Source organism: Ranitomeya imitator, chromosome 1 (assembly GCF_032444005.1).
Source record: "Ranitomeya imitator isolate aRanImi1 chromosome 1, aRanImi1.pri, whole genome shotgun sequence".
NCBI classification, from domain to species: Eukaryota; Metazoa; Chordata; class Amphibia; order Anura; family Dendrobatidae; genus Ranitomeya; species Ranitomeya imitator.
In genome coordinates, this window is record NC_091282.1 from 248526425 (window position 1) to 248814782 (window position 288358).

The following is a 288358-nucleotide window of genomic DNA, read 5'->3' on the forward strand; positions in this document are numbered from 1 at the left end:
AGTGCAGTGCTCTCTCTCAGCAGTGAGATACTAGTGCAGTCCTCTCCTCTCAGCAGTGAGATACTATTGCAGTCCTCTCCTCTCAGCAGTGAGGTACTAGTGCAGTCCTCTCCTCTCAGCAGTGAGATACTAGCGCAGTCCTCTCCTCTCAGCAGTGAGATACTAGTGCACTCCTCTCCTCTCAGCAGTGAGATACTAGTGCAGTCCTCTCCTCTCAGCAGTGAGATACTAGCGCAGTCCTCTCCTCTCAGCAGTGAGATACTAGTGCAGTCCTCTCCTCTCAGCCGTGAGGTACTAGCGCAGTCTTCTCCTCTCAGCAGTGAGATACTAGTGCACTCCTCTCAGCAGTGAGATACTAGTGCAGTGCTCTCCCTCAGCAGTGAGATACTAGTGTAGTCCTCTCCTCTCAGCAGTGAGATACTAGTGCAGTCCTCTCCCTCAGCAGTGAGATACTAGTGCAGTCCTCTCCCTCAGCATTGAGATACTAGTGCAGTCCTCTCCCTCAGCAGTGAGATACTAGTGCAGTCCTCTCCTCTCAGCAGTGAGATACTAGTGCAGTCCTCTCCCTCAGCATTGAGATACTAGTGCAGTCCTCTCCCTCAGCAGTGAGATACTAGTGCAGTCCTCTCCTCTCAGCAGTGAGATACTAGTGCAGTCCTCTCCCTCAGCAGTGAGATACTAGTGCAGTCCTCTCCTCTCAGCAGTGAGATACTAGTGCAGTGCTCACACTCAGCAGTGAGATAGTAGTGCAGTGCTCTACTCAGCAGTGAGATAGTAGTGCAGTCCTCTCCCTCAGCAGTGAGATAGTAGTGCAGTGCTTTCCTCTCAGCAGTGAGATTCTAGTGCAGTCCTCTCCCTCAGCAGTGAGATAGTAGTGCAGTGCTCTCCTCTCAGCACTAGGAAGTCTCAGTGTTGTGCTCTTCCCTCGGCAATGAGATAGTAGTGCAGTGCTCTCCCTCAGTGGTGAGATAGTAGTGCAGTGCTCTCCTCAGCAGTGAGATAGTAGTGCAGCCCTCTCCCTCAGCAGTGAGATAGTAGTGCAGTGCTCAAACTCAGCAGTGAGATAGTAGTGCAGTGCTCTCCTCTCAGCACTAGGAATTCCCAGTGGCGTGCTCTTCCCTCAGCAGTGAGATACTAGTGCAGTGCTCTCCCTCAGTGGTGAGATAGTAGTGCAGTGCTCTCCTCAGCAGTGAGATAGTAGTGCAGTGCTCTCCTCTCAGCACTAGGAATTCTCAGTGTCGTGCTCTTCCCTCAGCAGTGAGATACTAGTGCAGTCCTCTCCCTCAGCAGTAAGATACTAGTGCAGTCCTCTCCTCTCAGCAGTGAGATACTAGCGCAGTCCTCTCCTCTCAGCAGTGAGGTACTAGAGCACTCCTCTCCCTCAGCAGTAAGATACTAGTGCAGTCCTCTCCTCTCAGCAGTGAGATACTAGTGCAGTGCTCTCCCTCAGCAGTGAGATACTAGTGTAGTCCTCTCCTCTCAGAAGTGAGATACTAGTGCAGTGTTCTCCTCTCAGCAGTGAGATACTAGTGCAGTCCTCTCAGCAGTGAGATACTAGTGCAGTCCTCTCCTCTCAGCAGTGAGATACTAGTGCAGTCCTCTCCTCTCAGCAGTGAGATACTAGTGCAGTCCTCTCCTCTCAGCAGTGAGATACTAGTGTAGTCCTCTCCTCTCAGCAGTGAGATACTAGTGCAGTGCTCTCCCTCAGCAGTGAGATACTAGTGTAGTCCTCTCCTCTCAGAAGTGAGATACTAGTGCAGTGTTCTCCTCTCAGCAGTGAGATACTAGCACAGTCCTCTCCTCTCAGCAGTGAGATACTAGTGCAGTCCTCTCCCTCAGCAGTGAGATACTAGTGCAGTCCTCTCCCTCAGCAGTGAGATACTAGTGCACTCCTCTCCTCTCAGCAGTGAGATACTAGTGCAGTGCTCTCCCTCAGCAGTGAGATACTAGTGTAGTCCTCTCCTCTCAGCAGTGAGATACTAGTGCAGTCCTCTCCCTCAGCAGTGAGATACTAGTGCAGTCCTCTCCCTCAGCATTGAGATACTAGTGCAGTCCTCTCCCTCAGCAGTGAGATAGTAGTGCAGTCCTCTCCTCTCAGCAGTGAGATACTAGTGCAGTCCTCTCCCTCAGCATTCAGATACTAGTGCAGTCCTCTCCCTCAGCAGTGAGATACTAGTGCAGTCCTCTCCTCTCAGCAGTGAGATACTAGTGCAGTCCTCTCCCTCAGCAGTGAGATACTAGTGCAGTCCTCTCCTCTCAGCAGTGAGATACTAGTGCAGTGCTCTCCCTCAGTGGTGAGATAGTAGTGCAGTGCTCTCCTCAGCAGTGAGATAGTAGTGCAGTGCTCTCCTCTCAGCACTAGGAATTCTCAGTGTCGTGCTCTTCCCTCAGCAGTGAGATACTAGTGCAGTGCTCTCCCTCAGTGGTGAGATAGTAGTGCAGTGCTCTCCTCAGCAGTGAGATAGTAGTGCAGCCCTCTCCCTCAGCAGTGAGATACTAGCGCAGCCCTCTCCCTCAGCAGTGAGATACTAGTGCAGTGCTCTCCTCTCAGCACTAGGAATTCCCAGTGTCGTGCTCTTCCCTCGGCAGTGAGATAGTAGTGCAGTGCTCTCCTCAGCAGTGAGATAGTAGTGCAGTGCTCTCCTCAGCAGTGAGATAGTAGTACAGTGCTCTCCTCTCAGCACTAGTTATTCCCAGTGTCGTGCTCTTCCCTCAGCAGTGAGATACTAGTGCAGTGCTCTCCCTCAGTGGTGAGATAGTAGTGCAGTGCTCTCCTCAGCAGTGAGATAGTAGTGCAGTGCTCTCCTCTCAGCACTAGGAATTCTCAGTGTCGTGCTCTTCCCTCAGCAGTGAGATACTAGTGCAGTGCTCTCCCTCAGTGGTGAGATAGTAGTGCAGTGCTCTCCTCAGCAGTGAGATAGTAGTGCAGCCCTCTCCCTCAGCAGTGAGATACTAGTGCAGCCCTCTCCCTCAGCAGTGAGATACTAGTGCAGTGCTCTCCTCTCAGCACTAGGAATTCCCAGTGTCGTGCTCTTCCCTCTGCAGTGAGATAGTAGTGCAGTGCTCTCCTCAGCAGTGAGATAGTAGTGCAGTGCTCTCCTCAGCAGTGAGATAGTAGTGCAGTGCTCTCCTCTCAGCACTAGGAATTCCCAGTGTCGTGCTCTTCCCTCGGCAGTGAGATACTAGTGCAGTGCTGTCCCTCAGTGGTGAGATAGTAGTGCAGTGCTCTCCTCAGCAGTGAGATAGTAGTGCAGTGCTCTCCCTCAGCAGTGAGATAGTAGTGCAGTCCTCTCCTCTCAGCAGTGAGATACTAGTGCAGTGCTCTCCTCTCAGCACTAGGAATTCCCAGTGTCGTGCTCTTCCCTCGGCAGTGAGATAGTAGTGCAGTGCTCTCCCTCAGCAGTGAGATAGTAGTGCAGTCCTCTCCCTCAGCAGTGAGATAGTAGTGCAGTGCTCTCCCTCAGCAGTGAGATAGTAGTGCAGTCCTCTCCTCAGCAGTGAGATAGTAGTGCAGTCCTCTCCCTCAGCAGTGAGATAGTAGTGCAGTGCTCTCCTCAGCAGTGAGATAGTAGTGCAGTGCTCTCCCTCAGCAGTGAGATAGTAGTGCAGTCCTCTCCCTCAGCAGTGAGATAGTAGTGCAGTCCTCTCCTCTCAGCAGTGAGATACTAGTGCAGTGCTCTCCTCTCAGCACTAGGAATTCCCAGTGTCGTGCTCTTCCCTTGGCAGTGAGATAGTAGTGCAGTGCTCTCCCTCAGCAGTGAGATAGTAGTGCAGTCCTCTCCCTCAGCAGTGAGATAGTAGTGCAGTGCTCTCCCTCAGCAGTGAGATACTAGTGCAGTGCTCTCCTCTCAGCACTAGGAATTCCCAGTGTCGTGCTCTTCCCTCGGCAGTGAGATAGTAGTGCAGTGCTCTCCCTCAGCAGTGAGATAGTAGTGCAGTCCTCTCCCTCATCAGTGAGATAGTAGTGCAGTGCTCTCCCTCAGCAGTGAGATAGTAGTGCAGTGCTCTCCTCTCAGCACTAGGAATTCCCAGTGTCGTGCTCTTCCCTCGGCAGTGAGATAGTAGTGCAGTGCTCTCCCTCAGCAGTGAGATAGTAGTGCAGTCCTCTCCCTCAGCAGTGAGATAGTAGTGCAGTGCTCTCCCTCAGCAGTGAGATAGTAGTGCAGTCCTCTCCTCAGCAGTGAGATAGTAGTGCAGTGCTCTTCCTCAGCAGTGAGATAGTAGTGCAGTGCTCTCCCTCAGCAGTGAGATAGTAGTGCAGTCTTCTTCCTCAGTAGTGAGATAGTAGTGCAGTTCTCTCCCTCAGCAGTGAGATAGTAGTGCAGTCCTCTCCTCAGCAGTGAGATAGTAGTGCAGTGCTCTCCCTCAGCAGTGAGATAGTAGTGAAGTGCTCTCCTCTCAGCACTAGGAATTCCCAGTGTCGTGCTCTTCCCTCGGCAGTGAGATAGTAGTGCAGTGCTCTCCCTCAGCAGTGAGATAGTAGTGCAGTCCTCTCCCTCAGCAGTGAGATAGTAGTGCAGTGCTCTCCTTCAGCAGTGAGATAGTAGTGCAGTCCTCTCCTCAGCAGTGAGATAGTAGTGCAGTGCTCTTCCTCAGCAGTGAGATAGTAGTGCAGTGCTCTCCCTCAGCAGTGAGATAGTAGTGCAGTCCTCTCCCTCAGCAGTGAGATAGTAGTGCAGTGCTCTCCCTCAGCAGTGAGATAGTAGTGCAGTCCTCTCCTCAGCAGTGAGATAGTAGTGCAGTGCTCTCCCTCAGCAGTGAGATAGTAGTGCAGTGCTCTCCCTCAGCAGTGAGATAGTAGTGCAGTGCTCTCCCTCAGCAGTGAGATAGTAGTGCAGTGCTCTCCCTCAGCAGTGAGATAGTAGTGCAGTCCTCTCATCAGCAGTGAGATAGTAGTGCAGTGCTCTCCTCAGCAGTGAGATAGTAGTGCAGCCCTCTCCCTCAGCAGTGAGATACTAGTGCAGCCCTCTCCCTCAGCAGTGAGATACTAGTGCAGTGCTCTCCTCTCAGCACTAGGAATTCCCAGTGTCGTGCTCTTCCCTCGGCAGTGAGATAGTAGTGCAGTGCTCTCCTCAGCAGTGAGATAGTAGTGCAGTGCTCTCCTCAGCAGTGAGATAGTAGTGCAGTGCTCTCCTCTCAGCACTAGGAATTCCCAGTGTTGTGCTCTTCCCTCGGCAGTGAGATACTAGTGCAGTGCTGTCCCTCAGTGGTGAGATAGTAGTGCAGTGCTCTCCTCAGCAGTGAGATAGTAGTGCAGTGCTCTCCCTCAGCAGTGAGATAGTTATGCAGTGCTCTCCCTCAGCAGTGAGATAGTAGTGCAGTCCTCTCCCTCAGCAGTGAGATAGTAGTGCAGTGCTCTCCCTCAGCAGTGAGATAGTAGTGCAGTCCTCTCCTCAGCAGTGAGATAGTAGTGCAGTGCTCTCCCTCAGCAGTGAGATAGTAGTGCAGTGCTCTCCCTCAGCAGTGAGATAGTAGTGCAGTCCTCTCCCTCAGCAGTGAGATAGTAGTGCAGTGCTCTCCCTCAGCAGTGAGATAGTAGTGCAGTCCTCTCCTCAGCAGTGAGATAGTAGTGCAGTGCTCTCCCTCAGCAGTGAGATACTAGTGCAGTGCTCTCCCTCAGTGGTGAGATAGTAGTGCAGTGCTCTCCTCAGCAGTGAGATAGTAGTGCAGCCCTCTCCCTCAGCAGTGAGATACTAGTGCAGCCCTCTCCCTCAGCAGTGAGATACTAGTGCAGTGCTCTCCTCTCAGCACTAGGAATTCCCAGTGTCGTGCTCTTCCCTCGGCAGTGAGATAGTAGTGCAGTGCTCTCCTCAGCAGTGAGATAGTAGTGCAGTGCTCTCCTCAGCAGTGAGATAGTAGTGCAGTGCTCTCCTCTCAGCACTAGGAATTCCCAGTGTCGTGCTCTTCCCTCGGCAGTGAGATACTAGTGCAGTGCTGTCCCTCAGTGGTGAGATAGTAGTGCAGTGCTCTCCTCATCAGTGAGATAGTAGTGCAGTGCTCTCCCTCAGCAGTGAGATAGTAGTGCAGTCCTCTCCTCTCAGCAGTGAGATACTAGTGCAGTGCTCTCCTCTCAGCACTAGGAATTCCCAGTGTCGTGCTCTTCCCTCGGCAGTGAGATAGTAGTGCAGTGCTCTCCCTCAGCAGTGAGATAGTAGTGCAGTCCTCTCCCTCAGCAGTGAGATAGTAGTGCAGTGCTCTCCCTCAGCAGTGAGATAGTAGTGCAGTCCTCTCCTAAGCAGTGAGATAGTAGTGCAGTCCTCTCCCTCAGCAGTGAGATAGTAGTGCAGTGCTCTCCTCAGCAGTGAGATAGTAGTGCAGTGCTCTCCCTCAACAGTGAGATAGTAGTGCAGTCCTCTCCCTCAGCAGTGAGATAGTAGTGCAGTCCTCTCCTCTCAGCAGTGAGATACTAGTGCAGTGCTCTCTCAGCACGAGGAATTCCCAGTGTCGTGCTCTTCCCTTGGCAGTGAGATAGTAGTGCAGTGCTCTCCCTCAGCAGTGAGATAGTAGTGCAGTCCTCTCCCTCAGCAGTGAGATAGTAGTGCAGTTCTCTCCCTCAGCTGTGAGATAGTAGTACAGTCCTCTCCTCAGCAGTGAGATAGTAGTGCAGTCCTCTCCCTCAGCAGTGAGATAGTAGTGCAGTGCTCTCCCTCAGCAGTGAGATAGTAGTGCAGTCCTCTCCTCAGCAGTGAGATAGTAGTGCAGTCCTCTCCCTCAGCAGTGAGATAGTAGTGCAGTGCTCTCCTCAGCAGTGAGATAGTAGTGCAGTGCTCTCCCTCAGCAGTGAGATAGTAGTGCAGTCCTCTCCCTCAGCAGTGAGATAGTAGTGCAGTCCTCTCCTCTCAGCAGTGAGATACTAGTGCAGTGCTCTCCTCTCAGCACTAGGAATTCCCAGTGTCGTGCTCTTCCCTTGGCAGTGAGATAGTAGTGCAGTGCTCTCCCTCAGCAGTGAGATAGTAGTGCAGTCCTCTCCCTCAGCAGTGAGATAGTAGTGCAGTGCTCTCCCTCAGCAGTGAGATACTAGTGCAGTGCTCTCCTCTCAGCACTAGGAATTCCCAGTGTCGTGCTCTTCCCTCGGCAGTGAGATAGTAGTGCAGTGCTCTCCCTCAGCAGTGAGATAGTAGTGCAGTCCTCTCCCTCAGCAGTGAGATAGTAGTGCAGTGCTCTCCCTCAGCAGTGAGATAGTAGTGCAGTGCTCTCTTCTCAGCACTAGGAATTCCCAGTGTCGTGCTCTTCCCTCGGCAGTGAGATAGTAGTGCAGTGCTCTCCCTCAGCAGTGAGATAGTAGTGCAGTCCTCTCCCTCAGCAGTGAGATAGTAGTGCAGTGCTCTCCCTCAGCAGTGAGATAGTAGTGCAGTCCTCTCCTCAGCAGTGAGATAGTAGTGCAGTGCTCTTCCTCAGCAGTGAGATAGTAGTGCAGTGCTCTCCCTCAGCAGTGAGATAGTAGTGCAGTCCTCTTCCTCAGCAGTGAGATAGTAGTGCAGTTCTCTCCCTCAGCAGTGAGATAGTAGTGCAGTCCTCTCCCTCAGCAGTGAGATAGTAGTGCAGTGCTCTCCCTCAGCAGTGAGATAGTAGTGAAGTGCTCTCCTCTCAGCACTAGGAATTCCCAGTGTCGTGCTCTTTCCTCGGCAGTGAGATAGTAGTGCAGTGCTCTCCCTCAGCAGTGAGATAGTAGTGCAGTCCTCTCCCTCAGCAGTGAGATAGTAGTGCAGTGCTCTCCTTCAGCAGTGATATAGTAGTGCAGTCCTCTCCTCAGCAGTGAGATAGTAGTGCAGTGCTCTTCCTCAGCAGTGAGATAGTAGTGCAGTGCTCTCCCTCAGCAGTGAGATAGTAGTGCAGTCCTCTCCCTCAGCAGTGAGATAGTAGTGCAGTGCTCTCCCTCAGCAGTGAGATAGTAGTGCAGTCCTCTCCTCAGCAGTGAGATAGTAGTGCAGTGCTCTCCCTCAGCAGTGAGATAGTAGTGCAGTGCTCTCCCTCAGCAGTGAGATAGTAGTGCAGTCCTCTCCCTCAGCAGTGAGATAGTAGTGCAGTGCTCTCCCTCAGCAGTGAGATAGTAGTGCAGTCCTCTCCTCAGCAGTGAGATAGTAGTGCAGTGCTCTCCCTCAGCAGTGAGATACTAGTGCAGTGCTCTCCCTCAGTGGTGAGATAGTAGTGCAGTGCTCTCCTCAGCAGTGAGATAGTAGTGCAGCCCTCTCCCTCAGCAGTGAGATACTAGTGCAGCCCTCTCCCTCAGCAGTGAGATACTAGTGCAGTGCTCTCCCTCAGTGGTGAGATAGTAGTGCAGTGCTCTCCTCAGCAGTGAGATAGTAGTGCAGCCCTCTCCCTCAGCAGTGAGATACTAGTGCAGCCCTCTCCCTCAGCAGTGAGATACTAGTGCAGTGCTCTCCTCTCAGCACTAGGAATTCCCAGTGTCGTGCTCTTCCCTCGGCAGTGAGATAGTAGTGCAGTGCTCTCCTCAGCAGTGAGATAGTAGTGCAGTGCTCTCCTCAGCAGTGAGATAGTAGTGCAGTGCTCTCCTCTCAGCACTAGGAATTCCCAGTGTCGTGCTCTTCCCTCGGCAGTGAGATACTAGTGCAGTGCTGTCCCTCAGTGGTGAGATAGTAGTGCAGTGCTCTCCTCAGCAGTGAGATAGTAGTGCAGTGCTCTCCCTCAGCAGTGAGATAGTAGTGCAGTGCTCTCCCTCAGCAGTGAGATAGTAGTGCAGTCCTCTCCCTCAGCAGTGAGATAGTAGTGCAGTGCTCTCCCTCAGCAGTGAGATAGTAGTGCAGTCCTCTCCTCAGCAGTGAGATAGTAGTGCAGTGCTCTCCCTCAGCAGTGAGATAGTAGTGCAGTGCTCTCCCTCAGCAGTGAGATAGTAGTGCAGTCCTCTCCCTCAGCAGTGAGATAGTAGTGCAGTGCTCTCCCTCAGCAGTGAGATAGTAGTGCAGTCCTCTCCTCAGCAGTGAGATAGTAGTGCAGTGCTCTCCCTCAGCAGTGAGATAGTAGTGCAGTGCTCTCCCTCAGCAGTGAAATACTAGTGCAGTGCTCTCCCTCAGTGGTGAGATAGTAGTGCAGTGCTCTCCTCAGCAGTGAGATAGTAGTGCAGCCCTTTCCCTCAGCAGTGAGATACTAGTGCAGCCCTCTCCCTCAGCAGTGAGATACTAGTGCAGTGCTCTCCTCTCAGCACTAGAAATTCCCAGTGTCGTGCTCTTCCCTCGGCAGTGAGATAGTAGTGCAGTGCTCTCCTCAGCAGTGAGATAGTAGTGCAGTGCTCTCCTCAGCAGTGAGATAGTAGTGCAGTGCTCTCCTCTCAGCACTAGGAATTCCCAGTGTCGTGCTCTTCCCTCGGCAGTGAGATACTAGTGCAGTGCTGTCCCTCAGTGGTGAGATAGTAGTGCAGTGCTCTCCTCAGCAGTGAGATAGTAGTGCAGTGCTCTCCCTCAGCAGTGAGATAGTAGTGCAGTCCTCTCCTCTCAGCAGTGAGATACTAGTGCAGTGCTCTCCTCTCAGCACTAGGAATTCCCAGTGTCGTGCTCTTCCATCGGCAGTGAGATAGTAGTGCAGTGCTCTCCCTCAGCAGTGAGATAGTAGTGCAGTCCTCTCCCTCAGCAGTGAGATAGTAGTGCAGTGCTCTCCCTCAGCAGTGAGATAGTAGTGCAGTGCTCTCCCTCAGCAGTGAGATAGTAGTGCAGTCCTCTCCTCAGCAGTGAGATAGTAGTGCAGTCCTCTCCCTCAGCAGTGAGATAGTAGTGCAGTGCTCTCCTCAGCAGTGAGATAGTAGTGCAGTGCTCTCCCTCAGCAGTGAGATAGTAGTGCAGTCCTCTCCCTCAGCAGTGAGATAGTAGTGCAGTCCTCTCCTCTCAGCAGTGAGATACTAGTGCAGTGCTCTCCTCTCAGCACTAGGAATTCCCAGTGTCGTGCTCTTCCCTTGGCAGTGAGATAGTAATGCAGTGCTCTCCCTCAGCAGTGAGATAGTAGTGCAGTCCTCTCCCTCAGCAGTGAGATAGTAGTGCAGTGCTCTCCCTCAGCAGTGAGATACTAGTGCAGTGCTCTCCTCTCAGCACTAGGAATTCCCAGTGTCGTGCTCTTCCCTCGGCAGTGAGATAGTAGTGCAGTGCTCTCCCTCAGCAGTGAGATAGTAGTGCAGTCCTCTCCCTCAGCAGTGAGATAGTAGTGCAGTGCTCTCCCTCAGCAGTGAGATAGTAGTGCAGTGCTCTCCTCTCAGCACCAGGAATTCCCAGTGTCGTGCTCTTCCCTCGGCAGTGAGATAGTAGTGCAGTGCTCTCCCTCAGCAGTGAGATAGTAGTGCAGTCCTCTCCCTCAGCAGTGAGATAGTAGTGCAGTTCTCTCCCTCAGCTGTGAGATAGTAGTGCAGTCCTCTCCCTCAGCAGTGAGATAGTAGTGCAGTGCTCTCCCTCAGCAGTGAGATAGTAGTGCAGTCCTCTCCTTAGCAGTGAGATAGTAGTGCAGTGCTCTTCCTCAGCAGTGAGATAGTAGTGCAGTGCTCTCCCTCAGCAGTGAGATAGTAGTGCAGTCCTCTCCCTCAGCAGTGAGATAGTAGTGCAGTGCTCTCCCTCAGCAGTGAGATAGTAGTGCAGTCCTCTCCTCAGCAGTGAGATAGTAGTGCAGTGCTCTCCATCAGCAGTGAGATAGTAGTGCAGTGCTCTCCCTCAGCAGTGAGATAGTAGTGCAGTCCTCTCCTCAGCAGTGAGATAGTAGTGCAGTGCTCTCCCTCAGCAGTGAGATAGTAGTGCAGTGCTCTCCCTCAGCAGTGAGATAGTAGTGCAGTCCTCTCCCTCAGCAGTGAGATAGTAGTGCAGTTCTCTCCCTCAGCAGTGAGATAGTAGTGCAGTCCTCTCCTCAGCAGTGAGATAGTAGTGCAGTGCTCTCCCTCAGCAGTGAGATAGTAGTGAAGTGCTCTCCTCTCAGCACTAGGAATTCCCAGTGTCGTGCTCTTCCCTCGGCAGTGAGATAGTAGTGCAGTGCTCTCCCTCAGCAGTGAGATAGTAGTGCAGTCCTCTCCCTCAGCAGTGAGATAGTAGTGCAGTGCTCTCCCTCAGCAGTGAGATAGTAGTGCAGTCCTCTCCTCAGCAGTGAGATAGTAGTGCAGTGCTCTTCCTCAGCAGTGAGATAGTAGTGCAGTGCTCTCCCTCAGCAGTGAGATAGTAGTGCAGTCCTCTCCCTCAGCAGTGAGATAGTAGTGCAGTGCTCTCCCTCAGCAGTGAGATAGTAGTGCAGTCCTCTCCTCAGCAGTGAGATAGTAGTGCAGTGCTCTCCCTCAGCAGTGAGATAGTAGTGCAGTCCTCTCCTCAGCAGTGAGATAGTAGTGCAGTGCTCTCCCTCAGCAGTGAGATAGTAGTGCAGTCCTCTCCCTCAGCAGTGAGATAGTAGTGCAGTGCTCTCCCTCAGCAGTGAGATAGTAGTGCAGTCCTCTCCTCAGCAGTGAGATAGTAGTGCAGTGCTCTCCCTCAGCAGTGAGATAGTAGTGCAGTCCTCTCCTCAGCAGTGAGATAGTAGTGCAGTGCTCTCCCTCAGCAGTGAGATAGTAGTGCAGTCCTCTCCTCAGCAGTGAGATAGTAGTGCAGTGCTCTCCCTCAGCAGTGAGATAGTAGTGCAGTGCTCTCCCTCAGCAGTGAGATAGTAGTGCAGTCCTCTCCCTCAGCAGTGAGATAGTAGTGCAGTGCTCTCCTCAGCAGTGAGATAGTAGTGCAGTGCTCTCCTCTCAGCACTAGGAATTCCCAGTGTCGTGCTCTTCCCTCGGCAGTGAGATACTAGTGCAGTGCTGTCCCTCAGTGGTGAGATAGTAGTGCAGTGCTCTCCTCAGCAGTGAGATAGTAGTGCAGTGCTCTCCCTCAGCAGTGAGATAGTAGTGCAGTGCTCTCCCTCAGCAGTGAGATAGTAGTGCAGTCCTCTCCCTCAGCAGTGAGATAGTAGTGCAGTGCTCTCCCTCAGCAGTGAGATAGTAGTGCAGTCCTCTCCTCAGCAGTGAGATAGTAGTGCAGTGCTCTCCCTCAGCAGTGAGATAGTAGTGCAGTGCTCTCCCTCAGCAGTGAGATAGTAGTGCAGTCCTCTCCCTCAGCAGTGAGATAGTAGTGCAGTGCTCTCCCTCAGCAGTGAGATAGTAGTGCAGTCCTCTCCTCAGCAGTGAGATAGTAGTGCAGTGCTCTCCCTCAGCAGTGAGATAGTAGTGCAGTGCTCTCCCTCAGCAGTGAGATACTAGTGCAGTGCTCTCCCTCAGTGGTGAGATAGTAGTGCAGTGCTCTCCTCAGCAGTGAGATAGTAGTGCAGCCCTTTCCCTCAGCAGTGAGATACTAGTGCAGCCCTCTCCCTCAGCAGTGAGATACTAGTGCAGTGCTCTCCTCTCAGCACTAGAAATTCCCAGTGTCGTGCTCTTCCCTCGGCAGTGAGATAGTAGTGCAGTGCTCTCCTCAGCAGTGAGATAGTAGTGCAGTGCTCTCCTCAGCAGTGAGATAGTAGTGCAGTGCTCTCCTCTCAGCACTAGGAATTCCCAGTGTCGTGCTCTTCCCTCGGCAGTGAGATACTAGTGCAGTGCTGTCCCTCAGTGGTGAGATAGTAGTGCAGTGCTCTCCTCAGCAGTGAGATAGTAGTGCAGTGCTCTCCCTCAGCAGTGAGATAGTAGTGCAGTCCTCTCCTCTCAGCAGTGAGATACTAGTGCAGTGCTCTCCTCTCAGCACTAGGAATTCCCAGTGTCGTGCTCTTCCCTCGGCAGTGAGATAGTAGTGCAGTGCTCTCCCTCAGCAGTGAGATAGTAGTGCAGTCCTCTCCCTCAGCAGTGAGATAGTAGTGCAGTGCTCTCCCTCAGCAGTGAGATAGTAGTGCAGTGCTCTCCCTCAGCAGTGAGATAGTAGTGCAGTCCTCTCCTCAGCAGTGAGATAGTAGTGCAGTCCTCTCCCTCAGCAGTGAGATAGTAGTGCAGTGCTCTCCTCAGCAGTGAGATAGTAGTGCAGTGCTCTCCCTCAGCAGTGAGATAGTAGTGCAGTCCTCTCCCTCAGCAGTGAGATAGTAGTGCAGTCCTCTCCTCTCAGCAGTGAGATACTAGTGCAGTGCTCTCCTCTCAGCACTAGGAATTCCCAGTGTCGTGCTCTTCCCTTGGCAGTGAGATAGTAATGCAGTGCTCTCCCTCAGCAGTGAGATAGTAGTGCAGTCCTCTCCCTCAGCAGTGAGATAGTAGTGCAGTGCTCTCCCTCAGCAGTGAGATACTAGTGCAGTGCTCTCCTCTCAGCACTAGGAATTCCCAGTGTCGTGCTCTTCCCTCGGCAGTGAGATAGTAGTGCAGTGCTCTCCCTCAGCAGTGAGATAGTAGTGCAGTCCTCTCCCTCAGCAGTGAGATAGTAGTGCAGTGCTCTCCCTCAGCAGTGAGATAGTAGTGCAGTGCTCTCCTCTCAGCACCAGGAATTCCCAGTGTCGTGCTCTTCCCTCGGCAGTGAGATAGTAGTGCAGTGCTCTCCCTCAGCAGTGAGATAGTAGTGCAGTCCTCTCCCTCAGCAGTGAGATAGTAGTGCAGTTCTCTCCCTCAGCTGTGAGATAGTAGTGCAGTCCTCTCCCTCAGCAGTGAGATAGTAGTGCAGTGCTCTCCCTCAGCAGTGAGATAGTAGTGCAGTCCTCTCCCTCAGCAGTGAGATAGTAGTGCAGTCCTCTCCTTAGCAGTGAGATAGTAGTGCAGTGCTCTTCCTCAGCAGTGAGATAGTAGTGCAGTGCTCTCCCTCAGCAGTGAGATAGTAGTGCAGTGCTCTCCCTCAGCAGTGAGATAGTAGTGCAGTCCTCTCCTTAGCAGTGAGATAGTAGTGCAGTGCTCTCCCTCAGCAGTGAGATAGTAGTGCAGTGCTCACCCTCAGCAGTGAGATAGTAGTGCAGTCCTCTCCCTCAGCAGTGAGATAGTAGTGCAGTTCTCTCCCTCAGCAGTGAGATAGTAGTGCAGTCCTCTCCTCAGCAGTGAGATAGTAGTGCAGTGCTCTCCCTCAGCAGTGAGATAGTAGTGAAGTGCTCTCCTCTCAGCACTAGGAATTCCCAGTGTCGTGCTCTTCCCTCGGCAGTGAGATAGTAGTGCAGTGCTCTCCCTCAGCAGTGAGATAGTAGTGCAGTCCTCTCCCTCAGCAGTGAGATAGTAGTGCAGTGCTCTCCCTCAGCAGTGAGATAGGAGTGCAGTCCTCTCCTCAGCAGTGAGATAGTAGTGCAGTGCTCTTCCTCAGCAGTGAGATATTAGTGCAGTGCTCTCCCTCAGCAGTGAGATAGTAGTGCAGTCCTCTCCCTCAGCAGTGAGATAGTAGTGCAGTGCTCTCCCTCAGCAGTGAGATAGTAGTGCAGTCCTCTCCTCAGCAGTGAGATAGTAGTGCAGTGCTCTCCCTCAGCAGTGAGATAGTAGTGCAGTGCTCTCCCTCAGCAGTGAGATAGTAGTGCAGTCCTCTCCCTCAGCAGTGAGATAGTAGTGCAGTGCTCTCCCTCAGCAGTGAGATAGTAGTGCAGTCCTCTCCTCAGCAGTGAGATAGTAGTGCAGTGCTCTCCCTCAGCAGTGAGATAGTAGTGCAGTCCTCTCCTCAGCAGTGAGATAGTAGTGCAGTGCTCTCCCTCAGCAGTGAGATAGTAGTGCAGTCCTCTCCCTCAGCAGTGAGATAGTAGTGCAGTGCTCTCCCTCAGCAGTGAGATAGTAGTGCAGTCCTCTCCTCAGCAGTGAGATAGTAGTGCAGTGCTCTCCCTCAGCAGTGAGATAGTAGTGCAGTCCTCTCCTCAGCAGTGAGATAGTAGTGCAGTGCTCTCCCTCAGCAGTGAGATAGTAGTGCAGTCCTCTCCTCAGCAGTGAGATAGTAGTGCAGTGCTCTCCCTCAGCAGTGAGATAGTAGTGCAGTGCTCTCCCTCAGCAGTGAGATAGTAGTGCAGTCCTCTCCCTCAGCAGTGAGATAGTAGTGCAGTGCTCTCCCTCAGCAGTGAGATAGTAGTGCAGTCCTCTCCTCAGCAGTGAGATAGTAGTGCAGTGCTCTCCCTCAGCAGTGAGATAGTAGTGCAGTCCTCTCCTCAGCAGTGAGATAGTAGTGCAGTGCTCTCCCTCAGCAGTGAGATAGTAGTGCAGTCCTCTCCCTCAGCAGTGAGATAGTAGGGCAGTGCTCTCCCTCAGCAGTGAGATAGTAGTGCAGTCCTCTCCTCAGCAGTGAGATAGTAGTGCAGTGCTCTCCCTCAGCAGTGAGATAGTAGTGCAGTGCTCTCCCTCAGCAGTGAGATAGTAGTGCAGTCCTCTCCCTCAGCAGTGAGATAGTAGTGCAGTGCTCTCCCTCATCAGTGAGATAGTAGTGCAGTCCTCTCCCTCAGCAGTGAGATAGTAGTGCAGTTCTCTCCCTCAGCAGTGAGATAGTAGTGCAGTCCTCTCCTCAGCAGTGAGATAGTAGTGCAGTGCTCTCCCTCAGCAGTGAGATAGTAGTGAAGTGCTCTCCTCTCAGCACTAGGAATTCCCAGTGTCGTGCTCTTCCCTCGGCAGTGAGATAGTAGTGCAGTGCTCTCCCTCAGCAGTGAGATAGTAGTGCAGTCCTCTCCCTCAGCAGTGAGATAGTAGTGCAGTGCTCTCCCTCAGCAGTGAGATAGTAGTGCAGTCCTCTCCCTCAGCAGTGAGATAGTAGTGCAGTCCTCTCCCTCGGCAGTGAGATAGTAGTGCAGTGCTCTCCCTCAGCAGTGAGATAGTAGTGCAGTGCTCTTCCTCAGCAGTGAGATAGTAGTGCAGTGCTCTCCCTCAGCAGTGAGATAGTAGTGCAGTCCTCTCCCTCAGCAGTGAGATAGTAGTGCAGTGCTCTCCCTCAGCAGTGAGATAGTAGTGCAGTCCTCTCCTCAGCAGTGAGATAGTAGTGCAGTGCTCTTCCTCAGCAGTGAGATAGTAGTGCAGTCCTCTCCTCAGCAGTGAGATAGTAGTGCAGTCCTCTCCCTCAGCAGTGAGATAGTAGTGCAGTCCTCTCCCTCAGCAGTGAGATAGTAGTGCAGTGCTCTCCCTCAGCAGTGAGATAGTAGTGCAGTCCTCTCCTCAGCAGTGAGATAGTAGTGCAGTGCTCTCCCTCAGCAGTGAGATAGTAGTGCAGTGCTCTCCCTCAGCAGTGAGATAGTAGTGCAGTCCTCTCCTCAGCAGTGAGATAGTAGTGCAGTGCTCTCCCTCAGCAGTGAGATAGTAGTGCAGTCCTCTCCTCAGCAGTGAGATAGAAGTGCAGTCCTCTCCTCAGCAGTGAGATACTAGTGCAGTGCTCTCCCTCAGCAGTGAGATAGTAGTGCAGTGCTCTCCCTCAGCAGTGAGATAGTAGTGCAGTGCTCTCCTCTCAGCACTAGGAATTCCCAGTGTCGTGCTCTTCCCTCGGCAGTGAGATACTAGTGCAGTGCTGTCCCTCAGTGGTGAGATAGTAGTGCAGTGCTCTCCTCAGCAGTGAGATAGTAGTGCAGTGCTCTCCCTCAGCAGTGAGATAGTAGTGCAGTGCTCTCCCTCAGCAGTGAGATAGTAGTGCAGTCCTTTCCCTCAGCAGTGAGATAGTAGTGCAGTGCTCTCCCTCAGCAGTGAGATAGTAGTGCAGTCCTCTCCTCAGCAGTGAGATAGTAGTGCAGTGCTCTCCCTCAGCAGTGAGATAGTAGTGCAGTGCTCTCCCTCAGCAGTGAGATAGTAGTGCAGTCCTCTCCCTCAGCAGTGAGATAGTAGTGCAGTGCTCTCCCTCAGCAGTGAGATAGTAGTGCAGTCCTCTCCTCAGCAGTGAGATACTAGTGCAGTGCTCTCCCTCAGCAGTGAGATACTAGTGCAGTGCTCTCCCTCAGTGGTGAGATAGTAGTGCAGTGCTCTCCTCAGCAGTGAGATAGTAGTGCAGCCCTCTCCCTCAGCAGTGAGATACTAGTGCAGCCCTCTCCCTCAGCAGTGAGATACTAGTGCAGTGCTCTCCTCTCAGCACTAGGAATTCCCAGTGTCGTGCTCTTCCCTCGGCAGTGAGATAGTAGTGCAGTGCTCTCCTCAGCAGTGAGATAGTAGTGCAGTGCTCTCCTCAGCAGTGAGATAGTAGTGCAGTGCTCTCCTCTCAGCACTAGGAATTCCCAGTGTCGTGCTCTTCCCTCGGCAGTGAGATACTAGTGCAGTGCTGTCCCTCAGTGGTGAGATAGTAGTGCAGTGCTCTCCTCAGCAGTGAGATAGTAGTGCAGTGCTCTCCCTCAGCAGTGAGATAGTAGTGCAGTCCTCTCCTCTCAGCAGTGAGATACTAGTGCAGTGCTCTCCTCTCAGCACTAGGAATTCCCAGTGTCGTGCTCTTCCCTCGGCAGTGAGATAGTAGTGCAGTGCTCTCCCTCAGCAGTGAGATAGTAGTGCAGTCCTCTCCCTCAGCAGTGAGATAGTAGTGCAGTGCTCTCCCTCAGCAGTGAGATAGTAGTGCAGTCCTCTCCTAAGCAGTGAGATAGTAGTGCAGTGCTCTCCCTCAGCAGTGAGATAGTAGTGCAGTCCTCTCCCTCAGCAGTGAGATAGTAGTGCAGTGCTCTCCCTCAGCAGTGAGATAGTAGTGCAGTGCTCTCTTCTCAGCACTAGGAATTCCCAGTGTCGTGCTCTTCCCTCGGCAGTGAGATAGTAGTGCAGTGCTCTCCTTCAGCAGTGAGATAGTAGTGCAGTCCTCTCCCTCAGCAGTGAGATAGTAGTGCAGTGCTCTCCCTCAGCAGTGAGATAGTAGTGCAGTCCTCTCCTCAGCAGTGAGATAGTAGTGCAGTGCTCTTCCTCAGCAGTGAGATAGTAGTGCAGTGCTCTCCCTCAGCAGTGAGATAGTAGTGCAGTCCTCTCCCTCAGCAGTGAGATAGTAGTGCAGTGCTCTCCCTCAGCAGTGAGATAGTAGTGCAGTCCTCTCCTCAGCAGTGAGATAGTAGTGCAGTGCTCTCCCTCAGCAGTGAGATAGTAGTGCAGTGCTCTCCCTCAGCAGTGAGATAGTAGTGCAGTCCTCTCCTCAGCAGTGAGATAGTAGTGCAGTGCTCTCCCTCAGCAGTGAGATAGTAGTGCAGTCCTCTCCTCAGCAGTGAGATAGTAGTGCAGTGCTCTCCCTCAGCAGTGAGATAGTAGTGCAGTCCTCTCCCTCAGCAGTGAGATAGTAGTGCAGTGCTCTCCCTCAGCAGTGAGATAGTAGTGCAGTCCTCTCCTCAGCAGTGAGATAGTAGTGCAGTGCTCTCCCTCAGCAGTGAGATAGTAGTGCAGTGCTCTCCCTCAGCAGTGAGATAGTAGTGCAGTCCTCTCCCTCAGCAGTGAGATAGTAGTGCAGTGCTCTCCCTCAGCAGTGAGATAGTAGTGCAGTCCTCTCCTCAGCAGTGAGATAGTAGTGCAGTGCTCTCCCTCAGCAGTGAGGTAGTAGTGCAGTCCTCTCCTCAGCAGTGAGATAGTAGTGCAGTCCTCTCCTCAGCAGTGAGATACTAGTGCAGTGCTCTCCCTCAGCAGTGAGATAGTAGTGCAGTGCTCTCCCTCAGCAGTGAGATAGTAGTGCAGTGCTCTCCTCTCAGCACTAGGAATTCCCAGTGTCGTGCTCTTCCCTCGGCAGTGAGATACTAGTGCAGTGCTGTCCCTCAGTGGTGAGATAGTAGTGCAGTGCTCTCCTCAGCAGTGAGATAGTAGTGCAGTGCTCTCCCTCAGCAGTGAGATAGTAGTGCAGTGCTCTCCCTCAGCAGTGAGATAGTAGTGCAGTCCTCTCCCTCAGCAGTGAGATAGTAGTGCAGTGCTCTCCCTCAGCAGTGAGATAGTAGTGCAGTCCTCTCCTCAGCAGTGAGATAGTAGTGCAGTGCTCTCCCTCAGCAGTGAGATAGTAGTGCAGTGCTCTCCCTCAGCAGTGAGATAGTAGTGCAGTCCTCTCCCTCAGCAGTGAGATAGTAGTGCAGTGCTCTCCCTCAGCAGTGAGATAGTAGTGCAGTCCTCTCCTCAGCAGTGAGATAGTAGTGCAGTGCTCTCCCTCAGCAGTGAGATACTAGTGCAGTGCTCTCCCTCAGTGGTGAGATAGTAGTGCAGTGCTCTCCTCAGCAGTGAGATAGTAGTGCAGCCCTCTCCCTCAGCAGTGAGATACTAGTGCAGCCCTCTCCCTCAGCAGTGAGATACTAGTGCAGTGCTCTCCTCTCAGCACTAGGAATTCCCAGTGTCGTGCTCTTCCCTCGGCAGTGAGATAGTAGTGCAGTGCTCTCCTCAGCAGTGAGATAGTAGTGCAGTGCTCTCCTCAGCAGTGAGATAGTAGTGCAGTGCTCTCCTCTCAGCACTAGGAATTCCCAGTGTCGTGCTCTTCCCTCGGCAGTGAGATACTAGTGCAGTGCTGTCCCTCAGTGGTGAGATAGTAGTGCAGTGCTCTCCTCAGCAGTGAGATAGTAGTGCAGTGCTCTCCCTCAGCAGTGAGATAGTAGTGCAGTCCTCTCCTCTCAGCAGTGAGATACTAGTGCAGTGCTCTCCTCTCAGCACTAGGAATTCCCAGTGTCGTGCTCTTCCCTCGGCAGTGAGATAGTAGTGCAGTGCTCTCCCTCAGCAGTGAGATAGTAGTGCAGTCCTCTCCCTCAGCAGTGAGATAGTAGTGCAGTGCTCTCCCTCAGCAGTGAGATAGTAGTGCAGTCCTCTCCTAAGCAGTGAGATAGTAGTGCAGTCCTCTCCCTCAGCAGTGAGATAGTAGTGCAGTGCTCTCCTCAGCAGTGAGATAGTAGTGCAGTGCTCTCCCTCAGCAGTGAGATAGTAGTGCAGTCCTCTCCCTCAGCAGTGAGATAGTAGTGCAGTGCTCTCCCTCAGCAGTGAGATACTAGTGCAGTGCTCTCCTCTCAGCACTAGGAATTCCCAGTGTCGTGCTCTTCCCTCGGCAGTGAGATAGTAGTGCAGTGCTCTCCCTCAGCAGTGAGATAGTAGTGCAGTCCTCTCCTAAGCAGTGAGATAGTAGTGCAGTCCTCTCCCTCAGCAGTGAGATAGTAGTGCAGTGCTCTCCTCAGCAGTGAGATAGTAGTGCAGTGCTCTCCCTCAGCAGTGAGATAGTAGTGCAGTCCTCTCCCTCAGCAGTGAGATAGTAGTGCAGTGCTCTCCCTCAGCAGTGAGATACTAGTGCAGTGCTCTCCTCTCAGCACTAGGAATTCCCAGTGTCGTGCTCTTCCCTCGGCAGTGAGATAGTAGTGCAGTGCTCTCCCTCAGCAGTGAGATAGTAGTGCAGTCCTCTCCCTCAGCAGTGAGATAGTAGTGCAGTGCTCTCCCTCAGCAGTGAGATACTAGTGCAGTGCTCTCCTCTCAGCACTAGGAATTCCCAGTGTCGTGCTCTTCCCTCGGCAGTGAGATAGTAGTGCAGTGCTCTCCCTCAGCAGTGAGATAGTAGTGCAGTCCTCTCCCTCAGCAGTGAGATAGTAGTGCAGTTCTCTCCCTCAGCTGTGAGATAGTAGTGCAGTCCTCTCCTCAGCAGTGAGATAGTAGTGCAGTCCTCTCCCTCAGCAGTGAGATAGTAGTGCAGTGCTCTCCCTCAGCAGTGAGATAGTAGTGCAGTCCTCTCCTCAGCAGTGAGATAGTAGTGCAGCCCTCTCCCTCAGCAGTGAGATACTAGTGCAGCCCTCTCCCTCAGCAGTGAGATACTAGTGCAGTGCTCTCCTCTCAGCACTAGAAATTCCCAGTGTCGTGCTCTTCCCTCGGCAGTGAGATAGTAGTGCAGTGCTCTCCTCAGCAGTGAGATAGTAGTGCAGTGCTCTCCTCAGCAGTGAGATAGTAGTGCAGTGCTCTCCTCTCAGCACTAGGAATTCCCAGTGTCGTGCTCTTCCCTCGGCAGTGAGATACTAGTGCAGTGCTGTCCCTCAGTGGTGAGATAGTAGTGCAGTGCTCTCCTCAGCAGTGAGATAGTAGTGCAGTGCTCTCCCTCAGCAGTGAGATAGTAGTGCAGTGCTCTCCTCTCAGCACTAGGAATTCCCAGTGTCGTGCTCTTCCCTCGGCAGTGAGATACTAGTGCAGTGCTGTCCCTCAGTGGTGAGATAGTAGTGCAGTGCTCTCCCTCAGCAGTGAGATAGTAGTGCAGTGCTCTCCCTCAGCAGTGAGATAGTAGTGCAGTCCTCTCCCTCAGCAGTGAGATAGTAGTGCAGTGCTCTCCCTCAGCAGTGAGATAGTAGTGCAGTCCTCTCCTCAGCAGTGAGATAGTAGTGCAGTGCTCTCCCTCAGCAGTGAGATAGTAGTGCAGTGCTCTCCCTCAGCAGTGAGATAGTAGTGCAGTCCTCTCCCTCAGCAGTGAGATAGTAGTGCAGTGCTCTCCCTCAGCAGTGAGATAGTAGTGCAGTCCTCTCCTCAGCAGTGAGATAGTAGTGCAGTGCTCTCCCTCAGCAGTGAGATACTAGTGCAGTGCTCTCCCTCAGTGGTGAGATAGTAGTGCAGTGCTCTCCTCAGCAGTGAGATAGTAGTGCAGCCCTCTCCCTCAGCAGTGAGATACTAGTGCAGTCCTCTCCCTCAGCAGTGAGATACTAGTGCAGTGCTCTCCTCTCAGCACTAGGAATTCCCAGTGTCGTGCTCTTCCCTCGGCAGTGAGATAGTAGTGCAGTGCTCTCCTCAGCAGTGAGATAGTAGTGCAGTGCTCTCCTCAGCAGTGAGATAGTAGTGCAGTGCTCTCCTCTCAGCACTAGGAATTCCCAGTGTCGTGCTCTTCCCTCGGCAGTGAGATACTAGTGCAGTGCTGTCCCTCAGTGGTGAGATAGTAGTGCAGTGCTCTCCTCAGCAGTGAGATAGTAGTGCAGTGCTCTCCCTCAGCAGTGAGATAGTAGTGCAGTCCTCTCCTCTCAGCAGTGAGATACTAGTGCAGTGCTCTCCTCTCAGCACTAGGAATTCCCAGTGTCGTGCTCTTCCCTCGGCAGTGAGATAGTAGTGCAGTGCTCTCCCTCAGCAGTGAGATAGTAGTGCAGTCCTCTCCCTCAGCAGTGAGATAGTAGTGCAGTGCTCTCCCTCAGCAGTGAGATAGTAGTGCAGTCCTCTCCTAAGCAGTGAGATAGTAGTGCAGTCCTCTCCCTCAGCAGTGAGATAGTAGTGCAGTGCTCTCCTCAGCAGTGAGATAGTAGTGCAGTGCTCTCCCTCAGCAGTGAGATAGTAGTGCAGTCCTCTCCCTCAGCAGTGAGATAGTAGTGCAGTGCTCTCCCTCAGCAGTGAGATACTAGTGCAGTGCTCTCCTCTCAGCACTAGGAATTCCCAGTGTCGTGCTCTTCCCTCGGCAGTGAGATAGTAGTGCAGTGCTCTCCCTCAGCAGTGAGATAGTAGTGCAGTCCTCTCCCTCAGCAGTGAGATAGTAGTGCAGTGCTCTCCCTCAGCAGTGAGATAGTAGTGCAGTGCTCTCCTCTCAGCACTAGGAATTCCCAGTGTCGTGCTCTTCCCTCGGCAGTGAGATAGTAGTGCAGTGCTCTCCCTCAGCAGTGAGATAGTAGTGCAGTCCTCTCCCTCAGCAGTGAGATAGTAGTGCAGTTCTCTCCCTCAGCTGTGAGATAGTAGTGCAGTCCTCTCCTCAGCAGTGAGATAGTAGTGCAGTCCTCTCCCTCAGCAGTGAGATAGTAGTGCAGTGCTCTCCCTCAGCAGTGAGATAGTAGTGCAGTCCTCTCCTCAGCAGTGAGATAGTAGTGCAGTCCTCTCCCTCAGCAGTGAGATAGTAGTGCAGTGCTCTCCTCAGCAGTGAGATAGTAGTGCAGTGCTCTCCCTCAGCAGTGAGATAGTAGTGCAGTCCTCTCCCTCAGCAGTGAGATAGTAGTGCAGTCCTCTCCTCTCAGCAGTGAGATACTAGTGCAGTGCTCTCCTCTCAGCACTAGGAATTCCCAGTGTCGTGCTCTTCCCTTGGCAGTGAGATAGTAGTGCAGTGCTCTCCCTCAGCAGTGAGATAGTAGTGCAGTCCTCTCCCTCAGCAGTGAGATACTAGTGCAGTGCTCTCCTCTCAGCACTAGGAATTCCCAGTGTCGTGCTCTTCCCTCGGCAGTGAGATAGTAGTGCAGTGCTCTCCCTCAGCAGTGAGATAGTAGTGCAGTCCTCTCCCTCAGCAGTGAGATAGTAGTGCAGTGCTCTCCCTCAGCAGTGAGATAGTAGTGCAGTGCTCTCTTCTCAGCACTAGGAATTCCCAGTGTCGTGCTCTTCCCTCGGCAGTGAGATAGTAGTGCAGTGCTCTCCTTCAGCAGTGAGATAGTAGTGCAGTCCTCTCCCTCAGCAGTGAGATAGTAGTGCAGTGCTCTCCCTCAGCAGTGAGATAGTAGTGCAGTCCTCTCCTCAGCAGTGAGATAGTAGTGCAGTGCTCTTCCTCAGCAGTGAGATAGTAGTGCAGTGCTCTCCCTCAGCAGTGAGATAGTAGTGCAGTCCTCTTCCTCAGCAGTGAGATAGTAGTGCAGTTCTCTCCCTCAGCAGTGAGATAGTAGTGCAGTCCTCTCCTCAGCAGTGAGATAGTAGTGCAGTGCTCTCCCTCAGCAGTGAGATAGTAGTGAAGTGCTCTCCTCTCAGCACTAGGAATTCCCAGTGTCGTGCTCTTCCCTCGGCAGTGAGATAGTAGTGCAGTGCTCTCCCTCAGCAGTGAGATAGTAGTGCAGTCCTCTCCCTCAGCAGTGAGATAGTAGTGCAGTGCTCTCCTTCAGCAGTGAGATAGTAGTGCAGTCCTCTCCTCAGCAGTGAGATAGTAGTGCAGTGCTCTTCCTCAGCAGTGAGATAGTAGTGCAGTGCTCTCCCTCAGCAGTGAGATAGTAGTGCAGTCCTCTCCCTCAGCAGTGAGATAGTAGTGCAGTGCTCTCCCTCAGCAGTGAGATAGTAGTGCAGTCCTCTCCTCAGCAGTGAGATAGTAGTGCAGTGCTCTCCCTCAGCAGTGAGATAGTAGTGCAGTGCTCTCCCTCAGCAGTGAGATAGTAGTGCAGTCCTCTCCCTCAGCAGTGAGATAGTAGTGCAGTGCTCTCCCTCAGCAGTGAGATAGTAGTGCAGTCCTCTCCTCAGCAGTGAGATAGTAGTGCAGTGCTCTCCCTCAGCAGTGAGATACTAGTGCAGTGCTCTCCCTCAGTGGTGAGATAGTAGTGCAGTGCTCTCCTCAGCAGTGAGATAGTAGTGCAGCCCTCTCCCTCAGCAGTGAGATACTAGTGCAGCCCTCTCCCTCAGCAGTGAGATACTAGTGCAGTGCTCTCCCTCAGTGGTGAGATAGTAGTGCAGTGCTCTCCTCAGCAGTGAGATAGTAGTGCAGCCCTCTCCCTCAGCAGTGAGATACTAGTGCAGCCCTCTCCCTCAGCAGTGAGATACTAGTGCAGTGCTCTCCTCTCAGCACTAGGAATTCCCAGTGTCTTGCTCTTCCCTCGGCAGTGAGATAGTAGTGCAGTGCTCTCCTCAGCAGTGAGATAGTAGTGCAGTGCTCTCCTCAGCAGTGAGATAGTAGTGCAGTGCTCTCCTCTCAGCACTAGGAATTCCCAGTGTCGTGCTCTTTCCTCGGCAGTGAGATACTAGTGCAGTGCTGTCCCTCAGTGGTGAGATAGTAGTGCAGTGCTCTCCTCAGCAGTGAGATAGTAGTGCAGTGCTCTCCTCAGCAGTGAGATAGTAGTGCAGTGCTCTCCCTCAGCAGTGAGATAGTAGTGCAGTGCTCTCCCTCAGCAGTGAGATAGTAGTGCAGTCCTCTCCCTCAGCAGTGAGATAGTAGTGCAGTGCTCTCCCTCAGCAGTGAGATAGTAGTGCAGTCCTCTCCTCCGCAGTGAGATAGTAGTGCAGTGCTCTCCCTCAGCAGTGAGATAGTAGTGCAGTGCTCTCCCTCAGCAGTGAGATAGTAGTGCAGTCCTCTCCCTCAGCAGTGAGATAGTAGTGCAGTGCTCTCCCTCAGCAGTGAGATAGTAGTGCAGTCCTCTCCTCAGCAGTGAGATAGTAGTGCAGTGCTCTCCCTCAGCAGTGAGATACTAGTGCAGTGCTCTCCCTCAGTGGTGAGATAGTAGTGCAGTGCTCTCCTCAGCAGTGAGATAGTAGTGCAGTGCTCTCCCTCAGCAGTGAGATAGTAGTGCAGTGCTCTCCCTCAGCAGTGAGATAGTAGTGCAGTCCTCTCCCTCAGCAGTGAGATAGTAGTGCAGTGCTCTCCCTCAGCAGTGAGATAGTAGTGCAGTCCTCTCCTCCGCAGTGAGATAGTAGTGCAGTGCTCTCCCTCAGCAGTGAGATAGTAGTGCAGTGCTCTCCCTCAGCAGTGAGATAGTAGTGCAGTCCTCTCCCTCAGCAGTGAGATAGTAGTGCAGTGCTCTCCCTCAGCAGTGAGATAGTAGTGCAGTCCTCTCCTCAGCAGTGAGATAGTAGTGCAGTGCTCTCCCTCAGCAGTGAGATACTAGTGCAGTGCTCTCCCTCAGTGGTGAGATAGTAGTGCAGTGCTCTCCTCAGCAGTGAGATAGTAGTGCAGTGCTCTCCCTCAGTGGTGAGATAGTAGTGCAGTCCTCTCCTCAGCAGTGAGATAGTAGTGCAGTGCTCTCCCTCAGCAGTGAGATACTAGTGCAGTGCTCTCCCTCAGTGGTGAGATAGTAGTGCAGTGCTCTCCTCAGCAGTGAGATAGTAGTGCAGTGCTCTCCCTCAGTGGTGAGATAGTAGTGCAGTGCTCTCCTCAGCAGTGAGATAGTAGTGCAGTGCTCTCCTCAGCAGTGAGATAGTAGTGCAGTGCTCTCCTCAGCAGTGAGATAGTAGTGCAGTGCTCTCCCTCAGCAGTGAGATAGTAGTGCAGTGCTCTCCCTCAGCAGTGAGATAGTAGTGCAGTCCTCTCCCTCAGCAGTGAGATAGTAGTGCAGTGCTCTCCCTCAGCAGTGAGATAGTAGTGCAGTCCTCTCCTCCGCAGTGAGATAGTAGTGCAGTGCTCTCCCTCAGCAGTGAGATAGTAGTGCAGTGCTCTCCCTCAGCAGTGAGATAGTAGTGCAGTCCTCTCCCTCAGCAGTGAGATAGTAGTGCAGTGCTCTCCCTCAGCAGTGAGATAGTAGTGCAGTCCTCTCCCTCAGCAGTGAGATAGTAGTGCAGTGCTCTCCTCAGCAGTGAGATAGTAGTGCAGTGCTCTCCTCTCAGCACTAGGAATTCCCAGTGTCGTGCTCTTTCCTCGGCAGTGAGATACTAGTGCAGTGCTGTCCCTCAGTGGTGAGATAGTAGTGCAGTGCTCTCCTCAGCAGTGAGATAGTAGTGCAGTGCTCTCCTCAGCAGTGAGATAGTAGTGCAGTGCTCTCCCTCAGCAGTGAGATAGTAGTGCAGTGCTCTCCCTCAGCAGTGAGATAGTAGTGCAGTCCTCTCCCTCAGCAGTGAGATAGTAGTGCAGTGCTCTCCCTCAGCAGTGAGATAGTAGTGCAGTCCTCTCCTCCGCAGTGAGATAGTAGTGCAGTGCTCTCCCTCAGCAGTGAGATAGTAGTGCAGTGCTCTCCCTCAGCAGTGAGATAGTAGTGCAGTCCTCTCCCTCAGCAGTGAGATAGTAGTGCAGTGCTCTCCCTCAGCAGTGAGATAGTAGTGCAGTCCTCTCCTCAGCAGTGAGATAGTAGTGCAGTGCTCTCCCTCAGCAGTGAGATACTAGTACAGTGCTCTCCCTCAGTGGTGAGATAGTAGTGCAGTGCTCTCCTCAGCAGTGAGATAGTAGTGCAGTGCTCTCCCTCAGCAGTGAGATAGTAGTGCAGTGCTCTCCCTCAGCAGTGAGATAGTAGTGCAGTCCTCTCCCTCAGCAGTGAGATAGTAGTGCAGTGCTCTCCCTCAGCAGTGAGATAGTAGTGCAGTCCTCTCCTCCGCAGTGAGATAGTAGTGCAGTGCTCTCCCTCAGCAGTGAGATAGTAGTGCAGTGCTCTCCCTCAGCAGTGAGATAGTAGTGCAGTCCTCTCCCTCAGCAGTGAGATAGTAGTGCAGTGCTCTCCCTCAGCAGTGAGATAGTAGTGCAGTCCTCTCCTCAGCAGTGAGATAGTAGTGCAGTGCTCTCCCTCAGCAGTGAGATACTAGTGCAGTGCTCTCCCTCAGTGGTGAGATAGTAGTGCAGTGCTCTCCTCAGCAGTGAGATAGTAGTGCAGCCCTCTCCCTCAGCAGTGAGATACTAGTGCAGCCCTCTCCCTCAGCAGTGAGATACTAGTGCAGTGCTCTCCTCTCAGCACTAGAAATTCCCAGTGTCGTGCTCTTCCCTCGGCAGTGAGATAGTAGTGCAGTGCTCTCCTCAGCAGTGAGATAGTAGTGCAGTGCTCTCCTCAGCAGTGAGATAGTAGTGCAGTGCTCTCCTCTCAGCACTAGGAATTCCCAGTGTCGTGCTCTTCCCTCGGCAGTGAGATAGTAGTGCAGTGCTCTCCCTCAGCAGTGAGATAGTAGTGCAGTCCTCTCCCTCAGCAGTGAGATAGTAGTGCAGTTCTCTCCCTCAGCTGTGAGATAGTAGTGCAGTCCTCTCCTCAGCAGTGAGATAGTAGTGCAGTCCTCTCCTCTCAGCAGTGAGATACTAGTGCAGTGCTCTCCTCTCAGCACTAGGAATTCCCAGTGTCGTGCTCTTCCCTTGGCAGTGAGATAGTAGTGCAGTGCTCTCCCTCAGCAGTGAGATAGTAGTGCAGTCCTCTCCCTCAGCAGTGAGATACTAGTGCAGTGCTCTCCTCTCAGCACTAGGAATTCCCAGTGTCGTGCTCTTCCCTCGGCAGTGAGATAGTAGTGCAGTGCTCTCCCTCAGCAGTGAGATAGTAGTGCAGTCCTCTCCCTCAGCAGTGAGATAGTAGTGCAGTGCTCTCCCTCAGCAGTGAGATAGTAGTGCAGTGCTCTCTTCTCAGCACTAGGAATTCCCAGTGTCGTGCTCTTCTCTCGGCAGTGAGATAGTAGTGCAGTGCTCTCCTTCAGCAGTGAGATAGTAGTGCAGTCCTCTCCCTCAGCAGTGAGATAGTAGTGCAGTGCTCTCCCTCAGCAGTGAGATAGTAGTGCAGTCCTCTCCTCAGCAGTGAGATAGTAGTGCAGTGCTCTTCCTCAGCAGTGAGATAGTAGTGCAGTCCTCTTCCTCAGCAGTGAGATAGTAGTGCAGTTCTCTCCCTCAGCAGTGAGATACTAGTGCAGTCCTCTCCTCAGCAGTGAGATAGTAGTGCAGTGCTCTCCCTCAGCAGTGAGATAGTAGTGAAGTGCTCTCCTCTCAGCACTAGGAATTCCCAGTGTCGTGCTCTTCCCTCGGCAGTGAGATAGTAGTGCAGTGCTCTCCCTCAGCAGTGAGATAGTAGTGCAGTCCTCTCCCTCAGCAGTGAGATAGTAGTGCAGTGCTCTCCTTCAGCAGTGAGATAGTAGTGCAGTCCTCTCCTCAGCAGTGAGATAGTAGTGCAGTGCTCTTCCTCAGCAGTGAGATAGTAGTGCAGTGCTCTCCCTCAGCAGTGAGATAGTAGTGCAGTCCTCTCCCTCAGCAGTGAGATAGTAGTGCAGTGCTCTCCCTCAGCAGTGAGATAGTAGTGCAGTCCTCTCCTCAGCAGTGAGATAGTAGTGCAGTGCTCTCCCTCAGCAGTGAGATAGTAGTGCAGTGCTCTCCCTCAGCAGTGAGATAGTAGTGCAGTCCTCTCCCTCAGCAGTGAGATAGTAGTGCAGTGCTCTCCCTCAGCAGTGAGATAGTAGTGCAGTCCTCTCCTCAGCAGTGAGATAGTAGTGCAGTGCTCTCCCTCAGCAGTGAGATACTAGTGCAGTGCTCTCCCTCAGTGGTGAGATAGTAGTGCAGTGCTCTCCTCAGCAGTGAGATAGTAGTGCAGCCCTCTCCCTCAGCAGTGAGATACTAGTGCAGCCCTCTCCCTCAGCAGTGAGATACTAGTGCAGTGCTCTCCCTCAGTGGTGAGATAGTAGTGCAGTGCTCTCCTCAGCAGTGAGATAGTAGTGCAGCCCTCTCCCTCAGCAGTGAGATACTAGTGCAGCCCTCTCCCTCAGCAGTGAGATAGTAGTGCAGTGCTCTCCTCAGCAGTGAGATAGTAGTGCAGTGCTCTCCTCAGCAGTGAGATAGTAGTGCAGTGCTCTCCTCTCAGCACTAGGAATTCCCAGTGTCGTGCTCTTTCCTCGGCAGTGAGATACTAGTGCAGTGCTGTCCCTCAGTGGTGAGATAGTAGTGCAGTGCTCTCCTCAGCAGTGAGATAGTAGTGCAGTGCTCTCCTCAGCAGTGAGATAGTAGTGCAGTGCTCTCCCTCAGCAGTGAGATAGTAGTGCAGTGCTCTCCCTCAGCAGTGAGATAGTAGTGCAGTCCTCTCCCTCAGCAGTGAGATAGTAGTGCAGTGCTCTCCCTCAGCAGTGAGATAGTAGTGCAGTCCTCTCCTCCGCAGTGAGATAGTAGTGCAGTGCTCTCCCTCAGCAGTGAGATAGTAGTGCAGTGCTCTCCCTCAGCAGTGAGATAGTAGTGCAGTCCTCTCCCTCAGCAGTGAGATAGTAGTGCAGTGCTCTCCCTCAGCAGTGAGATAGTAGTGCAGTCCTCTCCTCAGCAGTGAGATAGTAGTGCAGTGCTCTCCCTCAGCAGTGAGATACTAGTGCAGTGCTCTCCCTCAGTGGTGAGATAGTAGTGCAGTGCTCTCCTCAGCAGTGAGATAGTAGTGCAGCCCTCTCCCTCAGCAGTGAGATACTAGTGCAGCCCTCTCCCTCAGCAGTGAGATACTAGTGCAGTGCTCTCCTCTCAGCACTAGAAATTCCCAGTGTCGTGCTCTTCCCTCGGCAGTGAGATAGTAGTGCAGTGCTCTCCTCAGCAGTGAGATAGTAGTGCAGTGCTCTCCTCAGCAGTGAGATAGTAGTGCAGTGCTCTCCTCTCAGCACTAGGAATTCCCAGTGTCGTGCTCTTCCCTCGGCAGTGAGATACTAGTGCAGTGCTGTCCCTCAGTGGTGAGATAGTAGTGCAGTGCTCTCCTCAGCAGTGAGATAGTAGTGCAGTGCTCTCCCTCAGCAGTGAGATAGTAGTGCAGTCCTCTCCTCAGCAGTGAGATAGTAGTGCAGTCCTCTCCCTCAGCAGTGAGATAGTAGTGCAGTGCTCTCCTCAGCAGTGAGATAGTAGTGCAGTGCTCTCCCTCAGCAGTGAGATAGTAGTGCAGTCCTCTCCCTCAGCAGTGAGATAGTAGTGCAGTCCTCTCCTCTCAGCAGTGAGATACTAGTGCAGTGCTCTCCTCTCAGCACTAGGAATTCCCAGTGTCGTGCTCTTCCCTTGGCAGTGAGATAGTAGTGCAGTGCTCTCCCTCAGCAGTGAGATAGTAGTGCAGTCCTCTCCCTCAGCAGTGAGATAGTAGTGCAGTGCTCTCCCTCAGCAGTGAGATACTAGTGCAGTGCTCTCCTCTCAGCACTAGGAATTCCCAGTGTCGTGCTCTTCCCTCGGCAGTGAGATAGTAGTGCAGTGCTCTCCCTCAGCAGTGAGATAGTAGTGCAGTGCTCTCCCTCAGCAGTGAGATAGTAGTGCAGTCCTCTCCTCAGCAGTGAGATAGTAGTGCAGTGCTCTCCCTCAGCAGTGAGATAGTAGTGCAGTGCTCTCCCTCAGCAGTGAGATAGTAGTGCAGTGCTCTCCCTCAGCAGTGAGATAGTAGTGCAGTCCTCTCCTCAGCAGTGAGATAGTAGTGCAATGCTCTCCCTCAGCAGTGAGATAGTAGTGCAGTGCTCTCCCTCAGCAGTGAGATAGTAGTGCAGTGCTCTCCCTCAGCAGTGAGATAGTAGTGCAGTGTTCTCCTCTCAGCACTAGGAATTCCCAGTGTCGTGCTCTTCCCTCAGCAGTGAGATAGTAGTGCAGTCCTCTCCTCAGCAGTGAGATAGTAGTGCAGTGCTCTCCCTCAGCAGTGAGATAGTAGTGCAGTGCTCTCCCTCAGTGGTGAGATAGTAGTGCAGTGCTCTCCCTCAGCAGTGAGATAGTAGTGCAGTGCTCTCCCTCAGTGGTGAGATAGTAGTGCAGTGCTCTCCCTCAGCAGTGAGATAGTAGTGCAGTGCTCTCCCTCAGCAGTGAGATAGTAGTGCAGTGTTCTCCTCTCAGCACTAGGAATTCCCAGTGTCGTGCTCTTCCCTCGGCAGTGAGGACGGCCCGTGACGTGTTCCTCCTCCGGAGTCCTGTGGAAGTTGCTTTCAGTTCTGGGGCAGTGCAGGAGCCATGTCGTCGTGGTGTGAGTACAGCACGGACACGGAGCTCCGGATTAGGAGCGTACCTCTGGGCACACTGAAGTGGGTGATCTCTGCGGGAGTGTTGCTGTACTTGTGGTGAGTGCACGGGCGGCTGCCATTACTGATGCATAGGCTGACATCATCTTCCTAGTTTTCTGTGTCTGTAGATCGGAGCTTCCTACACTGCAGCCCAGTAATTACACTGTGGCACTTTATGGGCTTCTGTAATCCATGAGCTGCCAGCCTGAGCTGTGTTATTCAGGAGAGGCTACATGGAAGCAGTGAGACAAGGCTGCCCCGGGGTTCCCCAAGTTTCTTCCAGCTGTCTGTGTTGTGCTGTGCTGAATGCTTTCTGGTACAGTAGCACTGATTGTCTTTTTTTCATATAGTACAACCAGTAATGAGCTGATCGCATGTCAGGTGGAACTACAATCATCATTACTTTACTGATTGTCTGTTTTGGGCTCTGATTGCACTTTTCATTGTGGCATGTTTTAGCCAAACAAGTCAGTAACACTGAGGCACACTGAGCATAGAGTCACTTCTGTAGCAAAAATAATGGCACTATTGCAAAGGCTACTTTCACACTAGCGTCGTACGACGCACGTCGCAATGCGTCGTTTTGCAGGATGCGTTTTTTCTCCATAGGCTTGTATACTGCGACGGGCCGATGCCGACACTAGTGTGAAAGTAGCGTAGGAGGGGTCATCCCAGGGTTGTGTTTGCCACATACACCGGTAAATAGGCAAAATTTACATACAATCTAAACAAAGGTAAGACAGTAGCTTTAACCCCTTAGTGACAGAGCCAATTTGGTACTTAATAATAATGACCAGGCCAATTTTTACAATTCTGACCACTGTCACTTTATGAGGTTATAACTCTGGAACGCTTCAACGGATCCCGCTGATTCTGAGATTGTTTTTTCGTGACATATTGTACTTCATGTTAGTGGTAACATTTCTTCGATATTACTTGCGATTATTTATGAAAAAAACGGAAATATGGCGAAAATGTTTAAAATTTCGCAATTTTCAAACTTTGTATTTTTATGCCCTTAAATCAGAGAGATATGTCACAAAAAATAGTTAATAAATAACATTTCCCGCATGTCTACTTTACATCAGCACAATTTTGGAAACAATTTTTTTTTTTGTTAGGGAGTTATAAGGGTTAAAAGTTGACCAGCAATTTCTCATTTTTACAACACCTTTTTTTTTTTAGGGACCACATCACATTTGAAGTCATTTTGAGGGGTCTATATGATAGAAAATAATGAAGTGTGACACCATTCTAAAAACTACACCCCTCAAGGTTCTCAAAACCACATTCAAGAACTTTATTAACCCTTTACGTGCTTCACAGGAACTGAAACAATGTGGAAGGAAAAAATGAACATTTAACTTTTTTTTGCAAACATTTTACTTCAGAACCATTTTTTTTTTATTTTCACAAGTGTAAAAACAGAAATTAAACCATAAATTTTGTTGTGCAATTTCTCCTGAATATAATAAAAAAATATTTTTTTTTCCACCAAAAAAGATTTTGTAGCCCCCAAGTTTTTATTTTCACAAGGGTAACAGGAGAAATCGGACCACAAAAGTTGTTGTTCAATTTATCCCGAGTACGCTGATGCGCCATATGTGGGGGTAAACCACTGTTTGGGCGCACGGCAGAGCTCGGATGGGAAGGAGCGCCGTTTTGGAATGCAGACTTTGATAGAATGGTCTGTGGGCGTTATGTTGCGTTTACAGAGCCCCTGATGTACCTAAACAGTAGTAACCCCCCACAAGTGACCCCATTTTGGAAACTAGACCCCCCAAGGAAATTATCTAGATGTGTGGTGAGAACTTTGAATGCCCAAGTGCATCACAGAAGTTTATAATGCAGAGTCGTGAAAATAAAAAATATTTTTTTTTTCCACAAAAAAGATTTTGTAGCCCCCAAGTTTTTATTTTCACAAGGGTAACAGGGGAATTTGGACCCCAAAAGTTGCTGTCCAATTTATCCCGAGTACACTGATGCCCCTTATGTGGGGGTAAACCACTGTTTGGGCGCACGGCAGAGCTCAGAAGGGAGGGAGCACCATTTGACTTTTTGAGCGCAAAATTGGCTGTCGTGTTTGGAGACCCCCTGATGTACCTAAACAGTGGAAACCCCCCAATTCTAACTCAAACCCTAACCCCAACACACCCCTAACCCTAATCCCAACCCGATCCATAATCCTAATCACAACCCTAACGATAATCACAACCCTAACCCCAAAACAACCCTAATGTCAACCCTAACCATAACCCTAATCCCAAACCTAACCCTAATCCCAAGCGTAACCCTAATGCCAACCCTAATCCTAATACCAACCCTAATCCAAACCCTAACCCTAATCCCAACTCTAACCCTAACTTTAGCCGCAACCCTAGCCCTAGCTTTAGCCCCAACCCTAGCCCTAATCCTAACCCTAAATTTAGCCCTAACCCTAGCCCTAACTTTAGCCCCAACCTTAACCCTAGCCCTAACATTAGCCCCAACCCTAACCCTAGCCCTAAGGCTACTTTCACACTTGCGTCGTGTGGCATCCGTCGCAATCCGTCGTTTTGGACAAAAAACGGATCCTGCAAATGTGCCCGCAGGATGCGTTTTTTTGCCCATAGACTTGTATTGCTGACGGATCGCGATGGATGGCCACACATCGCGTCCGTCGTGCACTGGATCAGTTGTGTCTTGGTGGACTGTCGGCACAAAAAAACATTCAATGTAACTTTTTTGTACGTCGCGTCTGCCATTTCCGACCCCGCATGCGTGGCCAAAACTCCGCCTCCTCCTCTCCAGGACATAGACTGGGCAGCAGATGCGTTGAAAAACTACATCCGCTGCCCACGTTGTGCACAATTTTCACAACGTGCGTCGGGCTGACGCATTGCAACGGCCCCGTACCGACGCAAGTGTAAAAGAAGCCTAACCCTAAATTTAGCCCCAACCCATACCCTATATTTAGCCCCAACCCTAACCCTATATTCAGCCCCAACCCTAACCCTAAATTTAGCTCCAACCCTAACCCTAAATTTAGCCCCAACCCTAATCCTAACCCTAAATTTAGCCCCAACCCCAATCCGAAATTTAGCCCCAACTACTCCACCTGCTGGCCGGCAGAATATGGTGGGCGCATTACGCATGCGCCCGCCATTTTCTTTCCGGATGAAGAAGCTGGCAGCCAGGAGAAGAAGCAAGAGGACCCAGGGACACCGGTAAGTATAGCAGGGTCCCCGAATCCCCCTATTTCTCTGTCCTCTGATGTGCGATCACATCATAGGACAGAGAATGAAAGATCGCTTTTTTTTTTGCGATCGCCGGTAAACAGTTAATTACCGGCGATCGCAAAACAAAACCGACCCAGATCATGTTCTTTGGGGTCTCGGCTACCCCCGGCAGCCAAGACCCCAAAGATTTTCCGGGTGCCGGCCAGCGGGCGCACTGCGCATGCGCCCACCATTTTTTGGCCGGAACAAGATTGCGGCGCCCATCGGGAGCCACGAGGAGCAGCGGGGGAGACAGGTGAGTATCGGGGGGCTATTGGGGACCCCATTTCTCAGAGAAATTAAATGGGAATTGTGTTTTTTTTTCTTTTTTATGATCGCTGGTAAACGGTTAATTACCGGCGATCGCAACCCGGGGTCGGTAAAAACCCCCCCAAATCATGTTCTCTGGGGTCTCGGCTTCCCCCGTCAACCGAGACCCAATGAGAAAATCCGACTCTGGGGGGGCGCTATTCACTTTTTCCACAACGCCGTTAATTAACGGCGCTGTGGTTTAAGTACCCTTAACTGCCGCCGTTAAAAGGCATTTCGGAGGTCGTTAAGGGGTTAAAGGGGTTGTCCCATTAACATAGCATGGACACATTTATAAGATTGTCAGCCCAGTGTAAGGATTTCACTCACTCAGCTGCGACGGCTGACACTCAGGAGACGTGTTCCTTTAAAGTTCACTGGGTTTATTGCTTCATAAACCATGTTGCAAACAACAGAAAACAAATAGCCTTTGGTTCAGGTAAAGAAAAACAAGTGTCCAGTTCATCCGGCTCAGTCCTGAAGCCGTAACACACTCAGGAGGGTTTCACCTCCACACATCTCTGCTGTGTAAAGGATTAGCCAGTCTTATAAAGAGCTAACCCCACCCAGTAACCCATCACATGATTAGCCATGTGGTCTGACATTACCACAGGTCCTGAAACACATATACAAGATTATGTGCAAGAAAGGAATACTCCGGGCTACATTACAGCAACCAGGCACTTATGTGGCACATACCTCCCATCGACTACACACCCTTTAGCCATGCTACATACCTCCCCCCTCTGCCTAAAGCCGTGGGGCTTGGCACTTTCCCCCACTAAACAAGGGATTCTCGATAGGGCATCCGCATTACCGTGCAGCTTTCCGGCCCTATGTTCCACATGGAAACTGAAGTCCTGCAGGGCTAAGAACCAACGGGTGACTCTAGCATTTCTTCCTTTCGTTTCTCTCATCCACCTAAGCGGGGCATGGTCAGATACCAGTCTAAATTTACGTCCCAGCAGATAGTACCGCAATGTGTCCACTGCCCATTTTATGGCCAAGCACTCCTTCTCAACGACTGAGTAGTTCTTTTCAGATGAGGACAGCTTCCTACTCAGATAGAGAACAGGATGCTCCTCCCCATGTAGTTCTTGGGAAAGGACTGCTCCCACCCCAACATCTGAGGCATCTGTCTGAAGAATAAACTCTTTCTTGAAGTTTGGGGCCATCAGAACGGGTTGCTTACATAAAGCCTCTTTCATTTCTTGGAAGGCTGAATCTGTTTCTTCGGACCACTTAACCATTACTGATTTTGTCCCTTTTAGCAGGTCAGTCAGAGGCGCCGCCATTGTGGCGAAGTTTGGGATGAACCTCCTGTAATATCCCACGATTCCCAGGAAGGCTTTAACTTGCTTCTTGGAAACTGGTTTTGGCCATGTTTGAATTGCCTCCACTTTACTGATTTGGGGTTTTATTTCTCCATAACCCACTATGTATCCAAGGTACTTAGCTTCTTCTTTACCCAATGCACACTTCTTCGGGTTTATTGTAAATCCGGCCTCTCTTATTGCATCAAACACTGCTTGGACTTTCTCCAGATGACTCTCCCAGTCCGGGCTAAAGATGACGATATCATCTAGGTACGCAGCAGCGTATGCCTTGTGGGGTGCAAGGACTCTATCCATAGCCCTTTGGAAGGTGGCCGGAGCTCCCTGTAGGCCAAATGGCATCCGGACATACTGGAAGCATGCATCTGGTGTAGAAAACCCCGTCTTCTCCTTGGCTTCCTGTGCCATGGGGATCAGCCAATACCCCTTCGTCAAATCCAAGGTGGTTATGTACCTGGCGGGCCCAAGCCTTTCGATGAGCTCATCAACTCGGGGCATGGGATATGCGTCGAACTTGGAGACCTCATTCAACTTCCTATAGTCGTTGCAAAATCTCCACTCCCCATCAGGTTTTGGGACCAGGACAATTGGGCTCGACCAACCGCTCTTGGATTCCTCAATGACTCCAAGCTTCAACATACGCTCCACTTCCTTGGAGACTATTTCTCGACGGGCCTCAGGAATTCTATAGGGCTTCACGTTCACGCGCACATGGGGCTCTGTCAGGACCTCATGCTCTATGACCTTCGTGTACCCAGGCAACTCGGAAAACAGGTCCCTGTTTTTCTGGAGTAACTCCCGGCATTGCTGTTTCTGGGACTCCGATAGCGTCTCCGCTATAGTAACCGCTCCAACCTCATCTTCTGGGTTGCTTAACAACGATGGAGTTACTGTCGGCTCTCTATCTTGCCACGGCTTGATAAGGTTGACATGGTATACTTGGAATGGTTTCCGTCTTCCTGGTTGGTGAATTTTATAGTTTACTTCACCAAGTTTCTCGACAACCTCATATGGCCCTTGCCATTTGGCCAAGAACTTGCTTTCCACTGTCGGAACTAACACAAGAACTCGGTCTCCCGGATTGAATTGCCTCACTCTTGCAGACCGGTTGTAGACCCTGGCCTGAGCTTCTTGTGCTTGGAGAAGGTGTTCTTTCACGATAGGCATCACCTTTGCAATCCTCTGCTGCATCGGGGCCACATGCTCAATGACGCTTCTGTGGGGCGTGACTTCGGCTTCCCAGGTTTCCTTGGCTATATCCAGGAGTCCTCGTGGATGTCGGCCATACAGAAGCTCAAACGGTGAGAAACCTGTGGAGGCCTGTGGAACTTCACGAATGGAAAACATCAAATAGGGTAAGAGACAATCCCAGTCTCTACCGTCTTTCTCTATAGCTTTTCTCAGCATGCTCTTCAGTGTCTTGTTAAATCTCTCAACAAGGCCATCTGACTGGGGATGGTACACCGAGGTCCTCAACTGGGAGATTTTCAGGGCTTTGCATAGTTCCCTCATCACCTTGCTCATGAAAGGTGTCCCCTGGTCAGTCAGGATCTCCTTCGGCAGACCTGTCCGGGAAAAGACATGGACCAACTCGCGAGCTATACTCTTTGAAGAAGAATTTCTCAAGGGAATTGCCTCAGGATAGCGTGTGGCGTAGTCCAGGATGACTAATATATACTGATGGCCACGGGCTGATTTAACTAAGGGACCGACCAAGTCCATGGCAATTCTCTCGAATGGCACCTCAATAATGGGCAGTGGCACAAAGGGGTTCCGGAAATGAGGAGTGGGAGCAGTTAGCTGACATGTAGGGCAGGACCTGCAATAGTTCACTATTTCCCGGTGGCACCCAGGCCAATAGAACCTCTGCACAACCCGTTCCTGCGTTTTTTCCACCCCTAGGTGTCCACCCAAGATGTGTGAATGGGCCATGTCCAACACCTTCCGTCTATATGGACCCGGCACTACCAACTGCTCTACCAACTCCTCCCTTGTTTTCGTGACCCGGTACAACAACTCCCTGCTCATTAGAAAATGGGGAAATCTTGTGTCTGCCCCCGGCTCCTGTACCACCCCGTCAATAACTGTGACATTATTAAAGGCTTCCCTCAGAGTGGGGTCCCTATGTTGGGCAGTCCCAAAATTTTCACCGGATACCTCTAACTCCAGAATGTCGGATGCAGGGGACACTTCCTCCTCATCTCCAGCCAGGACACAAAAAGGAAATCTGTCTGACTCGGGGTGTGGCACCACCCTTCCCGGGTTCACTGGTTCCCTACTCTTGCTAGGGAGCTCAGAACCTTTTCCCCACAAATCCCAAAACAAACAGAAATCCCGGCCAATAATTATAGGGTGCAACAAGTCCTGAACGACGCCGACTATGTGGGACTCCGTGCCACATGTCGTTTCAATGTTCACACTGGCCACAGGGTAGTCCTTTGCATCACCATGTATGCACCGCACTCCGACCTTCTTTCCCGGGAGCAGGTGGAGAGGAAAAGTGGCCCTCACCAGGGTCACTAGGCTCCCCGAGTCTAACAGTGCCGTTACTGCTTGACCGTTCACCTTCACGGGACATGCTTGAGGTCCCTCGTTGGGCGGAGAGTTCACACTGCAAGCTGGATACGCATAGTATGAACAACGGCGTCCCATGCTGCAGTCCATCTGCTCAGTGGTTTGGGAACAACGGGCAGCTATATGTCCTGGCTTGTGGCACCTCCAACAAATAATATCACCCGTGGGGACCTTGGGCACCACCTCCCCCGCCCTTTGTGACCTTGGACGCACCACCCCTTTTTGGGACTCAGCTGCCTTCTGGGATCCCCAGTACGGCATGGGCTGCCTCCCGAAGGAGCCTTCCAACCCTTGGTACCTCTCAACCAGTCCGATCAGCTCGTCGGCATTCTGGGGATCACCCTGGGCAACCCAAGACTGTATAGGCCTCGGGAGGGAATGGACAAACCGATCCATCATCACCCGTTCTACCATCTGTGCAGGCGCAGAGGATTCTGGCTGCAGCCATTTCTGGACCAGGTGCAACAGATCAAACATTTGGGAACGAGGTGGTTTGTCCCGGTGATAGCCCCAGGAGTGAACTCGCTGTGCCCTGACAGTCAGTGTCACCCCCAAACGTGCGAGAATCTCGGCTTTCAATTTGTGATACTCTTTGGCATCCTGCAAGGTCAAATCATAGTACGCCTTCTGGGGTTCTCCCGTCAGGTATGGCGCAAGTACCTCTGCCCACTGCTCTGGCGGAAGTTTTTCCCTCTCAGCGACCCTCTCAAACACCGTCAGGAAGGCCTCAACATCATCCCCGGGAGTCATTTTCTGCAACGCGCGTCTTACCGTTTTCCGGACGTGGGTGTCATCAGCCAAACCTGGGGTTGGGGCGCTCGCCTTGCCCTGGATGGCGGTTGCCAGAAGCTGCATCTGCTGCTGATGCTCCTGCTGGCTCTGCTGCATCTGCTGCCGTTGCTCCTGCTGGCTCTGCTGCATCTGCTGCTGGCTCTGTTGTAACTGCTGCCGTTGCTCCTGCTGGCTTTGTTGCATCTGCTGCCGTTGCTCCTGCTGGCTCTGTTGTATCTGCTGCATCAACAGCCTGTTGGTCTCTTGCTGCCTTTTCTCCTGCTGTGACTGCATCTGGACCAATTGTTTCAGCAGGTCCTCCATTTTCTCCGGCAATGCTTGCTGGCTTGCAACAGCCTTGACCCAGGACATTCAAAATAAACTCACGTCTCCGCTGGGAACGCTGCTCGCACGTCTCCACCAATTGTAAGGATTTCACTCACTCAGCTGCGACGGCTGACACTCAGGAGACGTGTTCCTTTAAAGTTCACTGGGTTTATTGCTTCATAAACCATGTTGCAAACAACAGAAAACAAATAGCCTTTGGTTCAGGTAAAGAAAAACAAGTGTCCAGTTCATCCGGCTCAGTCCTGAAGCCGTAACACACTCAGGAGGGTTTCACCTCCACACATCTCTGCTGTGTAAAGGATTAGCCAGTCTTATAAAGAGCTAACCCCACCCAGTAACCCATCACATGATTAGCCATGTGGTCTGACATTACCACAGGTCCTGAAACACATATACAAGATTATGTGCAAGAAAGGAATACTCCGGGCTACATTACAGCAACCAGCCACTTATGTGGCACATACCTCCCATCGACTACACACCCTTTAGCCATGCTACACCAGGAACTTTTTTTTAAACACATACAATGGTGAAACATATTTTTATTCCAAGATCTATTGATTAAAGTGCCCTTTGTTTACGTGAAAACCCGTTAAGAAGAGGGAGGATGGTTTATCTAGGCAGAGGATGTGTAATGTATGTAGTGATATACAGATAAGTGTTTTCCTTGTAGATATCAATGATCTAAGTGCAGGTTTACAAACAGCTGACTTGTGGTGCTACAGGACCATTGACCCTCTACCTTATTTGCTGATTGGCACTTGTTTAAAGGGAATCTTTCAGTAGGCTCAACACTCCTAAAGGTACCGTCACACTAAGCGACGCTGCAGCGATACCGACAACGATCCGGATCGCTGCAGCGTCGCTGTTTGGTCGCTGGAGAGCTGTCACACAGACAGCTCTCCAGCGACCAACTATGCCGGTAACCAGGGTAAACATCGGGTTACTAAGCGCAGGGCCGCGCTTAGTAACCCTATGTTTACCCTGGTTACCAGCGTAAAAGTAAAAAAAAGACGTCACCGCTCTGCTTTCCGGCCGCTGTGCTTACACAGGGCAGAGAAGCAGAGCGCCGAGGGACAGACAGCGGAAGGTAAGTATGTAGTGTTTTTTGTTTTTTTTTTACTTTTACGCTGGTAACCAGGGTAAACATCGGGTTACTAAGCGCGGCCCTGCGCTTAGTAACCCGATGTTTACCCTGGTTACCAGCGAAGACATTGCTGAATCGGCGTCACACACGCCGATTCAGCGATGTCAGCAGGAAGTCCAGCGACGAAATAAAGTGCTGGACTTTCTGCAGCGACCAACGATGGCACAGCAGGATTCTGATCGCTGCTGTGTGTCAAACTGAACGATATCGCTAGCCAGGACGCTGCACGTCACGGATCGCTAGCGATATCGTTCAGTGTGACGGTACCTTAAGCTGTCTAGGTAGGTCATAGGAAGCTGAAAATGATGATGCCTTGATATCTGCGATCTGATGTCTTATTCCTGAGAAATCCATGTTTCTCTTACTATGTAAATGAGCTGTCAAGAACTATGGGCCAGACCTAAATGTCGCTGAGAATCTGCCTCCAGAGCTTACTTTAACCCCTTCCCGACCTGTGACACAGGGTATGCGTCATGAAAGTCGGTGCCAATCCGACCTGTGACGCATATGCTGTGTCACAGAATGATCGCGTCCCTGCAGATCCGGTGAAAGGGTTAACTCCCATTTCACCCAATCTGCAGGGACAGGGGGAGTGGTAGTTTAGCCCAGGGGGGGTGGCTTCACCCACCCCCCCCCCCCCCCCCGTGGCTACGATCGCTCTGATTGGCTGTTGAAAGTGAAACTGCCAATCAGAGCGATTTGTAATGTTTCACCTATTATAACTGGTGAAATATTACAATCCAGCCATGGCCGATGCTGCAATATCATCGGCCATGGCTGGAAACATTGATGTGCCCCCACCCCACCGATCGCCCCCCCAGCCCTCCGATCTGTCCTTTACACTGCTCCGCTCCCCTCCGTCCTCCTGTCCGCTCCCCCCGTGCTCTTGTCCGCTCACCCCCGTGCTCCAATCACCCCCCGTGCTCCAACCACACCCCTGCACTCCGATCCACCCCCCCTGCAGTCCGATCCACCCCCCTGCAGTCCGATCCACCCCCCGATGCTCCAATGCACCCCCCCCCCGTGCTCCGACCCGCCCCCGTGCTCCGATTTACCCCGCGATGCTCCGATCCACGCCCCCGTCCCCCCCCCCACCCCATCATACTTACCGAGCCTCCCGTGGTCCGTCCGTCTTCTTTCCTGGGCGCCGCCATCTTCCAAAATGGCGGGCGCATGCGCAGTGCGCCTGCCGAATCTGCCGGCCGGCAGATTCGTTTCAACTGCATTTTGATCACTGCGATAAAACCTATCGCAGTGATCAAAATAAAAAAAATACTGAATGACCCCCCCTTTGTCACCCCCATAGGTAGGGACAATAATAAAATAAAGATTTTTTTTTTTCTTCCACTAAGGTTGGGGTAAGAACTAGGGTTAGGGGTAGGGTTAGGGGTAGGGGTAGGGTTAGGGGTAGGGTTAGGGTTAGGGTTTAAGTATGTGCACACGTATTCTGGTCCTCTGCGGATTTTTCCGCTGCGGATTTGATAAATCCGCAGTGCTAAACCACTGCAGATTTATGGCAGATTTACCGCGGTTTTTCTGCGCATTTCACTGCAGTTTTACAACTGCGATTTTCTATTGGAGCAGTTGTAAAACCGCTGTGGAATCCGCAGAAAGAAGCGACATGCTGCGGAATGTAAACCGCTGTGTTTCCGTGCAGTTTTTCTGCAGCATGTGTACAGCGATTTTTTAAATTGAACTGTAAACTCATGGGAAACTGCTGCAGATCCGCAGCGTTTTCCGCAACGTGTGCACATACCTTTAGAATTAGGCCATGTGCACACGGTGCGTATTTGGCTGCGGATCCGCAGCAGTGTTCCATCAGGTTTAAAGTACCAAGTATACCTATGCAAAACTAAATCCGCTGTGCCCATGGTGCGGAAAATACCACGCGGAAACGCTGCGTTGTATTTTCCGCAGCATGTCAATTCTTTGTGCGGATTCCGCGGCGTTTTACACCTGTTCCTCAATAGGAATCCACAGGTGAAATCCGCACAAAAAACACTGGAAATCCGCGGTAAATCCACAGGTAAAACGCAGTGCCTTTTACCCGCAGATTTTTCAAAAATGGTGCGGAAAAATCTCACACGAATCCGCAACGTGGGCACATAGCCTTAGGGTTAGGGTTGGAATTAGGGTTGTGGTTAGGGTTAGGGGTGTGTTGGGGTTAGGGTTGTGGTTAGGGGTGTGTTGCGGTTAGGGTTGTGATTAGGGTTATGGCTACAGTTGGGATTAGGGTTAAGGGTGTGGGGGGGTTAGTGTTGGAGTTAGAATTGAGGGGTTTCCACTGTTTAGGCACATCAGGGGTCTCCAAACGCAACATGGCGCCACCATTGATTCCAGCCAATCTTGTATTCAAAAAGTCAAATGGTGCTCCCTCACTTCCGAGCCCCGACGTGTGCCCAAACAGTGGTTTACCCCCACATATGGGGTACCAGCATACTCAGGACAAACTGCGCAACAATTATTGGGGTCCAATTTCTCCTGTTACCCTTGTGAAAATAAAAAAATGCTTGCTAAAACATCATTTTTGAGGAAAGAAAAATGATTTTTTATTTTCACGGCTCTGCGTTGTAAACGTCTGTGAAGCACTTGGAGGTTCAAAGTGCTCACCACATATCTAGATAAGTTCCTTGGGGGGTCTATTTTCTAAAATGGGGTCACTTGTGGGGGGTTTCTACTGTTTAGGCACACCAGGGGCTCTGCAAACGCAACGTGACACCCGCAGACCATTCCATCAAAGTCTGCATTTCAAAAGTCACTACTTCACTTCTGAGCCCCGACGTGTGCCCAAACAGTGGTTTAACCCCACACATGGGGTATCAGCGTACTCAGGAGAAACTGGACAACAACTTTTGGGGTCCAATTTCTCCTGTAACCCTTGGGAAAATAAAAAATTCTGGGCTAAATAATTATTTTTGAGGAAAGAAAACGTATTTATTATTTTCACGGCTCTGCGTTATAAACTTCTGTGAAGCACTTGGGGGTTCAAAGTGCTCACCACACATCTAGATAAGTTCCTTTCGGGGTCTAGTTTCCAAAATGGGGTCACTTGTTGGGGGTTTCTACTGTTTAGCCACATCAGGGGCTCTGCAAACGCAACGTGACGCCCGCAGAGCATTCCATCAAAGTCTGCATTTCAAAACGTCACTACTTCACTTCCGAGCCCCGGCATGTGCCCAAACAGTAGTTTACCCCCACATATGGGGTATCACCGTACTCAGGAGAAACTGGACAACAAATATTGGGGTCAAATTTCTCCTGTTACCCTTGGGAAAATAAAAAATTGCAGGCTAAAATGTCATTTTTGAGAAAATAATTTTTTATTTTATTTTCATGGCTCTGCATTATAAACTTCTGTGAAGCACTTGGGGGTTCAAAGTCCTCACCACACATCTAGATAAGTTCCTTTGGGGGTCTAGTTTCCAAAATGGGGTCATTTGTGGGGGATCTCCAATGTTTAGGCACACAGGGGCTCTCCAAACGCGAAGTGGTGTCCGCTAATGATTAGAGCTAATTTTCCATTTAAAAAGCCAAATGGCGTGCCTTCCCTTCCGAGCCCTGCCGTGCGCCCAAACAGTGGTTTACCCCCACATATGGGGTATCAGCGTACTCAGGACAAACTGGAAAACAACATTTGGGGTCCAATTTCTCCTAATACCCTTGGCAAAATAGGAAATTCCAGGCTAAAAAATCATTTTTGAGAAAATAATTTTTTATTTTATTTTCATGGCTCTGTGTTATAAACTTCTGTGAAGCAGCTGGGGGTTTAAAGTGTTCAATATGCATCTAGATAAGTTCCTTGGGGGGTCTAGTTTCCAAAATGGGGTCACTTGTGGGGGAGCTCCAATGTTTAGGCACACAGGGGCTCTCCAAACGCGACATGGTGTCCGCTAACAATTGGAGCTAATTTTCCATTCAAAAAGTCAAATGGCGCGCCTTCCCTTCCGAGCCCTGCCGTGTGCCCAAACAGTGGTTTACCCCCACATATGAGGTATCAGCGTACTTGGGAGAAATTGCCCAACAAATTTTAGGATCCATTTTATCCTATTGCCCATGTGAAAATGAAAAAATTGAGGCGAAAAAAAATTTTTTGTGAAAAAAAAGTACTTTTTCATTTTTACAGATCAATTTGTGAAGCACCTGAGGGTTTAAAGTGCTCACTAGGCATCTAGATAAGTTCCTTGGGGGGTCTAGTTTCCAAAATGGGGTCACTTGTGGGGGAGCTCCAATGTTTAGGCACACAGGGGCTCTCCAAACGTGACATGGTGTCCGCTAAAGAGTGGAGCCAATTTTTCATTCAAAAAGTCAAATGGCGCTCCTTCCCTTCCAAGCCCTGCCGTGCGCCCAAACAGTGGTTTACCCCTACATATGAGGTATCAGCGTACTCAGGACAAATTGGACAAAAACTTTTGTGGTTCAGTTTCTCCTTTTACCATTGTGAAATCAAAAAAATTGTTGCTAAAAGATAATTTTTGTGACTAAAAAGTTAAATGTTCATTTTTTCCTTCCATGTTGCTTCTGCTGCTGTGAAGCACCTGAAGGGTTAATAAACTTCTTGAATGTGGTTTTGTGCACCTTGAGGGGTGCAGTTTTTAGAATGGTGTCACTTTTGGGTATTTTCAGCCATATAGACCCCGTAAACTGACTTCAAATGTGAGGTGGTCCCTAAAAAAAATGGTTTTGTAAATTTCGTTGTAAAAATGAGAAATCGCTGGTCAAATTTTAACCCTTATAACTTCCTAGCAAAAAAAAATTTTTTTTCCAATATTGTGCTGATGTAAAGTATACATGTGGGAAATGTTATTTATTAACTATTTTTTGTCACATAACTCTCTGGTTTAACAGAATAAAAATTCAAATTGTGAAAATTGCGAAATTTTCAAAATTTTCGCCAAATTTCTGTTTTTATCACAAATAAACGCATAATTTATTGACCTAAATTTACCACTAACATGAAGCCCAATATGTCACGAAAAAACAATCTCAGAACCGCTAGGATCCGTTGAAGCGTTCCTGAGTTATTACCTCATAAAGGGACACTGGTCAGAATTGCAAAAAAACGGCCAGGTCATTAAGGTCAAAATAGGCTGGGTCATGAAGGGGTTAAAGGGAATCTGTCACCCCTAGGACGTATATGTCCTATTAATATGGGCATACAGGTAATAGACATGTTACACTAGTCCTACCTGTAGCATCGGTTACGGCCCCGGAATCCTGCGCCTGCACTCCCTCAGAAATACATACCTCATCCTCCCTTCTATGGGCAATGCATTCAGGGATCTTCTGTGCAGGCGGCTTCCGCTCCAGTGACCTCTGGTGTGAAGTTTTTTTCTCATCTAGTAATTGCTTTGGGGAGAGAGTAGCCAGGGCCGATGTTAGGGGCAGGCTGTCTAGGCAGCTGCCTAGGGCCCCCACTAGATGCCGATACAGTTGAAAACAATGAGGGAGGAGAGAGAGTCACGTGACTCTCCCATCATCTCCCTCTGCCTCTGACACAGTGGTTGTGATGACATGGCGCATTATGCTGTGCCGAGCAGTGGATATGCTTAGGTGAGGAGAAGCGCTACAGTGGGGAACGAGGAGAGGTGAGTATTATATTTATTAATGGGGGCTGCATTACATTCTATGGCGGCTGCATTATATTCTATTGGTTGCTGACTTCATTACATTCTATGGGGGCTGGCTGTATTACATTTTATGGGAGCTGCATTACATTCTATGGGGGCTCTCTGTATTACATTCTATAGGGACTTTGCTGCATTACATTCTGTGAGGGCTGCATTACATTCTATGGGGGCTGACTGCATTACATTCTATGGGTTTGCATTAGATTTTAAGGGGGCTGCATTACTTTATATGGGTCTGCATTACATTTTATGGGGGATACATTACATTCTATGGGGGGCTGCATTACATTCTATGGCGGCTGGCTTCATTTCATTCTAAGACGGCTGCATTACATTTTATCAGGCTGCATTAGATTCCATGGGGGCTTCATTTAATTCCATTCCATGGGGGCTGGCTGCATTACATTCTATAGGGCTGGCTGCATTACATTTTGTGGGGCTTGTAAGACTCATGCTGGTGTGGTAGATGGAGGCAGGTATATCTCGCCCAGGTGTTTGTCCTATGTGAATTAGGCCACTCAGTATCTTCAGGGTGCTAATGGGTTAATGATTGCAGGAATAAAAGATGACCAGCTGGGTGTTTCCAGTGTCTGCCTGGGGCACACAGATTGCCTGCCTGTGTGAGACAAACGTGAGTGAAGAGCTCTGCTCAAGATCTGTATGATGTTAGCTGGGTGGGAGAAGCCCCCCCAGTTGTTGAGATAGCAACGTATTTGTTTAGTTAGTGCCGGACAGGCTAGGATTTATTTTTATGTTTTGTTTTTTGTGTTGCTTTCACGTTAATAAATCTGACCTGAGGTCAGCCTGCTCAGAAACCTGCTGTACGCCTCAGATTCAATGCACAAACCACGTGTCCTTTGACCCCAGCAAAGGCGATCCCAGAGTGTTTTGTCACATTGTGGTGGAGAACGCGGGCATACCGTGGCACAGGCGACAGCATGGAAGACGTGGTGAAAGCCTTAGTACAGTCCACTGCCGTACAGCAGCAGGCCACTGCCGCACAGCACGAAGCTAATCGCTTGATGGCCGCACAGCTGAAGGAGTTCCTGGACATGACGGTTGCAGACCGCCAACTTCTCCAACAGGTGGCGCAGCACCTGGTGAGCATGCCTGACGCTGACCCGGAAGCAGAGTCCAGAAGGATCCATGTGAGTCGATACTGGCAAAAGCTGACTGCAGAAGATGACGTCGAGGCATACCTGACAACGTTTGAGCGGACGGCGTTGAGAGAGAAGTGGCCGAAGGCACGATGGGCCGACTTGATTGCCCCGTTTCTCTCCGGCGAGGCCCAAAAAGCTTACCATGATTTGGACCCGGAGGTCGCTCAGGACTTTGAGAAACTGAAAGCTGAGATCCTGGCCTGGCTGGGTGTGACAACGGCTGTCCGGGCACAGAGGGTACATCAGTGGACATACCAGCAAGATAAACCGGCGCGGTCTCAGATGTTCGACCTGATCTACTTAACAAAGAAATGGCTGCAACCCGAGGTACTGACAATACCCGAAATAATCCAGCGGGTTGTCCTGGACAAGTACCTGAGAGTACTACCCCCAGAGCTGAAAAGGTGGGTAAGCCAAGGAAATCCCACGACAGCGGATCAACTTGTGGAGTTGGTCGAGCGTTATTCCGTGGCAGAAGGACTTCCCGACGACACCGCCAACCCCCGGTCTGTGCCTCCTCCTCGTGGAACCGGTAAGACTGTTCCAGGGACCACGGGTGAAGGAAAATCGCTTAAAACTGTGGGGGAGGAGTCCGGGACTGCTCGCACTCCGAGACCAAGAGTATTGGACGGTGGTCTCAGTAGGGGACCTGTTAGGTGTTTCCGCTGCCATGAGAAGGGTCATGTTTCTGCGAACTGTCCTGTTACCGCTGAACCCATGCAGTGCGACGTTATAGACTCTAGAAAACGCATGTCTTTGGTTACACAGCTAGTGAGTGTGAATGCGGGTCAAAATGATACAGTGAAACACCTGTGTGAATTATCTGTTGATGGGAAAAATGTTGTGGCATTACTAGACTCTGGAAGTGTGGTGACTCTGGTGAAAGCTAGTCTGGTGGCACTTCCGTCTGGTCCGTCTGACAAGTTTTCTGTGACGTGTGTGCATGGTGACACCCGCTCGTACTTAACAGCGGTCATATGGATTTCTACTCCCTATGGGTCAGTGCAGCACAAAGTGGGACTCGTTCCCGCATTGTTACAGGATGTAATCCTGGGAAGGGATTTTCCCTATTTCTGGCAGTTGTGGGAGAATCAGTTGCTCCTTCACGGTAGCTGTACCCGTGAATCTTCTCCCATGCCATCTGGAGGTCCCGAGTCCCTAGAGGAGACCCCACAGGAAGATGTTGCTGGGGAGGTTAGTGAATCTAACCTTCAGTACCCCTTCTCCGTCATGGCGGGGGAAACAGAGGAAACTGAGGAACCTCAGCGAGAGGCGGAGGCAGACAGCCATCCGGCACCCTGCCTGCCAGATTTGGGAGTCCAGGTGGATGACTTCCACAGCGAGCAAATGAAAGATCCTACCCTGACTCCGGCTAGGAAAAATGTAAAAATGATAGATGGGGTACCCGTAGAACCTGACACTAGGCTAGCGTACCCGTATATGGTTCTTGAAAATGATTTGCTCTACCAGGTAGAAAAAAAAGGGGAAGACACAGTGCAACGGTTAGTGGTACCCAAACCTTATCGGCGGAAGGTACTGGATTTGGCCCACGGATATATAATGGGGGGACATCTGGGGGTACAGAAAACCACAGAAAGGATATTGCATTGTTTTGTGTGGCCTGGAATACATTGTGATGTGCGTAACTATTGTGAGTCCTGTCCAGAGTGCCAAATCGCGGCCCCTAAATCTCAGTTCCGTAGCCCTTTGGTACCCCTTCCTATCATCGGGGTCCCTTTTGAGAGAATTGGGATGGATTTGGTTGGGCCCCTTCCCCGATCCGCACGTGGGCACCAACATATCCTCGTCATCGTGGACTATGCCACTCGTTACCCGGAAGCCGTCCCTTTGCGTAACACAGCTACCAAGACGATCGCCAAGGAATTGGTACAAGTGTTTAGTCGGGTGGGAATTCCAAAACAGATACTCACCGACCAGGGGACTCCCTTTATGTCGAGGGTAATGAAGGAGCTCTGCAGGCTCTTACAAATAGACCCGTTGCGTACGTCTGTCTATCACCCTCAAACAGATGGCCTGGTTGAGCGCTTCAACAAAACCTTAAAACAGATGCTCCGGAAGGCGATAGACAAAGATGGGAAGAACTGGGATTACTTGTTACCCTATTTGCTGTTTGCCATTAGGGAAGTTCCCCAGTATTCCACAGGGTTTTCGCCTTTCGAACTGTTGTACGCCCGTCGTCCCCGGGGACTGCTGGACGTCGCAAAAGAAACCTGGGAAGGTCAAGTCACTCCCTTTAAAACGGTGATCGACCATGTAACACAAATGCAGGATCGTATTGCCGCTGTCATGCCCATTGTTAGGGACCATATGTTACAGGCCCAGGGAGCCCAGAGGCAAAGTTATGATAGAGGCGCTAAGGTCCGTACATTTGCACCCGGCGATAGGGTGTTGGTCCTAATCCCTACGGTGGATAGTAAATTCCTGGTGAAATGGCAGGACCCATTTGAGGTCCGAGAAAGAGTTGGTGAAGTGAACTATAAAGTGTACCAGCCGGGTAAGAGAAAACCGGAACAGATTTATCATGTGAATCTGATAAAATCCTGGAAAGACCGCTCTGCCCTAACGGCGGATCTGCCCCGTCCGGTTTGTTCACCTACTGTACCAGAGGTGCAGGTTGCTGAGACTCTCTCAGAACGACAAAAATCTGAGGTTAAGCAATTTTTGTTACAGAACCGACAGTTTTTCTCCGAAAAACCTGGCCGGACTAAATTGGTGAAACATGAGATTGTCACAGAGCCTGGCGCCACTGTTCATGTGAAGCCCTACCGGATTCCGGAAGCCCGCCGTGAAGCCGTCTCCCGGGAAGTGATGGCAATGTTGGACTTAGGAGTCATTGAGGAGTCACACAGCGCCTGGTCCAGTCCAATTGTGTTGATACCTAAACCGGATGGCTCCATCCGATTTTGTAATGACTTTAGGAAACTGAATGCAGTTTCTAAATTTGATGCGTACCCTATGCCCCGGGTCGATGAGTTGATCGACCGGCTTGGTAAAGCCCGATACATTACGACCCTGGATTTAACAAAGGGGTACTGGCAGATTCCTCTGGCCGAGGCGGCCAGAGAGAAGACGGCATTTGCTACACCGGAAGGTCTGTTCCAGTATGTCTATATGCCGTTTGGACTTCACGGAGCTCCCGCAACGTTCCAGAGATTGATGGATCGAGTCTTGAGGCCTCACAGACAGTACGCTTCTGCCTACCTGGATGACATCGTAATCTACAGCATGGACTGGGAAACTCATCTCCAGAAGGTACAAGCGGTGATTGATGACCTGCGAGATGCAGGTTTAACGGCAAACCCCAAGAAATGCCACATCGGGCTTGAAGAAGCCCGATACTTGGGCTACGTGATTGGCCGAGGAGTGGTTAAACCCCAGATCGACAAAATACAGGCAATTCAGGGCTGGCCACAACCAGTGAACAAGAAACAAGTGCAGGCTTTCCTGGGGATTGCCGGCTATTATCGCCGGTTCATACCCAATTTTGCAGCCATGGCTACTCCCTTGACGGATCTTACCAAGGGGAAGGGTTCCGTCATGGTAAAATGGACCTCAGCTGCTGAAGAGGCCTTCCACAGCCTGAAACGGGCTTTGTGCTCTCAGCCTGTACTAGTGACTCCTGATTTCAGCAGCGAGTTTGTGGTACAAACTGATGCCTCTGATACTGGTGTCGGAGCTGTACTTTCCCAGGTGAGGGACGGAGTCGAACACCCGGTCCTCTATCTCAGTCGGAAACTGAATGTACATGAGCAGAGGTATGCGGTGGTTGAAAAAGGGTGCCTAGCCATTAAATGGGCTCTCGACTCCCTCAAGTATTACCTGGCTGGTAGGAAGTTTAGGCTGGTCACAGACCATGCCCCTCTCAAGTGGATGCACCTCCACAAGGACCGTAATAGTCGGGTAACCGGGTGGTTCCTTGCCCTGCAGGCTTACTCTTTTACGGTGGAGCACCGACCTGGGGTGCAGATGGGGAACGCCGATGCCCTATCCCGAGTGCACTGTTTCAAAAGTGTTCTTGCTCGACCGGAGTGGTCTGAGCAAGGGGGGGATATGTAAGACTCATGCTGGTGTGGTAGATGGAGGCAGGTATATCTCGCCCAGGTGTTTGTCCTATGTGAATTAGGCCACTCAGTATCTTCAGGGTGCTAATGGGTTAATGATTGCAGGAATAAAAGATGACCAGCTGGGTGTTTCCAGTGTCTGCCTGGGGCACACAGATTGCCTGCCTGTGTGAGACAAACGTGAGTGAAGAGCTCTGCTCAAGATCTGTATGATGTTAGCTGGGTGGGAGAAGCCCCCCCAGTTGTTGAGATAGCAACATATTTGTTTAGTTAGTGCCGGACAGGCTAGGATTTATTTTTATGTTTTGTTTTTTGTGTTGCTTTCACGTTAATAAATCTGACCTGAGGTCAGCCTGCTCAGAAACCTGCTGTACGCCTCAGATTCAATGCACAAACCACGTGTCCTTTGACCCCAGCAAAGGCGATCCCAGAGTGTTTTGTCACAGGCTGCATTGTATTCCTGTGTGGGGCTGCGTTGTACTATATTGAGGTTTATGGTGTTCATTGTTACTGTATGAAGCACTATGGGGGGTGTATTATGCTGTGTGGAACACTATGATGTGTGTATTATACTATATGGAGCACTGTGTAGGACTGTGGGGGTACATTTACTGTATGGAGCACTATGGGACGTATATTATACTGTATGGAGTGCATTATACTAAACAAGCAAAATGCTGCCTATTTATCGAGTAATTGAATGGTTTATGCTAGAACAGAAAAAAATTGTTCTCACCACTCATGACCTGGTGAAAACTGTAGATATGCTGCTGAGAACATGATACTGTCTGGGGACAGATTGGTCTACTACAGTAGTGATCATTCTTCCTCAGCCAGTGTAAAGGGGCCGGGAAACAAGCGTCAAACGACTACAATATTGTCAATCACTTGTCGATCACTCATTTAACGGCCTGAACTCAGCGCATGTAAATACTGCCAAAATGTTTCTGTGCGATGGTGCAGCATGGGGAGCATTTGGGGCCCCACTATAAACTTTTACCCAGGGACCCACTCTGTCTCAAACCGGCCCTGAGAGTAACAAGGAGGGTATCTCACACAGTGGGGCTAGTAGAAGAATGGATATGTAATGTGCAGTATGTAATATGCATCAGTGCTACAGCAGGAAGACCTGTGGACATAAGGATGCATAGACAGACTTGTAAGGTTTAGGGCTCTTTTTCATTTGCGAGAAACACGTCCGTGTCTCGCATGTGAAAACCAAGCTCTGGCGCCGGCACTCCAGAGCGGAGCGTGTGGCTACATAGCAACACATGGAGCTGCACGCTCTGCTCCACAGTGCCGGCGCCAGAGCTTGGTTTTCACATGCGAGACACAGACGTGTTTCTCGCAAATGGAAAAGAGCCCTTAAAGGGGGTGTGTTGTCCAAATCAACAAGTCTTCAGTCTTCACTCCCTCCAGTGCACTTACTGTGCGCTGCAGGGATACTCTGGTTTCAGATCCAGGACTGGAGGGTATGTGTGAGTTATACATACTCCAGTCCAGTGGGAGTGGCCTTGCTTCCATACACTTGTATAGAGTGAGGCCACGCCCTCCAGTTGGCCACGGCCACTGGTCGCCTGCATCACTAGACGGAGCACGGCCTCGCACTATGTGTATGGATCGAGGCTGAGCCCACTGGCCGGGAGTTTGTTTACCGTAACTCATATATTCCCTCCATTCCCGGGTCTGAAACTGGCGAATCCCTACAGCACACAATGCGTGCACTGGGGTAATCCATAAGTCTGCAGTCACTCAGAGTGAATTTAGAATTGTTGATTTAAACCAGACAAGGCCTTAAATGCATTCTCTAGGATCCTGGGACATTAAATAAGGGACTAGAGCAGTTTTCCCCAAACTCCAGTCCTCACGGTCTATCTTTTTAGGATTTCCTTAGTATTACACAGGTGAGAGAACCTGTGGCAATGTTTGATGCCTTGATTTTTCCCATCACCTGTGCAATATTAAGGACTGGAATTTGGGAAACACGAGACTAGAAAAACAATTTTTCTGTCATGACCACAAACACTATTTACATGCAGATTTGGGATTAATCTGCAGGTTAATGACATCTCAATCCTGTCCAGCCACATTACTAAAAACCCAGCTGTAACAACCCTGCCGGCATCACTGCATGGCCTCCCATCCCTCTCCTGCCTGATACATCAACTTACTTACTGCTGCGGGCCATGCTGTGACTTCTGTCTTCTGCCGGTTTCATGTGTGCCTCATGTCTCCTGCCTGCTCTGTGCATGCTTCCTGGCTGTGTGCATAGGGGGGCCGGCGCTGGCAATTCCTGATTCATATTGAAGACTGTGTACACCTTCCTAAGGTGTCCCTGGCCAATTGCCAAGAGGCCTCTGAATCTTAAGGCATCCACACCCATTGGAGGATGCCTGAGCAACTTTCTCCCTCAGTTAGTGTCTTCATACTGAGCTGCCAGGTCCTGTCCTGTCTCAGCCACCCAGTGGGGCTTTGTACCCTGGTCTGAATCCTTGTCTCTGTGCCTTATCCCGTTCCTGTCCCTGTCTGTACTCTGGTCTATATCTGTTCCTGTTGCTTTTCCCAGTCAGCTGGATGTTTCCTTATGTCCATTCCTTCCTGCTCCACTCACCTCACCCTCTGGCTCTGCGCCTCACTGCTTTGCTTGCCACAACCTGTGGCTCTGTGCCTCTCTGCTCTGCTTGCCGCAACCTGTGGCTCTGTGCCTCTCTGCTCTGCTCGCCGCAACCTGTGGCTCTGTGCCTCTCTGCTCTGCTTGCCGCAACCTGTGGCTCTGTGCCTCTCTGCTCTGCTCGCCGCAACCTGTGGCTCTGTGCCTCTCTGCTCTGCTTGGTGCAACCTGTGGCTCTGTGCTTCTCTGCTCGCTGCAACCTGTGGCTCTGTGCCTCTCTGCTCGCCGCATCCTGTGGCCCTGCGCCTCTCAGCTCTGCTCTTGGCTCCGCCTTCTGTGGTTCTGCTCTTAGCTCTGTCTCCCACGTTTCTGCCCTTTGCTCTGCCTCCCTCAGCTCTGGTCTTAGCTCCGCCTTCTGCGGTTCTGTTCTTAGCTCTGCCTCCTATGATTCTGCCCTTTGTTCCGCCTCCCTTCAGCGCTGCTCTTAGCTCCACCTCCTGTGGTTCTGTTCTTATCTCCGCCTCCTACGTCCTACGTTTCTGCTCTTAGCTCTGCCGCACAAGCCTGTCCTCACCATCAGAGGCTCCAGTGAACACCAAGATAGCTGCTTAGTCACGCCGCTTCCAGAGTAGTCTGGTTTGTGGCACAGTGGGGCCACACCCCCACGCTCGCGCCACCTAGTCTGGGCGTGAGCGTAACACCAGTTATGAGGAAATAAAGTTTATTCTCCTGGGTGCTGCCAGCTTTCAGTCATTGAGGTGAGATTAGAGTGGCTACAGTTATCACTCACTTTCATTGGCAGTTCACTCTGCACAGATGTGCTGCAGAAGGAACTGTCAATCAAAGTACCTGAGACTTCTTACAGTTGCCGCTCACAATGCTATAGCTGCTCTGGAACCTGGAACCATCTCTATGTCTGAAAGCTGGCGGCTACTGGGAGGAATAAAGTTAATTTTCTTCCAGTAGCCGAACTTTCAAAGATGAACTTGCAGATTAACCCTTTATCTGCAGATTAATAGCATTTGATGACAGGACTGGTTCCTTTTAAACCAGATGGCTGGCAGAATCACTAAGTTTCCAATGTATACACACATACAGTACATACACATTTTTACAATCCTTTCATTTGTCGAAAAGACCAGTTTCACAGACTGGTCACATGAAGCCCCCCTTACTCTAAACACATCTTTGCATGAGGAATCAATGCTGCAAAAATAGAAGAGAGAAGCTGTGATCTGTCCGCCTGTTTCCTGTGGTAAGCACGGCTTCCTATCCTGAATGTATGAGTATGAAGAAGAAAATAAAAATAAAATTACCGTAAACAAAATGCAGAATAATATAGTCAGTATTCTGATCCAACATAAATACAGTTTTGCTGTGAAAATCGGGGAGAGCCAGTTAAAAAAGATGTTGTTTGTTTATTTAACAACTATTCAGTGAAGGATTTCACAGTGAGTGAGCAATGTTGCCTCCAAGGGTTTTTGCATTGTAAGGCTATGTGCACACGTAGGAAATGTGGTGCAGAATTTTCTGCACAAAATCCGCATCTCCTGACAGAATCCGCAGCTGCGGATTTGCCGCGGTTTTTATGCGGATTTGCCGCAGAATTGTTGCGGATTTTGTGCGGATTTTATGCAGTTTTTGCCACTGCGGATTTCTATCATGGAGGGGTGCAGAAACGCTGCAGATCCGCACAAAAGAAGTGACATGCACTTTTAAATCCGCAGCAATTCCTCACTGATTTTTCCTTACCATCTTCACAACTTTTTTTTTTACCCATTGATTTACATTGTACTGTAAGTCACAGTGCTGATCTGCAGCGTGTCTGAGCAGAAAAATCCGCTGCGGATCCGCAGCAAATCCGCATCGTGTGCACATATTTAATGCTGGCACTATATGGCAGCATGTTGAGGTATTACAAGTCTGGAGACAATTTGGGCTCCATGTGCTGCTATACAGTCTCCATGCACAAGGCAAATACTGGCCATGCACATAATATTACAGATGTACAAAAGCTTATCTTTTTTGCTATCTACCTCTGACACCTGCATACATAAATAGATTGACAAAGCATGCTTGTTTATTGCAATAAGAAGACCTACTGACTATCCGCAAATTTTGTAGTTCCTCTTGGAAGTGACCCATTAAATTGAATAGTTGGCATTACAAATCCCCCTTGAGTAGGATTTGTACATTAACAGTACAATGAGACACTGACAAAGTATGTAGGAACACCCCTTGACAGATGAATTGCCTTACCCAGTTGTTAATTTATCCATACAATAAAAGTAGAATAGAACAATGCAAACTTCTAAGAAAAGCTGCTCCAGAAATTTATAGGAAATGCAAGTGGTTTAGTGAAGAGAAAAGTCAGGGCAGAAAACAAGTTTTCTTTATCACTATATCTTATCAGTACCCAGCTCTGGCATTGCTTCAAAAATAAAGGACCCGGGCAGTGGCGTACAGTCAGTGCTGAACCTTGGGAGGGTAAGTAAAGCTCAGTTTGTTTATATTATATATACACTGCTCAAAAAAATAAAGGGAACACTAAAATCCCATATCCTAGATATCACTGAATGAAATCTTTATTCATTACATAGTTGAATGTGTTGAGAACAATAAAACCTAAAAATGATCAACGTAAATCACAACTAATATCCCACGGAGGTCTGGAGTTGGAATGATGCTCAAAATCAAAGTGGAAAATGAAGTTACAGGCTGATCCAACTTCAGTGGAAATGCCTCGAGACAAGAAAATGATGCTCAGTAGTGTGTGTGGCCTCCACGTGCCTGTATGACCTCCCTACAACGCCTGGGCATGCTCCTGATGAGGCAGCGGATTGTCTCCTGAGGGATCTCCTACCAGATCTGGACTAAAGCATCCGCCAACTCCTGGACAGTCTGTGGTGCAACATGATGTTGGTGGATGTCCCAGATGTGTTCAATCGGATTCAGATCTGGGGAACGGGCGGGCCAGTCCATAGCTTCAATGCCTTCATCTTGCAGGAGCTGCTGACACACTCCAGCCTCATGAGGTCTGGCATTGTCCTGCACTAGGAAGAACCCAGGGCCAACCACACCAGCATATGGTTTCACAAGGGGTCTGACGATCTCATCTCAGTACCTAATGGCAGTCAGGCTACCTCTGGTGAGCACATGGAGGGCTGTGCGGCCCTCCAAAGAAATGCCACCCCACACCATTATTGACCCACTGCCAAACCGGTCATGCTGAAGGATGTTGCATGCAGCAAATCGCTCTCCACGGCGTTTCCACATGTGTCTGTCACATGTGCTCAGTGTGAACCTGCTTTCATCTGTGAAGAGCACAGGGTGCCAGTGACGAATTTGCCAATCCTGGTGTTCTGTGGCCAATGCCAAGCTTCCTGCATGGTGTTGGGCTGTGAGCAAAACCCCCATCTGTGGACTTCGGGCACTCAGATCATCCTCATGGAATCGGTTTCTAACCGTTTGTGCAGACACATGCACATTTGTGGCCTGCTGGAGGTCATTTTGCAGGGCTCTGGCAGTGCTTCTCCTGTTCCTCCTTGCACAAAGGCTGAGGTGACGGTCTTGTTGCTGGGTTGTTGCCCTCCTACAGCCCCCTCCACGTCTCCTTGTGTACTGGCATGTCTACTGGTAACACCTCCAGCCTCTGGACACTACGCTGACAGATACAGCAAGCCTTCTTGCCACAGCTCGCAATGATGTGCCGTCCTGGATGAGCTGCACTACCTGAGCCACTTGTGTGGGTTGTAGAGGAAAGCACAACCAACATTCAAAAGTGACCAAAACATCAGCCAGAAAGTATTGGTACTGAGATGTGCTCTGTGGTCCCCACCTGCAAAACCACTCCTTTGTTGAGTGTGTCTTGATAATTGCCAATAATTTCCATCTGTTGTCTATTCCATTTGCACAACAGCATGTGAAATTGATTGTCAAACAGTGTTGCTTCCTAAGTAGACAGTTTGATTTCACAGAAATTTGATTCACTTGGAGTTATATTCTGTTGTTTAAGCGTTCCCTTTATTTTTTGAGCAATATATATATATATATATATATATATATATATATATATATATACAGTACAGGCCAAAAGTTTGGACACACCTTCTCATTTAAAGATGTTTCTGTATTTTCGTGATATGACTATGAAAAATGTAAATACACACTCTAGGCATCAAAACTATGAATGAACACATGTGGAATTATATACTTAACAAAAAAGTGTGAAACAACTGAAAATATGTCTTATATTTTAGGTTCTTTCAAGTAGCCACCTTTTGCTTTGATGACTGCTTTTGCACACTCTTGGCATTCTCTTGATGAGCTTCAAGAGGTAGTCACCGGAAATGGTTTTCACTTCACAGGTGTGCCCTGACAGGTTTAATAAATGGGATTTCTTGCCTTATAAATGGGGTTGGGACCATCCATTGTGTTGTGCAGAAGTCTGGTGGATACACAGCTGATAGTCCTACTGAATAGATTGTTAGAATTTATATTACAGCAAGAAAAAAGCAGCTAAGGCCGGTTTCATATTAGCGTTTTGAGGAGCTGTGGAGGGCTGTGGACTTCCTCCGTGAAGCCCCGCCCTCGGCCACACCTCCGCCGCTAGCTCCGCCTACTTCTGTATGAGGTCTGCATGTGGCCTGCATACCTATCTTTAACATTAGGTACGCAGGTCGTGCAGCTGTATGCGGATGCTTCCGCATGCGTCGTTTTGACGATGTGGTGACCAGCGTAGGACGCAGCTGGTAGCAATTTCTTTTTTTCGCCACATCATCAAAACGACGCATGCGGAAGCATCCGCATACAAGCGCACGACCTGCGTACCTAATGTTAAAGATAGGTACGCAGGCCGCATGCAGGCCGCGTGCAGAAGTAGGCGGAGCTAGCGGCGGAGGTGCAGCCGAGGGCGGGGCTTCATGGAGGAAGTCCGCAGTCCTCCGCAGCTCCTCAAAACGCTAGTGTGAAACTAGCCTAAGTAAGGATAAACGAATGGCCATCATTACTTTAAGAAATGAAGGTCAGTCAGTCCGAAAAATTGGGCAGACTTTGAAATTGTCCCCAAGTGCAGTGGCAAAAACCATCAAGCTCTACAAAGAAACTGGCTCACATGAGGACCGCCCCAGGAAAGGAAGACCAAGAGTCACCTCTGCTTCTGAGGATAAGTTTATTCAAGTCACCAGCCTCAGAAATCACAGCTTAACAGCAGCCCAGATTAGAGACCAGGTCAATGCCACACAGAGTTCTAGCAGCAGACACATCTCTACAACAACTGTTAAGAGTAGACTTTGTGCAGCACAGCAGGCCTTCATGGTAAAATAGCTGCTAGGAAACCACTGCTACGGACAGGCAACAAGCAGAAGAGACTTGTTTGGGCTAAAGAACACAAGGAATGGACATTAGACCAGTGGAAATCTGTGCTTTGGTCTGATGAGTCCAAATTTAAGATCTTTGGTTCCAACCACCGTGTCTTTGTGTGATGCAGAAAAGGTGAACGGATGGACTCGACATGCCTGGTTCCCACCGTGAAGCATGGAGGAGGAGGTGTGATGGTGTGGGGGTGCTTTGCTGGTGACACTGTTGGGGATTTATTAAAAATTGAGGGCATACTGAACCAGCATGGCTATCACAGCATCTTGCAGCGGCATGCTATTCCATCCGGTTTGCATTTAGTTGGACCATCATTTATTTTTCAACAGGACAATGACCCCAAACACACCTCCAGGCTGTGTAAGGGCTATTTGACCAAGAAGGAGAGTGATGGGGTGCTATGCCAGATGACCTGGCCTTCACAGTCACCAGACCTGAACTCAATCGAGATGGTTTGACTGCAGAGTGAAGGCAAAAGGGCCAACAAGTGCTAAGCATCTCTGGGAACTCTTTCAAAATTGTTGGAAGACCATTCCCAGTGACTACCTCTTGAAGCTCATCAAGAGAATGCCAAGAGTGTGCAAAGCAGTCATCAAAGCAAAAGGTGGCTACTTTGAAGAACCTAGAATATAAGGCATAATTTCAGTTGTTTCACACTGTTTTGTTAAGTATATAATTCCACATGTGTTAATTCATAGTTTTGATGCCTTCAGTGTGAATGTACAATTTTCATAGTCATGAAAACACAGAAAAATCTTTCAATGAGAAGGTGTGTCCTAACTTTTGGTCCGTACTGTATATATATATATATATATATATATATACATATATATATATATATATATATATATATATATATATATATATATATATATAGTATATATACCTATATCTCACTGAGCCTATCGGCATAAAAATAGATGAAATTGGACAACCTTAAAGGGAACATGGCATGTGTATTAACCTGCAGATATAAGGTTAATCTGCTTATTAATAATGTTCTGAACCTGCCCAGCACCCACACTTAGAGCCCCGTTGCCAGGAGTTAATGAACTTTATTCCACCTGGCAGCATTCAGGTTTAAATCCTGATGCCTGCGCCGGTGCACGTTCAGTCATCGCTCTGTGTATAGAGAGCAGTGGGTGTAACTGCGCCCCCAGCACTGACAGCGCGGTTATGGAAGACGCTCTCTATACACAGAACGGTGACTGAACCCGCGCCGCTTGAACACTTCACCTCCATGACTGCACGCCGAGTGCAGCCATGGAAAGTAAAGTTAATTTCCTCTTGGCAGCGGGGATATAAGTGCGGCACTGGGCAGGTTCAGAATAATAATAATAATTTTATTCATATAACACCAACATATTCCGCAGCGCTTCGCAAATTATAGAAGGGATTTGTACAGACAATAGACATTACAGCATAACAAAAATCACAGTTCAAAATAGATACCAAGAGGAGTGAGGGCCCTGCTCACAAGCTTACAAACTATGAGGAAAAGGGGAGACACGAGAGGTGGATGGTAACAATTGCTTTTGTTGTTCGGACCAGCCATAGTGTAGGGATCGAGTGTTCATGTAACGCAGAACAGACACAGAGGGCTATTAACTGCATAAATTGTATGGGAACATGATGCGAGGAACCTGATTTTGGTTTAACTTATATGTATGGGCCACACAGGGATAAGTAGGTTAATACGTTGAGGCGGTAGGCCAGGCGTTTTTAGGGCACACTTAAAACTGTGGGAATTGGGGATTAATCGTATTAACCTGGGTTAAATAATTGGCGAAGCACGTGAAAAGTCTTGGAGACGGGAGTGGGAGGTTCTGATTATTGAGGATGCTAACCTCAGGTCATTAGCAGAACAGAGAGCACGGGTAGGGTGGTAGGCTCAGACCAGGGAGGAGATGTAGGGTGGTGCTGAGTCATGGAGCGCTTTGTGAATGAGGGTAATAGTTTTGTACTGGATTCTGGAGTGTATGGGTAACCAGTGTAATGACTTGCACAGGGTAGCGGCATCGGTGTAACGGTTGGTGAGGAATATAATCCTTGCAGCATTCAGGACAGATTGGAGGGGGGAGAGTTTGGTAAGAGGGAGGCCGTTTAGGAGAGAGTTACAATAGTCCAGACAAGAATGAATAAGTGAAACAGTAAGAGTTTTTGCAGAGTCGAAAGTAAGAAAAGGGCGAATTTTAGAAATGTCTTTGAGATGCAGATAAGAAGAGCGAGCCAATGATCGAATGTGGGGGGTGAAGGAAAGCTTGGCATCAAGTAGGACCCAAAGGCAGTGGGCATGTTGCTTGGGAGTAATGGTGGAACCACACACGGAGATGGCAATGTCAGGCAAAGATAGGTTGGTAGAGGGAGAAAATATGAGGAGTTCATTTTTTGACAGGTTCAGTTTCAGATGGAGGGAGGACATGTTAGAGACAGCGGTAAGACAATCACTGGTGTTTTCTAAAAAGGCAGGCATGAGATCCGGAGTGTATAATTATAAGTGTATAATTGGGTGTCATCAGCATAGAGATGGTACTGGAAACCAAATCTACTGATTGTTTGTCCAATAGGGGCAGTATACAAAGAGAAGAGGAGGGGGCCTAGGACTGATCCTTGAGGAACCCCAACAGTAAGGGGAAGGTGAGAGGAGGAGGAACCAGCAAAAGATACAGTGAAGGAGCGATCAGAGAGATAGGAGGAGAACCAGGAGTGAACGGTGTCATTGAGGCCGATGGAGCGGAGCATAGTGAGGAGGAGCTGATGATCCACAGTATCGAATGCTGTGAAGAGATCCAAGAGAATTAGTATGGAGTAGTGACCAATATATTTAGCTGTTAGTAGATCATTAGAGACTTTAGTGAGGGCAGTTTCAGTAGAGTGTAAAGAGCGGAAACCAGATAGAAGAGGGTCGAGAAGAAAGTTATCTGAGAGATAGCGGGTAAGACGGGAGTGGACCAGGCGTTCGAGAAGTTTAGAAATGAAGGGAAGATTAGAGATAGGTCTATAATTAGCGGCACAGTTTTGATCGAGGGATGGTTTTTTAAGTAGTGGATGTATGATGGCATGCTTAAATGAGGAGGGAAAGATACCGGAAGAGAGGGAAAGGTTGAATATTTTTGTTAAATGAGAGGTGACTGCCGGGGAAAGGGACTGTAGGAGATGTGACGGAATGGGGTCACTGGTGCAAGTGGTCGGACGAGAAGATGCAAGGAGCCTGAATCCTTCTTCTGTAACTGGTTCAAAGTCAGAGAGTGAACTAGATGCAGTGGGGGAGAGAGGACAGTGCATGGTATGAGTGGTATTATCCTGCAGATTAACCACATATCTGCATGTTAATAATGTTTTTTTCTGGCAACATATTCCCTTTAACTTCACTAAGATGTCTGCCCCACTGAGATGATTTCACCATACAAACTACAAGCTAATAAGACATCCATGTAGATGTCTGCTATTTATTTTGCATCTATGTCAGAAGCTTCATCATGTAAGCATATTTACTTTACAGTGTATCCTGTTACATCTATATCACTTTGCATTAGTTTTCATATATCTCCCCTTTGCATTACTATGAAACTTCACAATAAGGTTCTCCATTTACTTTCAGTGTGATTCTATTTACTGAAAAATGTTATCAGAAAAAGGAACCCGTTATCAGTTCGGTGCACACAAAAGTTAAAGGAGTTTTGGAAGCAGATTCCAGGATCTGGGACCCTGCGGAATACACAGTGCCATCTCCAGTAAGTCTAAATATATTTCCTAGGGGGAGAATATACATTGCATAAAGGGATGCAAGTTAGCTTAAACAATAAAAACTTTAAAAAAAAAAAAACATTTTTCAAAAATAGTTAATTGCAGACCCTCTGCTGCTACATCTGTCTTTGTTGATAAAAAATGTCCTGGATAACCCTTTAATGGGAATCTTTCAGCAGGTTTTTGCTATGTAATCTTTAAGACAGCATGAAGTAGGGGTTAAAACTCTGATTTCATCAATATGTCACTCATTAGGCTGTGTTCTATTGTTTACTTACAATAGAGGTTTTATCACTAGGACATTGTCATTGCCCTGACTAGCTGATTGGTTCCAAGGTGTCTGACTCCTCCCCTACTGCGATAAGCAGCTCACTGTCAATAGACAATGTGCATACCAAGCCTGGTGTGAGTGGAGTCAGCTTTCTCAGATCTGCTGCATTCTACAACTAAGAAGTCTAAGTCACAACCGCTGAACCCAGTAAACTGAGTGATATATCGTTGGAATAAGGGTCTCTTTTCCTACATCATGTTGCTCTCATCAAAACAATAATCAAAAAGCATACCATAAAGCCATGGCCGAGAATTGATAAATGTCGTCCCCCCATTTCACTGCCCAAATATATTGGGCTAACAGGACAACTCCAAAAGATACAGCAAACAAGAGAACGGAGTAATGCAATCCCACAATGCATGATAATATTTAGAAAAGATAAATATTTTATTAGTGCATAAATAGCCAGTAAATCAATTCAATAGCGTGCTATCATAGCACAGACAGAGAGGAAATGCAGAGGAGACATACAGGTACACTGGGTATGTATAGGAGAAACTAGTACATCCAGAGGAAGCTAGATAGGGACGATAATCAAATATGACCCAACATACAAAGACGCAAGAGGGTAGTTATCCATATATAAAAGGTATTTCCCACATGCTTACCCATATGTGAACGGATGGTTCCCCAATACACCCAGCGGCCCCTTGATGCGCGTTTCACGGTCCAGCTTTCTCAAAAGGGGAAAGCCCATCCGTTCACATATTCATTTATCTTCACCAGCGCGCACAGGCTTTAGCCACAGCCGCTGGCTCCTGCCTCCTGTGACCCGCTGCTCCATCGCTCCTCTGCCGTAAACTGGGACAATGACACGTGTATAAGCCGAGGGGGGCCTTTTCAGCACAAAACATGTGCAGAAAAACTCGGCTTATACATGAGTATATACAGTAATTCATACATAACTAGCTAGCAGCTAAAAAACTTCTAGGAGTCATGGATACACACTGACTTAACACATTTTAAATATTCCTTTAACCCCTCTCTGACCTTAGACGTACTATCCCGTCGAGGTGACCTGGGCCTATCTGACCCTGGACGGGATAGTACGTCCAGCGCGATCGGTGGGGAGTGCGGGCCGGGGGGGAGCGCAGCCGGGTGTCAGCTGCCTATCACAGCTGACATCCGGCACTATGTGCCAGGAGCGGTCACGGACCGCCCCCGGCACATTAACCCCCGGCACACCGCGATCAAACATGATCGCGGTGTGCCGGCGGTATAGGGAAGCATCGCGCTCCCTGCGTGCTTCCCTGAGACCCCCGCAGCAACGCAATGTGATCGCGTTGCTGCGAGGGTCTCTTAGCTCTCCTCCCTGCAGCAGGCCCGGATCCAAGATGGCCGCGACATCCGGGTCCTGCAGGGAGGGAGGTGGCTTACCAAGTGCCTGCTCAGAGCAGGCGCTTGGTAAGCCTGCAGCGCTGTAAGTCAGATCGCTGATCTGACAGAGTGCTGTGCAAACTGTCAGATCAGCGATCTGTGATGTCCCCCCTGGGACAAAGTAAAAAAGTTAAAAAAAACTTTCCACATGTGTAAAAAAAAATAAATTCCTAAATAAAGAAAATATATATACAGTGGGGCAAAAAAGTATTTAGTCAGTCAGCAATAGTGCAAGTTCCACCACTTAAAAAGATGAGAGGCGTCTGTAATTTACATCATAGGTAGACCTCAACTATGGGAGACAAACTGAGAAAAAAAAATCCAGAAAATCACATTGTCTGTTTTTTTATCATTTTTTTTGCATTTTATGGTGGAAAATAAGTATTTGGTCAGAAACAAACAATCAAGATTTCTGTCTCTCACAGACCTGTAACTTCTTCTTTCAGAGTCTCCTCTTTCCTCCACTCATTACCTGTAGTAATGGCACCTGTTTAAACTTGTTATCAGTATAAAAAGACACCTGTGCACACCATCAAACAGTCTGACTCCAAACTCCACTATGGTGAAGACCAAAGAGCTGTCAAAGGACACCAGAAACAAAATTGTAGCCCTGCACCAGGCTGGGAAGACTGAATCTGCAATAGCCAACCAGCTTGGAGTGAAGAAATCAACAGTGGGAGCAATAATTAGAAAATGGAAGACATACAAGACCACTGATTATCTCCCTCGATCTGGGGCTCCACGCAAAATCCCACCCCGTGGGGTCAGAATGATCACAAGAACGGTGAGCAAAAATCCCAGAACCACGCGGGGGGACCTAGTGAATGAACTGCAGAGAGCTGGGACCAATGTATCAAGGCCTACCATAAGTAACACACTACGCCACCAAGGACTCAGATCCTGCAGTGCCAGACGTGTCCCACTGCTTAAGCCAGTACATGTCCGGGCCCGTCTGAAGTTTGCTAGAGAGCATTTGGATGATCCAGAGGAGTTTTGGGAGAATGTCCTATGGTCTGATGAAACCAAAATGGAACTGTTTGGTAGAAACACAACTTGTCGTGTTTGGAGGAAAAAGAATACTGAGTTGCATCCATCAAACACCATACCTACTGTAAAGCATGGTGGTGGAAACATCATGCTTTGGGGCTGTTTCTCTGCAAAGGGGCCAGGACAACTGATCCGGGTACATGAAAGAATGAATGGGGCCATGTATCGTGAGATTTTGAGTGCAAACCTCCTTCCATCAGCAAGGGCATTGAAGATGAAACGTGGCTGGGTCTTTCAACATGACAATGATCCAAAGCACACCGCCAGGGCAACGAAGGAGTGGCTTCGTAAGAAGCATTTCAAGGTCCTGGAGTGGCCTAGCCAGTCTCCAGATCTCAACCCTATAGAAAACCTTTGGAGGGAGTTGAAAGTCCGTGTTGCCAAGCAAAAAGCCAAAAACATCACTGCTCTAGAGGAGATCTGCAGGGAGGAATGGGCCAACATACCAACAACAGTGTGTGGCAACCTTGTGAAGACTTACAGAAAACGTTTGACCTCTGTCATTGCCAACAAAGGATATATTACAAAGTATTGAGATGAAATTTTGTTTCTGACCAAATACTTATTTTCCACCATAATATGCAAATAAAATGTTAAAAAAACAGACAATGTGATTTTCTGGATTTTTTTTTCTCAGTTTGTCTCCCATAGTTGAGGTCTACCTATGATGTAAATTACAGACGCCTCTCATCTTTTTAAGTGGTGGAACTTGCACTATTGCTGACTGACTAAATACTTTTTTGCCCCACTGTATATATTATTCCCATAAATATTTCTTTATCTAATTAAAAAAAAAAAACAATAAAAGTACACATACTTAGTATCGCCGCGTCCGTAACGACCTCGCCTATAAAGCTATATCACTAGTTAACTCCTTCAGTGAACACCGTAAAAAAAAAAAAAACGAGGCAAAAAACAACGCTTTATTCACAAACCGCCAAACAAAAAGTGGAATAACACGCGACCAAAAAGACGGATATAAATAACCATGGTACCGCTGAAAACGTCATCTTGTCCCGCAAAAAACGAGCCGCCACACAGCATCATCAGCAAAAAATAAAAAAGTTATAGTCCTCAGAATAAAGCGATGCAAAAATAATTATTTTCTCTGTAAAATATTTTTATCGTATAAAAGCGCCAAAACATAAAAAAATGATATAAATGAGGTATCACTGTAATCGTACTGACCCGAAGAATAGAACTGATTTATCAATTTTACCAAATGCGGAACGGTATAAACGCCTCCCCCAAAAGAAATTCATGAATAGCTGGTTTTTGGTCATTCTGGCTAACAAAAATCGGAATAAAAAGCGATCAAAAAATGTCACGTGCCCGAAAATATTACCAATAAAAATGTCAACTCGTCCCGCAAAAAAACAAGACCTCACATGACTCTGTGGACTCAAATAAGGAAAAATTATAGCTCTCAAAATGTGGTAACGCAAAAAAATATTTTTTGCAATAAAACGCGTCTTTCAGTGTGTGACGGCTGCCGATCATAAAAATCTGCTAAATAACCCGTTATGAAAGTAAATCAAACCCCCCTTCATCACCCCCTTAGTTAGGGAAAAATTAAAAAAATGTATTTATTTCCATTTTTTCGTTAGGGCTAGGGTTAGGGCTAGGGTTAGGGCTAGGGTGAGGGCTAGGGTTAGGACTACAGTTAGGGTTAGGGCTACAGTTAGGCTGGGTTCCCATTGCGTTATGGGACCGCGTTAAACGGACAGCGTTGCACGGCGAAATTAACGCCATGCAACGCGGCCGTTAACGCGCCCATTCACGCTAATGGGAACGCGCTACACTAGCGCGTGCCATGTTCGGCACGCGCTAGCGACGCGCCGGAGATTCCTGGCGCGCCGCGGACGCTGCTTGCAGCGTCCGAGGCGCGCCCGCGGTCCGTTCCCCGCTCTCGCAGATCGGGGATCTGCGAGAGCGGGGACGTTACCGCGACCCCGAACGCGGCCCCATAAAAAACATTGCGTTAGCGCAATCCGCTAGCGCTAAACGGATTGCACTAACGCAATGTGACCCTAGCCTTAGGGTTGGGGCTTTCCATATTTTTCACAAATAAATGCAGATAATATCAAAGAAATTTTACCACTATCATGAAGTACAATATGTCACGAGAAAACAATGTCAGAATCACTGGGATCCGTTGAAGCATTACAGAGTTATAACCTCATAAAGGGACAGTGGTCAGAATTGTAAAAATTGGCCTGGTCATTGATGTGCAAACCACCCTTGGGGTTAATAGTTTGATTAAAACTTATTTTTTATAATATAGTCTTTAGTTAGGATTTAACTGTGTATATAGGTGCTTCTCACAAAATTAAAATATCATCAAAAAGTTAATTTATTTCAGTTCTTCAATACAAGAAGTGAAACGCATATAAAGTCATTACAAACACAGTGATCTATTGCAAGTGTTTCTTTCTGTCAATGTTGATGATTATGGCTTACAGCCAATGAAAACCCAAAAGTTGTTATCTCAGTAAATTAGAAAAAATAACAAAAACACCTGCAAAGACTTCCTAAGCGTTTAATAAGGGTCACTTAGTCTGTTTCAGTAGGCTCCACAATCATGGGGAAGACTGCTGACTTGACAGATGTCCATAAGGCAGTCATTGACACACTCCACAAGGAGGGTAAGCCAAAAAGGTCATTGCTAAAGAAGCTGGCTGTTCACAGAGTGCTGTTTCCAAACATATTAATGGAAAGTTGAGTGGAAGGAAAAAGTGTGGTACAAGCAACCGGGATAACCACTGCCTTGAAAGGATTGATAAGAAAAGGCCATTCAAAAATTTGGGGGAGATTCACAAGGAGTGGACTGCTGCTGGAGTCATTGCTTCAAGAGCCACCACACACAGACGTATCCAGGACATGGGCTACAAGTGTCACATTCCTTGTGTCAAGCCACTCATGACCAATAGACAAGGCCAGAAGCATCTTCCCTGGGTTAAGGAGAAAAAGAACTGGACTGTTGCTCACTGATCCAAGGTGTTGTTTTCAGATGAAAATAAATTTTGCATTTCATTTGTAAATCAAGGTCCTATAGTCTGGAGGAAGAGTGTAGAGGCCACAATCCAAGGCTCTCGAGGTCTAGTGTGAAGTTTCTACAATAAGTGATGTTTTGGGGAGGTCATTTGCTGGTGTAGGTCCACTGTGTTTTATCAAGACCAAAGTCAGTGCAGCCGTCTACCTGGAAATTTTAGAGTACTTCATGCTTCCCTCTGCTTTTTGGAGATGGAAATTTAATTCTCCATCAGGACTTGGCACCTGCCCACACTGCCAAAAGTACCAATACCTGGTTTAAAACAGCAGTATCACTGTGCTTGATTGGCCAGCAAACTCACCTGACCTTAACCCCATAAAGAATCTATGGGGTGTTGTCAAGAGGAACATAAGAGACATCAGACCCAACAATGCAGACAAGCTGAAGGCTTCTATCAAAGCAACCTGGGCTTCCATAACACCTCAGCAGTGCCACAGGCTGATCCCTCCATTCCACGCCGCATTGATGAAGTAATTGATGCAAAAGGAGCCCCGACCAAGTATTGAGTGCATTTACTGAACATACATTTCAGTAGGCCAACATTTCAGATTTTAAAATCATTTTCCAAGCTGGTCTTATAAAGTATTCTAATTTACTGAGATAATGACTTTTGAGTTTTCATTGACTGTAAGCCATAGTCATCAACATTAACAGAAATAAACACTTGAAATAGATCACTCTGTAATGACTATATAATATATGAGTTTCACTTTTTGTATTGAAGAACTGAAATAAATTTACTTTTTTATGATATTCTAATTTTGTGAGAAGAACCTGTATTCCTGCCCATATCACTGACTGACAGCATTCTGTTTACACTTCATAGGCAAAAAATAGTGAGGGCGCAGTTTGACTACACGGCAACAGGTTTACTAGTTCTCTAATGATAATCTCCTGCTGATAAAACATGGATTTTAAAGAAATTATACTGAGCAGCCCAGGAAATGACAGGTTGCTGAAATCAGGGTCTCTACCCCTACATTATACTGCTCTTAGATTAGATGACAAAAACCTGTTGACAGATTTCCCTTAATGCCTGTTCTAATAGTTGCATGTTGCAGGCACAGAATTTAAAACCAGTACACATACCCACAGTAAAATGTGTGCTTTTTTTTTTTTTTTTTTGCCTAATGTACCGGCTTTGTTTTAAGAACCTGTATTTTACATTGCGGCAAGATGCACACAGGAATAAGGGCCCAGTCCCTGCATTGTTATTCTCCAGGACCTAGAAATGTCCATGTGACAGAGCTCTTTGTCTTGTCAGGCTGTTTGAATATTTATGATGCTGTGCTTTGCCAAAGCCTGTTGTATCCTCATGCATCTATCCATTCTTCACTAACACTGCTATAACGCTAGTCCAGGTCCTGATCATCCCTCTACTCAATTACAATAATCCATATTGTGTTGCGTTTGTCACAGTTTGTGGCTGAGATGCAATGTTTGTGCCGTTATTCTCAAAATAAGATTAAAATTGCAGCAACTTCAGAGAAATCAATTCATTTTTAATGTTAAATCAATTATTGAGGCAAAAAATATTTTTTGCTGTAAACTGAAAATTGCAAGAAAAAGCTGCAATGTGGCCTAAAATATGAGCACAGCCTATTGGGATGGGTTCACATGTTGCAGCCATATCATGGCAAAGGTGTGCTCAAAACAGAATACCAGAGATTAGATGACTGAAGGAGTTGTCCGGTCTAAAACGACATATCTGCAGTCACTCTGTGTGTCGCTCTATGTCGCTCTACAGGGTGGGCCATGTATATGGATACACCTAAATAAAATGGGAATGGTTGGTGATATCAACTTCCTGTTTGTAGCACATTAGTATATGGGAGGGGGAAAACTTTTCAAAATGGGTGGTGACCATGGCGGCCATTTTGAAGTTGGCCATTTTGGATCCAACTTTATAAATGGCCCACCAAGGTGTATCCATATACAGTAAATGGCCCACCCTGTATATTTCGCTTCATGTGTCGCTCCATGTGTCTGTGTGTCGCTCTCTGTGTCGCTGTGTGTCGCTCCATGTGTCGCTCTGTGCCGCTCCATGTATCGCTCTGTGTTTCACTCTATGTTTCACTCTATGTATCACTTTGTGTCGCTCCATTGGTCGCTCCGTGTTTCACTCTTTCACTCTATGTGTCGCTCTGTGTTGCTCTGTGTCGCTCTCGGTGTCGCTGTGTGTCGCTCCATGTGTCGCTCCTTGTTTCACTGTATGTTTCACTCTGTCGCTTTGTGTCACTCCATGTGTCGCTCCATGGGACGCTCCGTGTTTCACTCTTTTTCACTCTGTGTCGCTCTGTGTTGCTCTGTGTCGCTGTGTGTCGCTCCATGTCTCGCTCTGTGTTGCTCCTTGTTTCACTGTATGTTTCACTCTGTCGCTTTGTGTCACTCCATGTGTCGCTCCGTGTTTCACTCTGTTTCACTCTATGTGTCGCTCTGTGTTGCTCTGTGTCGCTCCTTGTTTCACTGTATGTTTCACTCTATCTGTCGCTTTGTGTCACTCCATGTGTCACTCCATTGGTCGCTCCGTGTTTCCATGTGTCGCTCTGTGTCGCTCTCTGTGTCGCTCCATGTGTCGCTGTGTATTTCTCCTTGTTTCACTCTATGTTTCACTCTATGTGTCGCTTTATGTCACTCCATGTGTCGCTCCATTGGACGCTCCGTGTTTCACTCTGTTTCACTATGTGCGTCACTCTGTGTGTCACTCCGTGTGTCGCTTTGTGTCGCTCCATGTATCGATCTATGTCTCACTCTGAGTCGCTCTATATTTTTCTCTGTGTCGCTCTATGTTTAGCTCCATGTGTCACTCTGTGTCGCTCCATGTGTCGCTCTGTGTTACTGTGAGTCACTCTGTCGCTCTCTGTGTCGCTCTCTGTGTCGCTCTCTGTGTCGCTCCGTGTGGTGCTGTGTCTCTCCATGTGTCGCTCTGTGTTTCACAATATGTTTCACTCTGTGTGTCACTCTGTGTCGCTCCATGTGTCGCTCTGTGTTCTGTGAGTCATTCTCTGTGTCGCTCTGTGTCGTTCTCTGTGTCACTCTGTGGCGCTCTGTGTGTCGCTCCGTGTGGTGCTGTGTCTCTCCATGTGTTGCTCTGTGTTTCACAATATGTTTCACTCTGTGTGTCACTCTGTGTCGCTCTGTGTTTCACTCTATGTGTCGCTCTGTGTTTCACTATATGTTTCATCCTGTGTGTCACTCTGTGTCGCTCTATGTCCCGCTCTATTTGTCACTCTATGTTTGGCTCTGTGTCGCTCCGTGTATTGCTCTATGTTTCACTATATGTTTCACTTTGTGTGTCACTCCGTGTGTTGCTCAGTGTGTCGCTCTACATCTCGCTCTATGTGTCACTCTATGTTTCACTCTGTATCACTCTGTGTCGCCCCATGTGTCGCCCCATGTGTCGCTCCATGTGTCGCTTTGTGTTGCTCTTTGTTACTCTGTGTTTCACTCTGTGTGTCACTTTGTGTCGCTCCTTGTTTCACTCTGTGTGTCACTCCATGTGTAGCTTTGTCTCGCTCTATGTCTCGCTCTATGTCTCGGTCTTTTGCTCTGTGTCGCTCCATGTGTCACTCAATGTGTCACTATGTTTGGCTCTGTGTTGCTCCATGTGTCGCTCTGTGTCACTCCATGTTTCGCTCTACTGTAGGTTTGTCTCTATGTGTCGCTCTGTGTGTCGCTCTATTTGTCACTCCAGTTTTCATCAGTGTTTAGTCAGTGTGTCGGTTATCAGTGTTACATCAGTGATTTTTCACTGATGAAAAGAACTGCAAAGCTTCTCCTATCCATCATAGTGTTAACATGGATGGCACATGGTTGCTGTGATTTTCACATACCCATAGACTTGCATGGGTAATTTTGATCCGTGACTTGGGTCAAAAACGGACAAATCTCTGTGATTTTTCACGGACCACTTGGTCCACAAAAAAACAATGGGTATAAACAGCCGCTTAAACTATAATGGGTAGTTGTTCTATGTGTAAAAAAGACATATAGAATGAGGCCGTAGTCTTTATATGTTCGTGTATCCCAGTCTGATTACAGACCATGATATATGGAATGGCCACAGTTCTGCTGACCAGAATTCAACTGCTTATTTTATGCTTATTAAAAATGAAAATATTACATTGACAACCACCGTACATTGACAAATATGGTAAATTATGCAATAAATTGCTTTATTAGTTGAGCTTATTAATATTATTATTATTTTTTTACAGGATGGTTCCTCATTTTTTGTAGTAACCAATGTTGTAAAAACAGAAAATCAAAAAGAAAGCATTTGTGCAGAGGTAAGTTTATGCTAGTACTTCCACTTATTTGGCTTAGGTGCTATTTGCTTAGAAAATAGGAAATTACCGGTAGTTCTGTATCTGATGATCGTATCGACTATCTTATTAGAATTTAAAATCTGTTTAAAAATTTAGAACTTAAAACTCTGTTGCGTTACTGCAGTATTTTCTCGCTTTCTCATTGCTTTCTATGGGTGAGAAATCCTGCAAAAACTCTGGAAGAATAAACATGCTGAAGATTTTAACCCCTTTACCCCCAAGGGTGGTTTGCACGTCAATGACCAGGCCAATTTTTACAATTCTGACCACTGTCCCTTTATGAGGTTATAACTCCGAAACACTTCAACGGATCCTGGTGATTCTGACATTGTTTTCTCGTGACATATTGTACTTCATGATAGTGGTAAAATTTCTTTGATAGTACCTGCGTTTATTTGTGAAAAAAAACGGAAATTTGGCGAAAATTTTGAAAATTTCGCAATTTTCAAACTTTGAATTTTTATGCAATTAAATCACAGAGATATGTCTCACAAAATACTTAATAAGTAACATTTCCCACATGTCTCCTTTACATCAGCATAATTTTGGAACCAATTTTTTTTTTTGTTAGGGAGTTATAAGGGTTAAAAGTTGACCAGCAATTTCTCATTTTTACAACACCATTTTTTTTTAGGGACCACGTCTCATTTGAAGTCATTTTGAGGGGTCTATATGATAGAAAATGCCCAAGTGTGACACCATTCTAAAAACTGCGCCCCTCAAGGTGCTCAAAACCACATTCGAGAAGTTTATTAACCCTTCCGGTGTTTAATAGGAATTTTTGGAATGTTTAAATAAAAATGAACATTTAACTTTTTTACACAAAAAATTTACTTCAGCTCCAATTTGTTTTATTTTACCAAGGGTAACAGGAGAAAATGGACCCGAAAAGTTGTTGTCCAATTTGTCCTGAGTACGCTGATACCCCATATGTGGCAGTAAACCACTGTTTGGGCGCATGGGAGAGCTCGGAAGGGAAGGAGCGCCGTTTGACTTTTCAATGCAAAATTGACAGGAATTGAGATGGGACGCCATGTTGCGTTTGGAGAGCCACTGATGTGCCTAAACATTGAAACCCCCCACAAGTGACACCATTTTGGAAAGTAGACCCCCTAAGGAACTTATCTGGATGTGTGGTGAGCACTTTGACCCACCAAGTGCTTCACAGAAGTTTATAATGCAGAACCGTAAAAATAAAAAATCATATTTTTTCACAAAAATTATATTTTTGCCCCCAATTTTTTATTTTTCCAAGGGTAAGAGAAGAAATTGGACCTCAAAAGTTGTTGTCCAATTTGTCCTGAGTACGCTGATACCCCATATGTGGCAGTAAACCACTGTTTGGGCGCATGGGAGAGCTCGGAAGGGAAGGAGCGCCGTTTGACTTTTCAATGCAAAATTGACAGAAATTGAGATGGGACGCCATGTTGCGTTTGGAGAGCCACTGATGTGCCTAAACATTGAAACCCCCCACAAGTGACACCATTTTGGAAAGTAGACCCCCTAAGGAACTTATCTAGAGGTGTGGTGAGCACTTTGACCCACCAAGTGCTTCACAGAAGTTTATAATGCAGAACCGTACAAATAAAAAATCATATTTTTTCACAAAAATTATATTTTTGCCCCCAATTTTTTATTTTTCCAAGGGTAAGAGAAGAAATTGGACCTCAAAAGTTGTTGTCCAATTTGTCCTGAGTACGCTGATACCCCATATGTGGCAGTAAACCACTGTTTGGGCGCATGGGAGAGCTCGGAAGGGAAGGAGCGCCGTTTGACTTTTCAATGCAAAATTGACAGGAATTGAGATGGGACGCCATGTTGCGTTTGGAGAGCCACTGATGTGCCTAAACATTGAAACCCCCCACAAGTGACACCATTTTGGAAAGTAGACCTCCTAAGGAACTTATCTGGATGTGTGGTGAGCACTTTGACCCACCAAGGGCTTCACAGAAGTTTATAATGCAGAGCCATAAAAATAAAACAAAATTTTTTTCCCACAAAAAATTATTTTTTAGCCCCCAGTTTTGTATTTTCCCTAGGGTAACAGGAGAAATTGGACCCCAAAAGTTGTTGTCCAATTTGTCCTGAGTACGCTGATACCCCATATGTGGGGGGGAACCACCGTTTGGGCGCATGGGAGGGCTCGGAAGGGAAGGAGCGCCATTTGGAATGCAGACTTAGATGGAATGGTCTGCAGGCGTCACATTGCGTTTGCAGAGCCCCTAATCTACCTAAACAGTAGAAACCCCCCACAAGTGACACCATTTTGGAAAGTAGACCCCCTAAGGAACTCATCTTGATGTGTTGTGAGAGCTTTGAACCCCCAAGTATTTCACTACAGTTTATAACGCAGAGCCGTGCAAATAAAAAATATTTTTTTTTCCACAAAAATTATATTTTAGCCCCCAGTTTTGTATTTTTCCAAGGGTAACAGGAGAAATTGGTCCACAAAAGTTGTTGTCCAATTTGTCCTGAGTACGCTGATACCCCATATGTGAGGGTAAACCCCTGTTTGGGCACACAGGAGAGCTCGGAAGGGAAGGAGCACTGTTTTACTTTTTCAACGCAGAATTGGCTGGAATTGAGATCGGACGCCATGTCGTGTTCGGAGAGCCCCTGATGTGCCGAAACAGTGGAAACCCCCCAATTATAACTGAAACCCTAATCTAAACACACCCCTAACCCTAATTCCAACGGTAACCCTAACCACACCTCTAACCCTGACACACCCCTAACCCTAATCCCAACCCTATTCCCAACTTTAAATGTAATCTAAACCCTAACCCTAACTTTAGCCCCAACCCTAACTGTAGCCCCAACCCTAACCCTAGCCCTAACCCTAGCCCTAACCCTAGCCCTAGCCCTAACCCTAGCCCTAACCCTAGCCCTAACCCTAACCCTAGCCCTAGCCCTAACCCTAGCCCTAACCCTAGCCCTAACCCTAGCCCTAATGAGAAAATGGAAATAAATACATTTTTTTTTATTTTTCCCTAACTAAGGGGGTGATGAAGGGGGGTTTGATTTACTTTTATAGCGAGTTTTTTAGCGGATTTTTATGATTGGCAGCCGTCACACACTGAAAGACCCTTTTTATTGCAAAAAATATTTTTTGCAATACCACATTTTGAGAGCTATAATTTTTCCATATTTTGGTCCACAGAGTCATGTGAGGTCTTGTTTTTTGCGGGACGAGTTGACGTTTTTATTGAAAACATTTTCGGGCACGTGACATTTTTTGATCGCTTTTTATTCCGATTTTTGTGAGGAAGAATGACCAAAAACCAGCTATTCATGAATTTCTATTGGGGGAGGCGTTTATACCGTTCCGCGTTTGGTAAAATTGATAAATCAGTTTTATTCTTCGGGTCAGTACGATTACAGCGATACCTCATTTATATCATTTTTTTATGGTTTGGCGCTTTTATACGATAAAAACTATTTTACAGAAAAAATAATTATTTTTGCATCGCTTTATTCTCAGGACTATAACTTTTTTATTTTTTTGCTGATGATGCTGTATTGCGGCTCGTTTTTTGCGGGACAATATGACGCTTTCAGCGGTACCATGGTTATTTATATCTGTCCTTTTGATCGCGTGTTATTCCACTTTTTGTTCGGCGGTATGATAATAAAGCGTTGTTTTTTGCCTCGTTTTTTTTTTTTTTTTTCTTACGGTGTTTATTGAAGGGGTTAACTAGTGGGACAGTTTTATAGGTTGGGTCGTTACGGACGCGGCGATACTAAATATGTGTACTTTTATTGGGTTTTTTTTTTATTTAGATGAAGAAATGTATTTATGGGAATAATATTTTTTTTTTTTTTCATTATTTTGGAATATTTTTTTTTATTCTTTTTACACATTTGGAAAAATTTTTTTTAACTTTTTTACTTTGTCCCAGGGGGGACATCACAGATCAGTGATCTGACAGTGTGCACAGCACTCTGTCAGATCACTGATCTGACATGCAGCGCTGCAGCCTTCACAGTGCCTGCTCTGAGCAGGCTCTGTGAAGCCACCTCCCTCCCTGCAGGACCCGGATCCGCGGCCATCTTGGATCCGGGGCTGGAGGAAGAAGGGAGGGAGGTGAGACCCTCGCAGCAACGCGATCACATCGCGTTGCTCCGGGGGTCTCAGGGAAGCCCGCAGGGAGCCCCCTCCCTGCGCGGTGCTTCCCTGCACCGCCGGCACATCGCGATCATGTTTGATCGCGGTGTGCCAGGGGTTAATGTGCCGGGGGCGGTCCGTGACCGCTCCTGGCACATAGTGCCGGATGTCAGCTGCGATAAGCAGCTGACACCCGGCCGCAATCGGCCGCACTCCCCCGGTGAGCGCGGCCGATCGGCTATGACGTACTATCCCGTCCAGGGTCAGATAAGCCCAGGGCACCTCGACGGGATAGTACGTCTAAGGTCACAGAGGGGTTAAACTGCTTCCATTATACAAGGAAAAAATAAGCAATGTGTGCATGAAACGTCAGGAATCTAACTTACCTTCCCGGTACTAGGAAATGCTTCACTTTTTGTGACCAAACTATGAGAAGGAAAATTGACAAAGACGCAGCATATGCTTAACGTGTGTACATACCTTTAGTCAAAAACGCAGCAAATGCCGTACACTGGGTTTGGCAAAGCTCTTTTTTTTCTGCAGCCAAAAGCTGTTGTCTTGGCAGTAAAAACGTTGCAACCAAAACTCCGGTTTTTCAGCATTTTTTTCAGCGTGGCATTTTCACTGTATTTTTATGCCTTTTTTGGGGTGTGTATTTTGTCTATAATACATATTTAAGTAAGTTAGTTATTTTCCCCAAAAGCACTGTGAAAACGCCACGAAAAATGTTCTCATTGCTTTCTATACTGTAGGTGAAAAATACGCTGCAAAAACGCTGAAAGAATTGACATGTTGCAGATTTTTTTTTTAAAAAACAAGCGTGTGCATGAGAGTTCTGAAATCTCATAGTATTTGCTCGTATTGTAAAAATAAACTTTTATTTTCCATTAATAAATGTAGTAAAAAAATAACCACTACAAAAATGCTTTCTAGGTAAGTTCCCACGATCTATGAACATCCAGCAGAGGGCGCCTCACCGCAAATGAAGCTAAATATAGATCATTGATCTATATTTAGCCTCATTCCCCGGGGTTTTGCAGCAAGGAGCAGCCTGCATTAGCGGAACTCCTTGCTGCAAAATGTTTTAACCCCTTCAGAAGGATTTACATCGTTGGACGTTACAGATCTGCGGAGGGTAAGTATATTGTTGGTTTATTATGTTTTTTTACTTACAGAAGGAGGGTCTTCAGTGACTGGATTGGGCGTAGAATAAAATACTCCAACAACCATTGTTTTTATTTCATTAAAATAATTTTAAATAATGTGTTTGTGTTTTATTTAACCCTTTACTACAATTGGATTAATAATGGATAGGTGTCATAATTGACGCCTCTCCATTATTAATTTGGCTTAATGTCACCTTACAATAGCAAGGTGGCATTAACCCTTCATTACCCCATATCCCACCGCTACACGGGAATGGGAAGAGAGTGGCCAAGTGCCAGAATAGGCGCATCTTACAGATGTGCCTTTTCTGGGGTGGCTGGGGGCAGATGTTTTTAGCCAGGGGGGGGCCAATAACCGTGGACCCTCTCCAGGCTATTAATATCTGCCCTCAGTCACTGGCTTTACTACTCTGGCGGAGAAAATTGCGCGGGAGCCCACGCCAATTTTTTCAGCCATTTAACCCTTTATTTTAAGAGCTAGAACGGACAAATTTTGCAGATACACACTACTGACATTAGTAGTGTGGAATCTGCAAAAAAAATGGAGAGAAGACATGGTTTACTGTATGTAAACCATGTCTCAAATCATGTCGGGTTTAGGAAGGAGAAAGAAAAAGCCGGTAATTGAATTACCGGCTTTCAAGCTGTATAGCGCTGGAATAAATATTAATATATGTACATATATGTGTCTCACTGACATATATATATATATATATATATATATACCTATGTGTACACATTTATTCTACCTATTGGACTGTAAGCTGTCAGTGTGATTTTACTGTACACCGCACTGAATTACCGGCTTTTCTCGCAAGTCACACTGCTTGTCCGTGTGTAATCCGTATTTTTCACGCTTCCATAGACTTTCATTGGCGTATTTCTTGCGCAGTACGGTGACAAACGCAGCATGCTGCGATTTTGTACGGCCGTAGAAAGCCGTATAATACTGATCAGTAAAATACGGCAGATAGGAGCAGGGGCATAGAGAATAATTGTGCCGTATTTTTTGCGAGTTTTACGGACGTAGTTTCTGCGCTCTTACGTCCGTAAAACTCGCAAGTGTGAAGCCGGCCTAAGGCCTCATTACGTATGTGAGAAAATGGTGCCGGTGTCATCATTGTTCTGCATCAGTGTATCATCTGTGTGTCATAAGTGTTTTTCACGGATGGAGAAATAAAGAAATAAATGGCAAACTTCTCCTATACTTTGCAATGGTGACCACGGACAGCACACAGATGACACATGGATGGCATCTGTGTGCTGTACGTGATTTTCCTGGACCCATAGACTTGTATTGGCCCTTGTCCTACGTGCTGCCAGAAAAAAATGAACCTGTCTCCTTGTGTGTGTAAAAAGCACAGACGTGAATAGCACCGTAGATTATAATCGGTGCGTGTTGTATCCGTGAAAAAAAAAGGATACAAGATGTACGTGCGACACGGACACCTGAATGAGGCCTGAATGGAATGATAGTTCATACGCATGACACTTCTCATTTCACTTCTCGGACGGCCAGAACAGGTATATCCTGTATTTATTGGGAAAACCCCTTTAATTTGTAATACTTTCAACCCTTTTATTTTTATGATTGTACCCTGGTTGTCTTTTATCCACATTCCCTCGCTCTCTGTTCTGTTACATAAACCTATGTATAAAGCATATACCGTCATGACCAGAGGGAGGCTGAAACTCGTAGATTTGTACTATAATAAAGTTCCTACATGAGAGCAACGTCCATTGATCCTTTGGATTTTTTCCATATTGTAGTTGTACTGTATGCAAGTATGGTCCAACTGTTGCCTGGACAAAATAAAAGTTTGCCGAGGGTACAGGATATGTAAAAAATAACCCACCGGCACCCGCCTGGATTCAGTGCAGGCCGCTGTGCGATGGAAGGAAGCTCCACCAGCTGCCAGACTGCTATGACCCGTCACTGGTGGCAGCAGGCAGGGGACTGAGCATCGCGCCATAATAGAACTTCTGATGAAGATCCAGGAGGGTACCAGTCGGTGAGTATCACTAAGACTAGGGTCACAAGGCAGTTTATTCTCTCAGTCGAGAGAATCGGATCGCTTATTCAGATCACACTCTGATAACAATTTGATCAGGGTTAACATAGTGTGCTCCAATTCTCTCGGATGAGGAGACGATGGAGAAAACACTCCATCTTCTCCCTTCTGTGAGGTCTTGAAAATCCGGCTGCACTCTGATGTCATCTGAGTGCAGTCTGATTTTTTTTCCACACACTCACTGACCACATGCCCGAGTTTGATCCGATATTCAGATGGCACTCGGGCATGCAGTGACTTTTTCTTTGGACAGTCAGTTGTCTGAGAGGAAAAAATCAGACATGTGCACTGCCTCATAGCATATCAGTGTGATCCGATGTTTTGTCAGATCACACTCCAACCGAAAATACGCTCGTCCGCACCTTTGTTTGTTATTTTTTTTACATATCCTGTCCCCTGGGCAAAGTTTTATTATGCCTTATGTAACCTCTTTCATTGTTACAACTCTTCCCATGGTGATGATTAAATGACACAACCACAGTAGGTCAGCGTCTAATTGCTATTCTCTTGAATTCCTTTTTTTTTTCTTTTTCTACCTTTTTCGTTGCGATTTCCTCACTATGGAACTCTTGTCTCCATTTGCTTTGCTTCTTATTTGAGCATTTCCTTCATTGATCGTTACAGAGCGCTCACCTTGTATCTTGATATTTATCCACACGTGTTTTTGAAGGATAGAACTTGTAGCATTTATAATCTGTAGCATTGTTCACATGTCTGTATATTTTTGCCGACCCAGTGGTCTTCACAAAATTAGAGACCTATTGATTTTAATCTAAGTCTCAGATCAAACTCGCCAATGGAAGTCTATGGGTCCATGAAAAAAAATCAGATGCCATCTCTGTGCTGTCCGTGTTTCATGGACTGTTTGATCGGAGAAGCAGGAGAAACCTCCATCAGCTCCTTTTTTTAATCTGAGAAAAACTGATAAAACATTGTCCAAAATCTGAAGAAACTGATAAAACCCACTTATGAAATGAGACCCATTTTTTTTACCTATGAGACAAATCACTGACATCTGAATGAGGTCTAAGGGTACCATCACACAGTGGCATTTTGATCGCTACGACGGCACGATTCGTGACGCTCCAGCATCGTAACAATATCGCTCCAGCGTCGTAGACTGCGGTCACACTTTGCAATGTACGACGCTGGAGCGATAATTTCATGACGTATGTGCGATGTAGAAGCCGTTGGTTACTATGCGCACATCGTATACAATATCGTGCACACCTTTGTTACACCATGCGATCATGCCGCCACAGCGGGACACTAGACGACGAAAGAAAGTTTCAAAAGATCTGCTACGACGTACGATTCTCAGCGGGGTCCCTGATCGCAGGAGCGTGTCAGACACAGCGAGATCGCTGGAACGTCACGGATATATTGCTGGAACGTCACAAATCGTGCCGTCGTAGCGATCAAAATGCCACTGTGTGACGGTACCCTTAGCTTTGTAAATTTTGCTTTGTGTAATGACAACTTATACGCATTTCTTACCGTTGAGTTAATATGGTGGTTTACCTTTACTTAGCATGCAAGTAAATATTGGAACTCAATGCTGTGTTATGTTAGTATAGTTAATAATGAATTCATTATTACATATACTGTCCTCTTCTTTGTAGTATCCAAACCGGAAAACCATCTGCTCTCAGGACAATATCTGTAAGAAGGGTTATGCTGACACATATAATAATGGTATGTTTTTCCTTGTCGCTTTCACAGTGCGTTATGGGGTTATCTCAGAAACCTGTAGCGCTCAGTTCTCTAAAGGTAATGCTGCAGTCAGTCATACATGTGCCCTGGAGTTGGATGGGGTAAATAAGAGGCCACCATGTGACACATGCCTTACCAAGGGGATGAGAAACTCTTCGTGTGCACATCTCCAATCTGACAGAAGGAAGCCTTTCCATAAGCGACGAGTATACAGAGGAGGAGCAGACATGGACAGAAGAGGGCTCCTCTGCAAGAACAATATATGAGCCGTTGGCAGTTCAATAGCTCATAATAAAACACAATTCCACCTACCTTTGAGGTAGATATGGGCCCCCTTATATATTGGGCCCCTTGTCGTGCGCAGGTGTACTGATCTGCCCTCTGCCTTTCTGACCTTTCCCGGCGCCTGCGCACTGCAGGATTTTGCTCTGAACAGTGCAGATAGTACGCCTGCGCAGGAGTGCGGCACAAAGCAAGTAGGATGACGACATCCATAAAAACATGAGCCATTTCATGCAAATGTAATAAAAAAAAATCATATTTTTTCGTTTCAGGTCGTTTGTCCAACTGTCCTGAAACGCGTAAATCATATGGAATTTTGTCCCCTTTGCATGTAATGGCTTGTGTTTTTAAGAAGAAAATAATGTATCAAGAGATTTTGCTACTGTTGGATGCTGGCTAGCTACTGGTTTTTTGTCTATGTTGATAATGCAAACTGCCTTGAAATCTTTCACACAGGCTGACCTGATAATTCCTCTTCTTTCCGATGGTAACATATGTGTGTATTAGGAATCCAAACGGGCCTCTGTGTACCGTACAACTCAACTCACAAGACATGTCAAGTTAAAGCCTGGTGCCCCGTGGAGTCCAAGAGCACTCCAGAGTAAGTTCTCCAATTCTAATCATCTTCTTTTCTATGGTCCCTTTCAGTTTTTTGCTATCAGTCGCAATCTGTCGAAGTTTGAAACAAAACGAATCCGGGGACTGATGCCGCCAGATCCGTTTTTTTTTCTCATAGACTTGTATTAGCGATGGATGGCCTCACTTTTCATCCGTCATTCGCCGGATCTGTAGAAGATTGTTTGTCCGGCGGCTGGAGACAACGGACAAAGTAACGTTTTTTGTGTCCGTCGAAAAATAGACAGAGACGGATCCTTCACCGTCCATCGTTTGCTATAATGGAAGCCTATGGCGCCGGATCCGTCAAATGACGGAATCTGGCAACGGATTCCGTTTTTCTTTTAACTGAGCATGCTACGATGTTTTTTAGGATCCAATTAGCCGGATCAGCTAGTCGGATCCTGCGATAAAACATATCCGTCACATCGGTTTTTCACAATCTGCGATGGATCCGGTTTTTAAAAAATTTTGACGGATTGCGACTGATGGCAAAAAACTTTAGGCGAAAGGGGCCTAAAGGTACCTTCACACTGAACAACATTACAACGATAACGATAGCGATCCGTGACGTTGCAGCGTCCTGGCTAGCGATATCGTTGTGTTTGACACGCAGCAGCGATCAGGATCCTGCTGTGACATCGTTGGTCGGAGCTAGAAGGCCAGAACTTTATTTAGTCGCTGGATCTCCCGCAGACATCGCTGAATCGGAGTGTGTGACGCCGATCCAGCGATGTGTTCACTGGTAACCAGGGTAAATATCGGGTTACTAAGCACAGGGCCGCGCTTAGTAACCCGATGTTTACCCTGGTTACCATTGTAAATGTAAAAAAAAAAACACATACATTCCGGTGCCTGTTAGGTCCCCCGGCGTCCGCTTCCCTGCACTCCTCCTGCATCCTGTGTCAGCACCGGCCGGCCGTAAAGCAGAGCACAGCGGTGACATCACTTTACGGCCGGCGCTTACACAGGATGCAGGAGGAGTGCAGGGAAGCGGACGCCGGGGGACCTAACAGGCACCGGAATGTATGTGTTTTTTTTTTTACATTTACAATGGTAACCAGTCTAAACATCGGGTTACTAAGCGCGGCCCTGCGCTTATTAACCCGATGTTTACCCTGGTTACTCGGGGACTTCGGCATCGTTGGTCGCTGGAGAGCTGTCTGTGTGACAGCTCTCCAGCGACCACACAAGGACTTTCCAACGATCACGGCCTGGTCGTATCGCTGGTCATGATCGTTGGAAAGTTCCTGAGTGTGACAGTACCTTAGTCTAGCCTTGACATTTCAGCTACAACATATGCTTCACCACTAGCTGCGATGGACACACAATAGTACATTGTGTATACTGTACTCAGGAAACTGAGGAAGGCCTGGCAATGACAATGGTATATCTGTCTCCATGATTTAATTAAATTCCAGCATTTTTGTTGTTTACATGTTTTAGCATAGCTCATAGAATGAATACTTCATGTGGTTTAGGATTAATAATTGAAAGTGACAATACTGTTAATAATTACACTTTGTCATGGTCCGTTATATTCCTATTGTATACACTAGACCAGATGTACGTCATGTTGCAGTGGTTGTGAACTTGTGCATGTCTGCATGGTCTGCCCAGCAGATATCAATGGAAACATCAGTCTCTCTTCACAAAGGAATGTTTTTGTGAGCCAATAGTAAATTAAACTGATGGAAAAAAAAAATAATTCAACTCTATAGGAGATTGTAATTGTCTTATTTCCAAGTCTGAGTCGCCATGGCATAAATACATAAAATATCAGTTCATACCACAAGAAAATATACTTTTTTGTATTATTGAGAATTCTATTCTTGAAGTTTTATGCGGGGCGGGCAAAGCTCTGCTGTACTTCATTTCCCACTATCGGTCTCTGGTCGGGGACTGACAGGTCACTGTTCCCTGAGTGACCTGTCTTCCCTGCACCATCAGTGCCTGAGTTCATTTTATGAAAAGGGCTGATGTCTGCGCATTGATCTCCTGATGACACTGTGAGATCAATGTACTGGCTCACACAACGTCATGAGGAGCTCATTCCACAGACACCGTCATTGCAGCAAACCCCGGCAATGACTGCGCCTGCGCAGTGAACTTTTAGTGACGTAGCAGGAGGCAGTACATTGATCTCGTAACCTCATTAGGAGGGCACCAAACCAGGGCGCCTCTGCAAGGAAGACGGGTTACTCTTCCCTGATTGCCCTGTCAGTCAACAACTGTAGGCCGGCAGTGGGCGGCAAAGTACATCAGAGCTGAGAAGTGAAGTGCAAAACTTATAAGGAATAAAGGTACCGTCACACTAGACGATATCGCTAGCGATCCGTGACGTTGCAGCGTCCTCGCTAGCGATATCGTCCAGTGTGACAGACAGCAGCGATCAGGCCCCTGCTGTGCTGTCGCTGGTCGGGGAAGAAAGGCCAGAACTTTGTTTAAGGCGCTCATCCTAAAGCCACTAAAAATGAGCAAGTTATTTCAGAAAACTGGAGATACTGATGATTTGGAGATTTAGTGTTGGTGAGATTTTTTTTTTCATACTTTTTGGCTTTATATGCTCATAATGAATAACAATTTTTTCATTATTTCCTCAAATATTATGTAGTTGGGTTCCATTTTGAAGCTCACGGCCTCCATTCTTCTGAGAAAGGCTTTCCTCAAGATTTTGCAATGTATATTTCGTGTTCCTGTTAATCTCAACTGTGTTCATTGAGCTTGACGTCAGGGCTCTGAACAGGCTACTCAAGTTCCTCCTCATAAAACTTCTCAAACAGAGGGCCTGATTCATGAACATGTGTTTTGCCAGAATGCTGGTGGAAAACACCTTCAAATATCTAAATTTTTCTTTCAAAACAAAAAAATTTGTGACTTTTGTCAAATTCACACCAGTTTTGGTCACCTCCGCCAAAGTAGGCAGAGCTTGTGGGGCGCAGGGAGTGGCAAAGCTGTCTGCAGTAACATTTTTGGCCACGCACACGCCAGTGAAAAGATGCAATTAATTAATTAAAGTGATTATCCGGTCTTCTAATCCTGATAACAGTATGCATGCTGTCAAGATTCACTGGTATTGCCGGTGAGAGCAGACAGCCAGGTGATTGCAAGCATGCAGTTTGCATATATGCGGTCACATGCCAACTAAACATGCACAGCTTCTCTCATTTCACTTCCACTGAGCGAAGCCAGACATGTTTAGCTGGAATGTAACCGGAAGTACAGTACAGACCAAAAGTTTGGACACACCCTCTCATTTAAAGATTTTTCTGTATTTTCATGACTATGAAAATTGTACATTCACACTGAAGGCATCAAAACTATGAATTAACACATGTGGAATGATATACTTAACAAAAAAGTGTGAAACAGCTGAAAATATGTCTTATATTCTAGGTTCTTCAAAGTAGCCACCTTTTGCTTTGATGACTGCTTTGCACACTCTTGGCATTCTCTTGATGAGCTTCAAGAGATAGTCACCGGAAATGGTCTTCCAGCAATCTTGAAGAAGTTTCCAGAGATGCTTAGCACTTGTTGGCCATTTTGCCTTCACTCTGCGGTCCAGCTCACCCCAAACCATCTCGATTGGGTTTAGGTCTGGTGATGGTGGAGGTCAGGTCATCTGGCGTAGCACCCCATAACTCTCCTTCTTGGTCAAATAGCCCTTATACAACCTGGAGGTGTGTTTGGGGTCATTGTGCTATTGAAAAATAAATGATGGTCCAACTAAATGCAAACCGGATGGAATAGCATGCCGCTGCAAGATGCTGTGGTAGCCATGCTGGTTCAGTATGCCTTCAATTTTGAATAAATCCCCAACAGTGTCACCAGCAAAGCACCCCCGCACCATCACACCTCCTCCTCCATGCTTCGCGGTGGGAACCAGGCATGTAGAGTCCATCCGTACACCTTTTCTGTGTCACCCAAAGACACGTTGGTTGGAACCAAAGATCTCAAATTTGGACTCATCAGACCAAAGCACAGATTTCCACTGGTCTAATGTCCATTCCTTGTGTTCTTTAGCCCAAACAAGTCTCTTCTGCTTGTTGCCTGTCCTTAGCAGTGGTTTCCTAGCAGCTATTTTACCTTGAAGGCCTTCTGCACAAAGTCTCGTCTTATCAGTTGTTGTAGAGATGTGTCTGCTGCTAGAACTCTGTGTGGCATTGACCTGGTCTCTAATCTTAGCTGCTGTTAACGTGCGATTTCTGAGGCTGGTGACTTGAATAAACTTATCCTCAGAAGCAGAGGTGACTCTTGGTCTTCCTTTCCTGGAGCGGTCCTCATGTGAGCCAGTTTCTTTGTAGCACTTTATGGTTTTTACCGCTGCACTTGGGGACACATTCAAAGTTTTCCCAATTTTTCAGACTGACTGACCTTCATTTCTTAAAGTAATGATGGCCACTCGTTTTTCTTTACTTAGCTGCTTTTTTCTTGCCATAATACTAATTCTAACAGTCTATTCAATAGGACTATCAGCTGTGTATCCACCAGACTTCTGCACAACACAACTGATGGTCTCAACCCCATTTATAAGGCAAGAAATCTCACTTATAAAACCAGACAGGGCACACCTGTGAAGTGAAAACCATTCCCGGTGACTACCTCTTAAAGCTCATCAAGAGTGTGCAAAGAGTGTGCAAAGCAGTCATCAAAGCAAAAGGTGGCTACTTTGAAAAACCTAGAATATAAGACATAATTTCAGTTGTTTCACCCTTTTTTGTTAAGTATATAATTGTGTCATAGTTTTGATGCCTTCAGTGTGAATGTACAATTTTCATAGTCATGAAAATACATAAAAATCTTTAAATGAGAAGGTGTGTCCAAACTTTTGGTCTGTACTGTATGTACATTAAATACTTGCAGTCACATGTCCGCCTGCTCTCACCAGCAACATCGGTGAATCCTGACCGTACCACACCCTGACATGACTGAGAAGTCTGAAATCACATAGAGTGACTGCAGAATTTTAACAGAAGACTGGACAACCCCTTTAATTGGCATGCATATCTTAACGAATTAAGTGCAACATATACCTGCATTCCATCATTAAAACCAACATGCCCAGCAAAGGTCTCAATGAATTGGGGCCCACGTCTTTATGAATCTCATTGGAATAAGGAAGAACTTTCCCCTGTGAAAAATTTTCAAGCATTCACTTGTCTAAAACGAAATTACCCTTCAGTTGAAAAAAAAAGAGCCTAACTCAAGCCCTGAGGATAGAAGCTTCACCATAGACAGTGCGCAATCTAATGTGGAGCGTTCTCCAGGCATTTTCCGACTCCAGAATCATCCACTAGACATATTGTGAAACGTGATTCATCACTCCAAAAAACACATCCCCGCCACCCTAGCTGATGCGAGGCATTACTCATGGCGACCCTAGACCTGTGTGCAGCTGCTCAGCCATTCTAACATTCAGATTTAGAGGGAACCCGTCAGCTTGGAAATACTGTGCAATCTATGTGCATTAGATCGCAGAAGGAGAAGCTGTACAGTCTTGTGGGGAAATATTCAGTTTACGGTAACTTTTATTGTAGAGAAATCCCTGCTTTTGGGGGGCTTTCTGGTCAGGAGAGCAGTTCACCTTAGTGAATGGCAACCTTCCCTGTATAATTGTGCATACAGTATCTAATAGTTATTATTTAATAACAAGTTCTACTGATCGTTTTCCCACAAATCTATATATAAATCTGTTCAGCTTCTGCTACATTACATTCTGCCAACAGATTGCATTGCATTTCCAAGCTGAAAGGTTCCATTGAATAGAGTTCAGTTAGGCCGGTTTTACACGTCAGTGGCTCCGGTACGTGAGGTGACAGTTTCCTCACGTACCGGAGACACTGACTCACATAGACACATTAAAATCAATGTGTCTCTGCACATGTCAGCGTGTTTTCACGGACCGTGTGTCCGTTTGAAAAACACGGAGAAATGTCAGTGTTTGTGGGAATGCACGGATTACACGGACCTATTATAGTCAATGGGTCCTTGTAAAACACGTACCACACACGGATGCTGTCCGTGTGCAGTCCGTGTGCCGTGCAGGAGACAGCGCTACTGTAAGCGCTGTCTCCCCCGCGTGTGGTGCTGAAGCCGGTATTCATCCCTTCTTCCCACCAGCTGGAGAGAAGGAATGAATAATCTTTTTTTTTTCTTTCCCCTTAAAAATAAAGTTTGTGCGTCCCCTCCCGCCTCCCATCCCCTGTGCGCCCTCCCCCTCGCTTGCCAGGAAATACTCACCTACGTGAGTCAGTGTCTCTGGTACGTGAGGAAACTGTCACCTCACGTACTGGAGCCACTGACGTGTGAAACCGGCCTTAGGTAGCAGACAACCCATTTAATATAGGGGGATATCCAGGTGTCAGATTCTTTAATCTAGAATCACATATGCAGTTTATGATGTAGTGTCTTTAGCCAAACTAGAAATGGATAAAAAGAAAAGCAAAGGTATAAAGGAAAGACAGAGCTTTCACCTCTCTTGTATTGTTTCCTCTGTTTGTCCCATCAGTCTGCCACAATATCTCCAGGTGTGATTCCACCTTCAGACTTCACGCAAATTGTTATCATACTTGTAAAACCTATTATGATTTTTTAAGATTAGATACAATTTGAAATATAATGAAAATATTATTTACATTCTTAATGTTAAGAAACGCTCTAACATGTAACCATTGCAAAGTTCCATTTTGTGTACAATAGTCTCTCATTTGTTCTCTTTTAGACCTGCCATTTTGGCGGGTGCAGAAAATTTTACAGTTTTGATAAAGAACACAATCCACTTTGCAGCATTTGGTTATACAAGGTAAGTCAAAGTAAGCAATAATAATAATAATAATCTTTATTTTTATATAGCGCTAACATATTCCGCAGCGCTTTACAGTTTGCACACATTATCGTCACTGTCCCCGATGGGACTCACAATCTAAATTCCCTATCAGTATGTCTTTTTGAATGAAGAATAGCAATTAAGATGATATTGCTTACTGAACTTTTTTTTTTCCTAACTGGGTTATGGGACTATAAACAGGTTGATAGCTCAAATTTATATGACCAGGATTCAATCCAGCCCTTGGGCTTTATACTATCTGTTAACTGTAGTAATTGTGAACTAGTCAAGGGCATTTATTGACTCCCTAAACATCTTGGGACACTATGAGGTACATCTGAACTAGTGGTTTACACAGAGTAGGCAAAAGCCCAGGGCTTTTTTGCTTTTTACTCTAACTTATAGGCTGCTGTCACACTAGCAGTATTTGGTCAGTATTTTACCTCAGTATTTGTAAGCCAAAACCAGGAGTGGGTGATAAATGCAGAAGTGGTGCATATGTTTCTATTATACTTTTCCTCTATTTGTTCCACTCCTGGTTTTGGCTTACAGATACTGATGTAGAATACTCAAAAAGCAAAAGGTACACATACGTGTATCTGATTCGCGCTAAGGAGTAAAGCCACTAGTGACTGGAAGTGTGTCCATAAAATAATAATCTTAAAAGCAACCAAAAAGGTACAACAGAGAGCGTATCTAAATATATCCCTAACAGCTGGCTGACGATCGTATACTTGCACGTAGTGGAAGACCGTGCCCGGAAAAACAAGTGTTCTTACCCGCCGTACAGGAGATCTCCCAGATGCAGGTGATAATCCAGTAGAATAGCGATGAAGGAAGATCTAAGACGGAGTCTTTTGATACAGTCTTGAGTGGCTGCCCCGGCCGGTAGCAGCCACTACTCACCAGGCTATAGCTCACGGCGGAGGTCCGATAACGCCGGCACCGCGTGTGGTATGAGCGGCGATTCCGGCGTGAATGCAGGACCTGTCTGACGTAGTAGCACATGACCGCTACTACGATCCCGGTGATGTGTGCACAGTGCGCAGTGCGGTACGGACCTCTATCCTACACGTTTCAGAGACAACGGTCTCCTTCCCTGATCTTCCTTCATCGCTATTCTACTGGATTATCACCTGCATCTGGGAGATCTCCTGTACGGCAGGTAAGAACCCTTGTTTTTCCGGGCACGGTCTTCCACTACGTGCAAGTATACGATCGTCAGCCAGCTGTTAGGGATATATTTAGATACGCTCTCTGTTGTACCATTTTGGTTGCTTTTAAGATTATTATTTTATGGACACACTTCCAGTCACTAGTGGCTTTACTCCTTAGCGCGAATCAGATACACGTATGTGTACCTTTTGCTTATTGGATATTTAATATTTACAATTTTCTGTGGACATTGTTCGATTCGCTGCAGGATCTAGCCCTTTTTTTGACACTCTGCGCCAATTTTTTATGGTTTTTATGATGTAGAATACTGACCAAATACTGCTAGTGTGACGGCAGCCTGAATCTCTTCCTTTAAAGTTCACTATCTTCTTTTTCAGTTTTCCAACAACATAGTTGCATGATCACTTTTGTATTAGTTAAGATATATATATACAATTTTTTTTTTGTCCATACAAGTCAAGTAAATAGTCATTTCATCATTATTTTTGGGCTTTGTGCTTGCAGTGTGATATAATTAAAACAATTACTTTATTTTGAAGGTTGTCATGCTTACTGCCATATCAAATTTGTGTAGGTCTTTTTATGTTTTTTTACTTTTTCAGAATAAAAGCACTTTATTTTTGGGGATTTTTTTTGTCCCTGTACTAAAACACCCTTAACACTTTTGGTTTTCTGCCTATTTAGCTATGTGACAGTTTGTTTTCTATGGGAAAACTTGGTTGATACTATCCATTATTCAGTTTTTTGTTTTTATTTATAAGCAGATTAGTCAAAAATTTGCAATTGTACCATTTTATATTTTTATGGTGTAGGATAAGGAAATATATTTTTTTTTTTTTAATTAAAACCTTTTTATAAAAATTGTTTTAATTATTTATTCCAAAAGCAGTTATTTGTCTTGAAGTACAGGGTGGGCCATTTATATGGATACACCTATATAAAATGGGAATGGCTGGTGATATCAACTTCCTGTTTGTGGCACATTAGTATATGGGAGGGGGAAAACTTTTCAAGATGGGTGTCGACGACCATCAATGATGCACTGAAGATGGCAAGTTCCCTGAGTTTTTCCAGCAAGATTGTGCACCACCACATTTTGGGTGTCAGGTCCGAGCATTCCTACATGAACAGTTTCCTGGAAAGTGGATTGGTCATCGTGGGCCAGTTGAATGGCCACCAAGGTCTCCCGATCTGGCCCCCTTATACTTCTATCTTTGGGATCAACTGAAGGCAATTGTCTATGCTGTGAAGATACGAGATGCGCAGCATCTGAAACAACGGATACTGGAAGCCTGTGCTAGCATTTCTTCTGCAGTGTTGCTATCAGTGTTTCAAGAGTGGGAGAAGAGGGTTGCATTGACAATCCAACACAATGGGCAGCACTTTGAACTCATTTTATAAGTGGTCATAAACTTGTAAATAACTCATGAAAGAATAGTTTTGTTAAAACCAAGCACACCGTTGTTTTTCTTGTGAAATTCTCAATAAGTTTGATGTGTCACATGACCCTCTTCCCATTGGAAAAAATAAAGTTGGATCCAAAATGGCTGACTTCAAAATGGCCGCCATGGTCACCATCCATCTTGAAAAGTTTCCCCCCTCCCATATACTAATGTGCCACAAACAGGAAGTTGATATCACCAGCCATTCCCATTTTATTTCGGTGTATCCATATAAATGGCCCACCTTGTATATTATGTCTAAACTATATAATAAACGGCATTTTTTTTTAAGATTCCCTCTCTCACAGTTGAATTATACCTACGATAAACATTACAGATCTCTCCATTCTTTGTAGGTGGAAAACTTGATAAATCTGCAGTGTATCAAATACTTATTTTCCCCCCTGTACATACTCATACTTTTTCTAGTCTTCATGGTAGACAGGGACATATAGAGCTCTGAATTACCAAGAAAATTTTTAGATTCACAACTTGGTTTTGCTTTATGATTGCATGATAAAAACAGACATTTTTCTTTATCTGTTGGATGCACATAGTTGAAATTTGTTGCAGTTTAGACAAAAGTTGGATTTTTTTGGGGAATAATAATATTCTTCCTTTTTTTTTTAAAGAGCCAATACACCGTAAATAAAACAGCTTTTTCCTCCTGACCACCCCATAGCTTCTTCCCCTCCCCCCCCCCCCCCGCGCACATAAGATTGTGTGCTGACCCTGTGAAAATGGAGTCTTTGTCTGATTTTCCTCTATTATGTATGAACACCTCACTGTGACTAAGCAGAAGCTTGTTATATGTTATTAGCAAAATATTATTTTTCCTTCCACTTTAGGAAGAACATTCTACCAGAATACAATGTAACCTGCATATATAACAAAAAGACAGCTCCTCGATGCCCCATATTCAGACTTGGAGACATTTTAGCAGAAGCTGGGGAGACATTTTCTCAAGTTGCAATTTTGGTGTGTTCTGCTGGTATTGTTATTCCAAGTTTGCATTGAATGTTCCAGCAAAATGTAAAATATATGTTACAGCTGTGCATCTAGTGATAATGGTTTCTCTGGATAGGATGCTAATGACATACAGTGGCATTTAAAAGTTTATGCACTCCTGGTCAAAATTACTGTTAAGCAAGTTGAAGCTGAAATGATCTCTAACAGGCCTAAAGTTAAAGATGACACATTTCTTTTGTATTTTAGGAAAAAAAATATAAATTTTCATCTTTTACATTTTAAAAATTACAAAAAAGGAAAATGCGCCGATGCAAAAGTTTGGGCACCCTGCATGATTAGTACCCAGTAGCACCCTATCACAGCTTGTAAACACTTTTTGTAACCAGCCAACAGTCTATCAATTCTTGTTTGTGGGCGTTTTCATCCATTATTCCCTGGCAAAAGTCTTGCATGCAATGTTATTTTGAGATCTAGCCACAGATTTTCAATGATGTTCAGATCAGTGGACTGTGAGGGCCATTGTAAAACCTTAGGATCAGTATCCATTTCTAGAAGCTATCCTCTTTTCAACTTCGGCTTTTTTACAGATGGTGTTATGTTTGCATCAAGAATTTGTTGAAATGTCATTGAATCCTTTCCTCTGTGAAATGTTCTCAGGCCAATTGGCTGCAATACAACCCCAAACCATAATTGATCATCCACCCCCATGCTTAATGGTTGGCAAGATATTATTTTCCTGAAATTCTGTGCCCTTTTTTTTCTACACACATACAGTACCTTTGATCATTGTGGTCAAAGAGTTCTATTTTAACCCCTTTCAGACCTTGCTCGTTTGGTATTTACTGACATTGGACGTACTGAGTACATACAGGCGATTTTGTGAGCACAGTTAAAACTTTTCCCATGGCGCTCGCACTGACACCAGTCGGTTGAACTGAGTGTATTGTCTGAACTTTTTCACTCTTGTGGTGACCTCAATGAGGTGAAAGGAGTTCACCACGAGGAGCTGAGCTGGGCAAGCACGCACAGCTTAGAGTTTTTGCTGGATGGCAGGCTGTATGGTCGCATTATGCAACAATGCAGCCTGCCATCTAGATTTAACAGAGCTAGACTTGTTGCAGGACAGATGGATTATTTTCTCAGTGGACAGGTGAGGAATATTGTTGTTTATTATTTTAATTCTATTACGGGGGACATCGGCTTCAGTAGACTGGGTGATGACATGAGTATGGTTTCATTTAGATTTATTAAAGGAGTCTGTGTTATTCTTTCAATTAAAGTACTTTATTATGGGTGTGTGTTTTTTTTATAAAATATCACTATGGGCTTAGCAATGGGGGGCATCTTAGACGCCTCTACATTACTAACCTCTGGGCTTGATGTCATCTGACAATACAAAGGTGACATCAACCCCCCAACTATTACCCCACTTGCCACTGCACCAGGGCAAGTGGGAAGAACGAGGCTAAGTGCCTAATCTTATGGCTGCTGTTATGAACAGGTAATTCAGAACCACAATGGACCTTGAAGTTCAGAGCACACAAGGTGACCTGACATTTACCAAAAACATAGGACAAGCTCTGAGACGTGGAAACTCTGCTGACCGCAATCCCTAATCCTAACACACCACACTAGAGGTAGCCGTGGATTGCGCCCAACGCTCCCTATGCAACTCGGCACAGCCTGAGAAACTAACTAGCCCCGAAGATAGAAAAATAAGCCTACCTTGCCTCAGAGAAATTCCCCAAAGGAAAAGGCAGCCCCCCACATATAATGACTGTGAGTAAAGATGAAATACAAACACAGAGATGAAATAGATTTAGCAAAGTGAGGCCCGACTTACTGAATAGACCGAGGATAGGAAAGATAGCTTTGCGGTCAACACAAAAACCTACAAACAACCACGCAGAGGGGCAAAAAGACCCTCAGCACCGACTAACGGTACGGAGGTGCTCCCTCTGCGTCTCAGAGCTTCCAGCAAGCAAGAAAAAACCAATATAGCAAGCTGGACAGAAAATATAGCAAACAAAAATAACACAAGCAGAACTTAGCTTATGCAGGATAGAGAGGCCACAGGAACGATCCAGGAGGAAGCAAGACCAATACTAGAACATTGACTGGAGGCCAGGATCAAAGCACCAGGTGGAGTTAAATAGAGCAGCACCTAACGACTTAACTTCATCACCTGAGGAAGGAAATTCAGAAGCCGCAGTACCACTCTCATCCACCAAAGGAAGCTTATAGACAGAACCAGCCGCAGTACCACTCACGACCACAGGAGGGAGCTTGGCCACAGAATTCACAACAGGCTGCGCCTCTTCTGGGGTGGCTGAGGGCTGATGCTTTTAGTCTGGGAGGGGGCCAATATCCATCGTCTCTTCCTAAGCTATTAATATCAGCCCGCAGCTGTCTGCCTAGCCTTTGCTTTGCATTTTTTTGGGTGTGGTCCCCCATTTTAATAACCAGAAGTGGCTTAGTATACAGTACAGAGCAAAAGTTTGGACACACCTTATCATTTAAAGATTTTTCTGTATTTTCATGACTATAAAAATTGTAAATTCACATTGAAGGCATCAAAACTATAAATTAACACATGTGGAATTATATACTTAACAAAAAAGTGTGAAACAACTGAAAATATGTCTTATATTCTAGGTTCTTCAAAGTAGCCACCTTTTGCTTTGATGACTGCTTTGCACACTCTTGGCATTCTCTTGATGAGCTTCAACAGGTAGTCTCCAGGAATGGTCTTCCAACAATCTTGAAAGAGTTAACAGAGATGCTTAGCACTTGTTATCCCTTTTGCCTTCACTCTGCGGTCCAGCTCACCCCAAACTATCTCGACTGGGTTCAGGTCTGGTGACTTTGGAGGCCAGGTCATCTGGTGTAGCACCCCATCACTCTCCTTCTTGGTCAAATAGCCCTTACACAACCTGGAGGTGTGTTTGGGGTCATTGTCCTGTTGAAAAATAAATGATGGTCCAACTGAACGCAAACCAGAGGGAATAGCATGCCGCTGCAAGATGCTGTGGTAGCCATGCTGGTTCAGTATGCCTTCAATTTTGAATAAATCCCCAACAGTGTCACCAGCAAAGCACCCCCACACCATCACACCTCCTCCTCCATGCAACAAGGTGGGAACCAGGCATGTAGAGTCCATCCATTCACCTTTTCTGCGTCGCACAAAGACACGGTGGTTGGAACCAAAGATCTCAAATTTGGACTCATCAGACCAAAGCACAGATTTCCACTGGTCTAATGTCCTTTCATTGTGTTCTTTAGCCCAAACAAGTCTCTTCTGCTTGTTGCCTGTCTTTAGCAGTGGTTTCTTAGCAGCTATTTTACCATGAAGGTCTGCTGCACAAAGTCTCCTCTTAACAGTTGTTGTACTGTAGAGATGTGTCTGCTGCTAGAACTCTGTGTGGCATTGACCTGGTCTCTAATCTGAGCTACTGTTAACCTGCGATTTCTGAGGCTGGTGACTCGGATAAACTTATCCTCAGAAGCAGAGGTGACTCTTGGTCTTCCTTTCCTGGGGCGGTCCTCATGTGAGCCAGTTTCCTTGTAGCACTTGATGGTTTTTGCAGCTGCACTTGGGGACACTTTCAAAGTTTTCCCAATTTTTCGGACTGACTGACCTTCATGTCTTAAAGTAATGAAGGCCACTCGTTTTTCTTTACTTAGATGCTTTTTTCTTGCCATATTACAAATTCTAATGGACTATTCAGTAGGACTATCAGCTGTGTATCCACCAGACTTCTGCACAACACAACTGATGGTCCCAACTGCATTTGTAATGCAAGAAATCCCACTTATTACACCTGACAGGGCACACCTGTGAAGTGAAAACCATTTCCGGTGACTACCTCTTGAAGCTCTTCAAGAGAATGCCAAGAGTGTGCAAAGCAGTCATCAAAGCAAAGGTGGCTACTTTGAAGAACCTAGAATATAAGACATCATTTCAGTTGTTTCACACTTTTTTGTTAACTATATGATTCCACATGTGTTAATTAATAGTTTTGATGCCTTCAGTGTGAATGTACAATTTTCATAGTCATGAAAATACAGAAAAATCTTTAAATGAGAAGGTGTGTCCAAACTTTTGCTCTGTACTGTACATCTGTGAGCAGATAGTAATAGTCTGGAAAGCGCCATGTGTATTACCTCCTTCCCAGGCTATAAACATCTGCTCCCCCAGCTGTCAACTTTCCCTTTGCAGGCTAATAAAATGTAGCGGGACCCCACGCCATTTTTTTCAGAAAATAATTTAGTATGTAAAAAAATACAATACAGCTACACAAGCACTGTACTAATTATATATGTGACTGATATCTATCTATCTATCTATCTATCTATCTATCTATCTATCTATCTATCTATCTATCTATCGATCTATCATACCTTTCCCTATGTGTATATAGCTATTCTATCTATTCTATTTTGTCAGGTCATGCTGTGATTTTACTGTATGTGGCAGATGAATTGCTGGCTTTTCAAAGGACATTGGTTTGTAAAAATTGGATGGCACGTGCATGGTCCAAGTGCAGTGCGTTTTGTTTCTCGCACACATTGACTTGCATTGGAGAGTCTCGTCTGAGATATGAGGACTATCGCAACATGTTGCGATTTTTTTTTTTTTTTACCTCAGTCCGATTTCGGCTGAGAAAAAAAAAAATCGCAAATTTTATATTGGATTGCACTCGTCCATTTTAAGTATGAGCCTTTAGCAAATTGATATAGATGGAGCAGAAAAGTGAACTGGCAGATACCAAGAATCAGACACCTAAGGGTATGTTTCAACGTTCAGGAAACGCTGCGTGTTTGACGCTGCGTAGAGCCGCAGCGTCAAACCCGCAGCGTCCAGATGTTACAGTATAGTGGAGGGAATTTCATGAAATCCCGTCTCCATTATGCGGTAAAACACGCAGGTGGCAGACCCACGGAAACAGACATGCGGCGCGTCTTTTCAGAATACAACATGTCTGTTTACAATGCAGCGACGCTCCTTCGCCACGCCGTAAATTTACCATAGACTATCATTAGATGCGGTAAAACTGCATCTAATGATTAGTCACATGTGTAGTAACTGATTAAACGCACCTTACTACGCATGTCCATGCCGGCTTACCTGTCCCGCCGCCGGAAGTCCCTCGTCCACTGCAGTTCTCGCGATTACTTATCTTATCGCGAGAACTGACGTGCACGTGACTGGGAGTTATCTCCGGTCACTAGTCTCTTTCAACTTCTCACAAACAGCTGATCAGCTGATTGTGAGAACGCTGCAGTGCAGGTGATCGCTGGAGAGTTATCTCCAGTGATCATCTACAGGCTCTGCTACATCTTGATGTCAGGCATCCAGATGTAACAGAGCTGGACTCGTCTAGACTGTGTGCACATACAACATACACCATATACCATGCAACATACACCATGCGACATACAACATGTGCCATGTAACATACAACATGCAACATGTGACATATAACATGTACCATGCGATATGCAACATACAACATGTACCATGAGACATACAACATGCACCATGTGACATGCAACATGTACCATGTGACATACAACATGCTACATACAACATGCACCATGCAACATACATGTACCATGCAACATGCACCATGCGACATACAACATGAACCATGCGACATACAACATACAACATGAACCATGCGACATACAACATGCACCGTGCGACATACGACATACAACATGCACCATGTGACATGCAACATGCTACATACAACATGCACCATGTGACATGCGACATACAACATGCAACATGCACCAAGCGACATGCAACATGCGACATACATGCAACATTCAACATGCGACATATGACATACAACATGCACCATACAACATACATGCACCATGCGACATGCAACATACAACATACACCATACAACACGCATACACTACATACAACATACATATAGACATACAGTACATATAACATATAGTACATACTCACCATCACCTTGTCACCTTGATCCCTGAAGCCATTGTCACCTGTAAAAAATATTAAAATAATAAACAAACAATACACTCCCTGATCCGCAAAAAAAAACAATTAAAACGAGTGTCCCACAACGATCTCCCGTGGAGAGCCGCCACATCAGCTGATGTGAGCTCTCTCCAGGGGCTCCAGGAATACAATGAAGGAAGGTATCCTTCAGCAATGTATTCCTCCGCCTCTGTGAGAAATAGTCCCTATTCTCACTTGTGGCACTGCTGTGTGGGAAAATTCCCACGCAGCTTTGCCATAAAGTGAGACCCTGAACTCAGGTAACCTCTTCAGTGATGCACTGCAGAAGCCATTGTCTCCTGTGAGTGTGTCACTGGAGGGCCTATAGAGCGGTGACATCACCCATTGTCACTGTTCTATAGGGGAGATCGTCGTGGGACACTCATTATTAATTGGACTACGGCAGAAAGGTAGTATACGGTTGGTTTATTAATTTTAATTTTTTGCAGGTGATCGAGTATGGTAAGTATGGTGAAATTAAGAATATTAAAATACTTTTTTCTGGCTGTGTCTTTTTATTTTTAACCCTTTCACTATTATTAACTGGGCTTAAAGGGACACTGTCACCTGAATTTGGAGGGAACAATCTTCAGCCATGGAGGCGGGGTTTTTGGGTGTTTGATTCACCCTTTCCTTACCCGCTGGCTGCATGCTGGCTGCAATATTGGATTGAAGTTCATTCTCTGTCCTCCGTAGTACATGCCTGCACAAGGAAATCTTGCCTCCATGGCTGAAGATTGTTCCCTCCAAATTCAGGTGACAGTGTCCCTTTAATGTCACCTAACAATAGCAAGGTGACATTAACCCCTTATTACCCCATATCCCACCACTACAGGGGAGTGGGAAGAGAGGGGCTAAGTGCCGGAATTGGCGCATCATACAGATGCGCCATTTCTGGGGCGGCTGTGAGCTGCTATTTGTAGCCAGGGTGGGCCAATATCCATGGCCCCTCTGTGGGCTATGAATATCAGCCCACAGCTGTCTGCGTAGCCTTTCTGGTTATAAAATATAGGGGGACCCCACGTAATTTTTTGGGGGTCCCCCTAATTTAATAGCCAGTAAAGGCTACGCAGACAGCTGCTGGCTGATATTCATAGCTTAGAGAGGGGCCATGAGTATTACCCCCTTCCCAGGCTACAATTATTGGCCCAGGCCGTCGGCTTTCCCCCTCTGGCGCAGAAAATTGCGCGGGAGCCCACGCCATTTTTTTCCCTTTTTTTTTTTAATTAAATGTTCATTAATAAACATCGGCCTTGCTATTACATATCTATTAGATGGTGGCCCGATTCTAACACATCGTGTATTCTAGAACATGTATGTAGTTTATTTACGAAGCGGTGTTTAAATCCCGCTGCAATATCGCTGATTGGTTGCGGCTGGCCGTGACCAATCAGGAAAGCGTGGTTTAAATCCCGCACCAATTCGCGGCCGGACTGCACCTGTCGCTGATTGGTCGCGCCAGCCGCCCGCGACCAATCAGCGACGCGGGATTTCTGTTACAGACAAACAGACCCTTAGACAATTATATATAGACTAGATGGTGGCCCGATTCTAACGCGTCGCGTATTCTAGAATATACGCCCCCTGAGGAAGGTGTACCCGCACCGAAACGTGCGTTGGGGACCTTGGACCGGCTCTGCCTGCCTTTGTACACATGGGTAACTATTTACCGTCACCTCTCTGTTACTGCGGTCTATTTGGGGGATATATGTCATTGTTCTTAGACTGACTCTTCTGTGCTTTGGGGGTTTCATACGTGTGGGTGTGACTTTTGATCTATTGGAGTTATGGAGGACACATTATTTGTGCTGCTTTGGGATCATTATAAGCATTACTCCTCTTCATAAACATCCCCGTTATACTCTTTGCCCATACTTATGGATATACGATGTAGTTTGGTCTATGTATGTATTATATGATATCCCCTGTATATATCATTCCTAGTACCGCTGTGATAGATGTTATTTGACATAATATACTTCTACCCTGTGTAGACAATTAGGCTTGGCGAACCGTTCATTGTTTTAATTGGAATCTTGCTTCACACCTGTTGTTTGTACGGCTATACATTGTATTGGTTGCTCATTAGAACTGTTTGACACTTTGTATAAACAGTTCTGTTTCTTTGTTTGTTTTATTTTCACATTAACCCCTTAAGCCCCGAGGGTGGTTTGCACGTTAATGACCGGGCCAATTTTTACAATTCTGACCACTGTCCCTTTATGAGGTTATAACTCTGGAACGCTTCAACGGATCTTGGCGATTCTGACATTGTTTTCTCGTGACATATTGTACTTCATTTTAGTAGTAACATTTATTCGATATAACTTGCGTTTATTTGTGAAAAAAACGGAAATTTGGCGAAAATTTTGAAAATTTCGCAATTTTCCAACTTTAAATTTTTATGCCCTTAAATCACAGAGATATGTCACGCAAAATACTTAATAAGTAACATTTCCCACATGTCTCCTTTACATCAGCACAATTTTGGAACCAAAATTTTTTTTTGTTAGGGAGTTATAAGGGTTCAAAGTTGACCAGCAATTTCTCATTTTTACAACACCATTTTTTTTTAGGGACCACATCTCATTTGATGTCATTTTGAGGGGTCTATATGATAGAAAATACCCAAGTGTGACACCATTCTAAAAACTGCACCCCTCAAGGTGCTCAAAACCACATTCAAGAAGTTTATTAACCCTTCAGGGGTTTCACAGGAATTTTTGGAATGTTTAAATAAAAATGAATATTTAACTTTTTTTCACACAAAATTTATTTCAGCTCCAATTTGTTTTATTTTACCAAGGGTAACAGGATAAAATGGATGCCAAACATTGTTGTACAATCTGTACTGAGTACGCTGATACCCCATATGTGGGGGTAAACCACTGTTTGGGCGCATGGCAGAGCTCGGAAGGGAAGGAGCGCCATTTGACTTTTAAATGCAAAATTGACAGGAATTGAGATGGGACACCATGTTGCGTTTGGAGAGCCACTGATGTGCCTAAACATTGAAACCCCCCACAAGTGACACCATTTTGGAAAGTAGACACCCTAAGGAACTTATCTAGATGTGTGGTGACCACTTTGACCCACCAATTGCTTCACAGAAGTTTATAATGCAGAGCCGTAAAAATAAAAAATCATATTTTTTCACAAAAATGATCTTTTCGCCCCCAATTTTTTATTTTCCCAAGAGTAAGAGAAGAAATTGAACCTCAAAAATTGTTGGCCAATTTGTCCTGAGTACGCTGATACCCCGTATATGGGTGTAAACCATTGTTTGGGCGTATGGCAGAGCTCGGAAGGGAAGGAGCGCCATTTTACTTTTCAATGCAAAATTGACTGGAATTGAGATGGGATGCCATGTTGCGTTTGGAGAGCCCCTGATGTGCCTAAACATTGAAATCCCCACAAGTGACACCATTTTGGAAAGTAGACCCCTTAAGGAACTTATCTAGAGGTGTGGTGAGCACTTTGACCCAACAAGTGCTTCACAGAAGTTTATAATGCAGAGCCGTAAAAATAAAAAATCATATTTTTTCACAAAAATAATCTTTTCGCCACCAATTTTTTATTTTCCCAAGGGTAAGAGAAGAAATTAGACCACAAAAGTTGTTGTGCAATTTGTCCTGAGTGCGACGATACCCCATATGTGGGGGTAAACCACTGTTTGGGCGCATGGCAGAGCTCGGAAGGAAAGGAGCGCCATTTGACTTTTCAATGCAAAATTGACTGGAATTGAGATGGGACGCCATGTTGCGTTTGGAGAGCCCCTGATGTGCCTAAACATTGGAACCCCTCACAAGTGACACCATTTTGAAAAGTAGACCCCTTAAGGAACTTATCTAGATGTGTGGTGAGCACTTTGACCCAACAAGTGCTTCACAGAAGTTTATAATGCAGAGCCGTAAAAATTAAAAATCTTATTTTTTCACAAAAATGATCTTTTCGCCCCCAATTTTTTATTTTCCCAAGGGTAAGAGAAGAAATTAGACCACAAAAGTTGTTGTGCAATTTGTCCTGAGTGCGACGATACCCCATATGTGGGGGTAAACCACTTTTTGGGTGCATAGCAGAGCTCGGAAGGGAAGGAGCGCCATTTGACTTTTCAATGCAAAATTGACTGGAATTAAGATGGGACGCCATGTTGGTTTGGAGAGCCCCTGATGTGCCTAAACATTAAAAACCCCCACAAGTGACACCATTTTGGAAACTAGACCCTCTAAGGAACTTATCTAGATGTGTTTTGAGAGCTTTGAACCCCCAAGTGTTTCACTACAGTTTATAACGCAGAGCCGTTAAAATAAATTTATTTTTTTTTCACAAAAATGATTTTTTAGCCCCCAGCTTTGTATTTTTACAAGGGTAACAGAATAAATTGGACCCCAAAAGTTGTTGTTCAATTTGTCCTGAGTACGCTGATACCCCATATGTGGGAGGGAACCACTGTTTGGGCTCATGGCAGAGCTCGGAAGGGAAGGAGCGCCATTTGGAATGCAGACTTAGATGGATTGGTCTGCAGGCGTCACGTTGCATTTGCAGAGCCCCTGATGTACCCAAACAGTAGAAACCACCCACAAGTGACCCCATATTGGAAACTAGACCTCCCATGGAACTTATCTAGATGTGTTGTGAAAACTTTGAACCCCCAAGTGTTTCACTACAGTTTACAACGCAGAGCCGTGAAAATAAAAATCCTTTTTTTTCCCACAAAAATGATTTTTAGCCCCCCAAATTTTTATTTTCCCAAGGATAACAAGAGAACTTGGCCCCAAAAAGTTGTTGTCCAATTTGTCTCGAGTACGCTGATACCCCATATGTTGGGGTAAACCCCTGTTTGGGCGCACGGGAGAGCTCGGAAGTGAAGGAGCACTGTTTTACTTTTTCAATGCAGAATTGGCTGGAATTGAGATCGGACGCCATGTCGCGTTTGGAGAGCCCCTGATGTGTCTAAACAGTGGAAACCCCCCAATTATAAATGAAACCCTAATCCAAACGCACCACTAACCCTAATCCCAACTGTAACCCTAACCACACACCTAACCCAGACACACCCCTAATTCTAATCCCAACCCTAATCCCAACCGTAAATGTAATCCAAACCCTAACCCTAGCCCCAACCCTAGCCCTAACCCTAACCGGAAAATGGAAATAAATACATTTTTTTTAATTTTATTATTTTTCCCTAAGGCTAGGTTCACATTGCGTTATGGAAATCCGTTTAGCACTAGCGGATTGCGCTAACACAATGTCTTTTTAGGTGTCGTGTTTAGTGGTCGCGTTAACGTCCCCGCTCTGGAAGATCGGGGATCGGACCTCGGGCGCGCCGCGGACGCTGCAAGCAGCGTCTGAGGCGCGCCACAAAAGAATGGCACCTTGCTAGCGCGAGCCGAAAATGGCACGCTCTAGCGATGCGCTACACCTGAAAATCACATTGCTGTCAATGGTTGTGCTAACGGACCCGTTGCACGGCGTTAATTGTGACATTTTCGCCGTGCAACGCTGTCCGTTAGCGTTAACCCATTAACGCAATGTGAACCTAGCCTAACTAAGGGGGTGATGAAGGGGGGTTTGATTTACTTTTATAGCGAGTTTTTTAGCGGATTTTTATGATTGGCAGCCGTCACACACTAAAAGACGCTTTTTATAGCAAAAAAGTTTTTGCGTCTCCACATTTTGAGACCTATAATTTTTCCATATTTTGGTCCACAGAGTCATGTGAGGTCTTGTTTTTTGCGGGACGAGTTGACGTTTTTATCGGTTACATTTTCGGACACGTGACAGTTTTTGATCGCTTTTTATTCCGATTTTTTTGTGAGGCAGAATGACCAAAAACCAGCTATTCATGAATTTCTTTTGGGGGAGGCGTTTATACCGTTCCGCGTTTGGTAAAATTGATGAAGCAGTTTTATTCTTCGGGTCAGTACGATTACAGCGACACCTCATTTATATCATTTTTTTTATGTTTTGGCGCTTTTATACGATAAAAGCTATTTTATAGAAAAAATAATTATTTTGGCATCGCTTTATTCAGAGGACTATAACTTTTTTATTTTTTTGGTTATGATGCTATATGGCGGCTCGTTTTTTGCGGGACAAGATGACGTTTTCAGAGGTAACATGGTTATTTATATCCGTCTTTTTGATCGCGTGTTATTCCACTCTTTGTTCAGCGTTATGATAATAAAGCGTTGTTTTTTGGCTCGTTTTTTTTTTTTTTTTCTTACGGTGTTCACTGAAGGGGTTAACTAGTGGGCCAGTTTTATAGGTCGGGTCGTTACGGACGCGGCGATACTAAATATGTGTACTTTTATTGTTTTTTTGTTTTTTTTTTATGTAAAGAAATGTATTTATGGGAATAATATTTTTTTTTTTCTGCTTTATTTAGGAATTTTTTTTTTATTTTTTTTTTTACAAGTGTGGAAATTTTTTTTTTTACTTTTTCACTTTGTCCCAGGGGGGGACATCACAGATCACCGATCTGACAGTGTGCACAGCACTCTATCAGATCGGTGATCTGACATACAGCCGGGCAGGATTAGAGCTGCAGCTGCAGCCTGATCCTGACCCGGAAGTGCTCCCTGCAGGACCCGGATGCAGCCCGGCGGCCATTTTGGATCCGGGGACTGCAGGGAGAAGACGCTCGGTACACGGTGAGCACATCACCGTGTACCGATCGTCTCAGGGAAGCCCGCAGGGAGCCCCCTCCCTGCGCGATGCTTCCCTGCACCGCCGGCACACCGCGATCATCTTTGATCGCGGTGTGCCGGGGGTTAATGTGCCGGGAGCGGTCCGTGACCGCTCCTGGCACATAGTGCCGGATGTCAGCTGCGATAGGCAGCTGACACCCGGCCGCGATCGGCCGCGCTCCCCCCGTGAGCGCGGCCGATCGCATATGACGTACTATCCCGTCCATGGGAATTAAGTCCCAGGTCACCTGGACGGGATAGTACGTCATATGGGATTAAGGGGTTAATAAAGCTTTTTCACATTTGTTTATACTGGCATATTTCTCTGACTCATTGTTCTCCTGTTGTATCTTATATATTGAGTCGTTTCTTGTCTGCTATTAATATGCTATTTAGCATATACATGCCACTGGATGCATGATACTATTATTAGTTTAAAATGACTTTGGGACTATTTTTCGTATTCTAGAATATGTATGTATATAGCAGCCGCATAGTATATAGCACAGGCCACGACATATTCTTGAGTACCCGATGCGTTAATACAGGCCACGCAGTATATAACAGTGGCCACGCAGTATATAACACAGCGCAAACAGTATATAACACAGCCCACGCAGTATATAACATTGCCCACATAGTATACAACACTGGCCACGTAGTATATAGCAGCCATGCAGTATATAACGCAGCCCACACAGTATATAACGCAGCCCACACAGTATATAACACTGCCCACATAGTATATAACACTGCCCACATAGTATATAGCAGCCATGTAGTATATAACGCAGCCCACGCAGTATATAACATTGCCCACATAGTACATAACACTGCCCACGTAGTACATAGCAGCCATGTAGTATATAACGCAGCCCACGCAGTATGTAACACAGCCCACATAGTATATAGCAATGTGGGCACCATATGCGTGGTTAAAAAAGACTTAAAATAAAAAATAAACATATACTCACCCTCCGAAGGCCCCTTGAAGTCCTGGCGCCTGTGTGCGGTGCACGCGGCAGCTTCCTGTCTCAGGGTTGGTATGAGCGCAGGACCTTTGATGACGTCGCGGTCATATGACCGTGACGTCATGGAAGGCCCTTCTCGCATAGCATCCTTGGCACCGGAACCTGCTGCTTGCACTGCTGAGGACAGCGCGCCACATCGGAGGGTGAGAATAACCTTTTTTTTTATTATTATTATTATTATTATTATTATTTGTAACATTAGATCTTTTTACTATTGATGCTGCATACACAGCATCAATAGTAAAAAGTTGGTCACACAGGGTTAATAGCTGCGTTAATGGAGTACGTTACACCGCGGCGTAACGCGGTCCATTAACGCTGCCATTAACCCTGTGTGAGGGCTGACTGGAGGGGAGTATGGAGCGGGCACTGACTGCGGGGAAGAAGGAGCGGCCATTTTGCCACCGGACTGTGCCCGTCACTGATTGGTCGTGGCAATGGTCATGGGCGTTTTGCCACGACCAATCAGCAACTTGGATTTCCATGACAGACAGAGGCCGCGACCAATGAATATCCGCGACAGACAGAAGGACAGAAATACGGAAGTACCCCTTAGACAATTATATAGTAGATGGATAATCTATCTATAGATATATTTATAGATATATCTGTAGATACATAGATATAATAAACATCGGGCTTGGTATTCTCTATCTATCTATTTATCTATCATCTATCTATTTATCTATCTATCGTATCTATTATCTATCTATTGATATATCTATCTAGCTATCTATAGATATATCTATCGATAGATATATTTATAGATAGATAATAAATACGATAGATAGATACGATAGATAGATAGATGTGATCTATCTATCTATCGTACCTATCTATCTATCATCTATCTGTTATCTATCTATCTGCCTGTGTGTGTAAACATTATTCTTCAATGGAGTATGTAAATGAAGAGGTTGGACAAGAAATGACATCACCATTTTTTTTTGTATATCTTTATTGAGCTTACAAAAACACACAAGTCCGCATGAAAAAAACCCCGCATGAAAACACATCAAAAAACGCATGAGAAACGCATCAAAAAACGCATGAAAAAGGCAGGTGACCTGCCAGTGACCTCAGGTGCAGATTTGATGCAGATTTTATATATAGAAGCTGGGCATAAATCCAAAAAAAATATTAAAGTGGAGTAGCAATTGGATAAAACGTAACCTTTAATAGGTATAAGTTAAAAAATAGTAAACATACAACATATAAACCAGGGAGGGACACCCGTGTATCTATGTGACCCTAACCAACACAAAAAGGGGTACAAAAAAACAGGATACAAAAAACACATAAAATACTGACAGTACTGTAGCCTCCAAATACTATAGAGATAATGATCTCTAGAGATAATGAGACGCCGATTCACACAGAGGCTTTCTCACCCTTTGAGAGACAGGATGATTCTCTCCACCATCGGGTGAGATCTACCCATGTAATTGTGCCTTATGCTAAAGTGGCACAGTTAGGTGCCGCTCTATGACAACTATGACAAAGATTGTGTCATAAGGATTGAGACCGCACCAATATACACAAGGGGGATGCCCATGAAAGGTGTTCATGGGGCAGCGTGGTCCCGGTCTTGTTACTTGATATGGTGACTTTTGGTCTATTACATGCCTCTTATATGCTGCTAGATTACTGACAGTTGCCTATAGCGCCCAATATACACGGCACCGTTATATCTACACAACCTGATTACCCTTGAACTCTATGGGCATTAAGCTATATTACATTTTGCCCATGGCATATGATCAATAGCATGAGTAATAAGTAGAGATTCTTTCGGTGTAATAGTACAGGGTGTCTATATTAGTATTGTTGTGCCTGACTTTCTTTTTTTTTTGTGATAATACACCTATGATATATCTAGATATACATATCCATGTACCATGTATGGTTTACAAGGTACTTTATATATGTGCTCTTTCTGATATGTAGCATTGTATCTGGTGTTGAAGTATACCATTATTTGGCCGTATAGTCAAACGGCACTTTGGATCATTATCTCTATAGTATTTGGAGGCTACAGTACTGTCAGTATTTTATGTGTTTTTTGTATTCTGTTTTTTTCTTCCCCTTTTTGTGTTGGTTAGGGTCACATAGATACACGGGTGTCCCTCCCTGGTTTATATGTTGTATGTTTACTATTTTTTAACATATACCTATTAAAGGTTACGTTTTATCCAATTGCTACTCCACTTGATGCAGCTTTTACCTGCGTCAAATCCTAATCAAATCCTGTTGCAATCCTGAACGTGGAAACACCCTAAATTGCCCACAGCCTCTTTTTAACTTTTTTTCCTATGTTCAATCCTTACTTGCTCTGACTAAACATATTCTGCAAAAGAAATCCTGAACATAATACCCAATGTCCAATTTCATTATTTTAATACAATGACACCTAAAAGCTGTTGTAATTGCATGACTAACTCCTCTCTATTACGTCTATTTGCAAGTGTCTTTAGAATGTAGGTATAGAGCTGCATTACCTAACTTATTTATTTCCCTAGGGTGGCATAATGGGCATTGAAATTAACTGGGATTGTGATCTAGATCCTTGGGCATTCAATTGCCAACCACAGTATAGCTTTCGACGTTTGGATGATAAGGCTCTTGATGAAAGTTTGTTTCCAGGCTTAAGTTTCAGGTAAGCGGATAGCATTCTCCCAGATGTAATGATGTATTTATGTGCAAATATACTACTAATTTTTTATGTCACAAAAAATTATACATAAAAAATCTATAAAGATTTACTAAAACTGTTTCATGTGCAAACATTTTAAACTAGGCCCCAATTCATCATTGCTTTTGCATCCTTAGCTGGTTTTGCATTTTATGCCTGTTTTTATTTTTGTTTGTGCCATTCCCATCTTTTCGCTTGCCTTGTTTTAAAGTCACTTTATGTGTTCTTCTATTTTGGCTTTCTTTGTGAGTAGAGACTTAGACTTTCCAGATATTTTTGGCTTGATTTATCAATTGCGTCTTGAAAAGTCACAAAATGTTGGCACGAATGTACTTCAGTCCCCCTTGTGGTGATTTTGTGTACAACAGCAAAATTTTGTACATTTGCATAATTTTGCAAATGTGCATCTTTTTGAGCTAATACAGCTAAAAAAAAAGTCAGGGTGAAAAATTAGGGCAATTTTATACTTTGTGCAAAATTCATGAACCGTGTGTTCAATTTTCAAGAACTTGGCCCAAAAATGACAATAAATATAACAGGCAAATGATTAACCAGGGCCTTAAACTAGACGGACTTGAATGTGTCAAATTTAACACAGTGTTTCATGTTATTCAGTTACTTAGTTGTGGAAAAATGCAACAATAAAACAGTAAAAGAAAGAAACAATGCTGCCACTTATGGCAAAGCTGCAGCAAGTCTCAGGTTCCGTATCATTAGTATAGATCAGTCAGTTATGCAAAGTAATATCTACACTAGGTCACCCCATTAAAGTCGATGAACAATTATGTAGCTACCTGAAAAAAAAAAGAGCCAAACTGCAAGAAGACCAAGCTGTACGGTGCTTTCCTCGAAATGCTGCACTACGATCTAAAGATTGCCATTTTTCACAATGATGGTCCCTGTTGTTGGCAAAAATGGTTACTATTATATACAATTCCACCCAAATTGTAGTGCCTTCCAGGTACATGGAGGTCAAAATGCATTTCTACCCAAAGTGTAATTTATACAGGTACAATAAAAGAAAATTATTGTATAAAAATAGCATTAGTTTGGGGTGGGGAAAGTAACGCTTTTTATACTTACATTTTTGCTAAATTAAAATTGTTTCCTGCCTACAGATTTGCCAGGTATTATAAGGCCCCAGATCAGACTGAGCGGAGAACTCTAATAAAGGCATATGGAATAAGGTTTGACATTCAAGTCCATGGCACGGTAATGATTCTTTTTTTTTTGAGTACCTAGATTTTAAACCACTCCTTAAAGGGACTCTGTCACCTGAATTTGGAGGGAACAATCTTCAGCCATAGAGGCGGGATTTTCGGGTGTTTTATTCACCCTTTCCTTACCCGCTGGCTGCATGCTGGCTGCAATATTGGATTGAAGTTCATTCTCTGTCCTCCGTAGTACATGCCTGCACAAGGCAATCAAACACCCGAAAACCCCGCCCCTATGGCTGAAGATTGTTCCCTCCAAATTCAGGTGACAGAGTCCCTTTAACATGACATCTGATCTACTTCATTGATTCTGACACGCTTGAACATGATTTTTTCATTATACAATGTTAATGCCGGTTTCACACATGGAACATTCATGGTCTTAATATTGACCGCAATATCCAGACCAGCCGTGAGGTCTCCTCATCCAAACTCAGCAGCCTCACATATGCAGTTCAGTCCCGGCCTGGAAACCAGCAGCCAGTCCAGACATCGTTATCCATACTCAGACCATATTGAAACTAGTCAAAGAGGATTGTTCAGGCTGTATAAAGCTAATTCAAGCTATCGATGTTGCCTGTTCACTCATGATGATGGCAAATCATTGTTCATGGAGGCTGTAAAGAGTGCGTAAGACTATTATAGTGTTTTTCCAGGACTTAAATACTGATGACCTGTCTTCAGGATAGGACATTGATATCGGATTTATTGGGGTCCAAATCCCAGAACTCCCACTGGTCAGCTGTTTGCTGCTCATGTGGCGGTCTGATTTGACTGTACACTGTATATAAAGCCGGAATAGTACAGCTCTATACACTGTGTAGTGAGCGTTTCTGAGTACTGCAACTTGGCTCCTATTTACTTCAATATGAAGTAAGCTACATGAAGAATGGCCACTAACCAGTATACATAGCTGTTAGGCTACGTTCACACATTCAGTATCTGGTCAGCATTTCACTGAACCAAAACCAGGAGTGGCTGATAAATACAGAAGTGGTGACTTGTGTCTATTATACTCTTCCTCTGACTGACCCACTCCTGGTTTTGGTTTACAAATACTGAGGTAAAAATACTGAACATGTGAATGTGGTCTTATTCCAACTTTATGCAATCTGTTCACTTGGCCATTACTGGAGCTGCCCACAGTTGATCCGAGGGGGAAGGTGCCAGGTGTTAGACCCAATCTAAAGGATAGGATATCAATAGCTAAGTCCTGGAAAAGCTCTTCAGCTATAGCGTAATAAGTTCTCCATGCTACCTCCATATAAGTGCTCACTCACACGAGTGACTATTTTCTCTTCCGAGAGAATTGGATAAATTATGGTAATAATACTCGGCTAAATCTCTGGTCCAAGTTTCATCAGCGTCAGTTTGCTGTGATTCGATTCTCTCGGAGAAGACTGAGAGCTTAATTTCTCCATCTTCTCCAGTTTCTGAGTCCACGTAAAACGGATGTCATCCGAGTGCAGTCCGATGTTTTACACGCACCCAAAGACTTGAATGGGTGCGCATGATCCAGTTTGCAGAGCCACTCGCTACAGGCTGTGATTTTTTTCCCCAGACGAATTCGGTCTATACAGTAGAAAAAAATGCAGATCTGCACTTCCTTATAGTATAACATTGGTCAGTGTGCTATCTGATAAAACATTGGATAGTACCCATCCGAGTTATATGCGCTCATGTGAGCCAGCCATAATGGTTGTGAATTTATACCCATGTTTGGTTCTAGTATTTCAGACTTGTGTAAGCATTGTGTATGACTGAAATCACTCATGCAGTGTTTATGGCTGGTTTTGTTTAGCAGCGGAGAGAAAAAGAAAATAAAACTCTATGGCCGACATGTATCAATATTAGATGTTTAGTATGTTTGTCCATTTCAACTTCTACTTGCTTAACCTGTATAGAAAAGTGATTCTTATGATTCACATAGTAATTCTCTTTTGGCAGAAATACAGAATAAATGACACCCACACCCACACCACACACAGTATATGTACCATAAAAGAGGCACAAGTATAAATGTGAGCCTATAAGGGAGACATATCAATGTAATGTGCCCTTGTCTTTTACTATATTTGCCTGTAAGTTTGGTTTTCAAGCTGTACATAGTGTAGATGATGTAATAAAGTTTTTGACACTTTTTGTTTAAAAAAATGCAGTACTCCATTGAACAATATATACAGTATTAGAACATTAGTGTTAGTATATTACATGTTGTTTTTTTTAAATCATAGATTTTTATTAAGAATAAAATTGCATTTACATGTAACATCCTTGTTTTCATTTCAAGTTTTTAACAGTGTCAAAGCCCCATTATCCTCAACTTATCCCCCCCTTCCAGTAGACAGCTTACATATTTTATTACCGCTTCAGTATATTACATGTTAATAAATATGCCCTATAAGTACATTTAGACCAGATGTACTGTTTTTTATTTGTTTTGTTTTTATGAATAGGTGAAGAAAATGTGTGGGTTAGTAATAATTTAGATATTTGTCTCTGCAGGGAGGTCGATTCAACTTTTTAGAATTGGTAATATTCATTGGTTCCTATCTTTCCTACTTTGGATTGGTGAGTTAAATGTCAACATAATAGCTATTTAAAGAGGAACTTTCACTAGTTTTAGCATATTAAAAAGGTCATGCTATGGAATAGTGGCCATAGATCATGAGTAAAACATTGTTTTAATTTCCCGTCGCTTTCACCAAGAAGTATAGCAAAGGGTTGAGCTTGCTCTGTGACTGAACTGTGCCAATCGCGCACATGAACGAAACAGATGCTAAGCCAAGCGGCTAGTTACCACAGTCCTGTCACTACTGAACCTGTGCCTGTCCAGTACCCAAAGCAAGTAGCAGAGTAGAGACTCAGGCATTGAGCCAAGGGAACAAAACCGCATAAGTGTGCAACCAGCCTGCCAACGCGTACAGTCTCTGAGCACACACACACACACAAACGTGCAGACAGAGTTGGAGAGTATCCACCCACACACACCAAACAAAAATGACACTATCGTGCCCTCTGAGAGCCTTTTATACGCTAAGCTCCACCCCAAACACTCATGCCCAGTTGGCCGAGACATCGCCCGCAGGACAATCCGGGACTGCCACATCAGAGCAGCTAACGTCCGACCACCAATGAGAAGCCGCCACATCACGGACATGCTCAGTAAGGTGATCTCTGGACTTGGACTCCAGAGCTCAAGGCTACACCCTTATATTACTGGTTACCGTAGACTTCACTGGAGAACCAACAGTAACCAAATGTATATAGAGCGCCCCCAGACGCAGGGCCGCGGGTTACTCGGTACCGGTCCTCTCTGGCTCAGTTCTGGGGTAGTCCCTGCTAAGGGGCGTCCAATAAAAGAGATGATAGTGCGTAGTGCAGAACGTGAGGAATAACAAGGACACAGGGTTGCAGTTTCTTTACCTTTTTACTGAAGGTTTCGGGATCCGCAATCCAGAGCACTGCTAACAGGGCTGGCTGAGACCGGCCAGTCCGAAGGCACATCCAGAGTTCCCTTTGCAGGTGGAAATTGTTGCCTACCACTAGCACCTGTGTGTTGTAGTGCTTCCCTGCTGAGCATTCGGGATAGTCCTCACAACTTCTGTTCTCTCTCTTCTCTCCGTCCCCCAGTATGATATGGCTAGGACGCACCCGTATGACAGGTAGGCCTGGAGTTATTCTGGGACCCTAGCAATGCCCCTCTCCCACGATTGCCTCCTATGTCCGTTCAGGTGATTTAAGTTAGACAGCCAACCTGTAGTTAACTGTCCTGCCGCTGTTTGAAGTAATGCGTAGAGTCTGTTACTTCCTCGGTGCTCCGGCCACCGGCTACGCGCTTCAGTAGGATGTTGGCGTTCTCGGGGCACGACTCCTACTGGCTGAATATCCTTTGTACTCTGATCCCGTTTCTCACTGCTCCACAGTATCCTTCTCTTCGTGTCCTTTCTAAGATGCCGCCGCAAGGTAGTGCAGGTGCGGCTCTGTAACAATCGGTCCTTTCTGCTAGGCCCCTGTCAGGAACCCACCTCTGACAGGTCCTCCCTGGAGCTCTCCCAGGCTACTTTCTGTCCCAACTTCCTATCCGACCCCTAGTTTTACCAGTGTGAGGAGTGACCTAGTAAATAGTGCCTTTTGCTCCCCCTAGTGGCCGGAGTGTGAAGTGTAGTGTGTGCTTGTGATACATGGTCAGATGAACTCCTTTAGTGCAATCAGACATAACATCACCCTCCTTCGCGGCAGAGCGACATTACTGCAACGACCAGGTCTTTGGGTCGCTGCATATACCATGGGGCTGAGCAAGATACTGGGACTGGCGTCTGTGCTGAGCAGCAATCGGAACAGCCGGACCTGAATGGGAGACCACAGAAGCAGATAATGCTTGGGGTCTATCCCGCACAGCTGGAGAATCCCGATGCCTAGCACTCCCCTCTTTCGAATTTTAAAAGCACCAACTATAATCTTCTATCTCAGTAATGGGAAAATCAGTATTTTCAATAAAAACAGATTTACCATAGAATTGAAAAGTGAAAGATCATTCCAGGAGATAATATAAGCAGATTCCTCTGTAAAATATATTACAATGTTAGTTTTAATTTTTTCATAAATCAATAGAATACATGAAAATAACTATGTTTATTCATTTTATAGCTCTCTTCTAACCTGAACTTTACAAGCTAATATGTCCACAGTAGACAGGAGAAATAAAAAATGAAAACTGCATTTTACTTTCTCTGCAGCCATTTTTCCTTGATGTGACAAGTTTAACGTGCCCAAACTGATGAAAGTTCCTGTTTAAGAATGTAATGTGACGTAATCAAAAGCCACTGTAGTCATTTATCTGTATTTTTTGTTTATTACATGTAGGCTTCAGTAGTGATTGATCTTCTCATCAGCCAATATTATAAAGGCTGCTGCACTCCAAACTCAGGACAGAAGTACTATGATGAGCAGAAGTTCAAAGAAATACAAGGCCCCAGTATCCTCACAGTAATCCATTTGTTTAATTAAAAATACCTAAAATGTTTGAAAAAGTAATAACAATTTAGAGACCTCAGTAGTTGATACTTTATAATGGCTAGCTGAACAGGTGATGGCAAATTGCACGTTTTTGAGACTACTTAGGCCTCTTCATAGGTATGTCGGAAGAAGAGACCTGCGTAGTCTCAAACTTTAAATTTATCATCATCTGTTCAACTAGTCATTAAAAGGAATCAGTTACTCAATTGTTATCATTTTTCTCTATTTGCTAACGTGTTACAAAGATATATATATTTTTTCCAGTAATAAAATGTCTGTAGACATAGTATTAGGTGTATATGATGATAACTTGGGGAAGGAGGCATGGGCGGACATACCATTGGTTCAACATGTGCGCTACCACAGGGGCACATGAGGTAAGGGCACTACTTCTACCTCCAAAGCAGGTGAAATTGTGCATTATGAGGAAATGTTGGACTGCAAAGGGCCCGTATATTGTTTGTGCACAGGGGCCTGCTTCTGTCTGTGTCCACTCCCAGGAGGAGGTCATTAGCCCTCATGATCACCGTCGTCTGGGACAGATGGTTGACGTACAGAAGAATTTCTCCTCAACAATTCACAGTGCAAAGATTAATCCTTGGCCATCTGGCCACTTATTGACAATCACATATTGTGTCCCACATTGTCAAAAGCTCAAAACCCAGTGCATAACACTTAAAAAGTAAAGCGTATGTAAGTAAGTAAGTAAAGTAATTCTGTTTGATAATGGTGATTTCTGCAAGCCTTGCTGCAGCCTGTCTTTACTTGGATTTACTTGGAATTCGTGAGCACAGCATACATTTGTAAGGAGCTTTCTCAAGTGATGCCATATTAGTTTGATCATACAGCCCCTGCCCTATACTGACCTGTATGGATCGGGGTCTCCTCTGCAATTCTTATAGCCAGCTGCAAATTGCTTGAGCTGCTTAAATTGGAAACGGGCAGCTCCGGTCTCCTGTTCTCTCAATAAGGCGTCCAAACCATCCCTCTGCCTCAAATATATTTGAATTTAGAAGTTTTAAGTTACCCGTGTTGGTTACACAATCTATAATTACTACAACATATCTTTAATTTGTTTTTTAGTCATGTCTGGATATCAGGTTTGTGTCCTTTGTGGATCAAAATGATATTATTATGGTGGATAAAAAGCTAAGAAAAAGTTTACAAGAAACAGAAGGCTATATGATCAAGGTATGGCCTTTTTATAAAAATTCTAAAATAGATAATAAAATGTGAAATGTGTCGGGAGTTGTGCATACGTGCACTCCTTTTAGGTAATATGCGACTGACGAACATAAGTAGCTAAGCTCTATACTCTGCTGTCTCTGTGTGTCTCATGCACTTTGAATGGAGACGCATGAAACGGGTACAAGACTAAGTTTAAGGGTTTACTCACATCTGCGTATTAAAGAATCGCTGTGATGCTCATGCTGAAACGTTGGACGAGCGTCATGCATATGTCATGCATATGTCATTCCTTATGTCAAGCAAGTGCTATGCAAGTGTGCAATTTGATTTTTTTTCTCACCTAGCATCTGTATGCAATGCATTTTTAACATCATCTTTTGCATACTGTAATTCTCCATGTAATTTAAAGGTGGTTTACAAACTAATAACACAATGTTGTACATAGAGCTAATACTGTAGATAGATGATAGAAAGATATAAAATATATAATAGATAAATAATAAATAGATATTAACCCCTTTACCCCCAATGGTGGATTGCACGTTATGGACCGGGCCAATTTTTACAATTCTGACCACTGTCCCTTTATGAGGTTATAACTCTGGAACGCTTCAACGGATCCTGGTGATTCTGACGTTCTTTTCTCGTGACATATTGTACTTCATGATAGTGGTAAAATTTCTTTGATATTACCTGCGTTTATTTGTGAAAAAAACGGAAATATGGCGAAAATTTTGAAAATTTTGCAATTTTCCAACTTTGAATTTTTATGCAATTAAATCACAGAGATATGTCACACAAAATACTTAATAAGTAACATTTCCCACATGTCTACTTTACATCAGCACAATTTTGGAACCAAAATTTTTTTTTGTTAGGGAGTTATAAAGGTTAAAAATTGACCAGCAATTTCTCATTTTTACAACACCATTTTATTTTAGGGACCACATCTCATTTGAAGTCATTTTGAGGGGTCTATATGATAGAAAATACCCAAGTGTGACACCATTCTAAAAACTGCACCCCTCAAGGTTCTCAAAACCACATTCAAGAAGTTTATTAACCCTTCAGGTGTTTCACAGGAATTTTTGGAATGTTTAAATAAAAATTAACATTTAACTTTTTTTCACAAAAAATTTACTTCAGCTCCAATTTGTTTTATTTTACCAAGGGTTACAGGAGAAAATGGACCCCAAACCTTGTTCTACAATTTGTCCTGAGTACGCCGATACCCTATAAGTGGAGGTAAACCACTGTTTGGGCGCATGACAGAGCTTGGAAGCGAAGGAGCGCCATTTGACTTTTCAATGCAAAATTGACTGGAATTGAGATGGGACGCCATGTTGCGTTTGGAGAGCCACTGATGTGCCTAAACATTGAAACCCCCCACAAGTGACACCATTTTGGAAAGTAGACCCCCTAAGGAACTTATCTAGAGGTGTGGTGAGCACTTTGACCCACCAAGTGCTTCAAAGAAGTTTATAATGCAGAACCGTAAAAATAAAAAATCATTTTGTTTTCACAAAAATTATCTTTTCGCCCCAAACTTTTTATTTTCCCAATGGTAAGAGAAGAAATTGGAACCAAAAAGTTGTTGTACAATTTGTCCTGAGAACGCTGATACCCCATATGTGGGGGTAAACCACTGTTTGGGTGCATGGGAGAGCTCGGAAGGGAAGGAACGCCGTTTGACTTTTCAATGCAAAAATCACAGGAATTGAGATGGGATGCCATGTTGCGTTTGGAGAGCCACTGATGTGCCTAAACATTGAAACCCCCCACAAGTGACACCATTTTGGAAAGTAGACCCCTAAGGAACTTATCTACATGTGTGGTGAGTAGTGTTGAGCATTCCGATACCGCAAGTATCGGGTATCGGCCGATACTTGCGGTATCGAAATTCCGATACCGAGTTCCGATATTTTTGTGATATCGGGAATCGGTATTGGATCCATATTAATGTGTAAAATAAAAAATTAAAATAAAAAATATTGATATACTTACCTCTCCGAAGACCCCTGGACATCACCGCTGGTAACCGGCAGCCTTCTTTGTTTAAAATGAGCGCGTTTAGGGACTTCCATGACGTCACGGCTTCTGATTGGTCGCGTGCCGCTCATGTGACCGCCACGCGACCAATCAGAAGCCGCGACGTCATTCTCAGGCCCTAAACTCCTCATTCTAGGAATTTAGGACCTGAGAATGACGTCGCGGCTTCTGATTGGTCGCGTCGCGGTCACATGAGCGGCACGCGACCAATCAGAAGCCGCGACGTCATTCTCAGGTCCTAAACGCGCTCATTTTAAGCAAAGAAGGCTGCCGGTTACCAGTGGTGATGTCCAGGGGCCTCCGGAGAGGTAATTATATCAATATTTTTTATTTTAATTCTTTATTTTACACATTAATATGGATCCCAGGGCCTGAAGGAGAGTTTCCTCTCCTTCAGACCCTGGGAACCATCAGGATACCTTCCGATACTTGGTGTCCCATTGACTTGTATTGGTATCGGATATCGGTATCGGCGACATCCGATACTTTTCGGGTATCGGCCGATACTATCCGATACCGATACTTTCAAGTATCGGACGGTATCGCTCAACACTAGTGGTGAGCACTTTGACCCACTAAGAGCTTCACAGAAGTTTATAATGCAGAGCCGTAAAAATAAAATATTTTTTAGCCCCCAGTTTTGTATTTTCCCGAGGGTAACAGGAGAAATTGGACCCCAAAAGTTGTTGTGCAATTTGTCCTGAGTGCGCTGATACCCCATATGTGGGGGGAACCACCGTTTGGGCGCATGTGAGGGCTCGGAAGGGAAGGAGCGCCATTTGGAATACAGACTTAGATGGAATGGTCTGCCGGCGTCACATTGCGTTTGCAGAGCCCCTAATGTACCTAAACAGTAGAAACCCCCCACAAGTGACCCCATATTGGAAACTAGACCCCCCAAGGAACTTATCTAGATGTGTTGTGAGAACTTTGAGCCCCCAAGTGTTTCACTACAGTTTATAACGCAGAGCCGTGAAAATAAAAAATAAAAAATTCCCCCCAAAATTATTTTTTAGCCCCCAGTTTTGTATTTTCTCGAGGGTAACAGGAGAAATGGGAGGGCTCGGAAGGGAAGGAGCGCCATTTGGAATGCAGACTTAGATGGAATGGTCTGCAAGTGTCACATTGCGTTTGCAGAGCCACTGTTATGATCTGGTGGCCTTGGAGCAGCATGAGACTTACTCTGGAGGAGGTGGCCCCTGTACTGACCGCAAACCCTGAACCTAGCAGCGCAACTAGAAGTAGCCGTGGGGTGTACCTAACACTCCCTAGACCCCTCGACACAGCCTAAGAAACTAACTACCCCTAAAGACAGAAACAGGAAACCTATCTTGCCTTAGAGAAAATCCCCAAAGGACAGACAGTCCCCACATATATTGACTGTGAGAGGAGAGGGAAAAAACATACGCAGACATGAAATCAGGATTTAGCATAGGAGGCCATACTAGCTAAATAGAAAGAATAGAACAGAGTACTATGCGGTCAGTATTAAAACACTAGAAAATATCCACCACAGAAAATACAAAACACCACATCTGACTAAAGACATGGAGGGTATATCTGCATCTCCAGAGACACAGCAAGGCTGCAAAAAATACTTCACAGACAAAGCTGGACAAGAAAAAAACATGAAAATGCACAGAACTATAAGGTCCACAGCAGGTGGACAGCAAAAACAAAGCCACGACTTATCTTTGAAGAAAAGCACAGCGAACAGGAGAGACCAGAAGGGATGTGAATCCTCCAAAAACAATGGACAACTGGCAGGGACTAAAGAGTCCTGCAAAGCTATATACCCCAGTCAGTTTTGCAATTAGTAGATATTCCTGTCCAATCCTGCAGTCAAGGCACAACTGCATTACCCTCTACAACCACTGGAGGGAGCCCAAAAGCTGAATTCACAACAAGCCCCTAATGTACCTAAACAGTAGAAACCCCCCACAAGTGACCCCATATTGGAAACTAGACCCCCCCACAAACTTATCTAGATGTGTTGTGAGAACTTTGAGCCCCCAAGTGTTTCACTACAGTTTATAACGCAGAGCTGTGAAAATAAAAAATCTTTTTTTTTCCCACAAAAATTATTTTTTAGCCCCCAGTTTTGTATTTTCCCAAGGGTAACAGGAGAAATTGGACCCCAAAAGTTGTTGTCCAATTTGTCCTGAGTACGCTGATACCCCATATGTTTGGGTAAACTCCTGTTTGGGCACATGGGAGAGCTTGGAAGGGAAGGAGCACTGTTTTACTTTTTCAACGCAGAATTGGCTGGAATTGAGATCGGACGCCATGTCGTGTTTGGAGAGCCCCTGATGTGTCTAAACAGTGGAAACCCCCCAATTATAACTGAAACCCTAATCCAAACACACCCCTAACCCTAATTCCAACGGTAACCCTAACCACACCTCTAACCCAGACACACCCCTAACCCTAATCCCAACCCTATTCCCAACCACAAATGTAATCCAAACCCTAACCCTAACTTTAGCCCCAACCCTAACTGTCGCCTTAACCCTAACTGTAGCCTTAACCCTAGCCCTAACCCTAGCCCCAACCCTAGCCCTAACCCTAGCCCTAACCCTAGCCCTAACCCTAACCCTAGCCCTAACTCTAATGGGAAAATGGAAATAAATACATTTTTTTTACTTTTTTATTTTTCCCTAACTAAGGGGGTGATGAAGGGGGGTTTGATTTACTTTTATAGCGGGTTTTTTAGCGGATTTTTATGATTGGCAGCCGTCACACACTGAAAGACGCTTTTTATTGCAAAAAAATATTTTTTGCGTTACCACATATTGAGAGCTATAATTTTTCCATATTTGAGTCCACAGAGTCATGTGAGGTCTTGTTTTTTTGCGGGACGAGTTGACGTTTTTCTTAGTAACGTTTTCGGGCACGTGACATTTTTTGATCGCTTTTTATTCTGATTTTTGTGAGGCAGAATTACCAAAAACCAGCTATTCATGAATTTCTTTTGGGGGAGGCGTTTATACCGTTCCGCGTTTGGTAAAATTGATAAAGCAGTTTTATTCTTCGGGTCAGTACGATTACAGCGACACCTCATTTATATCATTTTTTTAATGTTTTGGTGCTTTTATACGATAAAAATTATTTTATAGAAAAAATAATTATTTTTGCATTGCTTTATTCTGAGGACTATAACTTTTTTATTTTTTTGCTGATGTTGCTGTATGGTGACTCGTTTTTTGCAGAACAAGATGACGCTTTCAGTGGTACCATGGTTATTTATATCTGTCTTTTTGATCGCATGTTATTCCACTTTTTGTTCGGCAGTATGATAATAAAGCGCTGTTTTTTGCCTCGTTTTTTTTTTTTTCTTACGGTGTTTACTGAAGGGGTCAACTAGTGGGCCAGTTTTATAGGTGGGGTCGTTACGGATGCGGCGATACTAAATATGTGTACTTTTATTGTTTTGTTTTTTTTTATTTAGACAAAGAAATGTATTTATGGGAATAATATTTATTTTTTTTTTTTTCATTATTTAGGATTTTTTTTTTTTTACACACTTGTAAAAAATGTTTGTAACTTTTTTACTTTGTCCCAGGGGGGGACAATACAGATCGGTGATCTGACAGTTTGCACAGCACTCTGACAGATCACCGATCTGTCAGAGAGCGCTGCAGCGTTACCAAGTGCCTGCTCTGAGCAGGCACTTGGTAAGGCACCTCCCTCCCTGCAGGACCCGGATCCGCGGCCATCTTGGATCGGGACTTGCTGCAGGGAGGAAGGTAGGAGACCCTCGCAGCAACGCGATCACATCGCGTTGCTGCGGGGGTCTCAGGGAAGCCCGCAGGGAGCCCCCTCCCTGCGCGATGCTTCCCTGCACCGCCGGCACATCGCGATCATGTTTGATCGCGGTGTGTCGGGGGTTAATGTGCCGGGGTGGTCCGTGACCGCTCCTGGCACATAGTGCTGGATGTCAGCTGCGATAAGCAGCTGACATCCGGCCGCGCTCCCCCCGTGAGTGCGGCCGATCGCCTATGACGTACTATTCCGTCCTTGGGAAGTAGGGCCCACCCCACATGGACGGAATAGTACGTCTAATGGCAGAAAGTGGTTAAATAGATAGATAGATAGATATCCTGCAGATATACAATTTCATAACACACACATACACACACCCTCTACATATTGTAAAATGCCACCCTTTTAGTGCCTTTTATGTTGAATTTCTTGTTCTGCTTTCTAGGCTTGTTTTACTTAATAAGTAAAAAAAAGGACAACCAGCAATGGTAAAGCAGACTGCTGTGAGCTGATATTATTGGGCTGGGAATGTCCCTGGTTATTACCAGACCCCAGACACTCCAGAATTGGTGCATAGATCCACCAATTCTGGCACTTTGCCTTCACTCTTCCCAATTTCCCTGGTGCGTTGGCAATTGGGGTAATGGGACTTGAGGTTGATGTCAGCTATGAATTGTTCAAAAACCTTTTGGAATCAAGTCCTGGTCTTAGAATGAAGAGGTGTCTATCAGACATTTCCAGTACTAAAGAAAACACACACACACACACACACACAAAAAAACATTTCAACTCAGAAGAGTTTTCTGAAGTTAAACTGTTCCTACACTAGAGCATTATGCATGTCTTCATGGGCTGGCAGTCAAATTTTGGCCTGTGGAGCAAGGCCAAAGTACTTGCCCATGACTAGCATGGCCTATCTTTAGGCCTTGGTCTCACGTAGCACTCGGTTAGAGAGTGATCACAAATTGTTTACCTATTGTTAATGGCTACATAATTTCAGCATAATTATGCAGTCACTACCAATAAACAGCTAATTTGCACTTGATTTCTAATTGTATATAGAAATACACTGTGATTTGAGCCACCCCCCCCATTACAATCACATAGACCTTTGTTGTTACAGCCATAAGCATAATATAATATTAAAGGGGAGTAATAATTCCCCTTTATCTTGGATTATAAACACACACCTCCTGTAGTACATTAATTAAAGGGGTATTCCCCAAGAATTAATGTATCCCTTATCTATGGGACAGAGGATAGTATGCTGATCGCTGGGGATCTGACTACTAGGGGGCTCCAGAACCCCCAAATTAGAGCTCCACAACCCCACCCTCAATAGATTGTAGGTGCACATATGTACTTTATGCTCCGCCAATTGCCTATGTGATTGCAAAATACAGTGCCCAGCTATTTCCCACAGTCCCATGGGCAATGAATAGGTCTTTCACATGCACCACTGTCCTATTGAGGACGGAGCTACAGAGCGCCACTTTTTGGAATCACTGGGGTTCTCAATGGTCAGACTCTCAGTGATCAGCAAGGTATCCCCTATTCCATGAATCGTGAATAGCTTAATTTTTTGGGAGTAACTCTTTGATTACCCCCCCCCAGCAGATTATTATAATATCCCACACAATGAACCCCTGTTGTTTAAATATATAAATTTCACCGAAATCAATCCCCATCCCTGCCCAATCCCAAAAGATCCAGATCACAGCTGCGTCACTTTTAAATACATAATCAAGCGAGCACCAGTGTGACATATACAGATGCATGCAAACTAGTGGCCAACTGACAGCAACGCTCAGCAGCCCAAGTACTACTGTAAGATCTCCTCCACATATCCGTATAAAGCACTGTTGTGAGTTCTGTTTTTGGGCTCCCTCTGGTGGTTACTGATGGTACTGGGTGACTTGTCTTTCCTGGGTTTCTGGGTTCCACCTGTTCCATCAGCATATGGGAGTTTCCTATTTAACCTGGCTTTGCTGGCATTTCCTCGCCGGTTATCAATGTATCCAGTGTGTCTTGTTACCTCTGCTCCCTGCTCCTAGAACCTTCTGGACAAGCTAAGTTTGGATTTTCCTGTTTTGTGTTTTGCTTAATTTGGTTTTTAGTCCAGCCTGCAGATATGTGATTCTCTGCTGCTGGTTGCTCTAGTGGGCTGAAATTGCTTTTCATGTACCATGAGTTGGCACATGAGTTCAAGTAATTTCAGGATGGTTTTTTGAAGGGTTTTTCGCTGACCGCGCAGTTCACTTTTGTATCCTCTGCTATCTAGCTTTAGCGGGCCTCATTTTGCTGAAACTGTTTTCATACTACGTATGTGCTTTCCTCTCATTTCACCGTCATTATATGTGGGGGGCTGCTATTTGCTGTGGGGTATTTCTCTGGAGGCAAGAGAGGTCTGTGTTTCTTCTGATAGGGGAAGTTGGATCTTCGGCTGGAGCGAGACGTCTAGGATCATCGTAGGCACGTTCCCCGGCTACTTTTATTTGTGTGTTAGGTTCAGGGTCGCGGTCAGCTCAGGTTCCATCGCCCTAGAGCTTGTTTGTATCTGTGCTTGTCCTTTTTGTGATCCCCTGCCATTGGGATCATGACAGTATAACCGGCCCACAAAGTGTTAATTGTATTGGCTGAAGTAGGAGGATAAGTAGTCTGAGGAAGTTTTTTTTTTTTCCCCTCAGAGTTTGCTGCCTAGCCTTATTGCAGCCTGGCTACTTCCTCCTCCTCTTAATCTTTGAATGGCTCTGATCTCAGCTGTTTATCATGGACGTCCAGAGTTTGGCTTCCAGCCTGAATAATCTTGCCACTAAGGTTCAAAATATACAGGATTTTGTTGTACATGCTCCTATGTCTGAACCTAGAATTCCTGTCCCAGAGTTTTTTTCTGGAGATAGATCTCGTTTTCTGAATTTTAGGAACAATTGCAAGTTGTTTCTTTCTTTGAAATCTCGCTCCTCTGGAGACCCTGCTCAGCAAGTCAAGATAATTATATCTTTCCTGCGGGGTGACCCTCAGGATTGGGCATTTGCATTGGCACCAGGGGACCCTGCGTTGCTTAATGCAGATGCGTTTTTTCTGGCATTGGGTTTGCTCTATGAGGAACCTAACCAAGAGATTCAGGCTGAAAAAGCTTTGTTGGCCCTCTCTCAGGGGCAAGATGAAGCAGAAATTTATTGTCAAAAATTTCGGAGGTGGTCGGTACTTACTCAGTGGAATGAGTGCGCTCTGGCTGCAAAGTTTAGAGATGGCCTTTCTGAGGCCATTAAAGATGTTATGGTGGGGTTCCCTGCGCCTGCTGGTCTGAATGAGTCTATGACTATGGCTGTTCAGATTGATCGGCGTTTACGGGAGCGCAAACCTGTGCATCATTTGGCGGTGTCGTCTGAACCGTCACCTGAGATAATGCAATGTGATAGAATTCAGTCCAGAAGTGAACGGCAAAAGTATAGGCGGAAAAAAGGGTTGTGCTTTTATTGTGGTGATTCAGCTCATGTTATATCAGCATGCTCTAAACGCACAAAAAAGGTTGATAAGTCTGTTGCCATTAGTACTTTACAGTCTAAGTTCATTCTGTCTGTGACTCTGATTTGTTCATTATCATCCATTTCCGTCGATGCCTATGTGGATTCAGGCGCTGCCCTGAGTCTTATGGATTGGTCATTTGCCAATCGCTGTGGGTTTAGTCTGGAGCCTCTGGAAGTCCCTATTCCTTTGAAGGGAATTGACTCTACACCTTTGGCTATGAATAAACCTCAGTACTGGACACAAGTGACCATGCGTATGACTCCCGTTCATCAGGAGGTGATTCGCTTCCTGGTACTGTATAATTTGCATGATGTTCTAGTACTTGGTCTGCCATGGTTACAAACTCATAATCCAGTCCTTGACTGGAAATCAGTGTCTGTGTTAAGCTGGGGTTGTCAGGGGGTTCATGATGATGCACCTCCGATTTCTATCGCTTCATCTACTCCTTCTGAGATTCCTGTGTTTTTGTCTGACTATCGGGATGTTTTTGAGGAGCCTAAGCTCAGTTCGCTTCCTCCTCACAGGGATTGCGATTGTGCTATAAATTTAATTCCGGGCAGTAAATTTCCTAAAGGTCGTTTGTTCAATCTGTCAGTGCCAGAGCATACTGCTATGCGGGATTATGTTAAGGAGTCCTTGGAAAAGGGACATATCCGTCCATCTTTGTCCCCTTTGGGAGCAGGTTTTTTTTCGTGGCCAAGAAAGATGGTTCCTTGAGGCCTTGTATAGATTATCGTCTTTTGAATAAGATTACCGTAAAATATCAGTATCCTTTGCCATTGTTGACTGATTTGTTTGCTCGCATTAAGGGGGCTAAATGGTTCACTAAGATTGATCTTCGGGGTGCGTATAATCTTATACGAATAAAGCAAGGTGATGAGTGGAAAACCGCATTTAATACGCCTGAGGGCCATTTTGAGTATTTGGTAATGCCTTTTGGACTTTCTAATGCTCCTTCAGTCTTCTAGTCCTTTATGCACGATATTTTCCGTGAATATCTGGATAAATTTATGATTGTGTATTTGGATGATATTTTGTTTTTTTCTGATGACTGGGAGTCTCATGTTCAGCAGGTCAGGAAGGTGTTTCAGGTCCTGCGGGCCAATTCCTTGTTTGTAAAAGGCTCAAAGTGTCTCTTTGGAGTTCAGAAGATTTCTTTCTTGGGGTATATTTTTTCCCCTTCTACTATTGAGATGGATCCCGTCAAGGTTCAGGCTATTTGTGACTGGACGCAGCCTACATCTCTTAAGAGTCTACAGAAGTTCTTGGGCTTTGCTAATTTCTATCGTCGTTTTATAACTAATTTTTCTAGTGTTGTTAAGCCTTTGACGGATTTGACTAAGAAGGGTGCTGATGTTGCTAATTGGTCTCCTGCGGCTGTGGAGGCCTTTCGGGAACTTAAGCGCCGGTTTTCTTCTGCTCCTGTGTTGCGTCAGCCAGATGTTTCGCTCCCTTTTCAGGTTGAGGTTGATGCTTCCGAGATTGGAGCGGGGGCGGTTTTGTCACAGAGAAGCTCCGATGGCTCAGTGATGAAGCCATGCGCGTTTTTTTCTAGAAAGTTTTCGCCGGCTGAGCGGAATTATGATGTTGGTAATCGGGAACTTTTCGCCATGAAGTGGGCATTTGAGGAGTGGTGTCATTGGCTAGAGGGTGCTAGACATCGTGTGGTGGTCTTGACTGATCACAAAAATTTGATTTACCTTGAGTCTGCCAGGCGTCTGAATCCTAGACAGGCTCGTTGGTCACTGTTTTTCTCTCGTTTCAATTTTGTGGTTTCATACCTGCCAGGTTCAAAGAATGTGAAGGCGGATGCTCTTTCTAGGAGTTTTGTGCCTGACTCCCTTGGAAATTCTGAGCCCTCTGGTATCCTTAGGGATGGGGTGATTTTGTCTGCTGTCTCCCCAGACTTGCGACGTGCTTTTCAGGAGTTTCAGGCGGGTAAACCTGATCGTTGTCCGCCTGAGAGACTGTTTGTTCCGGATAATTGGACCAGTAGAGTCATCTCCGAGGTCCATTCTTCTGCGTTGGCAGGTCATCCTGGAATATTTGGTACTAGAGACTTGGTGGTCAGGTCTTTTTGGTGGCCTTCCTTGTCGAGGGATGTGCGTTCTTTTGTGCAGTCTTGTGAGGTTTGTGCTCGGGCTAAGCCTTGCTGTTCTCGGGCCAGTGGATTGTTGTCACCTTTGCCTATCCCGAAGAGGCCTTGGACGCACATTTCCATGGACTTTATTTCGGATCTCCCTGTCTCTCAAAAAATGTCCGTCATCTGGGTTGTGTGTGATCGCTTTTCTAAAATGGTTCATCTGGTACCCTTGCCTAAGTTGCCTTCCTCCTCTGAGTTGGTCCCTCTGTTTTTTCAGAATGTGGTTCGTTTGCATGGGATTCCTGAGAACATCGTTTCTGACAGGGGATCCCAGTTTGTGTCTAGATTTTGGCGGACGTTCTGTGCTAAGATGGGCATTGATTTGTCCTTTTCGTCTGCATTCCATCCTCAGACGAATGGCCAGACTGAACGAACTAATCAGACCTTGGAAACTTATTTAAGGTGTTTTGTTTCTGCTGATCAGGATGACTGGGTTACCTTTTTGCCGCTGGCCGAGTTTGCGCTTAATAATCGGGCTAGTTCTGCTACCTTGGTTTCTCCTTTCTTTTGTAATTCGGGGTTTCATCCTCGTTTTTCCTCTGGTCAAGTGGAACCTTCTGATTGTCCTGGAGTGGACATGGTGGTGGATAGGTTGCATCGGATTTGGAGTCATGTGGTGGACAATTTGAAGTTGTCCCAGGAGAAGGCTCAGCAGTTTGCTAATCGCCGTCGCCGCGTGGGTCCTCGACTTCTTGTTGGTGACTTGGTGTGGTTGTCTTCTCGTTTTGTTCCTATGAAGGTCTCTTCTCCTAAGTTCAAGCCTCGGTTCATCGGTCCCTATAGGATCTTGGAAATTCTTAACCCTGTGTCGTTTCGTTTGGATCTCCCGGCATCGTTTGCTATTCATAATGTGTTTCATCGGTCGTTGTTGCGGAAGTATGAGGTACCTGTTGTTCCTTCTCTTGAGCCTCCTGCTCCAGTGCTGGTGGAGGGAGAATTGGAGTATGTTGTGGAGAAGATCTTGGATTCTCGTGTTTCCAGACGGAAACTCCAGTATTTGGTCAAGTGGAAGGGTTATGGTCAGGAGGATAATTCTTGGATGGTTGCCTCGGATGTTCATGCTGATGATTTGGTTCGCGCTTTTCATAGGGCTCATCCTGGTCGCCCTGGTGGTTCTCGTGAGGGTTCGGTGACCCCTCCTCAAGGGGGGGGTACTGTTGTGAGTTCTGTTTTTGGGCTCCCTCTGGTGGTTACTGATGGTACTGGGTGACTTGTCTTTCCTGGGTTTCTGGGTTCCACCTGTTCCATCAGCATATGGGAGTTTCCTATTTAACCTGGCTTTGCTGGCATTTCCTCGCCGGTTATCAATGTATCCAGTGTGTCTTGTTACCTCTGCTCCCTGCTCCTAGAACCTTCTGGACAAGCTAAGTTTGGATTTTCCTGTTTTGTGTTTTGCTTAATTTGGTTTTTAGTCCAGCCTGCAGATATGTGATTCTCTGCTGCTGGTTGCTCTAGTGGGCTGAAATTGCTTTTCATGTACCATGAGTTGGCACATGAGTTCAAGTAATTTCAGGATGGTTTTTTGAAGGGTTTTTCGCTGACCGCGCAGTTCACTTTTGTATCCTCTGCTATCTAGCTTTAGCGGGCCTCATTTTGTTGAAACTGTTTTCATACTACGTATGTGCTTTCCTCTCATTTCACCGTCATTATATGTGGGGGGCTGCTATTTGCTGTGGGGTATTTCTCTGGAGGCAAGAGAGGTCTGTGTTTCTTCTGATAGGGGAAGTTGGATCTTCGGCTGGAGCGAGACGTCTAGGATCATCGTAGGCACGTTCCCCGGCTACTTTTATTTGTGTGTTAGGTTCAGGGTCGCGGTCAGCTCAGGTTCCATCGCCCTAGAGCTTGTTTGTATCTGTGCTTGTCCTTTTTGTGATCCCCTGCCATTGGGATCATGACAAAGCACGTTGTAAGGATTCGAAAAGGAATCCGGGAGTGGACCCTCTGGGTCGTGACTCTAGAGCCCCCGGGGTCGAGCGGACCAGATGGAACCACCCCCTATACAGGGAGTGTTTGGAGCAGGACCTCGGGGGAATGGAGACACAACAGCTAGAGCCAAAGGGACGACCCGAGAGAGAGAGACCACAGAGCTATAGGACTGGCGGGGAACAACAGGAATACAGGACTTAGCTGAATACGGCAGGAACACGAGACGAAGCAGGATATAGCAGGAACACAGGACTTGGCAGGACATGGCAGGAACACAGGACTTGGCAGGACACGGCAGGAACACAGGACTTGGCAGGACACGGCAGGAACACGGAACTAGGCAGGACACAGCAGGAACACAGGACTTGGCAGGACACGGCAGGAACACGGAACTAGGCAGGACACGGCAGGAACACTGAGCAGAGACACAGAAAGAACTAAGCAGGGAAGAGATACTAAGACTAGGGAGCCTAACTAGGGAACGCTGACAGCAGACAGAGCACCTACAAAGCAAAGGCGTCTTACCTGGAAAGACGCCGGGAAGAAATACCCGATGGGCGCCGCCATGTTGAGGCGGAGCCATCGGGTCGCGACCTCCCAGAAGGCTCAGCGACGGAGGAGACGCGACCGCGCATGCGCAAAGACACCAGATGCCGTGAGCCAGCAAAAGAAGAGGCAGAGCGGCGAGGGACAGGATCGTGAGTGCGCCGAGGGATGGGAGAAGACCGGTAAGTATGTGCGGACGTGACACACGTATGTGAAAAACAGGTACTGGTGTCATCCATGTTTTCCATCAGTGTGTCATCCGTGTATCATCCTTGTGCCATCCGTGTTTTTCCGATTTGTATAAAGAAAGAATTAAACTAAAAGGCTATGTGCACACGTTGCGGTTTTTACCGCGGAACCTCGGCGATTTTGATGCTGCGGGTCCGCAGCAGTTTCCATTGCGTTTACATTAACCTGTAAACCCTATGGAAACCGCAAACCGCTGTGCACATGCTGTGGGAAAAACCGCGCAGAAACGCAGCGGTTTATAACCCGCAGCATGTCACTTCTTTGTGCAGAATCACAGCGATTCTGCACCCATAGAAATGCATTGATCCGCTTACTTCCCGCATGGGGCTGTGCACACCATGCGGGAAGTAAGCGGATAATGTGCGGGTTATACCCGGGGTGGCGGAGAGGAGACTCTCCTCCAGGCCCCGGGAACCATATTTGTGGTAAAAAAAAGAATTAAAATAAAAAATAATGTTATACTCACCTCTGAAGTCTCAGCGCTGCACGCGGCCGTCCGGTCTCAGGTTTGCTATGCGACCAGGACCTGCGGTGACGTCGCGGTCACATGACCGTGACGTCACGAAGGTCCTTCTCGCCTGCAGCGCCAAGGAGATCGGGACGTCAGAGGGTGAGTATATCATTATTTTATTATTTCCACATTACTATTGATGCTGCATATTGCTGCATATGCAGCATCAATAGTAGGAGTAAATTCCCGCAGCGGAACCCGCAGGACAAAACGTGATAAATCTGCAGGGATAACCGCAGCAGGTTTGCCCTGCAGATTTATCAAATCCGCTGCGGGAAAACCCGCAGGGACCCGACGCAACGTGTGAACATGGCCAAAAGCTTCTCCTATACTTTGAAATGTTAAACACGTATGGCACATATACTATATAGAGTCTGCCTGTCATGGTTCCACCCCGCAGTGTTTCTGGGATGCAATTAATGACAGCTTGGCCATCCAATCTAGTACAGGGGCGTGCTGATCTGTCAGTGTGTTGATTGATAGCTCTACTATCCAATCTGAGACTGGGAGGCATTTGCTGGTTCCAAGTGTTTATTATCCCAAGTGATTGCCATGTTACTTAACTGAGCTGTTTCTCCCAGACCTGTGCCAGATGTACATTCATCTAGTGAGGTTTGTTCTCCTTGTGCCTTGAGTTCTGTTTGCTTGATCTTTTGTTGCCTGACCTGGAACTTCGTTCTGACCATCCGTCTGTTTAACCCCTTCTGCTCTGATCCTTTATTCTCCTGGTATTCTGACCTTAGAACGTTAACTGACTACGCATTTGTCTCTTTCTTCTGTTTATGACGTACCCTCTTGGCTTCTGACCTTGGACTTCTTGACTATCCTGACTCGCGGTTTGGCCGTGAGAAGTGACTAGCGTCACTCTGCCTATGGAGAATGCATTATACTATATAGTGTCTTCCTATGGGGAGTGTATTATGCTATAGAGGCCTATGAGGAGTGCATTATACTATATGGAGGCTATTTAAGGGGCCATCATACAGTGTGGGCATTACAGTGAGGGGGGCACTTTACACTGCTTGAGATAATATGGAGTATTTGTACAGTGTGGGGGCCATCATACAATGATGGTGCCATCAAACAGTTTGGGGGGCTACTAAGAGGTTAGTATACTGTGTGGGGGGTACTGTACTGTGAGGGTGCATTAAACTATGCGTAAGAGAGCATCATATTGTGTAGAGGGGAGATGTACTGGGGGTAGACTCGAGACATTATTAAATGTAAAGTGGGCACTTTTTGTTATAGGAGAACTCAGGTTATTGTGACTGTCAAAGGGGGCACACAGGAACATTATTACTTTTTAGGGTGGAAAATATAGGCACTGTTTTCTTGGCCACTTGCTCATGGCATTACAATATTCCAGAGGGTTGCTTTAGAATATAGGCACACAGTAGGTGCAGTACATTTAAAGGTACAGTGTCACTGAGGCATGCGACAGACGTAAACAATTGCTACTCTAGTAAATGTTCAGGGCCGCCGTGAGCCTCAGCACCATTATACCTTTTATTAAATAATGTGCAGTCGCAAAACAATAGTGCCTTACAAATTATAATGTGATCACAGGTGATTTAATACAAAGTACAGCTCTGCTAAGGCAACCAGCAGCCCTATTCCTCGGCCCAGCCCGCTCCAGCATTTCTTGCACATTGTATTTTCTTCTAGTAACAAAGCCACTACCTGTTAGGTGTCGAATTCCCGCAGCTGCACAGGGGGAATCTCAAACCATCTCTGCTGCGGTCTCCCATTCTCCTCCAGCTGCATTGGAGCCTGCTCAGCGGAGACGCTTAGACAGATGCTGCACGTTTGGTTACTCCTGCCCTTCCAGGCTCAGCCATTATAACCAATACTGTTCAGCGGCGAGCAGGCGTCCCTGGGACTAAGTCCTGCTTTTACCTTTCTGAGCATGCCCAAGGAAAGATCTGGAGGTCAGAGGTCACACGCTCAGGTCCTGTTGCAGCTCCTATTGGTCCACCAGGAAGGTCCTGAAGTGCTGCAGCTATAAAAGGTTTGCATGGCCGCTCAGCCATGCGCTAGTAAAATTCAGTATTTGTGTATGTGTGGATGTATGCCTGTTCTGGTGAAAGCTCTGAATCATTCCCATCCCTAGAGTTGTTGAATGCTCACGAGTGTTGTAGCTGTCTAGCCTCAGATAGTGTCATCCAGCACCAGGCACAAAATATACTGCGTCTATCCTGCAGTGACCGCCGCTGCGGTACTGTATTCACTCTGTGCGGCTATCTTAAGCGTCTCCCGACTATCCGTCAGTATAGGGTGGGAACTCCCGTTTGATCTCAGCATCTGACTCAGGACGTCCTCAGGCGCGGGCTCAAAAGCCATCAAGGGTGAGAGCAGGATCAAAAACCAGCATAGTGGGGGTGAGTTGCAGGGATCCCACTAGTATCCATTTGCAGCGCCCTGTGAATGCTAACAGGGCACAGCGTTATCTTTAATCACGGCGACTCTGTGAAGCAACAGAGTTCGCTCCTATACAGACCAGGTGATGGCACCCTTGTCTATTCAGGCATAGTACCGCCTTATAGTGCCGCCATTTACTAGCAGCAGGTTCCACTCCTGCACGGTGGACCCCGGGCTGTGAACACCTCTATACTATCTATATTTACTCGGTGCATTCCGCCAGCCCTAACACTTCCCTTACAAACCACATAGGGCTTTATTAGCCTAGTAGTTCCAAACAATTAGGCAACACTTATCAGTCATTTAATTCAGGTTTCTTATTTAGTCTTTTGCATAAGTGTATAAAATCCAGCACCTAGTCATGTAGTCTGGCATAGTAAAATTTGTGAAATAATTACTTGTTCAAGGAGTTCACTAAACTGGAGCATGATCTTGTACAACCCCTGGCAAAAATTATGGAATCACCTGCCTTGGAGGATGTTCATTCAGTTGTTTAATTTTGTAGAAAAAAGGCAGATCATAGACATGGCACAAAACTAAAGTCATTTCAAATGGCTACTTTTTGGCTTTAAGAAACACTAAAAGAAATCAAGAACAAAAAATGTGGTAGTCAGAAAAGGTTACTTTTTTAACCAAGCATAGGGGGAAAATTATGGAATCACTCAATTCTGAGGAAAAAATTCTGGAATCACCCTGCAAATTTTCATACCCAAAAATAACACCTGCATCAAATTAGATCTGCTTGTTAGTCTGCATCTAAAAATGAGTGATCACACCTTGGAAAGCTGTTGCACCAAGTGGACTGACATGAATCATGGCTCTAACAGTAGAGATGTCAATTGAAACAAACTCTTAAAAGGGTAAATCATCACACAATGTTGCAAAAGATGTTGGTTGTTCAGTCATCTGTGTCTAAAATCTGGACCAAATGCAAACAACATGGGAAGGTTGTTAAAGGCAAACATACTGGTAGACCAAGGAAGACATCAAAGTGTCAAGACCAGAAAATTAAAGCAATATGTCTCCAAAACAGGAAATGCACAACAAAACAAATGAGGAAGGAATGGGTGGAAACTGGAGTCAAAGTCTGTGACCGAACTGTAAGTAACCGCCTAAAGGAAATGGGATTTACATACAGAAAAGCTAAACGAAAGCCATCATTAACACCTAAACAGAAAAAAACAAGGTTATAATGGGCTAAGGAAAAGCAATCGTGGACTGTGGATGACTGGATGAAAGTCATATTCAGTGATGAATTGCGAATCTGCATTGGGCAAGGTGATGATGCTGGAACTTTTGTTTGGTGCCTTTCCAATGATGACTGCCTGAAGTGAACATGCAAATTTCCACAGTCATTGATGATATGGGGCTGCATGTCAGGTAAAGGCACTGGGGAGATGTTTGCCATTATATCTACTATATAATTGTCTAAGGGTTACTTCTGTCTGTCTGTCTTTCTGTCTGTCTGTCACGGATATTCATTGGTCGCGGCCTCTGTCTGTCATGGAAATTAAATCTGTCTGTCATGGAAATCAAAGTCGCTGATTGGTCATGGCAAAACAGCCACGACCAATCAGCGACGGGCACAGTCCGGTGGCAAAATGGCCGCTCCTTTCTCCCCGCAGTCAGTGCCCGCTCCATAATGCGCTCCAGTCAGCGCTCACATAGGGTTAATGGCAGCGTTGACCGCGGTGTAACGCACTCAGTTAACACTGCTATTAACTCTGTGTGACCAACTTTTTACTATTCATGCTGCCTATGCAGCATCAATAGTAAAAAGTAAAAAGATCTAATGTTAAAAATAATAAAAAAAATAAAAAATAGTTATATACTCACCGTTGGTCGGCCCCCCGGATCAGGAACAGGCCTTTCCCGCTCCTCGCGATGCCCCGGTGACCGCTCCTTGCATTGCGGTCTCGCGAGATGATGACGTAGCGGTCTCGCGAGACCGCTACGTCATCATCTCGCGAGACCGCAATGCACTCTTGAGACCGGAGCGCTCGAGGAGCGTCGGTAAGCGCTTCGATCCGGGGGCCAACAGAAGGTGAGTATATAACTATTTTTTATTTTAATTCTTTTTTATAAGAGGGCTGTGCAATATATTACGTGGGCTGTGTTATATACTACGTGGGCTGTGCAATGTACTACGTGGGCTGTGCAATGTACTACGTGGGCTGTGCAATGTACTACGTGGGCTGTGCAATGTACTACGCGGGCTGTGCAATGTATACGCGGGCTGTGCAATGTACTACGCGGGCTGTGCAATGTACTACGCGGGCTGTGCAATATACTACGCGGGCTGTGCAATATACTGCGTGGGCTGTGCTATATACTACGCGGGCTGTGCAATGTACTGCACGGGCTGTGCAATGTACTACGCGGGCTGTGCAATGTACTACGTGGGCTGTGCAATATAGTACGCTGGCTGTGCAACGTACTACGCAGGCTGTGCAATGTACTATGGGGGATGTGCAATATACTGCACGGGCTGTGCAATATAATACGCGGGCTGTGCTATATACTCTGTGGGCTGTGCTATATACTACGTGACCTGTGTTATACACTACGTGGCCTGTGTTATACACTAGGTGGCCTGTGTTATATACTGCGTGTGTGGTACTGTGCGGGCTGTGCAATATACTACGCGGGCTGTGCAATATACTACGCGGGCTGTGCAATATACTACGCGGGCTGTGCAATATACTACGCGGGCTGTGCTATATACTCTGTGGGCTGTGCTATATACTCTGTTGGCTGTGCTATATACTACGTGGCTGTACTATATACTACATGGCTGTGCTATATACTACACGGGCTGTGCTATATACTCTGTGGGCTGTGCTATATACTCCGTTGGCTGTGCAATATACTACGCGGGCTGTGCAATATACTACGTGGCTGTGCAATATACTACGCGGGCTGTGCTATATACTCTGTGGGCTGTGCTATATACTCCGTTGGCTGTGCTATATACTACGTGGCTGTACTATATACTACGTGGCTGTGCTATATACTACGTGGCTGAACTATATACTACGTGGCTGTGCTATATACTACGTGGCTGTGCAATATACTACGTGGCTGTGCTATTTACTACGTGGGCTGTTATATACTACGTGGCTGTGCTATATACTACGTGGCCGGCCGCGAACAATCAGCGACAGGCGCAGTCCGGCCGCGAATTGGCGCGGGATTTGAACCACGCTTCGCTAATTGGTCGCGGCCGGCCGACTCCTGTGTATTCAATGTATTATTCTAAAATCTTCATAAATAAACTACATACATATTCTAGAATACTCGATGCGTTAGAATCGGGCTACCATCTAGTCTTCAATAAATGCACAAGTTTATGTTGATATTTTGGACACTTTTCTTATCCCATCAATTGAAAGGATGTTTGAGGATGATGAAATCATTTTTCAAGATGATAATGCATCCTGCCATAGAGTAAAGACTGTGAAAACATTCCTTGAAAAAAGACACATAAGGTCAATGTCATGGCCTGCAAATAGTCCGGATCTCAATCCAATTGAAAATCTTTGGTGGAAGTTGAAGAAAATGGTCCATGACAAGGCTCCAACCTGCAAAGCTGATCTGGCAACAGCAATCAGAGAAAGTTGGAGCCAGATTGATGAAGAGTACTGCTTGACACTCATTAAGTTCATGCCTCAGAGACTGCAAGCTGATATTAAAGCCAGAGGCGGTGCAATAATACTAGTGATGTTTTGGAGTGTTTTTTTTTGTTTGTTTTTCACGATTCCATAAATTTTTCCTCAGACTTGAGTGATTCCATAATTTTTTCCCTATGCTTGATTAAAAAAAAGTAACCATTACTGACTACCACATTTTTTGTTCTTGACTTCTTTTAGTGTTTCTTAAAGCCAGAAAGTTGCCATTTGAAATGTCTTTAGTTTTGTGCCATGTCTGTGATCTGCTTTTTTCTACAAAATTAATCAACTGAATGAACATTCTCCAAGGATGTTGATTCCATAATTTTTGCCAGGGGTTGTAGAAGGATATCATCATTGCGACAAGTCACTTCATGAAATTTCTTCCCTCCTAATTATTCCACAATCATCTAAAAGTGGTATTACTGACAAGTGGAAGTGTTTAAATGGAGTGTACCGCCAGGTTTTTGGATCCGACCATTGTGGCCATGTACATGGGTTTCTTGAAACAAAAGGAAGTTAGATTCTATATACAGGTGCTTCTCACAAAATTGGAATATCGTCAAAAAGTTACTGTAATTTAGTTCAGTTCTTCAATACAAAAAGTGAAACTCATATTATATACAGTCATTACAACAGAGTGATTTATTTAAAGTGTTTATTTCTGATAATGTTGATGATTATAGCTTTCAGCTAATGAAAACCAAAAAGTCATTATCTCAGACATTTATGGTATACTAGATTGTGGCCCGATTCTAACGCATCGGGTATTCTAGAATATGCATGTCCCCGTAGTATATGGACAATGATGATTCCAGAATTCGCGGCACACTGTGCCCGTCGCTGATTGGTCGAGGCAACCTTTATGACATCATCGTCGCCATGGCAACCATTATGACATCTACGTCGATACTGTGCCCGTCGCTGAATCAGAAACGTGAGATGTCTACGTCCTTTATGACATCATCGTCGCTGTGCCCGTTGCTGATTGGTCGAGGCCTGGCGGCCTCGACCAATCAGACACGGGATTTCTACGTCCTTTATGACATCATCGTCGCTGTGCCCGTTGCTGATTGGTCGAGGCCTGGCGGCCTCGACCAATCAGAGACGCGGGATTTCTACGTCGATGCTGTGCCGGTCTCTGATTGGTCGAGGCCTGGCGGCCTCGACCAATCAGAGAGCCGGGATTTCCAGGACAGACAGACAGACAGACAGACGGAAAAACCCTTAGGCAATTATATATATAGATACTTTTGATGTGCTGTAAATGTCGTAGAATAATACCACTTTAAATCTTTAGTGTGGCCCAAGGACTGGTTCAGTTTGGCAATGTAGCCCTTGGGCTAAAAATGGTTGTGCAACCCTGCCATAAAGTACTAGCAAAAATATAACTGTCCCACAGTCAGCGTAGGAGTAATTACGCTATTAATAACAAATTGCCAAAGGCAATTAGAAGCCCTCTAACTAAAGACCCTAAACTAAAATATAACTTTTTGTCATGATACCTCCTATATGAGTGTCTGGACGCAGTGAATGACAGTTCTGCCATCCAATCTAGGGCAGGGGCGTGCTGAGCGGATGATGTGGTAAATGACAGCTCAGCATTCCAATCAAATGCTGGGGCGTGTTGAGTTTTCAGTGTCTTGAGTGACAGTCTGGTCTTCCACTCAAGACCAGGGTGTGCCGGGGCTTCATCCATGTGTCTCCTGTTCAGAGTAATTACCTTGCTATTTAGCCAGCTCTCTGCCTTAGATTTTTGACAATTGTAGATTTGCTCAAGAGGTGTGTGTTTGCTCTGTGCTTCTAGTCTTTTGTTCTGATCTTTGTTGCTTTACCTTGGATTTGCATTGACTTTGCATTTGCCTAGCACTTTTGTTGTGATCCGCTACCTTCTTGAAATTGTGACCTCCGAACATGCCCTGACTACACCTTTGTCTCACCTTTGTCTATGACGTACCCTCATGGCTTTTGACCTCTGGCCTCTTGTCTATCCAGCCTTGCGGTTTCTTCGTTAGTAGTGACCAGCATCACACTGTTATTTAAAAATTATTAATAACAGGATAATTGCACTACCTTATTAAAAGAACCTCATGCAAAGTATAGGAAAAAAAAACAGTGTGCAGTGCATAGTCTAATATTCTAATCCTAGATTCTGTGGGTTCAGGACAAAATTCCTATAACTAGCTTCATTACGGCATTACGGACATGGACTGTCAATATACTGCAGGCTCTTACTCTCTCTAATGTTCTATTATATATATCATTGCCTATCATTGCATGTGCTAATTAAAATTAGTCAACTACTAGCCACCCCAACATGTTTCATCAACTTGGCTTCATCAGGGGGAATGAATGCCTTGTCTCTAGCGATCGTGTGATATCATTTATGTCGTGAGTGCTGCAGACTATTAACAACTGCTTGTGGGCTGCAGCTTTCACAGTTCTGCCATATCGAAGTGGAAGGCTGCAGCCCATCAGAGGCTGCTTGTAGGCTCCAGTATTCACATGACATAAGTAATATCACAAGATCGCCAAGGATCACAGCGTTCTAAGCAGTGGAGCATCGCTGGTCTGAGAATTAAGTATGTTTTTTTTTTTTTCAAATTTACTAAGCGCATTAATGACATTAAAAAGGGGTCAAATAATAGTGGAGAACCATTCTAAGGAACAGCATCTTCTGTTATAAGAATAAAGTTTATCAGCAAGCAAGGTTATTGAGGAGCCCTTTCATGATAAGTGTCCCAAATTTATTTATGGAGCACTTTGCATCCATGTTCACTACATGTGATCCCTGTTGTTAGCATCAAATTCATTAAAAAATCTTTATACTGTAGATTATCTCTTCCTGATATGAATGGATTGCGGGTCTGTGCAGCAATTAACCCCTTTACCCCCAAGGGTGGTTTGCACGTTATGGACCAGGCCAATTTTTACAATTCTGACCACTGTCCCTTTATGAGGTTATAACTCTGGAACGCTTCAACGGATCCCGGTGATTCTGATATTGTTTTCTCGTGACATATTGTACTTCATGATAGTGGTAAAATTTCTTTGATATTACCTGCGTTTATTTGTGAAAAAAACGGAAACATGGCGAAAATTCTGAAAATTTTGCAATTTTCCAACTTTGAATTTTTATGCAATTAAATCACAGAGATATGTCACACAAAATACTTAATAAATAACATTTTCCACATGTCTACTTTACATCAGCACAATTTTGGAACCAAAATTTTTTTTTGTTAGGGAGTTATAAGGGTTAAAAGTTGACCAGCAATTTCTCATTTTTACAACACCATTTTATTTTAGGGACCACATCTCATTTGAAGTCATTTTGAGGGGTCTATATGATAGAAAATACCCAACTTTGACACCATTCTAAAAGCTACACCCCTCAAGGTTCTCAAAACCACATTCAAGAAGTTTATTAACCCTTCAGGTGTTTCACAGGAATTTTTGGAATGTTTAAATAAAAATTAACATTTAACTTTTTTTCACAAAAAATTTACTTCAGCTCCAATTTGTTTTATTTTGCCAAGAGTTACAGGAGAAAATGGACCCCAAACCTTGTTGTACAATTTGTCCTGAGTATGCCGATACCCCATAAGTGGAGGTAAACCACTGTTTGGGCGCATGACAGAGCTTGGAAGCGAAGGAGCGCCATTTGACTTTTTAATGCAAAATTGACTGGAATTGAGATGGGACGCCATGTTGCGTTTGGAGAGCCACTGATGTGCCTAAACATTGAAACCCCCCACAAGTGACACCATTTTGGAAAGTAGACCCCCTAAGGAACTTATCTAGAGGTGTGGTGAGCACTTTGACCCACCAAGTGCTTCACAGAAGTTTATAATGCAGAACTGTAAAAATAAAAAATAATTTTTCTGAAAAAAAAATGATCTTTTCGCCCCCGATTTTTTATTTTCCCAATGGTAAGAGAAGAAATTGGAACCAAAAAGTTGTTGTACAATTTGTCCTGAGTAAGCTGATACCCCATATGTGGGGGTAAACCACTGTGTGGGCGCATGGGAGAGCTCGGAAGGGAAGGAGCGCCTTTTGACTTTTCAATGCAAAATTCACAGGAATTGAGATGAGACGCCATGTTGCGTTTGGAGAGCCGCTGATGTGCCTAAATATTGAAACCCCCCACAAGTGACACCATTTTGGAAAGTAGACCCCCTAAGGAACTTATCTAGATGTGTGGTGAGCTGTTTTGATAAGGTAATTCAGTACCACAATGGACATAGAAGTCAGAGCACATACAGTGACCTGACAATAACCCAAAAACATAGAACGAGCTCTGAGATGTGGGAACTCTGCTGACCGCAATCCCTAATCCTCTCCAACCACACTAGAGGCAGCCGTGGATTGCGCCTAACGCTCCCTATGCAACTTGGCACAGCCTGAGAAACTAGCTAGCCTGAAGATAGAAAATAAGCCTACCTTGCCTCAGAGAAATACCCCAAAGGAAAAGGCAGCCCCCACATATAATGACTGTGAGTTAAGATGAAAAGACAAACGTAGAGATGAAATAGATTTAGCAAAGTGAGGCCCGACTTTCTGAACAGAGCGAGGATAGGAAAGGTAACTTTGCGGTCAACACCAAACCCTACAAACAACCACGCAAAGGGGGCAAAAAGACCCTCCGTACCGACTAACGGCACGGAGGTACACCCTCTGCGTCCCAGAGCTTCCAGCAAGCAAGAAAAACCAAATAAGCAAGCTGGACAGAAAAAAACAGCAAACAAAATAACAAAAGCGGAACTTAGCTATGCAGAGCAGCAGGCCACAGGAACGATCCAGGAGGAAGCAAGACCTATACTAGAACATTGACTGGAGGCCAGGATCAAAGCACTAGGTGGAGTTAAATAGAGCAGCACCTAACGACTTCCCCACATCACCTGAGGAAGGAAACTCAGAAGCCGCAGTACCACTCTCCTCCACCAACGGAAGCTCATAAAGAGAATCAGCCGAAGTACCACTTGTGACCACAGGAGGGAGCTCTGCCACAGAATTCACAACAGTACCCCCCCCCCTTGAGGAGGGGTCACCGAACCCTCACCAGAGCCCCCAGGACAACCAGGATGAGCCATATGAAAGGCACGAACAAGATCGGGAGCATGGACATCAGAGGCAAAGACCCAGGAATTATCTTCCTGAGCATAAACCTTCCACTTAACCAGATACTGGAGTTTCCGTCTTGAAACACGAGAATCCAAAATCTTCTCCACAATATACTCCAACTCCCCCTCCACCAAAACCGGGGCAGGAGGATCAACAGATGGAACCATAGGTGCCACGTATCTCCGCAACAATGACCTATGGAATACGTTATGGATGGAAAAAGAATCTGGAAGGGTGAAACAAAAAGACACAGGATTAAGAACCTCAGAAATCCTATACGGACCAATGAAACGAGGTTTAAACTTAGGAGAGGAAACCTTCATAGGAATATGACGAGAAGACAACCAAACCAAATCCCCAACACGAAGTCGGGGACCCACACAGCGTCTGCGATTAGCGAAACGTTGAGCCTTCTCCTGGGACAAGGTCAAATTGTCCACCACATGAGTCCAACTCTGCTGCAACCTGTCCACCACAGTATCCACACCAGGACAGTCCGAAGACTCAACCTGCCCTGAAGAGAAACGAGGATGGAACCCAGAGTTGCAGAAAAACGGCGAAACCAAGGTGGCCGAGCTGGCCCGATTATTAAGGGCGAACTCAGCCAAAGGCAAAAAGGACACCCAGTCATCCTGATCAGCAGAACAAAGCATCTCAGATATGTTTCCAAGGTCTGATTGGTTCGTTCGGTCTGGCCATTAGTCTGAGGATGGAAAGCCGAGGAAAAAAACAAGTCAATGCCCATCCTAGCACAAAAGGCTCGCCAAAACCTTGAAACAAACTGGGAACCTTTGTCAGAAACGATATTCTCTCGAATGCCATGTAAACGAACCACATGCTGGAAGAACAATGGCACCAAATCAGAGGAGGAAGGTAATTTAGACAAGGGCACCAAATGGACCATCTTAGAGAAGCGATCACAAACCACCCAAATGACTGACATTTTTTGAGAGACGGGAAGATCTGAAATAAAATCCATAGAGATATGTGTCCAAGGCCTCTTCGGGACCGGCAAGGGCAAAAGCAGCCCACTGGCACGAGAACAGCAGGGCTTAGCCCGAGCACAAATCCCACAGGGCTGCACAAAAGAACGCACATCCCGCGACAGAGATGGACACCAAAAGGATCTAGCCACTAACTCTCTAGTACCAAAGATTCCAGGATGACCAGCCAACACCGAACAATGAACCTCAGAGATAACTTTATTCGTCCACCTATCAGGGACAAACATTTTCTCCGCTGGGCAACGATCAGGTTTATTAGCCTGAAATTTTTGCAGCACCCGCCGCAAATCAGGGGACATGGCAGACACAATTACTCCCTCTTTGAGAATACCCGCCGGCTCAGATAAACCCGGAGAGTCGGGCACAAAACTCCTAGACAGAGCATCCGCCTTCACAATTTTAGAGCCCGGAAGGTACGAAACCACAAAGTCAAAACGGGCAAAAAACAGCGACCAACGAGCCTGTCTAGGATTCAACCGCTTGGCAGACTCGAGATAAGTCAAGTTCTTATGATCAGTCAAGACCACCACGCGATGCTTAGCTCCTTCAAGCCAATGACGCCACTCCTCAAATGCCCACTTCATGGCCAGCAGCTCTCGATTGCCAACATCATAATTTCGCTCAGCAGGCGAAAACTTCCTGGAAAAGAAGGCGCATGGTTTCATCACCGAGCAATCAGAACTTCTCTGCGACAAAACAGCCCCTGCTCCAATCTCAGAAGCATCAACCTCGACCTGGAATGGAAGCGAAACATCTGGTTGACACAACACAGGGGCAGAAGAAAAACGACGCTTCAACTCTTGAAAAGCTTCCACAGCAGCAGAAGACCAATTGACCTCATCAGCACCTTTCTTGGTCAAATCGGTCAATGGTTTAGAAATACTAGAAAAATTGCAGATGAAGCGACGATAAAAATTAGCAAAGCCCAGGAACTTTTGCAGACTTTTCAGAGATGTCGGCTGAGTCCAATCATGGATGGCTTGGACCTTAACAGGGTCCATCTCGATAGTAGAAGGGGAAAAAATGAACCCCAAAAATGAAACCTTCTGAACACCAAAGAGACACTTTGATCCCTTCACAAACAAAGAATTAGAACGCAGGACCTGAAACACCGTTCTGACCTGCTTCACATGTGACTCCCAATCATCCGAGAAGATCAAAATATCATCCAAGTATACAATAAGGAATTTATCCAGGTACTCTCGGAAGATGTCATGCATAAAGGACTGAAACACTGATGGAGCATTGGCAAGTCCAAATGGCATCACTAGGTACTCAAAATGGCCCTCGGGCGTATTAAATGCAGTTTTCAATTCATCGCCTCGCTTAATACGCACAAGATTATACGCACCACGAAGATCTATCTTGGTGAACCAACTAGCCCCCTTAATCCGAGCAAACAAATCAGATAACAGCGGCAAGGGGTACTGAAATTTAACCGTGATCTTATTTAGAAGGCGGTAATCTATACAAGGTCTCAGCGAACCATCCTTCTTGGCCACAAAAAAGAACTTTGCTCCTAATGGCGACGATGACAGGCGAATATGCCCCTTCTCCAAGGACTCCTTCATGTAACTCCGCATAGCGGCGTGCTCAGGCACAGATAAATTAAACAGTCGACCTTTTGGGAATTTACTACCAGGAATCAAATCGATAGCACAATCACAATCCCTATGCGGAGGTAGGGTATCGGACTTGGGCTCATCAAATACATCCCGGTAATCAGACAAGAACTCTGGAACCTCAGAAGGGTTGGATGACGAAATAGACAGAAATGGGACATCACCATGTACCCCCTGACAACCCCAGCTGGACACAGACATGGATTTCCAATCTAACACTGGATTATGGACTTGTAGCCATGGCAACCCCAACACGACCACATCATGCAGATTATGCAACACCAGAAAGCGAATAACCTCCTGATGTGCAGGAGCCATGCACATGGTCAGCTGGGTCCAGTACTGAGGCTTATTCTTGGCCAAAGGCGTAGCATCAATTCCTCTCAATGGAATAGGACACTGCAAGGGCTCCAAGAAAAACCCACAACGCCTAGCATACTCCAAGTCCATCAAATTCAGGGCAGCGCCTGAATCCACAAATGCCATGACAGAATAAGATGACAAAGAGCAGATCAAGGTAACGGACAAAAGAAATTTTGACTGTACCATACCAATGGTGGCAGACCTAGCGAACCGCTTAGTGCGCTTAGGACAATCAGAGATAGCATGAGTGGAATCACCACAGTAGAAACACAGCCCATTCTGACGTCTGTGTTCTTGCCGTTCAACTCTGGTCAAAGTCCTATCGCACTGCATAGGCTCAGGTTTATGCTCAGATAATACCGCCAAATGGTGCTCAGATTTACGCTCACGCAAGCGTCGACCGATCTGAATGGCCAAAGACATAGACTCATTCAGACCAGCAGGCATAGGAAATCCCACCATGACATCCTTAAGGGCTTCAGAGATACCCTTTCTGAAAATAGCTGCGAGCGCACCTTCATTCCATTGAGTGAGTACGGACCACTTTCTAAATTTCTGACAATATACCTCTATCTCATCCTGACCCTGACACAGAGCCAGCAAATTTTTCTCTGCCTGATCCACTGAATTAGGTTCATCGTACAGCAATCCGAGCGCCAGGAAAAACGCATCAATATTACTTAATGCAGGATCTCCTGGCGCAAGAGAAAATGCCCAGTCCTGAGGGTCGCCACGTAAAAAAGAAATAATGATCCTAACTTGTTGAACTGGGTCACCAGAGGAGCGAGGTTTCAAAGCCAGAAATAGTTTACAATTATTTTTGAAACTCAGAAATTTAGTTATATCTCCAAAAAACAAATCAGGAATAGGAATTCTTGGTTCTAACATAGAATTCTGAACCACAAAGTCTTGAATATTTTGTAATCTTGCCGTGAGCTGATCCACACATGAAGATAGACCTTTAATGTCCATCGCTACACCTGTGTCCTGAACTACCCAAATGTCTAGGGGAAAAAAAAGGCACAACACAGTGCAGAAAAAAAAAATGGTCTCAGAACTTCTTTTTTCCCTCTATTGAGAATCATTAGTACTTTGGGCCTCCAGTACTGTTATGATAAGGTAATTCAGTACCACAATGGACAGAAGTCAGAGCACATACAGTGACCTGACAATAACCCAAAAACATAGAACGAGCTCTGAGACGTGGGAACTCTGCTGACCGCAATCCCTAATCCTCTCCAACCACACTAGAGGCAGCCGTGGATTGCGCCTAACGCTCCCTATGCAACTCGGCACAGCCTGAGAAACTAGCTAGCCTGAAGATAGAAAATAAGCCTACCTTGCCTCAGAGAAATACCCCAAAGGAAAAGGCAGCCCCCACATATAATGACTGTGAGTTAAGATGAAAAGACAAACGTAGAGATGAAATAGATTTAGCAAAGTGAGGCCCGACTTTCTGAACAGAGCGAGGATAGGAAAGGTAACTTTGCGGTCAACACCAAACCCTACAAACAACCACGCAAAGGGGGCAAAAAGACCCTCCGTACCGACTAACGGCATGGAGGTACACCCTCTGCGTCCCAGAGCTTCCAGCAAGCAAGAAAAACCAAATAAGCAAGCTGGACAGAAAAAAAACAGCAAACAAAATAACAATAGCTATGCAGAGCAGCAGGCCACAGGAACGATCCAGGAGGAAGCAAGACCTATACTAGAACATTGACTGGAGGCCAGGATCAAAGCACTAGGTGGAGTTAAATAGAGCAGCACCTAACGAATTCCCCACATCACCTGAGGAAGGAAACTCAGAAGCCGCAGTACCACTCTCCTCCACCAACGGAAGCTCATAAAGAGAATCAGCCGAAGTACCACTTGTGACCACAGGAGGGAGCTCTGCCACAGAATTCACAACAGTGAGCACTTTGACCCACCAAGAGCTTCACAGAAGTTTATAATGCAGAGCCGTAAAAATAAAACAAAAAATTTTTTCCCACAAATATTATTTTTTAGCTCCCAGTTTTGTATTTTCCCAAGGGTAACAGGAGAAATTGGACCCCAAAATTTGTTGTCCAATTTGTCCTGAGTGCGCTGATACCCCATATGTGGGGGGGGAACCACCGTTTGGGCGCATGGGAAGGCTCGGAAGGGAAGGAGCGCCATTTGAAATACAGACTTAGATGGAATGGTCTGCAGGCGTCACATTGCGTTTGCAGAGCCCCTAATGTACCTAAACAGTAGAAACCCCCCACAAGTGACCCCATATTGGAAACTAGACCCCCAAAGGAACCTATCTAGATGTGTTGTGAGAACTTTGAGCCCCCAAGTGTTTCACTACAGTTTCTAACGCAGAGCCGTGAAAATAAAATAAAAAATTCCCCCCCAAATTATTTTTTAGCCCCCAGTTTTGTATTTTCTCGAGGGTAACAGGAGAAATTGGACCCCAAAATTTGTTGTCCAATTTGTCCTGAGTGCGCTGATGCCCCATATGTGGGGGGGAACCACCGTTTGGGCGCATGGGAGGGCTCGGAAGGGAAGGAGCGCCATTTGGAATGCAGACTTAGATGGAATGGTCTGCAGGCGTCACATTGCGTTTGCAGAGCCCCTAATGTACCTAAACAGTAGAAACCCCCCACAAGTGACCCCATATTGGAAACTAGACCCCCCCACGAACTTATCTAGATGTGTTGTGAGAACTTTGAGCCCCCAAGTGTTTCACTACAGTTTATAACGCAGAGCCGTGAAAATTAAAAAATCTTTTTTTTCCCACAAAACTTATATTTTAGCCCCCAGTTTTGTATTTTCCCAAGGGTAACAGGAGAAATTGGACCCCAAAAGTTGTTGTCCAATTTGTCCTGAGTACGCTGATACCCCATATGTTTGGGTAAACTCCTGTTTGGGCACACGGGAGAGCTCGGAAGGGAAGGAGCACTGTTTTACTTTTTCAACGCAGAATTGGCTGGAATTAAGATCGGACGCCATGTCGCGTTTGGAGAGCCCCTGATGTGTCTTAACAGTGGAAACCCCCCAATTATAACTGAAACCCTAATCCAAACACACCCCTAACCCTAATTCCAACGGTAACCCTAACCACACCTCTAACCCAGACACACTCCTAACCCTAATCCCAACCCTATCCCCAACCGCAAATGTAATCCAAACCCTAACCCTAACTTTAGCCCCAACCCTAACTGTAGCCTTAACTCTAACTGTAGCCTTAACCCTAACTGTAGCCTTAACCCTAATTGTAACCTTTACCCTAACTGTAGCCTTAACCCTAGCCCTAACCATAACCCTAGCCCTAACCCTAGCCCTAACCCTAATGGGAAAATGGAAATAAATACATTTTTTAATTTTTTTTTATTTTTCCCTAACTAAGGGGGTAATGAAGGGGGGTTTGATTTACTTTTATAGCGGGTTTTTTAGTGGATTTTTATGATTGGCAGCCGTCACTCACTGAAAGACGCTTTTTATTGCAAAAAATATTTTTTGCGTTACCACATTTTGAGAGCTATAATTTTTCCATATTTGAGTCCACAGAGTCATGTGAGGTCTTGTTTTTTGCGGGACGAGTTGACGTTTTTATTGGTAACACTTTCGGGCACGTGACATTTTTTGATCGCTTTTTATTCCGATTTTTGTGAGGCAGAATTAGCAAAAACCAGCTATTCATGAATTTCTTTTGGGGGAGGCGTTTATACCGTTCCGCGTTTGGTAAAATTGATAAAGCAGTTTTATTCTTCGGGTCAGTACGATTACAGAGACACCTCATTTATATCATTTTTTTTATGTTTTGGTGCTTTTATACGATAAAAACTATTTTATAGAAAAAATAATTATTTTTGCATCGCTTTATTCTGAGGACTATAACTTTTTTATTGTTTTGCTGATGTAGCTGTATGGTGGCTCGTTTTTTGCGGGATAAGATGTCGCTTTCAGCGGTACCATGGTTATTTATATCTGTCTTTTTGATCGCGTGTTATTCCACTTTTTGTTCGGCGGTATGATAATAAAGCGTTGTTTTTTGCCTCGTTTTTTTTTTTTTTTCTTACGGTGTTTACTGAAGGGGTTAACTAGTGGGCCAGTTTTATAGGTCGGGTCGTTACGGACGCGGCGATACTAAATATGTGTACTTTTATTGTTTTGGTTTTTTTATTTAGATAAAGAAATGTATTTATGGGAATAATATATTTTTTTTTTTTTTTTTTACACACTTGTAAAAAATTTTTTTTAACTTTTTTACTTTGTCCCAGGTGGGGACATCACAGATCGGTGATCTGCCAGCTTGCACAGCACTCTGACAGATCACCGATCTGTCAAACAGCGCTGCAGCGTTACCAAGTGCCTGCTCTGAGCAGGCACTTGGTAAGCCACCTCCCTCTCTGCAGGACCCGGATCCGTGGCCATCTTGGATCCGGGACTTGGTGCAAGGAGGAAGGGAACCCCCTCCATGTGCGATGCTTCCCTGCACATCGCGATCATGTTTGATCGCGGTGTGCCGGGGGTTAATGTGCCGGGGGCGGTCCGTGACCGCTCCTGGCACATAGTGCCGGATGTCAGCTGCGATAAGCAGCTGACACCCGGCCGCGATCGGCCGCGCTCCCCCCGTGAGCGCGGCCGATCGGCTATGACGTACTATTCCGTCCTTGGGAAGTAAAGCCCACCCCACATGGACGGTATAGTACGTCTAATGGCAGAAAGGGGTTAAAGAGCACCCAGTTATGTATAATTGAATAAGGTGGGTCCGTCCCAGATAAGAGGCATTTACATTCGATCCCAAGCAGCTGCTTCTATGAATGGCACCACTACAGCTGCCTCCTTAGAGCAAATGTCTACTTTTATAGAAATCATTCAAAATGCTTTGTATTGGCTTCTTATTGGATAACAGTAGTAAAAAATGATTTATGAATTTACTGTATATTGAATAATATTGTCTTCATATATAATGTTGGTAGTATAAATTGTTATTTTTTTATTTATATATATTCTAACATTTTCAAAACATTATATGTTTCAGAGAGGAAAATTTACTTCTAGTGAAATATTTCGATGGATGGAAGTTCCTGCAGCAACTGGAATGGAATTATCATCTCTAATTACAAAAGGCTTCAAAAAATCCCCAACTCTTCCTAAGTGGTGTCAATGTTTAAAATGCCAGAAAGAAAATGAGTTTGAAAATCAGCTCTGCTGCCGATCAAATGAAGGGGAATGCATCACTAACTCCACTATGTTTAGAAAACTGGTCCTGGACCGACACATATTGGTCTACATTCTTCAGTACAATGATCCATTATTAAACACTCACGATTTAGATAGTGAAAAACTTGTAAAATGCGCAGAAGAGCAATATATCCAGTGGCGTTTTGGGTTTAACAAAGATATAACGAGCTTCTCCAAAGTCCCAAGCTGCTGTAAATTTGAGATTAGAAATGTATTTGACAGTACCGTTCGAGAAACTCCAATAGATGCAAATATACAATCATCTGATGTATCACAGAAACCCTTTCTAAAACAGTCTCATCGTTAATTATGCTATCAGTTGCAGTAACTTTGACTTTTTCTTTTATGTATGTGCTATGTATGGGTTATTTAAAGACAATTTTTTTACATGCCAAACTGGCCAAATCATGAAAAAGTGGCTGAAAATCTGAATAAATACCGTATTTTTTTAATTTCTCATCTACTTTGTAGAGATATTAGCTTATAGAGTTTAGATGCTAATTTCCCTTTCAACCAAAGATTACTGGGGGTGTTTTCTTTTTCCCCTGCATGACTTTGTAATTCATAAGTAGGAGGCGTCATGCGGAGAATAAAAAGAAAACTCGGTCAGAGAATGTCAGACCCGGCTTCCTCTGTGTGATCAGGTAAGACTGATGCGTCTAACTGGGTCACCCAAATCTCACTACCAGCACCTAATGTGATAAATGCAGTAGTAGGAGAGCAGAGCTCTCTCCCTTAATATTTGGGATAGCTGCAGAGTGGTGTATGTAAGGACGCACAGCTCTGCTCTACTCCAAGTGCACTTGTAATCGCAAATGCCGGCCGTAAGATCAGTGTGACCTGATTAGAAATATATAATATACGTTTTACCAGATCACATACAAAAAGCCGATTTTAAGCTTCTCTCTGGGTGTTTTATTTTTTTCCCCCTGAATTATACTGCCTGCTTATGATTGGCCAAAATTATACAGGGGAAAAAGTAAAAGACCCTATAGAAGAATCTCTGCTAACACCCCTGGTTGAAAGGAAAATTAGTATATAACCTCTGAAATCTAATATCTCCACAACTGATATGAGACATAAAAAAATGAAAAATGTTTTATTCAGATATTCAATCCTTTAACATGATGTGGCCCGTTCAGCATGTAAAAAATTATAAAAGCTCTTCTTTAATTTTAAATGGAGACTGCCTTGTACGATTATACATTACATTTTATAGGCTACAGAACAAAACAGTTATTACATTAGAATAAACAATATATTTTTCCTCTGTCCAGAATTTGTTGTTACAGACTTGTTATGGTGCCCCCTGGTGTTCTTCTGATTATCCTTCAGTTTACTGTTCAGTGCTTTTAAAGGGAACCTGTCACCACATTTGACCTACCTAAACTATTAATATGGGCACACAAGCTATAGACTGCTGAAAACAGTCCCCCAGTGCGTCACTTTATATAAATTACCTCTTCCAGGCTCCGGGGCAGATGCTGCCTGCAGATAACTCTGCCTCCAGAGCTTATTTTACATGAAGATATGCAAATGTGGTGACTGATTCCCTTTTATGTTTGTGATGCATATTGATTATCTTGCTTAACCCCTTCGCGACATGCGCCGTACTAGTACTGCGCTGCCGGCACTGCATTAGTGCCAGCAGCAGTACTAGTACGGCGCACCGATCACCGCGGTCTCGCGCTGAGCGCCGCGGTGATCGGGTGCGGGTGTCAGCTGTATACGACAGCTGACACCCCGCAGCAATGCCCACGATCGGCGCTATCGCCGATCGCGGGCATTTAACCCCTCTGATGCCGCTGTCAGTAGTGACAGCGGCATAGAGGGGGATCGCGCAGGGACAGGGGCTCCCTGCGCTCTCCCACCGGAGCAACGCACTGAGATCGCGTTGCTCCGGTGACCCGGAAGGAGTCCCCGGATCCAAGATGGCCGCCGGACTCCTTCCGGGTCATGAAGTGACCTGGCTAGCCGGCGCCTGCTGAGAGCAGGCGCTGGAGAGCCAGCTAAGCTGCCTGTCAGATCGTTGATCTGACAGTGTGCTATGCACAGTGTCAGATCAACGATCTGATCCAATACAGAGATGTCCCACCCTGGGACAATGTTAGAAAGTAAAAAAAAAAAAAAATAGAATGTGTAAAAAAAAATAAAAAAAAATCCCCAAATAAAAAAAACAAAAACATTTCCCAATAAATCCATTTATTTATGTAAAAAAAAAAAAAACAATAAATGTACACATATTTGGTATCGCTGCGTCCGTAACGACCCGCTCTATAAAACTATCCCACTAGTTAACCCCTTCAGTGAACACCGCAAAAAAAAAAAAACAAGGCAAAAAACAACGCTTTATTATCATACAGGCGAACAAAAAGTGGAATAACACGCGATCAAAACGACGGATATAAATAACCATGGTACCGCTGAAAACGTCATCTTGTCCCGCAAAAAAAAAGCCGCCATACAGCATCATCAGCAGAAAAATAAAAAAGTTATAGCTCTCAGAATAATGCAATGCAAAAACAATTATTTTTTTATATAAAATAGTTTTTATTGTGTAAAAGCGCCAAAACATAAAAAAAATTACATAAATGAGGTATCGCTGTAATCGTACTGACCCGAAGAATAAAACTGCTTTATCCATTTTACCACACGTGGAACGGTATAAACGCCCCCCCTAAAAGAAATTCAGGAATTGCTGGTTTTTGTTCATTCCGCCTCCCAAAAATCGGAATAAAAAGCGATCAAAAAATGTCATCTGCCCGAAAATGTTACCAATAAAAACGTCAACTCGTCCCGCAAAAAAACAAGACCTCATATGACTCTGTGGGCCAAAATATGGATAAATTATAGCTCTCAAAATGTGGTGATGCAAAAACTATTTTTTGCAATAAAAAGCGTCTTTTAGTGTGTGACAGCTGCCAATCATAAAAATCCGCCAAAAAAACGCTATAAAAGTAAACCAAACCCCCCTTCATCACCCCCTTAGTTAGGGAAAAATAATAAAATGTAAAAAAATGTATTTATTTCCATTTTCCCATTAGTGCTAGGGTTAGGGCTAGGGCTAGGGTTAGGGCTAGGGTTAGGGCTAGGGCTAGGGTTAGGGTTAGGGCTAGGGTTAGGGTTGGGGTTAGGGTTTCAGTTATAATTGGGGGTTTCCATTGTTTAGGCACATCAGGGGGCGTCCGATCTCAATTCCAGCCAGTTCTGCTTTGAAAAAGTAAAACAGTGCTCCTTCCCTTCCGAGTTCTCCTGTGTGCCCAAACAGTGGTTCCCCCCAACATATGGGGTATCAGCGTTCTCAGGACAAGTTGGACAACAACTTTTGGGGTCCAATTTGTCCTGTTACCCTTGGGAAAATAAAAACATAGGGGATAAAATATCATTTTCGTGGAAAAAAAAATATTTTTTATTTTCACGGCTCTGCGTTATAAACTGTAGTGAAACACTTGTTGGTTCAAAGCTCTCACAACACATCTAGATAAGTTCCTTGGGGGGTCTAGTTTCCAATATGGGGTCACTTGTGGGGGGTTTCTACTGTTTAGGTACATCAGGGGCTCTGCAAATGCAACATGACGCCTGCAGACCAATCCATCCAAGTCTGCATTTCAAATGGCGCTCCTTCCCTTCCGAGCTCTGCCGTGCACCCAAACAGTGGTTCCCCCCAACATATGGGGTATCAGCGTTCTCAGGACAAGTTGGACAACAACTTTTGGGGTCCAATTTGTCCTGTTACCCTTGGGAAAATAAAAACATAGGGGATAAAATATCATTTTCGTGGAAAAAAAAATATTTTTTATTTTCACGGCTCTGCGTTATAAACTGTAGTGAAACACTTGTTGGTTCAAAGCTCTCACAACACATCTAGATAAGTTCCTTGGGGGGTCTAGTTTCCAATATGGGGTCACTTGTGGGGGGTTTCTACTGTTTAGGTACATCAGGGGCTCTGCAAATGCAACATGACGCCTGCAGACCAATCCATCTAAGTCTGCATTTCAAATGGCGCTCCTTCCCTTCCGAGCTCTGCCGTGCACCCAAACAGTGGTTCCCCCCAACATATGGGGTATCAGCGTTCTCAGGACAAATTGGACAATAACATTTGTGGTCCAATTTCTCCTGTTTCCCTTGGGAAAAAAAAATTGCGGGCTAAAACATCATTTTGTGGAAAGAAAAAATGATTTTTTAATTTTCACAATGCTACATTCTAAACTTAAGTGAAACAATTGGGGGTTAAAAGTGCTCACCACACATCTAGATAAGTTCCTTAGGGGGTCTTCTTTCCAAAATGGGGTCACTTGTGGGGGGTTTCCACTGTTAAGGCACGTCAGGGGCTCTCCAAATGACACATGGCGTCCGATCTCAATTCCAGCCAATTTTGCATTGAAAAGTCAAATGGCACTCCTTCCCTTCCGAGCTCTGCCATGCGCTCAAACAGTGGTTTATCCCCATATATGAAGTATCGACGTACTCAGGACAAATTGCACAACAACTTTTGGGGTCCAATTTATCCTTTTACCCTTGGGAAAATAAAAAATTTGGGGCAAAAAGATCATTTTTTGTGAAAATTAATAAAAAAAATTTTTTTACGGCTCTACATTATAAACTTCTGTGAAGCACTTGGAGGTTCAAAGTGCTCACCACACATCTAGATTAGTTCCTTAGGGGGTCTACTTTCCAAAATGGTGTCACTTGTGGGGGTTTCCACTGTTTAGGCACATCAGGGGCTCTCCAATCGTGACATGGGCTCCGATCTCAATTCCAGCAAATCTTGCATTGAAAAGTCAAATGGCGCTCCTTCACTTCCGAGCTCTGCCATGTGCCCAAACAGTGGTTTACCCCCACATATGGGGTATCGGCGTACTCAGGACAAATTGTACAACGACTTTTGTGGTCCAATTTCTCCTGTTACCCTTGGTAAAATGAAACAAATTGGACCTGAAGTAAAAATTTTGTGAAAAAAAAGTTAAATGTTCAATTTTTTTAAACATTCAAAAAATTCCTGTGAAGCACCTGAAGGGTTAATAAACTTTTTGAATGTGGTTTTGAGTACCTTGAGGGGTGCAGTTTTTAGAATGGTGTCACTTTTGGGCATTTTCTGTCATATAGACCCCTCAAAGTCACTTAAAGTGTGAGGTGGTCCGTAAAAAAATGGTTTTGCAAATTTTGTTGCAAAAATGAGAAATCGCTGGTCAACTTTTAACCCTTATAACGTCCTAACAAAAAAAAATTATGGTTCCAAAATTGTGCTGATGTAAAGCAGACATGTGGGAAATGTTGTTTATTAACTATATTATGTGATATAACTCTCTAATTTAAGGGCATAAAAACTAAGAGTTTGAAAATTGCTAAATTTTCATAATTTCCGACAAATTTTTGTTTTTTTCACAAATAAATGCAAGTCATATCGAAGAAGATTTACCACTATCATGAAGTACAATATGTCACGAGAAAACAGTGTCAGAATCACCAGGATCCGTTGAAGCGTTTCAGAGTTATGACCTCATAAAGTGACAGTGGTCAGAATTGTAAAAATTGGCCCTGTCACTTAGGTGAAAACAGGCTTTGGGGTGAAGGGGTTAAAGCAGGAATTCCTATAGAATCTAAGTGGTTGGACTAAGCTACTGAGCATATAGGACCGGCAGCACTGGGCATTAGGTGACAGATGTCATAAGTGTGCAGCAACAATATCTATACACAATTTTTTTTTTTTTTTTTTTTAAATAATTCTGTTACTTAAAAATAAGTTTCTGTGAATTTCATTTGTATTTACAGTCATGGCCAAAAGTATTGACACCCCTGCAATTCTGTCAGATAATACTCATTTTCTTCCTGAAAATTATTGCAAACACAAATTCTTTGGTATTATTATCTTCATTTAATTTGTCTTAAATGAAAAAACACAAAAGAGAATGAAGCAAAAAGCAAAACATTGATAATTTCACACAAAACTCCAAAAATAGGCCAGACAAAAGTATTGGCACCCTCAGCCTAATACTTGGCTGCACAACCTTTAGCCAAAATAACTGCAACCAACCGCTTCTGACAGAATTGCAGGGGTGTTAATACTTTTGGCCATGACTGTATAATACAACAGGACCAACACGCCATTTATGCCAAATATTAGTCTGAAAAATATTTGCATAAATAAGACACTAAGATTATTTGCAGTCATTCTTTAAATACAAGGGTGACCAATAATAAGCTTTAGGGGTATGCTTCATTTAATAAAACTGATCAATGTTCAATATTTACCAAACATTTGATCAGTTAATGTATTTTGGGTCTTAAAACCATAAATTCAAGATGATACTTTTGTAATTATATTTTTACATGTGTTTTTATTATGCAAAAGTAGTAAAACATACAGAAAAGTTATTATAACACACAACTTTGTTCAACCAATGAAATAAAAAAAAAGTATAATAAAACATATGTATAAAAGGAGAAACTTATAGTCTGGATTATTCACAAACAAACGCACTACGTTATGTAGCATGTACATAATTTCAGGAGGTGGAAGCTCCATAACATGGGGGTAACAAGTACTAAACTAGGGGACATGGAGAGTTTGCTGGGTAACTAATAAAACATGAAAAAGTGCAGGCAGTCAACCCTATTGGCAATATTATCAAAGCATAAAAAGTCAGGGTGTTTAAAGGGTCACTCATTTCAAGGTTGCAGAGTTATTTGCTCATTGTTACAAATTTTAAAGGGCTCCTGAAACACTAAAGACCATTAAAAAAAAAAAACAATATAACTATATATAATGCAATAATGTCACCCAAATATTTATCTTTTTTAATTATGGCCTTGTCAGTATACTTCATGTTGCCACCACAGGCCTGTTTGCTTACACGCAGGTTTTCTAGCTGCTCAGGCTTCTTGTGCCACCCTCGACTACATTTCTCATAAGATCTAGAGCTGACTTTTTAGCTAGTGCTACACTTGTCCAGCAAACCCAATCTCCGATCAGCATCTAACATCCTCCACACTCACTCTGTCTCTGTGTAACAATACAGCTCTGGCAAAATTAAGAGAGCACTGCAAAATTTTCAGTTTGTCTGATTTTTCTCTTTATAGGTATGTTTTTGAGTAAAATCTAAATTGTTCCTTTTTTTCTATAAACTACTGACAACATGTCTCTGAAGTTCCAAACAATAAATTTTGTATTTTCTGAAAATGAGAAATGGTCTAAATAACAAAAAATGCATTGCTTGAAGACCTCAAGTAATGCAAAAAAAAAACAAGTTCATAATCATTTAGAATCAACAATACTAATGTTTTAACTCAGAAAGAGTTCAGAAATCAATATTTTGTGGAATATACATGATTTTTAATCACAGCTTTCATGCGTCTTGGCATGCTTTCCACCAGTCTTTCACACTGCTTATGGGTGACCTTATGCCACTCCTGGTACAAAAATGTAAGCAGTTCTTCTTTGTTTGATGGCTTGTGACTATCCATCTTCCTCTTGATTACATTCCAGAGGTTTTCAATGGGGTTCAGGTCTGGAGATTGGGCTGGCCATAACAGGGATTTGATGTGGTGGTCCTTCATCCACACCTTGATTGATCTAGTTGTGTGGCATGGTGCATTGTCCTGCTGGAAAAAAAACAGTCCTCAGAGTTAGGGAACATTGCCTGAGCAGAAGGAATCAACTGTTTTTCCAGGATAACCTTGTATGCGGCTTGATTCATACGTCCTTCGCAAAGATTAACCTGCCCAATTGCAGCCTTGCTGAAGCATCCCTAGATCATCACCGATCCTCCACCAAATTTCACAGTGGGTGCAAGACACTGTGGCATGTACTCCTCTCCAGGTCTTTGTCTAACCATTAGATGACCAGGTGTTGGACAAAGCTGTAAATTAGACTCATCAGAGAAGATTACCTTACTCCAGTCCTCTATGGTCCAATCCTTATGGTCTTTGGCAAACTTCAGCCTGGCTCTCCTTTGCTTCTCACTGATGAAAGGCTTTTTTCTAGCTTTACATGACTTGAGCGCTGCCTCTAGGAGCCTGTTATGAACTGTTCTTGCCGTTCACTTCACCCCAGCTGCCATTTGCCATTCCTTTTGTAGGTCACTTGATGTCATCCTGCGGTTGCTGAGTGACATTCAAATAAGATGACGGTCATCCTGGTCAGTGGAGAGTCTTTTTCGCCCTCTGCCAGTCTGTAGCTTTGTTGTCCCCAATGTGTGCTGCTTGACCTTGTTGTAATGGACTGCCATATTAGAAATTTTGAGGATGGAGGCAACATGACGCTCACTGTGCCCTCTGCTAGTAAAGTCAGAATTGAGCCCTTCTTTTCCTCACTCAAGACTTTTCTATTCAACTCCTTTGGCATGGTTAAAAGTTATTTTTTCATTCCTATTACTTTTGGGATATTACTAGCACTTGTTTTGCCATCCAGCTTGTCCTATTGCGAGAGGATTGTGAACACAACAGCAGTGATTTTTATACTTTCCTTCGTTAAATAAGATTTGGTTCAGGTGATCACCTGATCAGAAGCATATTGAGTAGAATGAGGTGTACTCTGGTTGGATTTCAACTGACACTGGAATGGAATGGCTGTCAGACATGTAGACAAGCTGTGCAATGGTCTCTTAATTTTTGCCAGAGCTATATATTCAGATATTAATGTGATACACAATATAAGAACTGAGGGTTTTTTGTGTCCAGCACAGAAATCACTAATCCCAGCAACCCATGCATGGCTATCTATATTTATATCAATCTAGAAGTAAAAGGCGCCGCACAGCTGTACAGAAATCCAGCATCAATCGCGGTGTATTCAGAGCATAATCAATTATGCAGGAATCCGATGTACAGGTAGAGGTGCCAGCATGAAAGCAGGTTAGATACCAATGGCGACATGTAGAACAAAGCGGCAACACTCACCGGTCCAAGTATGGTCTGAATCCTTTATTGAGAAGTACACACAAATACCATCATCTTCACGGCTTCGGGGCAACAAACAGGAAAGGAGGTGAGCAGGATGTGACGACGGCCGTTTCGCGCCGACAATAGCGCCGGGTCTGATATAAGTCCAGAAAAGTGGGACGAGTGTCATGCAAATGTCATGCGATTTTCGTGTGAGTACAATTTGATTTTTAACACCTAGCATCCGATTTACATCCGATTTACATGTGAATGCGATCCGATTGCAATGCGATTTTAACATGAGCTTTTACATAGAGCAATTCTCTGTCAATTACGATACACATCGTATTGAAAGGAAATATTCTTTTGTGTTATATACAGTGGGGCAAAAAAGTATTTAGTCAGTCAGCAATAGTGCAAGTTCCACCACTTAAAAAGATGAGAGGCGTCTGTAATTTACATCATAGGTAGACCTCAACTATGGGAGACAAACTGAGAAAAAAAAATCCAGAAAATCACTTTGTCTGTTTTTTTAACATTTTATTTGCATATTATGGTGGAAAATAAGTATTTGGTCAGAAACAAAATTTCATCTCAATACTTTGTAATATATCCTTTGTTGGCAATGACAGAGGTCAAACGTTTTCTGTAAGTCTTCACAAGGTTGCCATACACTGTTGTTGGTATGTTGGCCCATTCCTCCATGCAGATCTCCTCTAGAGCAGTGATGTTTTTGGCTTTTCGCTTGGCAACACGGACTTTCAACTCCCTCCAAAGGTTTTCTATAGGGTTGAGATCTGGAGACTGGCTAGGCCACTCCAGGACCTTGAAATGCTTCTTACGAAGCCACTCCTTCGTTGCCCTGGCGGTGTGCTTTGGATCATTGTCATGTTGAAAGACCCAGCCACGTTTCATCTTCAATGCCCTTGCTGATGGAAGGAGGTTTGCACTCAAAATCTCACGATACATGGCCCCATTAATTCTTTCATGTACCCGGATCAGTCGTCCTGGCCCCTTTGCAGAGAAACAGCCCCAAAGCATGATGTTTCCACCACCATGCTTTACAGTAGGTATGGTGTTTGATGGATGCAACTCAGTATTCTTTTTCCTCCAAACACGACAAGTTGTGTTTCTACCAAACAGTTCCAGTTTGGTTTCATCAGACCATAGGACATTCTCCCAAAACTCCTCTGGATCATCCAAATGCTCTCTAGCAAACTTCAGACGGGCCCGGACATGTACTGGCTTAAGCAGTGGGACACGTCTGGCACTGCAGGATCTGAGTCTATGGTGGCGTAGTGTGTTACTTATGGTAGGCCTTGTTACATTGGTCCCAGCTCTCTGCAGTTCATTCACTAGGTCCCCCCGCGTGGTTCTGGGATTTTTGCTCACCGTTCTTGTGATCATTCTGACCCCACGGGGTGGGATTTTGCGTGGAGCCCCAGATCGAGGGAGATTATCAGTGGTCTTGTATGTCTTCCATTTTCTAATTATTGCTCCCTCTGTTGATTTCTTCACTCCAAGCTGGTTGGCTATTGCAGATTCAGTCTTCCCAGCCTGGTGCAGGGCTACAATTTTGTTTCTGGTGTCCTTTGACAGCTCTTTGGTCTTCACCATAGTGGAGTTTGGAGTCAGACTGTTTGAGGGTGTGCACAGGTGTCTTTTTATACTGATAACAAGTTTGAACAGGTGCCATTACTACAGGTAATGAGTGGAGGAAAGAGGAGACTCTTAAAGAAGAAGTTACAGGTCTGTGAGAGCCAGAAAACTTGATTGTTTGTTTCTGACCAAATACTTATTTTCCACCATAATATGCAAATAAAATATTTAAAAAACAGACAATGTGATTTTCTGGATTTTTTTTTCTCAGTTTGTCTCCCATAGTTGAGGTCTACCTATGATGTAAATTACAGACGCCTCTCATCTGTTTAAGTGGTGGAACTTGCACTATTGCTGACTGACTAAATACTTTTTTGCCCCACTGTACAGTGGGGAAAAAATTATTTAGTCAGCCACCAATTGTTTATTTGGAATAAATACAATGGGGTAGTAATTTCTATATATGTAATCATGAAATACCCTAAAAATACAATTTTATTAAATATATATCTAAAATGCCAACAACCAATGGCAGACCAAAGAAAACAACACACCGTGAAAAAACTAGAGTGGGGGGAAGGAATAATCCCTAGTACATGTCTATGCTGTAAAACTGCCTATCTGCGGGGGTAGGCACCCTAGGGGAAACGTATTGGCGCCCCCGCTCCGCGATGGCTGGCCCTGGGGTCCCTAGATTGGCCCTGATAAACCCACAGGGTCCCGCTACCCACACAAAATTGCACTAAAGGTACCCCTTTACACTATACATAGACCAATCCTGTGTCTAGGGAGTCCTAAACCCCACACTGTGCATATTTAAAAACAACAGGAGAACATGTAACTTAGGCGTATCGGTGGCAGAGTTTGCAAAAGAAGCCTGATTATAGATATACCTTGGCAGAGAATACCCAGAATAGATTCTTACGATATCCTTGGTCCCGGCTCAAATGCAAAACCAACTATTGCACCCAATTACTAGAATTATAGGTACCTCGGGTAGTGGCCCCTATATTCTAGAGTCATTTGATAGCTTATTTTTTAACTCTTAAACATACGTATCTAACATGAATGGCCCCAGTCTTATTTACTGCAGCTCCGATACCATGGCACCTGTTTCACAAGATTCATGAAGTTGTGCATGCATACAGTGGTAAACATCACGCCACCAATTGTGCAAGTTCTTCCACTTAAAAAGATGAGAGAGGCCTGTAATTGACATCATAGGTAGACCACAACTATGAAAGTCAAAATGAGAAAACAAATCTAGAAAATCACCTTGTCTGATTTGGCAAGATTTCTTTAGAAAATTCTGGTGGAAAGTAAGTATTTGGTCACCTAAAAACATGCAAGATTTCTGGATCTCATAGACCTGTAACTTCTTCTTTAAGAGGCTTCTCTGTCCTCTACTCATTACTTGTAGTAATGGCACTTGTTTGAACTTGTTATCAGTATAAAAGACACCTGTCCACAACCTCAAACAGTCACACTCCAAACTTCAATTGGTGAAGACCAAAGAGCTGTCGATGGACACCAGAAACAAAATTGTAGCCCTGCACCAGGCTGGGAAGACTGAATCTGCAACAGGCAAGCAGCTTGGTGTGATGAAATCAACTGTGGGAGCAATAGTAAGAAAATGGAAGACATACAAGCTACCATCAGTAACACACTATGCCACCAGGGACTCAGATCTTGCAGTGCCAGACGTATCCCCCTGCTTAAGCCAGTACATGTTCGGGCCCGTCTGAAGTTTGCTAGAAAGCATTTGGATTATCCAGATTATTGGGAGAATGTAATATGGTCTGATGAAATCAAAATCAAAGTAGAACTGTTTGGTAGAAACAAAACTCGTCGTGTTTGGAAGAGACAGAATGCCGAGTTGCATCCAAAGAACACCATACCTACTGTGAAGCATGGGGGTGGAAACATCATGCTTTAGGGCTGTTTCTCTGCAAAGGGACCAGGATGACTGATGAATGTACATGAAAGAATGAATGGGGCCATGTATCGTGAGATTTTGAGTGCAAACCTCCTTCCATCAGCAGGGGCATTGAAGATGAAATGTGGATAGGTCTTTCAACATGATAATGATCCCAAGCACACTGCCAGGGCAACGAAGGAGTGGCTACGTATGAAGCATATGAAGGTCCTGGAGTGGCCTAGCCAGTCTACTGATCTCAATCCCAAAGAAAACCTTTGGAGGGAGTTGAAAGTCTGTGTTGCCCAGCGACAGGCCCAAAACATCACTGCTCTAGAGGAGATCTGCACAGAGGAATGGGCCAACATACCACCAACAGTGTGTGCCAACCTTGTGAAGACTTACAGAAAACATTTGACCTCTGCGATTGCCAGTAAAGGATATATAACAAAATATTGAGATGAACTTTTGTTAATGACCAAATACTTATTTTCCACCATAATTTGCAAAATAAATCTTGCCAAATCAAACAAGGTGATTTTCTAGATTTATTTACTCAATTTTGACTCTAAGGCCGGTGTCACACTAGAGAGAAATACGAACGAGTGAGAGGCACAAAAACAACGCATTGCACAAGGACCAATGTTTCTCTATGGGGCAGCTCCCATCAGCCATATATTTCTCGGCTGTATTTTACGGGTTGAGAAAATCGCAGCATGCTGCGATTGTCAGTGTATTCTTCCAAAAATACGCCAATGCAAGTCTATGGGGGTGATAAAAATACAGATTACACACGGACCATCAGTGTGACTTGCGAGAAATACGTACTGGTATCCTATAGAGAAACTGGTAATTCAGTGCAGTGTAGAGTAAAATTACAGGTTAAAAATAAAATAGATAAAATAAATGTCTACACATAATATATATATATACATATATGTATTTATATATGTCAGTGAGACATATATATATATATATTTATATTTAATACAGAGCTAGATAGCAGAAAAGCTGGTAATTCAATTGCCGTTTTTTGCTAAATCATTACTGAACCCTACAGGATTTGAGACATGGTTTACATACAGTAAACCATTTCATATCCGTAAGATTTTTATATATCCCTCACTAATAATGTTAGAAGTGTTTGTGTGTAAAATTTGGGAGCTCTAGGTGTAAAATTAAAGGGTTAATTCACAGAAAAAATATGTGGGCTCCCGCACAATTTTCTACGCCAGAGAGGGAAAGCCAATGACTGAGGGCAGATATTAATAGCCTAGAGAGGGACCATGGTTATTGGCCCCTAATCTGCCCCCAGCCACCCAAAAAAAGGCGAATCTGTAAGATGCGCCTATTATGGCATTTAGAATCTCTCTTCCCACTGCCCTGTGGCATATGGGGTAATAGGGGGTTTATGTCACCTTGCTATTGTAAGGTGACATTAAACCTGGGTAATAATGGAGAGGTGTCAATAAGACACCTATCCATTATTAATCCAACAGTAGGAAAGGGTTAAAATACACACACACATTAAGAATAAAGTCTTTTAATGAAAGAAAAACACAGGTTTTACCATCTTTAGTGTACACTCAATCCAAAGCGAAGCCCTCGTTCTTCTGAAAAAATAAGCAAAATAAAAAAGCAACAATATCCCATACTTGTCCGCCGTACAGCATGTCCCACGTAGTAATCCATCTCAAGGGGTTAAATACATTTACAACCGGGAGCACTGCTAATGCTGCCGCAGTGGGAAGAGAGAGGCTAAGTGTCGGAATAGGCGTATCTTACAGATGCGCCTTTTCTGGGATGGCTGGGGGCAGATGTTTTTAGCCAAGGGGGACCAATAACCATGGTCCATCTCTAGGCTATTAATATCTGCCCTCAGTCACTGGCTTTTCCTCTCTGCCGGAGAAAATTGCGTGGGAGCCCATGCCAGTTTTTTCCATGAATTAACCCTTTAATTTAACACCTAGAGCTCCCAAATTTTGCACACACACACACACACACACACACACACACACACACACTACTAACATTATTATTGAGGGATATTTAAAAATATAACGGATATGAAATGGTTTACTGTATGTAAACCATGTCTCACATCCTGTCGGGTTCGGTAATGATTTAGTAAAAGCCAACAATTTAATTACCGCCTTTTATGCTATCTAGCTCTGTATGAAATATATATATATATGTGTGTGTCTCACTGATTATATATACAGTGGGGCAAAAAAGTATTTAGTCAGTCAGCAATAGTGCAAGTTCCACCACTTAAAAAGATGAGAGGCGTCTGTAATTTACATCATAGGTAGACCTCAACTATGGGAGACAAACTGAGAAAAAAAAATCCAGAAAATCACTTTGTCTGTTTTTTTAACATTTTATTTGCATATTATGGTGGAAAATAAGTATTTGGTCAGAAACAAAATTTCATCTCAATACTTTGTAATATATCCTTTGTTGGCAATGACAGAGGTCAAACGTTTTCTGTAAGTCTTCACAAGGTTGCCATACACTGTTGTTGGTATGTTGGCCCATTCCTCCATGCAGATCTCCTCTAGAGCAGTGATGTTTTTGGCTTTTCGCTTGGCAACACGGACTTTCAACTCCCTCCAAAGGTTTTCTATAGGGTTGAGATCTGGAGACTGGCTAGGCCACTCCAGGACCTTGAAATGCTTTTTACGAAGCCACTCCTTCGTTGCCCTGGCGGTGTGCTTTGGATCATTGTCATGTTGAAAGACCCAGCCACGTTTCATCTTCAATGCCCTTGCTGATGGAAGGAGGTTTGCACTCAAAATCTCACGATACATGGCCCCATTAATTCTTTCATGTACCCGGATCAGTCGTCCTGGCCCCTTTGCAGAGAAACAGCCCCAAAGCATGATGTTTCCACCACCATGCTTTACAGTAGGTATGGTGTTTGATGGATGCAACTCAGTATTCTTTTTCCTCCAAACACGACAAGTTGTGTTTCTACCAAACAGTTCCAGTTTGGTTTCATCAGACCATAGGACATTCTCCCAAAACTCCTCTGGATCATCCAAATGCTCTCTAGCAAACTTCAGACGGGCCCGGACATGTACTGGCTTAAGCAGTGGGACACGTCTGGCACTGCAGGATCTGAGTCTATGGTGGCGTAGTGTGTTACTTATGGTAGGCCTTGTTACATTGGTCCCAGCTCTCTGCAGTTCATTCACTAGGTCCCCCCGCGTGGTTCTGGGATTTTTGCTCACCGTTCTTGTGATCATTCTGACCCCACGGGGTGGGATTTTGCGTGGAGCCCCAGATCGAGGGAGATTATCAGTGGTCTTGTATGTCTTCCATTTTCTAATTATTGCTCCCACTGTTGATTTCTTCACTCCAAGCTGGTTGGCTATTGCAGATTCAGTCTTCCCAGCCTGGTGCAGGGCTACAATTTTGTTTCTGGTGTCCTTTGACAGCTCTTTGGTCTTCACCATAGTGGAGTTTGGAGTCAGACTGTTTGAGGGTGTGCACAGGTGTCTTTTTATACTGATAACAAGTTTGAACAGGTGCCATTACTACAGGTAATGAGTGGAGGAAAGAGGAGACTCTTAAAGAAGAAGTTACAGGTCTGTGAGAGCCAGAAAACTTGATTGTTTGTTTCTGACCAAATACTTATTTTCCACCATAATATGCAAATAAAATATTTAAAAAACAGACAATGTGATTTTCTGGATTTTTTTTTCTCAGTTTGTCTCCCATAGTTGAGGTCTACCTATGATGTAAATTACAGACGCCTCTCATCTGTTTAAGTGGTGGAACTTGCACTATTGCTGACTGACTAAATACTTTTTTGCCCCACTGTATATATATATATGTATATATATATATATATATATATATATATAATATATATATATATATATATATATATATATATACTAGATTGTGGCCCGATTCTAACGCATCGGGTATTCTAGAATATGCATGTCCCCGTAGTATATGGACAATGATGATTCCAGAATTCGCGGCAGACTGTGCCCGTCGCTGATTGGTCGAGGCAACCTTTATTACATCTTCGTCGCCATGGCAACCTTTATGACATCATCGCCGCTGTGCCCGATGCTGATTGGTCGAGGCCTAGCGGCCTCGACCAATCAGAGACACAGGATTTCTACGTCGATGCTGTGCCGGTCTCTGATTGGTCGAGGCCGCCAGGCCTCGACCAATCAGAGAGCTGGGATTTCCAGGACAGACAGACAGACATTAAGACAGACAGAAAGACAGACAGACAGACGGAAAAACCCTTAGACAATTATATATATAGATGTATATATATAGACTTTATATATGTTTTCACAAATATTTGAGCCCATGGATCCATTATATGTCCATTTTGCAAGCCGGTGACAAAATCTCGCCGTACGGATGCCACATGGATACTTTTTGGCGAAAAAAATCGCATCATCGCATTGAATACGGATGACATATGGATCACTGTCCATGAACATTTCTGCGTATCTCGGCCGTAAAAAACGGACCGTATACGTTAGGTATGACGCCGGCCTAATAGTTGTGGTCTACCTATGATGTCACTTACAGGTCTCTCTCATCTTTTTAAGTGGGAGAACTTGCATCATTAGTAGCTGAGTAAATACTTTTTCCCCCCAATGTATATAATATTTATACTGTACATACAGTGGATACGGAAAGTATTCAGATCCCTTTAAATTTCTGACTCTGTTTCATTGCAGCCATTTGGTAAATTCAAAAAAGTTCATTTTTTCCTTCATTAATGTACACTCTACACTGAGAAAACAGAAATGTAGTCATTTTTGCAAATTTATTAAAAAAGAAAAACGTAAATATCACATTGTCACAAGTCTTTCACACCTGGATTTGGGGATCCTCTGCCATTCTTCCTTGCAGATCCTCTCCAGTTCCATCAGGTTGGATGGTGAACGTTGGTGGACAGCTATTTTCAGGGCTCTCCAGAGATGCTCAATTGGGTTTAGGTCAGGGCTCTGGTTGGGCCAGTCAAGAATGGTCACAGAGTTGTTCTGAAGCCACTCCTTTGTTATTTTAGCTGTGTTCTTAGGTTCATTGTCTTGTTAGATGGTAAACATTCGGCCAAATCTGAGGTCCAGAGCACTCTGGAAGAGGTTTTCATCCAGGATATCTCTGTACTTGGCTGCATTCATGTTCCCTTCAATGGCATCCAGTCGTCCTGTCCCCACAGCTGAAAAACATCCCCATAGCATGATGCTGCCACCACCATGTTTCACTGTTGGGATTGTATTGGGCAGGTGATGAGCAGTGCTTGGATTTCTCCACACATACCACTTAGAATTAACACCAAAAAGGTCTATCTTCATCTCATCAGACCAGAGAATCTTATTTCTCATAGTCTGGGAGTCCTTCATGTGTTTTTTTTTTTTTTTTTTAGCAAACTATGTGGGCTTTCATATGTTGTGCACTGAAGAGTGGCTTCCGTCAGGCCACTCTGCCATAAAGGCCCGACTGGTGGAGGTTGGCAGTGATAGTTGACTTTGTGGAACTTTCCCCCATCTCCCTACTGCATCTCTGGAGCTCAGCCACAGTGATCTTGGGGTTCTTCTTTACCTCCCTCACCAAGGGTCTTCTCCTACAATTGCTTAGTTTAGCTGAACGGCCAGGTTTAGGAAGACTTCTGGTGGTCCCAAACTTCTTCCATTTAAGGAATATGGAGGCCACTGTGCTCTTAGGAACCTTGAGTACTGCATTAATTATTTTGTAACCTTGGCCAGATCTGTGCCTTGCCACAATTCTGTCTCTGAGCTCCTTGGCCAGTTCCATTGACCTCATGATTCTCCTTTGGTCTGACATGCAATGTGAGCTGTGAGGTCTTAGGCTACTTTCACACTAGCGTCGTACGACGCATGTCGCAATGTGTTGTTTTGCAGAAAAAACGCATCCTGCAAAGTTGTCTGCAGGATGCGTTTTTTTCTCCATAGGCGTGTATTAGCGACGCATTGCCACACGTCGCAACCGTCGTGCGACGGTTGCGTTGTGTGGTGGCGGACCGTCGGCATCAAAAAACGTTGCTTGTAACGTTTTTTTGGTGCGTTGTGTCTGCCATTTCCGACCGCGCATGCGCGGCCAGAACTCCGCCCCCTCCTCCCCGCAACTCACAATGCCCTCGTTGTGGTGTGTTATGACAGGATGCGTCGGAACGTCGGCCCGACTCACTGCGACGGGCCGACGCTAGTGTGAAAGTAGCCTTAGGCTATGTGCATACGTAGGAAATGTGGTGCAGAATTTTCAACACTAAATCTGCATCTTCTGGCAGAATCTGCAGGTGCGTTTTTTATGTGTTTTTTTGTGCAGATTTTACCACTGTTGATGTCTATAATGGAGGGGTGCAGAAACGCTGCAGAACTGCACAAAAGAAGTGACATGCACTTCTTTGAAATCTGCAGCGTTTCTGCGCAGATTTTTCTGCACCATGTGCACAGCTTTTTTTTTCCACATTGATTTACATTGTAAATCTGCTGCAGTTCTGCACTAAATCTGCATCGTGTGCACATACCCTAATATAGACAGGTGTGTGCCTTTCCAAATCAAGTCCCATCAGTTTAATTAAACACAGCTGGATTCCAATGTAGAACCATCTCAAGGAGGATCACAAGGAAATGGACAGCATGTGACTTGCATATGAGTGTCTGAGCAAAGGGTCTGAATACTTATGACAATGTGATGTTTCAGTTTTTCTATTTTATTAAATTTGCAAAAACTTCTACATTTCTGTTTTTTTTGTCAGCCAAGATGGGGTGCAGAGTGAAAAATGTGAAAAAAAAACCTTTTGAATTTACCAACTGGCTGCAATGAAATAAAGTGTGAAAAATTTAAAGGGTGTGAATACTTTCCATACCCACTGTACTCAGCGTACCCACAAGGGAAACTAGGAGGTTGCAGATTCAAGCACAGTTTATCCCCTTAATGACAGCCAATACGCCTTTTAACTGACCTGAGATATAAGAGAATAGCCTCCCCATACAGGAGACAATCCAGCATCTGTCAGTTGTGCACTATAGCTGACAACTTGCTGCATCAGCCACGATCAGTGTTTGCACCGTCCAAATCTGTTTAACCCCTTAGATGCTGCTGTAACTAGTGACTACACCATTATAGATGGTTAACAGAGTGTGGCTTCTCCCTCTTTATCCCAATTTGTGCCCTCAGATCATGATTGTGTGGTCCTGATGTTTGCCGTGGCAATTCATGACCAAATAGCGGCCTTAGAGTCTGACGGCTGTAGTAATCTGTTCAGAAGTTAGCGGCATTTAGGTGGTAAAAATACACATTTTCATTTCTGTCTTACCACTTTGCATTAATTCCTGTAACGCACCTGAAGGGTTAATAAACTACCTGACTGCAGTTTTCGATATGTCAGGGGGTGCGGTTTTTAAAATGGTATCACCTTTTGGGGTTTCCCAATATATGAGACCCCTAAAGTCACTTCAAACATGGATAAGTCCCTAAAAAAAATAAATTTAGTAAATTTCCTTGAAAAAATGAAAAATTGTTGCTACATTTTTAAACCTCCTAAAATGCTAAAAAAAAATAAATAACATTTTACAAATGATGCTGATGTAAAGCCGACATGTGGGAAATGTGGTTTGCTGTGGTATGACCATCTAGATTAAAGGGATAATCATTCAAATTTTGAAAATTGCAAATTTAACATTTTTCTCAAATTTTTGATATTTTTTTATAAATAAACACAAAACATATTGACCTAAATTTACCATTATCATAAAGTATAATATGTCACGAAAAAACAGTCTCAAAATCACTGGGATTTGTTGAAGTGTTGCAGAGTTATTACCACATAAAGTGACACTGGTCAGATTTCAAAAATCTGGCTCCGTCACTAAGGGGTTAAACTGTGTGGAAAAAAAAAAAAGCATAGAGGACCTGAGATTTCTGTGAATCCCATCTACTTTGCTGGAACTATAAGACGCTGCGTCTTTTTTGCACAGCGAAACGACACAGTTTCAAAAACTCTTTGTGGTAGTCTGCACATAGCGGACATTTCCTGCAACATTTCCTGTTTATTCAGAAGCAGAGATCTCATATCAGGTTTTTGAATGGATCATTTTCCGCTTGTCTGTTTCAAAAACAGAAGACACAAACGGATCATCAGGTGACCGGAGCGGCGGACAATCATGTGACCGGAGGACAATCAGGTGACCGGAGCGGCGGACAATCATGTGACCGGAGGACAGACCGGAGGACAATCAGGTGACCGGAGCGGCGGACAATCATGTGGCCGGAGGACAATCATGTGACCGGAGCGGCGGACAATCAGGTGACCGGAGCGGCGGACAATCATGTGATCGGAGCGGCGGACAATCATGTGACCGGAGCGGCGGACAATCATGTGATCGGAGCGGGGGACAATCATGTGACCGGAGCGGCGGACAATCATGTGATCGGAGCGGCGGACAATCATGTGATCGGAGCGGCGGACAATCATGTGACCGGAGCGGCGGACAATCATGTGACCGCAGCGGCGGACAATCATGTGACCGGAGCCGCGGACAATCATGTGACCGGAGCGGCGGACAATCAAGTGACCGGAGCGGCGGACAATCATGTGTACGGAGCCGCTGACAATCATGTGTACGGAGCCGCTGACAATCATGTGAACGGAGCGGTGGACAATCATGTGAACGGAGCGGTGGACAATTGTGTGAACGGAGCGACGGACAATCATGTGAACGGAGCCGCGGACAATCATGTGAACGGAGCCGCGGACAATCATGTGAACGGAGCCGCGGACAATCGTGTGAACGGAGCGGTGGACAATCGTGTGAACGGAGCGGGGACAATCGTGTGAACGGAGCCTCGGACAATCGTGTGAACGAAGCCTCGGACAATCGTGTGAACGGAGCCGCGGACAATCGTGTGAATGGAGCGGGGACAATCGTGTGAACGGAGCCTCGGACAATCGTGTGAACGGAGCCTCGGACAATCGTGTGAACGGAGCCGCGGACAATCGTGTGAACGGAGCCGCGGACAATCGTGTGAACGGAGCCGCGGACAATCGTGTGTACGGAACCGCGGAAAATCATGTGAACGGAGCCGCGGAAAATCATGTGAACGGAGCGGCGGACAATTGTGTGAACGGAGCAGCGGACCACTATGCGCCAAGCTCACTATTGACAGCTGTTGAATGTGAGGCGTGCACTTCCACTGCCGACCAGTAGATGGCGATTCGGGAGGAAATCCAGCTCCACCCATTTATGAGGAGTTGATCCCTGACTAGAGGGCTGGACACGTGACCCGTTGGAGTCCTGAGTCCCGGCTCCCGTGCGGTCATGTCTGCTGGAGGCTGCTGTGCCGAGGTCTACAGCTGTATATTCGACTACAACACCCCGCGTATTGCGCTGATTAAGAGCCGCAAGGTCGGACTGCTGAACCGAGTCATCCAGCTGCTGATCCTCGCCTATGTTATCGGGTATGAAGTCTCCATAGTGTGCGGATATTGCACAGAGTGCTGATATCCTGTGTCCGGCGCTTCACCTGCTGCCATATGTGTGGGTATACGGCGGGCACACACATGCCAGGGGCACTGCTAGGTCACTGCCACACCAGCTGGTGGAAAAGTACGAGTCTTACTACAGTGCTGGCCGGGAATGCTGGGGGTCTTAGTCCCACATCAGCTTTACAGAACTTTCCTGGACTTGGTTCAATGTGTAATGACTGACTGCCACCTTCTCCAGAAATAATATTCTACTAGAACAGTACCAGATTGTACCCTGTGCCCACCAGACTGCCACCGTCCAGCTGGGCTCAGTATCTGTAATGACAATGCCAGACTGTACCCTGTGCCCACCAGACCACCACCGTCCAGCTGGGCTCAGTACCTCTAATGACAGTGCCAGACTGTACCCTGTGCCCACCAGACCACCACCGTCCAGCTGGGCTCAGTACCTCTAATGACAGTGCCAGACTGTACCCTGTGCCCACCAGAACACCACCGTCCAGCTGGGCTCAGTATCTGTAATGACAATGCCAGACTGTACCCTGTGCCCACCAGACCACCACCGTCCAGCTGGGCTCAGTACCTCTAATGACAGTGCCAGACTGTACCCTGTGCCCACCAGAACACCACCGTCCAGCTGGGCTCAGTATCTGTAATGACAGTGCCAGACTGTACCCTGTGCCCACCAGACCGCCACCGTCCAACTGGGCTCAGTATCTGTAATGACAATGCCAGATTGTACCCTGTGCCCATCAGACCACCACCGTCCAACTGGGCTCAGTATCTCTAATGACAGTGCCAGATTGTACCCTGTGCCCACCAGACCGCCACCGTCCAACTGGGCTCAGTATCTGTAATGACAGTGCCAGATTGTATCCTGTGCCCATCAGACCACCACCGTCCAACTGGGCTCAGTATCTGTAATGACAGTGCCAGATTGTACCCTGTGCCCACCAGACCGCCACCGTCCAACTGGGCTCAGTATCTGTAATGACAGTGCCAGATTGTATCCTGTGCCCATCAGACCACCACCGTCCAACTGGGCTCAGTATCTCTAATGACAGTGCCAGATTGTACCCTGTGCCCACCAGACCACCACCGTCCAGCTGGGTTCGGTATCTCTAATGACACTGCCGAGTGCTGGGGGCCTGAGCAGGCGGGGACACCAGCGCGCTGTGGGGGTCAGGTGACGGAGTCACCGCTAGCTCAGGCCCCCAGCACTTGCTATACTCACCTGCCTGTCAAGTTCCAGCGCTGCGCGCCGCCATCTTCCGGCTCCTCTGGCTGTGACTGTTCAGTCAGAGGGCGGCGCCAGCGCGCATTAAGCGCGTCATCGCGCCCTCTGAACTGGGAACGTCACAGCAGAGGACCCGGGAGACGGAGCCGCACGCAGCGCTGGAACGGGACAGGTGAATATACTTACCCTCCTGGCGGTCCCTGACTCTCCGGTGGAGATCGCGGTGTGCGTTCAGTGTTTACGCATAGCGTCACTCTGTGAGGCCCAGACTGCGCCGCTTCTTGCGCAGTCTATAAAGGCTTCGGACAGAGTGACGCTCCCAGCGTTATATTATAGATATGGTGACTTTTTGAGAGGATGAGGAGGATGTGTTGTATTTTTTTATTTCAGAGTACATGAAGCCTAGAGCTCCTCGCACGTCCGAGTTTGCAGTACGTTTTCACAGATACAGCCCGTTCCCATATATCCTATGCTGTGCATATGTCCGTGTTTTTACTCAGACTGTGTACGGATGACCATGGCCAATATCAGTCTATGGATCCTGGAAATACTCGTCCAGCACACGGACGGCATCCATGTGTCATCCGAGTGCTGTCAGTGTTTAACATTGCAAGCAGTATAGGAGAAGTTTTGTAATTTATTTCTCTCTTTAGCCATACTGGAATAACTGATGGTAAAAAAGGCCACACTAATGACACGAGTACTGTTTTTTCACATACGTATTATATACGGACGTGTGAATCAGGCCTTACTGATTAAAGGAGCCTGTCAGCGAATTAATTCTGCTCAAAACAAAGGGCGTCTCTCTTATTGCAAAATCCATGAATTGGAAAAGTGGCACCCACTACCCATAATAACACTTCTATTCAAACTTCAATAAAAGCATGGCTGCAGGAGGAAACGGGCAGTGTGGTGGACATTACAGGGCTGTGGAGTCGGTAAGCCAAACCACAAGTTCTCAATTTCCCTGACTCCCCAGCACTGCCCCCTACTGAGCATGTACATAAAGTGCAACACAGATTCATCCCACCTAAGAGCCGAGATCCTTAGATCAGGAAGAGAACAGACCTTCATAGGACATTTCATAACTTTCCCAAATTCTTATGAAAACATTTACAGCACATCCTGCATTGTTCTACTGGACCCAATTTATTATATGTTTTAGGAGTCCATTTTATTCCCACTCCCAAAATAGACTCTGACTCCACAGCCCTGGGTCACGGCCGTTTTGCATCAGACTGCTCTTCAATGGGTCTCTCTTATTGCCCGTTCTTGAGGCAGCATAAATCAGCTGACTGGTTCACTTTCACTTTTAAAAGCTTCTTTTAATGTTTTTCCACTAAAGGGGGCATAGTAAGGGGGATTTTTTTTTCTTTTTTAACTTTGTGAAATCCCTTTTCTAATCCTTTTATTAACGCTGACATAACACTGGAATGTGTGATTATCTGATGGCTGCCATTGCAACCCCGGGCACCACATTGTGCTGGGGGCCATGGGCCATGGCTGCTATTGACCACTGCATATTAGGGATTAAACATTTGAGATCAGAATTATTTTTTGCTCCTGGATGTTGCACTGTGTTATCTGAAACCTTCTTATGATGGAGGAAGTTCAGCTCCTGGGCCTTGGCCATCATCCACCATTCATGTCCAGCACATGTCGGTATGGGGTGAAGTTCTGGTGCCTAACATCTGCATTGCTCAAGTGCATGAGATTGGTGGACAGTCCTGGCAAATCGAGGGGTTTGGCTGACTTTATGTAGAGTATGTGGCCAGCTTTAAATGGTAAAATGTATCTACAACCAGGAACTCTAAACGCTGTAACCTGCATGACGACACGTTTGTTTGTGGTATGTCACTTCCTAACAACACGTTCGGGTCACCAGTCTGAAAGTTCATTAGTCCAACTTTTACTAGAGATTAAGATCTGTGCGGTATTTTTCCACTGTCTATGAGGCGGGACTCAAATTGTGTTGCAAAGAACCTAGAATTCGCCACAACAAAAAAGGAAAAAGACAACAGCAGCGCAGGATGGAAGTCAATGATCAGGGGCATCAGCTTTTCTCACACAGAGGATGTTATGGCTTGAGATTACAAGGGGGAAAATAAAGGAGTCCTCACTAAGGTGGGATTTACACATTCTTTATTTCTCCAGTCACCTTCCACGACAGCGGTACTGGAGGATGTCTCCCTGCCCTAATGGGGGACAGGAAACTCAGAGGTTAAATACCCTCCCCTTCCTGCCACCTCCAGTGTTTTTCCTGTCCCCTATGGGGCATGAAGAGGTCCTGCGGTAGTGCTGCCGTGGCCGGCGATCTGAGCACTCAAAACCTTACCTAGCCGGGCAGCCTGGATCGGGATGTTTCTCCTCCCTGCGGTGCTGCTCCCGTCTCCTCACATGGTGTGGACTCGGGACCCCTCCTCCCGCGCTCCTTCGAGAGTAAAGCGGAGCGGTGTTGTGCGGCCGGGGTCCCCGCGCGGCTCCCCGGCATTCCTCCTCTCCTGGCAGGCCGGAAACGGTGGACGCGCGAACCGGAAGTACCCGAACTTCCGGTTCACGGCATGTGCGTTCCAGCGGTGGAGCGCACGCGCGTCTGAAAAGCAAATCTGATGGGGCATAGCGGTTTTTTCCCCTACGCCTGGGACCAGGAGGAGGAGGACCAGGAGGAGGAGCACAAGATTGGACGCAAGTTCCACGGTATTTAACCCTGGTAGATCACCTCCAGGTAAGGCCCCCTGTCTGTCTGGACTGCAGTACTGACTGACCATGGAAGGTGACAGACCTGTCTCTGCTTCTGCCGAGCCCTGCGTCCTCCCTCCTACCGTGAGTAGTGGGTCAGGTCCCTCTATCCCTGTATTCCTTAGGGTTCTATATACTTAGTCCCCCTTCTCTCTCTTTTTTAGGGAGACAAGGCCTCTGCCCCTAGGAAGGACAGATCTTCCAAGAAATCGGAAGATCGAAAATGTGGTGTTTGTGCATCAAAGCTACCTTCTTCATACAAGAAGAAACTTTGCCAGCCCTGCACTGATGAAATATTACACTCAGAACAGCCATCCTTGTTCGAGAGCATTAAATCCCTCATTAAACAGGAAGTTCAGTCCTCGGTATCGGCCCTTTCCCAGTCTCTGTTACCTCCGCCACCTCCTCCTAAAAAAAAAAGGAAGATGGCAACGGTTATTTCTGATTCATACTCTGGTGAACTTCATTCCTCCGGCTCGGAGGATTTGTGGGAGAATGAGGGCTCCACTTCCACCCCCAAAGACATAAGTAAAAAATACTATTTTTCCTCAAAGACATACATGAGTTAATTAGTATGGTCAGGGGGACAATGGGCGTTGAGGAGGAGGAGAAACCATCAGTGCAGGATGAGATGTTTGGTGGGTTAAAACCTAAAAAATTAAATGGGTTTCCTATACACGAGAATGTACAGAATCTCATCCTTCATGAATGGGAATCGCCCGAGAAGGACTTACTGTTCCCTCTGAACTAAAAAATCGTTTCTCTCTCGATGGAGACGTCTCTCTGTGGGATACCACTAAGGTAGATGTACAAGTCTCTAGAGTATCAAAAAAGACAACCCTCCCTTTCGAGGATTCTTCCCAACTCAGAGACCCTATGGACCGCAAAATGGAGAGTTTACTAAGAAGATCTTGGGAGACTTCCACCAATCTCCTTAAAACAAACATTGCGTCCACCTGCGTGGCTAGATCCCTATTCCGTTGGCTCCTCACGCTTGAAGATCACCTTACCCAGGGAACATCTAGGGAAGTAATCTTAGATTCCCTCCCTCTTCTCCAGAAAGCTACGGGCTTCCTTGCCGATGCTTCGGCAGAGTCCGTTAGAGTGGCTGCTAAATCGGCAGTTCTCTCTAACTCTCTAACTCAGCCAGAAGAGCTCTATGGCTGAAGTCTTGGAATGGGGACATAACGTCCAAAACAAAGCTCTGTGCCATTCCCTTTCAGGGCCGCTATCTATTCATGCAGGCTCTGGACGATATACTGGAAAAGGCAACAGACAAGAAAAAAGCGCTTCCTGAACAGAGGAATCCGAAAAAACGTTTTTTTTTCGTCCCTCAAAAGAACAACCCTTCGAACGAGAGTTCAAAGGAAAAGGCAAGTCAGGACGCTGGAGCTATTCTAAAGGGGGGAAGGGTAGGAACATCCTGGTTCCCCAGTCCCAGCAGGCCCCAGACAAGCAGTGACTATGCCCAGGGCGTCGGGGGTCGACTCTCGAGCTTCATCAACCAGTGGAGTTCCATTTCGTCGAACCAGTGGGTACTCGACACTATTCAAAATGGACTAAAATTAGAGTTCGAGAGCCCTCATCACATAAGGATAACCTCATTACAGAGTCTCAGCCCTCAGGGCGCATTCCTTTCCGGACTTCAAGAGTTACTCCAGGCAGGAGTAATTTCCCCAGTACCTCAACAAGAAATGGGCAGAGGACATTATTCCCACCTGTTTCTGATCAAGAAACCTTCGGGAAAGCACCGAATATTAATCAACTTGAAACCTCTGAATCGAGTAATAACCTACAGGAGGTTCAAGATGGAGTCAGTCAAAACAGCGATCCCTCTGATAGGACAGGACTGGGTGATGGCTACGGTGGATCTGAGGGACGCTTATTACCACGTCCCAATCCATCCAGAATTCCGGAAATACCTAAGATTCGCAATATCTCAGGATCGGGAGATAGTATGCTATCAGTTCAACTCCCTTCCCTTCGGAATCGCCTCAGCTCCCAGAGTCTTAACAAAGATCATGACAGAAGCCATTTTATTCATTCGTCTTCAGGGGATCTGCATAGTACCCTATCTAGACGATCTACTCATTGTCGCTCCTTCAGTCTCCCGCCTCAAGGCGGACTTAACAAAATCTCTAGAAATCCTAAAGTCATTGGGTTGGATCCCGAATCTAGAGAAATCGGACTTACTTCCCTCCAGGAGGAAGAAGTTCCTAGGGGTCCTTCTGGACTCGGAGTTGAGGAGATCCTTTCTGCCCAGAGAACGTCAACTCGATCTGGTACAGAAGATAACAGCATTCAGAACCCTGAAGGCTCCTACTCTACGACATTCCATGTCTATTCTGGGATCTCTAACATCTTGTATCCAGATGGTATCTTGGGCCCAAGCCCACATGAGAGTCCTCCAAACCCATGTCCTATCATCCTGGGACAGACAGCAGAGTTCTCTTTCCAAGAGAATTTCCCTCCCCAATCATGTCAAGGCATCCCTGACATGGTGGCTACGGCTCCGAAACCTCCAACGGGGGGTCAGTTGGGACCAGGTCCCGCTACAGACACTCACATCGGACGCCAGTCAAAGGGGATGGGGAGCTATAGTCGAGGGAACTCATTTCCAGGGCACCTGGGCCCCAGACATCAGAGCAAGCTCTTCAAACTTCAGAGAACTGAAGGCGGTGGAAGAAGCGTTAAAAGCCGCATCCTTTATTGTTCAGGGACACCATGTCAGAATATATTCCGACAATATGACCACGGTAGCATACCTTCGTCATCAGGGAGGCACAAGATTCAAGAAACTAAAAACCTTAGCCTCGAACATTTTTTTTCTGGGCAGAGAGGCACCTCCTCTCTATTTCGGCAGTTCACCTGAAAGGGTCGGCCAATACCCAGGCAGATTTCCTGAGCAGAAGGGATGTACATCCAGGGGAATGGTGTCTGGACCAGGAGGTCTTCCTCTCCTTGATATCCAGATGGGGGATCCCAGAAGTGGACCTTTTTGCCAACAGTCAGAATGCCAAGCTGCAAACATATTTCTCCCTAAATATGGCAGACAGAGCACTGGGCATGGATGCGTTCTCTCACCCGTGGAGGTTCAACCTCGTGTATGCCTTTCCTCCGATCCCATTACTATCAAAAACTCTACAGAAGATCCGATCAGAGCGAGTTACTGCGATTTCTAATCGCGCCAACATGGCCGGGGAGGAGTTGGTACAGCGCCCTGTTAGACATGGCTCAGGAAGGTCCAATATATCTACCTCAGAAGGAGAATCTTCTTCATCAAGGGCCTTTGCTGCATCCAAACCTTCACAGGTTAAATCTTTCAGCATGGCTTCTGAAGCCGAAATACTAAAGGCAAGAGGTCTCTCAGATGAAGTAATTCATACTCTCCAAAACAGTAAAAAACCCATAACCATTGCCAGTTTATGCCAAAATCTGGAAGAAGTTTTCATCGTGGTATCTTCCAGATATTCCAGACCCATTTCATACAAATATTGCCAAAATTCTGGACTTCTTGCAAAGGGGTCTAGATTTGGGTCTTAGGCCCAATACCTTTAAAGGTACAAATTTCAGCAGTTAGCTCCTATTTTGACCAGGAACTAGCCAAACATCGGTGGATCAGACATTTTATAACTTCAGCGAGTAGAATCCACCCCAGAGTTCAACAATACTCCTCCTTGGGACCTTAATTTGGTCCTTAATAGTCTAACTCGGGATCCTTTCGAACCTTTATCTCAGTCTTCATTAAAGGTTCTTACCCTAAAAACGGTCTTTTTAGTGGCTATTACCTCTACCAGACGGATAGGAGAACTGCATGCCCTATCCATACAAGAGCCTTACTTGAGGGTAACATCTGATAGTATAATCCTTCGTCTAGACCCTACCTTCTTACCTAAAGTAACATCAGACTTTGATAGAGGTCAGGACATAGTGTTGCCCTCATTCTACCCGGATCCTTCTAATGCGAGAGAAGAGTCCTTCCACACTCTGGATGTCCACAGAGTGGTTCTATATTATCTTTCACAAACAGTTGGAGGATTGATCAAAATCTCTTCATTCAACTCTCCGGAAAGAACAAAGGTAGAAAGGCGACAAAAAATACAATCGCCAACTGGATTAAACAAGCCATATCTCTGGCATACTCATCCCAGAATCTACCACCTCCTCCATCACTGAAGGCCCATTCTACACGGTCGGTGTCAACATCATGGGCAGAGAGAGGTGACGCTTCTACGGAGCAGATTTGCAGAGCTGCCACCTGGTCATCAGTCCATACGTTCACCAGGCACTACAGGCTTGATTTCAACCGGGATTTAACTTTCGGCAGAACAGTTCTGCAGGCGGTTGTCCCCCCCCCCCCCCCCCAGAAATTATTTGTTGGTACTACTCCAGTACCGCTGTCGTGGAAGGTGACTGGAGAAAATAGAATTATTCTTACCGTTAATTCGGTTTCTAGGAACCTCCCACAACAGCACTAATTTCCCTCCCTATCTGATAATTTTATTGGATGAATCCTGCACTTAAGTGGTAATTATACATACTACTGTGTCCAGAAAAAACACTGGAGGTGGCAGGAAGGGGAGGGTATTTACCCTCTTTGTGTTTCCTGCCCCCCATTAGGGCGGGGAGACATCCTCCAGTACCGCTGTCGTGGAAGGTTCCTAGAAACCGAATTAACGGTGAGAATAATTCTATTTTTTCTCATAAGTGAAAAACAGTCCATGGCCTCGATTCATCAAGCTCAGCGAAGTTCATGATGAGCTGGTGTCACACTCCTGATTCATCAAGAGGCCTCCTCAAATCCTACTCCCTAACGGCGTACACCGCTCCCCCGTCCCAACCCCCGCTCTTTCTATTTAACACTCCATGAAGACTCCAAAACTCACAAAATTTAGGCACAACTCTGCGTTGCAGTTAAATTTTGCAACTGTTCAAAGTTTTTACACCAGAATTCAGGCATGAAAGCGGTGATGAATCGAACCATGTGTTCTGTTCAGTATGTTTGATCCGGTGACCAGAAAAATGCCCATAGGAAAAATGCCCACACGGAAAATCGCCCATTGCAGCATCACAAAGTTTCAGATCCACGATATTTGAGGTGCAAGGTGAAGAATGCCCACAGAGAATAGCCCACAGGCTGAATTATAGGTTAAATTCTCTGTAGGACAGGGGGATAGTATATGCATGTATACATGAGATGCTCTGCAGGGCAGAAGAATAATATAGAATTATAGGTGAGTTGCTCTGCAGAATAGAGAATAGCAATGATCTATAGGTTAAATGCTTTGCAGGACAGGGGGATATTATGCAGGTATACGCGAGATGCTCTGCACAACGGAGAATAGTATAGAATTATAGGTGAGATGCTTTGCAGCACAGAAGAATGTCGGCGAAAATTGCCCACATAAAAAACTACCGACAAGTTTATTAAGAAGTTTATTAAGAAGGTCTAATAACAACAATAATTTAAGTTTCTTAAACAATCATTGCACACCTGCAAATAATTAGCTGCCGGGTGATTGTCCTTGACTTCCATGGGCTCCATTGAAATACAATACAGCACAACACAGGCAGCAAAGAAAATGCAGAATGGATTTCAACAAAGGTCTCTGGGTCCAGTTTACTTGTCCAGGTTCTACAGGTTCGGTTCACTCATCCCTAGTCCCACAGTACGGATTCTGTTCTTAGGAGTTGTTATTCCACTGTGCTAACAATAATTCTACTCTCATTGTGGTGTATGTGGGCCTAGAGACCCTTATTCCACTCTGTGTGGTGTGTGTGGGCCTAGAGACCCTTATTCCACTCTGTGTGGAGTGTGTGGGCCTAGAGACCCTTATTCCACTCTGTGTGGTGTGTGTGGGCCTAGAGACCCTTATTCCACTCTGTGTGGTGTGTGTGGGCCTAGAGACCCTTATTCCACTCTCATTGTGGTGTGTCTGGGCCTAGAGACCCTTATTCCACTCTCATTGTGGTGTGTCTGGGCCTAGAGACCCTTATTCCACTCTCATTGTGGTGTGTCTGGGCCTAGAGACCCTTATTCCACTCTCATTGTGGTGTGTCTGGGCCTAGAGACCCTTATTCCACTCTTTGTGGTGTGTCTGGGCCTAGAGACCCTTATTCCACTCTCATTGTGGTGTGTCTGGGCCTAGAGACCCTTATTCCACTCTCATTGTGGTGTGTCTGGGCCTAGAGACCCTTATTCCACTCTCATTGTGGTGTGTCTGGGCCTAGAGACCCTTCTTCAAATCCACTCTGCATTTCCTTCCATCCTATGCCTGCCTGCACCTGCAGTATATGTGTATGATACATAACTAGGTAGGGTCTGTTCACTATTACTCTTGGTAGCCATAAGTGGACAGGGAAGGAAGTGCAGGCGCCAGATTCACTGCCACTGAAGTCAATGGGAGAACGGAGGCACTTCCGCTCTTCTGACAGAATCTCACCTTTCTGCGGTGCTTTCTGGGCTTCCAGAACCATCTATCTCAGCCAGCAGCACCCTGCTTTTGGTGGGCACCCACTGAGATGATAATGTATTAGATCTGACCTACAGTCCCATGTAACTCCACAGATAATGCAGTGATTCTTTTGTGGGTACTGATAGCAGTGATGGCTCCTCTGGATCATACTGCTGCTGGTTTGGCATGTGCTGCTGTTCTGGGCTTGTGGGAGGAGTAAGGCTAAGTTCACACTTGCGTTGTGCAGTCCGTTCAACACATCCGTTAAACGGACTGCACACTGCAGCCCGCGTCTCGGGTCCGTCACTCAATGACGGCACATCACTAGCGCACGCCCATTGTGGGCGTGCGCTAGTGATGCGTCCGCCATTGAAAGTAATGGCGGCGTTAACTGACTACGTTACACCGCGTTATGCCGCGGTGTAACGTAGTCCGTTAAACGGGTCACACTAACGCAGTGTGAACCCAGCCTAAGGCAGAATCAGTGAGAGATGAGAGCAGACTAGATCTATCTATTGCTGATAATGACAGACTGCTACAAACCACAGATCTTCAGCATGTTTGCAGTTTTGCACTAGGTCAGCTGTAAATCACAAGTTGATCACACATCATGTGAACATCCTCACCTTTCACCTCAAATATCATAGATCTGAAACTTTGTGATGCTGCAATTGGCAATTTTCCATGTGGGCAAATTTCCGTGTGGGCATTTTTACTGTGGGCATTTTTCAGGGAACCATTTGATCCAATGGTCTATGCGTCAGTTTTTACAATTCTTGTTGCATCCATTTTTCTCGTATGTCTTACGTACGTTCTCCTACCAATTAAGCAGCAAATTACAGACCTTACACAGATAGCTTACACACAAAAGAAAATGGATGTGTGCATCTGCCCTAAGCGCTGTCCCCCCTTTTTCTTTCTACTAATGTCACTACGTAACTGGACACTACACATTAACATAGCGAGTGTACCATAGCGGCATAATATGCCACGCGCCAAGATACTTTTCTGGGTTTAACAGATAGCAAAAATTAGTCGCACGGAAGCCAAGAGGCCGTGTCTACTTACTTTGACAGAAACTAGACTTGTGTTGGGTAAGGGTTAGTCATAAAAATGGCATACAGGCCAAATGTAATTTTCTCCAATGCAGAATAACGTAAGATTAGTTGTTTTTTGTTTGTTTTTTTTGTTTAAGTGTATAAGCAAAAATGGTATTCTGACCGTACAGGGACATGGTCTGATCATAGCACAGCTCCTGGGCAAGGGAGGAACCAAAAGAGTATACAGACATTACAGCAGGGGATCACAGTTGATTATTTATTTGCTTAAAAACAGGCAGTGAAAGGTTTTACCTCACAAAAATAATTTTGTGATTCTCTGCTGTCCGGTCTGTATACTCTTTTGCTTCCTCCCCTGCCCAGGAGCTGTGGTATGACCAGACCATGTCCCTGTACGGTCAGACACAGCCATTACACAGTACACAGCAGGGGCACATTTATAAGATTATCTGAGCACAGGAACATTTTATTTAACTCCTTCAAGACCTTGCCCTTTTCCATTTTTGCATTCTCGTTTTTCGCTCTCCTCCTTCCCAGAGCCATAACTTTTTTTATTTTTCTGTCAATATGGCCACATGAGGGCTTGTTTTTTGCGGGATAAGTTGCACTTTTGAACGACATCATTGGTTTTAGCATGTCGAGGTCGAGTACTAGAAAATGAAAAAAAAATTCCAAGTGCTGTAAAATTGCAAAAAAAGTGCAATCCCACACTTTTTTGTTTGGCTTTTTTGCTAGGTTCAATAAATGCTAAAACTGACCTGCCATTTTGATTCTCCAGGTCATTACGAATTCATAGACACCAAACATGTCTAGGTTACATTTTATCTAAATGGTAAAAAAAAATTCCAAACTTTGCAAAAAAAAAAAAAAAAAAGCGCAATTTTCGGGTTAATGCTTTTTTTTAATTGATCGGGCGATTTCTGAACGCGGCGATGCCAAATATGTGTATGTTTGATATTTTTTTTTGTTTTTATTTTGAATGGGGCGAAAGGGGGGTGATGTAAACTTTTATATTTTTATTTTTTTCATATTAAACTTTTTTTTCTTTTTTTTTTTTTTTTTTTACTTTTGCCATGCTTCAGTAGCCTCCATGGGAGGCTAGAAGCTGACATAACCTGATCGGCTCTGCTACATAGCAGCGATCATCAGATCGCTCCTATGTAGCTGAATTACAGGCTTGCTATGAGTGCCGACCACAGGGTGGCGCTCACAGCATGTCAGCATCAGCAACCATAGAGGTCTCAAAGAGACCTCTGAATGCTATGCCGACGCATCGCTGACCCCCGATCATGTGACGGGGGTTGGCGATGCGCTCATTTCTGGCAGAATCGCCGGTTAAATGCCGTTGTCAGCGTTTGACAGCGGCATTTAACTAGTTAATGGCGGCGGGTGAATCGCGAGTCCACGCGTCGCTATTGCGGGCACATGTCAGCTGTTCAAAACAGCTGACATGTCCCGGCTTTGATGCGGGCTCACCGCCAGATCCCTCATTAAAGCAGGGGATCCGACCTCCGCAGTAATAGTACTTCCAATTGTGGAAGTTATTATTATTGTTGCAAGATCTATTGCTTAAAGGGACACTGTCATCTGAATTTGGAGGGAACAATCCTCAGCCATGGAGGCGGGGTTTTTGTGTGTTTGATTCACCCTTTCCTTACCCGCTGGCTGCATGCTGGCTGCAATATTGGATTGAAGTTCATTCTCTGTCCTCCATAGTACACGCCTGCGCAAGGCAAGATTGCACCTTGTGCAGGCGTGTACTATGGAGGACAGAGAATTAACTTCAATCCAATATTGCAGCCAGCGGGTAAGGAAAGGGTGAATCAAACACACAAAAACCCCGCCTCCATGGCTGAAGATTGTTCCCTCCAAATTCAGGTGACAGTGTCCCTTTAAAATAAACTTTGTTAGTGTCAACACTGCTGTAATTGCATTACCTATGTTGGTATTGTATGAAGTAATAATTTTGCTATCTTAACGTAATTATTTGCGTACAGTGTTGCACTTTTTTTTACTGTGCTTGACACGATCTAGCTGGGGCTTCTTGTTAGTATCCTGTTTTGTACAATATGGCAATAAGAAAGTGTCTCTCCCAACCTTAAAGGGGTTGTCTGGTCTAAATTGATAAGTCTGCAGGCACTCTGTGTGGCTACAGACTTATGAGTCCTCCCAGCGCACGTACTATGTGTGCTGCAAGGATTCGCCGGGACCGGAGGGTATTTGTGTTATACATACTCCTTACCAGAGCCCGTCTAGTGGGCGTGGCCTAGCTCAATACAAGTGTATGGTGCAAGGCCACGCCCACCCGTTCGTCTCTGGTCAGGAGTATGTATAATGTATAGATGCCCTCCTGTACCGGGCTCAGAAATCGGAGAATCCCCGCATCGATGCGTGCACTGGGGGGATTCATAAGTCTACAAGTCATTCTGTATGACCGCAGACTTAACCCCTCTGTGACCTTAGACGTACTATCCCGTCGAGGTGCCCTGGGCTTATCTGACCCTGGACGGGATAGTACGTCATAGCCGATCGGCCGCGCTCACGGGGGGAGCGCGGCCGATCGCGGCCGGGTGTCAGCTGCTTATCGCAGCTGACATCCGGCACTATGTGCCAGGAGCGGTCACGGACCGCCCCCGGCACATTAACCCCTGGCACACCGCGATCAAAGATGATCGCGATGTGCCGGCGGTGCAGGGAAGCACCGCGCAGGGAGGGGGCTCCCTGCGGGCTTCCCTGAGCCCCCCGCAGCAACGCGATGTGATCGCGTTGCTGCGAGGGTCTCCTCACCTCCCTCCCTGCTCGAGCCCCGGATCCAAGATGGCCGCGGATCCGGGTCCTGCAGGGAGGGAGGTGGCTTCACAGAGCCTGCTCAGAGCAGGCACTGTGAAGCAGCCTGCACTCCTATCAGATCAGTGATCTGACAGAGTGCTGTGCAAACTGTCAGATCACTGATCTGTGATGTCCCCCCCTGGGACAAAGTAAAAAAGTAAAAAAAAAATTTTCCAAATGTGTAAAAAAAAAATAAAAAAAAAAAAAATTCCAAAATAATGAAAAAAAAAAAAAAAAATATTATTCCCATAAATACATTTCTTCATCTAAATAAAAAAAAAACCAATAAAAGTACACATATTTAGTATCGCCGCCTCCGTAACGACCCGACCTATAAAACTGTCCCACTAGTTAACCCCTTCAGTAAACACCGTAAGAAAAAAAAAAAAAAAAAACGAGGCAAAAAACAACGCTTTATTATCATACCGCCGAACAAAAAGTGGAATAACACGCGATCAAAAGGACAGATATAAATAACCATGGTACCGCTGAAAGCGTCATATTGTCCCGCAGAAAAAGAGCCGCCATACAGCATCATCAGCAAAAAAATACAAAAAGTTATAGTCCTGAGAATAAAGCGATGCAAAAATAATTATTTTTTCTGTAAAATAGTTTTTATCGTATAAAAGCACCAAACCATAAAAAAATGATATAAATGAGGTATCGCTGTAATCGTACTGACCCGAAGAATAAAACTGCTTTATCAATTTTACCAAACGCGGAACGGTATAAACGCCTCCCCCAATAGAAATTCATGAATAGCTGGCTTTTGGTCATTCTTCCTCACAAAAATCGGAATAAAAAGCGATCAAAAAATGTCACGTGCCCAAAAATGTTTTCAATAAAAACGTCAACTCGTCCCGCAAAAAACAAGACCTCACATGACTCTGTGGACCAAAATATGGAAAAATTATAGCTCTCAAAATGTGGTATTGCAAAAAATATTTTTTGCAATAAAAAGGGTCTTTCAGTGTGTGACGGCTGCCAATCATAAAAATCCGCTAAAAAACTCGCTATAAAAGTAAATCAAACCCCCCTTCATCACCCCCTTAGTTAGGGAAAAATAAAAAAAAATGTATTTATTTCCATTTTCCCATTAGGGCTAGGGCTAGGGCTAGGGCTAGGGTTAGGGCTAGGGTTAGGGCTAGGGTTAGGGCTAGGGTTAGGGCTAGGGTTAGGGCTAGGGTTAGGGCTAGGGTTAGGGCTAGGGTTAGGGCTAGGGTTAGGGCTAGGGTTAGGGCTAGGGTTAGGGTTAGGGTTGGGGCTACAGTTAGGGTTGGGGCTAAAGTTAGGGTTAGGGTTTAGATTACATTTACAGTTGGGAATAGGGTTGGGATTAGGGTTAGGGGTGTGTCAGGGTTAGAGGTGTGGTTAGGGTTACCGTTGGAATTAGGGTTAGGGGGTGTGTTTAGATTAGGGTTTCAGTTATAATTGGGGGGTTTCCACTGTTTCGGCACATCAGGGGCTCTCCAAACACGACATGGCGTCCGATCTCAATTCCAGCCAATTCTGCGTTGAAAAAGTAAAACAGTGCTCCTTCCCTTCCGAGCTCTCCTGTGTGCCCAAACAGGGGTTTACCCCAACATATGGGGTATCAGCGTACTCAGGACAAATTGGACAACAACATTTAGGGTCCAATTTCTCCTGCTAACCTTGGAAAAATACAAAACTGGGGGCTAAAATATAATTTTTGTGGAAAAAAAAATATTTTTTATTTGCATGGCTCTGCGTTATAAACTGTAGTGAAATACTTGGGGGTTCAAAGCTCTCACAACACATCAAGATGAGTTCCTTAGGGGGTCTACTTTCCAAAATGGTGTCACTTGTGGGGGGTTTCTACTGTTTAGGTACATTAGGGGCTCTGCAAACGCAATGTGACGCCTGCAGACCATTCCATCTAAGTCTGCATTCCAAATGGCGCTCCTTCCCTTCCGAACCCTCCCATGCGCCCAAACGGTGGTTCCCCCCCACATATGGGGTATCAGCGTACTCAGGACAAATTGGACAACAACTTTTGGGGTCCAATTTCTCCTGTTACCCTAGGGAAAATACAAAACTGGGGGCTAAAAAATAATTTGTGTGGGAAAAAAATTTTGTTTTATTTTTATGGCTCTGCATTATAAACTTCTGTGAAGCCCTTGGTGGGTCAAAGTGCTCACCACACATCCAGATAAGTTCCTTAGGGGGTCTACTTTCCAAAATGGTGTCACTTGTGGGGGGTTTCAATGTTTAGGCACATCAGTGGCTCTCCAAACGCAACATGGCGTCCCATCTCAATTCCTGTCAATTTTGCATTGAAAAGTCAAATAGCGCTCCTTCCCTTCCGAGCTCTCCCATGCGCCCAAACAGTGGTTTACTGCCACATATGGGGTATCAGCGTACTTAGGACAAATTGGACAACAACTTTTGAGGTCCAATTTCTTCTCTTACCCTTGGAAAAATAAAAAATTGGGGGCAAAAATATAATTTTTGTGAAAAAATATGATTTTTTATTTTTACGGTTCTGCATTATAAACTTCTGTGAAGCACTTGGTGGGTCAAAGTGCTCACCACACATCCAGATAAGTTCCTTAGGGGGTCTACTTTCCAAAATGGTGTCACTTGTGGGGGGTTTCAATGTTTAGGCACATCAGTGGCTCTCCAAACGCAACATGGCGTCCCATCTCAATTCCTGTCAATTTTGCATTGAAAAGTCAAATAGCGCTCCTTCCCTTCCGAGCTCTCCCATGCGCCCAAACAGTGGTTTACTGCCACATATGGGGTATCAGCGTACTCAGGACAAATTGGACAACAACTTTTTGGGTCCAATTTCTCCTGTTACCCTTGGTAAAATAAAACAAATTAGAGCTGAAGTAAATTTTTTGTGTAAAAAAGTTAAATGTTCATTTTTATTTAAACATTCCAAAAATTCCTATTAAACACCTGAAGGGTTAATAAACTTCTTGAATGTGGTTTTGAGCACCTTGAGGGGTGCAGTTTTTAGAATGGTGTCACACTTGGGCATTTTCTATCATATAGACCCCTCAAAATGACTTCAAATGAGACGTGGTCCCTAAAAAAAAATGGTGTTGTAAAAATGAGAAATTGCTGGTCAACTTTTAACCCTTATAACTCCCTAACAAAAAAAAAATTGGTTCCAAAATTATGCTGATGTAAAGGAGACATGTGGGAAATGTTACTTATTAAGTATTTTGTGTGACATATCTCTGTGATTTAATTGCATAAATATTCAAAGTTTGAAAATTGCGAAATTTTCAAAATTTTCGCCAAATTTCCGTTTTTTTCACAAATAAACGCAGGTACTATCAAAGAAATTTTACCACTATCATGAAGTACAATATGTCACGAGAAAACAATGTCAGAATCACCAGAATCCGTTGAAGCGTTTCGGAGTTATAACCTCATAAAGGGACAGTGGTCAGAATTGTAAAAATTGGCCTGGTCATTAACGTGCAAACCACCCTTGGGGGTAAAGGGGTTAAAGGGAAGGTGCCATCAAAAAAAATTTTTTTTTTTCAGAAATTGTAAAAATGTAAAGAATTAATGATTACATTTTCTTAAAAAATATTATCATTTGTTTATAATTTAGTAAAATATGAAAAATAATTTGAAAAGTTTTGGAATTTCCACTTTTCAACACTAGGGGGAGCAGCTGCTGAAATTTCAGAAAAACCTAGTGTACAAATAGCTCACATTACAGCACTGCAGTAATTATGGGCGGAGTCTGCTGACGTGTGTGATGTCTCCTCTCCTCCCCTTCTGGGTGTTTGCTAAGGGATTAGAGAGGATGATATTCAGGAACCCAGTGAGCAGCCATTTTGTTGGTGACTGCAGAGTATGGCTGCCGTCACACTATCAGTATTTGGTCAGTATTTTACCTCAGTATTTGTAAGCCAAAACCGGGAGAGGAACAATTATAGGAAAAGTATAATAGAAACATGTCACCACTTCTGCATTTATCACCCACTCCTGGTTTTGGCTTACAAATACTGAGGTAAAATACTGACCAAATACTGCTAGTGGACAGCAGCCTTAGGCTACTTTCACTAGCGTTGTTGGCTGTACATTGCAATGCGTCATTCAGGAGAAAAAACGCATCCTGCAAAGTTGTCTGCAGGATGCGTTTTTTCCCCATAGACTAACATTACCAACGCATTGCGACGTATTGCCACACGTCGTAACTGTCGTGCGACGGTTGCGTCATGTTTTGGTGGACCGCCGCCACAAAAAAAGTTACGTGTAACGTTTGTGCATCGAGTCCACCATTTTCGACCGCACATGCACGGCCGAAACTCCGCCCCATCCTCCCCAGACCTTACAATGGGGCAGCGGAAGCGTCGTAAGACTGCTTCCGCTGCCCACGTCGGACATTTCTTTCACAGCATGCGTCGGTACGACGCACTGCGACGGGCCCGTACCGATGCTAGTGTGAAAGCAGCCTTATACTGACAAGTAGACAGTCACCGAGGATGGAAGGCAGCAAGGATTCTGGGAGATATGTGGTGGAGGGAGCAGGGTGACTGCAGCACAGAGTATTTCAGGAGAGCAGTGTGCTGGTCTATGGGGACCCCCTGTTCGGTGTGCGGAGCAGCCAGGGATTGTACATAGAGCGCTGTCTTTTATACTCATGGATGGACCGTCTGCTTCACAGAAATCCAGGAAACATTTCTGCGGATTGATGGCCTGTTCTGATCCAGACTTTGCATGCAGACCCCATTCCCCTCCTCAGATCCTGTCTTCCCCATCCTGTCCTGGCAATGTGTGAAAGCGAGGCGACAAGCGCAGTCAGGGTGACGCTGGGAAGGAAATGTAGCCATATAGTAACAATAAAAATGAGACGCTTCTCTTCAGCTGCCTCACCAGCCTTCCCCTGACTACACCTAACTGGAGGTCATGCTGCCCCCTCTATTACCCCAGACCCGCGTGCAGGTGCTCAGCCAGAACCACCATAGAATGGGTCCGCTTTCTGAAGATAATACTGCCATAGTGTTCTCACATAATACCACCATATAGATCACACACAATACTATCAAATAGATCACACAATACTGTCATACAGTTCTCATATAATACCACCATATAGATCACACATAATACCGCCAGTGTCCTCACATACCGCCATATAGATCACACATAATACCGCCAGTGTTCTCACATACCGCCATATAGATCACACATAATACTGCCATAGTGTTCTCACATAATACCGTCATATAGATCACACATAATACCGCCAGTGTTCTCACATACCACCATATAGATCACACATAATACTGCCAGTGTTCTCACATAATACCGCCATATAGATCACACATAATACCGCCAGTGTTCTCACATACCGCCATATAGATCACACATAATGCTGCCAGTGTTCTCACATAATGCCGCCATATAGATCACACACAATACCACCATATAATTCTCACAATACTGATCAAGCATAATACCACCATACAGATCACATAATACCGTCATATAGATCTCACATAATGCCATAATACAGCATGACGCCCGCAGCTCCTGTTATCGCACGCATTGAGTTGTGTGTGCAATGGGGAAAGAAATGCAGGGGGGAGAGGAGTGCATAGGAGAGGATTAGATACACGGTTCACCAGACAGTATCACACGAGAGGATTAGATACACGGCTCAGCAGACAGTATCACACAGGAGAGGATTAGATACACGGCTCAGCATAATATCACACAGTATAGGATTAGATGCATGGCTCAGCATAGTATCACACATGAGAGGATTAGATACACGGGCCAGAAGACAGTATTACACAGGATTAGATACACAGGTCAGCACAGGATAGGATTAGATACACGGCTCAGCAGACACTATCACACAGGAGAGGATTAGATACATGGCTCAGCACAGTATAGTGAGAGATGCACGGTCTGATGTCCTGTGAGGAGCTGCAGTGAGAGGTCGAGCAGCACAGAGAGTCTCCCCCATCCTCCCTGTGTTACCTCTCTGCAGCTCCTGAAAGAGGACATCAGACTGCAGCATTCCTTCACCCTCTCTAGTGATTCTAGAGATTACAGCCACACACCAGGCAGCAGAGGACAGGGAATGGCCGCTGACAGTGTGAGGGGAGACAGATGTAGCTGCCCCTCCAACAGCGCAGCTCTCAGTCACAGTGGAGCTCACAGGTACACTCCACTGTAGGCTGAAGCAAGATGGCGCCGATCTCCTGCCTCTGCTGTGATGTGGAGACAGCCCAGGGGGCGTGGCCACATCAGAGCAGAGAAGCTTATAATGCATTGCTAGCTATGGGGTCTGCTCCCGACTGCAGATGTCTATGTCCAGGGCAGCCGTATTTGCAGACTGTAAGTGTCGTGCAGCTACACTTACAGTCCTGCAAATGAAAATGGCGGCGCCCAGTGGCAGAAAAAAAATGAATAAAAAGAAACAATAAATACTATGCACTTGAAAATAACTTATAAAAATAAGGAATTAAAGAGTTTTTTTTTTTTTTTTTTTTTTACAATATTAAAACGCGGACCTTCCCTTGAGTGTAAGAAAACATTTCAAATTTAAAGTCTCCATTGCTGATGTCCTCCATTCTGTTGCCTTTCTGTCAGATCAGTGTCTTGTTTTCTTCTTCCCCAAATTGGCCACCATAGAGGCATGGGGAGCATTGTGGGCTAGTGTGAGGTCTGTGGTCTTCTCTGCCTTTGCATTGGGGTCTTATGGACCAATGTAGATAGCGATTGTACTGTGTCCATTCTGCAGCTGAGCAATGGCAGGGTAGGCATGGTGTACACTTTCCACGGTGCTTCCTATGCTTATGTGGGAGCCATTTTTGGAGAAGAAGAAAACAAGGCACTAATCTGACAGATTTAGGTGGAAGGGAGCACATGTATGGTGGCTATACATTGACTATAGGTTTGTACATATAATGTGAGGGGTGTTTGAGTCGTTTAAAAAACAATTACCATAAGCAATATTAAAAAGTCTGAACCGAAAGTCTGAAAAACTACGATACAGTCCTGGATCTATTGTAGAACGAACTCGATATGCCCATAAAGGGATCCACTAAGATATTCTTAACTTTTGTAGAACAAAATAATGTATTAATATTATGTAGCGTCATCATATTCCACAGCATTTTAGACATTGTCATGAAGCATGATTAATTTCCTATTACAAAGAGAATGTGACATTCCCCTCCTCCATTACAGCTTTGGTATAAATGTTAGGGATAAGTTAGTCCAGTGTTATCATTTTAAAGCAATCCCTGCTCCATTGTTTCTTCATTTGCAGATGGGTGTTTGTCTGGGAGAAAGGCTACCAGGAGTTTGACACTGTAGTCAGCTCCGTCACCTCTAAAGTGAAAGGAGTGGCGGCAACAAACACGTCCGACCTCGACTTCAGGATCTGGGATGTTGCTGATTACATTATACCTGCTCAGGTGAGTTTTGTACAGCATGAAATGAAAATGGCGTAGATCTGACTTCTAAAAATGTTCCACCAAAGTGCTAAATGTTTCAGGTGAGAATTTAAAAAAAAAAAAAAAAAATGTATACAAGATGCATTTTGTGTTTTTAGGTACAGATTTACTGATCTGTCGTGTAAGGTCTAGGTCAAAGCACGCCTGAGACGCCATGGTTTGGAGTTCTGTAGAGTTCTCTGATCTATTTACATGGCGGCACGAGTGCAAGGTCCCTGTACACACTAGTTGGCCATCAGGTTTTGGCTGAAGTGGCCTGCATTCTGCTGTGTATAGGAGGCTATGGACTCCCCTCAGGGGTGATGGGGATTGAGCAATTTAAATTAAAACGCCAATTCCTTTTATTCTACAGGTAGATAAGCCGGTGACAAGTGTTTGGCAGTGGCCTTCTCCACTTTTAGCAGAAAAATGCTAAAGGGTTGTAAGTTATTATATGATTAGTCATAAGCCGGAAGCGTCTTAAGGTACCTTCACACTAAACGACGCTGCAGCGATCCAGACAACGATCCGGATCGCTGCAGCGTCGCTGTTTGGTCGCTGGAGAGCTGTCACACAGACAGCTCTCCAGCGACCAACGATGCCGGTAACCAGGGTAAACATCGGGTTACTAAGCGCAGGGCCGCGCTTAGTAACCCGATGTTTACCCTGGTTACCATCCTAAAAGTAAAAAAAACACAAACGCTTCATACTTACCTTTCGCTGTCTGTCCCAGGCGCTCTGCTTCTCTGTACTGGCTGTGAGTACAGCGGCCGGAAAGCAGAGCGGTGACGTCACCGCTCTGCTTTACGGCCGCTGTGCTCACAGTGAGTGCAGGAAAGCACAGCGCCGGAGGACAGACAGCGGAAGGTAAGTATGAAGCGTTTGTGTTTTTTTTACTTTTAGGATGGTAACCAGGGTAAACATCGGGTTACTAAGCGCGGCCCTGCGCTTAGTAACCCGATGTTTACCCTAGTTACCAGTGAAGACATCGCTGAATCGGTGTCACACACGCCGATTCAGCGATGTCAGCGGGAGAGCCAGCAACCAAATAAAGTTCTGGCCCTCTAGCCCCGACCAACGACATCACAGCAGGATTCTGATCGCTGCTGCGTGTCAAACTGAACGATATCGCTAGCCAGGACGCTGCAACGTCACGGATCGCTAGCGATATCGTTTAGTGTGAAGGTACCTTTACAGTGGAAAAAGAAGAAACAACCTCTAGTGAAGCTTGGACCCGGCTTTCCCTGTGTGATACCGTCCGTAAGACTGATATGTATAACCAGGTCACACAAGTCTCACTGCCCAACACCTACTGTGATTAGTCCAGGGGAGGAGGTTAGAATTTTGTGTAAAGGTACCGTCACACTAGACGATATCGCTAGCGATCCGTGACGTTGCAGCGTCCTCGCTAGCGATATCGTCCAGTGTGACAGGCAGCAGCGATCAGGCCCCCTGCTGTGCTGTCGCTGGTCGGGGAAGAAAGTCCAGAACTTTATTTGGTCGCTGGACTCCCCGTAGACATCGCTGAATCGGCGTGTGTGACACCGATTCAGCGATGTCTTCACTGGTAACCAGGGTAAACATCGGGTAACTAAGCGCAGGGCCGCGCTTAGTAACCCGATGTTTACCCTGGTTACCATCCTAAAAGTAAAAAAAACAAACACTACATACTTACCTACCGCTGTCTGTCCTCCAGCGCTGTGCTTCTCTGCTCTCCTCCTGTACTGGCTGTGAGCGTCGGTCAGCCGGAAAGCTGAGCGGTGACGTCACCGCTCTGCTTTCCGGCCGCTGTGCTCACAGCCAGTACAGGAGGAGAGCAGAGCACAGCGCTGGAGGACAGACAGCGGTAGGTAAGTATGTACTGTTTGTTTTTTTAACTTTTAGGATGGTAACCAGGGTAAAAATCGGGTTACTAAGCGCGGCCCTGCGCTTAGTTACCTGATGTTTACCCTGGTTACCGGCATCGTTGGTCGCTGGAGAGCTGTCTGTGTGACAGCTCTCCAGCGACCAAACAGCGACGCTGCAGCGATCCGGATCGTTGTCGGTATCGCTGCAGCGTCGCTAAGTGTGACGGTACCTTTATCTGGAGGAAGTCGGAGAGCAGCCGCAGGTACTCGCTATCTCTGGATGTCTGATTTGTCCAAAGGGGAGAGATTGGCTGCAGGGAGAGCCAGTGCCCACACCAGTGGAGAGCATAGTGGTTATTATTTTCTAAGGAGAAACATAGTGATTGAGAAGGGTTTGTCCGAGTAGTGGACAATCCCTTTAATTCTGCTCAATATTAAAAATATCTGGGACTTTAAAAAAAAAAAAAAAGTTCCCAATAAGGAGCCAGCAGTCAGTCAGCATGACACCAGTAGTCCAATAGTAGAAAAAACACACATCCGCACTGCTCAAAGGTCAAACTCAATGACCGTATTATATTATCGGTCTAGCACCACAGAAAGTGATACTGGCTGTATGAATCCTTTACACCTGAATCAACGGGGTGCTGCTGCCAGAAAAAATATATACAGAATCCAATGGCAAAATAGAAAAAGTAGGCGCGCACTTACCCTGTTGCGGTGAATATCACTTTATTAGGACATATAAACAAACGGATAGCAGGGAGGGATAGAGTCAGCCACGGACAACGATCGTTTCGTGCTCTGCGGCACTTCAACGGGTCCTAACGCTGAGTGGAACAGGAAGGAGTTTTATAGACCCATCCGGATCCCAAACTCCTCCCCCTGGACTCCAAACATAAACAGTGTTACATTTAAAACAAAATGATGTTAAAAACAACAATGATAAAATAGCACATGCTGAGAACTACAAATAAACTGAATATAGCTTTTAGAAACAAAGATTGAGACACTTTTATAAGAAAACCGACATGTCGACTTTGTCATTCAAACCAGATGGTCCTGCTGCGTCTGCGCGCAGGATCCATCTGGCTTCCCTGCGCAGCAGGAGGCGGCACACATCCCCTCCTCCCTCAGGCAACGAAACCCGCTCCAAACCCGCAAAACTCAGTACTTGGGCATCTCCTGCATGGTAAGTGTGTAGATGGTCTATTAACCTCGGAGCTCCTTTCCCTGTTCTAATGGAATAAAAATGCTCCCTAATCCGAACAAATAGCAGGCGAAATGTTTTGCCAATGTAGAAGCGTCTACAAGGACAAAAAAGAACGTAGACGACATGGGTAGTCCTGCAAGAAATAAAGTCCCGTACAGTATGCTGGATATGACCTACTCTAATTCTATTACCTGTATGATGGTACTTGCAGAAATTGCAACCCCCACATGTGAAGTTGCCTTTAGGGATACTATCCGTGAGCCAATTATTTTTGGTAGTAACAAAGCGGTTGCGGACTATGCTGTCTCTAATGTTTCTACTGCGAAGGCTAGCGAAGAGAGGTCCCCTATCTATTATTTCTTTAAGGTCGGTATCTTGTCGTAAAATACACCAATTTTTACGTATGACAGTTCTGATGTGGTTGTCAAGAGGGCCAAATTTAAAACTAAAGACAAACTTTTTTTCTTCTTTTTGTCTTTTTTTAGAGGTGGTGGAAACATCCGTGGCTGCTGCTTTATCGTAGGCAGTTTTTAAAATGGACGGGGGGTACCCACGTTTCTTAAATCTTCCAATCAAATCGACTGACTGCTGCGCAAAACCTGCAGGATCACTATTGATTCTCTTAACCCTAAGAAGTTGACTATAGGGCAGAGATCCCTTCATGTATGGCGGATGAGCACTGTTATAATGTAATAAAGAATTACATGCCGATGGTTTACGATGTACTCTAGTGGAGATCCCCCCGTCTTTAATGTGTAACTGGACATCCAAAAAGACCAAATTGGTACCTCCAAATTGCGAGGTAAACCCCATGTTCATGGTATTGGATGTCCCCAGGTACCTCACGAACTCCGTGAAGGCATCCTGGTGCCCATCCCACACCATGAACATGTCATCGACATGCCTAGCATATAGCTTGATATGTCGAAGAAATGGGTTTTTGTTGGAATAAATATATTCCTCCTCAAACCTCGCAAGAAAAAGGTTTGCCAGGGTACATGCGACGGGGGTACCCATAGCGGTACCCACCGTCTGCAGGTACCACTGGCCATCAAAAGAAAAAGCATTGTGTTCTAAAATGAACAAGAGTCCATCACAAATGAACTCCACAGTGTCATGACCAGTGGGAGTATTCTCCAAAATGCTTCTAATCGTTTCCACCCCCAACTTTTGTGGAATACGTGTATAAAGACTTTCGACATCGATCGAAGTCAAAGCATATGACTCCTGCCATTCAAAATCCTTAATCACATTCAGAAAGTCTCCCGTGTCTTTAATAAATGAAGGGACATCCAATAGCAGGGGGCGCAGCAGCCAGTCGATGTAAGAGGAGAGAGGCTCAGTTAAAGAACCAACCCCTGACACTATGGGACGGCCAGGGGGGGCTTCCACTGATTTGTGTAATTTCGGTATGTGATACCAATGTGGGCGTCTCGGAAAGTCCGGTAATAGCTTTTCAGCCTGTTTACAAGAAAACTCCTTTTTATCCACAAAATTTCTTAGCAAAGAACGCAAAAGATTTTTAAATTTTACCGTAGGGTCCCCCTTAAGCTTCAAATATGTTGTATCATCTGACAACTGTCTCAATGCCTCTGTTTTGTAGTATTCTCTTGTAAGCAGCACCACGTTGCCACCTTTATCCGCACTGCGGACGACCACATCAGACCAGCCCTGTATTTCACCTAAAGCTTGTTTTTCCTTTAAAAGAAGGTTTTCTATGGGCTTTTCATAAATTAAAGCCTCCATGTCTTTTAAAACCTGCGATTGAAAAAAGTCTACAAGATTGCCTGGGGCTACTGGGGGCATGTAGGTAGAGTAATTGCACCTTTCACTGGAGGTAATAAATCTATCTTTATGACTTACAGAAACCGGTGTAATACTCATAGAATCCAGAAGGTCACAGGTCTCCTCCCGCACATCACCAAATGGGTCCTCTGTAACAAAAAAGCCCACGGGACCCACATGGTAAGGTGACTCACCTGGGAACACTTCACAGGGGGTCGCATGATTATTAACTGCAGAAAACGACTTAAACAAATGAATCTTGCGAACCGCCTTGAAAAGGTCGATTTTAAAATCTACCAGATTGAATGGTTCTGCTATACAAAAATTTAATCCTTTGGACAAAACCGACAGATGTGCTTCACTCAAGGTTCATGGGGTTAAATTAACAACCGCTAATTCGTTGGTCGCCACGAAACTTGTCGCCTTTTCTTTGGATTTTCTTCTGCCATTTCTCCTACCCCCTCGGCGCGTCCTGCGTCTAAAGGGGAAACACCTGAGATAGATGCTGGTGGCAAAGGCGTTTGACTTTTAGATGTACAAGGATCTTCTGTAGCACTTGAGTCTGAGTCTGTTGTAAGGTAATCTTTTTTATTTTTGTTCTTTTTAAACAGGGACTTGTTACGTCCTTGTCCCTTGTTCTGATTCCATTTGTTGCGGGATCTACGATGACCTTCTGATAGGCTGCCTTTATTCCAAGTAAAAATTCTGTCTGTTTCAAAATCAATTTTGTCCCTTATAAATTTGTCTTTTTTCCTTTGCTTTATCTCATTTTGCAGAATAACCAGTTTTGTGTCAAGTTTTTTGTCAATAGTTGACCATTGTGTATCAGACAACCTGGTTCTCAATTCTTCTTTAGTTTTAGTAAGTTCGGCTTTAGTGGCTTCATAATTAATAATGTTTTGCTTCAACACGAGGCGGAGTAATTCCTGAGAGCATTGTAGTAAAATTTTCTCCCACTCTTTAATGAAGGATACATTATCTTTATATTGAGCCATTTCTTTTGACACGCAGTCCTCGCGGTACTCGACCGCACTCCATGTAGGACTTCAAAGAATTATTTGTCCAAAACAAATTTACCTCTCTTTTTGCGGCCATAAATAGTTTGTGTTCCAGCGTCTTCGTTCTAACGACACCAGTAGTCCCACCCTGTCAACAGGAAGAGGAACTATTGCTCTGTTGACAAGAAGTAGCTTAATCTCTGGCAGGATCGGTCAATGACCGGCGCTGGTTACAACAGACAGGTATAAGCAATAAAGTTTATTCCTTACCGACATCTGCTGCACATGTATGGCGCAATTAGGTAGCGGGTGTATGCAGCTGTTCACAACTTGAGCCCACCCCATACCCAGCAGGTGATGGCTGTGTGTTACAGCCAAGACCTGCCTCTAAAGGTACCGTCACATTTAGCGACGCTCCAGTGATATAAATGATCCGACCTAAACTAGATCGCTGGAGCGTCGCTGTTAGGTCGCTGTAGAGATGTCAAACACGGCAACAGCTGAACGATGCAGGAGCGATCCAGTGACGTACTTATCGTTCTCGCTGGTTGTTAGCTCCATGTAAAACATTGCTGGCATCGTTGCTTTTGCTGTCAAACATGACGAATCACACCGACCTGACGACCAAATAAAGTTATGGACTTTCAGCTACGACCAGCGATGTCACAGCAGGATCCTGATCGCTGCTGCGTGTCAAACACAACGAGATCGCTAACCAGGACGCTGCAACGTCACGGATCGTTGTCGTTCTCGTTGGTAAGTTGCTCAGTGTGAAGGTACCTTAACAGCCACGGGTGAAGTGGAGCTCTGTCCGCGACTGGTAACCTTTTAAATGCCACTGTCATGCCCATCACGTTATTATGGGATGCCCATGGGTTGCTATGACAGTTGAGGTTTTACTGAAGAACTCCATGCCATTCATTATTGCACGCTCTTGAAATCCAGACTGTGGTCGGGCTTCAAATGAGACTGTGATTTTTAATATATGCAGCAATACTTTGATATTGATGCAGATAGCATAGGCAATCAGACGATCACGGGTTCGGGTCCCCTGAGGGGACGAATAAGTACAGTGATAATTTTTTTTTTTTTTTACACTTATCAAAGAAAAAAATAAGTTAAAATTCCCCCCATTAACCCCTTCGCGACATGCGCCGTACTAGTACTGCGCTGCCGGCACTGCATTAGTGCCAGCAGCAGTACTAGTACGGCGCACCGATCACCGCGGTCTCGCGCTGAGCGCCGCGGTGATCGGGTGCGGGGGTCAGCTGTATATGACAGCTGACACCCCGCAGCAATGCCCACGATCGGCGCTATCGCCGATCGCGGGCATTTAACCCCTCTGATGCCGCTGTCAGTAGTGACAGCGGCATAGAGGGGGCTCGCGCAGGGACGGGGGCTCCCTGCGCTCTCCCACCGGAGCAACGCAATGAGATCGCGTTGCTCCGGTGACCCAGAAGGAGTCCCCGGATCCAAGATGGCCGCCGGACTCCTTCCGGGTCATGAAGTGACCTGGCTAGCCGGCGCCTGCTGAGAGCAGGCGCTGGAAGCCAGCTAAACTGCATGTCAGATCGTTGATCTGACAGTGTGCTATGCACAGTGTCAGATCAACGATCTGATCTAATACAGAGATGTCCCACCCTGGGACAATGTTAGAAAGTAAAAAAAAAAAAAGAATGTGTAAAAAAAAAAAAAAATTAAAAAAAATCCCCAAATAATAAAAAAAAAAAAACATTTCCCAATAAATCCATTTATTTATGTAAAAAAAAAAAAACAATAAATGTACACATATTTGGTATCGCCGCGTCCGTAACGACCCGCTCTATAAAACTATCCCACTAGTTAACCCCTTCAGTGAACACCGCAAAAAAAAAAAAAAAAAAAAAAGGCAAAAAACGCTTTATCATACAGGCGAACAAAAAGTGGAATAACACGCGATCAAAACGACGGATATAAATACCCATGATACCGCTGAAAATGTCATCTTGTCCCGCAAAAAAAAAGCCGCCATACAGCATCATCAGCAGAAAAATAAAAGTTATAGCTCTCAGAATAATGCGATGCAAAAACAATTATTTTTTTATATAAAATAGTTTTTATTGTGTAAAAGCGCCAAAACATAAAAAAAATTTACATAAATGAGGTATCGCTGTAATCGTACTGACCCGAAGAATAAAACTGCTTTATCCATTTTACCACACGTGGAACGGTATAAACGCCCCCCCTAAAAGAAATTCAGGAATTGCTGGTTTTTGTTCATTCCGCCTCCCAAAAATCGGAATAAAAAGCGATCAAAAAATGTCATCTGCCCGAAAATGTTACCAATAAAAACGTCAACTCGTCCCGCAAAAAACAAGACCTCATATGACTCTGTGGGCCAAAATATGGATAAATTATAGCTCTCAAAATGTGGTGATGCAAAAACTATTTTTTGCAATAAAAAGCGTCTTTTAGTGTGTGACAGCTGCCAATCATAAAAATCCGCCAAAAAAACGCTATAAAAGTAAATCAAACCCCCCTTCATCACCCCCTTAGTTAGGGAAAAATAATAAAATGTAAAAAAATGTATTTATTTCCATTTTCCGGTTAGGGCTAGGGTTAGGGTTGGGGTTAGGGTTTCAGTTATAATTGGGGGTTTCCACTGTTTAGGCACATCAGGGGCTCTCCAAACGCGACATGGCGTCCGATCTCAATTCCAGCCAATTCTGCTTTGAAAAAGTAAAACAGGGCTCCTTCCCTTCCGAGTTCTCCTGTGTGCCCAAACAGTGGTTCCCCCCCACATGTGGGGTATCAGCGTACTCAGGACAAATTGGACAATAACATTTGTGGTCCAATTTCTCCTGTTACCCTTGGGAAAAAAAAAATTGCGGGCTAAAACATCATTTTGTGGAAAGAAATAATGATTTTTTAATTTTCACAATGCTACATTCTAAACTTTAGTGAAACAATTGGGGTTAAAAGTGCTCACCACACAACTAGATAAGTTCCTTAGGGGGTCTTCTTTCCAAAATGGGGTCACTTGTGGGGGGTTTCCACTGTTAAGGCACGTCAGGGGCTCTCCAAATGCGACATGGCGTCCGATCTCAATTCCAGCCAATTTTGCATTGAAAAGTCAAATGGCACTCCTTCCCTTCCGAGCTCTGCCATGCGCTCAAACAGTGGTTTATCCCCATATATGAAGTATCGACGTACTCAGGACAAATTGCACAACAACTTTTGGGGTCCAATTTATCCTTTTACCCTTGGGAAAATAAAAAATTTGGGGCAAAAAGATCATTTTTTGTGAAAATTAATAAAAAAATTTTTTTTACGGCTCTATATTATAAACTTCTGTGAAGCACTTGGAGGTTCAAAGTGCTCACCACACATCTAGATTAGTTCCTTAGGGGGTCTACTTTCCAAAATGGTGTCACTTGTGGGGGTTTCCACTGTTTAGGCACATCAGGGGCTCTCCAATCGTGACATGGGCTCCGATCTCAATTCCAGCAAATCTTGCATTGAAAAGTCAAATGGCGCTCCTTCCCTTCCGAGCTCTGCCATGTGCCCAAACAGTGGTTTACCCCCACATATGGGGTATCGGCGTACTCAGGACAAATTGTACAACGACTTTTGTGGTCCAATTTCTCCTGTTACCCTTGGTAAAATGAAACAAATTGGACCTGAAGTAAAAATTTTTTTAAACATTCAAAAAATTCCTGTGAAGCACCTGAAGGGTTAATAAACTTTTTGAACGTGGTTTTGAGTACCTTGAGGGGTGCAGTTTTTAGAATGGTGTCACTTTTGGGCATTTTCTGTCATATAGACCCCTCAAAGTCACTTCAACTGTGAGGTGGTCCGTAAAAAAATGGTTTTGCAAATTTTGTTGCAAAAATGAGAAATCGCTGGTCAACTTTTAACCCTTATAAAGTCCTAACAAAAAAAAGTTATGTTTCCAAAATTGTGCTGATGTAAAGCAGACATGTGGGAAATGTTGTTTATTAACTATATTATGTGATATAACTCTCTAATTTAAGGGCATAAAAACTGAGTTTGAAAATTGCTAAATTTTCATAATTTCCGACAAATTTTTGTTTTTTTCACAAATAAATGCAAGTCATATCGAAGAAGTTTTACCACTATCACGAAGTACAATATGTCACGAGAAAACAGTGTCAGAATCACCATGATCCGTTGAAGCGTTTCAGAGTTATGACCTCATAAAGTGACAGTGGTCAGAATTGTAAAAATTGGCCCTGTCACTTAGGTGAAAACAGGCTTTGGGGTGAAGGGGTTAAAGAGAGTTCATAAAAAAACCAAAAAACACGTAGTATCACTGTATCCAGGCGAGTCCGGAGTATCAAAATATAAAAATTATTTACCCAATTGGTAAACGCTGTAATCGGTAGAAAATTTAAAACTGCCAAATTGTTTTTTTGGTCTATGCAATACAGCAAAAAATGCTTTAAAAAGCGATCAAAATGGTATCAAGAAAAAGCTTGTCCCGGTGCAAGATTTGGATTTGGGCCCCCCATCCTGATTATATTTTTATATATATTTCCCTCGTCTTGGTATGTGTCCCTTATCCTGGGCCCCATCCTGGTGTATGTCCCCTGTTCTTCCAATATTCTTTAATGTGTAGAAAAAATAAACCATTATACACACCAGGAGTGTACATAGAAGTCATGGGGCCCCATAGCAGAAGTATAATGCACCCCTCAAAGTCTTCTTTTTAGAATAATGCACCCCCATAGTCTTCCCTGTAGTATAGTGCACCCTCCATGGTCCTTCATACAGTATAGTGCACCCCCATAGTCCTCCATATAGTATAATGCGCTCCCAGTAGTCCTCCATATACACTGCTCAAAAAAATAAAGGGAACACTTAAACAACAGAATATAACTTCAAGTAAATATAACTTCAAGTAAATCAAACTTCTGTGAAATCAAACTGTCCACTTAGGAAGCAACACTGTTTGACAATCAATTTCACATGCTATAGTGCAAATGGAATAAACATCAGATGGAAATTATTGGCAATTATCAAGACACACTCAGTAAAGGAGTTGTTCTGCAGGTGAGGACCACAGACCACATCTCAGTACCATTGCTTTCTGGCTGATGTTTTGGTTACTTTTGAATGTTGGTTGTGCTTTCACACTCGTGGTAGCATGAGACGGACTCTTCAACCCACAAAACTGGCTCAGGTAGTCCAGCTCATCCAGGATGGCGAGCTGTGTCAAGAAGGTTTGCTTTGTCTGTCAGCGTGTGGCTGGAGGCGCTACCAGGAGACAGGCCAGTACATCGGGAGACAAATGTGCAAGTGTAACACCCCAGGGTCCTGGTTGTTATAGTGGGTATTGCTTTCCTCGCGGGGAGAGTGATGTCACGCTTGGAAGCGATGAAGGATTCTTCTTATCAGGTAATCACAAGCATACAACATGTTCACACTCCAGGCCAGAAGAGGGAGCTCTGATCCAGCTTATGGGTGATAGATATATATATATTTTATATTTCTGAGGGAAAGGCCGGGTTCAAACATACGCGAGATATGGCCAAGTCTCGCAGGTGAAAACCCAGCTCTGGCACTCCGGAGTGCAGCCGCACAGCAATACATGGAGCTGCACGCTCTGCTCTGGAGTGTCAGCGCCTAGAGCTGGGTTTCACCTGCGAGACTCGGCCATATCTTGCGTATGTGTGATCCCGGCCAAAGTCAGGCAGTCTGTCAGAGAGACAGGGAAGAGAGCAGTCAGACAGTGAGTGTCGGAAGGACTGAAGGGGCCGTGCAGCCAAGAGGTGCTGCAGCTCCTGGAGAGAGAGAATACAGAGAGAGGAACACATTGTAGAGAGTGTGCAGGAGAGCGAGGCAAAGGAGAGGAAAGAACTGGGGAGAATATCTGCGAGTGAGCTACCTCCCTGCAGAGCGCAGATACCGGTAGCCGGAAGACCGAGGTTGTATCAACTCAGAGGCACAGCAGAAACCGACAGGACAGCTGGACTACACGTCACATGTCCGTCTTAACACCCAGGAGACACAGTGGCGCATAGAGCCTGGGTCGTGATAGAGACCCTGTAAAAAGGCTCGAGCCACCTGTCATACGGGTTTGTGTCTTTAAGGAGGACAGAGAGAACTGTGAGGAGCTTGAGAGAAGCCATAGGCAGCAAGGGACTACAGCACCGCGCAAGTAGGAAAGCTTTTAACTGCACCTGGTAAAGGGGACTCTGAACTTGCTTCCAAGCTGGCCGGACCCTGCCTGTACCTGTGATCTGGTGCCCTGGACTGTGGCTGCCTGAAGTCTTCAGTAAACCAGGCAAAGAGACTGCAAACCTGTGTCCTCCTTTTCTTATTGCACCACTCACCATCTCCATCTACACATCGGGAGTCCTGGGGACCCAACTTCACTTGTGGGAAGTGATACCATCTTAGCTGCCATACCATCACCCCAGCGGACCCCTTTAACCCCTTTCTGACATTAGTCGTACTATCCCGTCGAGGTGGGTTGGGCCCGTATGACCACCAACGGGATAGTACTTCATATGCGATCGGCCGCGCTCACGGGGGGAGCGTTACCGATCGTGGCCGGGTGTCAGCTGACATCCGACACTATGCCAGCGGTCCTGGCATATTAACCCCCGGAACACTGCGATCAAACATGATCGCAGCGTTTCGGCGGCATAGGGTAGCATTGCGCAGGGAGGGGGCTCGCTTTACTCCGAGGGTCGTCTACCTCCTTCTCCCTGCAGGCCCCGAATCAAAAATGGCCGCTGGGCTGTTTCGGAGTCCTGCAGTGAGGTGGCTAACAAGCGCCAACTCAGAGCAGGCGCTGGTAAGCCAGGAGCACTGCCTGTTAGATCAGCGATCTGACACTATAGTATGATGTCCCTCCTGGGACAATGTAAAGAAAGTGAAAAAAATATATATTTACATGTGTAAAAAAAATAAATAAAGAAAAAAATATTGTTCCAATAAATACATTTCTTTATCTAAATAATAAAAAAACCGAAAAGTACACATATTTAGTATCGCTGCATCCGTAACGACCCGACCTATAAGACTGTCCCACTAGTTAACCCCTTCAGTGAAGACGTCACAAAAGAGGCAAAAAACATCGCTTTATTATCATACCGCCGAACAAAAAGTGGAATAACACGTGATAAAAAAATATATAAATATCCATGGTACCGCTGAAAACATCATCTTCTCCCTCAAAAACGAGCCGACAGTGTCCTCAGCAAAAAAAAAAAAAGTTATAGTCCTCAGAATAAAGCGATGCAAAAATAATTATTTTTTTTATACAAAATAGTTTTTATCATATAAAAGCACCAAAACATTTAAAAAATGATATAAATGAGGTATCGCTGCGCTGTAATCGTACTGACCCGAAGAATAAAACTGCTTTATCAATTTTACCAAACGGGGAACGGTATAAACGCCCCCCTCCCCAAAAGAAATTCATGAATAGCTGGTTTTTGGTCATTCTGCCTCACAAAAATTGGAATAAAAGCGATCAAAAAATGTCACGTGCCCGAAAATGGTTTCAATAAAAACGTCAACTAGTCCCACAAAAGTCAAGACCTCACATGACTCTGGACCAAAATATGGAAAAATTATAAAATTATAGCTCTCAAAATGTGGAGACACAAAAACTATTTTTTGCAATAAAAAGCGTCTTTTAGTGTGTGACAGCTGTCAATCATAAAAATCCGCTAAAAAAAACGCTATAAAAGTAAATCAAACCCCCCTTCATCACCCCCTTAGTTAGGGAAAAATAATAAAATTTAAAAAATGTATTTATTTCCATTTTCCCATTAGGGTTGGGGCTAGGGTTAGGGTTTGGATTACATTTACGGTTGGGATTAGGGGTGTGGTTAGGGTTACCGTTGGGATTAGGGTTAGAGGTGTGTTTGGTTTAGGGTTTCAGTTAGAATTGGGGGGTTTCCACTGTTTAGGCACATCAGGGGCTCTCCAAATGCGACATGGCGTTCGATCTCCATTTCAGCCAATTCTGCGTTGAAAAAGTAAAACGGTGCTCCTTCCCTTCCGAGCTCTCCCATGCGCCAAAACAGGGGTTTACCCCAACATATGGGGTATCAGCGTGCTCAGGACACATTGGACAACAACTTTTGGGGTCCAATTTCTCCTGTTACCCTTGGGAAAATAAAAAACTGGGGGTTAAAAACAATTTTTTGGGAAGAGATTTTTTATTTTCATAGCTCTGCGTTAACTAGTGAAACACTTGGGGGTTTAAAGTTCTCACAACACATCTAGATACGTTCCTTGGGGGGTCTAGTTTCCAATATGGGGTCACTTGTGGGGGGTTTCTACTGTTTAGGTACATCAAGGACTCTGCAAATGCAACGTGACGCCTGCAGACCAATCCATCTAAGTCTGCATTCCAAACGGCACTCCTTCCCTTCCGAGCTCTGCTGTGCCCCCACACATGAGGTATCAGCGTACTCAGGACAAATTGCACAACAACTTTTGGGGTCCAATTTCTCCTGTTACCCTTGGTAAAATAAAACAAATTGGAGCTGAAGTAAATTTTTTGTGAAAAAATAAAAAAAATAATTAAATTTTCATTTTTATTTAAACATTCCAAAAGTTCCTGTGAAACACCTGAAGGGTTAATAATCTTCTTGAATGTGGTTTTGAGCACCTTGAGGGGTGCAGTTTTTAGAATGTGTCACACTTGGTTATTTTCTATCATATAGACCCCTCAAAGTGACTTCAAATGTGATGTAGTCCCTAAAAAAATAAATAAATGGTGGTGTAAAAATGAGAAATTGCAGGTCAACTTTTCACCCTTATAACTCCCTAATGAAAAAAAATTTTGGTTCCAAAATTGTGCTGATGTAAAGTAGACATGTGGGAAATGTTACTTACTAAGTATTTTGTGTGACATATCTCTGCGATGTAAGGGTATAAAAATTCAAATTTGGAAAATTGCGAAATTTTTGCCATATTTCTGTTTTTTTTTTCACAAATAAACGCAGGTAATATAAAAGAAATTTTACCACTGTCATGAAGTACAATATGTCACGAGAAAACCTTGTCAGAATCACCAGGATCCGTTGAAGCGTTCCAGAGTTATAACCTCATGAAGGGACAGTGGTCAGAATTGTAAAAATTGGCCGGTCATTAACATGCAAACCACCCTTGGGGGTAAAGGGGTTAAGCAGCGTCGGTCACCTCTGACCGAATACCGCAGGTGGCGTCACTAACACAAACTTTATTTAAATCCCTTTTACATGGGCGCCAAGGGCCACGGACCAGGTCGCTGCCGTGACACATCCCTTTAAGTACTGGACCCGGTACCGAGTACCCCATGGCCCTGGCGGGCGTTCCACATGTGTCCGCACAAATGGCTAGAAAATGACTCAATGAGGATGGTCTGAGTGCCCGACGTCCATAGACTGGGGTTGTGCTCACAGCCCAATACCATGCAGGACGCTTGGCATTTGCCTGTACTCTTCACAGATGAAAGCAGGTTCACACTGAGCACAAGTGACAGACGTGACAGAGTCTGGAGATGCTGTGGAGAGCGATCTGCTGCCTGCAACATCCTTCAGCATGACCGGTTTGGCAGTGGGTCAGTAATGGTGTGGGGTGGCATTTCTTTGGAGAGCCGCACAGCCCTCCATGTTCTCGAAAGAGGTAGCCTGACTGCCATTAGGTACCAAGGTGAGATCCTCAGACCCCTTGTGAGACCATATGCTGGTGAGGTTGGCCCTGGGTTCCTCCTAATGCAGGACAATGGCTGGAGTGTGTCAGCAGTTCCTGCAAGCTGATCCCTCGGGAGTCCATCCGCCGCCTCATCAGGAGCATGCCCAGGTGTTGTACAGTAGGGAGGTCATACAGGCATGTGGAGGCCACACACAATACTGAGCATCTTTTACTGTAATTTGATTTTCCACTTTGATTTTGAGTATCATTGCAAATCCAGACCTCCATGGGATAATCATTAATATTTTTACATTGATAATTATGTTTTATTGTTCTGAACACATTCCACTATGCAATGAATACAAATTTGCAACTAGAATATTTCATTCAGAGATATCTAGGATGTGGTATTTTAGTGTTCCCTATATTTTTTGTGTGCAGTGTAGTATAATGCACCCCCCATAGTCCTCCATATAAGATAATGCCGTCCCCCATAGTCCTTCATACAGTACACCGTGTGCAGAATTATTAGGCAAGTTGTATTTTGATCACATGATACTTTTTATACATGTTGTCCTACTCCAAGCTGTTCAGGCTTGAGAGCCAACTACCAATTAAGTAAATCAGGTGATGTGCATCTCTGTAATGAAGGAGGGGTGTTGTCTAATGACCTCAAAACCCTATATAAGGTGTGCTTCATTATTAGGCAACTTCCTTTCCTTTGGCAAAATGGGTCAGAAGAAAGATTTGACTGGCTCTGAAAAGTCCAAAATTGTGAGAGGGATGAAGCAGTCTTGAAATTGCCAAACTTTTGAAACGTGATCACCGAACAAGCGTTTCATGGCAAATAGCCAACAGGGTCGCAAGAAGCGTGTTGGGCAAAAAGGCACAAAATAACTGCCCATGAATTGAGGAAAATCAAGCGTGAAGCTGCCAAGTTGCCATTTGCCACCAGTTTTGCCATATTTCAGAGCTGCAACGTTACTGGAGTAACATAAAGCGCAAGGTGTGCGATATTCAGGGACATGGCCAAGGTAAGGAAGGCTGCAAACGACAACCTTTGAACAAGAAACATAAGATAAAACGTCAAGACTGGGCCAAGACATATCTTAAGACTGACTTTTCAAAGGTTTTATGGACTGATTAAATGAGTGACTCTTGATAGGCGAGATGGATGGGCAAGAGGCTGGATCAGTAAAGGGCAGAGAGCTCCACTCCGACTCAGACGCCAGCAAGGTGGAGGTGGGGTACTGGTATGGGCTGTATCATCAAAGATGAACTTGTGGGACCTTTTCGGGTTGAGGATGGCGTGAAGCTCAACTCCCAGACCTACTACCAGTTTCTGGAAGACCACTTCTTCAAGCAGTGGTACAGGAAGAAGTCGGTATCGTTCAAGAAAAACATGATTTTCATGCAGGACAATGCTCCATCACATGCCTCCAACTACTCCACAGCATGGCTGGCCAGTAAAGGTCTCAAAGAAGAAAAAATGACATGGCCCCTTTGTTCACCTGATCTAAACCCCATAGAGAACCTGTGGTCCCTCATAAAATGTGAGATCTACAGGGAGGGAAAACAGTACACCTCTCGGATCAGTGTCTGGGAGGCTGTGGTGCCTGCTGCACGCAATGTTGGTCGTAAACAGATCAAGCAACTGACAATCTATGGATGGAAGGCTGTTGAGTGTCATCGTAAAGAAAGGAGGCTATATTGTTCACTAATTGTTTGTGGTTTTGTTTTTGCATGTCAGAAATGTTTGTTTTTCTACATTTTGTGCAGTTATATTGGTTTACCTGGTGAAAATAAACAAGTTACATGGGAATAGATTTGTTTTTTATTAAGTTGCCCAATAATTCTGCACAGTAATAGTTACCTGCACAAACAGATATCCTCCTAAGATTGCCAAATCTAAAAAAAAAAAAAAAAAAAAAAACCCACTCCCAACTTCCTAAAATATTAAGCTTTGATATTTGAGTCTTTTGGGTTGATTGAGAACATATTTGTTAATTAGTAATAAAAATAATCCTCTAAAATACAACTTGCCTAATAATTCTGCACACAGTGTATAGTGCACCCCACATAGTCCTCCATATAGTATAATGCGTCCCCCATAGTTCTCCGTATGGTATAATGCACCCCCCATAGTCCTCCATATAAGATAATGTCACCCCTCATTGTCCTTCATACATTATAGTGCACCCCACATAGTCCTCCATATAGTATAATGCGCCCCCATAGTCTTCCCTGTAGTATAATGCACCCTCCATGGTCCTTCATACAGTATAGTACACCCCCATAGTCCTCCATATGGTATAATACGCCCCCCCCCCCATAGTCCTTCATATAGTATAATGCACAGCCGATATCCTTCATATAATATACGGTAATACACAGTCCATTGATATCCGTGTAGTAGTATGGGCACTCACTGATTTAATAAAAAATAAAAAAAATACTCTCCTTTCCTCCGCTTCCACACTGCGCAGCATCCTCTTCTAAAGCCGGCAGCTGATGGCATGCAAGCAACAGGAACACATAATGTCACTGCCATACACTCCCGGTCACATGCACGCCAGCATCAGCTTCTGGCCTCTGAATGGCTGGCGGCATGTATTGCTGCGAACGAACCTAATGGGTCTGTGCGTCACAACACACTTCTGCTTAATGTGTGTCCGAGGACGCACCTCCATCTGAAGTTACGCCCCTGGTTATGGGTCTTTAAAAATGGTGAAAAAAAGGTTTTTCTAAATTGAGAAGAATTGTATTGGCACGTAATCTTTACCACATAGCATCTGCCATAAAACAATTCCCAAAAAGCAATGTCAGAATTGAGTTGTTTGTTTTTTTTTTTTTTTTTTTCCCCCCATTTTCCAGTTCACTATGTGGTAAAATTAATAGTATCATTTTAACCCCTTAGTGACAGAGCCAATTTGGTACTTAATGACCAGGCCAATTTTTGCAATTCTGACCACTGTCACTTTATGAGGTTATAACTCTGGAACGCTTCAACGGATCCCGCTGATTCTGAGATTGTTTTTTCGTGACATATTGTACTTCATGTTAATGGTAACATTTCTTCGATATTACTTGCGATTATTTATGAAAAAAACGGAAATATAGCGAAAATTTTAAAAATTTTGCAATTTTCAAACTTTGTATTTTTATGCCCTTAAATCAGAGAGATATGTCATGAAAAATAGTTAATAAATAACATTTCCCACATGTCTACTTTACATCAGCACAATTTTGGAAACAAAATTTTTTTTTGTTAGGGAGTTATAAGGGTTAAAAGTTGACCAGCAATTTCTCATTTTTACAACACCATTTTTTTTTTTTTAGGGACCACATCACATTTGAAGTCATTTTGAGGGGTCTATATGATAGAAAATAATGAAGTGTGACACCATTCTAAAAACTACACCCCTCAACGTCCTCAAAACCACATTCAAGAAGTTTATTAACCCTTTACGTGCTTCACAGGAACTGAAACAATGTGGAAGGAAAAAATGAACATTTAACTTTTTTTTGCAAACATCTTAATTCAGAACCATTTTTTTTATTCTCACAAGTGTAAAAACAGAAATGTAACCATAAATTTTGTTATGCAATTTCTCCTGAATACGCCAATACCCCATATGTGGGGGTAAACCACTTTTTGGGCGCACCGCAGAACTTAGAAGTGAAGGAGCGCCGTTTGACTTTTTCAATGCAGAATTGGCTGGAATTGAGATCGGACACCATGTCACGTTTAGAGAGCCCCGGATGTGCCTAAAGAGTGGAAACCCCCCACAAGTGACACCATTTTGGAAACTAGACCCCTTAAGGAACTTATCTAGATGTGTGGTGAGCACTTTGAACCCCCAAGTGCTTCACAGAAGTTTATAACGTAGAGCCGTGAAAATAAAAAATCGCTTTTGTTTACACAAAAATGATCTTTTTGCCCACAAATTTTTATTTTCACAAGGGTAACAGGAGAAATTAGACCACTAAAGTTGTTGTGCAATTTCTCCTGAGTACGTCGATACCCAATATGTGGGGGTAAACCACTGTTTGGGCGCACCGCAGAGCTTGGAAGAGAAAGAGTGCCGTTTTACTTTTTCAATGTAGAATTGGCTGGAATTGAGATCGGACGCCATGTCGCATTTGGAGAGCCCCTGATGTGCCTAAACAGTAGAAATCCCCCACAAGTGACCCCATTTTGGAAACTAGACCCCCCATGGAACTTATATAGATGTGTGGTGAGAACTTTGAATGCCCAAGTGCTTCACAGAAGTTTATAATGCAGAGTCGTGAAAATAAAAAATATTTTTTTTTTCACAAAAAAGATTTTTTAGCCCCCAAGTTTTTATTTTCACAAGGGTAACAAGAGAAATTGGACCCCAGAAGTTGTTGTCCAATTTATCCCGAGTACGCTGATGCCCCATATGTGGGGGTAACCCACTGTTTGGGCGCACGGCAGAGCTCAGAAGGGAGGGAGCACCATTTTACTTTTTTCAAAATTGGCTGTCGTGTTTGGAGACCCCCTGATGTACCTAAACAGTGGAAACCCCCCAATTCTAGCTCCAACCCGAACCCCAACACACCCCTAACCCTAATCCCAACCTGATCCATAATGCTAATCACTAACCCTAACCATAATCACAACCCTTACCCCAAAACAACCCTAATGTCAAACCTAACCATAACCCTAATCAAAACCCTAAATCCAACACACCCCTAATCCTAATCTCAACCCTAGCCTCAAACCTAACCCTAATCCCAATACACCCCTAATCACAACCCTAACCTTAACCCTAATGCCAACCCTAACCCTAATACCAACCCTAATCCAAACCCTAACCCTAATCCCAGCTCTAACCCTAACTTTAGCCCCAACCCTAGCCCTAACTTTAGCCCCAACCCTAAGGCTACTTTCACACTTGCGTCGTTTGGCATCCGTCGCAATCCGTCGTTTTGGACAAGAAACGGATCCTGCAAATGTGCCCGCAGGATGCGTTTTTTGCCCATAGACTTGTATTGCCGACGGATCGTGACGGATGGCCACACGTCGCGTCCGTCGTGCACTGGATCAGTTGTGTTTTGGCGGACCGTCGGCACAAAAAAAGTTCAATGAAACGTTTTTTTGTACATCGCATCCGCCATTTCTGACCGCGCATGCGTGGCCGTAACTCCGCCCCCTCCTCCCCAGGACATAGATTGGGCAGCGGATGCGTTGAAAAACTACAGCTGCTGCCCACGTTGTGCACAATTTTCACAACGTGCGTCGGTATGTCGGGCCGACGCATTGCGACGGCCCCGTACCAACGTAAGTGTGAAAGAAGCCTAACCCTAAATTTAGCCCCAACCCTAACCCTAAATTTAGCCCCTAACCCTAGCCCTAACCCTACCCCTACCCCTAATCCTAATTTTAGCCCCAACTGCTCTTCTCCTGCCGGCCGGCAGATGGAGACAGATGGCGGGCGCACTGCGCATGCGCCCGCCATTTTCTTCTGCCGGCGGCCAGGAGGAGCAACAAGAGGATCCAGGGACACAGGTGAGTATGGCAGGGTCCCCGAATCCCCCTATTTCTCTGTCCTCTGATGTGCGATCACATCAGAGGACAGAGAATTACACTTTACTTTTTTTTTTTTTTTTTGCGATCGCCGGTAAACAGTTAATTACTGGCGATCGCAAAACAGGAGTCGGTAAAACCGACCCCGATCATGCTCTTTGGGGTCTCGGCTACCCCCGGCAGCCGAGACCCCAAAGATTCTCGCGGGGCCGGGAGACACGAGGAGCATCGGGGGAGATAGGTGAGTATTGGGGGGGGCTACCTGGAACCCCTTTTCTCTGTCCTCTGATGTCCGATCACATCGGAGGACAGAGATATTAAAGAGATCGCGTTTTTTTTTTTTTTTTTTGCGATCGCCGGTAAACGGTTAATTACCGGCGATCGCAAATGCGTGGTGGGTTTAAAACCCCCCGAATCATGTTCTCTGGGGTCTCGGCTACCCCCGGCAGCCGAGACCCCGGAGAAAATCTGACTCTGGGGGGCGCTATTCACTTTTTCCTCAGCGCCGTTAATTAACGGCGCTGTGGTTTAAGTACCCTTAGCGGCCGCCGTTAAAAGGCGTGAATATCGAAATAAAATGTTGTTACGGTAATATTGAACACAGTTTCTGCATATTGGTTCGGCATTCCGCAACAGACCTTGTCGGTGTCTCTCATGTGGCCCCTCAGGAAAATTAATTGCACGCCCCTGGTCTAGAAGCATTCATCTTTTTTCTATTATTATAAGGTTATTTATTGTGGACTCTCCTTTTCTGAAGGAAGTAATATTTTTCTGTAATAGCAAGACATATGGTTTATCTATAAACTGCTGCCATCCAGCGAAACTGCTATCTTAACTAAATATTTACATTCTGATAAATTTGCATACATTACTTCTGTGTATTCTTGTGTTAAGCAAACTACAGTTGTATGTAAAACAAAATGTACACTTTGCTCATCAGCTTCGAGCCATGAGTTTTCTTATCCATAATTTTTGTCAAAGCTATTAATGCAGATACCAATTCACATGAAAAATAAAAGTATTACCGGTACTTATTTTCCTCACTGCATATAGAAAAAAATTTAGAATTGAGTCCTCAGTGGTTGAACCACTGAGGACTCTCAATTCTAAATATTGTCCTCCATACAGATCTTCTCCATTTCTTTCATGTGACGGGGCTGTCGCTGGGCAACATTGAGTTTTAGCTCCCTCCAAAGATTTTCTATTGGGTTCAGGTCTGGAGACTGGTTAGGCCACTCAAGGAATTTGAAATGCTTCTTATGGATCAAGCCAGTTGCTCTGTGTGTTTTGGGTCATTATCATGCTGTAAGACCCAGCCATGACCCATCTTCAATGCTCTTACTGAGGGAAGGAGGTTGTTGGCCAAAATCTTGCGATTCATGACCCATCCATCCTCCCTTCAGTGCGGTGCAGTCGTCCTGTCCCCTTTGCAGAAAAGCACTCGCAAAGTATGATGTTTCCCCTACCATGCTTCACAGTTGGGATGTGTTCTTTGGGTTGTACTCCTTCTTCTTACAAACATGGAGAGTGGAGTTGATACCAAAAAGTTCTGTTTTGGTTCCATCTGACCACATGATCTTCTCCCATACCTCCCCTGGATCATTCAGATGGTTATTCGTGAACTTCACGTCAGCACATGTCCAAGCCCGTCTGAATAGGGGGAACTTGCTTGCCCTGCAGGATTTTCATCCATGACAATGTAGTGTTAGGCCTCTTTTTCACATCAGTGTGTCCTGTATGTGTGGTGTCAATTTTTTATATTGGGTCTGTGCACATGTCAGTGTGTTTCCACGGACTGTGTATCTGTGGGCAACGTACACTGACATGTCTGTTTTTTTTTTTGTTTTTTTTTTAACAGCACGAGCCGCAAAACTCCTCGCACTCTGACACACGGATGACATTCGTGTGTCATCAGTACCACACTTACCGGCTCAAGGGAATCGGTAATACTGTTAGTGCTGTTCCCCAGTGCTGAGTGCTGAGGACCGCTCAGTGTCCAGGCTGAGAACCACTGATAAATGAGCTGCTGCGAGCATCAGTGACCAGCTGTGATATTGAGGTTACTGCTGGTCACTGAGGCTGTGTTCTCAGTCGAGCTGTACTGCGGAGAACTCTTACTCTTTCTCACGGTGCTGAGATCAGCGCAGTTCAGCCTGGCTGGGAACACAGCCTTAGAGAAAGGCTGTAATGTCGATGATGTCACCGCTGGTCACGGCAGCTCATTCATCAGTGGTTCTCAGCCTGGACAGTCACATCTTGGCACCATCCAGGTTGAAAATTACTAATCCCCAGACATGGACTTGGGTGTGGGAAACAATGATGGACAGGTGAGGGATATGGGTGTTGTTGTTTTTTAATTTTATTACAGGAGGCAAAGGCTTCAATGGAATGGGTGTTAGGTGAGTATAAAGCTGCCGTCACACTAGCAGTATTTGGTTAGTATTTTACATCAATATTTGTAAGCCAAAACCAGGAGTGGGTGATAAATGCAGAAGTGGTGCATATGTTTCTATTATACTTTTCCTCTATTTGTTCCACTCCTGGTTTTGGCTTACAAATACTGATGTAAAATACTGACCAAATACTGCTAGTGTGACGGCAGCCTAACTATTTTTAAATAAAAATGGAAAAGTGTATTTTGATTTTGTTTCAAATAAGACTTGCTGTGTGTTTATTTACAACTATAGGATTAGAAATGGATAGGTGTCTTATAGACGCCTCTCCATTACGAAGCCATGGGCTTGATGTCACCAGACAATACAAAGGTGATATCAACTCCATAAATATGAACCTCACTTGCCATGGCTACAGGACAAGTGGGAAGAGCTGGGTAAAGCGCCAGAATTGGTGCATCTTATAGATGTGCTTTTCCTGGGCGGCTGCAGGCTGCTATTTTTAGGCTGAGGGGTTGATATCCATTGCCCCTAACCAGCCTGAAAATACCAACCTCCAGCCGTCTACTTAAGCAGAGCTGGTTGTCAAAAATGAGGGTGACCCCACGCCAGTTTTATTTATTTCAATAATTAAAAAAAAAACAAAAAAAACACATGGATACCTCTCTGTTCTAGATCAGGGGTCCCCAACTCCAGTCCTCAAGGCCCACCAACATGTCATGTTTTCAGGATTTCCTTAGTCTTGCCCAGGTAATAATTGCATCACCTGTGCAATGCAAAGGAAATCCTGAAAACATGACCTGTTGGTGGGCCTTGAGGACTGGAGTTGGGGACCTCTGCTCTAGATGACCAGTCTTACTGTCAGTTTTGCCTGGCTAATTATCAAAAGTACAGATGAACCCATGCCTTTTTTTTTTTTTTTTTTTCATTTATTTATAGCGCAGGCGGCGGCTGATGAATGCTCCTATCATCCGCCACCTTCTCTCACTGATATTGGTTGAATATAACTCAACATTTTCCCACTACTTGCGCTGATCACCGACAGCCAGGGGACAATGATGGGAGCTGTCTTCAGCACCCAGCATCGGGGAACATCGCTAACAGTACCGCAGCTTCCCTGGCACCGATACGTGTGGTACTGATGCTGCACACGGTTGCCACACGTATGACACACACGGACATTGATATTTCCGGTACTGGAAATCAGAACGGTTGAAACGGGCGTACTAACGGTAATGTTTGAGACTGTGGTCCCAGCTCTCTTCAGGTTGTTGACCAGGTACACCTGTGTAGTTCAGGGCTGATTCCTGACCTTTTATCAAGAGATCTTGCATGGAGCCCCAGACTGAGGAACATTGACAGTCATCTTGTGTTTCTTCTATTTTCTATACATACATGCTAGCCACCTTAGGGAGAGACCCAAGTTGGGCTAAATGTAGCGGGTTTCCGTTTCAGGAAAGCATCCACTATGTAATTCTATTTTCTAATAATTGTGCCAACAGTTGTTGCCTTCTCACTAAGCTGCTTGCCTATTGTCCTGTAGCTCATCCTAGCCTTGTGCAGGTCTACAACTTTGTCTCTGGTGTTCTTGGACAGCTCTTTAGCCTTGGCCATGGTGAAGAGATTGGAGTATGATTTGAGCGTTTGGACATGTGTCTTTTATACAGATAGTGAGTTCAGACAGGTGCAATTAATACAGGTAATGAGTGCAGAGTAGGAGGGCTTCTTAGTTTTTCTTTAACAGGTCTGTGAGAGCCAGAATTCTTGATGGTTGGTAGGTGATCAAATACTTACAGTATTTCATGTGATTAAAATGGAGTTTCATTATTTAAAAATTATACAATCTGATTTTTTTTTTTTTTTTTTTTTTTTTAAGATTGTCTCTCACAGTTGAAGTGTATCTATGATAAAAAAAAATTACTGGCCTCTCCATTGTTTGTAGGTGAGAAACTTGCAAAATCGGCATTGTATCAAATACTTATTTTCTCCACTGTACTTAGTTTGTAGTACTAATGAACTTTTGTGAAAGCTGGGCTTAGTGCCATATTCTGCTGTGTGCTTGTAGCAAACATTAAAGCTAGGATTGTTGGCTTTTTTTAAATTCATGTACAGTATTTAAAAACATTTCCTTTTCCTCTGATGCCTACTAATCTGACCTGTGGTATGTGTAAAATTCAGTGGGGGCTAGAATGTGCTTTGCATGGATCCATAATTAGGTGCATATAGAGGTACTAGATTGTGGCCCGATTCTAACGCATCGGGTATTCTAGAATATGCATGTCCCCGTAGTATATGGACAATGATGATTCCAGAATTCGCGGCAGACTGTGCCCATCGCTGATTGGTCGAGGCAACCTTTGACATCGTCGCCATGGCAACCATTATGACATCTACGTCGATACTGTGCCCGTCGCTGAATCAGAAACGTGGGATTTCTACGTCCTTTATGACATCATCGTCGCTGTGTCCGTTGCTGATTGGTCGAGGCCTGGCGGCCTCGACCAATCAGGGACGTGGGATTTCCAGGACAGACAGACAGACAGACGGAAAAAACCCTTAGGCAATTATATATAGATAAGACACTTTTATAATACTTTTATATATCCCGTATTTCACACAGAGGTATATAGACTTTTTTTTATATATTTTTTTTATTCTATTGGAATATGGAGGAATCCAACAAAATATAAATGTCATATTCCAAAGTGGCATCAAAACAATCCTTTTATTTAATTTCCGTTTACCAGATAACATACAGTAAAAAGGCACTTGTTGACTGACATGTTGCCTTTTTATTATAGTTACTAGATGGAGGCCCGATGCTATCGTATCGGGAGGGCGGTAATGTCATGAAGGGAGCAGGCATGCGACACTGTTGTTGCCTAATGGCATCCTGTGATAATCTAATGACTTTTGCATCAGGGGACTCATGTGCTTGACGCCTATGCTTATATGCATTGTTTTTGTCCCAGTGATGCTGTTGCTCTTCAAGAGTCTCATCAGCCCTTTGTTGTCTTTGATGTTGTGCCTTTGCTGCTTTTTTTTCATTGTCATTGGCGTACTTTTTCGGAGGAGCCACGTTATTTGCTTTTTATAGGGGTTTTCCCACGAACAAAAGTTAATTTTAAAAAGTCTGTGTCTCACCGAACATACCACAGCTCCTGGGCAAGGGAGGAAGCAAAAGACATTACTGACACTAAAGCAGGAGATCGCATAGGATACATTTTGTGAGGTAAAATATTTTTTAAAAACAGTCAGTGAAATATTTTACCTCACAAAATGAATCCACTGTGATCCCCTGCTGTAATGTCAGTATTTATCTTTTGCTTCCTCCCCCGCCCAGGGGTGTATGCTCCATACACGGTCAGACATAGTAAATTTTTAAAATTAACTTTCGTTCATGGGAAAACCCCTTTAATGTGACCGCCTTCCTCTGCCTGTAGACATGTTGCGTATCTGCCGCCGGGATCAGCCGAATGATTCCCTGTACCTGCGCGTAATTCGCACAGGTGCAGTAAATCAGACCGCCGCCATCTTTGTGCAACTTCGCATTCGCTCCTCCTGTACAAAGATGGCAGCAGTCAGTGAATCATTCGGCTGATTTCGGCGGTGGCGTGTTTGTGACGGTGTTGCGCTGGTGGTACCGTGCAAGAGGCTTTGTGAGTGTGATGCAGCGGTGTTCCGCTGGTGGTACTGTGCAATAGGTTGGTATCAGCAGCAGTTTCCATACTGCGACACCCATCACTTTGGTGTCCCAATATGGCGGTCGGTGAACTTCCTCTGCTTGGAATTCTGGGATAGAGTGACATCATTACAAGGCAATTATATAAATAGATGTTTAATGAACGTGCAGTAAAAGGATTGTTTTCATCCAATTTTAATTAGGTGAGGTGGCGTTTTTTTTTTTTTTTTGTCAAGTTATGGCGTCGGGGCCTTTTGGCAAACTTACTTGCCTTGGTGCTAGAGGATATTTGTTTTGAATCTGAATTGAATGCGCCACTGGATGTCAGAAGGTAACCCCCATGGGAACAGTGCAGAGCAAAGAGTCTCTGAAAATGAAGGCGAAGCAGTAAGGAAGTTGAAATGCTGGCACATCCCTCATGAAAAATCTGTGGTTATATAATGCATTGCATTGTTTTTAGTGTGGTTATTTCTATTTTGTGATTTGCATTGCTATGTTTTGAAATGTTGATGTTTTTGTTTGTTGCCTAGCAACATCTAGCTAGCAACAAACAGTAATAGATGGGACTAGCCCAGGATGGGAGGAGTTATATGGGCACTAGCTGTGGCAAATTTCCTGTTTGTAGTTAGATACAGTTTATCAACTGAGAAGTACTGAACTATGGTACAGCTACTTGCAGATCTGCATTTAAATGGTGTTCATGACTCAAGAAGGAGACTCGAAATGTCACAGTCCAATTCCAAGAAAAATGAAGAACAAGTGGAAAGTCGGATTTCATGAAGGAGCCATGGCAGAGACAGAAAAGGACAAGGTTCCAGGTACAGGCCAGGGAGGCTATTGTGACGGTATGAAACTTTGAATTGAAGGAAAGTGAAATGAAGGAATTGCATTAACAGGACTTTAGGAAACGAGTGTCTATATTAGAGGTAAAGCCAGAGTGTCACCCTACTGGGACATGAGTTCTATGGAGAGCTGAAGACGCAGTGTGGCAATAGAAAGCATGCGGCCCTGATCAAATGGAGGTACTTGTGAGACGTTGTACCTATGTACCCCAGCCAGTGGGGTTTTCACAAATCAACTAGGAGCTGAGTAGCTGTGAAAGGCCGTAGCATTAAACCTTGACCCGTGCGATCCTCACTGGGGAAGATGGAGCTTCCCGTGATGGTTTGTTGGATTGTTGTGAAATGTGAGAAAATCAATGTATCATCATCGCATGTAACTGAAAATTGCCTATTTCTGCATATTTCAAGTGAAGCGTTCATGAAGTATTGGGTCTACTCTCTGATGTACGTAGTTCTTATCAAGTTACTGTTCAGTAAAGAAAAGTTTGTTGGATTATGCTCGCCCTCACTTATCTCCGTAACATCTGGTCTTGGCTCGCCAAATATATCGGCACCATACGGTCTGTAGGGGGTGTATCGCCGTGGTAACTACAGCACATACACACAGCCAGGACCCCCATTTTCATGTGCCGGGGCATGGAAGAAGAGTACCTCCCCCAGGGTTACCGCTCACAGCCACGTCACAAAGCGACTACTTACTAGCTCTTTGCACGGCTGCCTTTCAATGCACAAACTGTGGGTAAATTATATGTCCGCTGCCATCTTCTGTCCAATAACCTGCACATCACCAGGTTTCTTTCTTTACACTTCCTATCTATCGGCATCCAAGGGCTTTGATTTGAAGTAGCATAAATAATTGGGGAATTTATGGGATTTTAGAGATATACTGTACTATAAAGTGGCCGGTGTCTTGAAATAATGGGAATACCCTCTTTTTTTAAATTTATTTATTTTTTTAAACTGAAGAACACCTTTAACTTCCCTTTTAGGTGGTTTCAAGAATTGCAAATATTCTATCAGACAGCTATTTAAATGAATCCTAAACTTAATAGGCAAGCTGTGATTCTTTAGTTGTTCTCTCTAGTAACTACCAGAATTTGTATAATTTTCAGTTTGAAAGTGGATCCGTCACCAGATATCACAATGCAAATTGTAGACCTTAGTAAAATATATCTCGTAGACTTAAGAATTGACATGTAATTTTTTTTATTTTTTTTTGTCATCCTTATTTATTTTCAAACTAGCATTTTGAGTCCAGCACTATCTTTTTAGTATTAAATCAAATGACTGAGCATCTGTAAAAAGTACAGGCTAAAATAAAAAAAAAAAAATGGTTACCGTAATTTGCTCCTTTAGTATATGTGCAGAAACAATCGTACAGATAATTACTGTCTACATGCCATATATAGTTGAACATACAGATATGAAAAGATATAAAAATCTTAACTTGACAAAGAAAAATTAAATATGGTGTCGTTTGGAATTTGAAAAAATAAAATAAAAACATGCACAGAACATGAAGTTTTTCTAAGCTGCGCGTTATGAACTCCAACCTGTACAACCGTAGTTGTAGAGATGCGGGGATTCCAAAAAGATGGTCCTGGTTTAAAATCTAGGTAACCAATCCAGGTGTGTCCAGCCAGAACCTATAACTTTTCATACTTCATTTAAGAGCCCCTTTAAATGAATCATTTGGAAGGCGGACCTCAAGTGCAAGAAATTTATATCGGGCGTTCCTCTTCAGGGTTTCTGCATGTTCAAGGGCCGAATTGTATAACAATATTTGACACTACTAGCAGAAAAAGCACGTTGTTCCCACATTAGTTTTCTTCTTTTTGACAGCTCCTGTTAGGATGTGGCCTTAATCACCAAGACAGATCCCTTGCACCAGAAAAATATGAGACCATCTTTCAAGTCAGCCCCACCTTGATGACTACATGGTTCAAGGCCTGGCGGATTGTTACCAGGGGCTCTACCCGGTTGGCAACTACCGTATTTTTTTCTCTTACAGGACACATAGCTTTCTGCAGTTGTCAACGCGTCGGTCAGCTACGGTTACTTGATAGAATTCACTGTCCTCCCGTGTAACCATTTCTTCAGATCATGTCAGTCCCCACCAGGGACTGTGTTTTTGACTTGTTTTTTTTTTCCAGGTGGTCATATCTTTCCTTCTCCAGGCTTGGGTCATTATACCAGTCCCTCCTCAGGAGTGCTTCAGAGCTTTTTACTCAAATCTAAAAAGAAAGTCAATTCAGTTTGGCCCATTTTGGACTAAAAAAAATGTCTGACAACTTCACTTTAGGATGGAGTCTTTTTATCCATTGTAGCCTCCATTGAGCCCAGGGAATTTTTGTCTTCAGTAGGTATCCTTAATTGCTACCTAGACATCCTCATCCTTCTTGCTCACCAGAGGTTTCTCCGCCTTGCAGTCAATCGGGTTAATTTCTAATTCGTGGCTCTCTTTTTTCCGCCTGCCCATGACCCCCCAGGGTGTCCTTGTAACACTTTCCAACGGTCATGGCGGTTCATCTTACAAGGAGGTTTATAACTAGTTGTACAGGATGACATTCTCATAAAGGACCCTTCCTTCTTGGACACTCTGTCTTGCTTCGGGTGCATTGACAGGCCAAAATCCTCTGATCCCAGTGCTGCATCTGAGGATGTTGTTGGACTTTGGGCAAAGGTTTTACTCACACAGGTAAAGACGTCTGCCTCTTCAGTCAGGCAGCCCTGAGAACCCCCTCTACTTCTGCATGATCTTCTTCAGCAAGTTGGTGGCAACTATCAAGACAAATCCATTTACTCAGTTTAATTCCAGACCCTTGCAAAGCGCTCTTCTATCTTGTTAAGACAAGTTCATCCTCTCTCTGGATTGTCCAGTTCTTCTAATACTACACATCTGCCAGTCTTTCAGTTGGTGGTTGACCTCGTGTCTGATGCACCAGGGCCCTGCGTGTCTTCCTATTTGTTGGTAGTTTCTGACTATGGGCGCCAGACTTCTAGGCTAAGGATTGTTTTTTGACAGTTATCTGTCCAAGACCTCATGGAAGAAATGCCCAGCAGTGTCCTGGAACTCTGAGCCATTTGCCCTTCTTTTCTTCACTGCCAGCACAAGTCCAACAATGCCACCCCCATGGCATAAATGAACCATCGGGGTGGAACTTGAAGTATGTCTTCCATGGCAGAGGTCTCACAGATTCTGAGCTGTGCAGAACTAACAATTCTGTGCACCTCCAGCTGTCCACATACTTGGAGTGAAAATCTTAAACCTATCTGCTGGAGAATAATCTTTTCATCTGCAGGTCTTCATCTGTTTTTCATCTGTGGGACACTCCAGATGTCAATCTGATGGCATCCAGACTAAACCACAAGGTTACAAGGTTCTTGAGAAAGTCTTGGGACCCTCTTGCAGTAGGGGAAAAACCAACAGGAAAAGAACCCCACGTTTCAACCCTTTTGTCTGTCCAAACTGGGTTCATCAGGGAAAATGATTTTGATAAGCCACGAGCAGCATATGTGAATGGAACGCTGGAGCGGGGGGCCATTTCGTATATCAAGGATGCCAACCTCCGCTGTTAGGAAGGGCCATATAGGGTAACACACACTTTATCTTCTCTAGACCTTTCCTAGTTGTAACTCACTTGTGCCAAACCCTAGGCGTACATGGTAAGCTTTACTTTTCATCCAGACTGCATCTTTTGCGTTAACCCATTCCTGACCCTCCTTACGCCCATATTATTATAATTTTCTTATTTTTTATATATACCGTATATACCATTAAAAGTTAATTTTTAAAGGGGTTCTTTTCCTTTTTGTTTTTTTCTCGTATTAAGACCCTACAATAGTGTTCTGGTTTTTGACCCTCTTGTAGTAGCCTCTGATGCTCTGGCAATTCTGCGGTCTCAGTTCGTCCCCTGTTTCCTCAACTGCCCCTGCTAACCTGGCTGCTGAAGCAGATCAAGACAGAAGGAGCTCCCATCATTCTCATTGCCCAAGTCTAGTCCAGAAGTTACTGGTACCTGAAAGTTAACAATCTCCTTGCAAAGCCTCATGGTGCCTTCCAGAAAATCAAGATCTGCTTTCCCAGGGTCCCCTTTTTCATCCAAATTCAGAGTCTCTCAATGTAACGGCATGACTGTTGAAGCCGCACTTTTGAAAGCAATAGACCTTCTTATTTGAGTAATTCCGACCATGATCCAGGCAAGAATGCTTTCCAAGTCGTGTATCTACCATCGCACTTGGAAAGCCATTTTTGTTGCTGGTGTGATTTCCAATGATTTTGCCTTTAATTGCTTCTATGTATTTCTCCTTTCCAGTTTTGCTCTCCTTTTTACATTCTGGTATGGCTTTCGCTTTCCTCAAGGACCATGTTTCTTCCTTGTATATCCTCTTCCAGAAGAACCAGGCTTCCAAGACTCAGGGCATGGCTTTTTTCCTGGATGCGGGACACTCTGTGCCACCGTATCACCCCTTTCCCCCACACACCTGGATCCACAGGACCTCAACCTGGTTTTGGACTCTCTTCAGCCCCTCCTTTTGAGCTGATCAGGAACATCTCACTGCTCCAGCTTCCTGTAATGTGGTTTTCAGCTTGGCAATAAAACCATCGTGCAAGTTTCAGAACTGGCAGCTCTCTCCTCTTGCTTTCCGCTATTTGTCCTTCACTTAGATAAGGTGATACATTCTTTTATCTATAAGGTGATGTCTGCATTTTACCTTTTTAATTAGGTGATTTTCCTTCTGTCCTTTGCCCTCCCATCTCTCTAAGGGATTTTTACACAAGCTTGACATTCAAATGCCTTGTTAGTCATCCCGGAATGCCTGCAGAGGTCTGGCCACCTTTTAAGGCTACCATTGATCGCTGGATTGGATCTACCATTCTGAAAGCATACCGGGCTAAGGCCAGATCACCCCCATTAAGGGTCACAGCTCACTCTACTCGGGCAGTTTGTAGCATCTTGCAAAATTATAATCTTTACCACATCCGCTAACTGCTTTAGGAAGGCTTCATGTGTCCCCCAAGGAGGCACCCAAGAAAAGAGGATTTTTGACACCTTAAAATTCTCCTAACCCTCATTGGGGGAAACGGCACCCTCCCTTAATTTTCCACTGGGCGTGCGTTTGAGCTTTATTTTTTCCCAGGAAGGTTGTTTTTCCTGAGTATCTTGGTACCAATAGGCAAGGTGTAGCCTGTTGGAGGCCAACTTTTTTTTTTTTTTTTTAAAGTTGTATTTTCTGTCTCGGCCTCCTGGTCACCGCAGACTGCACCCATTGTTCCTGTGTTCCCCAAGTAATGGAAGGAGATTTTATGGTGAAAAAAAAAAAAAATCCTTCTTTTGTTAGGCACTGACCTTCAGTGGAAATAACTTTTAGTTTTAACCAACTAACCTTCATCCATTCGTTTGTAGCAGTAGATTGGTCATTGATTGCTGGCTTAAACATCAGGTTTAATTGGGCCTAGTAGTGCTATGCCAGACCATGGCTTTTGATTACGGTACTTTGCCTAATGCTAGCATATTAATTGCAAACTACTTTCGGGATAGAACCAAGCAATGTTCTACTCTCTATTTTGAGGAGAGAAGGCGCTAGTCGTTACTTTGTGGTCTTCCAGCTAGGAAGGAACTAGATCATTAAAGAACTGTTCTATTCTGCAGAATTCCTCAAGTCTGTTATAATGCTTTAAGATCTAAGCGTATTAGGATTGTGCACTCTCTCTTGCCAAAAGCAGATCATTTGTACTTATATGAGTGCTGATTGAGGGGCAAGTTTTTTTTTTTTTTTTTCTGAAGCCAGACTTGAAAGGCTTATAAATGCAATCACCTGACATTCTGCTATCTATTTGGATAAAATTGCCGTTTTCTATGACTTTGTATAGGAAAGGCACGTTAGAAGCTATTCATAGCTTCTAGTTCATGTTCATGTTGGGCTTTTTTTTTCATAGAGCCCATATTGCAGTGTTCTTTCATTGCCAGGACAAGCAGGAATTAGGTGGCGCCAGGGTGCAGGTCATATATTGTTCTGTGGACTCCACTGAAGGATGTTTGACCCCTGGTTCATTTAGCGGAACAATTTTTGATCACTTCAATAAAAATAAAGTAAAATCTTCATCCCTGTAATTCAGTTGAAAATCACCTGGTTTTCTAATGATATTGAATAAGAAAACTCATTACATCTTATGTGTTTTCCAATCAGTCCTTGGCTATACTGGCCTACTTTTGATTCAATAGAATGTGAAAAGAAGAATATTAAAGGAAAGGTGCCACAATTTTTTTTTAATTAAAAATGATTGTTTATATAAACAAATATTTTTAATACAAAACTAAATTTTTTAACTTACGGTATGTTTTTATTTTATTTTTGAAGCCACTGGGGGCTGCCATTTTGCTTTGTAGGAGTGGGGAAGAGGAAAGGTATTTTGGAGGGGAGGGTATTTGGGAAGCCTGAGAGAGAGGTAGAGTTCTGCTCAATGGATGTACTTTATTAACAGGAATCGGGGTTTGTACGAGCCTATGGGTGTAGTGATGTGGAGTATTGCTGCTGTATCCTGCCCAGGGTCACCAGATTTTCTTGAACTTGCATTATTAGTCTTTTGGCTTTAACATTTTTAGTAAAAATGTACTGTTAAATGTATGCTGGTTCACTTTTCCATTGTAATTTGTCCCCTAACAGGACAGAACCTGTCTCATTAAGCCATATTTTACTAAATGTTATTTATTACAGGAAGAAAATGCATTCTTTGTCATGACAAATCTAATTCTGACACCAAATCAAACCCAACGCCAGTGTGCAGAGGTGAGTATTTATGTCCCAGATAATTGATTGTTCACTTTTGACAAACTAAATTTTTTAAAAACTTTGAAAATAAGGCGTTCAAAGTGTGTCCTGCAGTTGAACCCCCTGCCATCACATTTTGTTTTTCTCTGAAGCACTGCCACAGTATACATTCAGAATTGCACCATGTCCATTGAAAGACCAATCTATCCTTGTACTTGAGCACAAACTACTATGGTTGAATTTCATTTATTTTTTTATTCCTAGCTACCGGATACTTCCACAATATGCCATTCCCATCGTAACTGTACCCCAGGTTATGTAGGAACGCACAGCAATGGTATGGCCTCCTATTAATACACTTGCTCTGTATGGTTAAATATAAGTTCTACAGATTTAAACTCCGACTAGAGCATATATGAGAGAAATGGTTTTACAAGGTTACGGTAATTCATTCTGCTGATTTTCAAATCAGACTTTACTCAATGCAGTGCGAAGGTTGTAATCTGTTGCAAGTCTTCGGCATTTCTTTAGTCTATTCTGCAGCAAATTTTACACAATTTGGTGTGGATTTTGTCGCTGTGAAAAAGTGGATAAATTTCATGTGCACATACCTTTAAGGCAATTAATCGTATCCATCTACACGGTAAAATTACTTTATAGAGAATGACTACCGTGCTTTATCTTGCAGCTCCATTAACTCTGAAAGACAGATCTTCAATGGCTTCTGATTTTATAGTTTGATTCTGCACCATTCATTCTTGCAGATACTTTTGCTGGAGGACTGTTAGAGAACCCCTCCAGCTGAATATATTTCATCAAGCACTCCTAGATAACATCTTTAATTTTAGGTTTCACACTGATTTCTGAAGCTCAGTGCTTTTCTAGTACTCCAACTATGCCTTAGCACAACCTCACAAGAGCAGCTAACATTAGTATCCTATCTACCTGCTGGGAACACAGTATGGTTACCCTTTTAAGGAAAATATTGAGGGAAGGATATCTGTCAGCACGTTATGTCAGCCTGCCCCCACACACCCAAACTGCATAAGGACATGCAGGTCTTAGAAATGTAAACCCATTTCCAAATAAAAATGAATGTTTTCATTCATGTGAAAAAGGGGATTGAGTGCTCTGGGTGTGGCGGAGAACTTCCCGCTAAGCCTCTGCCTCTTCAGCTTGTTTTCCAACCTAACACCAGCCTCTCTTCTTGCTTGATGGCTCACTACATGAATTCCTGTGTTAAACAAACTAAAGAGGCTGGAGCTAGGTGGCGAAATATTCCAGTGGAGGTAGAGGCTTGGGAAGTGCTCTGTTAACGCCCAGAGCATTAAATGCGGCATTTGCAAATTAATGAAACGGCTAATTTCTTGGGAATGCAGCAACAGATTGAAATGTAAACATATGGACACCTGCATACCCATATATTATGCAGTCTTTGGGGGTGGGGAGGTTTAGTCTTAAAGGCAGACTCCCTTTAAGATGGTAAATAAAATAAGTACTTCGTAAATGAGGCTGTATTCTAATACTCAGTTATAGTTTCTGTATGACAAATCTTATCCCCACTGATTCATGGAGTGTCACAAATGTAGTGGTCCTCTTGGGGTAGATCTGAAAGCCACAAGAATAGCTACATGTATGCAAGTGAAGCATGGTACTCTTTTAGGCTTAGTCCTAAAAGTCCTGAGTCAGTTTTGTTTTGCTTTTGAAAAATACACTGATCTTTCGAGTTCACATTGTATTCTTAATGTGTTGATCTTGAGGAAGGAAAAACCCTATGAGTCAGATGCTTATTGCCTCATATTAGGGGGGAAATGCCATCTATGACAATCAGAATAGTTCCCTTAATTAACTTCCCATCACAGAATCAAGTTCCCATAATCTGTAATATTATATTTTTCAAGAACATCCTCCAGGCTCTCCTTTTACAACTTCAATTAATTAACAATTTTCAAGAAAATCTTTAATGTCCTCCTTGAATGGCTTCAATTAATTGACCATCACAACTTGATGTGGCAGAAAATTCAATAGTCTTTCAGAACTTTTACAGTGAGAAGAATCCACATCGATGAGAACTTTCATTGAGATGTAGAGTTTACTCTCTTTTTATTGTTACCTACCTAGGTGTAAAAAGATCATTAGAAAGATATCTGTACTGTCCAAATATTTGTATATTGTAATAAGATTGCCCTTAAGCCTTCATTTTTTCTGAATTGAGTAACACCATGTTTGATAACCTGTCACATAACCCGACACTGCAGTTTACCCATTCTCTTAATCACCCTAATCACTCTTCGCTGGATCCGCCTTAGTTCAGTTGTCTACACTGGAACCCTATATTGTACACAGTGGCCTGACTAATGATTTGTATAGCATCAAAACTAAGTTCTTGTCATGGGCATTTCTGCCTTTTTTTTTTCTTTTTAATTGCATTGCAAGACTTTATTTTTCTTGGCAACTGCTGCCTGGCACTGGTAACTAAAGTCACTTTTGATGGTCACCAGTATCCCCTAGTATTTTTAAGTGGAAGTTTGATCAAGTGTTGACGTGTTTGCTATTTTATTGTAAATTTAGTTTCCTCCGCCCAAGTGCATGACCTTATATTTATCTACATAGTTGCCGAATTTGCGATTTCTGCTCCTAAATTTCCATCTTTCCTAAAATCCCTCTGTAATATTCAAGTATCATTCACTCTGTTCAGTACCTTACAAAACTTACCATTATCTGCAGGTATTAAAATTGTACTCCCCAAACCCTCAGCAAGGTCATTATTAAACGTCTTTAAAAAAATATATAAAATGAGGGCCCAGTACTGACCCCTGTGGTATATAAGTGTGCCCTGTGACTGAATCTGCGTGTAGTCCATTAATAACCATCTTCTTTTTCTTATCACTGAGCCATTTGTTAACCAAATTACGCACATTCTCCCTTTAGTCCTATTCTTTTTTTATGTAGCAATTTTCTATGGAGCACCATATCAAACTTTTAGATAGATGGAATAGAAGGAAACTGTCACAGGGAAGAAACCAAGTAAAGGCGTTTATATATTTTAATTCTCACTGTGACAATATAGATCTGTAATTTTTATTGGCTTTAAACAAATGTTGCAATCTTCTGTTACCTAGGAGTACAGACTGGACGCTGTGTGCCTTATAACGAATCAGTCAAAACATGTGAAGTGAGTGCATGGTGTCCAGTGGAAAACGACATAACTGTTCCAATGTGAGTTGTACAATTTCCTAATTTTGTACAGTAAAATTCCTCCAGCCCAGATTTCATTAGAACCCTTTGGGAGTCAGGATGTTGTCATCATAGAAAGTATATAAAGATGACTTGTAAAGGTAGAAGATACTTAACCCACTCAGGACATGCCTATTTTGTTTTGTATTCTTTTTCTTTCATTCTCATTCCAAGTATGATTTTTTTTTTTTTTTTTTAAATCGACATAGCTGTATGACAGCATGGGTATTTATTTATTTTCCTTAAAGATTATTTTTTTTTGTCACTGGCACCACCTTGGGCTACATGTCGTATCTAGTTCCTATGGAGAGGAGCAGAAATAAATTTTTGTGTCATTACGAATTGTATATACTGTATATATTTCAAAGTTGCCATTTAGAGACCTAGAACTTATTATAGTATCAAAGTTTTAAAAAAATCTTTGTAATTCAACTTTTTTTGGGGGGGTGGGGAACACGACGTGAATGATTTGCTCTTGCAAATGGTGTAAAAAGTGTATTCTGATGAAAGAATGGGTTGACACTAGTCGACTCCAACAAAGGGAGTTTTTTTGTTTTTGGATAGAGGTTGGAGGCTTTTGACCCAAAAGAGATAAATTATTATTGTAAGTTTAGAATGGTGCTGCTCTGGCCATGCACCGTAGGCATGTCTTACGTACCACCATCAGTACATGAACCAGCACCAGGACCACTGTCTGTGTGGGAACACATCACCAAGCTTAAGTGGGTTGTCCTCTTTAAGAAAATTCCAGTCCCTGAGCGCAGTTTATGAAAAAAACAAACTGTGCTTTACTCGTCGTGCCCAGGTCCACTGGTGAGTTTCTGCCACTGCTTTGATGTCTGGAATTGGCTTCGGTCGGCGCTGATGTCACGTTGACAGCCAATCAGTGCGCTTCATGACTCTACAGTGCCAGAATGCTGTGACCAGTGCCGCTGAGCTCACTGACTGTCGATGTGACGTCATCACTGCGGCCGATTCCAGAAACTTGATGCAGCTGTGGAGACTCAGAGCTGGATCTAGAGATTTGTTGGGTAAAGCATGATTTTGTTGTTTTTAATTTTTTAATGCGTATGTATATCCTAATATAATTTTTCATAAAGTAGAGGATATTTTGTAATGATCTGCTCGATTGTTTTTTTTTATCTGTGATCTCAGACTTCACGATTTGCTCTTGCAAATTACATTTGCTGATAATTCCCCCTCTTTTAGGCCTGCTTTTCTTGGAGCTGCTGAAAATTTTACTGTGCTTATCAAGAATAACATCTGGTACCCCAAATTCAATTTCTCCAAGTAAGTATTTTTTTTATAGAAAAAAAAATATAAGAGAATATAGGTACAAAAGAGGAATGTGTTTTACATTGCTGCAAACGGATGTTTTTCTTACACATTTTGGATTAAAATGGTAGTGGAAGTGACTCATGATAATGTTCCACCTAACTAATGTTCTGCTCTGACAGAAAGTATAAAAGTTGCAATTATAAAGGGTAACTACAATTTCAAGTAAACTTCTCAAACCAAGCTGTCATACGTGTGTACAAGAGGGCTATGCTATTTCTGGTCAACAAATGACCTGTATACTACATTTCCACTAGTTTTTCCCTCTGCAGGCTCTATCTTTTAATTAGCAATTTTAATTTAAGCTGATGAGGGGAGACTAACTGCTGTTTTCCATACAGAGCACACCACACACACACCACACATTCCTGCTCTTCATTCCTTATCTAGCACACAAGCAGGAGCAACATGGCTCAGCTTATACTGCAGTCCTGAGCTGTGTAGATGAGAATCCAGCTCTGAGATAAAAGATTTGTTAGAAAGCTCATCATGTTCTTTCTGTCTCCCTATGCTATTTTTCACACCCGTCTTTTCTCTGAGTATGATGGGTGTAGCCTGTCTCCTCATTGTGCTGGCAGGCTGTCTTGCCTTAGAGCAGTGTTCCCCAACTCCGTTCCTCAAGAGCCACCAACAGGTCATGTTTTGAGGATTTCCTTAGTATTGCACAGGTCATTGAATGCTTGCCTGTCCAGGTGATGCAATTATCACCTGTGCAATACTAAGGAAATCCTGAAAACATGACCTGTTGGTGGCTCTTGAGGACCAGACTTGGGGAACACTGCCTTAGAGAGATTGAGTTGTGAGTTTGTTCTGAGGTGATGTTGAGTTTGAGGTGGTGATTGGGGGGAGGGAAGAATGTGTTTCTAATTGTGAAAAACACTTTTCTCTGATAAGATACATTATAAAATTTCTTATAGATGCCTGCATCATTGATGTAATGAGATTGCTGAAAGAGCAAACAGATCAATGAATTATGACATCAGTTTTTAAATATGTATATGTGTGTATCTTTGTGTGTGTGTGTGTGTGTATATATACTTGAGTATAAGCCGAGAATTTCAGCCCATTTTTTTGGGTTCAAAGTCCCCCTCTCGGCTTATACTCGAGTCATAGCCAGGGGTCGGCAGGGGAGAGGGAGGCGGGGCTGTCTAATTATACTCGCCTACTCCTGACGCGGTCCCTGCAGGTCCCTGCTTCTCCCGGAGCCGCAGCTTCTTCCTGTACTGAGCGGTCACATGGTACCGCTCATTACAGTAATGAATATGCGGCTCCACCTCCCATAGGGGTGGAGCCGCATATTCATTACTGTAATGAGCGGTAACGGTGATCGCTCATTACAGGAAGAAGCTGCGGCGCCAGGGAAGCCGGGACCTGCAGGGACCGTGCCAGGAGCAGGTGAGTATAACGTGGAGGGGAGCGCAGTGCTGCGCGATGTTCACCTGCTCCTCGTTCCGGTGCCGCTCCGTCTTCGGCCAGTCTCACATGTCCAGATAATTCCGGTACCGGAATTATCCGTGTGTCCGTGAGCTCAAGTAGGCCATCCGTGTGGCACACGTGTACCAACTGGGTACCGCACGGAGCGTGCAGGAGACAGCGCTAGAGATAAGCGCTGTCCCCCCCCACGTGGTGCTGAAGCCACCATTCATATCTTATCTCCAGCAGCATTCCCTGGAGAGAAGATATGAAAAATACTTTTTTTTGTTTTGTTTTCGTGTTTAAAATAAAGATCCCTGTCCCCACCCCCCTCCCACCCCCTGTGCGCCCGCCCGCTGTTAATAAAATACTCACCCGCTCCCTCGCAGCGTCCTCTCCGCGCCGCACCTTCTCCTGTATGAGCGGTCACGTGGTGCCGCCCATTACAGTGATGAATATGCGGCTCCACCCCTATGGGTCCGTGTAATCCGTGCGCTCCCACGAACACTGACATGTCTCCGTGTTTTGCACACGGACACACGGTCCGTGAAAACACGCTGACATGTGCAGAGACACATTGATTTCAATGTGTCTACGTCAGTTAGTGTCTCCGGTATGTGAGGAAACTGTCACCTCACGTACCGAAGCCACTGACGTGTGAAACCGGCCTTCAGCATCTTCTGCAGTGCCGCTCAGGTCAGTGGGTGCGGTGACGTGGTTAGTGCGCGCCCTCTGCCTGAGCGTCAGTTCAGAAGACGCTGAAGATGGAGCAGCGCCGGAACGAAGTCAGGTGAATATTGAAAGTGTAGGGGGCCTGAGCGCAGGAGAGGGGAGTATGTGATTTTTTTTTTTTTTAACTTTTTTTTTTTTTATTTATTTTATTTTTTTTTTATCGCAGCAACAGCAAATGGGGCAAGTGTCTGTATGGGGCCATAATCAACGTTTGTGCAGGATTATATGGGGCAAATATCTTTATGGAGCATCTTATGGGGCCATAATCAACAGAGCATCTTATGGGGCCATTATTAACCTTTATGCAGGATTATATGGGGCATCTTATGGGGCCCATCATAAACTTTATGGAGTATTATATGGGGCTCCTGATTCAATATGGATATTCAAAAACACTTAACCTACTCAATGTCTCAATTAATTTTACTTTTATTGGTATCTATTTTTACCTTAGACATTTAGCGGTAGCTGCTGCATTTTCCACCCTAGGCTTATATTCGAGTCATTAAGTTTTCCCAGTTTCTTGTGGCAAAATTAGGGGGGTCAGCTTATACTAGAGTATACACGATAGATATACATCTACTATATAATTTAAGGGTCACTTCCGCCTGTCTGTCTGTCCCGGATATTCATTGGTCGCGGCGTCTGTCGTGGAAATGCAAGTCACTGATTGGTCTCGCCAGCTGCCTGTCATGGCTGCCGCGACCAATCAGCGACGGCCACAGTCCGATTAGTCCCTCCCTACTCCCCTGCAGTCAGAGACCGGCGCGCGCTCCATACTCCTCGCAGTCACCGCTCACACAGGGTTAATGCCAGCGGTAACGGACCGCGTTATGCCGCGGGTAGCTAACTCAGTTACTGCCGTTATTAACCCTGTGTGACAAGTTTTTACTATTGATGCTGCCTATCTAATGTTAAAAACAATAAAAAAAACAAAAAACCTGCTATTCTCACCTTCCGTAGTCCGACGATGCGCTCGCGCCTGCCAACAGCTTCCGGTTCCCAGAGATGCATTGTGAAATTGCCCAGAAGACTTAGCGGCCACCGCTAAGTGATCTGGGTAATTTCACAATGCATCCTGGGAACGAAAGATGGCGGCAGCCGCGCGCGCATCGCCAGAGGTTCGCTGGATCTACGCTGGATCCCACTGGCGGGTGAGTATATAACTATTTTTTATTTTAATTATTTTTTTTAACAGGGATATGGTGCCCACACTACTAAATACTACGTGGGCTGTGTTAGATACCGCGTGTCTGCTATATACTACCTGGCCAGTGTTAGCTACTATGTGGGCTGTGTTCTATACTGCGTGGGCTGCGTTATATACTACATGGCTGCTATATACTACATGGCTGCTATATACTACGTGGGCAGTGTTATATACTACGTGGCTGTGTTCTATACTGCGTGCTATATACTACGTGGCCAGTGTTACATACTACGTGGGCTGCTATATACTGCGTGGCTGCTATATACTGCATGGCTGCTATATACTGTGTGGGCTGTGTTATATACTACGTGGGCTGTGTTATTTACTGCGTGGCCTATATTAACGTATCGGGTACTCTACAATATGTATATAGCAGCCACATGGTATATACCACAGGCCACGTAGTACTCCTATATACTACGTGGCCTGTGCTATATGGCTGCTATATACATACATACTCTAGAATACCCGATGCGTCAGAATCGGGCCACCATCTAGTGTATGTATGTGTGTGTGTGTGTATATATATATATATATGTGTATATGTGTATATGTGTATATGTGTATATGTGTATATGTGTATATGTATATATATGTGTATATATATATATGTGTGTATATATATATATGTGTGTATATATATATATGTGTATATATATATATATATATATATATATATATATATATATATATATATATATATATATATATATATATATATATATATATATATATATATATATACACACACATACACACACACACACACACACACACACACACACACACACACACACACACACACACACACACACACACACACACACACACACACACCTATATATATAATTGTCTAAGGGTTTTTCCGTCTGTCTGTCTGTCTGTCTGTCCTGGAAATCCCGGCTCTCTGATTGGTCGAGGCCGCCAGGCCTCGACCAATCAGAGACCGGCACAGCATCGACGTAGAAATCCCGCGACTCTGATTGGTCGAGGCCGCCACTTCTGTATTGATCAGTCCTCCTGACACTTCTGTATTGATCAGTCCTCCTGATACCTCTATATTGATCAGTCCTCCTGACACTTCTATATTGATCAGTCCTCCTGACACTTCTATATTGATCAGTCCTCCTGACACTTCTATATTGATCAGTCCTCCTGATACCTCTATATTGATCAGTCCTCCTGACACTTCTATATTGATCAGTCCTCCTGATACCTCTATATTGATCAGTCCTCCTGACAGTCCTCCTGACACTTCTATATTGATCAGTCCTCCTGACACTTCTATATTGATCAGTCCTCCTGACACTTCTATATTGATCAGTCCTCCTGACACTTCTATATTGATCAGTCCTCCTGACACTTCAATATTGATCAGTCCTCCTGACACTTCTATATTGATCAGTCCTCCTGACACTTCTATATTGATCTGTCCTCCTGACACTTCAATATTGATCAGTCCTCCTGACACTTCTATATTGATCAGTCCTCCTGACACTTCTATATTGATCAGTCCTCCTGACACTTCTATATTGATCAGTCCTCCTGACACTTCTATATTGATCAGTCCTCCTGACACTTCTATATTGATCAGTCCTCCTGACACTTCTATATTGATCAGTCCTCCTGATACTTCTATATTGATCAGTCCTCCTGATACCTCTATATTGATCAGTCCTCCTGACACTTCTATATTGATCAGTCCTCCTGACACTTCTATATTGATCAGTCCTCCTGCTTAGACATATGGCATAGAAATCCCGCGTCTCTGATTGGTCGAGGCCGCCAGGCCTCGACCAATCAGCAACGGGCACAGCGATGATGATGTCATAAAGGACGTAGACATCTCACGTTTCTGATTCAGCGACGGGCACAGTATCGACATAGATGTCATAATGGTTGCCATGGCGACGATGATGTCATAGGTTGCCTCGAACAATCAGCGACGGGCACAGTCTGCCGCGAATTCTGGAATCCTCATTGTCCATATACTACGGGGACATGCATATTCTAGAATACCCGATGCGTTAGAATCGGGCCACAATCTAGTATATATATAATTGTCTAAGGGTTTTTCCGTCTGTCTGTCTGTCTGTCCTGGAAATCCCGGCCTCGACCAATCAGAGACCGGCACAGCATCGACGTAGAAATCCCGCGGCCTGGCGGCCTCGACCAATCAGCAACGGGCACAGCGACGATGATGTCATAAAGGACGTAGACATCCCGCGTCTCTGATTGGTCGAGGCCTGGCGGCCTCGACCAATCAGCGACGGGCACAGCGACAATGATGTCATAATGGTTGCCATGGCGATGATTATGTCATAAAGGTTGCCTCGACCAATCAGTGACGGGCACAGTCTGCCGCGAATTCTGGAATCATCATTGTCCATATACTACGGGGACATGCATATTCGTACGTACGTACGTACGTACACACACACACACACACACACACACACACACACACACACACACACATACACAGACACTTGTCTAAGGGGTACTTCCGTCTCTGTCCTTCTGTCACGGATATTCATTGGTCGTGGCCTCTGTCTATCATGGAAATCCAAGTCGCTGATTAGTCGCCGCAAAACAGCCACGACCAATCAGCGATGGGCACACTCCGGAAGAAAATGGCCGCTCTATACTCCCCGCAGTCAGTGTCCCCGGCACTCCGCTGCTTACTCCCCGCAGTCAGTGTCCCCGGAGCCCGCTCCATACTCCCCTCTGGTCACCGCTAACACAGGGTTAATGCCGGCGGTAACGCACTCCGTTACCGCTGCTATTAACCCTGTGTGTCTCCAACCTTTTACTATTGATGCTGCCTATGCGGCATCAATAGTAAAAGAAAGTAATGTTACAAATAGTACAAAAACAAAAAACCTGCTATACTCACCCTCCGTTGTCCGCTGAGCCGCTCGTGCCTGCCGCCATCTTCCTTTCCCAGCGATGCTTTGCGAAATTACCCATGAGACCTAGCGGTCTCGCGAGACCGCTAAGTCATATGGGTAATTTCGCGAAGCATCCTGGGAACGCAAGATGGCGGCAGCCGCGCGCCCATCTGCACAGCGCCGTTGGATCCCAGAAAGCGGAGAGATGGGACGTTGAGGAGCAGCGACCAGAATGGTGAGTATGTTCAACTACAAGGGGCCCTCGGATCGTTAGGTGAGTATGTTTATTTTTTATTTTTTAAACCTGTTGATATATGTGGCTCGGTAATATAGTACATCACTGGGCAATATCCTACGTGGCTCTGTGCTGTATACTACGTCACTGGGCAATATACTACGTCGCTGGGCAATATACTACATCGCTGGGCAATATACTACATCGCTGGGCAATATACTACGTCGCTAGGCAATATACTACGTCGCTGGACAATATACTACGTGGACATGCATAATATAATAATATATATACACACACACACACACGAACATATATACATATATATATACACACACACACACACACACACACACACACACACACACACACACACACACACACACACACACACACACACACACACACACACACACACACACACACACACACACACACACACATATATATATATATATATATATATATATATATATATATATACACCACACACACCACACACACACACACTAGATGGTGGCCCGATTCTAACGCATCGGGTATTGTAGAGTATAGCCCCTACCCTGGATCTGCCCCCATCCACCTTCCCTACAGCTCCTACCCAACATCCCCACAGTCCCTATCCCTATTGCCTTTATACACTTGCTTTGGCAAAACTGATGTGTATTTGGTCCTGCCAATAAAGCTTCTTTGAATCTTGTATGTATGTATGTATATAAAACTAAATAGCAAAGCCACTAGAGACTCAAGGTCTACAAAAATTCAATTTTCAACAGCAGAAAAAAAAGGCAGCAACACTTACCTGCCCAGATCTTGGAACAAATGCACTGAAGGGTGCAGCCAGCCCATAAAGCAAGATGTTAGCCACACAGGTGCAAAATACCAGATCAACAGCCACTCTCCACATACCCACTCCTGGAGGGGGTGACTGCCCAGTATGCAATTGCACAATAAAGGCCCACATAGGACGTTGTTCACACAATGGTACTGCATAGTGTCTGGTTCAGTGCATTTGTTCCAAGATCTGGGCATGTATGTATATAGCAGCCACATAGTATATAGTATATCTAATATATAAAGCTGAATGTGTGTGTGTATGTATGTGTGTGTGTGTATATGTATGTCCGGGATTGGCATCTGCACCGTCGCAGCTACAGCCACAAAATTTTGCACAGTCACACGTCTGGACCCCGAGAGCGTCATAGGCTATGTTGTGAGGCGAAATTTTAACCCCGCGCGTTCCAATTCACCAAACAATTTTGCCCCTATCTACATAATGGGGAAAAAAGTGAAAGGAAAAGTGTTGGAGGCAAATTGACAGCTGCCAGATGTGAACAAGGGGGACTTAAAGAATGAGAGCGATGGCGCCAGAGAGTATATACCGTACAGTTGCTAAGGTGGGGCCCCGACATGGGATACTCACCACACACGGGGATATGAACACACACACAAAATGCGCCACACACTACCACGTGCTTGAACACATATTACCCTCAGCACACATTTCACCACAAATACACCAACCTCGCCACATAAAAGTCAAAACACAAAAGTCGCCACTCAAAACTCACCACGCGCAGAACTCGCCGCATGCAAAAACTAGGCTCTTGCAAAACTCGTCACAAGTGCAAAACTCACCTCATGGAAAACTCGCCACACGCAAAACTTGCACACACGGAAAAATTGCCACATGCACAAAAGTTGCAACACATGCAAAAGTTGCCTCACACAAAACTTGCACATACTCAAAACGCAACACACATAAAACTCGCCACGCGCAAAACTCGCCATGCGCAAAACTTGCTGCACACAACTTGCTACACATGTCACATGCAACTCGACACACAAAAAGTTGCTACACGCATGTTGCCACACAAAACTCATCTCACAAAAGTCGCTACATGCATGTCGCCACACGCAACTCAACAAACATAACTTGACAAACGAAACTCGTCCTAAAACACACACAAGTCTGGTATTATCCTTCAAAAATAAAAATCTGATTAATAAGCAGACAAACTACAAGAGCAACAAATGTACCATATAGGAAATACGGCAGCTGTCAGTCACATGACCTGTCTATTATGTGTATGTGTGAGCTAATATATACTGCCAGGGGGAGAGCTTCCTGTTGGCTGGGGATTTATCAGGCTGCCAATTTAGCTTACAAATACTGAGGTAAAAATACTGAGCAAATAACGTGTGAACGAGGTCGAATACAGGAGGAGATGACACACAGGTATATACTATATATAGGGGAGATGACACACATATATATACTATATACAGGAGGAGATGACATACAGGTATATACTATATACAGGAGCAGGTGACCTACAGGTATATACTATATACAGGAGGAGATGACACACAGATATATACTATATACAGGGGAGATGACACACAGGTATATACTATATACAGGAGGAGATGACATACAGGTATATACTATATATAGAAGGAGATGACATTCAGGTATATACTATATATAGGGGAGATGACACACAGCAGGCATATACTATATACAGGGGAGATGACATACAGGTATATACTATATACAGGAGATGACATACAGATGTATGCTATATATATAAGGGAGATGAAAAACATGTATATACTGAGGTGATGAGGTGAAAATGAGGTGTGAGTGCAAAATGAGAGGAGTGAGGAAAAATAGTGGAGTGATCAGAAAATGACAGATGTGAGGTTGAAATGACAAGTGTTAGGGGGGAATGAGAGGTGTGAGGGAGAAAATGAGAGATGTGATTGGGAAAATGAGAGGCGTGATGGGAAAATAAGAGAGGTGAGGTGCTATAACTAACCACAGATATTTACTAGTGTATATGTGTGTATATATATATATCTAATATATAAAGCTGAATGTGTGTATGTCCGGGATTGCCATCTGCACTGTCGCGGCTACAGCCACAAACTTTTGCACAGTCACACGTCTGGACCCCGAGAGCGTCATAGGCTATGATGTGAGGTGAAATGTTAACCCTGCGCGTTCCAATTCACCAAACAATTTTGCCCCTATTTACATAATGGGGAAAAAAGTGAAAGGAAAAGTGTTGGAGGTTAATTGACAGCTACCAGATGTGAACAAGGGGGACTTAAAGAATGAGAGCGATGGCGCCAAAGAGTATATACCGTACAGTTGCTAAGGTGGGGCCCCGACATGGGATACTCACCACACACGGGGATATGAACACACACACACAATGCGCCACACACTACCATGTGCTTGAACACATATACCACCCTCAGCGCACCTTTCACCACACATACACCAACCTTGCCACATAAAAGTCGAAACACAAAAGTCGCGGCGCAAAACTCGCCACACGTGCAAAACTCACCTTATGGAAAACTCTCCACACGCGGAAAAATTGCCACATGCAAAAGTTGCCTCACACATCTTGCACATACTCAAAACGCACCACACATAAACCTCGACACGCGCAAAACTCGCCATGCGCAAAACTTGCTGCACACAACTTGCTACACTAACCTGTCACATGCAACTCGACACAAAAAGTTGCTACACGCATGTCGCCACACGCAACTCAACACACACAACTTGACACATGAAACTCGCCCTAAAACACACACAAGTCTGATATTATCCTTCAAAAATAAAAATCTGATTAATAAGCAGACAAACTACAAGAGCAACAACTGTACCATATAGGAAATACAGCAGCTGTCAGTCACATGACCTGTCTATTATGTGTATGTGTGAGCTAATATATACTGTCAGGGGGGAGGGCTTCCTGTTGGCTGGGGATTTATCAGGCTGCCAATTTAGCTTACAAATACTGAGGTAAAAATACTGGCCAAATAACGTGTGAACGCGGTCTAATACAGGAGGAGATGACACACAGATATATACTATATACAGGGGAGATGACACACACACACATATACTATATACAGGGGAGATGACACACAGGTATATACTATATACAGGAGGAGATGACATACAGGTACATACTATATGCAGGAGGAGATGACATACAGGTATATACTATATACAGGGGAGATGACACACAGGTATATACTATATACAGGAGGAGATGACACACGTATATACTATATATAGGAGGAGATGACATGCAGGTGTATACTATATAAAAGAGGAGATGACACAGGTATATAGAGGAGGAGATGACATACAGCAGGTATACTATATACAGGGGAGATGACTTACAGGTATATGCTATATACAGGAGATGACATACAGGTGTATACTATATATAAGGGAGATGACAAACATGTATATACTGAGGGGAAAATGAGGTGTGAGTGCAAAATGAGAGGAGTGAGGGAAAATAGTGGAGTGATCTGAAAATGACAAACGTGAGGTTGAAATGACAAGTGTTAGGGGGGAATGAGAGGAGTGAGGGGGAAAATGAGGCGAGATGGGAATATATATATATATATATATATATATATATATATATATATATATATATATATATATATATATATATATATATATATATATATATATATATATATATATATATATATATATATATATATATATATATATATATATATATATATATATATATTTGTGGCCCGATTCTAACGCATCGGGTATTCTAGAATATGCATGTCCACGTAGTATATTGCCCAGCCACATAGTATATTGCAGAGCGACGGAGTATACAGCCCAGAGCCACGTAGTATACAGACTTAAAATAAAAAATAAACATATACTCACCCTCCGAAAGCCCGTTGAAGTCCTGGCCCTGTGTGCGGTGCACGTGGCGGATTCTGGTCCCAGGGTTGGTATGGGTGCAGGACTTGTGATGACGTCGCGGTCACATGACCGTGATGTCATGGCAGGTCCTTCTCGCATACCATCCTTGCCATCGGAACCTGCCGCTTGCATTGAGCGGTCACCGGAGCGTCGCGAGGAGCGGGAAAGGCGACGGAAGGCGAGTATAGGAATATCTATGGAGGATATCCACTAAGTTAAAACATAACCTTTAGTCAATATGAATAAAAACTCGGATCCTAACAAAACACATACATGAACAATACAAAAGTGCTCAAGTGAACCAGTGCTCGAGGTAAAAGTTTGGATCAGTCTTACCAATTCAGACGGACATATGGAAAATATCCCTCAAAGTCCATGAGGGTGGTGGTTCCAGATGCTAAGGGCCAAGGGTAGGGAAAGGTACACTACCACTGTCTTCCCTGTGAACCCTTAAGAGAACTCCTGTCCTGACAAGGACAGGCCCCAAGTGAGCCCTGCTTTGGGAATCCACCAACCAAAGTGTAACCCTAAATGTCTCTCTTCTCCCTACACGTTTCAACTCCGATGGGGGAGAGCATCATCAGGGAAGTTATATGATCAGAAGAGGTACCAATGGGTCCCCTCAGTAGTCCTAAACAGGACAGTCCAAAAAGGTCCATACAAGTCCGTATCAGTCCGTATCAAATGGGTCCCGCAGTGGCTGGGAAGTCCCAGAAAGCTCAAAGATGCTGGCTGTGTCTGCAGCTTAGGTAAGTCCTGACCCGCTGACCGAAAGGCCCCCCTTATAAAGGTACTCACTATGCAGCTGAAGTGAATCACCCCCTAAGTGGATATCCTCCATAGCTATTCCTATATTTTTCCTGAGGGTACAGACGAGGCTAGTTCCTGTATAGGCCTTAGCTATTTTTGGAAGGTGAGTATATAATGATTTTTTATTATTTTTAGCATTAGATCTTTTTACTATTGATGCTGCATAGGCAGCATCAACAGTAAAAATTTGGTCACACAGGGTTAATAGCAGCGTTAATGGAGTGCATTACACCGTGGCATAACGCGGTCCGTTAGCTCTGCCATTAACCCTATGTGAGTGCTGACTGGAGGGGATAATGGAGCCAGCACTGACCGCGGGGAGGAAGGAGCGTGTCTCTCTCTCTCTCTCTCTCTCTCTCTCTCTCCCTCTCTCCCTCTCTCCCTCTCTCCCTCTCTCCCTCTCTCCCTCTCTCCCTCTCTCCCTCTCTCCCTCTCTCCCTCTCTCCCTCTCTCCCTCTCTCCCTCTCTCCCTCTCTCCCTCTCTCCCTCTCTCCCTCTCTCCCTCTCTCCCTCTCTCCCTCTCTCCCTCTCTCCCTCTCTCTCTCTCTCTCCCTCTCTCTTCCTCTCTCTCCCTCTCTCCCTCTCTCCCTCTCTCCCTCTCTCCCTCTCTCCCTCTCTCCCTCTCTCCCTCTCTCCCTCTCTCCCTCTCTCCCTCTCTCCCTCTCTCCCTCTCTCCCTCTCCTCCGTCCCTGAACAGAAAAGCTGGTGTTACACATTTCAAATCGCTACAGCGCACAAGCGACAAGATGACGATAGGCGTCCACGCCCCTAAGACCTATGTCATCACTCTGCCCACGCTCCTTCATTGGCTGAAAAAATGGCGCCAAGCGCGTCATACGAAACGCAACTTTGGTGCGAAAGTCGCGTACCGCATGGCCGACCCCACACAGGGGTCGGGTTTCATGGAACCCGACTTTGCCAAAAGTCGGCGACTTTTGAAAATGAACGATCCGTTTCGCTCAACCCTAGCCGTGACCAATCAGCGAGTTGAATTTCCATGACACAGAGGCCGCGACCAATGAATATCCGGGACGGACGGACAGACAGACGGAAGTACCTCTTAGACAATCATGTAGTGTAATATGTGTGTGTGTGTATATATATATATATGTGTGTATATATATATATATATATATATATATATATATATATATATATATAATATATATAATTTTATTAAATTTTTTGTCAAAATTAGTGAAATTAGTGAAGCCATATCACAGAATATAAGAACAGAAATAATGTAGGATGTAAAGAAACTAACCAATTATTTAACATTAATGTCATATTGTATATAGATAGTTCGACATAGCTAAAAAGGACTAACCAATATTAGGTCATATAGATATGTGGGGGTCTTGTTTGTGGGTCATAGGGAGCAGTGGCTCTGGCGATTTCAAGGAATGCATGTATGAAGTGTGTAATAGCACGATGCAGCTGCTAAAAGTACTATCATTTACTTTACATAGCAACTTTTCTCCTTTGCCTCATTGGGGGACACAGACCGTGGGTGTATGCTGCTGCCACTAGGAGGCTGACACTAAGTGATGCAAGAAAAGTGATTTCCTCCCCTGCAGTATACACCTTCCTGCTGGCTCTCGGCTAACCAGTTCTTGCTTAGTGTCTGTAGGAGGCACACGGACGGGTCTGCTATTCAGACCCAGAACTCTTAATTTTTATCTTTTTACCTTTTACAACGGACGAATGGGGCGACTGATCCTTTCAAGGCTCCGATCTCCCCGAACCATCAACAGGTGAGCACGGGAGTGTTACCTCTCCGTATCCTCTCCTGCGACGTCGGATGCCACTGCCTGAGCTGATTCTAGGGGCGACGGGCCCCTTCAAGGGCACCGATTTTCCCCCCCCCCCTCTCTTATCAGACGAGCACTGGAGTGTCACCTCCACGTATCCTCTTCTGCAGCCAGGCCTTTTTGCCGGACATTTCGCCCTGCCCACCAGGTTTTACCTCGGCTGTTCAGAGGCACTCTCCAGCGTGGCGTCCGAGCAGCCCCCACTGCACCACCACGAAAAGCGGATGGTACAAGGAGGCAGACGGTTCCTCCCCACCTCCAAAATGGACGATGGAGTGAGGACTTTTTCTTATCCCTGCACCGTCCAAACAGCAGCGACAGCAGAGGATCCCTTCTTAATGACCTGCTGAACAGAGCTGCATACTCTGCCTTGCGGCAGATTCCTAGGTAAGTGCTGGGATTCGAGCGGCTGGAGGGCTCTGCGCAACCCGCTTTTTCCTTTTTTGCAAGCGACGGGTCTTTTCCCCTGCTTTCTCGCTTGGCGCCGGCACCAAAAATGTATCCCCCGCCTTCGTGTAGGCTGCAACCCGGAGTCTCCGCCCATGCTAGGTCGCGTGTTAAGGCTCCACCCCCCAATTCAGGCACTTCTCATTCAGAGCAAGAACACGCCATATTCTCGGCGGCCATGTTCATCCTACTGCCGCTTCCGGACACGAGCTGTGTACATCCGGAAGTGGCTGCTGCATCGGTCCCGGCGGTGTTTTTCAGCTCCGCAGAGTCTAATCCAACGCTGACGGGGGATTCGGGAACCGGGTAGGGAGACGCTTCTCCTTTCCCCACAACCCCCTCTGGCAGCAGAGGTGGATAATGGATTAAAAAACTGTGTCCGTAAAGCTAGTCTTAAAGGCACACAACCAGCATACAGGCTATGTCCAGTATTCCCCGGTCCTAGAGCTAGTCTTAAAGGCTCCCGACCAGCAACCCCTGGTCTTAAGTGTACATTACCAGCATTCCCTGGTCTTAAATATACATCACCAGTATGGTCTGAAAGGCTCATATCCAGCCCGAAGCCGGTCAGAGTATTTAGTTCAAATGAGCGCAGGAGCCTGCCGCTGCCGCTGATCCCAGTCTTTTTTCCCAGAATACCTAGTTCCTCTGAGTGGGCTTCGTCACTGCCGCAATCCATGGCTTCTCTGACCAAGAGATTGTACCCCTATTTGAACCCACTGTGGTTCGGAGTGCTCGCAGGACCAATATAGATGGATCCTCTCCTTTACGGGGGCCATCGGACGTACAGGCGCTAGAAAACGGGACCTTCGCTTCTTGATTTCCCTCACCAATGATTTGCTGAGAACTAGAATCCGCATCTGAATCAGATATGACCTTGGATCTGGACTCTCAAAAGCCTCAGCAAAAGCTGGATTCGCCTAATTTGGCCATCAACCAATCTCTGTTGATTGACAAGGACTATGTTTCTGCTCCAGATCACGCAGGTATTCTCCAAACGGAGATAAACTCCCTAGTAGTGCATTTGCCTTTTTTCCTGGACAGCGAGCATCCGGATAAGCGATTCACTGGCGAGCACCATAATAGCGCAGTGGAAAACACTGGTGTTTATACAGCATGGGAGTCCAGGGTTCCAGCCTTACTATGAGCAATTGCAAGTGGTCTTGCTCTAGAAACAGAAGCCTCTTCAAGTGACACCAAATGCCATGCCTGGTTTAATTGTTTTTAAGGGCGACGGGTCCTTCAGAGGACTCCGATCTCCTCACACCATCATCAAATGAGCACATGGAGCGTCGCCTCCATGTATACTCTGGGCGACGGGTCCTTCAAAGGACACCAATCCCCTGTCATCATCATGAAATGAGCACATGCAGTGTCGTTTACACTTGTACTCTGGGCAACGGGTTCTTCAAAGGACACCAATCTCCTCACACCATCATCAAATGAGCACATGGAGTGTCGCCTCCACGTATACTCTTCTACAGCTGGGCCTAATGCCAACCCAGTCCTCCCGGGGACTTGAACTCCGTGGATGTACAGATGCCCTCCTTTTGACGTCCGAGCAGTATCCCTCTGCATCGCCACTATTTAACGGACTATGCATGGTGGTGGACGATTCCTCTCCACCTCCCTGTTAGGAGGTTGGTGGATTGAGAGTTCATCCTTTTTATCTCTGCACGTTCAATGACGGCAGCAACTCAGGAGATGGTTTGTTTCCTCACCTGGCGGATGCAGCCGTGCACTTTGCTACCTGGCAGCTTAACTTCTGTGGTATACCTACCAGTATCCCTGCCCGATGGATCATGTTTTAAAAATACCATGGACTGTCAGACAATGACTCGTTCTGTCTTGTGGCATCGAGTTCAGCGCTTTTCCTTTCCTTAGCCCGCACGGGTTGCCAGACCAATGGTCTACTGGCCGGAGACCTTAGCTACCTTGCTTCACAATAACAGAAAAAAAAAAAACTTGGAGTAGTGTCCGCAACACATAAGAGTGTCCTATGTAAATGTGCTATACACCCCACCACAGGGTGTTTAGTCTGTGTTGCTTTTGTTCCTGATGGTTCCAGTGTTGGTCTATATTTGATTCAGATTAGTTCTCTCTCTTTCCGGAGACAGTACAGCTGGCCAATCAAATCTCGTGAGCGGGAGGCTTTGTGGTGCACGCCTCTTTCAATGCGGCTATTTGCGCGGCGCTGTTTGCAGCGAATGCCATTTCATTCAGAAGGGCTTTATGGATCAGAGAACTGAGGCATACTCGCTTATTCGGTGAATAGTTGGGGGTGTTCTCTACGTACGAACAATGGATCGCAAGTGTCCTTTAGATCCAACCAACAGCGGAAGGGTTGTCTAGGACAGTCTAGATCTAAGGGATCATGGTTCCAAAAGAGGACCAAAAAGTAAGACCGATCCTGGACCTCTAACTTATAACAAGCTTCAAAAAGGTCCTCCTTCTTGGATGGAGTTCCTCCACTCGGCCATCACTTAAGTGGGAAAAGGTGGTGTTTTTTTTCTGGCATCCATCGACATTCGGGATGCTTACCTTCACAAGTCACGACCTTACCTTTCGGCTTTGCTACTGCTCCCAGAGTGTTCGCCATTATCATGGTGGCGGTCATGTCCCTCTGGCAATCTGGGTGCGTGGCTGTCCTCCCCTATCTGGTCGACTTCCAGCCATTCTTCCAGGATTACGCTGAGCCCGTCTATATACCCTTCCTCACCTGGGCTGGCGGATAGACTTAGACAGGTCTTCCTCGTTTCCAGTCCTGCGTCTATCCTTATTAAGGATGGTCCTGGACACCCCCAGAGGGTTGGAATCCTCCCTTGAGATAAGGCCGTGGTCCTTCAACAGGGAGCCCCCCGCACTTGGTCACTCATCCCCTCATTTTGGGCCGGAATGGCCATCCGGCAATTCTGGCAAATGCCAGAACGGCCTGTCTGGTCGTGGGCTATCTCTTCTGCTACGTCTTTAAAAGAAAGGGTTTCTCAAGACAGGGCTGATTTTCAGCCCCTATTCCTTCCGATTTGCTATGAGGATCCTTGGGTGGGATAATGGCAATGGAGGCAGTTCCCTTCGCTCGCTTGTTTTTTTTCTGCAGGTCAAACAGGTTTCCAGAGGGTAATCTCTGAGCATCTTTCTCGTCCGGGGGAGATCCCTTCTCCCGGTTCAATGGTTGCTAGTGACTACAGAGCGTCACCACACTGCTCAAGGCCTCTGGTTATCTCGGGAATCCAGCCTCCCGATCTCTTTTTCCTTGGGATCCCAACGGTACCTCTACTCTTAGGGTACCGTCACACAGTGGCATTTTGATCGCTACAACGGCACGATCCGTGACGCTCCAGCATCATAACAATATCGCTCCAGCGTCGTAGACTGCTGTCACACTTTGCAATGTACGACGCTGGAGCGATAATTTCATGACGTATGTGCGATGTAGAAGCTGTTGGTTACTATGCGCACATCGTATACAATATCGTGCACACCTTTGTTACACCATGCGATCATGCCGCCACAGCGGGACACTAGACGACGAAAGAAAGTTTCAAAAGATCTGCTACGACGTACGATTCTCAGCGGGGTCCCTGATCGCAGGAGCGTGTCAGACACAGCGAGATCGCTGGAACGTCATGGATATATCGCTGGAACGTCACAAATCGTGCTGTCGTAGCGATCAAAATGCCACTGTGTGACGGTACCCTTACAGCAGGCCCAATGCCCTCTGGCAGGTCTCCCCATCCAAATTCAGTTGGATATTATCACAGCTGCGCAATACCTTTATTATCTAGCAGGTACCCGCGGTCAGGCACCTTGACTACATTCCTCACACTCTCATGGGCCGAGATCTATCACTCCGTGATCTCGGCATTACTCATCCCAGGAGTAGAGCTCTTGGCGGCAGTTTTTTTTTTTTTTCCTTGGCCGCCAGGGTCTCGCCTCAAGTGAGTGGGAACTGCATCCGGAAGTCTTCCAACATATCTGCCTTCACTGGAGCACTCCAGATGTATATCGGATGGCGTCCAGACTGTACGCCAATGCACTTGAGTTCATGGTCCGGACTCGAGACCCAAAAGCCATCACAGTGCATACTCTGGTTCTTATGGGATACCGGCTCCATCTCGCCTCTTCCACTAGCTCCGAGGGTCTTTAGGGAGCAGGAAGGCCCCCCAGTGGTCCTGGGAGATCTGCACTGTCCAAGTCAATTCAGACGAGTCTTCGGAGCTGGCCACTCTGTTCCTTCAGATCTTTTTTCCTTATTACCATCAAGGCAAGGTTGTCCTCAGGCCATCCCCGTCCCTTGTTACCAAGGTGGTATCATACTTCCCCTGTTAGGAGGGCATCGTTCTTCTCTCTTCTCTTTTGGCTCCAGTCCACCAAACGGAATGGGTTCCCCATACTCTAGACAATGTGAGAGTGCTGAGTAGGTACGTGCTGAGGACGGCGTCCTTCGAGAGGATGGACACCTTCATTTGGGCTTCTTGGTGCTTTTTTCAGGAAGGCCTTAGCCGTTTTTTCTTCGGCCATGTTAGTCTGGTGGATTCTTTACACATCCAGAAGTCCTTCTGTGTTAGATGTCAGCCTATTTTCACTCCACTCGATCAATCGAGGTTTCTTGGGTTCCAGACACCAGGCGTCAGCAAAGCACGTCTGTCAGCTTTGCGGGTTCGTCCAGTCCGCATGCACCCTTGAAGTACTATACTGCCCGGACTTCCGCAGACATGAGTCTGGGCAGGCGGACTCTGCAGGTCGCGGCGTCACACTTGTAAGCAGCAGTTACACAGGGCCTGATCTGATATTGTTCCCACCCAGGGACTGCTTTGGGACGTCCCACGGTCTATGTCCCCCAATGAGGCAAAGGAGAAATGGGGATTTTTGTGTACTCACAGTAAAAATCCTTTTCTCCGAGCCATTCATTGGGGGACACAGCTCCCACCCTGTTATTAGCTTGTGGTTGTTTTATAACATATATAATTTGACATGCTATACTCTCATATATGATTTGACATACTATACTCTCATATGTTATTGATCTCCTTCTGCTTTTGCACCGAACTAGTTAGCTCCTCCCCTGCAGTATACACCCTCCTGCTGGCTCTCAGCTAACTTTTTTTGTATCACTTAGTGTCAGCAGCATACACCCACGGTCTGTGTCCCCCAATGAATGGCTCGGAGAAAAGGATTTTACGGTGAGTACACAAAAATCACTATTTATTAAGCAGGTTGAAATGTTAGAAATATTGGATGAAAAAAATTAGTTGTGCTATCATTTTATTTTTATTTTTTTGTAGACGAAACATTTTGCAAAATATCAGTGCAGATTATCTGAAAACTTGCATTTACGATAGAGTGAAACATCCATTCTGTCCTATATTCCATCTGGGAAGAATGGTGCAGGAGGCCGGAGAATCTTTCCAGGAGATGGCTGTATTGGTATGTTCATTGGAGCATGTTGGCTTTGAAAACAATTATGCATATTTCCAGAAATGAACAAAAAAAGAACTCCAAAATACACACCGTTTAATATCCTTATAATTTCAAGTCTTTAAAGTCTTTTTTTTTTATTTTTATTAAAGGTGTAGTCCGAAATACAAATTAATTTTCATCCTAGTTGCCCATACTTTTCCAGCCATAATCTAATCTATTTTCTAATATTCTTTAAGTGAAAATTCCCTATCCTTCCCTAACTACAAATTCACAATATATTAGATATTTGAGTACAAACTATTTTAAACCAAGTTACCGCAAATTTTTGTACCATGAAAAATTACATTTTTTATAATTCTTTGATTAAAAAACACACTACAAAATCAACACGAATATGACATTTGGAATATATAGAACAAAGATGACACAATCTATCCCTGTTTCATTCCTTATCTCCTATCTTGCAGCGGAGGATGGCACCCTAGACCTGTGCAGATGGCGCACCCACTCATATATAGGTGCCATTTGAAAAAGCATGCCAGCATGAACACAGACACAACCAGTGGCACGCAGACTACCATGGTGACACCTAGTCTCTGCAATTGAATGGGCATTATCAAATGGCACAGATACATACAGATAAAATGCTGGACTAATAAGCTAACTATACAATTTTATGCTCTATAAACACAAAAAGGAGTAAACGAGAAACACTACCAAAGATAAAAGAAAGTTCCTTTATTAAATCCTCATACAAACATATATGAACTTACAATAAAAGGTCAATCAAGGAAACAGTGAGGAGGAAACATAGCCAGTACACTGAGAAGCAGCAGGTCAATAGTATGACATGGGAAAGCAGAGGCAAACCTATTACGGTGCAGACTGACATTCGCATTGAAATACCCAGTGACACCTGTATATTACTAAATAGTACCTGCACCCATGTGTTGCCCCAATGTCTAGCGCTATTACATAAAGTGCTTACCCATCATAAGTCCAGACCTGAAAAGCGACTCCCCGCAACCCATGGCGCGCTTTTCGCATGCTCGCTTTCTCAAGAAGAAATGAGTACTACACTTTGATTTTTCTTTATTGTTTGGGGAGAGTTACAAACCATAATATGATCTCGGCCCATAAAGATATAACGTGCTGTAGGATTTTTATATTTAATTTTATGCTCTATGTAATTGGGCTCAGTATTAGGTCGGGGGTCACACTTGCAAGTGCAATGCAAGAAACTCGTGCGAGTCTCTCACCTCAATACCCGGCACTGCCGGCGGCACTCGGGACCGGAGTGTGCAGCTGCATGTATTTCTGGTCCGAACCGCCGGTGGCAGTGCCGAGTATTGAGGCGAGACTCGCATTGCAGTTGCAAGTGGCACCTCGGCCTAATACTGAGCCCAAATTAAGTTAATGGAATATCATTGGTGAATACTTAAAAACTTAAAATCTTTATATAATTTTGAGCCCTTTTGCATTGTGGCTACATGTTCTTGGCTTGGGTGATTAAGGTTAAATTTAATATTGTTGCATTAAATCATTCTCTTCTCTCTATCGTTGTAATCCAGATACCGTTATGGTGCTATTATCATGCAAGAACAGGAGTTTTGGCCTTGCCTAAATTAGATTACATTGGCACCTTGTTTGTACATTATCTGATCTACGATAAGGGATTTCCCTAGATTTGATACCTACTCTGGTAATGGCTGTTGACTTGTCAACATTTGTTATTTGAAGGTAGCACAATCACTTCGTATATCAATTTTCTCTAGTCACCTTCCACGACGGCATATGGAGGTTGTCTCTTTGCCCTAATGGGGAACAGGAAACACAGAGAGGTTTAAAAGGACCTCCCACCTGCCAGTGTCTTTCCTGTTCCCCATGGGACAGTGAGAGGTCTCCATGTGCTGTAGTGGCCGGCGACTGCAGTACTTTGTACAGGCTTTGCCTGTTAAAGCCGGGCAGCTGATGGTCGCGCTCCGCCTCCTCCGTTGCTGCTCTCGTCATCCTGCTTGCAGGTGCCTCGGGACCCCCTCCCGGCCTTCCCGCGCCCCCACGAGGGCAAAGCAGGCCTGGGATCCCTCGCCGGGTTCCTCCATGACCTTCCCGGCGTTCTCCCCCTCCATTCGGTCGGCTCGGCGTTCCGGAAGTGACGTCAGCGGTCGTGCGCGTCACTTCTGGTTTTTCGTATCATCTGGAAGCCGGTACTTCCGGGTTCGCCGGCCGGCGTGTTGGGCTGATGGCGTCCCCTCACATGGATCCTGGAGGGGGAGGGGGAACATTTTGATTGCTGGAGGCAGGTGCGGACGGCGTTCTTAAACCCTGCTGAACCACCACTGAGGTAAGGCCATTTCCCCAGTATGGATGGTTCTTTGTGCCCAGCGCTACCCCTGCTACAGTGAGTGTATGCAGGGATAGGATCCGGGAGGTAGTACCTTTAGGGGGTTTAGTTGTCCTCACTCCTCTCTCCCTTTCTGTTTCAGGGAGAAAAGTCTGCCCCTAGAGCCGCTAATAAAAAGAAGTGCCCAGTCTGTTCTACTAAATTCTCTCTTAACTGGGATAAAAAGCTCTGCCAGCCATGTACTGACAGGATTGTAAAAGCCGAGCAACAATCTCTGCTGGATGAAATTCGCTCCCTCGTAAAACAGGAGGTGCAATCTTCGTTAGCAGCTTTTACTCCTCCACGTCCGCCACCGCCACCACATTCCCCAGCTAAAAAGAGAAAAATTCAGGTTGTTGAATCTGATTCCGATTCAGTCCTCTCTCATACTTCATCTGTGGGCTGGGAAGATCCAGTATCACCTAAAGCTGAGGTCAGGAAATACCTCTTTTCCTCTGATTACATTGAGGATCTAGTATCTGCTGTCCGTAATACTATGGGCCTAGAAGAGGAACCTGAACCACAATCCATACAGGATCAGATGTTTGGTGGGCTCAGATCGGAGAAGAGAGTGGGGTTCCCAGTGCACGCTAACATTGTTAGTATGTATGATTGATCAGGAATGGGAACAGCCTGAGAAACGCCTCAGTACCCCTTCAGAAATGAAGCATAGATTTCCTCTAGAGGGTGAAATTATCAAATTGGACATTCCAAAGGTTGATGTGCAGGTGGCTAGAGTCGCCAAAAGAACAGCACTCCCTTTTGAGAATTCTTCGCAATTAAAGGATCCTATGGACAGGAAGATTGAAAGTCTCCTAAAAAAAATCTTGGGAAACTTCTACATCTGTCCTTAAGGCTAACGTCGCTTCCACTTGTGTTGCCAGGGCCCTCTCCTGCTGGGTAGAAAAATTAGAGTCTCACATATCTCAAGGTACCTCAAGAGGCGAGATATTAGATTCACTCCCCATTCTGCATAAAGCTACTGGGTTTCTGGCTGACGCTTCCTTAGAATCTGTTAGAGTGGCCGCCAGATCTCTGGTGCTTTCCAACTCTGCCAGAAGAGCTCTCTGGCTTAAAATATGGAGCGGTGATATCACCTCTAAGGCCAAGTTGTGTGCCATACCCTTTAAGGGAGATTGTTTTCGGTCCAGCCTTAGATGACATTCTTGACAAGGCTACCGACAAGAAAAAGGCACTCCCGGAGCAAAAACAACCTAGGAAACGGTTTTTTCGTGCCCCACAGTCTCAGCCCTCTCAAGCAAGAAGGAAAGGCAAAACCAGCAGGTGGAGTTACGCAAAGGGTAGAGGGAAAAATATTTTTGTCCCACAGCAGCAGCAGCAGTCCCAACAGGACAAACAATGACTCCGACCCGGTGGGGGGGGAGACTCTCAAAATATGTGGGTCAGTGGGAAAATGTCACCAGTTCCCACTGGGTCCTCAATGTTATCAAGGAGGGCCTATTGATAGTTAATTTCTTCCCCCCCCCCCCTCAGGGTCTAAAAGTTACTACCCTTCCGACATCAAGAGATCACAGTTTGTTGACATTGGGTCTCAAAGATCTTGTGAAATCAAACGATCGGAACAGGCAAAAGGACATTATTCCCGGCTGCCTTTGGTACCCAAACCCTCAGGGGACGTACGTATTATTATAAACTTAAAAGGTCTGAATCAACATGTGAAATATCGCAAGTTCAAGATGGAGTCTGTAAAATCTGCAATTCCTCTGATAGGACATCACTCCTTTATGGCAACCATCGACCTAAAGGATGCATATTTTCACATTCCTATCCACCCGAGACACAGAAAATACCTCAGGTTTGCGATACAGGGGAGTCATCGAGTGGAGCACTATCAGTTTGGAGTCCTTCCCTTCGGCATTTCCTCAGCACCGAGGGTGTTCTCCAAAATCATGGCAGAGGCGGTGTCATTTATCCGGAAACAAGGTGTCTGTATAGTGCCCTATCTGGACGATCTCCTGATAGTAGCTCCCACCGAGATGACCCTGATATCCCATGTGTCAACCACTTTGGAGATATTGAGGTCTCTGGGTTGGATTTGGGTGTGGTTCTGGACTCGGCAAAACAGATGTCCTTTCTCCCAGACGATCACAGGCTACCATTAGTAGCAAAAATCAGAAGATTCAAAGAGATGAGATTTCCTACTCTTCGAGAAGGAATGTCTCTCTTAGGCTCCATGACAGCCTGCATACAATCGGTGGCTTGGGCTCAAGCTCTCTCAAGAATTCTCCAAACCCACATTCTAGACAAGTGGGATGGTCTACCTGGCACTCTAACAAAAAGGATCCACACACCCGGGCGAGTGAAAGCATCCTTAACATGGTGGATGAATTCCAGAAACCTCCTGAAGGGCGTGAGCTGGATTCAGCTTCCACTAACCACGATCAAGACAGATGCCAGCAAGAGGGGCTGGGGAGCCATAATAAACCATGTTCCTTACCAAGGTCTTTGGAACCAGTCGATCAGCGAGAAATCGTCAAATTTCAGCTCAAAGCTGTGGAAGAGGCCCTGTTGGCAGCAAGCCGTCAGATTTCTGGTCAACATGTCCAGATTTATTCAGACAATATGACCACGGTGGCTCACATCAAGCACCAGGGCAATACAAAATTCCTCAGTCTGAAAAACATCTCTGCTCTAATTTTTTATTGGGCCGAAAAACATTTACGGTCTCTGACGGCAATTCACCTAAAGGGGCTGCAAATATTCAGGCAGATTACCTGAGTCGCCAGGACATTCATCCTGGCGAATGGAGCCTGGATCTTCAAACGTTCGATATGTTAGTACAAAAGTGGGGTCTTCCAGATGTCGACCTCTTTGCCTCACCAGAACGCAAAAGTCGAAACCTTTTTTTCCTTGAACCCAAGAGGCAATCCCAGAGGAGTGGATGCCCTAGTCCAAGATTGGCATTTCCAGCTAGCCTACGCATTTCCACCAATCCCAATTCTTGCAAAGGTTCTACGGAAGATACGGATAGAAGGGACTCCGACTATCCTGATAGCTCCTTTTTGGCCCAAAAGAAGTTGGTTCAACTTGATCATCCAACTACAAGTGGATGGGCCGGTAATGTTACCACTAAAAAACAATCTCCTCTCTCACGGTCCCATTCTCCACGCAGACCCTCAGAAATGGAACTTAGCGGCGTGGTTACTGAAGCCCAGGTTTTGAAATCAAAAGGATTATCGGACCCTGTCATAGCTACTCTCCAAAAATCGAGAAAGCCAGTAACCAACTCAATCTACAACAAAATCTGGAAAAAGTTTTCATCGTTTTGTCTGCCTAACCTTCCAGACCCTCTCAAGCCAAATATACCTAACATATTAGATTTTTTACAAAAAGGCTTGGAGATGGGTCTTAGACCCAGTACTCTCAAAGTCCAGGTCTCTGCGCTTAGCTCTTTTTTTTAAATCAAGATCTAGCAGGTCATCGCTGGATCAAAAGGTTTTTAACATCAGCAACTAGGATGAATCCTAGAAAACAGATCATAGTTCCCCCATGGGATCTCAATGTGGTGCTCCAAGGTCTTACAGGCCCGCCTTTTGAACCTTTGTCCTCTTGCTCTCCTCAAAATCTTGCCTATAAAACTGTGTTTTTGGTAGCCATAACTTCGGCTAGAAGAGTGGGTGAACTGCAGGCCTTATCTATAAGAGAGCCATATCTTCTAGTGAGAGATGATTCAATAGTACTTCGTCTGTATCCTTCTTTTCTTCCGAAGGTAGTCTCTGAATTTCATCGTTCCCAAGAGATTGTTCTACCGACCTTTTGCCATAAACCTGCAAACTTGGAAGAAAGAAGATTTAACACTCTGGATGTCCGACGTATTCTGCTGCAATACTTAGATCAGACCCGTGCTCTCAGAATCGATCATAACCTCTCTGTCCATCTCTCAGGGCAAAATAAGGGGAAAAAAGTAGCTAAAAGTACCATTGCTACATGGATCAAAAAAGCCATAACGGAAGCCTACCTTGCTCAAAACAAAATACCTCCAGTAGGGATCAAGGCCCATTCAACAAGATCTACGTCAGTTTCCTGGGCAGAAAGAGCAGGTGCATCTCCGGAGCAGATCTGCAGGGCAGCAACGTGGTCTTCACTCCATACCTTCTCACAACACAGTTGGAGGAACTACTACTATTGTGTTAAATGTATTAAAGAAAATTGTCAGAGACCTGTTGCTCTGAATGTGCCAAACAAAGTTTTGACTGCTTATGACAAGTAGAGAACGTTTCTATTTCAAAGCTTGTCTGCTATAAACACTTTGATATAAAAAACTTTTTTTACCTATGGTTGTGGTTACCTTGAGTTAAAAACTAATCCAATAAACTTATGGCTTCATTAGTCTTCAGACCCTCCTGATACGCAATTTACTACCTTGCAAATAATTTCAGACCTTTGACATGTGGGATTGTCGCTCCTAGTAATATATGCTGAATGTGAGGTCTGTGACAGCCTTCACCAGCTATCATTAACAAGCACAGCTGTATTTCTGTAGGGGTTGTATCAAATTGGTAAACCTATGTAGTCTCCTCTCTAATGTGGATTTTCTTTTATCTCTGTATGCCCTTTCCTATTCTGTACAGAATCTGCTGTGGTTGCTACCACTTAACTCTGATCTCTTTGCTTCCCACAGCCATTTATACCACAGCTTGTCTCTGCTCTTCCTTGTTGACTTTGGTTGCTCTTAACTCTCTAATACAGTTTACCAACTTTCTGTGCTCCATGCTATAGGGATGGTGAGATTTCGGATCGGCTCAGTCCAGAACTAACAGCATCTAAGAGTAGTCTTGTAATCATGTCTTTGCTAGAAGAGACCTTAGATAGCCAGAAGGTCCTATTCCTGCAGCTTTTTCCAGATGTTACAGAGGATTTATCTGATTAGATTGTATGAACTGAAAACCACTTCTACAGTGTTCATTTTAGGACATGGTCACAAATCAAAGTCAAACATCAGAAATACTCTGTCTGATACCTCATTCTGATACTTGACTCTTAAGGTACCTTCACATTAAGCGACGCTGCAGCGATACCGACAACGATCCGGATCGCTGCAGCGTCGCTGTTTGGTCGCTGGAGAGCTGTCACACAGACCGCTCTCCAGCGACCAACGATGTCGGTTACCAGGGTAAACATCGGGTAACTAAGCGCAGGGCCGCGCTTAGTAACCCGATGTTCACCCTGGTTACCATCCTAAAAGTAAAAAAAAAAACAAACAGTACATACTTACCTACAGCCGTCTGTCCTCCAGCGCTGTGCTCTGCTCTCCTCCTGTACTGTCTGTGTGAGCACAGCGGCCGGAAAGCAGAGCGGTGACGTCACCGCTCTGCTTTCCGGCTGACCGACGCTCACAGCCAGTACAGGAGGAGAGCAGAGCACAGCGCTGGAGGACAGACGGCTGTAGGTAAGTATGTACTGTTTGTTTTTTTTTTTACTTTTAGGATGGTAACCAGGGTAAACATCGGGTTACTAAGCGCGGCCCTGCGCTTAGTTACCCGATGTTTACCCTGGTTACCAGTGAAGACATCGCTGGATCGGTGTCACACACGCCGATCCAGCGATGTCAGCAGGAGTCCAGCGACCAAATAAAGTTCTGGACTTTATTCAGCGACCAACGATCTCCCAGCAGGGGCCTGATCGTTGGTCGCTGTCACACATAACGATTTCATTAACGATATCGTTGCTACGTCACAAAAAGCAACGATATCGTTATGTGTGAAGGTACCTTTATACCTGTGACCATGTCCTAAAATGAACACCGTACACTTCAGATGTAACAGGATAGTTTTCTACAGTAAATTCCCATGAAAAAATACAAGATCCTTGCATAAACCCTATACAGAAACTCCCTCTGATTATAAAGCTTTCTGTATTGTCTTGTTTTTAAAGGGTGGCGTTATGGGAATTCAGATTAGTTGGAACTGTGACCTGGACAAAAAACATACAAACTGCGTTCCAAAGTACTCATTTCGGCGTTTGGACAATAGAGAATTAGATCACAATGTTTCTCCCGGATATAATTTCAGGTAAGCAAACACGGAGCTTTATTGGCATACACGATACAGTCAAGTAGCTGCTCCTTTTATCTGACATCTTATGTAATTTTATAAGGCTGTTTGTGAACCAGGCCATTGACACTTCACTTGATCATGTTAACCCCTTAGTGACGGAGCCAAATTTTTGAAATCTGACCAGTGTCACTTTATGTGGTAATAACTCTGCAACGCTTCAACAAATCCCAGTGATTTTGATACTGTTTTTTCGTGACACATTATACTTTATGATAATGGTAAATTTAGGTCAATATGTTTTGTTTGTTTATAAAAAATATCAAAAATTTGAGAAAAATGTTAAAAAAATTAGCAATTTTCTAAATTTGAATGATTATCCCTTTAATCCAGATAGTCATACCACAGCAAACCATTGATAAATAACATTTCCCACATGTCTGCTTTACATCAGCACCATTTGTAAAATGTTATTTTATTTTGTTAGCATTTTTGGAGGTTTAAAAATGTAGCAGCAATTTTTCATTTTTTCAAGGAAATTGACTAAATTTATTTTTTTAGGGACTTATCCATGTTTGAAGTGACTTTAGGGGTCTCATATATTGGGAAACCCCCAAACGTGATACCATTTTAAAAACCGCACCCCCTGACATATCGAAAACTGCAGTCAGGTAGTTTATTAACCCTTCAGGTGCTTTACAGGAATTAATGCAAAGTGGTATGACCGAAATGAAAATGTGTATTTTTACCACCTAAATGCCTCTAACTTCTGAACAGGTTACAACAGCCATCAGATGCTAATGCTGCTATTTGGTCATGAAGTGCCATGGCAAACATCAGGACCACAAAATCATGATCTGAGGGCACCAATTGGGATAAAGAGTAAGCCCCCACACTCTGTTATCCATATATAATGAAGTAGTCACTATTTACAGCAGCATCTAAGGAGTTAAACAGAGTTGGACGGTGCAAACACTGATCTTGGCTGATGCAGAAAGTTGTCAGCTATAGTGCACAGTCAACAGCTGCTGGATTGTTATTTGTATGGGGAGGCTATTCTCTAATATCTCAGGTCAGTTAAAAGATGTATTGGCTGTCATTAAGGGGTTAATCTTGTCGTTTTTTTAAAAACCGTTATGCCTCTGCATTTGAGTATGTTAAATTGGGTGATCAATATATATTTTATTGACATAAGTGGGTTAATGCTCTTCATATAAAAAAGTTATAAATTGAAGCATTTAAATGGGTTGTTTGGGACATAAAAATTAAACTACAGTACTCGGCAGCCACTTAGCAATGAATGGGGCTGTTGTACAGTCTCATCAATTTTTAAGTTCTGGACCACCCTTGTAAGTCTGTTTTTAATATTTATAAGGACTATTTGCATATATGTAATTTTGTTTCCTAATGGATAGAATTCATTTAATTTTAATTATTATTTTCATTCATCAAAAGCCTATTTTAGCTAAAAGTACAGTACATGTTTCATAGTATTTAAGGTTGAAGGTAGACTTAACCCCTTCCCGACCTGTGACACAGCGTATGCGTCATGAAAGTCGGTGCCAATCCGACCTGTGACGCATATGCTGTGTCACAGAATGATCGCGTCCCTGCAGATCGTGTGAAAGGGTTAACTCCCATTTCACCCAATCTGCAGGGACAGAGGGAGTGGTAGTTTAGCCCAGGGGGGGGTGGCTTCACCCCCCCGTGGCTACGATCGCTCTGATTGGCTGTTGAAAGTGAAACTGCCAATCAGAGCGATTTGTAATATTTCACCTATTATAACTGATGAAATATTACAATCCAGCCATGGCCGATGCTGCAATATCATCGGCCATGGCTGGAAACACTGATTTGCCCCCACCCCACTCCACCGATCGCCCCCCCAAGCCACCGATCTGTCCTGTACACTGCCCCGCTCCCCTCCGTCCTCCTGTCCGCTCCCCCCCGTGCTCTTGTCTGCTCACCCCCGTGCTCCAATCCCACCCCCCGTGCTCCAACCACCCCCCCTGCACTCCGATCCACCCCCCCCCGCAGTCCGATCCACCCCCGGTGCTCCGATCCACCCCCCGTGCTCCGATCCGACACCCCCCGTGCTCCGATTTACCCCCCATGCTCCGATTTCCCCCCCACCCCATCATACTTACCGAGCCTCCTGTGGTCCGTCCGTCTTCTTTCCTGGGCGCCGCCATCTTCCAAAATGGCGGGCGCATGCCGGCCGGCAGATTCGTTTCAAGTGCATTTTGATCACTGCGATATAACCTATCACAGTGATCAAAATAAAAAAAACACTGAATGACTCCCAGCCCCCCCCCCCCCCTTGTCACCCCCATAGGTAGGGACAATAATAAAATAAAGATCTTTTTTTTTTTTTCTTCCACTAAGGTTGGGGTAAGAACTAGGGTTAGGCTTTCGGTATGTGCACACGTATTCTGGTCCTCTGCGGATTTTTCCGCTGCGGATTTGATAAATCCGCAGTGCTAAACCGCTGCGGATTTATGGCAGATTTACCGTGGTTTTTCTGCGCATTTCGCTGCGGTTTTACAACTGCGATTTTCTATTGGAGCAGTTGTAAAACCGCTGCGGAATCCGCAGAAAGAAGCGACATGCTGCGGAATGTAAACCGCTGCGTTTCCGTGCAGTTTTTCTGCAGCATGTGTACAGCGATTTTTGTTTCCCATAGGTTTACATTGAACTGTAAACTCATGGGAAACTGCTGCGGATCCGCAGCGTTTTCCGCAGCATGTGCACATACCTTTAGAATTAGGCCATGTGCACACGGTGCGGATTTGGCTGCGGATCCGCAGCGGATTGGCCGCTGCGGATTCGCTGCAGTGTTCCATCAGGTTTTACAGTACCATGTAAACCTATGGAAAACCAAATCCGCTGTGCCCATGGTGCGGAAAATACCACGCGGAAACGCTGTGTTGTATTTTAAGCAGCATGTCAATTCTTTGTGCGGATTCCGCAGCGTTTTACACCTGTTCCTCAATAGGAATCCGCAGGTGAAATCCGCACAAAAAACACTGGAAATCCACGGTAAATCCACAGGTAAAACGCAGTGCCTTTTACCCGCGGATTTTTCAAAAGTGATGCTGAAAAATCTCACACGAATCCGCAACGTGGGCACATAGCCTTAGGGTTAGGGTTGGAATTAGGGTTGTGGTTAGGGTTGTGATTAGGGTTATGGCTACAGTTGGGATTAGGGTTAGAGGTGTGGGGGTTGTTAGTGTTGGAGGTAGAATTGAGGGGTTTCCACTGTTTAGGCACATCAGGGGTCTCCAAACGCAACATGGCGCCACCATTGATTCCAGCCAATCTCGTATTCAAAAAGTCAAATGGTGCTCCCTCACTTCCGAGCCCCGACGTGTGCCCAAACAGTGGTTTACCCCCACATATGGGGTACCAGCATACTCAGGACAAACTGCGCAACAATTACTGGGGTCCAATTTCTCCTGTTACCCTTGAGAAAATAAAAAAAATGCTTGCTAAAACATCATTTTTGAGGAAAGAAAAATGATTTTTTATTTTCACGGCTCTGCGTTGTAAACGTCTGTGAAGCACTTGGGGGTTCAAAGTGCTCACCACATATCTAGATAAGTTCCTTGGGGGGGTCTAGTTTGTAAAATGGGGTCACTTGTGGGGGGTTTCTACTGTTTAGGCACACCAGGGGCTCTGCAAACGCAACGTGACACCCGCAGACCATTCCATCAAAGTCTGCATTTCAAAAGTCACTACTTCCCTTCTGAGCCCCGACGTGTGCCCAAACAGTGGTTTACCCCCACACATGGGGTATCAGCGTACTCAGGAGAAACTGGACAACAACTTTTGGGGTCCAATTTCTCATGTAACCCTTGGGAAAATAAAAAATTCTGGGCTACCGTATATACTCGAGTATAAGCCGACCCGAGTATAAGCCGACCCCCCTAATTTTGCCACAAAAAACTGGGAAAACTTATTGACTCGAGTATAAGCCTAGGGTAGAAAATGCAGCATTTACCGGTGAATTTCAAAAATAAAAATAGATGCTCCATACCGTTCATTATTGCCCCATAAATGCTCCATATACAACTGTGCTATATAGAATGCTCTGCACCGTTGATTATGGCCCCATAGATGCTCCTTAGAATGCTGTGCCATATATGCTCTGCACCTTTGATTATGGCCCCATAGATGCTCCTTATGCTGTGCCATATATGCTCTGCACCTTTGATTATGGCCCCATAGATGCTCCTTTATAATGCTGTGCCATATATGCTCTGCACCTTTGATTATGGCCCCATAAATGCTCCTTATAATGCTGTGCCCCATATATGCTCTGCACCTTTATGGCCCCATAGGTGCTCCTTAGAATGCTGTGCCCCATATATGCTCTGCACCTTTATGGCCCCATAGGTGCTCCTTATAATGCTGTGCCCCTTATATGCTCTGCACCTTTATGGCCCCATAGGTGCTCCTTAGAATGCTGTGCCCCATATATGCTCTGCACCTTTATGGCCCCATAGGTGCTCCTTATAATGCTGTGCCCCATTTATGCTCTGCACCTTTATGGCCCCATAGGTGCTCCTTAGAATGCTGTGCCCCATATATGCTCTGCACCTTTATGGCCCCATAGGTGCTCCTTATAATGCTGTGCCCCATATATGCTCTGCACCTTTATGGCCCCATAGGTGCTCCTTATAATGCTGTGCCCCATTTATGCTCTGCACCTTTATGGCCCCATAGGTGCTCCTTAGAATGCTGTGCCCCATATATGCTCTGCACCTTTATGGCCCCATAGGTGCTCCTTAGAATGCTGTGCCCCATATATGCTCTGCACCTTTATGGCCCCATAGGTGCTCCTTATAATGCTGTGCCCCTTATATGCTCTGCACCTTTATGGCCCCATAGGTGCTCCTTAGAATGCTGCTGGTGCTGCCATAAAAAAAAAAAAATCACATACTCGCCTCTCTTCTCAGGACGCCGGCGCTTTCAATAATTACCTGCTCCTCTGCGGCTCCGTCTCCAGCACTGACGCTCAGCAGAGGGCGCGCACTGACTACGTCACAGCGCCCTGTAACCTGAGCGTCACTGCTAGAGGACGCTGCAGACGGAGCCGGAGCGAGGAGCAGGTAATTATAGCGCTGCGCTCCCCTTACCTGCTGCGGCGCGGTCCCTGCATTCCCTGGCTTCTCCGGCGCTGCGGCTTCTTCCTGTAATTGAGCGGTCACATGGCACCGATCATTTACAGCAATGAATATGCGGCTCCTCCCCTATGGGGGTGGAGCTGCCTATTCATTTCTGTAATGAGCGGTGCCATGTGACCGCTCAGTGCAGGAAGAATCTGCAGCGCCGGAGAAGCCAGGGACTGCAGGGACCACGCTGGGAGCAGGTAAGTATGATTACACAGCCCCCGCTCCCCCTCCCCTGCTGACACCCGGGTATATGACTCGAGTATAAGCCGAGAGGGGGACTTTCAGCCCAAAAAAATGGGCTGAAAATCTCGGCTTATACTCGAGTATATACGGTAAATAATTATTTTTGAGGAAAGAAAACGTATTTATTATTTTCACGGCTCTACGTTATAAACTTCTGTGAAGCACTTGGGGGTTCAAAGTGCTCACCACACATCTAGATAAGTTCCGTTCGGGGTCTAGTTTCCAAAATGGGGTCACTTGTGGGGGGTTTCTACTGTTTAGCCACATCAAGGGCTCTGCAAACGCAACGTGACGCCCGCAGAGCATTCCATCAAAATCTGCATTTCAAAACGTCACTACTTCACTTCCGAGCCCCGGCATGTGCCCAAACAGTGGTTTACCCCCACATATGGGTATCACTGTACTCAGGAGAAACTGGACAACAACTTTTGGGGTCAAATTTCTCCTGTTACCCTTGGGAAAATAAAAAATTGCAAGCTAAAAGATCATTTTTGAGGAAAGAAAAGTTATTTTTTATTTTCATGGCTCTGCGTTCTAAACTTCTGTGAAGCACCTGGGGGTTTAAAGTGCTCAATATGCATCTAGATAAGTTCCTTGGGGGGTCTAGTTTCCAAAATGGGGTCACTTGTGGGGGAGCTCCAATGTTTATGCACACAGGGGCTCTCCAAACGCGACATGGTGTCCGCTAACAATTGGAGCTAATTTTCCATTCAAAAAGTCAAATGGCGCGCCTTCCCTTCCGAGCCCTGCCGTGTGCCCAAACAGTGGTTTACCCCCACATATGAGGTATCTGCGTACTCTGGAGAAATTGCTCAACAAATTTTAGGATCCATTTTATCCTATTGCCCATGTGAAAATGAAAAAATTGAGGCGAAAAGAAATTTTTTGTGAAAAAAAAGTACTTTTTCATTTTTACGGATCAATTTGTGAAGCACCTGGGGGTTCAAAGTGCTCACTATATATCTAGATAAGTTCCTTGGGGTGTCTAGTTTCCAAAATGGGGTCACTTGTGGGGGAGCTCCAATTTTTAGGCACACGGGGGCTCTCCAAACGTGACATGGTGTCCGCTAAAGAGTGGAGCCAATTTTTCATTCAAAAAGTCAAATGGCGCTCCTTCCCTTCCAAGCCCTGCCGTGCGCCCAAACAGTGTGGTTTCCCCCTACATATGAGGTATCAGCGTACTCAGGACAAATTGGACAACAACTTTCGTGGTTCAGTTTCTCCTTTTACCATTGTGAAATCAAAAAAATTGTTGCTAAAAGATAATTTTTGTGACTAAAAAGTTAAATGTTCATTTTTTCCTTCCATGTTGCTTCTGCTGCTGTGAAGCACCTGAAGGGTTAATAAACTTCTTGAATGTGGTTTTGTGCACCTTGAGGGGTGCAGTTTTTAGAATGGTGTCACTTTTGGGTATTTTCAGCCATATAGACCCCGTAAACTGACTTCAAATGTTAGGTGGTCTCTAAAAAAATGGTTTTGTAAATTTTGTTGTAAAAATGAGAAATCGCTGGTCAAATTTTAACCCTTATAACTTCCTAGCAAAAAAAAATTTTGTTTCCAAAATTGTTCTGATGTAAAGTATACATGTGGGAAATGTTATTTATTAACTATTTTGTGTCACATAACTCTCTGGTTTAACAGAATAAAAATTCAAATTGTGAAAATTGCGAAATTTTCAAAATTTTCGCCAAATTTCCGTTTTGTATCACAAATAAACGCATAATTTATTGACCTAAGTTTACCACTAACATGAAGCCCAATATGTCACGAAAAAACAGTCTCAGAACCGCTAGGATCCGTTGAAGCGTTCCTGAGTTATTACCTCATAAAGGGACACTGGTCAGAATTGCAAAAAAACGGCCAGGTCATTAACCCCTTTCTGCCAGCTGACTGAATAGTACGTCAGCTGGCAGATCCCCTGCTTTGAGGTGGGCTCCGGCGGTGAGCCCACCTCAAAGCCGCGACATGTCAGCTGTTTTGTACAGCTGACATGTGCGCGCAATGAGCGCGAGCGGAATCGCGATCCGCCCGCGCTCATTAACTAGTTAAATGCCGCCGTCAAGCGCTGACAGCGGCATTTAACTAGCTCTCCCGGCCGCGCGGCCGGAAGTGCTCGCACTGCTGACCCCCGTCACATGATCGGGGGTCAGCAGTGCATCGCCATAACAACCAGAGGTCTCCTTGAGACCTCTATGGTTGTTGATGGCCGATTGCTTTGAGCGCCACCCTGTGGTCGGCGTTCAAAGCAACCCTGCATTTCTGCTACATAGAGGTGATCTGTACTTCACCTCTATGTAGCAGAGCCGATCGAGTTATGCATGCTTCTAGCCTCCCATGGAGGCTATTGAAGCATGCTAAAATTTAAAAAAAAAAGTGATTAAAAATATAAAAAAAATTAAAAATATATAAAAGTTCAAATCACCCCCCTTTCGCCCCAATCAAAATAAAACAATTAAAAAAAATCAAACATACACATATTTGGTATCGCCGCGTTCAGAATCGCCCGATCTATCAATAAAAACAAAGGATTAACCTGACCGCTAAATGACGTAGCGAGAAAAAAAATCAAAACGCCAAAATTACGTTTTTTTGGTCGCCGCAACATTGCATTAAAATGCAATAACGGGCGATCAAAAGAACGTATCTACACCAAAATGGTATCATTAAAAACGCCAGCTCGGCACGCAAAAAATAAGCCCTCACCTGACCCCAGATCACGAAAATTGGAGACGCTACGGGTATCGGAAAATCGCGCAATTTTTTTATTTTTTATTTTAGCAAAATTTGGAAATTTTTTTCACCACTTAGATAAAAAATAACCTAGACATGTTTGGTGTCTATGAACTCGTAATGACCTGGAGAATCATAATGGCAGGTTAGTTTTAGCATTTAGTGAACCTAGCAAAAAAGCCAAACAAAAAACAAGTGTGAGATTGCACTTTTTTTGCAATTTCATCACACTTGGAATTTTTTTCCCGTTTTCTGTTACATGGCATGGTAAAATCAATGGTATCGTTCAAAAGTACATCTCGTCCCGCAAAAAATAAGCCCTCACATGGCCATATTGACGGAAAAATAAAAAAGTTATGGCTCTGGGAAGGAGGGGAGCAAAAAACGAAAATGAAAAAGCGGAAAAAGCTCCGGGGGTGAAGGGGTTAAGGTCAAAAAAGGCTGGGTCATGAAGGGGTTAAGCTGTGTGTGCACTTTTAGTATTTGCTTGCAGAAATTTCTGCACGATTTCTGCATCTTTTGGCAGCAATAATGCTGTTTTTTGCAGGGTTTTGTATGCGTTTTTTGCATGCGCTTATGTACAGTAATGAAGTTTTGTGTTTTTGTTTTTTTTAAACTAAATAAAGATATATAAAATAAAAAAGGGATGAAATTTCTTGGTTCAATGCAACCTTTTTCATTCTGATGGCAGTAGCATCAGGGTAATGGGATTAGGGCTTGGTGTCAGCCTGACACCTAGGCTTAGTAATGATATGGTGTCAGCCTGACACCCTCATTACTAAGCCAGTAAGTAAACAAAAACACACATACATTGTCACCAGCCTATGAAGGAACATTAAAAGAATGAACCTACGTAGGCTGTAACCAAACAGCAACTTTTAATTTAAAGGAAAAAAAATTGTGTAGGCTCCCTCATAATTTTCATAACCAGCAGAGGGAAAGCTGAGGGCTGATGTTAATATTCTGGGAAGGATCCAATGGCCATAAAGGTTCCCAGGCTATTAATATTGGCTCACAACTGTTTGCTTAGCCTTTACTGGCTAGCTTCCAGGGGGACCCCCCAAAAAATTTACATGGGGTCCCCCTATAAAATATAACCAGCAAAGGCTAGGCAGACAGTTGCAGGCTGATATTAATAGCCTAGGAAGGGGCTATGGATATTGCCCCCCATCTGCCCAGGCTAAAAACATCAGCTCTCAGCCACCCTGAAAAGGCACATCTACAAGATGCACCAAATCTGGCTCTTAGCGTACCTCTTCCCTTGTAGCAGTGGCAAGTGGGGTGATGGTTGGGGGGGCTGTTGTCACCTTTGTATTATCAGGTGACATCAAACCCACAGATTAGTAATGGAGAGGCGTCTTTAAGTTGTCCCCATTATTAATTCCATAGTGATATTATAAAAACACACACCCAGAATAAAGTCCTTTATTTGAAATAATGACAGACACCTACTGCATATTGAATCTAAATTAAACCAAAATCACCAAACGCCTAATCCACTGACGCCAACAATATTCCTCACCTGTCCGCAGAGAAGATAATCCATAATGTCCCACGACGATCCTGATGACTTTGAGATCAGTCACTGTGACTGCTCTCAAAGATAAACGATGATACACTGACTGGAGGCAATTGCTCCCGCAGTGTATCACTGAGCTGCCGTGAGGGAGTTTACCGGAGTTCATCAGCTGATCAGCTATGGTGAACTCTCTCATGGTAGCTCAGTATCACCGGCGGCCTGGTAGAGCAGTCGCATCTCCCGATGTGACTGTTCTACAAGTTAGATCGCCGTGGGACACTCGGGATTATGTGGACTATGGCGCACAGGTGAGTATATGGTGCTTTTATTATTTTGGATTTTTTCTAGGAGACATGGGCATCGGGGATTAGGCGTTAAGATGAGTATAATGTGTTTTTTTTTATTTGAGTAAGTATGTAATTATTTTACATGTGGTTTTTTGTGTGTGTGTGTGAGCCCAGGCAGTGGCTGATGAGACTACTTCTCCCATCAGCGGCTCCTGCATCACTGTTATCAGTGACAACAGACGTAGGCTGATGGGAGCAGTAGTCTCATCAGCCCACACCTGCTGACCTGCGGTAAGCATTTTACCGCGGGTCACAGCTGCTGCGTCACTCTGACAGCATGACCCCATAGCGCTCTGACGGACGGTCTCACCAGTGGTAGCGTTACTGTCGATACGAACCCCCATGCCGGTGTTTCCCTTGTTGTCACACAAATGACAGTATGAGAAACCCCATAGGAAGCCGGTAAAAACACAAACAGAAACTCAGGAAATCTGCAAACATTTTTATACCTGTTTTTTGCTGCAGATTTCACTGACTCAATTGAAGTCAATGTGTGGAAAACGCTACAAATCCGCACAAAGAATTGACATGCTTTAGAAAGAAATGCACTTCAAATACTGATCATGAGGAAAATTACTGATCATGTGCACAGCACTTCTGGATTGTCCTTTTAATTAGCTTGCATAAGGATTCCATAGCGTTTTTGGAACACTTCCGTGTGGAAAAAACGCATAAATAATGCACTGTGTGCATATAGCCTTATGTGGAGAGGGAGGGTCCGCTCACCAACAAGACTGTAGTGGTGCTCACAATGTATACATCACACGAAGCTGCCCAGGTCCAGGCATAGCAGTCAGCAGGGAAAGAAAGGAAATCCAACAGCAATGATGCAAATTGTGGATTGAAAACTTCACATTTATTTCTGCATTAAAAAGATGGCGGTGCCTCCATCATGAGAACAAACCTACCAGTTTCAGCAAAGCCTTAAAGAAGTTGTCCACTACTATAAAGTTGTTTTTTTTTCATAAATCTTGCTATTATGTACCACTGAAAACATCTACTGTGTTTATTTTAGCAATATTACCTGTTATCATGCTGTAGCAGCACATCTTCAGTGCTGGATTCAGCTCTCATGGGGTTAATCGACAACTTCCTTTCTCCTGAGTTATTGTGCTCTAATACTACAAGTTCCATGATGCTTTGCACTGCCACTAAGCCCGAACCTAGCACACCCACTCCAAAAACACACCCAAACCCCTCCCTCCTCTCCCCCCTCTCTTCAAAAAGATTTGTGGTGTCATTTCTGTCCAACTCCTCTTTTACATTTGTCTAACCCACACTCCATTACACACAGATAGATAGATAGATAGATAGATAGATAGATAGATAGATAGATAGATATTAGATAGATAGATAGATATTAGATGGATAGATAGATATTAAATAGATAGATAGATATTAGATAGATAGATATTAGATAGATAGATATTAGATAGATAGATAGATATTAGATAGATAGATAGATAGATATTAGATAGATAGATATTAGATAGATAGATAGATATTAGATAGATAGATAGATATTAGATAGATAGATATTAGATAGATAGATATTAGATAGACTAGATTGTGGCCCGATTCTAACGCATCGGGTATTCTAGAATATGCATGTCCCCGTAGTATATGGACAATGATGATTCCAGAATTCGCGGCAGACTGTGCCCGTCGCTGATTGTTCGAGGCAACCTATGACCGCATCGTCGCCATGGCAACCATTATGACATCTATGTCGATACTGTGCCCGTCGCTGAATCAGAAACGTGAGATGTCTACGTCCTTTATGACATCATCGTCGCTGTGCCCGTTGCTGATTGGTCGAGGCCTGGCGGCCTCGACCAATCAGACGCTGGATTTCTACGTCCTTTATGACATCATCATCGCTGTGCCCGTTGCTGATTGGTCGAGGCCTGGCGGCCTCGACCAATCAGACGCGGGATTTCTATGCCATATGTCTAAGCAGGAGGACTGATCAATATAGAGGTATCAGGAGGACTGATCAATATAGAAGTGTCAGGAGGACTGATCAATATAGAAGTGTCAGGAGGACTGATCAATATAGAAGTGTCAGGAGGACTGATCAATATAGAAGTGTCAGGAGGACTGATCAATATAGAAGTGTCAGGAGGACTGATCAATATAGAAGTGTCAGGAGGACTGATCAATATAGAAGTGTCAGGAGGACTGATCAATATAGAAGTGTCAGGAGGACTGATCAATATAGAAGTGTCAGGAGGACTGATCAATATAGAAGTGTCAGGAGGACTGATCAATATAGAAGTGTCAGGAGGACTGATCAATATAGAAGTGTCAGGAGGACTGATCAATATAGAAGTGTCAGGAGGACTGTCAGGAGGACTGATCAATATAGAAGTGTCAGGAGGACTGATCAATATAGAAGTGTCAGGAGGACTGATCAATATAGAGGTATCAGGAGGACTGATCAATATAGAAGTGTCAGGAGGACTGATCAATATAGAAGTGTCAGGAGGACTGATCAATATAGAGGTATCAGGAGGACTGATCAATATAGAAGTGTCAGGAGGACTGATCAATATAGAGGTATCAGGAGGACTGATCAATATAGAGGTGTCAGGAGGACTGATCAATATAGAAGTGTCAGGAGGACTGATCAATATAGAAGTGACAGGAGAACTGATCAATATAGAAGTGTCAGGAGGACTGATCAATATAGAAGTGTCAGGAGGACTGATCAATATAGAGGTATCAGGAGGACTGTTCAATATAGAATGTCCGGAGGACTGATCAATATAGAGGTATCAGGAGGACTGTTCAATATAGAAGTGTCAGGAGGACTGATCAATATAGAGGTATCAGGAGGACTGATCAATATAGAAGTGTCAGGAGGACTGATCAATATAGAGGTATCAGGAAGACTGATCAATATAGAAGTGTCAGGAGGACTGATCAATATAGAAGTGTCAGGAGGACTGATCAATATAGAAGTGTCAGGAGGACTGATCAATATAGAGGTATCAGGAGGACTGATCAATATAGAAGTGTCAGGAGGACTGATCAATATAGAAGTGTCAGGAGGACTGATCTATATTGATCAGTCCTCCTGATACCTCTATATTGATCAGTCCTCCTGACACTTCTATATTGATCAGTCCTCCTGATACCTCTATATTGAAGTGTCAGGAGGACTGATCAATACAGAAGTGTCAGGAGGACTGATCAATACAGAAGTGGCGGCCTCGACCAATCAGTCGCGGGATTTCTACGTCGATGCTGTGCCGGTCTCTGATTGGTCGAGGCCTGGCGGCCTCGACCAATCAGAGAGCCGGGATTTCCAAGACAGACAGACAGACAGACAGACAGACGGAAAAACCCTTAGACAATTATATATATAGATAGATATTAGATAGATATTAGATAGATATTAGCTGATATTAGATAGATATTAGCTGATAGATAGATATTAGATAGATATTAGCTATTAGATAGATATTAGCTATTAGATAGATATTAGCTATTAGATAGATATTAGCTATTAGATAGATATTAGATAGATATTAGATAGATATTAGATAGATATTAGATAGATATTAGATAGATATTGGATAGATATTGGATAGATATTAGATAGATATGGGATAGATATTAGATAGATATGGGATAGATATTAGATAGATATGGGATAGATATGGGATAGATAGATATTAGATAGATATTAGATAGATATTAGATAGATATGGGATAGATAGATATTAGATAGATATGGGATAGATAGATAGACACAGACAGATAGATAGAATTAGATAGATATGGGATAGATAGATAGATACATACAGATATATCTATTTCCATAGATATGTCCATATCCATGTTTCTAAACCCCTTAACCCCTGGAGCTTTTTTCGTTTATCGCTACCCTTCTTTCCAGAGCCATAATGTTTCGGTCACTATGGCCATGTGAGGGCTTATCTTTTGCTGGACAAGGTCTACTTTTGAACGACACCATTGGTTTTACCATGTCGTGTAACAGAAAATGTGAAAAAAATTCAAAGTATGATGAAATTGCAAAAAAAGTGCAATCCCACACTTGTTTTTTGCTTGCCTTTTTGCTAGGTTCACTAAATGCTAAGACTGTGTGCACACGTTGCGGAGTTGATTGCAGATCCGCAGCATTTTTTGCAGTACGGAATTGCATCAAATCCGCTGTGTAGTGCACAACCAATGTAAGTCTATGGGAGCCGCAGACTTGTTGTGCACATACTGCGGAAAAGGCCGCATCGAAACGCAGCTTTTTTTTTTCTCCGCAGCATGTCACTACTTTTGTGCCGAACTGCAGCGTTTCTGCACCCTTAGGCCGGGATCACACTACAGCGAGATACGGCCGAGTCTCGCAGGTTAAAACCAAGCTCTGGCACCGGCACTCTGGAGCGGAGCGTGCGGCCGCATAGCAATACATGGAGCTGCACGCTCCGCTCCGGAGTGCCGGTGCCAGAGCTTGTATTTAACCTGCGAGACTTGGCCGTATCTCGCTGTTGTGTGACTCCGGCCTTAGACTTTCATTGAGATGTAAAAAATATCTGCAGTTTTGCTGCGAATGTGGGTACAAGAAACGCTGCAGTTCAGGAGGAGGGAAGTGTGTGGGCGGTGACCAGGGCCGGACTGGCCATCGGGCACTTCTGGCAAATGCCAGAAGGGCCGGTGCCAGTAGTGGGCCCCTGCACTCTTTCCCCCCTACTCCCACCAGTGCCGCCGCCGCATTCAACTCATGAGAGGCTCCCTGGAGATTTTTTTGTCTCGGTTGAGCACTCCTTCAATTCCTGACCACGTACTGACTACCCTGTCCCCTGATGATTCTTCCCTGAGATGAAACGCGTAGGGAGGTGGTCTAGAACGCAGGAGGTGGTCTTGGAGTCCAACGGATCCTAGATGGATGGAATTTGATCCATAGGACTCTTATCCAGACATGGGGAACACATTCCAGTATGCTGCACCATGACATTTGGGTGAGATCGTTTCAATAGCTCTATGTGTACCCCCGTGTATTTGAGGCTTCTTATTGGTGATAACCAGCGGTGTTGTCTTTTCACCTTATAGAAAGCTTTAAGAAATATTCTTTGTGAATAACAGTAGCACATATTTGTATTTTTGGTTCCTCTGCTTTACCTGATAAGGTGTATGTTGTAACAATAACCCTGAAGGCTGTGTAGGGCACCAATTTGACTACTGAATATTTCTCTTTGGACTGTTTATCAGTTCCTTGTCCGATTGACCTTTGTGGTCAATGTACGAGTTTGTTGTTATATGTTGTCGTATAGTTTTTTAATTAGTATTTATTAAGCGTTATATTTTAGGTTTCCCTTTGCTATTTTTTTCGCATTAAACTATACCGGCGTCTATGACGCCGGTATAGTTCAATGCAATGATGGAGGAGAGAGCGTCCACTGACGCTCCCTCTCCCATCATTCCCCGCTCTGCCTCTGACACTGCGGGTGCGCGATGACGTCATATCATCGCACACCTGCTGTGTCCCGGGCAGACTGCAGCCGCCGAGACAGGAGCCAGGAGCAGCGCGGGCAAGAGGAAAGGTGAGGAGAGTGTTTTTTTTTTTTTTTACTGGACTGTGGAGCCATTATCAGGGGAGATGAGATGTGGGTTGTGCTGTATATACCACTGTGTGGGCTGTGCTGTGTATATACCACTGTGTGGGCTGTGCTGTGTATATACCACTGTGTGGGCTGTGCTGTGTATATACCACTGTGTGGGCTGTGCTGTGTATATATCACTGTGTGGGCTGTGCTGTGTATACTACTACGCGGGCTGTGCTGTATATACTACGACCCGGGCTGTGCTGTATACTACTACATGGGCTGTGCTGTATACTACTACGCGGGCTGTGCTGTATACTACTAAGCGGGCTGTGCTATATTATGCAGGCTGTGCTATATACTATGCAAGTTGTGCTATATTATATGCGGGCTTTGATATATACTATGGGAGGTATATTATATTCTATGGGGGAGGCTGTGTTATATACTATGTGGCTGTGTTATATATTATTGCGGGGGTATATTCTATTCTATGGGGGAGGCTGTCTTATATACTATGGGGGGTATATTATTCTATGGGGGGCTGCATTATATTCTATGGGGGCTACATTATATTCAATGGGGGCTACATAATATATTATGGGGAGGTGGGCTGCATTATATTCTATGGGGGGCTGTATTAGATTTTATGAGGGATGATTGCATCATACTCTTTGATGGGGCTGCATTATATTCTATGGGGAGGTGGGCTGCATTCTATTCTATTCAGGGCTACATTATATTATATTTATATTCTATGAGGGGTGATTGCATCATACTCTATGGGGGGCTGCATTATATTATTTGGGTGGTTACATTATACTCTGGGGTGGCTGCATTATACTCAGCAAATTCAGATGTAAGGCTACTTTCACACTTGCGTCGGTACGGGGCCATCGCAAACCTTCGGCCAGACGTACCAACGGACGTAATGCTAAATTTAGCACAACGTGGGCAGCGGATGCAGTTTTACAACGCATCCGCTGCCCATTGTGATGAGCGTGGAGGAGGGGGTGGAGTTCCAGCCACGCATGCGCGGTCGGAAATGGCAGACCCGTCGCACAAAAAAAGTTACATTGAACTTTTTTTGTGCGTCACGTCCGCCAAAACACGACCGAGCCGTTGCTTATACAAGTCTATGGGTACAAAACGCATCCTGCGAGCACATTTGCAGGATCCGTTTTTTTTCGCCGGATCTTTTTTTTTTTCCGCCATATCCGGTTTTTTCCACCTGATCGTTTTAGATCAGTCGCTGTGCATTTTTTCGACGTACCGAAAAACCGTTCCTCTGTATGTGTTTTCCGTCCGGCGGAAACAGCTTTTTTGACGGATCCTGCAAAAACGGATTAAACGTGTGGCCATCAGGCGCAATCCGGCGCTAATACAACTCTATGAGAAAAAACAGATCTGGCGGAAAAAAACGATCCGGTGCAAATAAATGGATCCTGCAAATGTGCTCGCAGGATGCGTTTTACCCATAGACTTGTATTAGCGACGGATCGTGACGGATGGCCAGACATCGCCTCCGTCGTGCTACGGATCCGTCGTGTTTTGGCGGACCATCGGTACGAAAAAACGTTCAATTGAAAAAAATTTTGGCCGTCTCGCCCGCCATTTTCTACCGTGCATGCGCGGCAGAAACTCCGCCCCCTCCTCCCCGCACTTCAGAATGGGCAGCGGATGCGTTGAAAAACTGCATCCGCTGCCCACGTCGTGCACAAATTTCACAACGTGCGTCGGTACGTGGGCCCGACGCATAGCGATGGACCTGTACCGACGCAAGAGTGAAAGAGGCCTTAATGAGCGTTGAATTTAAAAAGAAAAAAAAGCGGAAAAAAACGGCGTGGGCTCCCGCGCAATTTTCTGCGCCAGAGGGGGAAAGCCGACGGCCGGGGCCAATATCTGTAGCCTGCTATGAATACCAACCCGCAGCTGTCTGCGTAGCCTTTACTGGCTATTAAAATAGGGGGGACCCCCCCAAAAAAAAATTACGTGGGGTCCCCCTATATTTTATAGCCAGAAAGGCTACGCAGACAGCTGCAGGCTGATATTCATAGCCTAGAGAGGGGCCATGGATATTGCACCCCCTTTCCCCCCCGGCTACAAATACCTGTCTGCAGCCGCCCCAGAAATGGCGCATCTGTAAGATGCGCCAATTCCGGCACTTAGCCCCTCTCTTCCCACTCCCGAGTAGCGGTGGGATATGGGGTAATAAGGGGTTAATGTCACCGTGCTATTGTAAGGTGACATTAAGCCGGGTTAATAACGGAGAGGCTTCAATAAGACGCCTATCCATTATTAATCCAATAGTAAGAAAGGGTTAATAAAACACACACACGTTTGGAAAAAAGTATTTTAATATTCTTCATTTAACCATACTTGCCATACTTCAGCGCCTGCAAAAAAAAAGTTAAATAATAAACCTTATACTACCTTTCCGCCGTAGTCCAATTAATAACGAGTGTCCCACGACGATCTCCCCTATAGAACAGTGACATCGGGTGATGTCACTGCTCTATAGGACCCTCAGTGACCTACTGACAGGAGACAATGGCTCCTGCAGTGCATCACTGAGGTTACTCTAGTTCACTGGTCTCACTTTATGGCAATTGCTGCGTGGGAAAATGTCTCACCCAGCAATGCCAATAGTGAGACTAGGGACTATTTTCTCACAGGGGCGTAGGAATACCTTGTGAGGAATACATGATGGAAGGATACTTTCCATCATTGTGTTCCTGGAGCCCCTGGAGAGTGGTCGCATCAGCTGATGCTCCTGCTCTCAACGGGAGATCGTCGTGGGACACTCGTTTTAATTGGATTTCTGCGGACAGGGAGTATATTGTTTGTTTATTATGTTAATATTTTTTACTGGTGACACTGGCTTCGGGGAACAAAGTGACAAGTGATGGTGATTATGTACTCTGTTATATGTACTGTATGTATGTACTGTATGTCACATGTCGTCGCATGGTGCATGTCGTCACATGGTGCATGTCGTCGCATGGTGCATGTCGTCGCATGGTGCATGTCGTCGCATGGTGCATGTCGTCGCATGGTGCATGCAGCATGTCTCATGTCGTCGCATGGTGCATGCAGCATGTCGCATGGTGCATGTCGCATGTCGTCGCATGTCGTCGCATGGTGCATGTCGCATGGTGCATGTCGTCACATGGTGTATGCAGCATGTCGTCGCATGGTGCATGTAGCATGGGTCATGTCGCATGTCGTCGCATGGTGCATGCTGTCACATGGTTCATGTCGCATGTCGGTGCATGGTGCATGTCGTCGCATGGTGCATGTAGCATGGTGCATGCAGCATGTCGCATGGTGCATGTCGTCGCATGGTGTGTTGTATGTATGTATGTATGTACTGTGTATGTTTTTTTTTGTTTTGTTTTTTTACATTCAACACATTAGCCGGATGATGGGACTACTACTGTCCCATCATTGGCTAATGTGTCACTCACTGTCAGTGTAGCAGGCAGAGCCCGATGGGACTTGTAGTCCCATCGGACGATGCCTGCGCACACACATACAGCGCCGGCACACACACACAGCGCCGGAACACACATGCATGCACGCACGCACAGCGCCGGCGCACACACACACACACACACACACACACACACACACACACACACACACACACACACACGTCGGCGGGCAGACACCGGCGCCGGTCCACAAAAACACCGGCGCCGGCGGGCAGACCCCCGGCGACCGCAGCACAGCACCGCCCGCACATCATGATCCCAGCAGCAATGAGCACACGCAGCCCCAGCAGCCCCCAGCACTGCCCACAGCCCAGTCACTTTTGCTGAGTGACTGCTGACTGTGGGGGCTGGTCACGCCTGCTGCTGACGTCGCGTCAATTTCTAGAGTCTGGAAATTGACGTGACGTCGGCGGAAATGAGCGGCACCTGCAGCCTGGGGGTCACGTGACCCAGACTCAGCAGCCAGAATAGCGCCGCTCACAGGCAAAAACGGCAACTGAAGGTAATTGCACAATTCATTAGGGGCCCAGGGGGGGTACATTGGGGGGTTAATTGAAAGTAGTTGACAACCCCTTTAACCCTTTAGTGACCACCAGTATGTCTTTTTACTGACCCGTGATAAAAGACTAGCATCCCCCAACAGGTGACAAACCTGTTGCTATCAGCTGTACACTATAGCTGACAACTTGCTGCATCAGCCACAATCAGTGTTGACACCGATTATGGTTGTTTAACTCCTTAAATGCTGCTGTCAATAGTGACTACAGCATGTCACTTTGAATTAATTCGTGAAAAGCACCTGAAGGGTTAATGAACTACAAGAAAGCAATTTTGAGTATATTTAGGGGTGCGGTTTTTAAAATGGTATTACTTTTGGGGTTTTTCCAATATATGGGACCCCCAAAGTCGCTTAAAAACTGAACAGATCCTTAAAGAAATAAGTTTTTGAAATTTCCTTGAAAAAAAAAAAAAAAAATGAAAAATTACAGCTACATTTTTAAATCTTCTAAAATTCTAATAAAATAAAAATTTTACAAATGGTGCTGATGTAAATCCGACATGAGGTAAATGTTATTTATTAATGTTTTTCTGTGGTATGGCTATCTGTATTAAAGGGATAATTAAAAATTTCAAAATTGGTATTTTTTTTTAATTTGTCAAATTTCTGATATTTTTTATAAATAAAAGCAAAATATATCATTATCATAAAATAAGATATGTCACGAAAAAGCAATTTTAAGATCACTGGGAAATGTTAAAGCGTTCCAGAGTTATTGCTACATAAAGTGACATAACAGATTTTAAAAAAAATGGCCCCTTCAATAAGGAGTTAACGATGGATCAAGTATTGCTGAAAATATCATCACTAAATAGTGTTGAAATCATTTGTCTGGTTAACAGTCAATGGGAGTAAAGTGCACATTATGCCACACCTGATGACAAAAAACGAGCTGCCATACATTGTCATCAGCAAAAAAATAAGTTATAGCCCTCAGAATAAAGCAATGCAAAATAATTAGTTTTTATATAAAACTAGATGGCAGCCCGATTCTAAAGAATCGGGAGTCTAGAATCCATATATACTTTATTTATTCAAATGTAAGAATAATACAATTAATAAATAATAGTAAGAAAGAACAAAAATAATAGGCAGTATATGGAGAAAACACCAAACAAAAGTTCAAAATTGGTGTGAAAATGTCACTGAACCACTTCACAACTAAATATATATAGTTTTGGTAAATGGTAATCATTTTTTTGACGAAATTCGGCAGGAGCTTGAAGAGCAACGTCACTGGGCCCGCCTCCACGCAGTAGAAACTTGCTGTAAGGTAAAAATTCAAAAATCACACCAAAATGGCGGGCGGAGTGTGTCACAGTACGGCACGTTTCTGATTGGTCGCTCGCAGCAGGCGGCAACCAATCAGACACTGGACACTGTTGACGTCACTTATCTCCGGACATTAGCTCCGGACATTAGCTCCGGACATTAGCTCCGGACAAAGCCACGGAAGTTGGCAGAAATTGCAGGAAGTAGTATTCTAGGCAATTAATCTCCGGACATTAGCTCCGGACATTAGCTCCGGACAAAGCCACGGAAGTTGGCACAAATTGCAGGAAGTAGTATTCTAGGCAATTATATATTAGATAGTTTTTATTGTATAAAAGCGCGAAAACATAAAAAAATGATATAAATGAGGTATCGCTGTAATCGTACTAACCCAAAGAATAAAACTGCTTTTATTAATTTTATCATATGCGTAACGGTATAAACGTTTCCCAAAAAGAAATAAATGAATTGCTGCTCTTTTTGTTCATTCTGCCTCCCCAAAAATTGTAATAAAAAGTGATCAAAAAATGTCATCTGCCCGAAAATGATACCAATAAAAAACATCAACTCGTCCCGCAAAAAACAAGACCTCACATGACTGTGGGCCAAAATATAGAAAAATTATAGTTCTCAAAATGTGGTGATGCAAAAACTATTCTCTGCAATAAAAAGCGTCTTTTAGTGTGTGACAGCTGCCAAACAAAAACCCGCTATAAATAGTAAATCAATTCCCCCCCCCCCCCCTTCATCACCCCCTTAGTTAGGGAAAGAAAATAAAATAAAAAAATATATTTTTCTACTTTCCCATTAGGGTTGGGGCTAAAGTTGGGGTTGGGGCTAAAGTTGGGGTTTGGATTACATTTACGGTTAGGATTAGCGTTGGGATTAGGGTTAGGGTTGTGTTGGGGTTAGGGGTTGTGGTTAGGGTTGGGATTAGGGTTGGGGGTGTGTTCAGGTTAGGGGTCGGAGTTAGAATTAGGGGGCTTCCACTGTTTAGACACATCAGGGGCTCTCCAAACGCGATATGGCGTCCGATCTCAATTTCAGCCAATTCTGCGTTGAAAAAGTAACACAGTGCTCCTTCCGTTCTGAGCTCTCCCATGCACCCAAAGAGGGGTTTACCCCCACATATGGGGTATATGCGTACTCCGGACAAATTGGACAAAAACTTTTGTGGTCCAACTTCTTTTACCCTTGGGAAAATACAAAACTGGGGGCTAAAAAATAATTTTTTGTGTGTTGGGAAAGATTTTTATTTTCACGGCTTTGTGTTATAAACTGTAGTGAAACACTTGGGGGTTTAAAGTTCTCGCAACACATCTAGATACATTCCTTGGGGGTCTAGTTTCCAATATGGGGTCACTTATGGGGCGTTTACTTTCCAAAATGGTGTCACCTGTGGGGGGGTTTCCACTGTTTGGGCACATCAGGGGCTCTCCAAATGCGACATGGCATCCTATCTCAGTTCCAGCCAATTTTGCATTGAAAAGTCAAACGGCGCTCCCTCCCTTCCGAGCTCTGCCATGCACCCAAACAGTGGTCCCCCCCCCACATATGGGGTATCAGCGTACTCGGGAAAAATTGCACAACAACTTTTGGGGTCCAATTTCTTCTGTTTCCCTTGGGGAAAATAAAAAAAATTGGGGGTTAAAAGATCATTTTTTTGAAAAAATATGATTTTTTATTTTTATGACTCCACATTGTAAACTTGCATTGAAAATTAAAACGGCGCTCCTTCCCTTCCGAGCTCTGCCATGCATCCAAACAGTGGTTCCCCCCACATATGGGGTATCAACGTACTCGGGACAAATTGCACAACAACTTTTGGGGTCCAATTTCTTCTGTTTCCCTTGGGGAAAATAAAAAAAATTGGGGGTTAAAAGATCATTTTTTTGAAAAAATATGATTTTTTATTTTTATGACTCCACATTGTAAACTTGCATTGAAAATTAAAACGGCGCTCCTTCCCTTCCGAGCTCTGCCATGCACCCAAACAGTGGTTCCCCCCACATATGGGGTATCAACGTACTCGGGACAAATTGCACAACAACTTTTGGGGTCCAATTTCTTCTATTACCTTTAGTAAAATAAAACAAATTGGATCTGAATTACATTTTTTTGTGAAAAAAAGTTAAATGTTCATTTTTTTAAAGACACTAGTGGCTCCAGGATTCCAGGGCAAAAATTCCTTCCCGACTCCCCATCTGGCAATCAGACTAGTTCCCTCAAATAACGCCCATAACAGAATCTAGTGACCATATCCTGTAATATAATGTTTAAGAGGAGCTTCCAGGTGTTAATGAACCCTTAATCCTAATTAACCTGTCCCCGTTCCACCACCACGCACCGTCTTCTGTCTCTCTGAAGTGACTGTTCAGGCAGAGTGCAGCGCGCACACTAAACACATCATCGCGCCCTCTGACCTGAACGTCACAGCCAGAGGACGCAGATGACGGAGCTGCTCGCAGTGGTGGAACGGGGACAGGTGAATATCGGAATGCTTTCCCTCCCAGTTATAATCACCTGCTCCCGGCGCGGTCCCTGGCAGCTTCTCACTGACAGATGGTCTCTGGGTGCTAGCAGCTTCTTCCTATGTTCAGCGGTCACATAGTACCGCTCAATAAAGTAATGAATATGCGCTCCACCTATGGGAGTGGAGTCGCGTCCATATTCATTACTTTAATGAGCGGTACCACGTGACCGCTGAACACAGGAAGAGCTGCAGGTGCCGGAGAAGCAGGGACATGCCGAGACGTGCTGGGAGCAGGTGAGTATGATTTGACCACTGCCGCTCCCCCTCCCCTGCTGACCCCCTGGGACAATGACTCGAGTATAAGCCGAGAGTGACACTTTCAGCCTAAAAAAATGGGCTGAAAATCTCAGCTTATAATTGAGTATATACGGTATTTGTAATGCATTCTTAAATGGAGGTTCATGTAGCAGAAATCATGTAGCGTGTAATTCAGGAGCTCTTACTCTCACTAACAATTCTAGCTTAAGGGTCACATTTGACAATTATTTCGGTGCAGATTGTAAGCGACTTTTGTCTACATATCATTGTGTTTGTGAAGCTGGGTGTATGCTTCCTGGTCCTGAAGTGAAGAAGACGGCTGAAGTCAACGGAGTAGCCAAAGATCAGCTGCCGGAACAGAGCTGCTTTGCTTCCGGACAGACGCAGTGCGCCTCTGAAGCCGGATATATGCTTTCTGGCTTCGGAGACACAATGAAGTGTAGGTGTGAGATTTGCAAAGAAAAGGCAATAAGGATGGCACTTGCAAATTATGTTATCACACCCACAGGGCAAGTGAGACAACTAGTCTGGGGAAACTAACACCCTATCGTTTAATATATACAGTGTAAGACATGATTAAAAGCTAGCTAAACCATGTTTATCACAGCATTATTACTGGCAAAACACATGATCATCATATTGTAGTCTTCAATAATTATTCAATCGCGGCATTTGCTTAATGGTTAAACATAATGTGCTTTGTCACTTGAGGTTGCCCACTGTTTTAGCATTGATGATCTATCATTTGGATAGGTCACCAATGTCTGATCAGTGTTATAGAGATGCTCAATTGCGGAGCTGCTCCTTTTTCTGATAGTGGTAGCAGCAGGGGTACTGCCCGCCCTCCTTCTATTGATTTGAATAGGAGGCAGAAATGCAGTACTCAGTCGTGGCCAGTAGAAGAAGACTGAGCAGCTCCACAATTGAGCATTTCCAGCCGCTGACATCGAGAACAGCTGATCGGCGGGGTGCCCGATGTCGGACCCCAACCAATCAGACTTTGATGACCTATCCTAAGGTTAGGTCATCAGTGATAAAGCAGCGGACAACCTCTTTAATAATATTCTGAAATTATTAAGAGCATTAATATGCCTCACATAGCATTAAGGCAGCAAACATTGCTGTAATTAGTGGCATGTGCAGCAGCAAAGTTTTGGAGGACACTGCAACCTTGACACTTGAGAAACAAGGCATGATTGCCAAAACTTTGGGGGTGCAGGTGCTCATGCCACTAATTACAGTAATATTTTCTGCTGTAATGATATGAGGAATATTAGCCCTCTACATAATGTCGGATTACCATTAATATATGGAGATGTAACGACTGAAGCTAACATGGTGTCTGAAAATGAAAGGACATCTCGGGTCTTATGTGACTAGAACTAAACAAACTGAACTGACATTTGATCTATTTATCAAGCAGGTGATGTCAGTTTTAATCCTGGGATAAATATTGTTTAGCTGGATGCTGAGAAGAGTTGGTGATCTCTGAGAAATCCCATTAGCATTTGTTGGCCATGTTGGTGTGATTGTGGAGACGTGCAGAATAACCTCTCACCGATTCTCTAATTTTTAGGTTTGCCAAGTATTACAAGGATTCCAACAATGTGGAATCAAGAACACTCATGAAAATTTATGGAATTCGGTTTGATGTCCTGGTTTTCGGAACTGTGAGTTGAATGTGAACTTTTTTTTTTTTTTTCTTTTTTTTTATATTTTATTACCTAGGTCAGAGTTGTAATAAAGACT

At 45.0% G+C, this 288358-nt stretch overlaps 2 protein-coding genes across 4 annotated transcripts in view; both read left to right on the top strand.

Annotated features, from left to right (window-relative positions):
- The first annotated feature begins 30872 nt into the window (after positions 1 to 30872).
- On the top strand, positions 30873 to 153130 carry P2RX7 (purinergic receptor P2X 7). Of its 2 annotated transcripts, XM_069755337.1 has the most exons (13): positions 30873 to 31066; positions 63204 to 63336; positions 73374 to 73445; positions 82450 to 82522; positions 83330 to 83423; positions 90159 to 90239; positions 93730 to 93859; positions 110130 to 110266; positions 111421 to 111514; positions 114022 to 114087; positions 116383 to 116505; positions 117619 to 117726; positions 151651 to 153130. In XM_069755337.1, exons 1-13 carry the CDS (start codon positions 30960 to 30962, stop codon positions 152158 to 152160), a joined length of 1728 nt encoding a protein of 575 aa, XP_069611438.1. In that variant the 5' UTR covers positions 30873 to 30959; the 3' UTR covers positions 152161 to 153130. The 2 variants fall into 2 exon arrangements, with proteins under 2 accessions (XP_069611438.1, XP_069611447.1); XM_069755346.1 differs by lacking the exons at positions 110130 to 110266; positions 111421 to 111514 and having other exon boundaries at positions 151651 to 152298.
- A 20382-nt stretch (positions 153131 to 173512) lies between these two features.
- P2RX4 (purinergic receptor P2X 4) overlaps positions 173513 to 288358 on the top strand; it is a 122653-nt gene continuing 7807 nt past the window's right edge. The window contains exons 1-10 of one of the 2 annotated variants that reach the window (XM_069755370.1): positions 173572 to 173710; positions 195326 to 195473; positions 200414 to 200513; positions 230159 to 230230; positions 230477 to 230549; positions 233335 to 233431; positions 234659 to 234739; positions 254387 to 254528; positions 262801 to 262937; positions 288186 to 288279. In XM_069755370.1, coding sequence (XP_069611471.1) covers positions 195445 to 195473; positions 200414 to 200513; positions 230159 to 230230; positions 230477 to 230549; positions 233335 to 233431; positions 234659 to 234739; positions 254387 to 254528; positions 262801 to 262937; positions 288186 to 288279 — 825 coding nt within the window. In that variant the 5' untranslated portion in view covers positions 173572 to 173710; positions 195326 to 195444. Of the gene's footprint in view, positions 173711 to 195325; positions 195474 to 200413; positions 200514 to 230158; positions 230231 to 230476; positions 230550 to 233334; positions 233432 to 234658; positions 234740 to 254386; positions 254529 to 262800; positions 262938 to 288185; positions 288280 to 288358 lie in introns of both variants that reach the window. The other variant, XM_069755360.1, reaches the window with a different exon arrangement.

Excerpts from the sequence above, each read along its gene's own strand:
- P2RX7 (XM_069755337.1), top strand. The coding sequence starts at position 30,960 with ATGTCGTCGTGGTGTGAGTACAGCACGGACACGGAGCTCCGGATTAGG. Across the intron at positions 73,446-82,449 it reads AAGAAAGCATTTGTGCAGAG|TATCCAAACCGGAAAACCAT; the intron begins GTAAGTTTATGC and ends TCTTCTTTGTAG. Across the intron at positions 116,506-117,618 it reads AAGGCCCCAGTATCCTCACA|TCATGTCTGGATATCAGGTT; the intron begins GTAATCCATTTG and ends TTTGTTTTTTAG.